This window comes from Pezoporus occidentalis, unplaced genomic scaffold (genome assembly GCF_034315485.1).
Source record: "Pezoporus occidentalis ecotype Australia unplaced genomic scaffold, CSIRO_AGI_Poc_V1 ctg241, whole genome shotgun sequence".
NCBI classification, from domain to species: domain Eukaryota; kingdom Metazoa; phylum Chordata; class Aves; order Psittaciformes; family Psittacidae; genus Pezoporus; species Pezoporus occidentalis.
This window is the reverse complement of record NW_026914297.1, coordinates 175318-456024: the sequence shown is the minus strand read 5'-3', so window position 1 is coordinate 456024 and position 280707 is coordinate 175318. Positions and strand designations below refer to the sequence as shown.

Below are 280707 nucleotides of genomic sequence, written 5' to 3'. Positions count from 1 at the left end.
CCTGCTTTTTCTAGGGGTAATAAAATGGTAATCTGTTAATGATGCATTGATCATTACAAGTGTTTGGAGTTCACTCTATAGGTCTTACACCTACATTCTGTGCTTTATAACCTCCAATTTGACCTGCTCTGCTCCTGCTAAGGCTAGTGGCAATAAAAGAGAGCGTGAACTAATTTTGGATCAGGAAATGAACACTTTATGTTAAAATGTTATCGATAATCCTGCCAAGTCAAACACTGGGACAGTGCTTCCAACTCAGAATTACAGATCTATAAAGGTTGTAATTAACTGCTGTAAATTCTAAGTGGAATATTCCAGTGTTGTCAGTCAGCGGGTGCTGAGGCAGTATGTTTACTTATCTTGGCTTTCCTCCCCAGGCAGTATATTTTATCATCATCTCTTATTGCCTCATTTTGCTGAGGTAAACATAAAGCAACAAACCAGAGTAACTTTGTTCAGCAGAGGGGTGGAGAACCCAGTCTTGCTAACAAAAATCCTTAAAATAGTGATTCAGTAACAAGACCTTGCATTGGATTTTTCACTCTTTGAGCCTTTTTGATTTAACAAAAAATGCTACTGAAGACCTTCACCAGAAGATTCTGTAATCAAGGTTTTAGAAGTCAAAGGAGCAGCATTGCTCAGTGGTCATTTTCTGGTGCTGGAAAGAAAAAGCTATAAAGAAAACTCACCAAAAGGAAGATGGGACTAATTGCTACCCAGCAAACTCGCCAGTACCAGCCTGGGGCAGAGCCTAGCATTTCTTTCACGTCATTGCAAAACTGGGTGATGCCTGTGGAGACAAGTGGGAGGAGAGTGGTAACAACAGATGTAAGTCTTGGGCAAGTAGATGCACAGCATTTTGTATACACAAGTAAATCTAGACTCCATCATGGAAGACTCTTTTGTTTCTGTAAGTCTTAATTATATTAAATCCTTAATTCTGCATTACCGCTCTTGTTGCTTTTAGATGTCTGTGTACTCACGTCAGAGAACAGTTAATTCTCATGGATTTAGTAATCAGTGAGTTTGTAAACTTTTTCTGGAGACACCGGTGATCTTGTCTGCTGAACAGAGGAAATAGCAGGCTGCAGCAGCTCAGCCGGCTGGGTTAGCACTGCAAATGGGTCAGCATGGCAATAGACATACCATAGAACCAGGACACAGCGACCGCTTCCAGAAACACGACGGTTAGGACAGCCGGCCCCGTGGCGTATTCCTCAAACAGCTTTACCACGTATGCACCTCCCTGGAAAGGAGACCACATCATCAGGGAACCGAAGATCCAGTGACGGGAATCTGCTCATACTGCTCTTCATTACTGCTTCCGTCTGGAGCAGAGCATTCCCAGACAGGTCACTCAGTTCTGTCACTGCATGGCTGGTCCTGGCAGTGAAGTCCCTGAGCGTGCTGCTGGTCTGCTCCCTCCCTATGAACCAGTGGGGCTGCCACGCAGATGAGTTAAAGCTGAACCCGCTGGCAGTTCTAGCTGGATTTTAAGGAGCAATTGGGATTTGATGGGGTTGATGGGATGGCTTTTTGCGTGCCTTCTCCAATGGCATCTTCTTTCACCAACATGAGTCACAGTTACCAAACACCAAATAACTATGGTGTTACTTTGCTTTCTTTGGGATCTAGAATCATGAAAGAGAAGAGCATTGTGTCTTGGAGAGGAGCTAAGTCTATTTGCAGCAAATGCCTTAAATGAGAAGGAAGTTGCACGTAAAAGAGCAAGTGGAGTGAAATGTGACACAAAAGCCAAGTATTTTTACTTCTTCCATATGATCATTGAACTCATTACTCAGAATTGTGCTTCTTGTGAAAATAGCTCCACAGGGACTATTTGGTGTGACTGATCCTGATTTCTGGCCTGATTTTATGAGGAAGATGCAGGAAATCCGTTGCTAGAAATTTTTTGGAGAACAGCAGCAGGCAATCACAGCATTTTCTAGCAGATGTATGCTCAATTAAAAAAAAAAATTTTAAACATTGCAAAAATTAGAATAACAATTAATATGATTTTTAAACATGGGGCTTTGGAGAACAAGAAGTAAGCCACATAGAGAATGTGAAAGGTTGCCTGTTCCTGGAGCAGCTGGAGGAGCAGCTGCATCAGTTCTGATGTGGAGCACATCAGAGTTGTGCTGAATTGCAAAAGGATCACTTTGCAGCGCATTTCCTAGTGAGATTTACTGTACACATTTCACTCCACAAACACATTTCTAACGCATAAAGAAAACAGGCTGGAGATTTAATCTGATTCCTTGAAACTCTCTTCAAAGATGTCATTAGCAGGAACCTGACAGTGAGGAAAACTGAGGAGTGGGTGAAATACTTACAAATGTCAGGGTTGCTAATGACCCCAGGAAGCAAATGATGATCAGACCAAGGACAAACAGTTCCCTGCGCTTGCTCCAGACATGCGGGAATTCATCCAGGACTCCAGTAATCACTCCCTCTAGTCCTGCAAACTGAAAAGCATGGAAAAGTCACTGGAAAATAGAGGGCAGTGTTACCTGCCTTGAAGTATGTTTCAGCGCTTAAAGGAGCTTTAAAGCATTGGAACAGTGGTGCTTTATTCTGCCTGTGGAGTTGTGTAACTGCTGTTTAGACAGGCTTCAGAACTTTTAAACTCTTCAAGGTGGGGATTTAGTCTTCATGGATCTGTAGGACATGCCTACCATCCAGAGGAAGCACTGTATTACAAGGAATAGGGTGCCAGTAAGTTGTAGGTGGCTCAGGAGAATCAAGATTGCGAAATTGCCTGAGTTCAGCCTTGCTGGAAGGAGTTACTAATTTCCACAGTATGACACTGACAAGTTGTTTAATTTTATTTAAGCTTATTTAGGTAATGCCTGCTGTCTTACAGAAGACACATGGAGATGCCAATCCTGCTTTAAACCCTTTAGTGGCGGTGCAGTATTTGTAATTCTGTTTCCTCTGATGCTGGCAAGAGTGATGCTATACACCAGGTACCCGAGAGGTTCACTGCCTTGCACTGCTGTGTACTCACCGTGCTGTCTAATCCCAGTGTGAGCAACATCAGGAAGAAGATGATGGCAAAGAAGGTGGAAGCAGGCATATTTGCAATGGCCTCAGCGTACGTGATGAAGAGGAGGCTGGGTCCTGATATTAGAACAGGGATAACTGTTAGCATGCTACTGCTGTGAGGAGGCTATTCTCAACCTAGAAGATTATATTCTATCTTAGAAGCACTTTGAGAGATGTGCATATAAAAGTAACCTACCAGTATCTTTGGCAACCTCTGATACATCTTCATTCCTCATCTCGGCCATGTATCCCAGCACGGTGAAAATGACAAATCCAGACACAAAACTAGTCACACAGTTCACAGTGCTGGTAACCAGAGCATCTCTGCAACAGAAGACCTAACTCGTGTCAGGGAATCGGCATCTGCTAGAAAGAGGGGTTTACTACAGATGGGGTGAGTTAGTGTTCTGGATGGAGTCCTAGGAAAACTAGGGGAATACAGGGGAAAAATCAAGCAGTAGATTTGAAAGAAAGAAACATAACCCCCAACCCCAAACTCCAAACGGTTGCTGTAACATCAGTCTGACACTGGGTTGAATGCTGGATGTACACTGGTGTTTTAGAAAAATAGGATTTACTGTAAGAATATTAAATAATTGAAAATTTTATTTTATACAAGTTATCCAATTTTATTCTGTCCAAGTTATAAATAGTGCCTTTCACCAGCACTGGGTTTCTTTTCCTTAAATAGCCACAGTTACATTTTTAAATTCAGTTTGACTTATAGAATCAGGTAGAACTCACTGGTAGCAGTTGTTATGGAACTTGTTGTAGCTGGCGTAAGCCAATAGGACCCCAAAACCTGGACCAAGGGAGAAAAAAATCTGAGCTGCTGCATCCACCCAAACCTGAAAAATAGTGAAGATCAAGGGAAAAAATGACACAAACCAGAGTGAATGAGTTTGGCATATTCAGAATATCCCTTAGCCCTACAAAACTGTGTCTCACTAGTCTGCCTGTATTCCTACTCCTGATGTAACACACATTTTGTTAAGAAAGCATGTTGGAATGCAAATATTTGTCATAGATCTGTGAGAGTTGTAAATATCCACTGTCATTTTAGTGCCTATTCAGTGCTTTTTGTGTCTCTACACTGTCTCCAGTGCTCACTGGTAGTTTCACTCCTGACAGCATCTGAGATGAGTTCACAGTGATTTGCCTGCAACCAGTTTAACATGAGAACTTCCTATCCATGATTTTGCAGTAGGCTTGGCCCATCTTCCTCCAAACTCTCTGTGCTCTCTGTGTGTCCTCCAGGCTGCCTAGTAGATCATCACTGCCCAGACTTTTCCTAGATATATGGAAATGCATTTGACAGTGTGGGTGCAGTTCTAGTCCTCGGGACTCAGTACAAGTGTGATGATCTCGTTATGAAATGCCTGTTGTACTTGAAAAGTGGCCACAGCCTTAATGAGTAGTGTTCCTAAAGTACAGTATCAGTCCTGTTTCCAGAGGTGAAAGTCCTCATTCATTTGTCCTCTTTTGACTGAACCATGGAGTTCATTACATCTCATTTCTAATATTCTCTTCCATCGTATGAGGCCATCCCATATCACCCACAGGCAGAGCTCTGTCACCGTCCAGCACACAGATTGTGATCTGCTGTCCTCACTTCAGATACAGCCAATACAATATCAATGCCCTTTATTGCTTTTTCTGAAGATGTGGTCCCTTATTGGAGATGCTGCTTTATCAGAGACTGGTGTCTTTTCATTTCCTTTTCATTCACACCTCTCCCTATCAGGTGGGCAGCAGCAGACTTGCAAACATTAGAATTTGTAATCTTTATATTTGTAGTATTTATTGCTTTGGGTTTTTTCCATCACCCTCCTCACTAGACACTTTCATAGGCAGTGAAGTAAGTGTAGCCTAGAGCCTGATGGACCACTTGTCATCCACAGAGTTCAAAGCTGAATCAGATATTGGAATGCCTGGGGTTTGTTGGTTGCCACAGTCTTGTCCTCATTCCTTTCTTTTTGAATCTTGGTGGTCTATGCAGGCCTAACTGATTTATTCCTCCTCTACAGGCACTTAAATGCATTATGGTCATATTTTAGTTGGTGGCTACAGAGAGTTTCCTTGGGCTTATCTGCCAGATCTTGTCTTGGAGGTTGGAAGTTACCACTCTGGTAACCAGCACTATTTACTGTATAAATACTGTGGACACTTGGGCTGTGGAAAAGCCTGCCCAACTGTGTAATGATCCCATCGCAGCCAAAAATCCTGCAGCTAGAGCTGTTGTTAGGGCTTAGGAAACTCACTTTGCTCAGTGTGGCTGTCAAAGATCAAGGGATTTACTGCAGTGTAGCAGCAATCACAGCTTCTTGCTCAGTGTCACCATTTTCCTGGTGAGAAATTGTTCAGTGGCTTGTTTTCCATCTAATCACATCACTAACTGTGTTCAGCCCCTTTCTGGGAGCTCTGCTCTTAGTTCAAGCTGAGTTGATGGTGGATACTAATCTTTAAAACATCTTTATAATTATAGAAAGAATAGCGTGACTTTAAACAAGAGCATGAAGCCAGGCTTGTAAGCCCACACCAAGACATATGTTTACTCACGCTCTGAGCTGAAAAGAGACATTGAAGTGTATACATGCTGATGGCAAACAGCAAATCTCTACCCATTTGTAATGGTTTTTTACCTCAGTGGCCAGGAGTTTCTGCCAGTCAGGTTTCAAGTAGTAGAGGACTCCTCTCCAAGCCCCGGGCAATGTTGCACCTCTCACAAGCAGGATAAAGAGTATGATGTAAGGGAATGTGGCAGTTACCCACACCACCTGTGAGGGGAAACAGGAACACAGTGTTTGCCAGGAGTAGAAAGTTAACAGTGATAATGAGTTATTATAGCTCTTAGCATTTGTAACATCCTCATGTGAGCTTCTTCAGAGGATCTGTGAACAGGCAGCTTGCACATCTATACCCATGCTTTCCCTCAGCAGAGTTGTTCTGGTCCAGAGAACAGTGGTGTGATTTACTGTTGTTACATATTACTTGAGTAACAGTAGCAGTCACTCCACACCAAGTGCTTTCCAAATCCATAAACCTCTAATCCCTGTCATGAAGACAATCTGAGATCATTCTGTCAAGTTACTTGGCTCATTTAGAACTGCTGCTAGACTATACTGTACCACATTGATTCATCTTGCTTTCGCATTCACCTTGCCAGATGTTTTGACCCCTTTCCAGATGCTGAAGTATACAATGGTGAAGATTAGCAATAAACAGAGGCTCAATTGCCAGCTAATGCCTCCCAGGTCATCCAGCCCATCAGACCTGTGCACCTGTAGAACTCGGCGTCTGAAAGAGGAAAGAAAAACACAAGTATAGATATTTTTTAACAGAAGCTGATGTTAAGTCCTGTACTGTCATCTGAGCATTACAGGTAGTCCTGGGGCCTTGAAAAGTAGCCTTCAGTCATGTCTTTTTATCTTTTAACTAGTTAATGGTGCAACAGTGACGATAAATGATAAGTGATGACAGTGGTTTGGACCCCTTTATCTAGAATACAGAGTACCCTCCCATACACCCTAAGCTTACACACACCTACAAGTAAGTATTCAGTGATCTGAATACTTCAGAAGAGGGTCCCATTAATAAGGAGCCCTCCTCCCCCTCCAAACTACATATTCCACCAGTCTGCCTGATATCACCATCCTCACTTACATGCACTTACGTATAAAATTCTTCTGCAGGAGAGATGGAGTGTGGGGACCAGCTGACATTATCCTTGCTGAAGTAGTTTGTGCAGTTGCCTGTGTTCCAGGCATTTGTGCAGCTAGTCCATGGCAGCTCCGTCGTGAAGGAGGAGATGAGGTAGTAAAAGGCCCAAGCCATAATGGTGTTGTAATAGGAGGCTACGTAAAGGTCTATTATACAGATGGCAAAGCCAATTCCTAGTAAGGCAGGAAATAATTACATGAAGTAAGTGTAAGTTTTAGGCCAAAAACAAAGGGAAGGAATTTGTTACCATATCAACTACAATTAGTAACTGTCTAAGGCAGCTCTCAGGAGGTACACTACCCTCTCAAGTATTTACAACAGTGGAATTTCTTGTGGCTTCAGGAACATTCAGGCTCTGATTCCAAAAAAGCATCCTTAAGCAAGACAGGACATGCTTATATAGGTTTTTTTTCCCATCTGTTCCCAAATTCCTGGAATTTAGAAATAGGCATCTTGCACTCTCAGTAAATAAGAGACAGGACCAGAGCTTCAAGCCTGGGAGCAAGAGTAAATGAGCATATGGGACAGGCCCATTTACTCAAAGAGACTCTATGGTAGGACAGCAATTGACAGACGAGGCTGAAGATAGGGAATCATTTATTTGTAACAGAAATAGTAGCTCTGTATGCTTTCCTGGTTTGAACTTCCCCTTGGATTCAGGAATGTTGCACTCTATGAATTCCATTTTCTGTTTATTGAGCATTTCCAGGCTTGGGTCAGAGAACGTGGACCCAGTGGTTATCTAATCAGTTAGACAGTTGCATGTCATACACACATATGAGAGCACACACGTCTGCAAGTGGACATAAAGCTTTATGAAAGCTTTCTTTGTAAAGCCAAATTCTTGTGTAGAACAAGCCTTACTTTGCTTTAGAAGATCTTAATATTTATTTAAGAAATTGCACCTTTATAGGAAACTCTTCCAGTTACTCTGGAAGTCCCCAGTATTTTCCCATTCCCCTTCTTTACCTTTGAATATAGGACATATTTTTCTCCAAATTGAAATACACCCATTCCTGTGGTACTGTCCTAGTGCTAGTTCCATATAGAAGAGAGGAATCCCTCCAAAGATGGCCATAATTGTGTAAGGAATGAGGAATGCCCCTGCAAGAAAGAAAGCAGGTTATTGTAACTCTACATAGGGCTTCTCTTCCAACAGTACCAGCACTCCATACACAAGAATTCCTTTTATCCCACAGGCAAAATGCATACCCCCTTCCTAGCCACTGTGCCACACTGAATTACCATGGGATTTCTCATAAGAGTAACTACTTAGTAAAGTGAGTAAGAAGCAACATTCGGGCCAAATGTCTCACATTTCTATAGCAAGTATACATAGGATTCACCAAAACTGCACTGGCTACAATGCATTACAACTGTGAGAGAGGTGGGCTACAGGTGAAATAATTTCTTCAGTAAAATGCCTTTGTTACATCATGGAGACAAAAGTCCCTTGCAAGATCTCCTTGATTAGATTTATGATTTGGCTGATACATCAGTGAGTTGAAGGCTTTGCATTCCTCATGAGCTGGTTTTGACATGTTGGTTTATCTGATTCTAAAATACTCCCTGGGACAGGGGTTGAGTCTGTTCTCTTGGAACATGGTTCTGTACCCAACTGGCTCTTGGCTTCTGTTTGTACTGACATTTTAGATCTTGCTTACTAGTTTTCTTCCATGTTAATATCTATCTCTTCTATTCCAGTATTTAGGTTTTCCAATACGCTTGCAAAGTAATTTTCCCTTTGCTGTTTGTTATGTATGATACTAAAATGAGCCACTAACCCATCCATTTACAAGCAGGAAGTTCAGCATTAAGGAACAGCACACAGAACTAGTCACTGACCTCCTCCGTTCTGATAGCATATATACGGAAATCTCCACACATTCCCCAGATCCACTGCATAGCCAATGACAGAGAGCAGAAAGTCAATTTTTTTACTCCAGGTCTCTCTGTCTTCCAACTCCATCAGCTGCTGCTGGCCTTCTGCTCCGCAGGTGGTGGAAGTGGTGGTTGTAGTGGTGGTGGTGGCTGCTGGGGCAGTGCACTGGGCATCCTCTGCCTCTCCCATGCCGTTGCAGGGAGCGGAGCTCTGCCCCCCTGAATAACCATTTGAGATCTGAGCTGCCTGCCCTTTGTCGCCCTGGCTGGGATGGACTTTGTTGCCATCCTCCACCAGCCGCAGGGCAGATTTAGGGTTCCTGACCAGAAGTCCATTCTCTTTACAGTCTTCTCCTTTGTTACAGTCTGAGGCATCTTTCTTGCAAGTCAGTGGCTCAGTCTCTTTCCCCGTTGCCTTTTTTTCCATTTTCACCAGGATTTGTTCCAATCACTTGCACACAGACAGCAGCAGAGTCCCCTTGTGGCTTGTCTTCCCACACTTTTATTCCCAGCCTATTCCCAGCACTTTTAGAACTCCTCTTCCATATTTAAATCCATCACATTGAAGGCACAAACACCATCTAAGAAATGAAAATAGTTAAAAATCCATTACAGGGCTTATTGATGCTGTAACTTTTAAGTTACAACTGAGAGATTCTGTAATTAAAATACTTTTGGAAGTAATGAACCATCACAGCATGCAGTGTGAATCATTTAGCAGATAATCCAGGATATTCAGTACAGAGAAAGGAAGGAAGCAGTGATCCTCTCCTGCAGCAGAAGCTGCTGTACCTGGTTTATAACCTCTCGGGCAGGTTTGCTGGACTTTGTGCATTGTTGGCAGTCACAGTCCCACTGTCTTCTGGTACCACGTTCCCCTCTGAACCCTGCTTTCACGCCCAGGGAGGCTGTGGGACTCCCAGGTTGCAATACTGAGGGCAGAGTTTAGTGTGGCTTGTGTTTTCAGTTTCATAAGTTCATCCTGTGTCTTACCCACTCATCCTGTGGTAATTTCTAGGTTCACCCAGTATGAAGGGAAAAGAATTAGTGAAACAAATATGACATAACAGTGGATATACAAATTACGTTTCAGGACCACCTCTCTTCAGAAATTCCACAGGTTCTGCTTTGTTTAGCAGCACACCTAGAAGGTTTAAATGGAAGTTGAAGTAAGTATTTAAATCTCAGTTGTTTTGCATCAAACTGACTTTTGAGGCTGTCAGCACTAATAACAGCAAGGAAAAAAGATCAGAAAACTTCAATTTGATTGTTTTGAGTAAGAGCTAACGTGTGGGTCTAAAGGACAAGAATTGTCCCCAGTTTTATTTAAATCCTTGGGGAAATAAAGGCAGCTTTCCATTTGGATCTGCTAACACTGTGGTTCCAGCCCCGGGAAGGGCAGCGGGTACGACTGCAAAGAGCAGACTCTGGGAGAACCCCTGGCTATCCCAGCCCTCTTCATGTGGGCTGGGAGCCTAACACAAGCAAAACGAACCATCCCCAAATAAAGAAAGTGCACAGCACAGATTTTCCTTCAGAACAGAAAAAGAACTGTGGGCCAGTGGGTCAGGTTTTGTTCTCTGGTCGTTTGTTAGGGAAGTCAAATGCCCTTAAAAACAGCATTAAAAGCTGCCTTTACTCTTGAAATGGGAGCTGATTCTCTGTGCTGCAAATTCCCTGGGGCAGTAACCTTGCTTTATAGCGAGAAAAGCCTTATAAAAGCTACACAGATTATTATAATTACATCTAATTTTTCCTTTCAAATCCTTTTACCACCGTGAACAGCATTGTCACGTGCTAACAGAAGAATAAGCATTACTTTATTTCACTTACAACCATTGGGAAAGAATTTTCTCATTGCTTTCATCCTTGCGCAAAGACAGTTCGTTAAACCTCTTCCTAAATACTTATCAGTGCAAGCAGAAAGAGAAGGAAAGCTATCCAGCTGCAGAGTAAACAGGAGGATGGTCCTGAGGTGAAAGTCACTTGAAGGTGTTTATGATGTTCAGAAATACCTAGTTCTTCAGTTCTTCTTTTCATCATATAGCAAGCAGTGCATCATTAATGCTGACTTCTTAGAGCAGTACTTTGCTACCATTAGTTAATCATCCACAAAGACTGAAACATCTTCAGAGTTCCACAGAAAAATACTACTGAGAAGAACAGGAGTTTCTGCTATAAAATCTGAATGGCTTTGGAGTCTGAAACCATCCCAGAAAAGCTTATGTAGATGAGAACAGTCCTACCACCACTGGAGGTAACATAAGAATCCTAGGAAAGGTCACAGTCAATCCTGCTCTCCTATAGAGCATGTTAAATAAGGTAGGAACATGGAAAAGTAACCTGAGCCCTTATGGACTTTACACCTCTTACTCATAAATGGGAAAGCAGTAAAGGATGTTGATTTAGCTGCATTATCTCATGAGGCTGAGTTTTCCATACCTGAGACTTAAACCCTTACTGTATTTGTGAAACACTTCATTTCTGCACATAAGTACTTCTTGGTGCTTCCTTTACAGAGGAGAGGTCATGGAATGTATTGTTGATTTGCTGGATCTGTGACAATCAAGACCGTTGTCTTATCCAGATCTAAGCTCCTTCTGGTCTTCTGCAGACCACAGGGAAGAAATATCCCATTATTTAAAATATTGATGTAGAATTTTCAGTAGTTCAGCCTAAAATATGCAAAATTATGTGGGAACTTTTGGGGGCTTCAGCTGGAATTTGAACTATTCCCTGGGAAATCTCTGGAGTGAGAGACTCAACAGCAGTGTTCACAGGGGTATAGTTGGCACATGAAAACACAGCATTTAGAGAGTCAGATTTCATTACAGCGTAAAACTGTGGGAGAATGGACTTTTTCTCCCTCTTGTTACAACTCAAACAAAAAAATATCTGTAACTGCTACAAACGGCACAAACAGCTGCAGAATTGAAGCTCTTGGGGCTGAGAAGTGTGTTAGGATCACTAGGGAACATACCCAGGGGAAAATTACACCAATAGCGAAGGATTTTGCCCTCCATTTCATCTCCATGCACCGATCCTTCAGTAGTTACAGGTGCTAGAATGATGATAGTGACTGATGTAAGAAAGGGCAGTTTGTTACTTATTTTCCATCTGAGCTGTTGCAAAGGTTGCTCTTATATAAATTCACATTGGCTTCTTATCGCCAGCATAATCTGCTACAGAAGAAGAAAAAGCAAGCTCGCTGTGTCTTCATTTGGTTGTGATGTGATGTGTCTTTGCTCCTCTGAGCAGCCCTAAGTGTGTGCACCTTTTGTCCCTCCAGCTCTGAACAAAGATTCTGGAGTGAGCCTAGAGGAGCTCATGGAGATGCTGCAAGAGAAGGCTCCTGAAGGGGAGACCTTAGAGCAGCTCCAGTGCGTAAAGGGGCTGCAGGAAACCTGGAGAGGGGCTTTGGACAAGAGCCTGCAGGGACAGGCCAAGGGGAATGGCTTGAACCTGCCAGAGGGGAGACTGAGCTGAGCTCTTAGGCAGAAGCTCTTCCCTGTGAGGGTGCTGAGGCGCTGGCACAGGGTGCCCAGAGAAGCTGTGGCTGCCCCATCCCTGGCAGTGCTCAAGGCCAGGTTGGACACTGGGGCTTGCAGCAAGCGGCTCTGGTGGAAGGTGTCCCTGCCTGTGGCAGGGGTTGGAGTTGGATGAGCTTTAAGGTCCCTTCCAACACAAACCAGTCTGGGATTCTACGATTATTCTAAAGGCCAGTTTTCTTTTCTTAATGCTGTGCTCTCCAGGAGCACAGGAGAGGTGCCAGCCCTGTGAATTGCATTCCTCCCTAGTCAAAGAGTGACAGAAGAAGAGCAACCCTCAGCCCTGCTCCAGGGAAGCATCCTCTAACACACAGCACATCCTCCACAGCTATTCCCTGCTTTGCTTGCTTGCTGAAAACACTAGGCTGGCTAATTGAAGCCATATGTTCCTACAAGCTTGGCTGGAGCCACCAACGCAGTTCACATCAGCCAAATATTAATTAAATTATCATTTTTGGTTACTCCCACTCGAGCTAAACTCGAACCAGCACTATGGATGTCAAAGCCCTCTATGCCCCTTGGTGCACAAACCCAACTCCTTTGCCTCTATCAAAGCAATCCTCAAGGAACATCCATCCCTGTCCTGGGGCCCGGCTCCTTCCTGAGCTGCGCAACTGATGGAGCATCGCTTTGTTTAGTTCCTGAGGCACGCAGTGACCTCTCGTGGCAGTGTGGGAATCCCTCTCTTTTAATGTCCTGCCATGTAGTAAACCAAAATCCTTCTAGCGCTTCAAGACAAAACGGTTTTCCTGTTCTCTGTGTTTTTTAAAGGAGCAGATTGACGTGTCCAGGAGATTAAGGCAATTACATTGAGGTACAGCAAATACCAGATGCTTCAAGGAAAGCAAATCTCAATGCCTTGAGTCACCTGGAGGATACTTTATTTGAGGTGGGGCAGCACTGACTTCCTGAATTCCTCAGCACAAGGGTTTGTTCAGCCTCACTCTGCGTGACTGCAGATTCATTGCTTGCCTCCAAACCATCCAATACATTCTAACTTGCAACATGTGGATATTTGCATGCATTTTGCATCATACAAATTACATTCTGTTTTCACGTGCTACTTTTATGAGCCAATGCTTGCTGGAGTGCCAGCTACTCGCTGGGTTACAGCAGTTCCTGCAGCAAAACCCATGTCTATCCCTCGCGCAGCTCCTCCATCTGCCCCACTTCTGCCCGTTCACATGCTAGCACTTGCAAAGAATTCAAGTGCTTTGAACTCTGGGACAAAAAGTTAACTCACCCTGCTGGCAAACAGAACCAAACATTATAACACATACCTGTTACCTTGACCTAAATCTTGGTTTTATCACAAAGTATTTAAGATGGTTAAAATTATGTAGCTGCTTGACTGCATATTACACGTTGGAATAAAGGTGCTGTTCACACAGGCAGCTCTGTCTTTGCACAGGAGGGAGGTGACCTGGGTGACAGTGAGAACCTTGTAAAGATTGGTCCTTTTAACAGGCTTTTGTGGGCTGGTGCATCCCTGGTTTACTGCAAGTGTGGTGTGAAGGAGGTTTTGAAGGCCAGGACTAACCCTTTAATCAAAGTTATTCTGGGATAGCTCTGATGTGCCCATGCTGTGAGGAGTTGTTGGAAAATAAGTTTCAGCCAATTAAATCTTGAAACTAGATTAGGATTCGTTTTACCTGCTGTGTATCATACACAAGCCATGCTTAGGGTTCATAATGCAAAAAAAATAAATGCCCTTTGCTTTTTGGCTGTGTTTGTACATACTGATGTCACTAAAAAATGAGCACCTAGGATATCCTTTTCTATCAGCTTGTTTCCATTGTGAGCCAATAGCAAGTGTGACAGATTCCATTTCAGGTTTCAAAGCCTGATATTCATAAATACACAGTAGAAGATACAGACTCCCAGCTTTGGGAGGGCTGCCTGTAACCAGCAGTATTTGGTGCAAAGCAGGTGCAAGCTGATGTCTAAACTACCCTCAACAACAGAAAAATCATTTCTTCAGGGTTTTGGGTTTTAGCTATGCTTCTGCAGTCTAGTTGAATACAATCAAAACTGACTTTTGATAAAGAGTGATCAAAACCCACTGAAATTAATGGCTCTAGTGAGCAGGTCTGATCCTGGTGCCAGTCATTTTAAGTGTAACTGGATTGGGTACTTCTGCACACCACTAATGGGTATTTTATAAGAAACCTGAAACTTGCAGACGACAAATTAGATCCTATATCTGAGTATTTGCAGTTCTCCAAGGGCTTGCTTCTTACTAAAACAGAATAGAACTGTACTCAACAAGTAGTCCCACTGAGATAGTGGGAGAGTAAAAGGCTCTTACCAAGGTAAGAATGGCATAAGTAGCAAACTGTCTCCAGTTAACTTGTGTATTCCCAGATAAGGCTAAATACAAGTAAGATGTGAAAATAATGCCTCTGAAAGGAATAGTATTATGGGAATATAAACCTGTGCTGTGAGTTTTTACGTCCCCATCTTGTCCATCTTTCAGTCTGAAATTAAGAAGTCGGCAAGAAAGAGAATTTACCTTTAAAAATGTGTTGAGAAGACAGATGCTGTGTTGTAGTGGGAATGCTGCCAGATGGATGACATTTAAAAACAGGGAGGAGGGGGAGAAAATGCATTTTGTGGCTCGAGTGGCTACATGTAGTGCAAGGAAACAGATAAGCGCAGAGGGAATGCTATTCCCTTTGTATTCTTCCTCAAATTATTTATATAAACTTGAAGGAAAAGTCATAACAGAGCAAATATCACCAAATAGAGCAGAGTTCCTTAATGGAACTCTGCACAGGCAAATTAACAGGCATGGTGTTTGAAGTGAGAGACCTGTTTGCAGATGGAAGTCAAAGCCTGGCTGCATGCATGTACTTGTTTGTAATGTTTTGACCTAAAGGAAGTAAAGAAACAGTCACCATTGTTTCCAGATAATGTTTCTTTGAAGGAGATTTGTTAACAGCTATCTCTAAATTACAGCCCCTTTATACAGGCTCCAAGTTCTTTATGAAACACTTGTGCCACAGACAGGCTTCGTTATGTTGTGTAAAATCTATGATACAGATTGCCAGATCAACAGAGCTGCAGATACACAGTTTTGGAACAGAGTTAAAACACCAGCATCACAAAGGACAACAGGATACAGAATTAACATTTCTTTAGGCTCTTAATTCCTAATGAAAACTGGCTGGGTTTTATTTCCATGGGGGAAAGCAGGAAAGAGCTTAAATACACACCGTGAGTTTCCTTGTGTGGGAATAATTTAGGGGGGTTATTAAATTCCAGTTTTAGGGCAGTTTTTCTTAATTTATATAACCATTTGCGATTCAGCACACCCTGTCCAATTAGAAAATGGACCACAACAGACACTTGCTTAATGCCAGGTTTACAAAGTGCTCTCTGAGAAAACTACCATCAATTCAGTCATCGATAGCACCAGAAGATGAGGTCCAGGTGCCTGGACCTTCCCTGGTGAATGCCTGGCAGCTAAAAACCCACGTGAAAAAAAATCCCACAAGGCTTCCAGGAATCCAGATCCAGTAAATGCACGATCCTTTCCCCCCAGACTTTCTTACCACACCAAAACATGTTTTCCATGACTATTTATATATCCACTTACATGGCATTCCTCACTTAAACTTCCATATTACTTGGCAAGCTAACCAGCAGGCAAGTTGTTTCAGCACTAAACATGATTGACTATAAATCTATATATGACATACTCTTCAGATTTATTACTGATAATAAATCTGTCCCATTGAGTTAGATAATTTACTGTGCTGGAACAGTTTACCTTTTAAAATAGAACTTTATATGGTTATTAAAACTTACTTTGTATAAAATAAACAATAGCTTGCATTGATTTCTTCCCTTCAGATTCTGCTTATTTTTCCTTATAGTTTAATGCCTTTCTGTAAACTTTAAATAAACTTCATGCTCATAATGCAGTTATGGGGACTGTGAAAACTGTAATTTCAGATTGTCATAACATGTTCTGCTGCAGGCATTTGACTCCCAACATTCATAACTGCTGGACAAGTGCCTGAGCAAGAGGGAGTAGGGCATCAGAGCAGCAGAAAAGCAAGAAAAAGCATTAAAGTTTTAAGACAAAATCAAAACAAACTTTCACCAAAAACCTTTGTTAGATGTGCATTTCCCCAAAGCTACAGAAATACTCTAAGACCTTAAAAGCTGATTTAAAAAGAAGCAAAACGTAGCGTGCGCATTCTAGACTGTTATTAGTAGTTCAGACTTCATAACTAGAGCTGAAAGAGGCAATAAGGAGTGGAAGTTAATGAAGCTCTGCTATCTGCTTGCTTCAGAAGGTAAGCTCTGAAGACAGCATCTCAAAGACTGTCTAAATTCATAAAGTCCTCAGAAATCAGTGATAAAAACAACATCATAAAGTACCTGTCGTTTGGGTCGGCTTGAAGCACTTTCCTTGGAGTTATCCAAGCTCGAGTAACCTTCACCCACATTTACGTCGGTCTCGGGAGCTCAGCCTGTGGGCAACTCAGCATCTTGGGGAGGTTTTTGTACACCAGTCCCCCTCACATGGTCTGATTTCCAGATAATCTGCTGCCAAAGAGCTCTTGGAGAATTTTTGCGTCACTTTAGTCAAATAAACTTTATGTTTCACCAGGGCTGCAGCTCAGTTTTCCTCCTAGAGGTGGGTGGCTACATTTGCCTGCTCCGATCAGTTCAAAAGAGCAGGATCCAATGAAGGCAGAGGGAGAAGGAGGGAAGCTTTCCTGGTAAGGGACAGGTTTGCTGGCTCTTATTCCAGCTATAAATAACAGGATGGGGATGATGATGATGGAGACAGCAAACAGGGTGGAAGTTCTGAGGAAATCAGTAAATGACGAGTTTGCAGGTGGGTCTGGGAATTGAGGTAGGAAAAAACCTGGGATCTGATGACAGTAAAATGGCTTGGAAAGAATAACTTCTATTGCTGAATATTTACATTATTTTAACAAAGAAATAAGGTTTAGTTGTGGTTTAAAGCATTCTTTACACTGATTCTTAGAAGCGCTTTGCTGCTCAACAAGTGATTTCCTTTCTTCCTGCTGCTCCTCAAAATCTCTCACTCAGCCTCTGACACATGCCGGGTCTCCAGCTTTTTCATCCAGGATTTCTTCATTCCTAGACTTTACCATGTGTTTATAAAGAGTCATAACCCACAAGTCAGTGAAATAGTGCCATGGGTTAGGCGACAGATTTGGGAGAAAACAAGTGGAAAAGCAGAATGGGGACAACTAAGAATAGCGGATGGTTGGAGCAGCAGCAGTTTTGCTGGAAGTTGTTGCCAGTTTTCAGAGCCTTGCTCCAGACAATTGAAAAGAAAACAAAGTCTGAGCACTGGAAAGCACTGGGATATAATTAGCACTTTCCTTTTTCTGTCTCCTGGTCCCTTAATGACAGCAGCAGGCAGGCAGGCAGCAGCGTGGCACTTGCACCATCTCAAGGATAGCTCAGGTATTGCAATCGTAGACCCCAGCCACACATGGCTTAGAAGTTCTGGCTTTCCCGTTAATTCTTGTTGGCAAGGTATTAAAACCACTGTGTCAAATTAAGTTTGTGGCCTTCAGTTGTATCAGACATCCATTGATCTTTAAGTGGAAATAGCACTAAATCATCCGCTCTCTGCTGTGCTGAACTTCCCTTCTTTCCAAAATAAGCAGCTGTGGTTGTGTTAATCTCTGTTTAGCTGCCCCAAACTCAGCGTCCTTGCAGCCTGTAATCAGCCAGTGTCCCCCTGGTTGTCCTGTTCTGAAGGGTTTGCAAGGACAAAGGCTTGGTGCCTCACTCAGCCTTTATGAATGCTGAAGTACAGCGTCTGAATGCACCAGTTCCCATCTGTGGGTTAGCCCCTGTGCTTTGCATAGCAGGTTTTTTGCTTTCTTGGGATATGGAACGAATCTGTGCCTCGCTTTCATGCAGATTGCCAGCTCACTACTGCTGGGAGATGGGAATGGATTTTCCAAACTCACTTTTTCTACCCTTTTACAAGAAAAATTCTCTTTACTTTGGCCCCTTCTTTACATGATTATGTGGGGAGTTTAAAAGTTTTAGGGCATCATGACCTTTGAGGCTTTTTCTCCGTCTTGGTCTCTGCTTAGAGTAGGCTCTTTTAGCAAGACCTCAAACACTGCTGCACACCATTCACCTTGGTCAACACTTGCAGTTAAATTGCTTTCATATGTTCACATCAGTGGCACCCAGCATCACCATCTGGTTATTTCTGTAGGGCACACAAAGCTGTAACATGACAAGAGGCACATTGAGAACACAAAACCACCTTTCATGACTTATCCTGGCCTGCTTGGTCAGTTGAGGAGTTTTTTCTCATTAATGGCTTTTGCAGCAGCATGGGGGTTTGTTTGCAGTTTCTTACCAGTCTGGAGCCTTTGGAGCATAACATAAATGACAGACTTGGGATTTCAGGCAGAGCCCTCCACTTTATCCTGTATGTGAAAGACTTCCAAGTGTTGTACCAAGTCAGTTCCAGAATTCCATGAAGTATCCTGTGCATTGGTGGGTAAAACATTAATGATTTCTGGAAAGTATGAAAAAAAGAGGAAGAAAACTGACTTTACACAAGATGTAGCCTCAAACACTTCTGCAGTTCTCTACAGGCAAAGCAACTGTAGATCCAGTTCCCAATACCAGCACAAGGATGGGAAGCATCAAATTCCCTAATAACAGTAGTACCAGCTGTACTAAGAAGAGCTTAATAGTAATTCTGCAAGTGTGTCTGATTCACTGCCAGTAAGAGGATAGGAACAATCTTCCAAATAACACAAAACAAATCCTAAAGTATTTATTTGTTCCCAGTTTTTTGCTTAGTTAGGAATCAGACTGTGTTTAGAAGCTATTAGGATTGGCTTTGGGATAAAAGAAATTCTGATTGTCCTGCCCTGTTATTTTCTAAGCTGACTGAGCTGGGAAATACATCTGGGCATTACATGGGGTTTGGAGAGGTTTTGTGATTTCAGCTGTTTTGAGAGAGCATTTGGGTGGAGAAATCTGATTCCGAGAACCTACAAACTGCTACTACATGTAAGCTCCCCTGCCTCTTCCTTTTCTTAGGAGGAATTACTATTCTGACTTTTGATGGAATCCGAGCTATCTGACTTTTACAACGTCATCTGTCAATATTTCCCACCTGTCAGAGGAACTCTTTGAATTATCACGAGAACTACACCACTGACAAACAGGAAAAGGAAACTGTCGGTTGGTTCCTCAGCAATCCAAAGGTCTTTATAAGGATAAACTAAAGAAAGCAGCAGCACTGAAACACAGTGGGCAGGAACTGGTTTTGGTTTTTCAGTCAAACCTAGGCATCTTTTTAGCAGTTGGACGTTGGTTTTGTTGTGATCTTAGTTTACAGTTGATAAGGCACAGAGCTTCCTTTGCTGGACTGTAGCAAGTTAGGAGTGTTCCCACATTATTTCCACTCCATCAGGTGGAAAGAGTTTAGGTTTTGATCCTCTTTGAACAACTTTCTACAAACTGACAGGAGTTAAGCGGTCTGTTCCTCAACCGCATGCTGCTATACTACACTGCTGGAGTGGTGCTGGGCCACTTCATTCCATCACCTCTGTGGTGTCCTCTTACTTCCATGCACCTGAGAAGAGCCTGAGGTTCTTCTGGATCCAGCCATCCCTTGTGCTACACAGGACAAACTTCCTCAGCCTCCGTACGGAGCATGTGGCTTCTCAATCATCTGCTCAACTCTCTCAATTCTCACTCCCCAGTTGAGGGCTGCTGATCACATTAGTGATATTTCCTTTAGGACACAAGAGCAGAGTGACCCAGTTAACATAGCCACAGGAGCTGTTAGTGGGAAATCACATACTGATTGGATTCACATTTTAAACTGCTGCTTAAAAACAAGCCCACTGCCTGTGAGATACAACTGGTGGATAACAAAGCCACTTAGCAAGGGCACACAGCTATTGATTCTTACCAAGGTACAGGTTTTCATGGGCTGTTAACCACTGAGAAAAAGTTTGTTCAACTGCCTTTAGAGTCCTCAAAGTGGAAGAAATAGAGCTATTTCCCTTCCTCTTCCCTACTCCTTCTTACAAAGAACTTAGAAAGATGCTGAGCATAAAGGCAAAACTCTTTCTGCAAGATTAGCTTCATTTCCTGTAATGTGTCTCAGCCATGTGGGTTTTCTGTGCTTATTTGAAGGAAAAGAAAACCAACCCATACTATTGTATAAGCTGTACAGGGAAATAGCTGGGAGATAAGCACACGCTGGACAATACTTTAAATACTTAACAAAAACTGGCTTGGAAACTCTTTTTAGTTTGTCAGACTCAATCCTCACCACTGCTGCTATGGGCAACACAAATTATAAACTCCAGAGAAAAAGTGACTCTCTTTGGCTGCTCTGCCCCTCTCAGAGATAGCATAAAGGAAAGAGTTGGTGTAATGTCATAAGCAGAAAGGTTTTAAAAGACTAAAATACTGACCTTTTGGAAGGGAAAAGCACCCCCAGAACAACACATGCATTACTCACAATGAAAACATTGTGCATAATAGTGCTTCCCAAGGGACCTGGCTTTGCTTCAGAGCCACCAGGGTTCAGCATCAAGTACAAGGCTGTTTACTTGCCTTGATTCAAGTAACAGCATGAAGTAGAGGTTCTGTATCACAGACACATGAAGCCAGAAGGGACCTCAGGAGCTGAGGTCCACCCCTCTGCCAAAAGAAGGATCAACTCTGCCAGTTCTGACACGTTCTTCCATAACCTGTCCTTAAGGAGCTCAAACAAGGGAGGCATCACACACCCTCAGGCAATCTATTCCAGCTCTTCACTATTTGCATCACCAGAAAGCTTTTCCCAATCTCACCAAGTTTTGCTGCAGTTAAAGCCCACAACTTTTTGACCAATTTATCACAAGCAGTTGAATCAAAATTCCCTTCTTTAAAGCATCTATTTATCAGTTAAAAGATTATGACATCTCCCCTTTTCTCTAAACACCATCTTTTCAGCCTTTTACTAGGCAGTTTCCAGTCCCTGATCATTCTTACCACTCTTCTTTACGTTCATTTTTGATCTGCACCTTCTCTGAGGTGCAGTATCCTAAAGTACATCACTCCAGCTCACTCCCCAGCAACCTTAGGCAGAGCTGGGTAACTTTACGTACCTTGCAGCTATTTCTGTTTACGCACCCCAGTATTACTTTCTTCCATAGGAATATGCAGTCAACCATGATGCTTTTACATTTCTTTCCGCACCAAACCCAGTCCACACTTGCTCTGCATACTCTGGGTACCCAGTTACTCCTGGCTGGGCACCGTTTCTCACATAATGTACATTTGCATAGTTCAACAGATCACACTGACAAGCATTTATCAGAAAGCAGCAAAACATTTTGACAATAACCTGATAATTAAACACATTGTACAGATCAGCTATTCAACAGTAGCCAGGTAACTGAAAGGTATGCACAGACTTGCACTGATAACTGCATGTGATGCATGCTCCTGCCAGTCAGCACTGCAGGTGACAGGAAACCTTGACCTAAGTCCAGGATAAAGTGAGCTGAACTTTGCTAGAGAGGAATCAAATTACAGGATCTCTGTCCTGCCAAGACACATTCAGGTACATTCTGTACATTCAGTGTACACCTCCAGAACACCTCTGCAGAAAATACTGCAAAGGGCACAGTCTTTTACACCGTTCCAGGACAGCAACATCCTCCTAAAGCTGTTCCACACCAAACTGCCTTACCCTAACCAAGCACTCCTGCCCACTTGAGGAAATGTTAATCACAGCAGGTTGAATCATCTTGGATGGCTCTCCTAGACAAACCCGAATCTGGATTTAGTTCAGCAAGCAACACAATGATTCAGCTTGGCACTTTTAGTGTATGCACACATATTTGTGTAACTACCATAGGATACACTTCCATAATCATTTAGGAACTTTAACCTCTGCTGTGCAAATGGAACAAAAGTCAAACCAAACTGTGGAATACCACAGCAATAAACATCCTTTTTTTGCCTGCACTGAAGCACTACTTATCTGCTACCCACAGTAGCCGGCATTTGTGTTGCAGTGTGGTTCTTTATCCTTACTTACCCTCTTACTTGCCTGTGACTAAACCTAGTACAGAACACGAAAACTCTCAGGGTGGACACAAAACCAGCCCACCATTCTGGCACTGTTTAAATCTGCGGATTAGTTCTGTGCTCAAGCTACTTGAGTGCCTGTAGCACAGGAGATAATATATTTGTCTTATCTTTGTTCAGTGAAAGAAGCATCTTTAACTACAGAGAACAAGCAGCATGCTCTCCTCATACATTCACATCTGCCTCACTTAGATTTGTTCGTAAGCCACTAACATCTTTCCATTGCACTAGTTCCATGAAGCTCATTTGAAGAAACAAGAAAACAGAACTGGAGCAGTCACTTTAGAAAGTGTTTATTCAAAAGCTTCATAGCACCATCTTGGTTTTTAAAACATCCAAATAAAATGCAGCAATTAAAACATTGGGTTTTTTCTGTTGAGCATGACACTAACTCCACCTGGGAACATACTTATGGTTGTTCTTGCTAATGTAACTGGAAAATAGCGCTCCTGTGCACACAGACACGGCATTGGGCCTTGACATGGGTTATCCAGTCCTAACGCAATAATGGAAGAATGAAAACAAGTGAAACAGGAAACCCCAAGGAAACTGATTCCACACACACCTGATTTCTGCTGGAAAATAGTATTTTCAAAAAGGTAATTTTAGCAGTTTTAATTCTTTTGTCCTCTTTGAAACTTCAGCAAATGCAGAAGTGTAAATATATAGAATCTTTTGGGCATTCTTTTACGGTACCAGTCAAACCGCGGATGGCTGATTCATAAGGATCTCAATGTCTTTGTTCTAACAATCAGCTGGTCATTCTAAAGGGCCTTTTATGGCCATCTTTTCGAGGGAAAACACTGGTCAAAGTAATTCTACTAAGTTACTATGGTGACTTTTACTCAAAATTCCAGGTGAAATCGAAGTGCCATTGACAGCACTTGGAATACTTTTCCATGATGGGGTTTTGCCTTTCCCCTTTTTAGCTTTTGGAGGAGCCTGTCTGAGAGCTTCATTCAGGCGAGTCAGTAAAGCGCTATTTCCCAATGATCCTTAACTTACATTTCAAGAGTATGGACCATGCTGAGGGCTTGGTCACATTATCATTTGGCTATGGCTTCCAACCACTGGAATTCTCTATTGCATCTAATTCTGGTTGACCATTAAGAGGCAAATATTCACTTGGCTAAAGCCCCCATAGGGTCCCACGCTGGCAAAACAATTGGTTCCTGCTCCATCACTGCCAGGATGTCTTCTGGTACATGCTTCTTGTCCACCACCACTTCATACACGTACTCAGAAAACCAGTCATCAGTCATGATCAGGTAACCTGGAGATGAAAACAGCTCATTACAAGAGAACCACCACCACTACAGTGAGCAGATAAAGTTTCACTTGTGTATGATGTGTTAAACAGGGCTAGTCAGATACAGTATCTCTCAAGACAAAGAAATTAACCTTTGGGCTGACCAAATGTACTTCATGGGCACTGAAAGACCAGGCAAGAAGCCTGCTAGGAAAAAGAAGACCCAGAATATTCATTATTTAAGCTCCCTCTGCTAAAACAGGCACTGAGAATATTCAAGTGAATTACAATGCCTTAAAAAAGGCATTTAAGGCAGTTAAGTCCCTGGCTTTAGATGTTTTCAGGGTTTGGTTAAGAAAAGGGAAATTTTCTGGGTGAATATCCAACCATCTGTGGCTTAAGGAAACTTTGCTGGTTTAGTTCTTGCAGTGAGAGGAGGCCATCTGCTCTCCTCAAACATAAACCATCTAAATCACACTTTAGCTGAACTAAATCTTCATTTTTCCTCCTTAATATAGTTCTTACAGAGAATTTCAGTGAACAGCCTTTGAACTGGGGGGGAAAACAGTCACTTTGAGAGTTATCAGAGGCTTTAACAGAAAGCTGCCATTGGGAAGAAACTGTTCAAGGTGAACTGAAAATAAAGAGAGGCTGGGAAAAATCAAGCATTTAGAAGACAGATGAGCAGGCTTTATGTAATAAAGATCCTCATGTCCTTATACAGTATCATCCCACAATCAAATGAAACAAGAAAATGTCTAAAGAATATGGACAATAAGTGCATCTATCTACAGCATCTTGTTTCTAAAGCAAGAGATCAGATAATTCCCATAAATTAAAAACCCTATCAATTGTAATCCGAGCTAGAAGCCATTTTGGAAACACTGCCAAAGGGAGCTGCCCTGATTATTCTCTCTTCAGGATATGAGTTCTTGGGACACACAAAAACCTCTCACTCCCAAGAGCCAACAAGTAATTGCACCCTGAGAGGATAATGAACTCTGCTGCTGACATCCTGTATCTCAGGGCTTGACAGGGCCGATTAGGATCACAGTGTCTGAACAAGGAGGAAGCGTCAAGCAGAACTTCAGAACATGCAAATAAGCAAGGACACTGTTTGAGAAGGCCTGTGCCAGTGGCACAATGAAACCCATTATCAATTTCTTCATTAAAAGCAGATACATACTTTGCACGCAGCAGTATATATACACCTAAGATCCTACCTAAGGCAACCCTGAGCCCTGCACTGCAGCCAGGTGATGGGCAAAAGTGAAAAAGAAACAGGAAAGTTTCCTGCACTTCTAGACAGGGTACACAATGGAGTTTCACCTCAGGAAGCTGATCTATTGCTTCTGCTCAAACCAGTTCTACGTTAAGGCCAGAATATGGAAAAGAACTTGGAACAACATCCCCTTGTAACACAACACAGCACCTGACCACAAAGAGTACTCCTCTGCGTACCAGCCTGGTCCACACTTCTCTAACTTAGAAGGGGAAAAGCATTTTACACTGCCCAGCTGCTGGCCAGGGAGAGGTCAGCTGAGGATCAATGGCCTGCAAATTATTCCATAACCTAGGATGTGGGCACCTGAAAATAAAGCCCTGGAAAATTCCCAAAGGACTACTACAAGCCACTTGGTGCTTGTGCTGCGATTCCTCTGTTGGAGGAGCAACTAAGTGTCCTTCTGTCATAGCATACTTATGGGATGATATACACACACATACACAAATACAGACATTAAATGTCTCCAGTAAATCTGTTGGGTATGTATGCAGCAGCCAGTACAAGAGATCAGAAAAGGCAAAAGGGAGCTGACTTCTAGCTGGAGTTGTACCACAAGAAGGTCTTTTTCATGCCAAAACAAGCAGATGGACTCCGATCAGCTGGATGTGATAAGGTGACTTAGGCTTCCTCTTGTGCTTGGTTTCAAAAAGAGATACCCGATGGGATAAGCCGGGTTCAAACCTAGGTAATAATGTCCTGTGTCAGGACAAAAGAGCACACAGGATAATTGCATGGCTGACAGAGTGCCAGTGAAACACAGAAAGGAAACATTTGACTGGGAAGAGACTTTTTTACCTCAAAAAACAAGCAGTGTTTGTCAGCAGCTGTGCTCGTTCCTTGAGGAAAACCAGACAGGATTCCAAGAAACACTTTTTCACCAGATCAGAGTGTAGTTACTAGCTATTTATGAAAGGCAACCAATGCTTGCCTATCCCCAGGGCTTCCCTGTCTCTGGGACAAGCACTACCACAAGAACTCAGTTCTGTGCACTCAGTGCAGTGTGAGCGTGTAACCAACTTCATCCCACAATACCCAAACCAGGGATCACAGGCTTTCCGGTCCTGCACCATGCAAGTCTGGGGAAGCTGGTGGTATCTGGCACCTCGGGCTGTACTGGGAGCAAAGCAACAGGAACCCCATGTGAAAACACAGGTCCATTTCCTACCAGCACCAAGTCATTTGTTTGCTTGGTTTTTAATGACTCAAAGCCTGGTCTCTGGTGGTTTGTTGTGGGCTTTGCCCTTTGTCATCCTGTCCAAGAAATAATGGAGTTGGGGCTTACTCGTATCCCCCACACCCAACTGGGCCTCAGCTGGGATGTGCCAAGTTCAACATCATTCTTGGCCCCTTTACTGATGTGAATTCTGGTTCTCTGCACTGGACTTGCCCAAACACAGCTGCCCAATTCCTTAACAAGGCAGATAAGATTAAAAAACCACTGCTAGAGAGATTCCATGGCATAGGAAGAGAGCTAGGACAGACCACAAATCCTCACCCTCCTGCACCAGCTAGTGCTAGACACTGAAGAGTCAAAAAGCAAGAGAAAGGGGAGGAAATTCTGCCAAGTTACCTCTGCTAACATCCACGTATGAGCTCTGAAGGACAGTGCAACTGCCTTTAGCTCAACAGGGGTTTGCTTGGTCATGCCCAAGAAAGTTATTCAGGGAATCACCTCCCGGACAAAAATAACTCTGAAATAGAGTCCAGCTTCCTAATTCTGATGGGATTTTCTCTCAAGGCACTTTTCCAGGCAACTCCCCAACCAAAGCAAAACATACACAGTGAGCAAGACTTCCCAGGGACCACAGTCTCTACCGGCGCAGAACAGACAAGTGACAGTGACTAACCCAGAGTGCACACAGATGCCATGCACATAAGATGTGCATACAAGGTCCTATTAGATCTCAAAGGAACCACCAGCTCCTCTTAAGAACGAGTTCTTTTAGAGCCATTTAAAAAGTGAACCTGTGTTTGGAAAAGAGAATGTCTAAGGAGGATAAACTGTTCATGCAAACCCAGCAGCAAGCTGAGCTTACAAAGCTGGCAAACAAGTTCAAAGTGATCTTCAAGACGACTAGGAAACTGGGTTAGCTTAGTGTTATTTCTAACTTGAAGCCTGAAGCACTGCACTATTCATTCCCTGTTGCTGTAGCTTTTCTTTTTTGCTTTTGGATTGTATGTTTGAAGTGAAGAAAGCCAAAAATCACAAACATGGCTCTCCACACAGTCACAGCCTCTGCAGCTCCATCACAGCATTCCCTGGTGCTCCAGTCCAGTAACACCAGCACAAAACTGCTGCTGTTCAGTCACAGCTCCACAGGTACAACTCCTGCAAGCAGTGCCACGCTTCAGTCCACTGCACTGCTTGGGAATATTAGCCAGTATCCCAAAATTGAACCGATTTTTCTCCAGGTCTAGTAAAGAACAACTCAACCTTGGCCAAGGAGCATGTATTGCCAGCACAGCCAAAGCTCTGACACGCACCTGTGAACTCCAGAACATTTGGAGTACAAGCTTAAGTCCACAGAGTGGTTGTAAAGCAAGCTGAGTAAGACACTTCCTTCCTGGAAGCATTCCACTAACACTAGTAGCATCAAGCATCACAAACTGAGTATCTGGAGTGTCTCAAAACAAAGTGTTTGATAATAACAGCACAACTAACCAGCCATTTTTATGTTTTATAGTCTCTATTATACATAAAGGTCCTTAATTAGCTTTGGAGACATGAAAAGTTTTGATGTTACTTCTTACTGTTTGGCTCCTTTACTTAATCCACCATTCCAAAGTACTGTATTTTACTACAGTCACACTGATGAGCCTTGAAGGCTGAACATCAACACCGCTTCGTTGTTTGCTCAAGACTGAAGACTGTTATTGGAATACTTTGCTGTGAACGTACACAGCTAACTCAGAACAGACACTACTGCAGCACCAAGGGGCCAGAACATCAATTAAGACACTGTTAGAAGAATACCCTACACTGCAGCTAGCTGTTTGTAAGATACCAAAAGCTTATGAGCAAGACCACATCCTAAACCAGATGTTTCCTAAAATAGCCTGTTCCCAGAAGAAAACCCAGACACCCTGAGAAATTTCAGCCATACCAAATCTTGTGAGCACAACATTTGGGATTAATGTGCAGCAGAAAAATGTGGTCAGCAATGACTGTTGTGGACACACACTGGAGTCTGTCACAGCATGCTCATCAGTGAGCCTGTGCCAGGCCTGACTCCACATCCGGCCTGCCTCATATAGGGGATGACTAAAATCATGGAGTTTCCCTCCACTCCACTTTACCAAATGCTCTGCCAAGGCCTGACCACACTTATAATGAAGTATTTAAACTCTGATACGAACATTAAGGTCTACCCGTATCTTCCCATACATGAAAAGTTTGGTTACTTTGGTTACATTGTCAAACACTGTAAAGATAACACATACCCTATATCATTAAACTACCTACACTCAGAGTTCCAGTTCTAGCCCCCAGCACAGGAGCCTCTGTTAACTGCATCCTCTTGCCTTTGGGACCAAATGCTCTACCTGTCAAGAAGTGTCAGGATCGATCACTTATGGCCACCTCCCACAGCCACAATCACCTCTACAGCTGAGCTTGCAGCCACAGTGTCAGCTTTATCCAGTGACCCTTCCTGCTTCTCCAATGTTTACATTCAATTTACTTAGCTGTAAATCACATCTAAGTGAGGAATGTTTGTCTTCCAGGAATACAGTGCCATAGCTCAGTGATCTGCATGCATGTGCAGGCTTGTTTCATGCATGTCCTGGTGAAGGGCACACAGCACATCCCCTTTCCCCCGCCCACCTCCCTATTTCCAAACACTAAGCTCAGCTCTCCTTTCCCCATCACTGTAGATTACCTTTATTACCACGGTCTTCACCCCAGGAGTTTTCCACTCTCCATTTTTCAAATGCATCTTCTTGCCCATCCTGTGACAAAACAAGGTGATGGCTATTCAGTAGTGAAGGACCACACGAGTTTGTAGCAGCCAGCCCTTCCTAGTCTAAATCCAGCACCAGCAATCCACAGAGCTCCACTCCTAAAAGGCATCAGCAGCTTTCAAACAACGGTCAGAACAGTTGGAGAAATGTAATCTCCTAAAATACTTGTCTACCTGCTTACAAGAGGAAGTGTGGTTGAGAAGAGACCCTGCAAGAAGTATTTATTTTCACCAGATGATTTAAATTTAACCATATTTGAGCTTGGACTTAACTGACAGAATTTAAGCAGCCTTCCCTAGGACCTGTCATGGGGTCTTCTGAAACACAGAACACAACTTGCTTGAAGTAGGAATCAGAGGAAAGGAGCAAGGACAATGAAGCAGCTCTATGAATTTATAGCAGTAAGAGCAAATACAAATACTTCAGGATCTGGCTGAAGGACACCGCTCCAAGTCTGCTGCTCTGAAAGAAAAGATGAGGCTTCTAATGAGCATGGAGTGCATGAGTTCGTGTTCAGGAGTGCGCAGTATTCCAGCCTGCATTAGGTACACTCATTTGCTCCTAAAGTAGTTTTCCAATACAAAAAATTAACCTGCAAAGCACCCCATAAAACCTATAGGGATGCTGGGGAGGGACTCTTCATTAGGGACTGTAGTGACAGGACAAGGGGTAACGGGTTCAAACTTAAACAGGGGAAGTTTAGATTGGATATAAGGAGGAAATTCTTTCCTGTTAGGGTGGTGAGGCACTGGAATGGGTTGCCCAGGGAGGCTGTGAATGCTGCATCCCTGGCAGTGTTCAAGGTCAGGTTGGACGAAGCCTTGGGTGAGATGGTTTAGTGTGAGGTGTCCCTGCCCATGGCAGGGGGTTGGAACTGGATGATCTTAAGGTCCTTTCCAACCCTCACTATTCTATGATTCTATGATTTTTATTACTCAGTGGAATATTGCTGTATTGCTTCTATTCTCACTTTAAAAAATAGAGGACACTCGAGAGTTACCAGACTAGGGATAAGTCAGCTCTTGCTGCCATCAGATACACTGGGATAAGCACGTTTATGTACATTAAGTTGAACCAAAAGGTGCATTTAATCCACCTCAATTTTATGTTGTAAAATTGTAATAGGATTTTTTAAATCCTCAAGGCTTTTTTATAAAGTAGGTAAACCCAAGGTATTACATTTTATAACTCAGTTTATCAAAGTTCCTTTAGATTAAGTTAAGGTTTAATATAAGACAACATGCTCAAATAAAAAGTAGAAACAACTTAGCCCATTTTGAATGTGGAAAAGCCTCTAAATGCCAAGCTTGTTTTAGGATTATTTCTTTTAAACTATCTTTGGGTTTAGAGCTACCATCCTTACTGATCTTATACACATCTTTGTCTTGAAAATCAGAGATCAGGTCACATTTTAGGCAACGATGCATTTAGGCATGTAAAAGAATGAATTTAAAAACACAGACCATAGACTATAGCTGCAATGAAATGCAGCCACAAACCGGCTACAATAAGTACAAACAGACAGGCTTCAGTCACAAGCAGGTAGTAGGTATTAAATACTAGAAAGGTAAATGTCTAGCTGAAAAACAGTGGCTTTAGAGACGTGTTCATGCAACACATTTCTACAAGGACTGGAAGTGTTAAGAGCTCAGAATGCAGAACAGGAGAAATAATGCACCAAGTTGTAAAAAGTAACTCAAAAGTTCTGACTCAGCATTCCCATCTCGAGTCCTCCAACTCCAGAGCTCAAACTAACTTTCAGTTCTGTGCAAGCTGCTGTTTCTCAAGCCAAGGTCATGCTGGACAGGAAGAGATCACTTCAAAGAAACTTTAATAATGACAGCTTCTGGAAATACATGGAAAACAACACTGCAGATAACCCCAAGTGGTAAGCTTTCACATGGTTCTTTTTACTCCACATGTGCTTTGTTATACTGCCAGGAGCTGATTTAGTTGTGGATTCATCTCAGCCTACTGTCTTGCCACAGAGCTATTTTGGACACCATCTTCCTTCCCTAATTACGAGTAGGTCAGGGAGGTCACATGCCAGAGCTGCAGGAGGTTTAGACCATTGCAATGTGCCTCCTACTGGCATTTTAGCAGTAAGAGCTTCACGCTGTAAGACAACTAACCCATGCAGTGGGACATGGCAGGAAGCATTGGATGTGATACCTGATTGCTTGCTCAGCAAGACACATCAGGAATCTGTATTTAAAAATCAGTTAACGTAGGTTTTCTGTTCTGTTAAAAATAGCAGCTTACTTCCTTTCCCCTTTCTTCAGTAAATGTTTGTGGGCAGAAGGAAAGAAATCCTGGACTTGTCACAGATTTTCCCCTCCTTGTTAAATATTTATAGCTCTGAACACTCAAACACCACAGGGAGAACAGACAACCCAGGGTGCTGTGGCACACATGAACACTGTGAACGAGCCCAGAACACAAACAAGCTGCCAGAACAGGCAGATACATCCATGCAAGCATCAGAACTTGAGGAGGAATACTCACCTTCTCAGTGACAGCTGTCAGCACCATGGCATGGGTCATCATGGATTCTCCAAAGATTAACCGTTCTGCTTTGTTCAAGTTCTTGACAGAGACACCAAACACCAGCTCATGATTATATCTATTGGGAAGGCACATAAGCAATATGAAAAGGGATGCAGGGAGAAATTTTCACTAGGAGTAAACCAGGGAAGCAGTAAACTAAATGAGGAGCCAGTGCACAGGCATAAAAGTTCAACTCTTTTTAGTATCAGAATAAATGTAAAAGCTGATCTCTTGAGGAGTTTCTCTCACCAAGTACTAAACAATTCAAATCAGTAAGCATGTTTAACAACCACTTGTGCATCTTTAAAGGACTCAGAGTTTAGCTAACAAGTGAAAAAACATTATGTTGCTGCTGAATTACTTAAATATACTCTTGGGGGGTTATATAATTCAAAGTATGTACAAATTAAGTTTCTGAAGCAGCTTAAAGACTGTTTATGTCCTAGCCAAGTATCCCAAATGCTACCCCGTTTCAATTGTCTACTTACATATTCAAGTCATTGATTCCCAGCTTGCTATAGAAGTGCTTTGCAACATCACAGCCAAACCACACAGCCTACAAATAGAAAGCAGAGTCACATCTGGGCCATATCCCAGGCAGTTTTACATTACAAGGGCTGCCCTGTGCCATCCACAAAGAGAAACCAAACCAACCTCGCCATCCTTAATGGATGCTGCAGCTAGTTTTTTCAGGACATCCACAGGCTGGTTGTTGTAGAGCGTTTTCCTCCCTCCTGCCATGTTGCCCAGGTACTCCACTGTGTACAGCCTGTTGTATGGATTCTGCGGCCGAGGATCATTCACTAGACAAATCTGCCAAAACCCAAGATGTCACAAATCAGGGTGCAACTGAACTGAAACCTTTGAGGAGTGAATCCAGGTGGATTTCAGAGGATTACTTTGGTCCCAGCTGCCTGTCCCATCAGCAAACAAATCACTTGGCTGAAATACCAGAGTTTTTAAGGTTTTGTTTGCTTTTGTTTTATTAGTTCACCTCCTAACTGGCACAGCAGCGTTGCATGTTATTCCTGCTCTCTAATAGCTGTCTCATGGCAGTTTATGACTGATTAGATTATTACGTATCTCACCGTTACAAAATCAGGATGGAAGTGCAATATGGGATCACAGCTAATTGTAGGGTAGAGCACAAACAGGAGAATGGGAAGAATAAACATCTTTGACTTGTGGGCGTAATACCTATAACATATGGGTTACAGGGTGGACAGGCCACTTGCAACAGTGGAAATACGTGGCTTGGCAGCAAAGAAAGGTCTTGGGAAGCTTGGAAAACCTTTTAGCATCCCCACCTTGTCCTCCATGTTGAAGTAAGGCTTCACATGCTCATTGTAGAACTGCACCGGTGTCATGGGGCCATATTTGTGGTAGTTCTTCTCCTTATCCCGGAACTCCCAGCAGAAAGTCTCCGGAGGGTTGCCTAGGCAAGTGCTCACTATTCTGAATACCTGCCCAGAGAAGCAAACAGCTGTGAACTTGCTGGACCATGCAGCAGTGCCTCTCCTACCACAGCAATGCCACTGAGGAGTGGATTTCTCCATGTGAAAACCAACTGGAGAAATGGGATCTTAACACCCCCTCTGAAGATGAGTGAACACACACACATGAATTACTTGCATTCAGCTCTGGAATTCTACGTGTTTCAATAGTCCAAAAGGAAAACTGAAAGGCCACAGGAAAAATGCAGAATCTCTCTCCATTTTCACACTCCATGTTATCACCAGGCAAAACAGAAGCCCAAGGTTGAACACAAATTCCAGGTTTCCTAGGAACGCAGTGGCCAGAGCAAAGGCCAATACACTGCCCAGGCTCATGTCAATGTTTCATAAGTAATTCTGAAGCTCCTCCAACAAGATGCTTTCCCAGTGCAAGAGAAACTTCATCAAACTGATTGTAGAAAGGCTGAAGCATTCAGCATCATATACTCTACCAGGTGCTCTGCCCCATGCAAACGCAAAGACAAACCAATCTTTCTGCCATGCGTCCAACAAAGCATTCTATGCCAGTGTTTCCCCTGTATTAATCTCTCTTTTTCATGTAATGTTCATTTAGATTTCAAACATGGACTTTTGCTTCTTTTCAACAGTAATCTTCCCATCCCTTTTAATATGTTTGTCAATGTCTGTTTAGGGTTGAGCTGGCAGGCTATTTAATTTCACCCAAGATCCCTGCCTGCTGACTGTGACATCCCTCACAGATGGCAGCTTTCTGTTGCTTCTTAGCACAAAAAGTTGACCAGATTTCAAGTCATCAGCATCCCTATAAATCAGAACATGAAGCTGCACTTAACCACTACTGTACTTCTTCACAGGGCTTATCACAAAATGTGCTAACTTGTAGGCAGGGTAACCAGATGACTGTCTCTTAAGGATATTTAGCAGGACCCGCCACAGGTACCCTGGGGACAAAACAATTCAATCATATTAAAACAGGTTTGAATCTGTTTTACTTCAGCTGACACTGGTCTGCTTCAGCGCTGTCCATGTCCTGAGTCCTCTCCTTGCAAGAAACCAACAGGTTATTTAAAACAAGAGAAAGGGGGAGTCAAATCCCAGCTGCACCTTCTGCACTAGGATCCAGTCACTGCTTTGTGGCAGCTTTCTGAGGCTGTCAGTCTTCACACCTTCCTCTCACTGACTTTTCACAGGGGAGGAGACAGAATACCTTTCCCAGAGCTGACATTCCCTTTCTGGAGCTAGTTGAGCTGTTTTATAGGGAACCTCAGGCTCCCTAAGAACTAGCTTTGTGCTGATGGCAAAAGGAGCACAGTTCTCATGCTAAATAACACCATTTGGCTGTGCACAAAATATAAGTAAAGGTGTTCTTGCTCCAAGCAGTTTAAGAAAACAAGCCAAAAGATTAATTATGGGTTGAATCAAGGGTGTGGGCTTCGTGTTTTCACTGGAGGAACTCGCACATCTATCTCTCAATAAATATGTTAAAGAGCAAATGTAAATCCCTAAACTACTATAAATATTTAACTTTGCACAGACTGCACAAAAAGTAGCATTTGCTGTGGATACACCCACATTACCTCAAATAACCACAAGTGGTTAGGGACGAGGTTATGAAAACAAAATAAGCAAGAAAAAATATGCCTGAAAGGAGAGCAACACACAAGCAGGCTCCAGCCAGAGGAAGGGAAGTGATGGAGACAGAAGTCTCAGGGGCAGTGGAGCCCGGGAATGGCCTCCCTCAGTCTTTTTGCCACCACACCCAGCAGAGCCCATCTCAGGATCTCACAAGCTTCCTCTATCAATCAATAAATAAGCAGACATTTAAACTAAAAGGTGACTTATATCACTCCAGTGACAAGTAGAACCAAGATAAGGCAAAGCTACAGTGGCTTGTGCTAAAATCCCAAATGAACGGGGAGGGGAAAAGGAGGGTACTCATGATAAGGAAGAGTCTACAAAGGAAAACAGCGAAGGAAGAAAAAGTCAATCACATGCAGTGTACTGATTTCAGCTTCTGACCTGCTGTGCACTGGCTTGATAAGAAGAATGTTTATATAGTTCTGGAGTGAATATTTAATCTTGTGTGCCAATGACTGCCCCATTTTAGCCAGAGCACTGCCTCCCTGCAGGAGCAAGCCAAGATTTGCTATGCAAATAAAACTGCACAGAACAAACCCAAGCTCTGTTTTGCCACATACAAAAATAGATGCAATACCACCTGTATACATATAAACACATGAAACAAGAGTGATCACAAACCTCTCAAACCAAGTGTTTTTAAAGTATACAAGAGAGGTGCGATTGCATATTTCAACTACAAAGTGGATTTACTTTCAGTCAACAAAAGTTGCAACCCACTTGCAGGAGAAAACACTGTGTTAACATCAGCAAACTAAACACAGCCTTTCTACAGAACAAACTGCAATCACTTAATAAGCCTTTAACGCCAGGTCCAGGATCCCTCATTGGAGGGCAAGATGCTCTAAACAAGTGAAGAGCCATTGTGCAGTGAACTGCCTGTCACTGCCCTGAAAATTAACATCTCTAGGAAGCTTTTGATGTCTGCTGTAAAATCCTCCAAGGGCTTCTGGACACACATTGGATGTAAATCATGTTAATTCACTTGTGAACTAAGTACTGGTTGGCAACAGACTCGGGTAGGCTCAAACCACTGAGTTCATCTGAAGTCACATCATAAAAGTTTTTGTTGCAATAATAGAACCCTGCCTAACACTGATGTTTACTGGGGTGCAGAAAGCCTAACATACATAACCAAACCATTTGATTTCTTGAGCCCTCTAATGACAGATGTTGAAACCACTTTGCACTGAACAAGTGAAATAGATCCTTCCTTTTAAAACGCACATGGTCAACCTAAAACAGCCTGAGCTTTTAACATTACTTTTGGCTATTTAAGAATCAAGTATGAGGACTGATGCATGTCACTCATTCAGTGTGACCAGATGGAGGGCAGCCATTACCCATACTGTGTACTACAGACTTGCCAATTGATTTGATTTTGAGTTAACTCACAGAGCCAGGAACAGATGCTGCAATTCCTTCTTTTGCTGCCCTTCAGTATCAGGCCACAGCTGGATTTCAGCCTTGCGTTCAGCTCAGAGAAAACTCCCTTTTGTTGTTCTCTTCTGCTCTCTTGTGGGGGATTTATGCAACAACACTTGTGCAGTAAGATTCTACATTCAAAGCCAGCAGAAAGCTATTTTCAACCTCTTTCCTACTACTTATAAAAGCTTGATAGCCCACTATTTTGCTCTCTAAAGATAAAAATAATGCTCTCCCACGAGAAAGGGCAGATGTGTCTAAAATGTCATAGTTTGGGGTTCTACAAATTCAAGGTGTTTGTTTGAAAGTATTAGAAAAACTCAGAACGAGATACACAAGCCCCTGCAAAAACCCACAATGAATACCTCCAAGCACTCTGCCATACAAAACACTGCTACTTAGGTGAACAAAAGGCAACTGGTTTGTATGAGCCATTAGCTGTAGAACAAGAGTAAGAAATCTCATCCATCCTAGCCTTGCTTTCAACAAGATTCATGTCATACACGTGTATTTACCTCTTCTATCATCGTGTCCATCGCAGCACAAAGTTCTCCTCTCATTGTTCCACTTTCCACCATATTTCTTAGCCGCAAACAATACTCTCTCATCTGTTTAAAGAGAGTCATTTTATTATAAGGATAAGAAAGGGTCACCTATTATGGTTTTGGGACTTGCTATCTGGTTGTTTCAAGCACTGTTTTACTCTCCAAGTTTTCAAAACCAGAAGAAAAACCCTTGCAGAAGCTTTGTTAGATACTGATTCTTTTCAAAAGATATCCGAACGATTTAGAAGTAAGATATCACAAAAAAATAACCTGAAATGAACAAATAGTTGCAACTCAATTACTATTTTCCAACCATTAATTTGAAGCTTGCAGCCATTAGCTCTTCTTAAGGCTGGATTTCTCAGCTCCATAACTGATGCTGCAACATCCACTCAGACTGTCTTTATACTGTAAAATTTATGTTGCAATTCTAATGCATAATTGATCTCTTGGTTGATAAAAGGAGTGGAGCATTTCCCCACTGCCTGCAGGACTGCAGCAAGAGCAGCACACACTTCCCATTACTGTCACAATCCATAAAGCCAGGAACAGTGAGCAGGGCTCCCTAAAGACCAGCTGGCTTGCCATGTTCAAGACTAGAATAACATTAACACCATTCATTATGTGTCAGCTTTTCAGCACATATTTTACTTTTTTTATGTGGATTTCTGCAGGCACTTTTCCCTGAGCATGTAGCAAATGAACTGCAGAAAAATTAACCACAGCTCACTGGAAAAAAGCTTTAATTGCCTTTTTAGCTAGGTACCTACTCTAGCATCTTCCCAGATTGATTGAATCTGCAGTTCAAGGAGTGAGCTCATATCTTCCTTCAGACAAAGCTGCTCTTTCTGTACTGAATGCTGATTTTTAAGATTCAGTGTTTTGAAAATACTTTTAATTTTTTCCATCAAGTTTGTCAGTAAAAAAGTCAGATGCCAAGTGCTAGTTTTGCATTAACAGACTTAATCAGCCACACAGCAGGAATTAACTTCTTAGAAATTCCAAGGATTAGGAACAATTGCTACTAAACCCATGCAAGGTACTTTCACGTTACTGAAGCACCACAGTGGACATCTTCTACAAACACTTTCCTGCTCCATGCTCCAAGATTAACAAATTGCTGAGACTTTAGGCTGGTTTTTTGAATAAAAGCAAGTGAAATCGTTGACATGCACTTAATACAATAAAGAGAAATGAAGGTGGCTAGAGCACCTGAAACAGGCTCAACCTTAATTACATCAGTTTTACCTTATGATTCAAGATCTCATTCATCCTTCTAGTAGCCTCTGTAGTATGAGACTCCGGGAAGTTTTTCTTGGGGACAACACCATACTTTTCTAAAGGAAAGTAATAATACTACAGATTAACCATCATCTAATTCCTATCTACATAATATTATCTTCTAATAATTATCTACACAGTAGATGTTAATGCTTCTGCCTATACCCATGTAAAAGCTACATATACTTGGGTTTTGTGCAGAGATTACAAGGGAAAGTCTCTTATTTAAAGGTTATGAGTATTCAAAGTTTACATCTTAATTTGTGACTGAATGTTGACCTCTGGTCTGTATTCCACAGGGTCCCCAGAAGTGGAATCCCTGAACTGTTCAGTATCATGTAATTTATAACTTTTAGGTGTTGAATTAAGTTGTGCTCTTTAAGAAGCTCTTCTCACCACAAAAAGAAATTAATTGGAAATTAAGCCCCTGAATTACCTTTGAGAATTGGGTCTCTTACGAATTATTCCATGTATTTTATTTAAGGTTAAGTGACTGACTTCCCAGACTCTTTTCTTCCTCAACATTTATAAGACACCAGCAGCTGCTCAACTCCTTCCCATACTATGGCACCAGTCAAATACTGCACTGGCTAATAAGGCTCTGGGTGTAACAGCAGCATCCAAAACCTCCTCTGCCCTGATTAAATATTTGTAACAACTGGATGGGGAAAAAAAAGTAACCTCCAGGCTTCAAAGAAACAAATTCCTTTTGTGATTCTAAACTTACATTATTGGCTTGTTGATTTACAAAGTGTCACATTGTTTCATAACACAAAAGCAAACCCTAGTGTAATTTAGACACAGAGAAGTATCTCCTTAATCTGTGTATGAAAGATCTCACTTCAGCTGGATCTTTGTAAGACCAGCACTGCCACATTCCACATCATTTCCCTCACTGATCTTTACACCGCCTATCTTCAGACTTCAGCCCTAAGTAGTTTTGCTTCTGCCTTGTAGACACACCCTAGTCTAGCAATGGGTTTTTTCCTTACCGTATGCCCTAAGAATTGAATATATGGGTATAAATAACCAATGTTGAGTTGATGACTGAAGTAAAGGAGATTGAGCCTTTTTACTGAACACAAAGTTCAGGATATCTCATTACTTCTGTTGATCTTCTGAGCTTCTGTTGTCCACAGCAATACGCAAGAGTTAAGACCCCACACAAGGGATTAAAAAAGGTAGTGGTTACGGCATCACGCTCCTTAGCAAACCCCCAAGTCTCAAACTGAATTATTTCTTCTCTTTCACTCTCACTTCTCAAACCAGCCTGCCATTTCAAGAAGGGACCAATGCTCTTACCAATAATATTAACCAACATATCCCACTGTCCACCATCATTCGTGGGATTGGTGAGCAGGAACTGCACCAGTCTGCCTCCCACAGGCTCATTCTGCTGAGCTGTTTCCACAAAGGCATTCAAAAAGTAGTAACAACGTTCCACCTGAAATGGATGGGGAAAAATACTTTTAAGTCTGGCACATTATGCATTCATTCCTGAGTATTCAGTTCTTCAGAAGTCCTACCTAGATCATCCACCTTATTTTCCATCTAACATTCCAGGGCTTATAGTATAAGCTTCTTTCTGTTAAGGAGTTAGCACAGACCTTGAGCGTAGGGAAACAGAAAATGCAAAACATCGGGTTTTCTGTGAAGCATGGCCCAAACTAGTCCTAGAATTTCTCTATTTCCTTTAGGGGAAACAAGCAGACACAGCTCAGAGCAGGGCACAGGTGCCCAGGGAAGCTGTGGCTGCCCCATCCCTGGCAGTGTTCAAGGCCAGGTTGGACACAGGGGCTTGGAGCAAGCTGCTCTAGTGGAAGGTGTCCCTGCCCACGGCAGGGTTTGGAACAGGGTGAGCTTTAAGGTTCTTTCCAATCCAAACCATTCTAGGATTCTATGATTAACATCTGGATAGCTTTCTTCTCAGGCTGGAAATCCCACTTTGCTTGACTACTGCTTAAAATACTGATTTAAGTAACTTCTGACAGTTCTTCTCATGATTTCCACCTGTAATGTTAAAATAGTCCAGCCTAAAAGAAATCCTGTCCCAGTACCCACACCCAATCACACAAGCTGTCCTAGCATAACCTGCAGCCTGTGCTACCATACCTTATCCCAGAAAAAGAGATAGGATTGGCTGAACTCAAACTCTTCAATGTTGTATTTCTTCATGAAAGGAAGGCGCATTGCATTGAGACACGAGAAAATCCAACATCTCCCTGAGAGATCAAAGGAACAAGGATTAAACTGGAATGTCTGCACTCCAGAGCTCTGTAACGTTCTTGCTTTAAACACAAGATTCATGACACAGCTTTGCCGCAAGGCTTTGGCCAGGATGACAAAATACCAAACAGCTTGTAAGAAGTTCAGAGCCCTTTTACTGCAAGCGCAGTAAAAATCAACTGATTTTATCCTGCACTATGCAGAAGGGAACAGAGGCAAGTACTGTCTGGAGACTGTTACTAACCCAAGAGGATGCTGCAGGCATACAGCTTTGCCTCAGAGCCAATGAAGTGATGTCAGAGGAAGCCACCGCTCTCCCCCCGACCACCACAGCCGCTAAGAGAGAGCACCCCGCTCCCCGAGGACAACAAACCTCGTCCCGGAGCCCCTTACCGGAGTTCTTCTGGTTGGTGACGGGCTTGCCCTCGGCGGGCACGGCGTGCTGGAAGACCTGCACCGTGTCCTGCACCACCTGCCGCTGCAGGCACACCTCCAGCGGGTCGCTGCAGGTCGCCACGTTCTGGGCCAGCAGGAACTGCGGCTCGGCCCGCAGCCGCCGGGTGAAGGCGGCGGCCTTCTCCGTGCTGAGCCCTGCGGGACGAGGAGGAACAACCGTCACCACCGGTAACACACACACACATCCCCAAGCCACCCCATCGCTCAGGTAACGGGGTACACCCCCCCCCCGCTGCCATGGCAACAGGACCCCCTCACGGGTAGCACCCCCCCCGCCCTCACCGCGAGCGTTCATGGCACAGGCGGCGCGAGCTCCCGCACGCAAACGGCCGCTCCCCGTCCGGGCCCACCGCCGGTGGCGCGCGCCGAAGCGGAAGCGGTTCTTATAGCGCCGGCACCGGAAGCCGGAAGAGGGGGGCCCGCACGGCACCGGCCGCGGGTGGGAGGGGGCAGCTCGGCGCGGGGGCGGACGGCGCGCAGCAAGGGACAAGCTTGGGGCGGTTGCGCGCGTCGCGGCGGTGGGGGCTCCGCACGCCCCTCGCTCCGCCCTCGGCGCTAGAACCTTCCTGAGGCGGCGGGGGGGGTGAGGTGGTCCTGCGGCTCCACAGGGACCCCGGTGTGGGAGGCTCACCCAGCCCGCTGCCCCCTCACACCCCGCGTCCCCGGTCTCAGCCCCTGATGTGGGCTGAACGCGGCCGGCCGAGGGGAGGCCCGGCGCCTGGAGCGCTGGTGTTGCACGGTGCTTGTGAACGTTAGGCAAGGACGCGCGCCAGGTCACGCTTCCTGTTGAGTAACAGCCCTGCTCCTCCGAGGAGAGCGTCTGCACATCGCAGGCTGGGGTTCATTTACAGCACACGGAGTTTATTTACAGTAAGGCACCATTCCGACATGCGGTGAGGCCTGGAAAGCTTGCCAGGACCTTGAGGAACGCGCTGGAGTGGCGTTACTGCAGAGCAGAGGGATGGAGAGCATTCACACTGGAATTCCCACTGTGTTCCTGAGTGCCCAGCCCCTGAGCTCCACACAGCACCCAGGGAGACACAAGGTGTGACAGTACCAGGCGGCCTTCCCCTTGGCCAGAAGGAGCTGAGATGCCCACGGGATTCCCAGGAAGGGGCAGCAAGTTGGGTGGCTGCCACCTCTAACACATTATGGTTCTGTAGGACTGGGACAAGAAAGCAGCAGCCATCAGCAGCATTGTCTGTGGCAGCGCACTGTGGATTCCTCAGTAGACCGATGCACAACCCGCATGCTTGACTGCACGTGTGTACTTTGTAGGAGTAAGTGTGGAAGGCAGGACCTGGCAGCAGCTCCAGCAGTGCAGCCCCCATGGCACTGCTCTAAGCAGTAGGTTAGACTGAACAGATGCAAAGAACCAATTACATTTTGAAAAGATCATATAAACTTGACCCCAAAAAGCTTGTTTCAGTGCTTTATCTCAACATCTCGCTCAAGGGCTTAATTCCAGCAGTAAAAATTACGATTTCTGGGTGTGCACAGGATCCCTGTGGTCTTCACCTGCAGCAAAACGGAAAGAACAAAGGAAAAATCACCTACAGGGGAAAAAACCCCACGTGAGTTGTATTTACCTGGGCTGCGTTCAGCTCCAGGAAGCACACTGAGTGCTCTTCTGGTTTAAGCCTTAAGACAAGGCTTAAAGAAGAGGGTTCATTTGGAAGCTGTGTGAATAAGCAAATACTTACAGAGCTGTTTCACTTGATGTCTTGAAGCACTGGAAATAAAGGAGCAGACTCATTATCTTTTGTGTTTCCTGACCATAGGGATATTTAGATTAATATATTACGAGTGCATAATGCCCTCCACCTCAAAATATCTACTATCTGATTGCCTACTGCTAATTCTAAAGCAGGAGGTTGTATGTAGAGTTCTTTAACCGTGGAAAGCAGCACAACAAAGTAGAATGGAAAAGGCAGAAGAAGACAGGGCATTGCCACAAAACAATACTGTTTTTTTCCTAATAAATTAGGGCTTTCCATACCTTACAAATTTTATCTTTTTGAGCCACAATTCCAAAAAGTATCGTGAGTGAAACCACCACAGCAGCAGCAATAATGGCCTCCATGGGGAAAACGGGCTGTTTGTCTGTCAGGAGAGAGGAGGTTGAATATGTGATCGATCGGTACAGTCACATAAAGGAGGACATTCCACAGAACTGCAGGCAGACTTATTTCTCCTCCCGTGGCGGTCACTGCTGATTTGAAGTGTTGCTCTGTGCTGTCTGCAGTCTGAATGTGTGCATTAATCCTCTGGAAAGAAGGGAACCAAGTCTGGTTTAGGAACTGAAGGAAGAATGGAAATGTTGGTCCCTGAAGAAGAAGGAGGTCCCCAGAGTGCTCTTACACATGTAATAAGGCTGTCCAGAAGTGTCCCTGACACAACTGGCGTTGCTTTCCTCCCTGATCTGAGAGTGCAGAAGTGAGGGCGGCCTGGACAGCTGGTGGGCAATGGATGCCTGAGACCGGAGCATCCAGCCCCAGCAAGGCTTCCACCACCCAGTTGTTCACAGAGCTACAGTTGCTTATGGAGGACAGCTTCTCTCACCTTAAGCAGCTCTTTTGGCATGACAGAACACGATGGTCAGGGTAAGATTTCAAGACCAGGTTGGACAAGGCCTTGGGTGATATGGTTTAGTGTGAGGTGACCCTGCCCATGGCAGGGGGGTTTGAACTTGATGATCCTAAGGTCCTTTCCAACCCTAACTATTCTATGACTCTACGAAGATGCTTCAAGTAAGACCTAAGGTGCTTTAAGCCACAGTTGAATGTACCCTGTCAGTGTGGGAAGTGAGAGTGGGATGACTCTGCCTCAGGTCACACTTGCCACACGCCTTGGAATAACAGGTAGGGCAGGAAAGGCCCTTCCTGGTGCTGTAGTCTCAGGTGCAGGTGCAAGGAGAGCTCCTTGCTGTTGCTGTGCCCTCAGAAGCCTACTGCTTACTCCATTTCACTTACATTTCATAATATAAATGTATTGCTATCATTGTAAAATAGAATGGAGAGTTACTTGTAAAGCTAATTGTTTGGCGGCAGCCGTGTTACCTTCAACTATGAGGTGGAAATCCTTTCTCCACTCGCTGAAAGGATAGCTCATCACACAGGTGTAGGTCCCGTTGTCAGACATCTGCACTTGTTTGATGGAGAGCTGAAAGACCTCACTGGTCTGGTGGATCTGGTAACGGTCCTTCTGCAGGGTCAGGGTGGTGGTGTTCTTGTACCAAGCTGCATGGGCCTGAGGGTTGGATTTGGAGTTGCAGGACAGAGTAACGTCTTTGTCTTCTTCAGTGTGGACAGACTCTTCTCCAGACAGGTGGGGAGGAACTGCTCAGAGTAATGCAGTGCAACAGGTCATTAATAAAGCTGCTCATCATGGAACACAACAGAAGTGCCTTTACACATCCTGTGTACGCCTTGCTCAGTGGTAGAACACAGCACAGTTGAGCAGCTTTTCCTGATTCCCGGCAATCAGCAGGTCACTCCCATAACTCCTCTGCCCTGACTTGTATCCTTGGGAAATAATCTAGGTGGAGGCAGGGACATATCCAGGACATCTTCTTACTTAAGGGCCCACCCACTCCCTATAAAAGAGGCATTAGATCAGGTCATGAACACCAAGGTGGAAAGGGAGTGTCTTATCACATGAGCTATCTCCTCCTAGATGCATTTTTTCTTGGTGAAGACAGCATACAAGGGTGCAAAATACCCACCTTCACCTAGTGCCCAGACACCGAGGTGCTTGGACCTTGATTTCATCCCACCCCTGCCATTCTGCACACATATCCACCGCTACGACTCACACTGGACATCCAGGATCACAGACACCTGCACAGACGTGTCCCGTGCCAGCTTGCACGTGAAGGTGACTCCGTTGTCAGACTCAGTGACTGGGGATATGCAGATGTTACTGATGTTCACTTTATTCCCATCTTTCAGATCCACTTGCCCATCTCCTCGGTACCAGAGCAGCTCCTCAGCCTCGCTGCTGTTCTGCACCAGGCAGGAGAGGGAGACGGCAGGGCCGGGTGATGTAAGCAGGGAGAAGTCAGCGTTGTGGTTATTTACTGACAGCTCCAGACCTGCAAAAGAAGGAGGATGTGGGCACTGGGCATCCTAAGCTGTTCCCTTCCCACAGAAGCTGCCCTGCTGCCTTCTTCAGGCCTTGATCTTGCGGAGGGACTGAGAGTTTCAGCCTCAATCTAACAGCTCTTTTCAGGTGGGACTTCAGTTTTGGAGACAAGTCTCATCTCAAAGCCCCCTTCACACTCGAAGTCAGGCTTTTGCAACTGACTGTGAGAACACCAAAGCCTGACCTGTAGTAACAAAACATCTCAAACCCATCAGTGACCGTGTAACACACAGCAAGAGATCATTCCACCAGTCATGCTCACCCTCTTTTTGCCAGTCACCATCGCAGCATACCTGTGTCCTCAGGTTTTGTGCTCATGGTTTGAGAAAAGTGCTGGTTTTTGGTTGGAGCTGAATGGGCTTGAGAGTATAAATGAGTTAATCAGCCCCTTGGCCATATCCTGGCCAGTCTGAGTCTGGAAATTGAAGCGTTGCAGTTTGTCTAAAGGACAAACCTCAGGACATGCTAAATAAAGAACCAATATGGGGAAGAAGTGTTTCGAATGGCCTGAATCTTGCTACTGTAGCCTGGGTCATAGATGAAGGAACTAAAAATACAGCTCAGAATATGAAGGCACCATAGTCTTGTGAATGTAAAACAGTCTGGAGCTCCCTGTCCCTTCCCTGATGTTGCCAGCTGGCCAGAGCTACCACACTTCTCCCTGCTTAGAGCAGGTTTGGGAACGGTGTCCTCCTCATCCCTGTGCAGCTGCTGCAGTGGGAAACGCTGAAGCTTCCCCATTCCCTTCTCTGCTACTCTCAAAATCAGGGACCAGTTTCCAGGCAGTCCTCTGGGGATGACCTCCAGAACATCTGCTTTCTGGGCTGCTGGTGTGGCCCACCACCCTGGGCACTGCCCAGCCCGGGGCAGCTTCCCACTGTGGGGCTTGGACAAAGCCAGGAGGGATTTTTTCCATTGCTTACCTGTGGCTACACACACCAAAAGGCAAACAGCAAGGAGAGGAACCTCATAGGGGACTGCGAGGCTGCTCCTCTGCACCATCTCGGAGGGGTGTCTGTGGAGAGAGGTTAGTTCCTTGCTGCCATCGGCCACCCTGGGGAGAGCCCTCCCAGATGGGTACAGGATCACAAGGGAACAAACTAAGTTGGTTTATTGCAGGGATTTCTCCAGCTCAGAGCAGAATCAAGGGGGTTTTCCATCTCTAATCTCTATTGTGTGAGTTCATTGCCTCCGATCACCTGTCTACCAAGAGGAACCCATCTCCAGTCGTGCAGCACTGGACTTACCTAGGGAAGAGTCTCTGGAGAAGCTGCTTCTGCCAAGAAATGCAAAGCTCCTTTCCCTCCTTATTTATAAGGTTTCAATTTTAGTATTTTATGGTAGCTTAGTAAGAAGTGAGTCCATAAAATGGGTTCAAGGCCTCGTTCAGTCCGTGGGTTTCTGAGCTCTCAGAACAATGAAGAAAAGTATTTGCTGGGCTCTGCTGGGTGTTTTATGAGACTTGCCAAGGCAATGAGTAACTAATGAGAGTTTCTGCATTGGCTGTAAAGACCTTCAGCCAAAAAGAATACCTTTTCCCTCTCAGCTTTCTGGGCTTTCATGACATGTTTCAAGACATAGGAAGTTTATCCTGGATTCCCCTAGAGCAGGAGCAGACTCTGATTTGCTCCTCTCTGATCTGCCCTGAAGCTTTGTTGCCATGTCCTGCTTTCCCTGAAAATGAGAAAATGCACTGATTCAGACTTTGAACTGAAGCTACTGCCTTGTAGCATGCTGGCAGAGGAGAGAGCAGAGCCACTGTCCTGCTCACTGATGTGTGCCTGCTCGCATCAGTGCCTTCAGCAGGATGACAGTGATGCGGTTGCAAAGGATGGGCTTCTTGCAGCCTCCAGAACATGTTCTCACCGTTGGCAGTGTCCCCACAGGCGCAGGGCATGTCACTCCTCAGGAGCTGGCTCAGCAGAGCCATGAAGAGCATTTCACAAGCAGCAGGAGCCTGGAACACGTCCTCAGCATTTTCTCTGCATGCAGACTAAGTGGCCCAGCTCCTTGGCTATTGTATGCAGAGCACAGGAGCACACACCACTGTTTAGCTGTGGGGCTGTTGCAAACGTAGGGCACCTTTGAGTGTTTCTTAATACAACTTTTTTTTCTGTGTTCATTGGTTTATTCTTTAAAAGGGAATCATTTTCAGGTTAAAAATACGTATGTCCGAAAGTCCCTTAAAGAGACAAGTGTTCAGGCTGAAAACTGCTGTTTCAGAGCTCAGTGTCCAGCCTTTAACTTGCTCTTTATCGTCAAACTCAAATTAAGACACTTTTAGCTTAATTCATCACTTTTTGGAAGTTGTATGTCCTCTCATAGCATTGGATTGAGTGTTGGCTTATGGTTCAGTATGAACTTCAATCAAAGTGCTCTTCCGAGGAGTAAAGTGACATTTGTGGTTTGGTATTAAGCTGAGTTGAAATAGAGAGGGATGCCAAAGTGGTCATGGCGGGACCAGGAGAAGAAGGAGGTGTTTAAAGTGAGAATGTAAAGGAAGAAAGAATGGAGTTTTGGGGTATTTTTTTGGTCTAGAAATGAGGGTGAAAGAAAAGGTTGTTGGGCAAGAGCTGTTCTGTGGTGGGTTTGTCATGATGGATGGCACAGCAACAAGTGGGAGCTGGGGAAAGCTCTGTGCCAGGTTTGCAGCAGGTCTGTGGTGGGTGAGCTCAGGTTCATCAGGTTTATGTTCCCTAAATGAAGGCATTGCAGTGTTCTGTTTTGCAGTGGGCTCTGAGACATGCTGAAGGAAGAGGGACTAGAACAGCAAGGTGTTACTTGGCCGGAGGCACTCAAAGGCAGCATTTTTAACAGGTAACAATTGCTTTCACAATGGCTTTTTACACTTCTCTTTTTATACGGGGTGTAATTACCTTGTGGGTGTTAATTACTAAGGTCTGAAGTTCTGTGGGGTGCATTCTCCACCTTTCCATTACGTTTAGGAGGGATGTAAACCTCATGCTCCAGAATGTGAAGCAGCCGTTAGTGACTCAGAGTGGGAGGAACCTCTTCAGTGAGGCACATCCTCCATAACTCTCCATGCAAAGGATCCAGCCTTCTCAATTTGAGGTATTTGGATCAGGCACTGTCAAGGCAGGATTAGACAGACTAGAGCCAGAGTAATCCACTGCTCATCCTCCTTATGGCAACACCAGCCCGACAAACCCAAAGGGAATTAATTAATAAACACCAGTCTATTCCTGGGTGTAATCCAAGCCTTGGAAACCTGAGAAGAGAAGATTTAGAACATGATAGAGATCGGGCAGAAATTTTTTTTCCACTGGGTGTCTTATCCTCCAACTCCAGACTTCACAGTGCTTTGGGTTCCACTTGGTTGTCCTGAGTGCCTGCAGAACGGGGCTAACAACTCATAATCCTCTGCATTTCCACTGGCAGATGAGCACTCGATTTATACCCAGCAGGGTTGTGAGGGCTGAAGGTTGCTCCTGGAGATGGGAGCATAGCAGGATCTGTGCAGGACGTGTGCAGATGTGTGGTTAATCTGTCAAGCAGACAATGTCTGTACCATGGCTGTAACTCCACTCCAGAAAACACTGTTTCTTCAACAGTGCCTGAGGCTCTGCTCAAAGACTGCTCCTATCTTCCTACTCAGTGCGGTTCCGTGCTCCTAATCCCTTTTTAATATGCGGTGCTACATATTTTGCAACACTTCCATTGTTGGAGAATGACTGTAATACCCAAACCTACTGCCTCTGCTTGCCAGGCTATCAGGGGATGCTCCTGCATCTTACTCAGCACTCCTGTTCCCTCCCATGAAACCCATTTTTCCCAAGTGTCAGGATGATGGAGATGTGATGTGTCCTCATTTCTCTGATTCCCAGCCTATACCCCACATATTTTCCACTGTTGAGGTGCACACATTTTGTTAATAATTCTACTTTCTGATTGTCCTTATGTAAAAGGTCCCACTCTCCGTCACTGAATGCACAGGAATGATACGTGATCTTTAGTCTGTTTATTATGTGTAAGATTAGCAAAAGCAGCACCAAAGCAGTGAATGTTTTGAAATTGTTTCGAGGGCGTTAAAGATTCAAATGAAAAGTGGGCAGTGATGAAGAAACGGCTCCCGAGATCAATCAAGAGGAAGAGAAGCCTTCGGGAAGGTGAAGCGCTGGGCACTATTGCCATCTACTGGAGAGACACCCACAAGAGCTGGCACCCAGAGACCAGTGTGTGGGAGGGAGGAAAACCACCTCCTGGGTGAGATCCCTCTGACCACCACGGCGGAAGCTCAGAGGCAGCAAACCCTGCAGAAGCCCCTAAAGCAATGTCACACTCACGGACAGCTTTGCCCAGACCTGTGTGTTCAGGGGAGGATGTTTCTGAGGTGGGAATTCCCTTTGTGTGAGTGCTGTGAGACGTCCCATGCAGAGTCCGTGCTCCTGGTGATGCAAGAAGAAACCCTGTCCTGGGCTTTTACTGCTACTGCTCTGCTCATATGTCTTTTCCAGAAGTGTGATTGGGTTTAGAGAACCTCAGTCATCACTTTCAACAATTGCTTCTGAATCTTTTAAACCCCTCTTTTGGAAGTGAGTGCAAGAAATGGAACCGTGTCCCAGGAGGGCAAGTCTAACCTCTAATAAGGAGCATTGAGGCACTTGCCAGTGTTCCCTGTGCTGTGAAGAAAGCAGCCAAGGGTCTGTAGCAAGGCTCAGGGCAGTGAATGAAAGCCCCAGCAAACTGCTGCAGAGCAGAAGGCGCAGCTGCCTGGTGCCAGCAGTCAGCACTGATCCCCCTCTTCCCTGGCTGCTCTGGGTTACCTCCAGCACTGCAATCACCAATCTTGACTTAGAAGACTGAAGGTAATACCCTAATGTGGCTGTTGCTGTCCTACTCTGAGAAATAATGGTGCCAAAGAAAGGAAATGTGAAAGGAACCTGGCATTAAATTAGCAAGAGCGGTCTCCTGCAGGAGATAAAAGTGACTCATCTGTATTAAACTCCACTTCAATGTTGGCACTTGTAGTTTCCCATCTCAGAAGGCCTGGTTAGTAGCTTCCAGCTTTCACGCCTAGCAGTGCTCAGGGAAATGAATACCATCAGTCTTTGCACCATCCACTGCTGAAACTCCATTTTCTACCAACTTGTGTCCTGCCTGAGCTGTGGGGTTAAACTGCATCATAGCAGTGATAATGTGTCAAGTTCCCATGATTTGGTTCTTTTCCTGGACAGAAAACGTGTCTCTACTGCTGATGGGTTGGATTTCAAGGGGGTTTTGTTTCCTCTGGGAAACAAAGATGGGTGAGGATGATGCTAAACTGGGTGCCTGTTTCTTGCCCAGTTTAGGTGCTCTCTGATGGCCAGCACAGGACATTCCCTAGCAGCATTCCTGTTGTGCTACTTTTTCAAGTCTCTGTTCTGCTGCGGCCTGGACCTCAGATATTTTTGTCTACCTAGGAACTTTCATCACCAGTGGGTTTTCTTGGAAATGCTCTGCTGGAAAACCAAGTGCTGATTTGATCTTGTGAAGTGCTGCCAAACAATATTAGCAGCTTTAACCTCCCTGCTGTGGCGTCATCCGTCATTCCCTCTGCAAGGAATCTGAGGAGACAGAGCTGCTCCATCTTTCCAGTTTGTGGGGAACCGTTTGCTGCCAGTCTTTAGGAGGAAACCACACTCTTCCTCCATGGCTGGAACAACTTCAGAGTGTCTTAAGGCAAAAGCCGCAGCCCCTGGATAACCACCTTCTCGGGTGCCAGGGTTGCAGATCTTGGCAAGCACGAACACAGCATTGACCTGAGGAAGAGAAGGAGGAGAAGGAGAAAAAAGGAGGAGGAGAAAAAGAAGAAGGAGGAGGCAGTTTCTTGCAGGTGGGTCCCTATGCTGCAGAGCTGCTCACCCAGGGACCTGGAAGGCAGAGCTGTCTTAGGTTGGCCCAAGGAAATGGGAAGGTTTTCTTGTTACTGGCTGCTGAGAAAATGAGTGGGTGACTCACCAGCCTTCAGCCCCATGCTGCTTTTACAATTGGTTTGTTGAATTTCCAGACAATTGGGCTTTTATCAGCTAAAAAAGAAAATGAGCTCAGTTACTCTCTGTAAATCCAGAGCAATTTATTTGTAGACTGGGGACTTAAAGCTATGTAACGGTGATCACTTTTGCGACAGCCAAATTCCCTCTTGTCATTTCTTCTTCCCTTTTGGATTAAGAACATCCTGATGGCTGAGGTCTTTTGGCTTTTCCGGTTTAATTAAATGGATAATCCCTGTTCCTTGCTTCTCCCTCCCTTAATGACTCTGCAGCACAGATGAGCCCGAAGAAAGAGAAGCCAATTTACTCTCCTTTTCTTCAGCTCCCTTTTGAGCTGTACCACGCTTGGCTTACACTGGGGTTTGCATCATCTGATGTCTCACGCAGAGGATTCTGGAATGCAAAGAGGTGAAAAACTCATACCACCGAGGGTTGCCCTCAAAATCAGTTTTATGTGTTAGACCTTGTGTCCCCACAGGAAATGCCGGAGCTGGGAAGCAGATGTGAGCATGAGACACCACTGAGAAGTTAAATAGGAATCGATGGGAATTTGCTCTTGGAGATGGACGCTTTGACATTTTATGGACTGCAACACGGTTTTTGCAGAGTAAGCTGTTCTGCTTGTTATTCCTTATCATCCCGCCTGCCCCCCCAAAGGAATTGGCAAAGATCTGAATGGAGGAAACCCCAAGTACTATTTCTACATCTCCTCAGGCGCACAGTCCTGCAGTAGCTTGCACTAGAGCAACATGCAGCACAGAACATCAAATGGTGTGAAAATGTTTCTACTCCCCTTGAGGTCCCGTCTGAGCTGGTGGCACAGGAGGGCAGACACCAGGAGTGCTGGAACTTGCTCCACCGTACGCAGTAACTTGGTCTTGGATTATTATTGGTATCTGCTGCACCAGTGCACAGGCTCCGTGGGCCCCGGCCCTGCGCGGCTTTCGGAAGGGGAAATGCTGAGCTCTTTTCCGGGGAGAGGAGGAAATTCCCCTCTCCTGGACATGAAGCCGCTCCCGTTGGCCTCCGCTCGCCACCAGCGCCGTGCGCGTCCCTCCCCGCTGCGACCGGGACCAGGGCCGGGGCAGCACGGGCCACAGTAGCGGCGCGGCCCGCAGGGGGCGCCACAGTGCTCCTCGACGCCCCACCCCATCGTGATGCGCCGGTCACTGCAGCCTCCCATTGGTCACTCACCACCCCGCTCTAGCGGCTCCTCCTCCGCGGCCGCCGCTTATTGGCGGGCGGCGGAAAGAGTGCCCGCCCGTGGGCGGGGCCAGCGCCGCCACCGCCGCCTCCTCCGGCTGCCCGGCGGCTCCCGGGGCGGCGAGGCCGGGCGAGCGGCGGGGCCATGGCGAGCGCGGAGCGGGGCTTCGGCCGGGCGCCGCCGGTGCTGCTTCTCCTCCTCCTCCTGCTGCTGCTGCTCTGCGCGGTGCTGCTGGGCCCGGCCCGCGCTGTCCACATTAAGAAGGCGGAGGCGGCGGCGCCCGGTGAGGCGCTGCGGTACCTGCACTCGGCCGAGCTGGGCGAGGCGCTGCGGGCGCTGGCGGCCGCGGCCCCCCCAGGCCTGGCGCGGCTCTTCAGCATCGGCGACTCGGTGGAGGGGCGGCCGCTGTGGGTGCTGCGCCTGACGGCGGGGCTGCCGCCGGAGAGGGACGGTGAAGAGCTCGGCGGGGCGGCCCTGCCCGGCCGGCCGCAGGTGAAGCTGGTGGGGAACATGCACGGGGACGAGCCGCTGGCGCGGCCGCTGCTGCTGCGCCTGGCCCAGGAGCTGGTGCGGGGCTGGGCCGGCGGCGACGCGCGCATCGGCCGCCTCCTCAACAGCACCGACCTGTACCTGCTGCCCAGCCTCAACCCCGACGGCTTCGAGCGCGCCCGGGAGGGCGACTGCCGCGGCGGCGGCGCGGAGAGCGGCCGGGAGAACAGCCGCGGCCGCGACCTCAACCGCAGCTTCCCCGACCAATTCGGGGCGGCCAAGCCCGACCTGGAGCCCGTGCCCGAGGTGCGAGCCCTCATCAACTGGATGAGCCGTAACAAGTGAGTGTGACCCGGCCCGGCCGGGGCTCCCCGCCCGGTTCCTCTCTTCCGCTCCGAGGGAGAGCCTTGGCTCCGCTCCGCGGGGGCTCCGGGCTGCGTTCAGCCTTTCCCTGTGCTGTGGAATTTCTCCCCAGTGTTCATCGCAGCCCGGGTCTGCTCTGCACTCAGTGCCCGGGCTGACGCTCCTGTGCCAGCCTGTACAGGGCTGGGGTTTGCTGTGCACCTGCAAGGAGCTATAGTAGCCCCGCTGGGCACAGGCATTCCCGGCCTCTGTGGCCAGCTGTGTGTCCCCCTTTTCCAAGAGCCCACAGCTGGAAAATTCTCCTTACCCGCTTCATCATCAGGTTGTGTGTGTGTGTGTGTTGCTCTTGGAGTTAGCAGTGTTTTCACCATGAGCTGTAGGATGCTTAAAGCATTGGGAGGTTAAGTATGCAGCTGGTCTGTGTACAAGCATGTTGAGAGAGCTGTGCTGAACAGGGCTTTCCCCCATCCCTGTGCTTCATGGAAAATTCCCTGGATTTAGCAATAACACTGTGCAGCAGCCTTTCCTCATCCAGGTGCTACTCCTGCAGCTCTCTTTGCCATCTCTTTTCCTGGGGATGCAGGACTGAGCCTTGAGCCCTGTGCTCACCCTCAGGCTCTCACCCTCCAAGGAGGTGAATGGAGGGAAGCTGCTGTGCCCAGAGCACGGCAGGAAAGATGGTGCCTTTGAAGCCCAGCACCCTGCTCTAGTGGAAGGTGTCCCTGCGCATGGCAGGGGACTGGAAGTGGATGAGCTTTAAGGTCCCTTCCAACACAAACCATTCAAGGATTCTTTAGAGAGCTATGGAAGGTCCAAACCACTGAGGTCAGTGTGACCAAGTGTGTGGAGGAAACCAGAATGCAGCACACTGAAACAAACTGTGGCTCTCTTCCTAAAGCTGAGATAGAGGGAGAAGTGGGAATGGGATGCCTGCCACCTCTGATCTGCCTTGTTGGTAAGATCAAACCAAAGCACATGACATTTGGTGTTCGATAGTGTTGGCTCAGTTTTAGGGATGAAATGTGCTTGGCCAAACTATTAAAGCTTGGTGGATGCAGTGCCCGTGGGGGTTATTGCTCTGGAGGGATTTCATGTGCTGCGTCAGTAATGGCTTGTCCCAGGGATCCTTTAGGACAGCTCAGATGCAGCAGTTTGCACCGAAATCCCTCTAGACTTGGTTCAACTCGGAATTAGTTACTAAGGAAACTCATGCATGTTCTTAATAGCAGTTTGAAAATACCTCAGGCTTTTAGGTGTTGTGTTGGAGGTGGGATTGGCCTCCAAGCCAGGGTGAAGCAGGAAGAACATGGGGCTTTGTGTTTGCCTCTACCTGGCAGCACCAGTTAATGCTGGTATGATTGTATCAGGCTAACACAACCAGCGTTAGAAAAATGAGTGGGTAAACACAAGTGTTTGATTAAAAAAGAGATTGTGTGTGTAATGCAATTCATGTGAGCTATTTTAAGCAAGTAAAGGTATTGGTCATGTTACCTCTTATCAACAAACTAAATCCCATTTGACCAGATGAAAAGGAGGACTCTTTTCCTTCAGTGCTCTATGTGGTGGAAAGATGAAGAGCGTGTGTGTATCTGTTAACATGACCTTGGTGTAGCTGCAGCCCTGTGGGTGTTCTCCTTGCTCAGGGCTGATGGAGAAGGGTCTGATCTCTTCCAAAGTGTCACTGCCACTCGGGCAGCTCATCCAGTGGGCACGTTCTGCCTCATTGATCCCAAATAGAGTTTGGAGGCTCCCAAGAGCGTGGTTTGGGTGGGAAGGCAGCAGAATAACTGGTTGGGCAGCTGTAGCCAGCATCCTGTTGAAGTTGTTCCAATATGACTCTCTTTTTCCTTTTATCCTCCCCAATCCCAGGTTTCTGCTCTCTGGCAATCTGCATGGTGGCTCAGTGGTCGCAAGCTACCCCTATGATGACTCTCCCACACACAAGCCCACAGGAGTCTACAGTAAATCAGCCGATGATGAGGTCTTCAGGTACTTGGCAAAAGCTTATGCGTCGCATCACCCCATAATGAGAACTGGCAGACCCAATTGTCCTGGCGAGGAGAGAGAGACCTTCCAAGATGGTATCACAAATGGTGCTCAGTGGTATGATGTAGAAGGTAAGATGTGCTGACAAGTCACTCTGGCTCTAAGTCGCCTACCACTCATAGAAATAGCTCCTTGCTCCCGCTGGGATCTGCAATCCAAACCAGTGGTGATGATCACAGAGGAAAGGATGGTGGGGGAAGTGATATTTTTAGCTTTGAATGCGTTCTAGCAGCTCGAAATGAAGGGAGGTAGCATCACAGGCACACCAGTAAGGGCTTGATGAATCACAGCCTGGGAGATGTTCGAAGGAAAGAGATCACAGCAAACTGGAGGATTCTTCCTGACCTTATTGGATGCTGGAGAGGCATCCTGCATGCAAGAGGCTTCGTTTGCCAAGTGAACTGTCAATAGCTCTCTAGATGGTTACTGAATTTTGATACAGGAAAGAAGAAACTGTTGTTAAAGGCATTAAACCAATGCCGGTATTCCTTGAGGGTTTTTTTTTAGCCTTCAAACTTGTAATTTTGTAAATTATTATAGAGTAGCCTGCTGTAAAGCTATATAAAATGTAAATGTGTGGTCTGAGCTCACCTTGCTGCTCTGAAAGTGGGGAGGACAGCTTTCCTATGGACTGCTCTGCTTTCAGACCTGTGTTAGAGGAGAGGTGGGATCTAGAAGGGATCTGCAGTTCAGTCTCTGGGGCTTCTAGGAGAGCTCTTGATATCAGCAAGTTTACCCCCAGGTGCCCCCACCCTGTACGTGTGGAGGTGACTGGCCTGGCTTAGCCATGCAGCGGCTGCTCTGTGTGTGCTGGTTTTGCTGGAAATGGGATTTAAATGATAATTCATGTGATGAGAGGCTCTGGTGGAAATGTATTTGTGGGCTGGTGGGGAGGGAAATCTTGGCTGTGTCTTTAGAAGTGACACCATTGCCGGGCTCCTCAGCGGATGTTGTACAACCACGGCCTCTCCAGACACTGCAGGAACTCCTGTGGTGAGGCCACCACAGAAACCTTGCAGAAATGATGTGAGGAAGCTGTGTTGCTTTGCTGTGCCCAATCTGCTTTGCTTTCCCTCCTGCTCGGGCTGAGGGGTGATGGCAGCAGCACTGAGGAAGCAGTGACATGGGATTTTGTTTGTCCTTCAGAGCTTACAGCTTAACAAACTAGTAAGACAGTGCCTGCCCAAAACAAGGCTCCAGAGCTGAGTCCTGTGCTAACCGTGCATCCACCTTGCTTGAGAAGGAGGGAGAGGGATCTGTTATTTGGCCTGAACACATCACCTCCGTGCTGGAAGAGGAAGTCTTGATTTCAGTGGTGGCTGAATCATTCCCCAGGATTTCAGTGATCAAATAAGATGCAGTTTTATCTCTTTCTTTAGCAGCTGTCTCCTTCCTTCCACCCTCTCGAGTACGCTGGCCATGGTGTTTGCTGGCTCAAGGCTCACTCTGCTGCTGTGAAAAGTCCAGCAGGAGGAAGGTTTGTGTAATCTGGTGAATTTGTTTATGAAGGAACAGGATATCCTGGATGATCTGTGCTGCCTTGTTCTGGTGGCGGTTGTTACCAGCCAACACCTCAGTCAGGAGGTTTGTTAGCTGCAGCTCTACGGTTTTTTGCCCTTGGAGTGAAGTGGGGTGAGTGGTTCCAAAGCTTTGGGCCGGTGTTTCTGGGCCCCTCGTGAGCAGCACTTTTTGCTGCAGGGTTAACTCCTTCATCGTCCTGCTAGGATGTGAGGTGCCTGGCTGATGGCTGTGGCACTGATGTGTGAGCCTTTCAGGAGGTTTCACCTCCTTTCCTTTCACGGGAAGTGGCAAAGTGTGACCTGAAAACCAGTTTGCTCTGTGCTGCCGTCGCTGTGGTTTCTATTCTGTCCAAAAGCCTCCAGCATCCAGCCTCTGCAGAAATAAACCCTTTTGCTGTGACAAGCCATGGTCTTGGGCTCAGCTCTGATGACTGCAGGTGGTTCACGGGCAGACATTATAGAAGGTGCAATGACACCAGCTCTCGGAATGGAGCATTGCTGAAGTGGCAGAGAGGAGCCTGTGTGGGCTCTTCCTGAAGCAGTAAGGCTGGACTTGCTGAGCTTAAATGTCTTTTCCAACCTAGTTGATTCTATGGTTCTAATTAACCTCTTACTGCTGTTGCAAATGCAGCTGTGGAGGATGGTGGCAGCCCTTGGAGCACCTTCCAGGCTGAGGGGTTAACCCACAGCTGACCCACCCAATACCGGAGGCTGGTACATGTGTGATTTGATGTTGTATGAGTTTATTGTGTCCCTTTGGGGTTTAACATTTATTTCCAGTCGTGGATGAAGAGCAGGTGAAGGGGGGTCAGGTGTATGCAGTGTGACAGAAGCAGCAGAACCACCACGGTGGCTGCACTGAGTCATCTGACTCGCTCAGCTCTGTGCTAAACCTGCTGAGGCTCACACAGGGACCAGGAGGCTTTTCCCAGCGATTGCAGAGTTTAAACGTGTGGTGGAATGAGGCTGGGGAAATCCCAGTATCCTGCAGGAGGTAAGCGGAGCGCGTGGTTGTGTGAGCAGCGCAGGGCACTCACTTGTGGCCTCTAGATCAGGTTGTGCCAGGAGAGAATGCAGGCTCCAAGTGAAGCCAGGAAAAACAAAGAAATGGGAACATAATGTTTCCACAGGTGGAAATTTTCCTGCCACGTTTTCTCATGTGGAATCAAACAAGCTGGAAAGCAAACTGCCACGGGATTCATTGTGCTGGAGTTAACCGGTGCAGGTTTAGGCTGGTGCCAGACCCCATTAACTTTCATTTGAGCTTGCAAACAGCCTCTTGTGTGTGTCAAGCCGAGGTGGCAAGTACAAACCATAGGAGTAATTGGTAAGGTCAAGTGTGCACAGAAAAGGTGGCTCTTTGCCAGGCAGCTGAATTTGCCTTCTGCATTCCAGCTGCTGTAGATAAGCACGTCTGCCACCGAGATGGTTTTAGAGGCTATCTCTGCTATACATGTTCTTATTCTCCCTTCCTTTTTAACCTCTGCGGGTTTTAACTACTAAATGCCTGGTTTGAATCAAGAAAACGCATGCAAGTGTTGGTCCAGATGATGCTTGGAAAGCTGTTAAGAAACTGCTCAAGTCTTACTGTGGAAGGATGTGCCTGCCTTTACTTTGTAAAGAGCCCAGTTCTGCAACTGAATTCAGCTTAACATTCAATAGGCTGTTTTGTGGGCAGCCTTGGAAGGGGTTGGTGTTGTTTGCAGTCCCTTCCTAAAAGCTCTTTTCCTTGCTAGTTTGACTCTGATGGCCGAGTTCTGGTCTGTACTGGAAGGTGCTTCTGAAGTTCAAAGTGGATTTAGGTTTCGTGTGTGCTTAGCGGTAGCTTCAGCTGTGGTAACAAGCCCCACTGAGCTTCCACGCAGGTTTTAGTGGCATCAGAGTAATTAAAATGGGTGCTGAGAGCAGTGGGTGCTCGTGGTACCGCTGTGGTGGCTGTTTCCTGAGCATGGCAGAAGGCAGTTGCACAGTGTGAGCTCTGGTAGAAGTTTTCAGCCGTGTCTGTCTGGAATGTGCACAATTGGCTGCCCTTATGTGTTTGTAAGTGTTTCCATAAAATCCTTACTGCAGCTTTTTCTTTATTCTTGAGGGGAGTATTGGCTTGATGGTTTGAAGGTCTCTTTTCACATCTAACATGAACTGCAGCTCTTGGGAAGACTCTGCCCTCCCCTTGGAGAGCCCCAGGAAGGCTGCAGGGCAGTGCTGCTCGGGGCTGTGTGATGCAGCTGCTGGAGCTGGAGGCTCATCCTCACCCACCTCTTTAATGGTTGCAGACTAATGGACCAGCACATTCCTCTGCTTGTGTGGTGCTGCCACTGCTGCCCCCCTGGTCTCATGCTGTGAGACAATCACTTCTGTCCACAGACTAAGCGACTTGTGCCATATATTTAATCACATCTCTGGCTTCCTGTGTGCCATCTGCTCTCTCTGCAGAGCAGACAGGACAATTTCTCTGCTTTAACTTAGCTGCAGGTCTCTTATCTCCTAATGTCTGCTCCAGCAGAGCGGGAATTGGAGAGGTTTCTGCAAAGTGCAGTTTGAAAATAGAGCCCTTCCTGGCTGCCCTGGAAGGCTTCTCCTGGCATGTGGTGTATTTATGGTATCTGGCTCCCCAGGCTTGACTCTCGAGAGCTGCATTCCCCTGCTCCCCTGCCTGCTCGAGCTTGGCAGGGAGCAGAGGCATGCCTGTCAGTGTGAGCTCTGCAGCACTTGTGCTGCAGGAGGTCTGGGATCCTTGCCCAAAGTGCAGTCCTGACGCTCAAGGAGCGGATCAGAGCAGGAGAGAGGTCTGTTCTGAGTGTTCTGTGATCTGCCAGCCAGGACCGACTTGCTGTGACTGGAAGCTGCTCACTTCTGCTTTGCTTTGCTTTCCTTTCCTTGCAGAGTAGGTATGATGCTTCAATGGGAGGCTAAAGCTTTAGGCAGTGTGGGGTAAAAGACACTCTGGGATTACCCCAGCTATTACCCAAGCAGGTAGGTAAAGTAGAAGCACTGTTGTCTGACACCCCTGCCTTGGGTGTACTTTTTCTGTGCTGCCTCTTGAATGCAGTGCTCTGCTAGTGGTAGGCTGTGTACAGATCTCTTCACACCTCCACATCTTCTATATATCCAGGACAGATGGTATATGGAAAACCACGTCATTCCATATGCTGTAAAAATAACTGTCGTGCTCTGCAACGGGGCCGTTTGAAGGCCAAATATGAGCAGTGGATACAATCCAAAGTTTCAAGCATGCAATGGACTACTTTTGAGCAAGATTGATGGAGCAAGCTCTAATTCAGTCCGTTGCTGCTCTATTATGGGTGAGCATCTGTCCTAAATTTGCTTGAATGGCAGATGAAGCCCTAAATACGCTTCATAATGGCTCTGGTTCACGTATGGATGTTTTCAAATTCATTAGCATCCTGCTAGGAGCAGATGGTTATGGGTTGGCAAATTGTTTCGCTCTGCATGGTGTTCCCTGGTGAGGGCAGCCCACACTGGGTTACTTCCCTGAACCTGGTAACAGGAGCTGAACCAAGCATCAGATTTGCAGGTCTTATTCCTCTAAGCCCTTGAACTGAGTCTGAGAGTTTTGAAGTCCTCAGACACTTTTAGGCCCCTCGTGCTGGACAGAAAAGTCTCTCTCCTGGTTTGCTCTTGGCCTGTACAATGCTCTCTTGGCTGCACGTGGCGATGGATTTGTTACAATAAAAGCTTCCTGTTCACTTAGCAGCAGGTTCCCAGAAGAACTGAGAGGAGCTGGGACATCCTTGTTGTGGCACCATCCCACACGTCTTCCAGGGGTCTGTTCTAAATCCTTGCTCGTGCTGTCAGTCCACCTCTGCTTCACCCAAGTGCAGTGGGGCTATTGAACCCGGAACAGTGGTCCCTGACCTTTTGGGAGAGTGAGTGCCCACAGCCACCACAATTATTAAAAGCCTCCTCTTCCTGGTAAGGTGCTGCTGATGGCTTTTCCTGGCCGTGCATTAACACAGGCTCTGCAGATGCCAGGTAGTGCATTTGCATCCTGGTATTGATCCGTTCTGGCCACTTAATTGGCCACACCACTGAGGGTCCCTCACTTGTGAATGGTGAGGAAACTGCTCAGACAAAGGGAGTGAGGTTTGTTACCATAGCACTAATGTAGCTCTTTGAGCATAGCAAAGGAGGAGAGCACAAAGTACTCATTTATCACTTGCCTGCTGGGGTCTTGCAGCCTGGTGCCATGACACGAGCTGCAGTCTGGCTGCTGCTTTCTGTCCTCCTAAAGTCTGCGTTGCCTCCTGTAGAGCAAATGTATAGCTATTGTATGAGAGATGGGCTTCTGAGAGCCAGTTTGACATCCTCAGCTCATGCAGAAGGGATCCATTGCCTGGGTCACTGCATCCATCTGACAGTGGTGGGAGTTGTTCACTTGGTTCATGGAGGTCTCTGGGCTGAGCAGTTGCAGGCCCTGCTGTGCAGGTTGGGATGGAGCCATGCAGGAGGTGGTGGCGAAGGCCATGGCACGCCAGTCTGCCTGGATTGTAACTGAACAAGGTGGTGTAACCCAGAAGAGAGCATCAGCATGGGTAAAACTTCGTGTGGTGTGTTTTCCATGCTGGCACAACTGCTTGATGTGGTGGTGGGAACGATCTTCTCATGTGGCCGTGACATCTGGCTACAGTCATGTGGTGGGATTCGTCAGGGTGCCTCTAAAACCGGTTTCACAGACTTGTGGTGGTTTTGGAACGTGCCTTTCACTGTTGGAAGCTCCCACGAATGTTCAGAGGGCTGAACATAGGCAGTCTGCAGCAGCACACTGAAGTCTGAGCTCCAGATGATGAGTGGTGATACCTGCGGCCCTCGTGTCCTGCTGGCGCATGGTTCACCCTTGCTTGAGGAACAGGTTTGCTTGCTAAGGGCTGAATGTAAACTTCAAGTAGAGTCAGGACACTCCTGGAACAAGGTGACCTTTTTGATTCATAGCAGTGCCTGTGGTTTCTCTGAAGGGGAAGAATACCAAGATGAGCTTAGTACTGGGGAAGCAGCTCTGTGCACTCTTGGTTTCTGGTGCTTATGGAGGTTTGGCTGGTGTAATACTGCGTTAGCAAACTGTCCCCTGGTGCTGCAACATCCTTAAACTGATGGAGACTGCTGCCTTAGAGAGGGAATGTGGAAGGAGGCTGGTCACTTGGCTGAGGGTCTCAGGGAAAAGAGCACGTTTCCCATTTGGAGTTTCTCAGGAGGACAAGTCTGGGTCCGGTTCTGGCCGCTGGGGGGTTGCAGGAGTCCTCAGGAGTGAGGGGTCATTGCTGCCCTCTGAAATCAAGAGGCGAGGTTCCCGAGGGTGACTTGCTGCAGTTCAGTCCACACTGACACCATATCAGAGCTTGTCAGGCTTTCTGCTAGAGCTGCTCTAAATATCAAGTAGATGGAGAGCCTTTACTTGGAGGAAGAGAGCAGCTGGCGAAGTACAGAAGGGAAGGTGTTGCTTCCTCTTGTCTAGAGTTTTGCTAAGAGGTTTCTTGGGAGAACAGCTGTATGGTCCTTGAAGCTGAGTTTGGCCTGCAGATTGGAGCTGCCACCTCCCAGGTTGATAGCCTGGTGGATTCTTTTGTATCAGAGGCCTGAAGCGCATTTTGGGTGGAGTAACTTCTCTTGCAGGAAGACCCCATAAGTCTAAAGGTGGCTTGGAATCCATAGGGAAGGACTCGGTGGCAGTCGTGTTCAAACTCTGGTGTGCCTGACCTGGCACCCTGGATTGGTAGTGTCTGGAAGATGTCTTCACAGTAACATGAACCTGTATGAATCCCTGAGTGCTGTGCTGCTGCTTTCAGCTGACAGAGCAGTGAGACTAAAGGGACTGTCATCTTTGAGCTGTCTGTGCCTGACTGACCCAGCGTGCCAGTTACCGAGTGAAACTGAGCTCAATCTTCCCTAGCACAGGCTGTCATGATGATCTGATCGGGGTTGTTCGCTCTGAAGCGAGGGTAGCATCATGGTGAGATGCTGTGGGGGGCTGAAGGACAAGGAAGAGCGTGCCTCCCGTGGTGGGATGTCTGTGCGTTGCTTTTGGGACATCTCTTCCTCGTTTTCTCAGGTGGGATGCAGGATTACAACTACGTGTGGGCCAACTGCTTTGAGATCACGTTGGAGCTGTCCTGCTGCAAATATCCTCCAACCTCTGAGCTCCAGCAGGAGTGGGAGAACAACCGGGACTCTCTCCTTGCCTTCATTGAGCAGGTAGTGTTGGCAGCATGGGAAACCCGGGTGTCCACGGTGGGCTGAGAGCACCGTGTTCGCTTGTGGCTTGGTTTGCTGTGTGTGGTAACACAACTGCAGGTGCTGTGCAGAGGTTGGTGGCTAGAAAGCTGCTGTGTGCCTCTGTGGTTCTGCCACAGTTCCCACATCCTCCAAGACAGCAGAGCTCCCCTGAGAGCGGCCTCGTGGGGTGCAGTGCAGTTATTGCTGAGTAATGTGCTCACTGAGTATCTGTATGGCCTCATTGCCGTGAATCTCCAGTGATGTTCAAAAGCACCAACGCCGCTGAAACCTTGGCTTGCATCTGTCTCCAGATGCCCATGGATGAGTTGAGTAGGTGACAGTTTAGGCTGGGAAAGGAGCTGCATTTTGTCCCTTGATACAGCATGCAGCCCTGCTATGTTCACGTTGCTGTGTTGATGAATTAAGAGGATTTGTTAGGGAGGATCAGTTCTGAGATCTTGCTGCCTTCCCTTTGGTGTCCTCTGCTGTGCTTGGGGAAGCGCAGGGGGATTGCTGGCTGGGGATGTGGTTCCCCTGTTTTGCCTGTCTTCAGCCAGGCTCTTGCATTGTTTTCCTCAGGTCCACATTGGTGTGAAAGGCTTTGTCAGGGATGCTGTCAGTGGAGCTGGCCTGGAGAACGCGACCATTGTTGTTGCTGGTATCGCTCACAACATCACTGCGGGCAGATTTGGTGATTACCATCGGCTGCTTGTGCCTGGGACCTACAACGTGACTGCAGTTGTAATGGGGTAATGTCACTGTGGCAGCCTGCAAGCCACACTGCCAGCTACTTGTGTTCCTTCATGTACTTCTTGTCCCAAAGCTTCTTGTGTATTTAAGGGGCTTGGCTGGAAGGGCCAGTGAACGCCTCCAGCTTAGAGGTGCAGCTGTGTTTGTTCACCCCACGCCCCACTGCAGCAGAGTGCTGTTGGATGCCCAGTATTTGTCACCTTCATTTCATTGCTTGTATTGATCTGCATCTAAATTCTTAGGCAAAAGGAGAAAGTGGAGTAGGGTCACCCCAGTAAGAGTTGTGTTGTCCCAAGTCTGGGTGTGAAGGTGTAGCTTGTCCCTAGGCTACCTGTGAGAGCCTGTGGCTTCTTTCCCGGTGAGTCTGTGAACAGGAGCTTCTGCCTCTGTGACACAGCAAGGACAGCAGCGTGGCTGGCTCTGGTAGCAGTGGGATGTGTCCTGTAGGCTTGTTCTCTGGTGAATCTCTTGCGTGGTCCATCCCAGTGGGTTCAGGTGGGAAGAGTAAACTGGAGTGGTGGAGAGGCTGCAGGAGGCTTTGGCTTTGAGGAAGGAGGTTCTGAAGAGCCTCCTTGCTGAAGCCAGATGTCTATTTCACAGCTACACACCAGTGACCAGAGAGAACATCGAGGTGAAGGAGGGAGCAGCAACAGAAGTGGATTTCTCCTTGCAGCCAACTGTAATAGTGGCATCATTTAACGTCACGCAGCTCACAGCAACGTCTGCTCCTGCCTCTACCATCACCCCCACCCCTGCGCAGGCAGAGGTCCCGAGCACAACCTCTCTCCATCAACCCATCCAACCCATGGACTTCCGCCACCATCACTTCTCAGACATGGAGATCTTCCTGCGGCGCTACGCCAACGAGTACCCCAAAATAACCCACCTCTACTCCGTGGGCAAGTCGGTGGAGCTGCGGGAGCTCTACGTAATGGAGATCTCTGACAATCCTGGTGTCCACGAAGCAGGTAAAACATGGGAAATCCTTTTTACTGAGGCACAAATGCAGGTGACAGACCCTTTTGGTGTTGAGGGAGCAGAAGGGTAAATAGGTAAATGACCTGCAGAAAGGGTGGTGAGAGGTCTCCAAGCTTTAATGAAGTGGTTATAATTGTCTCTTTGGTGTGGCCCTGTGTCTGCAGGTGAACCAGAGTTCAAGTACATTGGGAACATGCATGGGAACGAAGTTGTGGGGCGAGAGCTTCTCCTAAACCTCATCGAGTACCTCTGCAAGAACTTTGGCACAGATCCTGAAGTGACAGATTTGGTCCAGAACACGCGGATCCACATCATGCCATCTATGAACCCTGACGGCTATGAGAAGTCCCAGGAAGGTATTGCTGCCTGTGCTGAAACATCTGGGGGGTTTCTAACTCTGAAAAGAAGCTTTTGGGCTCTTGTTACCTCTGAGAAACCTGGAAGTCGTCTTGGAGGAGAAGTGGTCTCTGCACAGGGAGGCTGGGAAGGGTCATGGTGCGTGTGTGGGATGAGTGGGTGAACCCACATTGCAGGATATGGGCAGTCGACTGATGCTTGAGGTTGTTGGAGAGAGCTCTTATGCTTCAGCCACTGCTATATGCTGCCCCTCTTCAGGTCCCCTTATGGTTTGTGGCTATCCCAAGCCTCATTGAATATAAAAAGACATTCCTTTGACACAGCTCTTGCTTGCTGTGTTTTGGTCCATGCTCTTAGTAACATGTGATGTGGGAGCCAGGCTGTCTGCAGAGCACTCGTCCAAGGATAATATAGACTTCTATCGTGATGTTGAAATTGGCAAAAACAGCCCGCAGGGAAGTCCGTAAAACTTCGTGGCTCTTGCACGTTGGCAGAACAAAGCCTGTGTGTCCAGAGTAATTTCTCTGGAAGCAGAGGTCTGCTTGGGTTTAGCAAAGAACTTGTCCCGCTGGTTTGAGGAGGTGAGCTCTGAGGTTGCTGTGGTCACGACATCCGGCTCTGGCATTGTTCGTGGTACACTGAGTGGCACTGAGAGCCTGTGCAAGCACCCGCAGAGAGGACCCCCAGACACCTCCGTGTGCAGAGCAGGCCTCTTGCTGGAGGAGAAGATGGGTGTCCCCTCAGTCTGGGGTGCAAGAAGCCAGCACTGTTGTGTTCGCTGCTGTCATCCATTCATTGACTGTTGTAAGCTCTGTAGTAAGGGGATGAAGCCTCTGCACTGAAGTAAGAACTCGCACAGGGCACAAGCTTGAACTTGGGTTTCGTTTGCAGGAGACAGAGGAGGCACCGTTGGCAGGAACAACAGCAACAACTACGACCTGAACCGGAACTTCCCAGATCAGTTTGTCCATGTGACAGACCCTCTGCAGCCAGAAACTCTCGCTGTCATGACCTGGTTAAAGACTCACCCATTTGTGCTCTCGGCAAACCTGCACGGAGGTAACGGCAGCCAGACCCAGCTCCTTCCTCTGCTGAGGTGCACGGGATGGGAGTTTGCAGGGATAACTCCACAGTGTTCTAGTGAAGGCAATCAGGTTCCTGCAACAGGAGTAAGGCCATTTGCAAAGGGCTTACACAAAGAGTAAATGAGGGTGAAACCCATGTTTCCCAGCACATTTGTAGGGAGTTGGAGATGCTGCTGGGAGGATTCCAGCCACTTCTCTGGAGACAGCGCATGCTCTGGGGAGTAGCAAGCACGCTGCCCACTGGGAGATGGGGATGGGTGCTCTCCTCAGCGGTTGCTCAGCAGCTGGATCTGGGAATGTGATACAGTGCTGCAGCTGTTAAAGGCTTCATAACAATTATAGAGTGAAGAGAACAAGATGTAATCCTGAGGGTTCCCTGCCTTGAGTCGCAGGGCAGAGCTATGACATTTGCTGTAATTTAATTATCTTTTTTGGAGTGATGTGAATTAAATCTCTGTATTGCAGCTTATTCCCCCGACAGTTTGTCTGCTGGCTTGTAGCTGTGGTAACGTGCAGGTGGCTGCTTCGTGCTAGTGTGTTGAATTCTGTAGTGCAGCGGTACCATGTGTGGGTACGAGAGCTGGCAGTTCTCCAGCAGTGGTGGTGGCTGGGCTTCCACAGTGCTGTTAGTGCAACTTGCTTGGGGAAAGCTTCAGAAAGCCAAAGGGGTTATAATCTGTCAGTGCTTGCAATTAGCTCCAAAAGGCTGAAAAACTCCAGCAGCTGGGCCAGGAGCATGGTGCATGTTCTAGGAAATCCCTCCCCTTGCTTTCCCTCCTCTGAAAGCGATTATTCTAAGGTTATGCTCATCACTCCTGTATGTAAGAGCCAAACCTTTGATGTGTTGTGGTGCGGGTTCACCTTCCCACCTGGGTGTGATCTTCTCTCTTCCGGTGCTTTTGTTATCTCTTCTACCCTCTGGGCTTAATGCTTTGTTTAATGCCAAGTCTTGAGAAGCAGAACACTGGTACTGATTGGAGGAAAGGAAACATTTCTGCTATTAGGCTGAGGGATTGCTTGGAAAGTGTGCAAGTATGAGTCAAAGCTTGTTTCCCTTGCAGGTTCTCTGGTGGTTAATTACCCCTTTGATGATGATGAGCAAGGAGTAGCCATATACAGTAAATCCCCAGATGATGCTGTGTTTCAGCAGTTGGCACTTTCCTATTCTAAGGTAAAGCTCTAACGGGAAGACAGGCACATTCTGCTGGGATGACTCCTGGAGCACAGGAGCTGACCCACTGAAGAGTGGTAGAAAATGCTCTGTATGGGCTGGGAGGAGAGCAAGGAGGGGTTGGGGTTGGGTGTGGGTGCAGTCTATTTGTGCTGCAGCCATACAAACACACATCTACAGGGACCTCTGTGCTTGGTAACCCTGAGTGTGTGACTCATGTTAGGACAAAAGTGCCAGTGCCTATGGAGTGCAGACTTAGCTTCACGTGTTGTATCTTGTTTTGTAGGAAAATACAAAGATGTACCAGGGAAGCCCTTGTAAGGATATGTACCCCACTGAGTACTTCCCACATGGCATCACTAATGGGGCTCAGTGGTACAACGTTCCAGGTAAAGTAGACCTCTTGCACTGTTTGTCCCCCAAGTTAATGCATGTACAACTTAAAGAATTTAGTCTGCTCAGTCACAAACTCTGCATTGGTCAGCCCAGATTACTTGGACTCAGGTTTCTTTTATAACCTCTTAAATAATGTACTCAGATAAAGTTATTCCTGGGGGAAGGAATTTATAGGGTAGTTTTTCTGGTTATTAGCAAAATGGTTTCATAAAATTTTACAGCCCTGTATTAGCATGAAAGGTATTTACAAGGCGGATGGTTATTTGCCTGCTAGTCTGGCTTCCCTTTGAAGCTTAAATCTTACCCTGTGTAAAAGCCTTCTCTCTTCAACTGTAAAATGTGTGCTGTAGTTTGTACGTCACCTTTCTCTACTATCCGATACACCTTTTTTCTAGAGCTGTGGTACAGTTGCCTTGTCCAAACCTTATTCACATTCCTGTTGTAGGTGGGATGCAGGACTGGAATTACTTACATACAAACTGCTTTGAAGTGACTATTGAATTGGGCTGTGTGAAATACCCCAAAGCCGAGGAGCTGCCCAAGTACTGGGAGCAGAACCGCCGATCCCTCCTCCAGTTCATGAAGCAGGTGAGACACACTTTGACCTCAAGCACTTGTAGGAGCTGCCTCTGGGCTTTGTATTAGACGTGCCAGGATGAATGCACTGCTCTGTGGGCTGAAGTGAGTGCTGCTTCCTGGCCACACTGGGTACCTGCTCCCCAGAAATCATCCCCATCAAACGTGTTTCAACTCCTCCTTTTCCCTTTTCTCAACATGCAAAAAATCTGTATGGAAATAGCAACCAGGTGATGCCAGTGTGGGCCTTTTATTTAGCACTGCCTTGGTTTTCCCTAGGCTGGAGTAGCCCTTACATGCTGTTCCCATCTGAGCTGGGGCTGGTGGTAGTGCTGCACACCCAGGGTATGCAAACAGAGGTGTGGAGCAGAGAGTGCTCTGGTGGCACCCTGAGCCAAACAGTTGCTCATTGTGCTCATCAGGTGATAGTTGTCCATGCCAGCTGCTGGCGAGTTGAACCTGAGCCCTATCGGAATGTGTCTCTGGGAATGCTGAACCTCCTGGCCTGGGAGGTGGTGGGATCTGGGTGTCAGTGCTCTCACAGGGATGTGTGGAGTGGGAGCCAGAGGAGGAGCTGGCACTCAGCAGGGCTGTGGGTCTGTGTGCAGGTTCACCGCGGCGTCTGGGGGTTTGTGCTGGATGCTATGGATGGAAGGGGCATCCTGAATGCCACCATCAGCGTTGCTGACATCAACCACCCGGTGACCACCTACAAGGATGGAGATTACTGGCGCCTCTTGGTCCAGGGGATGTACAAAATCACAGCATCTGCCCGAGGGTGAGCAAACAGCAGCACAACCGACTTCCCAGTCAGTAGTTCCATCACCTCTGCCCTACAGCAGATGTAGACATGGGTGTTTTTCCTGCCCTCTGCCCTATGCAGACTTACCAATGTAATGCTACCCTGGTGTCAAAGAGTGCTCACCTGGCATCGGTGTGCAGTCCAAACCTTCCCTTGTTAGGAGGTGATGTGGGGAAGGAGCTGATAATGTCTTTAGGGGAAATTCTCTTGCTGGCAGCTGCCCACAGAAATGACTTCATCACTTCAACTGCTGCCAAAACGTCTGTTTTGAAGCAGCCTGACTTCTTGTGTGGCCAGTCTGCCACGTAACCCTGCAACACCTGAGCCAAAAGCAGCCCAGCACCATGTTGAGCCCTGAGCTGCTGCTTCTCCTCCTGCCATTCCCATGTCCTTCGGAACTGTTCTTGCTCTTCATTCTTACAGCTCCCTTATGGCTGGGAGCAGTAGCAGTCTCATGTGAGTGTCTAGTCAGGAAGCGGGATGGTTTGTTGTGCGAGGTCTCTAATGCTTGATGCTTCCTTGTGCCTTCTCTTCCCTGGGCAGGTACGATCCAGTCACTAAGACGGTAGAAGTCGGCAGCAGAGGTGGGGTGCAGGTCAACTTCACCCTTTCACGGACAGACATCAAAGTGGAGGAGGGGAAGGTGCCAGTCTTGAACACCCCGGACACCAGTGACCCCAACGAGAAGGAGTTTGAGACCCTGATCAAAGACCTCTCTGCTGAGAATGGCCTGGAGCGCCTCCTGCTCACCTCCTCCGGGAATGTCGCTCCCTACCGATACCGCTTTTACAAGGACCTCTCCGAGTTCCTCCGAGGCCTCTATCTGAACTACCCCCACATTACTAATCTCACCAGGTGAAAACTCACAGCAGCACCGCTCAGCTCCTCCCTGAGCAGCAGCCTGGCGTAGGGAGGTAGTGAAATGACGAGCCATGAGCACAGTGCAGAGATGGGGAGCTCCTCCCTCCCTTTCCCTGTGGTCCCTGAGTTTGAGGGAGCCCCGCATGCAAGGACTTGGTTGTGGAGCACTGGCCTTACAGATGCATCTGTGTGCTTTTTCCAGAGATGTATTTTACTGATTTAAACCTGGGGTGCTGTCAGTTCCTCAGGGGTGCCTGGGACTGCTGATATTCCAGCACTGATATCCCCAGTGTCTGCAAAATATCTCTGTTCCATGCTCATTATTTCCTCTGTTTTCCAGATCCCTTCTAACATCCACCCTGCTAGAGTCCCCAGAATAGCTGATCAGTTTGGCTTACAAATCTCAGATGGCTTTTTCATTGCCTGCCTTCAGTTTTTGATTCAGCAGTGTGAGATGTGTTTGGGTTAGCTTGCCCTGAGCCAAGGCCTCTGCCCTCCTGCAGAAGACCAGCTGCTGCAGTCCTCTGCTATTCTTTGTGACCTGTAGCGCTTGCCCTCTGTCAGCTTTACAAAGCACAAATCTCTTTGTCCCAGGACCTCATTTGCTTGTTGTTACCAGGCACAGTGTGCTCATGTGCTGTCCCAGCTGATGCCAAAGCTGCTTGTCTCATCTGTAGCCTCTATTGTCCTTCCAGTTGCATCAGCCCCGATTGCGTTCCCTGCTTTGCTTGCATTCCGTTTGCTAACTTAATGGCATGACTATGGCAACAAGTTCTGCATTACTGGAAGTAGGGCTGCTTTTGTCCTCTGCTGCATAAATTAGTTTGATGTCCAGATGTATCTTGCTTTGAAGGAAGAAGAAAGCCACAAACAAAGCCAACAATGGAAGCCCAGAGGCATTTAGCAGTTCCACATTTAGCATCATAACCTATATAGAGATACACAGAGCATTGGGTGTCTTGTACATCTGGACCTGGACATATTTCCACAGATGCTTGTTTTCAAACTGTGTTCCTAGTGAATTCTGTTCAGTGCTGCTGCAGATCTGCTCTTGGGATGTGGTTGTGTTTTGTCTGCCTTTGCAGCCTCTCGGAGGTTGGCAGGGGTGCAGCTGTGTTCCTGAGCTCACGCTCTGCTTTTCATCTCTTGGCAGTTTGGGTCAGAGCATTGAGTTCCGTCAGATCTGGTCCCTTGAAATCTCCAACAAGCCCAACCAGTCTGAGCCTGAGGAGCCGAAGATCCGCTTTGTTGCTGGTATTCATGGAAACGCTCCTGTTGGTACCGAACTGCTCCTGTCACTGGCAGAATTCCTTTGCATGAATTACAAGAAGAACGCTGCTGTTACGAAGGTGAGGAGCCAATGCAAGGGATCATCTTGGAGTCTTCCAGCTATATCCTAAGAAAACAGTGCTCACTGGGAGAGACTTGCCTTGTCAACACTGACCTGCAGTGATCCTATGTGTAGTGGGGGAGGTGTTGTGAGATCCTCAGGGCAAGTGGGAACCTCTAACTGCAATTCCTAGGATGAGATCCAGGCAAATGAACCCTTCTGATTGCACTTCATGTACTGTTTCTCCTTTTTGTGCAGCTGATTGATCGAACACGGATTGTGATTGTGCCTTCCCTGAATCCAGATGGACATGAGATAGCCCAGGAGAGAGGCTGCACATCGAAGATAGGCCAGACTAATGCTCGTGGCAAAGATCTGGACACAGACTTCACAAGTAAAGCAAACTGAAGCACAGTGATGTGTAGGGTCCCTCTAATAGTGAAGGCTCCTTCTGGCTGCTCTAGGTTTGGGTATAGTGATTTGGTTACAGAGTCTGTCTGTACAGAGAGCAGCACTCCTGCCCTGAAGTCCAGGGAGCAGAGCTGCTGGGAAGCTTCCAGTGCTTGGATCTGCCTTACAGATGGTAATTTGCAGCTTCCTATTTGCAAGCAAAAGGCAGAGCTGAGCTCTTGAGGAATGGTCCAGAGGTTGGACAACACATAATATATTTTTTCCTGTTAACTTATTTCTTTCAGCCCCTGATTTCTGAAAAATGCCTTCTGTTCATGCTCCCCAGAAAGTCTCCTTTTATTTTCCATGCTTTTCTGGTTTCAGTAACTACCTGTCATTGGCACGTCATTGGTGATACTGAAAGCAAACACATATGAAATAGTCATGTGTCACACCTGTTTAGCTTTGCAGGTGAATTCCCCCCATGGGTAGAGTGGTCTAGATGCTTTACTTGACCTGTCAGGTGCATCTGCTGCGTAATACATGCAACAAACTTAATTTCAGGCATAGACTGAGAATGTACTTCTGGCCTCTCAAACAGCAGAGGAAACGGATGTCAATTCCCTTTTGTATTTGTTGTTCTGGTTTATAGGCAATTATTCCCGGTACGTGGACACACTGGAGCCTGAGACCAAAGCCATCATGGAGAACTTGATATTGAAGCAGGATTTCAGCCTCTCTGTTGCACTAGATGGAGGATCTCTGCTTGTCACATACCCATATGATAACCCATCACAGACAGGTGTGATGAACATCTCCAGGGCCTTGCATGCAGTTACCCTTGAGCTCTCTCTCTTCTTGGACTTCTCTCTTGGGCAGAAGTCCACGTGACTGCATGGTTTAGGAGTTTTTTTGTGCTGATGGTGTTCTGTAGCCTCCTTCTGTGTCCAGCCCCTTGTATGTGGGGTTGACAGTCTGTTAAGTAAAGCTATAAAACCTCACAGGGTTCAGCAGGGGGGCAGAACACTTACTATTTCTGTTGTAGTTCAGCCTTTCTTCTGCTAAAGCCACTATGAAGTCTGCTTTTGATACCACCTTCAGTGTTAGGGAAAATCTGGAATGGCCTTGAAACAACGTGTCTCTAATACAGGGTCTTGGGGTTAGAATGGGAATCTGCCCCTCCAGGGAGCAGGAGCTGCACTCTCAAGGTCTGATTTTTCTCTTTGTAGTGGAGAACAAAGAAACACTGAAGCATTTGGCATCTGTGTATGCAAACAACCATCCGCTGATGCATTTGGGCCAGCCAGGCTGTCCCAATAAGTCAGGTATGTTTGGCTGAGTCCTTTACTTCCCCCCCCCCGCCCCCCCAGCATGTGCTAGACTCTATCTGATACCTGTGTTGTTGCTCTCACAGATGAGAACATCCCTGGCGGTGTGATCCGTGGCTCTGAGTGGCACAGTCATGTGGGGAGTATGAAGGTACTTCATCACAGCACAAGGCTTCCTATCTCTGTTAAACAAGCATTGTTAAACAAGCATTGAACATGATGTCTGAGTAACACCTCCCACTCTGCAAAGCTTTTTGAATACCTCCTCTTGTAACTGTGGTTTTGGCCTTTGCAGGATTTCAGTGTCACGTTTGGTCACTGTCCCGAGATCACAGTTTATACCAGCTGCTGTTACTTCCCGAGTGCAGGGCAGCTTCCTGGCCTGTGGGCAGAGCACAGGAAATCTCTCCTTAGCATGCTGGTGGAGGTGAGCCACAGCTGGGGGGCAAATTCGGGCAAGGAGGGAAGGTAGTGGGCTGGATGGGAAGGGGGAAGAGGAAGAGAACAGTATGGAGGGTCCTTGCGGCTTTGTTGGTGCTGTGTAATTACAGACAGTCAGACTGTATGAGGAATGAATTGAACACAGGCAGCAAGTGACCACAGTATGTGTTGACCTGAGAGTTAATGGTCTGTGCTGTGTTGCCTCACAGTGGGCTGAGTAGTCCTTGCAGTGCTGTGCACTTTTATTTGTTCTGGGGGTCAGGGATGGAGAATGGGCTGTGTTTTGAGGGGAAGATTAGTTATATCTTTTAGTTACAAATGTGCCACACATGTGGATCTGAATGTGACGTGTTTGAAATGCTTTCTTCCAGGTCCAAAAGGGAGTCCATGGCTTTGTCCAAGACAAGAGTGGCAAGGCAATTTCTAAAGCTATCATTGCTCTTAATGAAGGTTTGAGGGTCTTTACTAAAGAAGGTGGCTATTTCCATGTGCTGTTGGCTCCAGGTTTACACACCATCAGTGCAGTAGCTGAAGGGTACCAGCAGAAACATGTCAAGGTAGGTGAATGCCTGTATTGGAGATTTTCCCTCTGCTCCTTGTCATATGAAGGCATCCCTGTCTGGTCTCTGCCTTGGCTGTGCTTAGCTGTTGGTTATCTGCCTGGTTTTCTGCCTTGATACAATGAATGGAGAAGAATTTCCTAGCGCAGCAGGGTTGTTTCAGGCAGTGGCTTTTCTTTCCATTGTACTTGTCTTTGCTGACCAGGGCAGAACTGGGTGGATGCCAAGTATCTCTTTCATCTTGACACCTGAGAGAGGTGAAAGCTTAGAGACACTCTGAGCTCTTGTATCTTTCTGCAGGTCTTTGTCCGTCACGATGCACCCAGCTCCGTGTTCATTGTATTTGACACAGAGAACAGGATATTTGGCCTGCCAAGGGAGCTGGTTGTGACTGTTGCAGGTAAAGTGACACAACTGATCAAAGCTTTGAGCTTTGCTTTCTGTACTGGTTCTTGCTGGCAATGACCCTTCACTGAACTGGAAAAGTAGCCTGAAGACATAAGCCATCTCCTGCTTTCCCTTCTGAACATGTGCTTGTCTTTGCAAACTGGTCCAACAACCTTTGGATCTGGTGATGCTGGACTAGCAGAGGGGAGGGAAGTAGAGGATGTTGCCAGGGGTCTGAAGGTTTTAGAATGAACTTTGACATGCCTGGAATGGGGTAAGCCTGGTTGCATGTGGAGCTGGAAGCTAGATCTTGCTGCTTCTTCAGGGTGCTGTGGCACCAAGTAAGCATTAGTACTTACTTATTTTGTCAAGGTGGCAACTGCTGGAAGGCAAGAGGTTGTACCCAGTCTGCAGAGGAGCTCGGTGGTGCTGCTCCAGATTGTGAGCACAGAAAATAAAGCTAGTGCAGTCCTGCTCTGGAAGCAGCTGTCATGCGTGGCATGTCTGCCCTGGCCTAGGAGGAAGCAGCAGGGTCACAGTGAAGCGAGGAAATGGTTGTGATTGAGGAAGGGAAGAGAGATGGTGGCAAGCTCAGGAGCCTCCCATAAACTTTGATGTCTTGTCTCTGGCAGGTGCAAGTATGTCTGCTCTGCTCCTCACTGCCTGTATCATCTGGTGTGTCTGCTCCATCAAGTCCAACAGACACAAGGATGGCTTCCACCGCCTCCGGCAGCACCACGACGACTACGAGGATGAAATCCGCATGATGTCCACAGGCTCCAAGAAATCACTCCTGAGCCATGAATTCCAGGATGAAACAGACACTGAAGAAGAAACACTGTACTCCAGCAAACACTGACACTCCTCGGGCAGGAAGGGAGCTTCCCATGGACCAGACCCAGTGGTGGGGGCCAGTCCCTGTGGTTCAATTTTGAAACATTAGCTTGCAGGATGTGTCCTCCAGAGGTGCGGGTGGCTGCTCCCAGCTCCCCTCTATTTGCTCTGTTCCTGTGTACATGCAGATTAGTTGGTGTTGGGGGCTGGTTTCAGGCTAAGAGCGGACACTGGTTGTTATGGTTTTGGATCAAGACCTGGAGGTTCACATGAGGTTGTTTGAAAGGCAGCTTAACAGGGTGGCCAGCAGAGTTCCTAGCACTTCCCCAGCACCTCAGTACAGCAAGCAGATGGTGGGGAAGTGCCCCAAGACCTGCAGGGAGTCATAGTTCCAACACTCCAGAGCAGTTTCTCTTCCTGTTTTGATTTCATGTTTTCCACTCTGTACCTGGGGGGAAGCCACATCCTTCACTTGACTCCATGTTCTGCAGTGCAGCCCTTGGAAAAAGACCCACCCCCCAGAAAAAAACCCATCCTTTGGTTCTCAGCTGCTTCCTTGGAGCTTCTTCCCACCAGGAGATGCTGTGGCCTGCTATGATCAGCAGCGAGAGCTAGGGGAGATGACATCCACTCTTGATGTGAGCTGGAGGAAGGAGCAGATGTCAGAGCTTCAGTGGACCCTGATGAAGTTCGGTTGCTTGCCAGCTCTGTGGTACTGCTGTGCCTGACTTCTGGGGAAGGAAGAAGCTTTTTATACCCATCACCCCTGGTTGCTTTTCATTTGTGTAGTAGACTTGGCCTTTGGGGTTTCACGTTAGCATTGCAATGGCACAGTGTCTGAAAGAGCAACTGGAGGTTGTTCTAAGCAAATGGATAAACTGATGGGGTTGGATACTGTTAGAAAAGCAATCAGTTACTGACTCCACCTGATCAGTCTTGCTCAAGTGTGCCACTGTTCAGGAGGAAAGAGTGAAATGTGACCACTGCTTTGTATTGCACTCCTATTGGAGCAGCAGGGAGAGGTCATGGGAGTATCCATGGCCCAACTTCGGTCTTAAATTTTGAAGCAAAGCTGTACCTAATACCATTTACTGGTCAGAGCACTTTGGAAACATCCTCATCAAGCTCTGGTGATGGTGGGCATCAGCTTAGCTGCTGGCTTGGCTCTGTTCTGCCCTGAAGTGTGTAGCAAGAGCTCCACCTGCTTGTATGTCGGCTGCTGCGGGGCCTGAGTGCAAGGTGTGAGGAAGGGCTGAATGGCTGTGCTGAAGAAGAAGGAAAAAGCAGCCACATCCTGTTTTGTAGCACTTGGCAGGAAAGGGGAGCTGCAGTGTGCATCCCCCAGGCAGGTGGGATTTGGGGGGAATAGAAGTGATGGCCAGAAGGGAAGAATGGCTGAAATGGTTGATTTCCAGAGCCTTGATGCATCTCTGATGTTCCTGTGCTTTCTGGGCAGAAGCTTGGGCTTAGAATAGGCACTTATTTTCTTGCTGCTCATGTTCTTTTTTTTTAATCCTTGCCCTACTGACTTGAACTCCAGGGTGCAGGAGCCTGGCACAGCAATGTCTTGGGCATCCACTTTGCCCTGAGCTGATCTGTTCTCCAGCAACCTGGGGAGGTTCACTGGTGAATCCTACACATGGTGTCTCCTGGGGGGTGTTTGCACCCAAATGCATGATGAGGTCTGTTCTGCAGGGTTCTTACTTGGTCCTCTCTGGGGAAACAGTGCAGTGGGTTCCCTATTGAAGGCTGCTGGGCCCCTGTCACCTGGGGAAGGAGCAGTTCCTCACCCCAGCATGTGGTAAGTGCCCATCCAGAGCCACATGCCCGTGCTGCCGCGCTCATAGTCCCAGCTGATAATGTGCAGCCAGCTGGAGGGACAGAGAGAACCCTTACCCACCAACACACCTTCCCTGTCCCACAGGGACTTCTATTGCAAGAAATGTGTGTTAAGACCAGGCTTGGGTGCAGGGAGATGAGGCTGAGCATTGCTTCTGCTCCTGTCCTGCATTGCTGTGGTGTGAAAGCTGCTCTTGAGCTGTGAGCATCCCTGTGCCTGCTCCCAGCTCATCATGCTGAGCAGGACTGTGATTTGGGCCATGACCCTTTCCCATGGGTGATGAGCTGCAGCACACCAGCACTCAATAGTGCTAACTCTGCCTAACCTCTGAACCTCCCCTGCTTCTGAGGGCTTTACCAAGAGACACAGCTGGGGTTTGTGTTTAAGTTAAGTTTGCAAATGGTCCTTAGGGCTCTGTTTGGGTTTCAGTTGCTCTGGCAGCAGGTGCTGGGGGCTGAGCTGGCCTTGCTTTGTCCCACTAGCAATAACCCTCCTTAGAGCTGGCCCTTTCCCTCCCAGGGTGGTGTTTGGCAGCAGCTTGCAGTAGGTGTGTGGGTTTGAGACGTTTTGCCAACCCGTGAGGCTTTTCTATACAGCAGGACCAGGGGGGGGTCTGCCTCTTGCTCTGTGCTCGGGGCTGCAGCAGGAACCCCTGGGGGTGTTTGTCACCGGTTGGGGAAGGCAGGAGCAGCCTCCCCTCGCTGTCCATCCATCCACCCATCCATCTGCCCGAGCTGGTCCCCCGCGGGCACTTGTCCCTGCAGCGTGTCCATGCACTGTGCCTTCGAATGTCCGTTTTCTAAGGGACTTGAATCGCCTTTTCCTGGCGGCGGGAGCGAGGCCTGGCTCTGCCCTCAGCCTCTGTTTTTTACCTGTATACCGAGATCCAATAATCCGTATAAAATTATTTTGATGTCCACTTGGCTCGTCTCCTTCTTCCTCCAGCGTGGGCTTGGGGCTGCAGGGAGGATGCTGCAGCCAGGCCGGTGCGGTTGTACCTCAGCTCCTCTTTGAGGAGCTCGGTTCTGTGCCTCTTGCTAAAAGATATTGAAGTGGTGGGCAATGAGGCTGGAGCACAGGAGTGATGGGGGACAGCAGAGGGGAGGGTTGAGTGTGGAGAAGGGGAGGCTGATGGGGTGAGGTGTGCAGGGTGAGTGGTGGCTTCCCCAAGGACGAGAGGAAAGGGCCGCAAGCTGCGCCAGGGCAGGTTTAGATGGAGCTGAGGTGCTCAGGCATTGGATCAGGGCAGTGCTGGGGTCACCGTCCCCGCAGGTGTTCACCCTCGGGGTGAGCGCTGGCCTCGGCAGGAAAGGCTGGACCGGACCTTGAAGCCCTTCTCCGCCCTGCTTCACCCTATGGAACGGCCTCCCCGCCGCTTGGTGGCGCTGCAGCGGGCGGGCAGCCCATCCCTCCGCGGGCCTCTCCTCCAGGACGCCGCTCTAGCTCGCCCTTCTCCCTGGCGCGGTGTCGCCGGGCCGCGGCTGACGTTGGACAACAAAGATGGCGGCGGCGAGCAGCAACTACTGGGAAGGCGAGTGGGGCCTGGGCGCGGCGGGGACGGGGCAGCGGGGGCCCGCGGGGGCCCGCCAGGGCAGGCCGGAACCGCCGACGGCTCCGCGCTGCGGGCTTGGCGCGGCCGGAGGCAGGGGTGGCCCCTTCGGCCCCTCAGCCATGAGGCGGCTGTGCCCGGCTGAGGGCCCGTGGGGAGGGGGGGACACCCTGAGCGCGACCCTCGCGGCCGTGTGGGGCAGGGCCCGGGAGCGCTCAGCCGTGCCCCAACCGGCGAGGGTCCCCCTTTCTCCGGGGGGTTTCCCCTTTCTCCATGGGGTTTCCGCTCCCTCCGCCAGCTCCGCCTCGTCCCCCTGAACGCGTGCGGTCCCCGGGCGCGTTTGTGACTGGTCCCCGCTCTCGGCCGCCCTGTGCAGATCTCCGGAAGCAGGCGAGGCAGCTGGAGAACGAGCTGGACCTGAAGCTGGTCTCCTTCAGCAAGCTCTGCACCAGCTACAGCAGCTCCCGAGACGGAAGGCGCGACAGGTATAGGTACTAGCCCGTTTCTTTCTGTTTTAAACGCTGCCTGTGGTACTTGCTTCGGTTTTGTACTCTGCTTCATGCTAGTTCCACCTGTGGCTGTTGTGCTCTGCTTCTTAAGCAGCTCGTTTCGGCACTTCTCATTGCTGGTGTTGGGCTTGATGCAATATTGAGGGATATTGGGGGGTGAGTCAGAAAGGCGTGTGGGCTGCAGAGGTGCCTTGTGAGAGTGTAAATGTCGCTGAGGAGACTGCACTGTAACGGTGGGGTTTGCATGTTGAACTGGTGACAGGGCTTTTTAATGCTTACATTGGCGTATTTTCCAGTTTTTCTTGTATTAAAGTAGCAGGAGGGCTTCAGAGAAGTGAGTACGAGGGGAATTCCTACTTCCCAGGTGGGCTGGGGTGGTACTTGTAATCTCTGCTTTAACGGTAAGGGAATGGGAGCACTGAGCAGCTGTGGCTAGTCCAGGGTTGCTCAGGGGACTAGTCTTCCCTTTAGGAAGAGTAGCTGCTGCTTTCTGGCTTTCTTTTAAGGCGAGTAGTAATAATGAGAGCTCTGTATTTGCTTCTTTATACATATAGTGTATATGGTTCATGTATATATGAACCACATAAATAGGCGTGGGTGTATGTATATGAGTACTTTCTGTTTGCTTTAGTCAGATTTATGTTTGACTGAAGAATTACTTTGATTAAACTTTTCAGGTCTTTCTTGCTTATGGGCCAGACTTGAGGTCTTCTACAACGTTAACTGTCAACTTCTATGTCCCTGTGTGCAGCCTTTAAAAACTGCTATTGCTTCCTTATTATCTTTGGGTCCTGACTGTGTATCAGTGTTGTGACGGTTCTGGGGATGTACATTGATGGTTTTGTTTATTTAAGTTGATAATTGAATCTATTTTCAACCTTTCCATGAACTTCTGGTTCTGGGAACCTGAGAGATCCTCGACAATGATCATGTTACGCTTGAATCCGAATCTTGGTCTCTCTTGTTTCTGGCTCTGTTACTTGCTGTGTAATCTGATTGTTTTAGTTATTTTTGCTGTACTTGCTTCTCTTACAGTAGTTATGGTGGATTACCAAAGCAATGAGTAGTCTTTGAAAGGTATTAGTTGTCATATTTACACATCAGCATACCCTGTGTTGTGCTTCGGTTCTGTTGCTTAGATGTGGCTTTAATTTATCTTAGAAAGCTTCTAGGGAAGGTGTGAAACTGTAACTCTGATAAATTGTGTGGCTTGTGTTGCTCTGTAGAGCACTGATTGCTTAATAGGTTAGTGGGTTCTCCTTACACTGTATTTAATTAAGGTGCCTTGCACTTGGCCTTGTTGAACTTCATGAAAAGATTCCTGAAAAGATCATGTCCTTTGCAGTAACTGCTCCTCTTTTCCGTTAGCTCTGACACAACTCCCCTCTTAAATGGATCCAGCCAGGACAGAATGTTTGAGACCATGGCTGTGGAGATTGAGCAACTTCTGGGAAAGGTAACTGTGGATTTACTTCAGCTTCTAGGAAACATTGCAGTGCAGGTTCCCGTGATGCATGTTGGGAGATACTAATGTGGGTGTTAGACAAGTGTTTCTGGAGGTACACGTCTGTTGTTAGAGCTGGCTCCTTCAACATATGCACTGTAAGTTTCTTCCAGGAACAAGCCATTTCATGGTTTGGTTTTGTTTTCCTTCTCCAGCTTACTGGAATAAATGACAAAATGGCAGAATACACAAATAGTGCAGGAGTCCCCTCCCTGAACGCTGCCCTCATGCACACGTTACAGCGTCACAGAGACATACTGCAGGTAACAGACCCATGTCCTTCTTGCTTGTGTTTTATTTCTTTGTTTGGGATCATAGTTACCAGTGCTGGTATTGCAGCATGCTTCAGGGTCTGATCAGAAGATTTGAATGGCAGCAGTCTCAGCTCACTGTTCTCTCCAGACACCCCAATCAATGAACTTGAGTTGAAAATTGCATTTTTTTATGTCATATTGGTGATACCTAAGAACTGTAGAACATGCCATCTTGCATAGGTGTCTTTTATATAGCAAAAGGGGAAAGGTGATGGACTGTCTTGTGTGTGTGGCCTGTCACACAGCAATGTGTGAACCTCACACTTAAAGTATGATGGTAAAGCCATCTAAACTGCTAAAAAAGTTTGAAGGAAATGTGATGGCTAAAGCTACTAATTCATGTTAGAAATCAGCCATGTTTCAAACTGGTGGTGTTTTCATGGCATGGTAGTGTTAATAAGGCCTGTTTTATTTGGCTGGTCACGTACAGTTTGGTTTCTGTTTCGTATCTGCAATACACAATGTAGAAAGCATTTTATTAGTAAAAACCATGACATTTATATGGAAAGCAGTGCTGAATACTTAACAGTGGGTTTGGAGGATGCCAGTTGCCAATTAAATTGTTTTTCCAGCAGCAGTAGCTGCCTCAAGTGTTTTCAAATGTTGAATTGCAACTTGAACATTAAAAAAGAGTTGCCTTCACTGTTCAGAAAAGGCTTTTTTCATCTGATGTAACTTAACAAAATAAACCCAGGAGCACCTTCACCACACCATTCAACCAGTAATGGGGAATTCTAACACAAAATGATAATTCATCAGAAAGGTGAAGTGCAATGAAAACTGGGAGAAGGAATGACCATGGATTTCCCTCTATGGCCTCAAAAGTTAACAACTGCAGTCAGAGCAGTGAGTTTCAAAGACACCAGGTGTTTTTGGTGCTCATTTCAGAAGCTGGTCGTGTGCTTTGTGTTAAAGAACAGTTCACATTTTGAAGGATGGTTGGATCCTGATTGAGTGTATTGTGTTGTTAAACTGGGCTCAGGTTCCTCATTTTGTTTTATTACAGGATTATACACACGAATTCCACAAAACCAAAGCAAACTTCTTGGCAATACGAGAAAGGGAGAATCTGTTGGGATCAGTAAGGAAAGATATCGAGTAAGTTGTTTGCTATAGCAATGGTATGGGACTGTTCTTGGCGGGGGGAAGCTGGAAACTCTCCTGTAGGAGAATCTTTGGCATAGTTTATTCCTCTGTACTCTGAATACAGCAAAAATAGTTACTTGAATTCACAACTCTTATTAAGGTCGTGTTAAGATTCTGTTTTGTTTTGTTGTTGGATTTTAGATCATATAAAAGTGGGTCTGGCGTGAATAACAGAAGAACAGAACTATTCCTTAAGGAACACGAGCACCTTCGAAAGTAGGTGTAATTTGTGATTTACTCTTTTGGGGGATGAAACGTTCTTACTTCCAAGCATGTGTGAAAGCTTTGTCCATTTGTTAATATGTATGTCCACAGTGAAAACCTTGCACTTGGAATTGTGTGACAGTGCTGCTGCTTGTGTAGCTGGATAAACTTTTATTGCTTGTGCTGACTGAAATGTGTATAGTAGGTAGTTGTTCATGACTGTTTCCAGTGATTTCTGACTTTCAGGGTCTTGTCAGCACTAAGTGATACCATGTTGTCTTCAGCAGGCTTTTAAAAATCACTTCTGAGTCAGACCTTGCCCTTGGCCTTTGCCTTCATGGCATGATCACTGGGATAAAGGTTAAAAATCTAAACCAAAGTCCCAATGATTTAGCTGGTTTTCCCTTTCTTCTTCATTTGTCAGTCAGACAAAGAACCTTTTTCCTTTTGTCTCTACTGAATGTGTACAAATGGTGATGGAAGAGACTAATTCCAGTGTTACCCATGCACTTAAATACTTGCAAATTGACTCTAGTTTATTGGCCAAGATAACAAACAAAACAGGACTTTCTTTTCATTCTCGTTGCAGAGAGGGCATTAGATTATGAGTAGCTGCTTTGTGTCATGCTCATTCAGCAAAAACAGCATGTTTTGATAGAACAGCACTGGGTGGTTCATGTTTTCTAGGTAGTCAAGAAACAGCAGTGATCTTCATGCCTCTGTTCTTGACTGTCCTTACACTAAACCTCAGGCTTGCTCAAGGGGGCAGCCTTTCACTTGAAATAACTAACTATAAAGTGACCTGTGGCTTTCTGCAATGTGCCTTCATAAAGAGAACTCCAACCTCCAGCCAGAACTGCACAAAAAGCTTTTACAGGAGATTAAACCCCAAATCTGTGATTGTGGCTTAGCACCATTTCGTCCTCAAGTTTCTTTAGTATCTTTAAAACTCAGAAGTTAATTAAATTATGACTTTTGTTAGGTCGTATTTGTTGTTAAAGATACATCATGAGGAAACGTAAAGTTGCCAGGAAAAAAACCCCACACTCTTAATATTTTGGAGGTGAGTGTTACCTGAGATGTTGTACTTTGAAGAATTAATGCCAGTTAACCTGAGTAAACCTGATTCTTTCTAGATGATGTGGTTTGGTTTTCCCTGGTTTTGGAGGGGTGATAAATGCATTTGTACATTTGGCATTTTGTTAAAGAAGGCTACAAATAAGGGACTCTTGGAGTCATAAAATGCACTTCTAAGAAGGTGACATTTCCCTGAAGGCACTGTTTTGAAAAGGTTAAAACAATGGAGAGGAGAGCTTCGTTTTGTAAATGTTATCTGCAGATGTCGTCAGATCTGGAGCCCAGCATTTACTGAGCATTGATTGCTTTGATCTCTTTAAACATGCTGAACTCTCCACTATGATTTTAGGGTAAAAATGCCTGAAAAATAGAGTTAAATAAGGCAGTTTTGGAACAGTTCAACCGTCTTCTAAGTGATAACTTGCAAATGTCAAGACTTTTGAAACCTGTGAAAAGAGTTTGAAGAATGGGGATGGGAACTTTGCAAGTGTATTATTATATGCTGCAAAGGAATGAAATAACACCACAGGAATGATGTATTTGTATCAGACATTGGAGCATTCACTTGGTCTTGGCCCTGCTTAATTTATTATATGAAGTACTTTATTACATACTTTTCCATGATCTGATAATGGAGGATGTATGGGCTATTACCCACTGCAGAGAACCAGCCTCATCCATCAGCCTTGTTCTTTATGCACTACCATGTGAGACAGGGTAATCAGAAACTTGACTTTACTCTTGGCAGCTTTTCCATGACTGCTCTCTAAAAAGCCTGCTGGCAGCCCAGAGGGGTGTTGTTTGTGATGGTATCTCACTTGGGAATAGGATGAGGAGATCCATAAAGCTCTTCTCCAGAAGGGACTTAAGGCATAATCATGGAATAGTTTGGGTTGGAAGGGACCTTAAAGCTCATCCAGTCCCAACCCCTGCCATGGGCAGGGACACCTTCCAGTAGAGCAGCTTGCTCCAAGCCCCATCCAGCCTGGCCTGAACCTCTGCTTTTTGCCTGAATCCACCTCCTTGTTTTTCTGTTCCATTCTGAATGTTATCTCTTCTGGAAGAAGAATGAAGGAGAATCTGTCGGTTTTAATTTTCCATATGTAGGTAATAGTGAAAAAGGAGGAGAAATAAATCTGAGAGTACAAAATTTTTATGAATAAAAGGATCCAGCATATTATTAAGCACCAATAGAATGATAGCTGTGGAAGCACTGTACATGTATTACGCCTGTAATACATGAACCTGCTCTCCGTTAAGCTGTGAGGATGGTGCATCCATTTGGATGCACTCTCCTGGGTGGGGCTGGCTGCTGTGTCAGTGCTGCTGGCACAAGTCTGGTGTGCACTTTCAGGTTAGGATCATGGTGCTGCTGGGATAGCCCTTGGGCTGGAGGCATGCAGGGCTCCCAGTTCTGGAAGTGCTAGGGAAAACATGGTGTGGTGTTCTCTCTTCAGTGGAGAGCTTTGCTGATGCCTCAATTCATTCTGTAAGTCAGCTGAGTCTGAGTTTTATTGGAAAAGGAGATTTATCTAGAAATGTAGTTGGCTGTGGATGAGTAAAGTTTCTAAGTTGCTCAGTTTCCCACTTCTATACAGATAGCTCAAGAACAGTTTTAGCTGTCTCTGGAGATAAAACCAGTAATGCTTACATTTTGTAATAAACTAAATTGAAATGAGGCTGGAATACAGATTTCATCAAATATTGATGCCCTGATAATTTTTTTACCTGATACCTCATACCTTTTGTTGTGTCAGGTACTAAATACCAAGTCTAGCGTGGTCATGTTTGCAGTTGCTGTTTGGATGCTTGTTTTCTTGGGTCTGTGCCATTCAGTGAAGGTGTTTGTCTCGTCTTCTCTGTTTGTATGCTTTTGGCCAGGGAGATAAACAAGTCATCCATTTTCTTGTAATACTGTTTTCTACCTAAAGAAAACAATTTTGATGAAGAGGTCTAGCTTAGCGCTTGAAAAACTGCCCTGAAAAGTGCTGCCTCAGAGGAAAGAGCCAGCTTAGTGTTTGCCCTGAGAAAGTCTGCAGTTGTTGATGAGTGACAGTAGAAAAAGGACTGATGTGTTTGATTAAATTAGCAGTATTGTGTGTATGCAATTGAAAATTGCCCTTGTGTTGGTGCTTTTATTGGAGGTGAATGATACCCTATGAGGTGATAGGGATGAATTTGTGTAAAAATTGATGAGGGCTTCTAAGGTTTAGATAGGAATTACAGATTTTTTTCCCTATGATGAATTCATTGCAAAACTAGCTGAAAATTAAACCACTTCAGTGGTCAGCAGCATTTGCTGGAGTGCGTTTGTTCTGCCATTGTAGGGCCACTGTACAACTATTACTTTGTTACTCAGGTCCACGCTCAAAAACTAGACATCTGTCCTCCTCCAAAAGAAGAGGCTGGTGGTAAAGAGGTGCCCGGATCATGAGCTGTGGTTCTAATTGCTGACAGATGACTACGTGTTTCTGGTGGGTGTCTCTGTGCAGGCTATCAGTCTGTCTGGTAAAAAAGATTTCAGCTCAGAATTATGAGGTGTGATGCAGGTAGATGAGATGAACCTGCTCAAGTGTTCCTTAGCTAAGGACATAAACCACTCCTGTGTGGCTTAAAATATAGCACTGGATCAGAGGGTAGGGGGACCAGAAGAGATGGGTGAGAAATGTTGAAGGAGAAAAGGAGGAGAGCAAACAGAGGGATGTGTTCTGTATGGGAAAGAGGAATAAGAGAAGTGAGCAAAACAAATAACGGGAATCTGCAGCACTTGTGTAATGGTGCTATTAATAATACATACCTGATTCATGGAGATGATTAGGATAAACTAATGTTTGTGCAGTGCTTCATATATGTGAAGTGCTCTGGAGTGCTAAATATTATCATTACTATTATTGCAATTCATGTGTCAGCAGAACTGTTTCAGGTTTCCTGTTGTTGTTTGGGCAGAAACTGCCACCATCAGTTGAGAATAATGACCAGGAAACTGCTTTCCAACTTCGTAATGCAGTCCAGATCTTAATAGAGGGAGTGACTTGTTGACCATTTTTCCTCTAAATACTGATGTTGCTTACAGATCCTCACTTCAGTACTGCTTTGCACAGAGAAGTCAGCTTAATGAGATATGGAGACACTTCACAGGGGTTTTGATTAGAGGTGTGTTGATGTTCTGGGGAAAAGCAACTAGTTTTCTACCTTAATTTCCTTTTGTTATCCCTGCTCTTCACACTCTGATTTCCATTCACCGTGCTGTTGCTGCCTAGGTTCCTGTGGATTTCGGTGGACCTTCAGTGTTGAATTAGAGCCAGAGTACTGCTGTTGCCTCCCCTTCCATCCCCATCTTCACTTCCAATTGCAGGGGGAGTATCACATGAAAGGGGCGCAGACTTTCTTGACCCCTCATGTTTAATCTGTCTCTCAGCACCCCAGGAAAGCCAGGACTGTTATCTCTATCCATAACATGGGCTTTTTAGGCAGGGCTTTACGCTCTGTCCGACAGCAGCACAAATAAAGTGGTTTTCAAGGAAGGGATTTGAACAAGGAGGATTTTTAGTATTGGAAAAGCTGACTTAAGATGCACAACTTGTCCTGTAATCCTGTTTGGAAATACAATTCTGTTTTCTCATTCTGCTCTGTCTCCTATTGCTGAACAGTTCTCTGAATTGCAGTTGTGCACCAGTGATTCCTTGCTTTTGCCTTATCTCTGAATGGGATTGAATGGGTTTTATCTCCAAACATGCTGGCAGAACCTCTGTCTCTTGAAGATTCATGGCAGAATGACACAAAGCCACTTCCTAAATAGCAGGATTGGCTTCCCTGTTACAATCCCATGCTGAATACAAGATTTGGGCATATCATATACTTAACCACGACACCAGACTGAGAACGCCTTGTCTATTTTCTTATTCTAATAGTAGATAATGCTCAATGAGGGAGACAGTTCCCAACTTCTGGAAGAAAAACCCAGGAACTTCACTGCTTGTTACGTGGCTGTAATTAGAAAACTCTGTGAGGAAGTTATTGAAGTAGTTTAATGAGAATTTGAGGAGGTTCAAAGCCTGAAGGCAGTGAAGGAAGATGCTCTCCTGAGTGTTGTTATTATTTATAAATAACTTAATATAAGAACGTGAAAATCAGCCAAGCACTTCATAACTTTCTAAAAATAGGTGAAGCTTCATTAGGGTAAAATCAAGTAGTGCTTTTCATCTTCCTGTGCTGTGTTTAGGGCTTTAAGAAACAAACCTACCCCAAAACCCTAGACCAGAGGGTAAATCCATCTCACAAGGTTTATTTGCATGCTTTCCTTTAGAGTTGGATTGCTTTAAAAAATGCTGCAATCAACGATTTCCCTGCCGTTGATGACTGTTGTGATATGTTTTATACCTCAGTATGTCTAACTGTACCCCTAGGAAACTCTGCCTGATCTCTACAGGAACTATAGAACAAACCCTCACGACACAGTGTGAAAGGATTACCTGAATATACCATGGAAAGAAGGGTGGTTGGGACTAAAACTTGGCTCTGGTTCTCAGTTCTGGGCTTTGCCTTAGAAACCACACTATGCCCTTGATGTGGGGAGAGGGAGAGATACAAAACCACGCTTCAAACTCCAGAGCTCTGTGTCTGCTTCTGAAGTTTCTTGCTGGTTTCAGAAATAAACAGATCTGTGATGCATGTTTTGTTTTTTAGCTTTCCTTTCAACACTGTTTCTTAACTAGGACAGCTTCCCCCTCCCAAGGTCTGTATTGAAATTAGGACTTTGACAAGAACTGAAGTCCTTCTTACATGGGTTGTTCTGAAAAGTAGGTGTATCTTTTGAACAGAATCAATGACTGTGGAGTTTTACAGCACCTCTTTGGTGGAATCTGAGAATCACTTGTGATTCCAATGCAGCATGTCATTTTTTTGCCAGTGTGGCTGTGTACTACTTTATTCTTTCAGGCCTGAAGTGCTTGCTTATTATTTGCTATTGGAACGCCAGTGAAAACAAGCTGTTGACTTTTGTTTGATGTGTATGGGTATGTTAAATAGTGATTATTTCCATTTTTCTCAAATACAGAGTGTACAGCTGGAAAGTTACCACATTGCTGTATAAATGTCATGCTTGAGTCTGTTTATTTTGCATGTTTGTGCTAATGCATCAGGCTGAGGTCCTCATCATCCTTGGCTGCTGAATGGTAGGCTCTGCAGATATCTTAGTGTGTTGCTTTACCGGTGGTTTGATAGAAAACGTTGACTCCCATCTGCTGAGGGTACATAATCCATGGTGGTAAGCAGGAGTAGGGCCAAATTCCCACTAAAGCACGCCTGGTTTAGCCTGGTAATGAAATTTTGCTTAAAACCTTTCAAGGACCTTAGTTTTGTTGTCAAGTGAAAGATGCAGAGTGCTTTCATCTCACTTGAGAGACTTGTTTGTATTGCATAGAGTCACACTTCTGGAAGAATGCATCTTAGCATCAGACTTAGGTAAGAAGGCAAGCCTCGAAACACAATTGGGTCAGAAGAAGAATGTGGAGATCTTTACCTGTCAATGAATTGCATCCTTAATTTGGATTGAGGATGGTTTAAAAGTAGTTTGCACTTCAAATTCTGAACCACTGGTGTTTGTTATGTTGACAGTTAAATTTGCAGTTTGAAGCATCAGTTTCTGAAACTCAGTAAATGGGCAGGTAGATAGTTGTAACATGAGATACTTCAGCCAAGTCCTGGATGAAAGCCATATAGCTTCCTACATGTACCAAAGAAACCCTCAAAACCACAGCAGGTGAAGACGCAGTCAGGAAGTGGAATAAATATCTATCAGTGGGTATTTCAGGGTTGTCATCCTAGGGATAACTCATTTCTGTGTTAGCTTCACTGGAAATTAAGATGAGATTCATTACAAAGCTGTTTATATGATGGGGCTCTTCTAGAAGACGTTCTCCCCTCGTGTTCTCTTTTCTTGGTTACTTGGTGTGTGAGGAGTAGGACAGGGTTTTTAGCTTTGTCTAGCTTTAATCAAAAAGCAGAAACTGAAAAAGCAACACAACCTCTTTGTTACTGTGCAGATGACAGACAGCTTGTGTTCCTTGCAAGTTGTGCATCTAACTCGTCTGTGTGTGCTCAACAAATGAGTAACGGCTGATTGTCTTGGTAAAGCTCATTTTCCAACAGATCGGTGTTGGGTGTTGAATGCTGTGCTGCTGTGTGTTGAGGGGTTTTCCTTTTAGTTAAAGGTATAGTCTAAATTCTGTGTTTTAAACTGGAGGGAATAATGAAAACAGCACTCCCCCTGAAGGCTGGTTCTTCATGCAGCATGTAAAGTTTGAGGAAATGCCGATATAGTCCATTAGTAAGTTACTGGAATTATTCTGACAGTTGTGGTTACTGATAATGACTTACAGTAAGGCCTGCCCTTCTCAGTTCATTTAACTTTGTTCCTATGGGTAATATGGAGCAATTATATGGGAGGGTCAATCTATCCAGGAACTTTCACAACCATGAATAGAGAGCCTCTAGAAACCTCATTATGTGGCAGTTGGTGCCATCCTGGCCTTGGTCGTGTGCTTACTAATAGGCAACCAGCTCCTGCACTTCATTTAGATGATAGGAACTGTTTTCATTTTAAGTTCTTAACTGCATTCTTTGGGTAAACTGTATGCTGCAGATTATGGAGAAGGCTCTTATTTCCGTATAGATTTGCTTGAAAGGAAGAAGTATTGCTGCTGCTCACCCTCTTGGGACTCTCAGGCATCAGGCTCTCTCCCCAGTAGTCTTTAAATGTGCCAAAGAGCTTTCTTGGCTACCTCCTGTTTTTACAGAAACATTTCTTTCACTCTTGTTAATAATTCCCAGACAAGTCAATGGGGTTTAGTGGAGGTGCAGGATGTACCCTTTGGAAATCCAGGAGGAACAACATGTTGGTGTTCCTGGAGCTGTGAGGGTGGATCGCTGTGTTTAGGGATCCCCCTGCAAAGGGAGAGCATCGCTTGGTATTTGCTGGCATCCATGAAGTTGATCTTTAAACTGAGTTAGAACAACTCATCTTTTCAGTGGTTATGGTGCATCTGTAGACATGTTTACAGAGGTTAGGCGGCTGTAAAGAAAGTACTTATGTTAGTTTATCTTAAACCCAGATTGTTGGAATTGAGAAGCTGTCAAGGCATTTACTTAGTGCTGGAGCTAAGAGTCCAATTCTTAGTGAATTTTGTGTCATAGGATTGTAGGTTGGAAGGAGTAGGTTTCACCAGGTCATTTTCCTGGAAATCTTTTGGCAGATTCTTCCCTACAGTGAAAAGCATGTCTCTTGGATGTGTTCTTTCCTCATATACAAGGTACACATGAACCATCTGGAAAGAAATTCAACACCAAATAATGTTAGTTAACTCCTGCCTAGAGCAATGGGTTGTGTTCCAGTGCCTTTCACTCTAGATGTAACAAATTATTTGCATTGATTAAAAGCCATGGGATGTTGTGCCATTGTGCTTTTTTGTTGTGTTTCCAATTTTGCAGCTATTCCTCATTCTTATTAAAAGTGGTTCCTGAGTGTCAGACTCCCCAGCACAGTGATGTGCAGAAATAAGTTTATTTATGTGTTGAGAGTTTGTAGGTGTGATGTTGTTGTTAATGTATTGTTCCTTTGGGGCAAATCTATACATTGACTTAAGGTTTATGTTTGTATGGTATGTTTGGTTTGTTGTAGGTTTGGTATGTTTGATTGTTGTAGGCTCCTTTTTCACCTTACCTACTGCAACCAACATTACACCTCCTTAGCATTTAGGTTTATGCTTTGATTAACGTACAAAGGGAACCCGCAAAAGACATCAGTTTTTGTCAGGATTTGAACCTTTCTCTGCTTTCAGAATGATTTCTGTAGCAAACTGTTCATCCCTGAAAATACCCATCTTGCCTCATGTCTTTGGTTTTGAGTGCTGTAGTCCCATGGCATGTTTGGCTCACCATGCTCTTGTGCTGGTTCCCAGTCAGTAATAGGCTTCTATACCAATTCTTGTCCTCATTAGCAGCTGTAGAAGACTGTTCAGAGTAGCTAAGCAGCTCCAGTGGAATTCACTCTTCAACACTAAATTGAATCGAGCTAAGACAAGTCTTACAAAATCTGGAGTATCTTGTTTGTTACCACAGAATGCTTTACGTTCTTCTGCTTCAGTTTTTAAATCTTCAGATTTTTTAGATGATGAGATATATTAATGGCAAGCGGAAAAAAATGAGTTGGTGTGTGGGTTTTTGGTGTGTCTGCACAGTGTTTCTTTCCCTTGTGGGTTAGGAATTACTACTATGGTGGAAATAACTGACTGTAGAAGTCTGATTTGCTTCATCATAATCTCTTTATTTGCATTAGAGTATCAAATATGTTTTGCAATATTTGCACTGCTGGAAGCTCCATGTTCCCTGGTGCTAGTGATTGATTTTGCAGTTAGAACAATGTAAAATTATGATTTCTGTAATTATTCCTAATGAAAGTAAGAGAAGAGTTATCGAGTGCTAAGATGAGTTTATTCTACAGGGGTTTTCCCATATCCTTTAAAATTATTCTTTATGATAATGTTGCCCCTAATTTCATCTGAAGGGTTTAAAGTGCATTGAGAAATGAGTTGTGTGCAGATGAGTGTTACTGCTCTACTTTATTTCTCTGACAGGTGCTTGTACTGGTATCTAACCAGTTAAGTCAGCAGCAAAATCTATGGATGTGGGAGAAGCACAGTCCTTACCTGAGTAATCATATGTATGACTGAATTCTAATTACTGGCATAGAAAATTGCTTAAGAAAAACAAATCAGAAAATGCCTCCTTTAGTTGTAAAAGCTTGATGTGAGGGACAGGCTCATTTTCTATCCTAGAGGCCTATTTCACTGCATTTCTCCTTTGGATTAATTAACCTGTCTGCATATTTCAATGACAAACTACACAATCTTCTGAAAAGAGCAGTTGCACAGAGGCCTGATGACAACACGCATGACTGCGACTGTGGACTTGTGTCATTTATTACAGGAGGTGATTGCCTCAGCATCCTTCAGCATTCTTTTCAGATAGTATTTTGCAATGGCTTTGTCAAAGTGCCATCTGTCTCGACAGGTGAAAGTGCATAATGGATCGGAACAGATGGCAGATCAGATTAATACTGCCCAAAACCATCGCTTGCTTACTTGGATGTGCATAAGGTGATGTCCACTGGATTGGTTGTCTTTGCTTGGAAAGCAGAACAACAAAGTCAAGAGATTTTATTTGTTTTTAAAGAGCCTCTTTTTGTAGTGTTTTGAATGTGAGTTAAGCAAAATTACCTCTTTCAGTGATATTTTTTATTCTGTCAAACAGTTTGAAATGTTCATTATTCATAGCTGTGAGAGCATCTTCTATTTGTGTAAAACAGGTTATTATTAGTCAGCGATCTGCGATCTTCCCTTGGCTCTCTGTTGTACTTTGTGTTCCTCATCTCCCTTCAATCTGACTGTTAATTTCTATGGTTATGAAATACACAATGATGAAACAAACTGCTTCTGTCTGGGTGTTGCTCTAAGTGAAAGCTACAGGCTGTATTTGCCAAGAAGTTGGAAGGACTTTGAGGTTCTGCGTGAGTGCCTTTAGAAAAGCCTCAAGCATCTGCTTAAACTGAACTTGGACAGGAAGCATTCAACTTCAGAACTTAGTTCAGTCTGCCCTTACTGCACATCAGTCATTCTGAAGAGAATCCATATGCATCTCATCCTTTGAAACAGTTGGCGTGACCGCCACGTCACTCGGGAAGCATTGATCTTGTGACTTCAGGTTCCCGTTCAATGCCTTGTGTTGGCATTTGCATCTGTCTGCTTTTGTTGCTGTTGAGAACTGTTTATTACTGCGTTTGTACATTTTTATTCTACCTGTCATCATTTTAAAGGTAGCCACGTTTCCACGGTTTATTTTTATATATGTGCATCCATACATGCCTATATAAAAAATAATGTGGTATAATACAGTTGAATCTGAAGCTTTTAACTACTTTTTGTGGTTATGGCTCTAATAAAACTGCCTAACTACAGCTTTCGCTAACATAAAAAGCAGTGAGTGTCTGCTGCAAACTGGTAAGCCTAATTTTTTGTGCTCTGAAAACGTTGGAGAACATCCTAGTTCACTTGAGGTCTCCGAATGTGTTCAACATCCCTGTCATCTTCAGCTCATCAACATGAACGTACTATGATTTCATCAGTTAAATGGACAAGGAGCTGGTGATGCTGGTGATGGCAGGTTGTTTTTTAATAGCACTGTTCTAGCAATGTTCTGTTCCACAGAATTTTAGTAACTCATTTCCAGCAAGGCTCTTGATACCTTTTTGTTTTTCATTTTAAAAAGGGTGCCTTCTTGTGCACTGTTCTTGCTTTTCAGGCTGTTTTCTGATGCTTTTGCAGTTTATTTTTATGCACTTCCCACATAATACACTTGTCTGTTAGAGGCTGCCTATGTTTGAAAGGCAAATGCTCAGTTGAATTTTGTATCTTTGAGAATCAGCGATTGTGGAAATTTTAATGCATCGCTTTGCTGCTGCCTTGGGACATCATCGGATGCTGTGAGACTTGAATCTCCTTCTACTATTTTGTGTACAGAACCATGGTGTTTTACTTCTCTCTGCCAGTGGTAAATACCACACTGTGAATGCAAATGCTTTTATTTGATTCAACTGATGTACTTGCGACTGATGTGAATCTTTGGAGCGTGGCTTTGTTTGGGGAGCCCAGAGTGTTCCAGTTCCAGTGCGTTCAGCATTTGCTGCCCCAGTTGAGTTCCTCTCAACTTAAAATCAGGCAAAATATTTTTAGTGCTCTGTATGCTGTCTCCATATTTCAAGCCCTGGACTAGACTGAAATAGCAACTTTTGTTTTCGCTGCTTTTCACAGACAAATAAGGACATGCTGTTAGCATCTCCCCCCCCCCCCCCCCCCCCCCCCCCATACAGCTTACACACTCATGCACGCACAGCACAACGTGCTCCTTCACTGTGCCTGCAGCTGGAGGTGTGGAGGGATCTCCAGAATTTCTGTGGGTAGAAGAAAAGTTCCAAATCGGGCAGCTCCAGCTGAGTCAGAGGCTGTTGGTACCTTCCCTTTCCTTCCCTTCCTGAGGTGGCAGAACACTTGGAACAGGGAGGATGGACGATGCAGACTGTCATACTCTTTCAGTGTCTTTTAATCCTTTTAGTTTGGCAGCAGTAAATTCTGCTTTCATACTGGAAGCAATATGCAGTGCAACACAGAACTCCTTTTTGTCAAATTGATTTCCTTCTTAAACTGCAAACTCTTTTTTTTTTTTTTATTCAGTTATTCTACACAGGTTTGCCTAAGTCTGTGGTAAACTGAGCAATTGTAGGGATGTATCGTTGTTTCCACAGTATGGGAAGCAGGGATGCACTCAACCTATTCTGTGTCAGTGTTACATTTGCGATATTGATTGCTGTAACAAGATATGTTTTAAACTGTGATTATAAACCTGTCTATAAGAACTTGAGCAGAGAAAAAGAGGAATTGCTCCAGTCTTCTGAGGATCTCGTTTGCCATTCCGATCTCACACATCCGTGTTTAAGTGACATGTTCTCTCTGGTGCTGTATTTTAGGCTGTCCTTTTCCCAGCAGTGCTCATAGAACTCAATTGATGTGAGGCAGTGAGAGGGAAGGGGGATGCATGTTATCAGGGTCTTTTTCTTACAGATGGTGTGTATTCTGTTTCCCATAAGCTTCACTTTCTTCTCATCCAACTGCTATTACTATAGAAAGAACTTGCCTCTAACCACCATAAACCAGTGTTTGGTAAACCAGTTCTGCAGCAGTGTTCTGAGATGCTATTACTTGGAACCAAGTCTCAGCTTCTGTTGGTAATTAGGGTTTTTGAAGGGGTAAGCAGGAACGGCCAGGATTAAAAAGCAATAAAATTAGATTCTTTCTTCCCCAGTACTCATTTCCAAACTCTCCTGGGCATCTGGTGCACATCAGGTTAAGTTAACGTTCATTAGCCATGAATCATGGAGCATCTGCTCTTGCGTACAGGTAGGAATGCTGCTCCTGAGGAACACTGCCTGTCTTCCCCAAAGGCTCCTATTAGCTATACCAAATCTGTGTAGTAGCAAACAGTGAAATAAGCCATTGTAAGGGTGAATCTGTTAAGGTTTGTGTTATGGTGACCCTTGATTTAATAATCTACAATAATACTTAATGTTTGTTCCTTTTTTTAACCTTATTTCTTTTTTCCTTTGGCTTTCAGCTCAGATCGACTGATAGAAGAAACAATAAGGTAGGAGTGAACGGAGTCATTTTCATTATTTTATGCACAATTGGCATTTGCACTGAATTGTGTCTAAAGCTATCAGTCATTTCATTTGTACAATACCTGTATTGTTCGCAGCTCCTGGGTAATAGTACAGTGACGTGGTGGGATTATTTTTGTTTGGGGGTTTTATTATTGTTCAATTTTGAAATAATTATGTTGCTCAAATATTTTATTTATCTTAGTTTAGAAAATCTACATTTCTATTCAAGGGTGAATAGCCCCTACAAAAACACAGAGACTGACTGAGCAGAATGAATGTCAGGTTGAGCTGTTCAGGGCTATTCCTGTAGTCAAGATGTTTCTTCTCATAGACACTCTTCAACAAAGGGATTTTCTGTAATCCATCAATGTATTCAGCGTGCTGCTGTGCAGCTGATACAGATAAGGGCTCTTACCACAAGGGCTTAAGAGGTTTTTTCTGTTGTATAGTTATCTTTGGGTGGTTTTTTTTACGTGGTTTGAATACTTAAGTGATACCTTCTCTAACTGATCTAGGAATTTTAGACCACAGTATCACAAATGAGTTGTCTCATCTGTGCCCTTCCCAAGTTCTGCTGAACTCTGGGATTTTGCAGACCAGTATTTCAGAGTGCCCAAGTTAAGGAGTCTAAATTTTAGATTATTGCTTTTCAAAAAATAAAGGAAGAAAGAAAACAAGAGAAGCTTTCAGATAATGCATGTACTGGCATAAGTGATCAAGGAGAGTAATTAGAAGTGCAGCGAGGCTCTGTGTCCATTAAGGGCTGGCTAGCTTAAGTACACACAGTAGGCTCAGTCTAATTAGCATGGTGGAAGAATGTGTTAAGCTACATTAATGTGCTGTGATGAACCAGAAATGGTGAGAACGATGTGGGTGTAATCTCACCTCAGCCTCATAAAGGTATTTGCCAAATTTAGCACAGTTGTTGTCACTATTTGTTTTACTTTGTTCTAGGCTTTTCCTGATCAAAATTCCTCTTCCTTTTTGCCATACTTGTAGCCCTACATCTCCTTCTTGTAAAAATGCTCAACATTTGTTGAATCTCTTACGTGCTACCACTCTACTAACTAGAGCATTAAACAGCATATGGTGATTTATTAAGCTTAATATCCTGCAAAATTACTTGCATTTTCTAATTTGAGCACTTAGCTTGTTGATTAAATGTCATCAGAGAAGCTGAGACTGTGTGTGATGAGGGAACCTCTGTGTTGATTTACCTGTGCAAGGGAATGTAGCTGTGGCAGACTGGAGCGTGAAGCAGGGCACTTGCCTGAATGCCTACCTTGGTTCTTCCATCAGTTTCGAGTCTACTCAGAAGCTCTGTGGTGACATCAGGTATCCAGGCTGGTTTCAAACTGCTTTGAGTTTCATTTGTATGAGCTGCAGTCCTGTGGTTGACTTCAAGTGGCTGCTTCTCAAGTAGTAATAATCCCAACTCGCATCGCTTGGGTCAGAGCTCCTTGGTGCTGTTTACTGAAAGCATTCCTTCTGTTAATAAAGGAACCCTAATGTTTAAGAGGCTGGATTTCAGCCCCCCTTGTTGCAGTATTTATTATCTAAAGTAAATTAAATTCTTGTTGTAGTTGCCAAAAATTCTACATACCTTTTTGTAGGCAAAGATGTCATTTAGTGACTCCATTGAGCAGGAGAAGTAATTTCATTTATAACGTCTTAATTCAATTCCAGCTATTGAAACCAGGTGAATTCTTTTGTTTTACTCTTTTTCTTGTCATCCCCAATGATTGCAAGTATTCAGGTACGATATTAACTGATGGTAAACCCTGCTGCATTTGAAGTGAATTTGCAGATAGAAATTTACCCAACTTGGGACCATCAATTGCTTTATCTATTGTAAACCAAATAAAAGAGGGAATTGTGCGGGGGAAGCTGTTTGAATGCAGATTCCTTGGGTGAAGTGAGATGTAATTAGCTTGTTCTGGCTACTAATACTGCTCTGTCTTCAAGGCTTACATCTGCTTCATTACTCATTATTTGGGTGCAATTCAGGAAGTCAAGAAATCATTTTGTATTTTTTTAGGGGTTATTATTAAGCAGCGATCCCAAAGCCTGGAAAGCATTTTCCTGTGGCCAGAGGCTTCTTTTGCCAAGCTGCATACCAGTGACCCCACTGCCAGCCACTGCAGTTAGCACTGATGGTGAAACCCTTCCTCTAACTCTCTGTAGAGGACTGAAAAGATGCCAAAATTGACTCTTCCTCTGTGTGGTTCCACCACGGGAGCAAGCATACGTGCAAGATAATATACGGGCACCTAAGCTGAGGTGATTCAGTAACTCCAGTGATGAGTAGGGCTGTCCTTCCAGATGTTTTGATAGTGCTGAACTGTTAATCCATTTTTAAATGGATTATGTGATTTGGGTTCTTACTGCAGCAGATTTCTTTCCAGAAACGAGTGGGATGTGATACTTTGTACTGCAGTTCTTCTGGAACAGTGCTCGCTTCTCTTGGCCAGATATAGATAGAAGCATAGATTTTGTTTAATATGCTTTGTGTTTTGGGGGTTTCATTTTCAAACATTATCACTTTTCCAAAATAGCAAACAATTTATTTCTTTTTTTCCAACAATTTACATTTTTAGGCTGGCCCAGTTTGAGGGTTTTGTATCGTTTTGCATGCACCCTGTGACAAGTTCTGAAGGTTTTATTGTAATACTGTTTCTGAGGCCTAATTCAGGCTGATGTGTCAGTGTTTGGATATTACAGATTGCACGGCTCCCAGACTAATCCCATAGACTTAATTAAAAAACCTCCTTATTTGTTTGGGGTATTTCTTTAGGTTACAACTAGGATTTAATAAAAGGAGAAAAATCACTTGCACTGATCCTTGACTTTACGGAATGGAAAGGCAAGAGTTAGGTTTTGAGTGCTGGCTATTTTCAGAAGAGCCTTGCCACAGTGTCTGAGGAAATATTCCCTTTGTTTTCATCTTGAGCTTCATCAAAAGACACAACAGTCTTTAAAGTAATTTGAAAGATTGTGTGGTTATATACACCTGTATACACTGGTATTTGTAGATACAAGTATGTATACACAAAGAAGTGATATAATCAGAATTTGTAGCAATTTAAAACCAGAGCTTCCATTTCTATGCAGAGTCACAGAGTCCATTCCCTTAATCATAAATGTTGTCATGAATTCAAATGAGCAAGTATGATTCATGGAGTACAAAATGAAGCCCAAGTTCCAGTAATACATAAATTATTTGATTTTAAAAAACAGGCCTTGTTCCTTTAGAGCTTTGTTCTAGTTCATCAGTGTGGATTTGGCTGAGCTGACTCAATGAATGCAGCAAAGAGCTGACTTCTGGGTACGTTCCAGTTGGTGTAATGTCCGGTATGTGTGTGGCTGCTACATGGGGTGTAAATCATAGCATCATAGAATAGTTAAGATTGGAAAGGACATTAAGATCATAAAGTTCCAACCCCCCTGCCATGGGCAGGGACACCTTACACTAAACCACCTCACCCAAGACTTCGTCCAGCCTGGCCTTGAACACTGCCAGGGATGGAGCATTCACAACCTCCCTGGGCAACCTATTCCAGTGCCTCACCACCCTAACAGGAAAGAATTTCCTCCTTATATCCAATCTAAACTTCCCCTGTTTCAGTTTGAACCCGTCACCCCTTGTCCTGTCACTACAGTCCCTAATGAAGAGTCCATCCCCACCATCCCTATAGGCCCCCTTCAGATACTGGAAGGCTGCTATGAGGTCTCCACGCAGCCTTCTTTTCTCCAGGCTGAACAGCCCCAGCTTCCTCAGCCTAACAGCTCGGACATTTGTCTAGGTAAAAACACTTTGCTTCCAAGTCAAGGAGCATTAAAGGTGTATCTCTGCGCGTTAGACTGGTTTGACTGTGGTAATGGCTGGAAGCATTTAGCACTCTGTACTTTTCCATGCCAGCCAAAACTGCAAACTAAACACAAATAGCAGTTGTTTTACTTTGGAAGTTGCTCACATACCCCCAGCACTACTGACCATTCCAAGATAAACTTGAAATATAAGTGGAATTCTGAGGAAATCTAGCTGCAAGCACAGGAGTTTGAGATGCTCCTGCTGATGTGCGGTGGAGATGAGTGGGCTCTTTGTGGCTGTGACCTGGGGCTTACCTAGAGGAGATCTCTCCGGTAATGCAGCAGTCTTTAATATTGTACTTCAGCCGTGGTTTAGTGTTAAATATAGAGAGCAGGATGCCATCTGGTTTTAGAAACTTGGTTTGCACCCAACTCTAGTAGTTGAGGCCAGTGCAGCACTGAGAACAGTTCCTGCTGGCTTCCAACTGAAACGTTAAATCGGGGTCATCTTGATTCCAGTGAAAATCATTTAATCTTTTATCCTTAGCACTGTGTAGAAGTTTCCTAGAGTGAGAAAAACATATTAATGTGGGGAGATCATGGTGCTGAGTAAGTAAACGGGGCCAATGTTGTGAATGGGAAGAATATGATTAATTTTCTTTAAAATGCATTTGTCAGTGAACAAATGGCAACAGTAAGTCAATGAGCATATGTTAGGGATGGGAATGAACCCAAAACTGGCTAATGAAGGATATGAGGAAGCTGCAGTACTTAAGGCTGTACAAGACCAGTCGGAGGACTACTCCCCAGAAGCTGGGTGTTTTCTGATAGCTGTTGAGCTTAATAGTTTCATTTACAGATATAAAGGCTTAGGCAAACCAGCTCATATTTTAAATAATCTAATTATACATGAAGAACAGTGCTTTTTGCTTCAGTTTTGACTTGTTCGTGGTAGCTAGAATCCAGTTAAGCTCTTGTTCATGGAGATCACAATTACATTTCATTACTAGACCGTATCATACTAAAAATTATAATCACTGCAGGCTTTTATCCTCTGAGCCCTTCAGTAAAACTTAGCCCTTTTTTCTAAGTGATGGATAAAAGAAGTGAAGAGGGTTCCAATCCTGTAATATGTAAACTTAAACAGTTACTGCCTCTTTATATGAAGTAGGCAGCCTCACTTCTCCGATGTTAAAGCAGGAACCTTGTGTTCTGTGATAATCTGTAATAACAACTTCTAAAGGCATTTTGGAGGTGTCTCAGGAACACTTTATATCCTGGCACTCATCCTGTATTTTCACTTCTGTAAATTAATGGATACCTTAATGAGTCATTGGATGCATCTTCAAAAACCATGTGGCTTAATTCAGGAGTGCTTTGGGCAATGCTGTATTAAAACTTCATCTGGACAAGTATCAAGTCAGTGTGGTGGTATAAGGTAAGCTCTGGGTTACTGAGCGAGCTTTCCTGTGTGCAGCTAGGAAAGTGTTTTGTTTTCCAGCTTGGTTCCTAGTGAAGTATCCCGAGTGCTCAATAGCAAATGTAATGGGTTTGTGAGTTTGATGCTTTTTAGAGGACTAAAATAGCTGTATGCTGAGTTGTATATAATCTATCAAATGCTGTATCTTCTCACAGGTGATATGATTTGATGTACTTGCTATTCTAATCTTGTAGCCTTTTTCAGCCTTTGATGGTAACTGCTTTTTCTATGCTGATATACAGCTGTTTATTCTCTGTTCATGATATCTGTTAGCACCTTCTCTTAGCTGCTTTTCTTTGTATACTCATAGGTAGGCAATGGTTTGATCCTTCTTTTCTCCTCTAATCTAATTTTCACTTTCATTTCTACTAATTTTAGTCCTGAAAAGGCTGTCCCATGTAGTGAAAATCAGCTACAGTAGATGAGTTATTGTATCCACAGGAACAAGCACACACAGTCTAAGAGAAGAAGCTTTATAGACTTTCTTCTGTTGTTTTTGCACATGCTGGCAACCCCTTTATAAACATCAAGGAGGTGACTGCAAGTCCTGTCACTTCCAGTTAACCATCAGTTTCATTTTCCCTTTGTGCTTATGTGGCGCTTCAAAAACATACAAGAAAAAAGTACTAAGTAGCCAGCTGTAAATAAAAAAAGCTTGAAGGTTTTTCCTACTTCTGCCCTAAAACTTCCCTTTTTATGTTTATTTTTTTAAAGCTAATACATCAACATTGTATTAAAATGTTAAATCTTATAGAAAATGCCAGGGCTTTGCCTACATGTTATCAAACTGTTCGTAGTCTCTTTATGACTGATGAATCTTCAATTTCCTAAATGCATATCCAAATTTACCAGAATGCTAAAATAAGCTTAAAATAATATATTGATCTGCCCTGTCAATGCATGTTGTTCTATTTAAAAGAATTCTCTATATAGAGCTCTTGGAAGAGTATTTTTTGTGACCTGAAAGCTACCAGAGACATCAGCTGGCCCTGCTGGCCCCTCTCTCTCACATAGGTTTATGTGATGAGCTTGTCTTGCTTGCCAAGGTATTCTTCTACTGCTGAAACCAAAATCATACCTATTATAACACTTAGTCTTTGGCTTGGTGAGCCCTTAGTTTTTATGGACAAAGCTGGTTGGAAAGGGCAGCTTCCACCTGAAGAGGTGGTGGTCCTTTTCCTCGTCTTTCTTTTTTTTCCCCCTGAAAGTTTGCCTGGCACGTTATGGGAAGGCTAAAGATCCTCTATCGAGGGCTACTTGAGATGGAGTAGGCAGATATAATGGAAGAGAGCCCAGAGGAGCTCATTGCTCCAGAAACGCTTTAGGGATCATTGATCCAGGCTGTTTTCTTGGTGAAGATGTTTGTGAACTGTGATCGTGACCTTTTGCTGTAAGACTTGAAGGGCAGTTGTTAGGCTTGGCTCTGCTGGATTTGGCCTGCTGTTCCCGTGAAACTGGCTGCAGTGTCCTAGCAGAGAAGGCACTGGAACACCAGATCCAGAGCTGCTCATTGCAAGTGTTGTGCTCCCAGAGAAACTTGAAGTAAGTTTTAGCAACCAATCTTTGCTATAAAAGCATTGGGAGCACCCGTTCTGTGCCTGGTGAGCGAACAAGTACAATTTGTCTGTGTGACTTTTCCTACCAGTACATGCAGCTAGACCACGTATTAGTAAAGAAATGGAGTATAAAACTTACATATGCATGGATAATATTCTTAATTAGGACCAGAAATCTCTCTCATCTGTGCTTTGCTGGAAGCAGCGTTTGATATGATTTCATTATACACCAGCTCCCTCAGCTCCAGCTTATGGAAAACAGGTTGGGCTTGCTGTGAAGAGATGTTAACACAGGAGTATCCAACCTTCACCGCTTCCCTGGAGTCAGGGGGCAGTATTACTCTGGAGTCAAAGCAAGTAGATCCCAACATTCTGTTTGCTTATGACTGTATGGCCCAGCTTGGTTGTCCAGAAACCTTCTGTGTGAAGCTATATGAGCTGTGTCAGGTCTCAAACTGCACTTAATATCTCCTCTCAACCAGCACGTTCACTTTGCAAATTGATTTGTAACTGTGAGTCAGCTTTTATTTGCTTAATACTTCTGTAGCCATCATCCCCTGATGGCAGACAAGAACTTTCATATGACAGAGTAAGTATGGGGCTTCTGTGATTAAACAAACTTCTGAATGTAAAGCTTATGCCAGAAGAGTACTTTTAGGTTTGGTTGTAATGTAGTGCTGTTTTTTGAGCTGGCAGAGATATGTCAAACCCCAGCCTGTTTCAAGAAATGTCAGTGTTTGCAGTTGTTAATAGGTTATCTAAAAAGAGAAATCGTAGTGTAAAAGGTAGAGATTAATGGGGAAAATGTGGTTTCATTCATATGGCTTCACCTCATTCATTGTTCTCTAAAGAAGCCTTGCCTTCTTGCTTTCTTCTTGTTTTAGCTCTAGATTATTCTTAGCACCAACAACTTGATCCACTCTTCTTCTTTCTCCAGCATTGCCATGGCAACTAAAGAAAATATGACTTCGCAGAGAGGGATGTTGAAGTCAATACAAAGCAAGATGAATACCTTGGCTAGTATCCTTCCCTAAAATACTGTGCTGCCAGTGCAGAAGAAGAGGTATAGTACAATTTTTCACTCTTGTCATTTGGGAATCAAAATGCTTTGCGATGTCAGTGGCTGGATGATGACTGAAGCGTCTTAAAGAGGGATGTGGTGAGTAAGTTGGTTTTACTCAAATTTGAATACTGCATATAAATCAGTGTAGCTTGATTTTCAGGTGGAGATTTGCAGCAGCATTTTATGGCCTTCCCTGTTGTGTGGTTTTGTAAAAGTGATTTCACTTCTTGCTTTTTGCTTTTAAGACTGTCCAGAGCTGAAGCTTGGCATACATTGCTTCTTGTTATGGTTTACAGCTGAGTATTCATGACCTCTTGCCTTGTCACAGTCTTGGAGATGTTAAGATTTTGGCTCCTTGGTTTCTCTTCATATTCTGTGCTCATGGCTAAAGAATGTGCCAGATTGTCAAGTCATAAATGTTTGTCCTTTTCCCACTTGTTCTTTGGGCCCTTATGACAAGAAGGAATAACATTAACGTCATTTGATTAGACAGATTACATCCTGAAGAGATGGATCTTGGTAACCCATAAGTTTCATTACAGTTCTTAGCAACTGGCAAGAACAAAAATGGTTCAATAATCTTTGGCCTTAAAGATTCTTGGTTCCAAAGACATGAACCTCTGAAATTTATTATCTTGTTGGCAGTTTTATTTTGTACATTAAAAGACAGTTTTACATCTTTATGATTTTACAGTAGGAGTTCATCCTTATGTGCTATCCTTGAGCAGTGCATAGTCACGCAATGTGCATGATTTTCTCAGTCAAATGCCTTTGGTTGTTCCCTTCGCCAGTAGCAGAATTCCATTAAATACATTCCACAGATGTTTTATGTAACTGCCCCATATTTTTTTCATACTTATTTAAACACAGTTATTGAAAGTAACTAAGCCTCACCTACTGGAGATTAAATTACATCAAATGCTGGTAATTTAGGTGATGAATTCTGTGTTCATGTGAGCTCTAAGCTGTTCTGTTCGCCCATTTCTTTGATTATTAGTGGAGATTTATTACTGTGTCTGCCTTTTTCAGCTTTGGAGAAGTTCTGCATTTCTGTGTGCTGTACTGTTGGGGTTTCTACATGCAGACTTTGGGGCTTGTTAGTTAAGAAGTCAAGTGTTTTCTGATATGCCCTTGACTCAGACTCCTTAAAGATCGGTTTCCAGCAGTGAACAGCCTGATTCAAAGGATCAACCTTCGGAAACGACGGGATTCCCTCATCTTGGGTGGCATTATTGGCATCTGTACCATCCTACTGCTGCTGTATGCTTTCCATTGATGGATGTTCCTCGATGGACTTTGCTAAACTCATCACCACCAACCCTTTCCCCCCCTCAGTCAATGAAAAGTGAGTGGGGGAAGCGACAGACTTCCAACAGCCTGCTCATCACGGCTGGGAGCATCAGCATGATGTCTAGAGCTTATGATGGTGGACTGTGACACTGGGTTTGGGTTGAAGCTGCGGTGTTCCTCCTTCCCTGCCATACATCTTCCTTTGGTTTAAATTTGGTGGGATTTGTTTGTCTTTCATTCCCCTTTTCACTGCAAGGTAAGTAAATACGGGACGCTTACCAGAACAGGTGGAAAAACTTCTGTGCTCAGCAGTGCTGGGGAGGTCTGTTGTTGGCTTGTAAGTAGAAGATCATCATTATGCTTGCCTCGGGTGGAAACTCAGCAGGAAACCTGTTTTCCCCCATAGGCCAAGCACAATACTGAACACTTTTGCCCTGTGAGAAGAATATTGCAGCTTTAAGCCATCAGGTTGCTTTACTACTAAATACATGTTCTGTAATCCTTTTTTTAACTCATGGTTGAGATAGTTATGTCTGCATCATTTGTGCTGTGAAAACTGTGCTTCACACAAATTCCTCAAAGTAAAGAAACAAACAGAAAGGGTTCTTTAGTTCACTTTTTGCACAGGATATGAATAAATTACCCTCTGAGGAAGAGTTGTAAGGTTTCTTGTGGCTTTAAAGGGACTAATGAGTCCCCCTTTGTAAAAAGGGAGCACAGTGTCCTAGCAGCTGTTTACTGTAGTGTTCAGTCATCTAAGAAGTGACCAAACATGAGTTCCACCTAAAAATAGTCTTTTGGGTGTAAATACTTTGATTTTGGCTGGCATCATAAAGGTCTTTATAAAGACACGATAAGCAGTTTGAAAAGTCTATATTGTAATTTAGATAAAGTTATTCTAATAGCATTATTATTTTTACACTGTAAGTAGGATATAACCTAAATGCCAATTGGAAATGAGAATTATGATGGTTCTACCTGAGGCAGATGGGTCTGCGTGTGAAACTTAGGGACATAACACCTCATAGTAAAAATCTGAATGTATGAACAGTAAAACAAGTATTATTTACCAGTATCTGGGGAGAGAAAAAGCCTTTTTCCCTCCAGACATGCACCATGAATCCTGTTGTGTTGCCATCCCTGAACAGAGCTGACGTCAGGAATGGCTTTGATATTGCACATTCACGAATTACAGATTTTCCTGTTCTTTCAACAGCTCTTTTCCATCTGTCATATCATAACTCAAGAAATTCAAACCGAGGCACTGAAATAGCTTTCCAAGAACTTTTAACTCTTTTCACAATCAATTTACAGTGCTCCTAACAGATTTCATGTATATCATTACCCACAAATGTCAAATAGTCTCCGAGTTCTCTTCTGGAACAGAGTCTGGTGGGACAGACACAATTTTCTACTGCTTTTTATAGTGTCTGTGCAGTTTCTTTTGGAGGGAGTAAAGGCTCCTGCCTATGTAGTGTGAAAAACCCACACTGTTGCACCTAAACTGTTTGTGTGCATTGGAAGGTTTATTTGCAGACTAATACTTTGTGCTAAAAAGTCCACAAAGGCTTTCTAATCGGTCCTCGTTGGGGTTGGAAAGCATTTGGACTGCTACATGTAAACCTGTGGGGCTGTATTTTACATAAAGGGTGATGATCCGGTTGATTTGGGAATGCTCCTGGTTTGAAGTGTTCATGAAAGGGCTTTATGAAAAACCTGCATGGATAAAGGAGGTTTATTAATGAATCTCTGCACTGGGAGATCAAACCTCTTCTCCCAGTGCTTTCTCTTTGATTCCTTCACCATCCTGAGGGACCCTGATCAGCAGTCGTGCCTCTGTTTAGGATTTGTGGGATGTGGTTGCTCTATAGTTGGCAATATAAGATCTGCAGTACCGTAAAGAAATTCATTTATTTACTCTGATAACAGCCTTTTTGCTGGACTTCATTGATGATTTGGTGCATATATTTAATCTTACTGTGTGAAAAAGCTGCTATGGAGAAAATGTAGATTATAATAAATATGTAAACAACTGATTTTTCATGTTATGAAAATGTAATGGAGGAACTGATATATTTTAGTATAAAATAACCAAAATATACTGCATTCTCTCTGATAAAGCTTTACTGGAAATGGTTTCGGTGTTGGCAGCCCCTCCATGGTTTTTATTTGTGGTGAATAATACATTTAATTAACCTTGTAGTTCCCCCTTTATCATCTCCTGGTAGTGCCCTAGCAATGTGAGCAGGCAGGTTTGCTCTCTGCTGTGCTCACATAGAGCAGAGGGGAAAGACTCACTAATTCTCCTGGACATCTCTAATACATGAAGCTGTAAGCTGGAGCAATGGGCTGTAAAATGAAAACAGTGGATTGTAGTTTTTCATCTCAAATCTCAAAATACAGGCTTGTACGTCTCCTGTTGCTAACTATGTTCTCTGAGCTTTTCCTTCTGTGTGGTTCCTCTTGCTGTAAGGGGAAAAAACGCGGTTCAAGTCTCATTTGTGCAATTCCTGGCAAAGCTGCAGTTCTGTAACTCAACCAAACAGAATTGTGCTAAGAAAATTACTGCTAAGGCATTGAAATGACGTGAGGAAATCCAGAGTATTTCTACAGGGCACATTTCCCACACGCACTCTAAATCTCAGCCATAACTTACCCCCCAGCCCTGCGTGGGAGCAAGCCTGAGCAAAGGGGGAGGCTTTGGGACCCAGCAGTGGGGGCTGCTGGTAATACAAGAGCATGTCCTTCCTGGGAAGGCATGATAGTGATTCCAGGAGCTTTTGCATATAGAGGTGTGGTATAAATTCCTGCTGGATTCGTTACATGGAATAATCAACTTGCATTTCTCATTTGTAGTTTTAGAAGTCCTTCCTTTCAGCGCTCTTAAGGTTGTTGTGAGAAGAAAGAGTCAGTTCCTCCCTGGATGTTGCAAGCAAAAGAGCAGCACTAGAGTTCTGGGTGATGTGAATGCTTCAGAGAGCTTGTCCAGAGCTTGTCCCCTGCGGAGCTGCATTCCTGAAGCTCCCCCCAAAGCTGCTGCACAGGGACTGGAGCCTGGTCCACCACCTCTGACTGTGCAGTGTGTGTAGTCGCAGCTCTTTTAGCCGCCTGACCACAGCAGCTTGTGTCCCAAGATCACTTAATGCAGAGCCTTTTCCTACTTTTACATTTTTTTTCTCCCCCAAGCTTTCATTTGACACAGGAGGAGAGGTAAAAGCTGTATTGCTCTGAAGAAGGAAGTAATTCCAGACCCCCTTAGAGCAGTGCCAGATCGTGAAATCCTTCAGAGCAGTGGGCCTGTGGAGCACCGTGCAGCACAGGAGGCTCCAGTGAAAGACATTCCGAGCCAAAACTGAGCCATATCCTAGGTGACAAGTCCTCTTGGTGCCCTGTGTCTCTTCTGTCAGCTGGGTATGTGAAACCGGTGGTGATGCTCTCAGTTGGGAATGCCCAAGTGGCTGTTGGTCTGTCTCCTACTGAGTGAAGGCAGCAGTTTGAGTCAACACCCAAGACAGAAACCAAACCCCTTTCTCACAAAGTATCCCAGTCCAGACCCCTGTAACTGATTGCACTTTCTGATATTTTGCTTTCCATACAGCTTCTTGAAACTTATTTTATTGTAACTATTGTAATTATTTTTGTTCTCACCTATTGTGCATTCTCTGTGTATTAAAAAAAAAGCTTTGATATGTAATTTAATAATAAATTAGAATTCTAAGCAAGGTGTTTGGTTCTTTCCCCCTGACAGTCTTTGCTTACCTAAACCTCAGGGAAGATGCAGACAATATTCATTTCTCCAGCTTAGGGTTGACACTGGACAAAAGGAATAGTGTGTTTCTCTGTTTGGGTACCAAATATCAGATGTGATGGAGCGTTTCCTGGCCCCAAATCCTTGGTGTGATGGGATGTGTTTCCTCCTGCCTGTATGTGCAGACCTGGACTCCTCTGCTTCCATTTCAAGCATCTGCATTGGAAAGGCCTGAATGCAGTCAAGACTTTCAGATGGAACAAGGATGGTGCTCTGTAGAGGTAAGCTTTACCAAATTTTCTATGTATCCTTAGCAGAAAACATTCAATTCCCAACAGCACCCCAAAACTGCTGCGTTGACTGATGTTGATTTGAAGAGATTTGGTAGTTTAATAGCTTCTTTTTCCCCTGCTCCTCCAATCACAACACAAACGCCAAAAGAAAGTAGGTACTTGGAGCATGGTACGAGCAATTGTAAAAGCTCTCTGTTCTGTTGTGTCCTGTAGTTTTGTAGCACCTCTGCAGCCTGAACCCCCTCCATCCCTGGGTGTTCAGACCAGGCAGCATCATGCCTGAAGGACCCGTCTGTATCTGGTGGGGTTGCTGTTGGTGCTCTCTTATTTACTTCCTATGGAGCCAGGCTGAGAGAGCTGGGCTCGTTCAGCCTGGGGAAGAGAAGGCTCCAGGGAAACCTTAGGGCAGCTCCCAGTGGCTAAAAGGAAGGAAGATGGCGAGGGGCTTTGGACAAGGGATGTAGGGACAGGACAAAGGGAATGGCTTTAACCTGCCAGAGGGGAGACTGAGATGAGCTCTTAGGCAGAAGCTCTTCCCTGTGAGGGTGCTGAGGCGCTGGCACAGGGTGCCCAGAGAAGCTGTGACTGCCCCATCCCTGGCAGTGTTCAAGGCCAGGTTGGACACAGGCTTGGAGCAAGCTGCTCTGGTGGAAGGGGTCCCTGCCTGTGACAGGGGTTGGAACTGGGTGAGCTTTAAGGTCCCTTCAACCCAAACCAGGCTGGGATTCTCAACAGAATCTGCCTGGCAGCATCATTCCTGTCCACCTGCGTGAGGCTGGGATGGAGGGAGGTAGCTCTCGGCTGTTGTGCCGTGCCTGCAGTGCTGCTTTAAAGCAGAGGTAGTTTTCCATATCCTTAATGTGCCTACTAAATATTCAGGAATGACCATGTGCTTTCTCAAGGGAAAGCTTTGAATGCTTCAAGCTAGAGAGAGAAACTCCAAAAACTTGTGGAAATGGTAAGGCCGTGCTGGGAAGTGCAGTTGGTCTCTCCAGTTGCAGCGCTGGCAATAAGTGGTGCATAAAATTCCATCTTCGTTTGGATTAGAAGCTACATTGTTAATGGAGCTGCATCCCTTTTTCCAGCTCCCTGTGCAGTCAATAATTTATAGTGGCACAGGCGTAAGAGACATATTTTTAACCATCCGCCTCCCAGAATACTGTTGTTCATACTGAAACCCGCTGCCCTTCCTGCCAAGCTCGGGCGCAGTGGGTGTTCCTGCATTATGGATGAGCCACGCTCTGCTCCTTTCGTTCTGGTGCAATTCCATGAGCAGATTTCCTGCTGAAAGGGAGCTGAGCGCTCCATTAGGAATTCATAGGCAGAGACAGGAGTGCCTTTGTTTTCCCCTTGCCTGAACGTGGGAGATGCGCTGCTGCGTGGACTTGGTTCCTGACTGGTTGAAGAGAAGCCCCAGTGTTTCCAGGAGGTGTTTACATCTGCTGCATGCCAGAACCGGGGTCTGCAGGTACCAGAGTGCTGCCAGCACTTGGGCTTCAGCATCTCATTAAACACTCAGAGCCTCCTCCTGCCTTCATGTTCCTCTGCAAGCCGGCTCAGCCCGTTACAACCGTGTGTGCTGCTGCTCATCCCTCGTTTCACCTCCGTGCCGTGGCAGCCCTCCTTTGCTCTCTGTGCTGATGGGACCCTGAGGCTTTGCTAACCCAGTTTTGAGAGCGCTGAAGTCTGGCCACAATTAAAGTCCCTCTTTAAAGCCTTTGAAGCAGCATTTGCAGTTCTCATTGTGGGTTATTTGCTCGTCGTCTTCGCTTTGCGCCCTGTGAATGAGTTAGTGTCTGGCCAGCAGATAACGGGGTCAGCCTGTGCTGTGATTCTGAGAGGTCTTCTGCAGTCGTGCCCATTTTGGCCTTGCATCCTGTGCTGCTTTACCTTTGTCTCCCCATCAGAATCTCCTCTCTTGCTTCATCCGTGTTTGGCTCCAGGTGGACTTTTCAAGCACAGGAATGCAGTTTTGGTCTCATTTTGATCTCTTTAACAGAAAACGCCTCTCCTGGCTTTGAAGTCCACGAAGGGGGTCCCGGGGTGGCTCGAAGCTCATCAACCAAAGCTACATGGAGAGCTGGAAACCCACTGCTAGCCGCTTTGGTGTGGGAGCACAGTGTGCTTCTCCCCGAGCGCTGGGAGCAGGAAGGCTTTCACCCCTCCCGATGTCGGTTTGGGTCTTACCTTCCTTACCCATCCCCATCTGCCTGATGCAAGGTTCTTGGAAGCGAGGCCAATCGTCCTCACCTTTCATTTGGGACCAAAGATGTTTGGGTGCCTGTGTCCGGGTGGGAACACCCCCGTGTGCTCCCCCACCTTCCAGCACAGGGGAATTGAGGCACCCAAGTAGCCAGGCCGAGTGCCGAAGGGGGTAGATGTGGATATTTCCCTGCTGTGCTATAAATGGAGTTCCCTCTGGGTCAGGCGTGTATCACCAGTGCTAAATTTACTCTAAAATATTACTGAGGTGGGGAGGTTTGTGAGTCAGGTCTATAAAAGCCTGCGCTGCTTATGTAAAGGAATAGAGCTTGGGAAGAGGCAGCGGGCGGGAGGGCTCAGCCTGCAGCAGAGACCATTCCTGGCATGGTTCTGCCCTCTCCACAGAAATAGGTCCTTGTGCTCAGGTAGCAACTGTGCCTTCAGGGCTCTGCTGGCCAGCTCTTCCTGTGCTTCCATATGCTTCAGGAAATGTAAATGGTCCCTGTGTAAATATAAGCTTGTGAATGAAAAAGAACCCGAAACATTTGGGGATGATCAATTCTGGTCATGCCTCAGGGACAGCTCAGCTCCAGCTGGGCCATGGTGCCTCTGGGAGGGATGCGAGGGGTGCTGCCATGGGGATTTCAGTGTCCAGATCTCTTCCATTCAGTCCGGCCTAGGTGTTTGGCCTTTGAAAAGCTCCTGGAGGCAGCTGTGTCTCTGCTACCAGAGCATCCCTGTGTGTTTCACTGTCGGATGGACACACGTTGGCCATCCTGCACCACCACCAACCTCCTCAGGTGTAAGCACAGACATATCCATGGGCAGTGAACCTCTGCTTCCTCAGGAAAAGCTGTTCCTTAACTCAACAGCCCAGTCCCTTCTGCAAGCGTGGTACCACTGATGCCCTTCAGAGGTGGGTGCTGTTGACCCGGTTTTGGGGACACTTCAGCTTATCCCCACTGTGTGTTTTGCAGTCAAAAATCAAGGTAACAATAGAGCATCGCTTCAGAGCTTTAGGTCTTATCACCATTCCTTTAACTGTATTACATTTTGCTGTGTACCTGGGCCATCTGTTTCGGAGCAGTAATGAATTACAGTGCACTGGGTGATGTGCTGGTTTGTTGTCCTGCCCAACTGGAGTTGGAGAAGCGATCTGTTTGCATCGAGGAATATAAAACACAGGTTTTACTCAACTGGACCCGAGACCAAGTAACTGCTTTAGAACCTGCAGCTGATAACGAAACGTTTCCAAGAGGCAGCGAGCTCAGCAGAAGGAGCATTTCACCAGGAAAACTTCCAGCTTTGCTTTGTTCCATGCTGTGTGCTATTAAAGCAAACAACTCCACAAGCCTCAGAAGCGTTCAGCAGCTCCTGACCGAGAATAGCATCCGACATTACAGCTAAGCTGGAAACAATGGGGGCCATCAGTTGTCTTTTTCCTTAGCACATAAAGCGGTAGCTTAGCTCATGGAGAAACCCCCATTGCTCTGTTGGAGGTATTGGATGGGAGTTTCCATCTTCTGAAGGATGCAGCAGTAACCACCATGAAGGAAAGATCCTCATTTAGAGCAGTGCCCTGACCCGCTGGTGCAATTCCCACTTAGCCGGGTGAGCCGCGCTCTCCTCCTGTCCCCTTGTGCAGTCCTAACCACTGGTCCTATAGAGTACCAGTCTGACACCAACCCCGGTTTGAGATGTGATGGAAACATCTGCCTTGTGCCACGTGGGATCAGGTGAGTCCTGATGGAACGCTAGGTAGATGTGGGAGCTGTGGCTCTGGGTGGGCAGGGGAGTGGTGACAGCTTTGCACTGGAGGCAGCAGAGTCATGCCGCGAGGAAGTCTCGATCCCTAAAGGGGAAGGCTGGTTCTGGGTAAGGAAATGGGAAGATGGAGGCACCTTTTTGGCACCCTTACAAAGCCAAGCTCAGCTTTTCTCCGCCGTGGAGCCCACCAGGAGTGTGTGTCATTGAACTGCAAACCTTGAAGCTGTCCCCTGCACACCCTGATGTCATCTGGAACCTCCACAGTCACAGAAACCAGTTGAGGAGCTGGGGACCAACTTTTTGTCCTTTGCTTGAACCCCAAAGCTCATGCAAATTCATTAGCAAAGGCAAATAGGAGGTGAACAGGGAGCCTATGGTGTTTAGCAGGAAACACGCAACGTGGAAATTGGCTGTAAACCTCTTGCTGTTCCTTTGCCAATCCATTATACATGAGCCCATCAGAGCAGGGTATTAATAAAACAGGAGGCTAAAGCGCTCGGCACTCCCCTCTCCTCGGTGAGACATCAGAGGCGAGGCTGTCAGCTTCCTGCTTTGAGGTCTGGAGCCTGCATCTGCCCGGCTGCTTCGGGGACATGGTCGGGATGCTCCGAGGGGAATCTCGCCACCGAAGGGGAATGTCCGTAGAGCTGGGGTTTGATGCGAGTGAAATCCAGGACAGTGCCATTGTTCTTTCCTCTCAGCTTTCTCGCCGGCTGCATTCTTTAAGCAATGCACGCAAAAGGCCAAAGATGGCTTAAAGCGACCTCCAGCATCGTGTGCTGAGGTGCCAATTGCAGCTGCTCCTCGAAAGCTCTCCCCACCGCCCGTGTTTTGTTATGCACAGGTACCACCAACCACAGCCACAAGTCCCTTTGCTTTGCTGCGTACTGCGGTGGGAGTCACACTGAATTTCTCACTACCTCTGGCTTGTTTCTCCCTCAGGACAGATAAAGGGGCTCTTTGGACCTCCCCTGTGCCCACACTCATTGCCCAGAGCCTTTGTGCCTCCTGCACTTCTAGGTGAGCAGAGGGAGCAAGGGGATGCTGCTGAGTAACACAGGCAAAGTCCAGGAGTAGCTGCGGCGTGGTGTAAACTTGGCCCCGTGTGGCTGTGAGCATTTGTGGCTGGTGGCTCTTAAAGGTCTGAGCAGCTGATACGTGAGCTCTGGTATGTGAAACTGCACATCAAGAGCACTGATTTAGGTAGCATTACTGAGGGGGGGGTGTTTAGGAGTGAGAACCAGCAGATCCACTCCGACCTGCAGTTTTTAAAGCGGTGGGGAATGGATGGTGCCAAAGAAATACATTTGATGTGCTGAAAATGCACGGAGCCAGGTCGGGGTGGGTAGGGCAGTGTAAGGGAAGGGCAATGGGACAGAGCAAGCTGAGCTCATTGCCAGTGTGCTGGAGGTGTGGAGCAGCTCTGCCTCACTGGGATGTGCTCGGGCAGTGCTGCACCAGGGCTGTGCTGCCTGAGCCGTAGGGAACCTCAGGGACAGTCCAACACTGCGACAAGCTGTGCCTTACAGGGGCTGGGCTTTGTGTTATGGCCACAGGCAGATCTAGAACTAACTCCTGTCCCTTTGGTTGCTGTCTGAGATGCACGTGAGAACAGGGCTGGTTTTCATGAGCTCACGAGCGTTTGATCTCCATCCTCTCTGGCTTTGAGTTCCTGGGTTTTTTTACTATTGATTTATCTTTTGCCACCCAAAAACCCCTCCAGTTTGTAGCCTTATGAAAGGAAAAAGGGGTTTATCATAACACGGCTGGTTGAAAACTACAAATACACCAAAGCTTTGCTGTGTCACATCAGAGGGATTTGGCTTTGTACCACAGGGATTGCCTGCGACGGTCTGTTCACCCTGCTGCCTCGCCAGCGCGGGTATAGCCATTTCCAAAGGCGACCCCAGCAAGCCAAAGAGCTGAATCTGTTTCACTGCAGCGTTTGCTGCTGAGTTACAACCCATGGGCTCCATCGAGGGAGCAGAGCCCTGGGCAGTGCTGGTGGCTCAGTGCTCCTCAGTGCCCCCAGTTTCACCTGCCTCTGCCCTGAGGAACCTCACTGGCTCCAGGCAGGGCCATTAAGCGGCTTTGATGCTGAATCACGCTGCGGGCTGCCAGCATTGCAGAGGGTTTGCATCTGTCTTTTTCCATCGTAGACATGGATGGAAATGGAAGCGCTGTGTCTGGTACCAGCTCTGCGGCCATAGGGGCTCATTTGTGATCCCTGCTGCCTCCTGTGTGCGTGCTGCTTTGCTGGGAGAGGGAAGGAGTCATCTTTGGGAAGCTGTGAGGCTGTCACCTCCAGTAAGTCCTGCCCTGGGCTGCTCAAGTGTGTTGTACAGAGACAAGAGCTGTGTAGGACAACCAGTTCATCCCAGACTTGGCAACTGGTCTCTCCAAGCTGAGCTGGGTTGGAAGCAGCAGTGCCATTCGTTCCCAGAGGATGCCAGAGCTGTGAGGTGAGGGGAGGGTGTCGGGATGCAGCTGAATGAAGTGGTTGTGCACTTCAGCTGCAGTAAGGATCAGTGGCCTTGGCTGAGCAGTGTGCTGTTACACAGAACCAAACCCTGGTAGTGACCCAAGGAGTGCGTGATCCACAGCCAGCAGCCTTCCAGCCTGGCTGGGAAAAGGCTGAAGGCAGTGGGTTTGGTAATGGCTGGGGTTTCAAGCCTCGGTTTAAGGGATTTATATTGGTTCCTGGAGCTGCCTGCTTTTAGGCTTTTTGAATGGAGGCAGGTATTGCTGTCACCCTTGAAATCTATGGTTGGATCAATAATTTGGGGGTTTGGGCAGATTTGGAACGTGTTCTGCTGTACTCGGTTGGGCACCGCGCAGTAGGGCCAGCAGTGAGCAGCGGTTCCTAGTGGCTATTCCCCATCCCATCCCTGTGTGCTGCAAGCAGGGAGGATTCCTCCTCCTTCCCTGGTCTGGCAGCAGGCATCCCACAATAGAACCATGGAATAGTTCGGGTTGGGAGGACCTTCAAAGCTCATCCAGCTCCAAGCCCCTGCAACGAGCAGGGACATCTTCCACTAGACCAGGTCCAAGGAGCTCAGTGCTGCTTGATTCCACAGCATGAGGCTGACCTGTCCGGACCTTGGTCTGCTCTGCCCTGTGCTGTTTTCTTCTGCCTTTTGCTTATCTGTATGGTTTTCCACCCACTGCACCCAAAATACCCGCTTCACCCTGCGCTTGCTCTGGGAGTGTGAAGCAATAGTTAAATGTTCAGATGTTCTCTCTCATTTAGACAGAAGAAACAAGTTCAGCTTTGACCATGCATGTTACATTTTAATTTATCTCATGCCAAGAAATACAAAGAAAGTGTATAGGATATACCACATCATCCTGCAGGGAAAGAAACACCCATCAGCAAAGAGAAGCACCCAGCTGCGGTTCCTGATGTGTTCATGCTCTGTGTGAAACGGGGCTCTTCCAGTTTGGCTTCAAAACAGGAGGAGCTGGTGCATGGACGGTGGTTGTGGCAGTGGGGGGATAGACCCTGCGCTTCCATGCAAGGATCGCGTCCTGGGCACCATCTAACACGTGGCATCAGGGTTGCCTTGGTGAATCCTGCACACGTTCCCTTTCTGATGTTTCTTATCCCGGATGGGTATTTATAGGTTCGAATTTTGCTACCTACTGGTGTCAGCAAATGCTTTACAAACATTCCCACTCTGCAAAGGCTGCTTTTCCCCAGCACCCCCTTGGCTTGTGCCCAAGCTTGGGAGTTTTCAGTTCAAACCGAGCGGTCTTCGCCTAAATTAAAGGTTTTCTATCGAAAGAAAAACGACCTTAAATCTGCGATTGCCTCAGCTTGACTGTGCAGCCCTGGCCGTGGTCCTGTGACAAGGACCCGAGTGATCGGGTGAGGTTGGGCACACTGGGGATACAAAAGGAATAGGTCATGGGAGCAGCCCAGCGGGTGCATTTCTGCAGCCTCCCCCTGGACTCTGAATGGAAACAGGGGATTAATTTTATCTAAAAGGCAGGATCTGCTCCCCTTGTCTACATGGAGAAGTCTGTATTTGGAAGGGCAGCTACTGCAGGGGTATGTGCTGGAGTCCGGGGCAGGGCCTTGGAGGAGCAGTTTCCCTCCTCCTGGATAACCCCTGTCAGTGAAGCCCAGCAATGGACACCCAACGAGACCCTGTCTGGACTGAGGAAAAGGCAGAGGATGGGGGGGAAGAGCCTGTGAGGCTCGTGCATTGCTCTAGGGGGGAAGCATGTGAAGTATAAACAGGGGACGAATGGGAACGGGGTGAAAAACCCACCAGTAAAATCAAACCCCCATTAGCAAGCAAAGTCTGAAGTCAAATCTTCTGTCGCTTTCTCTCCTCCCTTTTGCCTCCTCTGTCAGCACCCGTCCGCGTGTTGCTGTGACCGACTGCTTCCTGCTAGACCTTTCCTGACCATCGGTCACTGCATCCGTAAGAAGCTGGTATGAAACCAAGCTACCTTGTCTGTCTTCCACCAAGCTCTTCTGTGTCACCCCGCAGAGCCCAGCTCTCCCCAAACCCTTGGCAGAGGAGCCCAGGGACACCAGCGATAGAGGGGTGCCACCAGCCACGTGCTCTGCTCAGAGACTCCTTCCCAAGCCGTGCAAACTGTGTATTTATATCCCACCGGGACCTCACACTTGTCGATCGTAACTCCTACTTCAGCTTACATTTAGAGACGTTTCCCACCTTCTCCAGCTCTTCATCAAGCTATCCTCCTACCAGCTCCACCGCAGGTAAGGCTGCATCGCCATCGCATCGCTTGGATCTCTCACCTCTCTGTCACTAGGGGATAGAGATTGGCCAGACCCTGAGGATTTCATGACTTGTTTTAGTTGCAAACCTGGAAACCTCGATTCTGATGTGTGTGTGTGTGCAGGGAGGAGGCTGCAGCAGGCAGCAAAGGGCTGTCACAAGTACCAGGGCTTGCTTGCGGGGATGGAGAGGGAAAGTCTCTCCGTGACATAGCTGTGATCGCCCTCCTGCATGCTAAAAACACAGTTAAGGAATGGAGCGGTTGTGCCTGGATGTGGCAGAATCACAAGGGGTGCTGCTGCTCCCCATAGACCAAAAGAGGACCCCTGCTGCTGCTGGCCCTAGTTTGAAGCGCTGTGATTTACCTCTCACAACACAATAGTAAGTGAGGTGAGTGTCAAGGGTTGGGGGCTCAGCACCTTTTTCTTCATGAATGCAAGCTGGTGGACCCAAAAGAGGCAAAGAGGCAGCTGGGCTAGCATAAAACAGTGGGATGGGGAGAGCAAGGATTTAGTGGCAAAATACCAGGCTGCAAAATGTATGGGAAGCTGGGGGAGAACAGGGAGAGGAGGCTTTCCAGATCATCCTGGGGAAGTTATTTCTCCAGCACTGGAAAGCCAGGATGCAAGGAGGGAAAATATTGTGTCAGGAGGAGCTGCAGAGGCTTTCCCCTGGATTTGAATGCAGGGTAGGAACACAAAGCTGCATCCAAGAGGGCAGGATCATTGTATCTAATCGGAAAGAAGCTTTTAAAGTGAAAGGCATTTAAATGTATTTTTTCCCTATTTTATTGTAGCTAACAGTGAGGCAAGAAGCAGTGACCTCAGCAGCCCCATGATCCAGGTGAAGACAGGAGGCACAAACCACATTGGGTACAAGCAACAGATCATCACCATGGGGTCTTTTGGGAAAGCTTCTGCCTTCTCCTGCATTCAGGTGAACTCTGATTCCTCTGTGTTTCCCCAGCCTGGGACTTCTGGCAAGGACCATTGCAGCTGCCTCGCAAGGCCCCCTTCTTCCTCCAACTGCAGGTATCCCAATGCGTCCTGAAGAGTGGTGTGTGTTTGCATAGATGCTCTTGGAAAAACCCAGTGTGAAGGAGATCTGCATTCATATGTGGTTTTAATGAGGAGGAGACAGAAACACAGGTTTCCTTATGGAGCTCATGTGACTGAGCAACTTTGCCATCGGTGCAATTAGAGCAGCGTAATGCTAACCCACCTCGTGGGGGGTGGCAGGGTTTAATCCTTTGAACGAGGGAAAGCTCTTTAGATGAAAGGCTTTATATAATGATAAAAGAGCATTTAAATTCTTCCTTAATAAATGTTGGGTGCTCTCAAGTGCTATAACTCATTGCGGCAGCTTTCCCTGAATGTCAGCTCTTCCTGCCCAAGGAGGAGCTTGCTCAGCTCTTACCATAAGCTGGATTTTGGCAGCCCAAAGGGCAGAAGATGCACAGACAGGCAGCACTGCCCTTATAGATCTAGGGGAAAACAATGTGTGCTTCCCAGCAAGCAGCTTTTGGATTGGAGTGTTAAAGAAGGAAACGTCTGGGGGGTTTGATGGGGTTTCATCAACCATAAGGGGAGATGCTGAGTCTCTAAGGAGGGTTTCTGAAGGGATCTGGTGCCAAGGGGCAGCCTGGCAGGGCTGTGAGTGGGAGCTCGCACCCAGCAGCGCTCAGGGGCCCCTGTTTGCTGAGGATCACAAAAAAATGAGCTGCAAAAGAAAGGTGGAGAATTCAGCCCATTTTTGAAGCCAATGCTTTGTAATAGAGCGCCGGCAAAGGGGTGGACGGGTATGGAGCCCCAGGAAAAGTGCTGTAGGGATGTGCTATAGCTGTGAATCCCATTTAACACAGGGAAGAAAGGTAACAGAGTGTCTAGGGGACGTGGCTTTCTGCAGTGACTACCATGCAGAGCCATGGGCGTTCTTGTCACCTGTTTGGTTGCTCCTCTTTAAAGTGTTTTCTTCCACTAGGCTTTACTTGAGTTCCGGGGTAACTACAGCGTGGATTTACAGCGCACCCCACACTGTGCTAACCCCACACGTGCACTCGCATAGTCCAGACAAGAAGCTAGTGCGAAGCAGTTACCATGTGTGAAGTTTCTTATGGGGTGCAGTAGATTCTCCATGCAGACAAGCCCTCGGGAACGTTCGATTTGATCTAAGGTTTGGGTTGTTTGGGGTTTATTTCTCCCCAGGAGATTGATGGTTGGGAGCAGAAGTGCCTTGAAGCACCTTGTACCTTGGTGCAGTCCATGTATCTTGGTGCCAGGTTGCCAGCTAGAGCCAACAGAAAGGCCAGGGAGTGCAGCTCTTGGTCGTGTACTTGTGCCCGCAAAGTTCTGATAAAAGAGAGGCTCAGCGAATGCAGAGCCCATGGACATGGTCAGAAATCACCTACAAAGCCTGAATAAATCACAGGCAATAAAACTTTGCATAGTCCGGGTGGTCAGATAGAGACCAACCTCAATAACAACCCACAGCACGGACAGGGTGAGGGGGAAGAAGAAGGGATGGGGCTGAATGGAGGCTCGAGGGAGCGTGTTGGGATCGGATCCCAGGGGAAGAAGCATGGTGTGGAAGACATGGCAGAGTGCACAGTACCTACAGGCAGCTTGGGAGGAGCAAAGTCTGTTTTCTTGTTACATTAAATATAAAACATTATAAAATAACACTACTTGTGGAACTGACCCCAGCCAGCTCCGGGGGTGCTGGAGACTTCCAGAGATGCAGAACAGCATGTTAGGGATGGAGGGAAAGGAACAGGGCTTTTAAACTCCTCTTTGCCTCTGAAAATCTCCTGGAAAGCCCTAATCTGAAGCCCAAAAGGGTTGGAAAGTGGGGGCTGGATCATGCTGAAGCTCCTGTGTGATGGACATGATGTGACATAAATATGTAAGTGGGTAGAACGGGCTCTCCGTGCCATGATACTGCTGCTACAGATACACCAGGCTCTTTTCTCAGCTCCATGAGTATTAACCTCGCTTTGGGTGCACAGAGAGGGAAACGGGTGGGTTCACAGAGACAGCATTAGTTTTCATTCCATTAAAAACCCCACCACTGGGTCAGGGTGAGGAGGAGCCTGGGGTTCTCATGCAGCAACATCCTGCTCTCCCAGCTCTGAGATCTGCCCTAAGCGATAAAAGAGCTCGTAGGAACAGACATGGAGAACATTCCCAAAGGCATGCAAATGGTCATTGTCTCTTTTTTGTTTGGTTTTTTTTTTTTTCATCAAAAATACAAAAGCACCCACCACATCCTCCAGCTTTTGCTGCAGTTTCGTGTGGAGCAGAGCCGTGGTCCTGCTGCAGCTCTGCTCTTCCCTCCTCTCCATGGAGCAGCTCTCAGCTCCCGATGGCAGTTTGAGCTTTGGGGTTTTATTTTTATTGTAGAGACAGCATCTGACGATTTAAAAACCAACAACTCCCCATGGATTCAGTGACTTGTGCCAAAATCCTCAGGAGGATTCCTCAGAATGTCCTGTTCTCGCCTTTTAAAAGAAGCTTCCTTCTTGGAACTCCCTTCTCTTGTACTTTAGTTGTCTCCCCACTCCGTGAGTTTTGCTGGAGGGGAATGAGGTAGTGGATTTCCCCTTTCTCCTCTCTGCGTGGCATCCCATGTCCTTTCCCATTCCTTCTGGCGATGTTCGTTATCCCATCACTTGTACAAACTCATTTCCAAGAGGCGATGAAGTAGAAGCATGCGTTCCTTCCGACGGCGCTCCAGAGCAGGCTGTCCAGGGTTGCCCACCTACACTGTGACAATTTTTTGTTGCAAGGCTGAAAGTAAAACCCCCAAAAGGAAAGTTGTCTTCCTCCTCTTCGAGGCATTTGCATGCTTTAAACGTCTTCTAGGAAACTGCAAAATAAAGAGAGTCTTAGGGCACCTTCCAGTAGTCACTGGTGCTTCCCTTATGCACTTGGGTTAGGCTTTGTTCTGAAGTTCCCGTTTGCCTGTGCTGCATGCTGGTCATGATGGGCTGGCAAATGGGTTTGTGTTTGGGAGGCTCCTCAAACATTTTGGGATTGGGCAGGTTGATTTGTGTGCTGAAACCCTTCAGTTTTTACCCCACTATGCCCTTGTAAAACCATCACAGGCTTTGCCGAGGAAAGATCTGTCTCCGGGGGGACCTTGTATGGTCACCATCGTGCAATGGGAAGACTTTCCATTCTGGTCCTTTGAACAGGGTGTGTTGTTACTGAAGGGGCCCTGTTCTCCAAGGTGTTCTGCATCTGTGTGTGCAGCTCATGATGGTCATGATTAGTGTGCTACCACTGCAGTTGGGGTGAGAACTGAGCACCACCTGCCTTAGGGTAGTGGTTGGTGATGGTGGGCATGTGTGTCCTATACAGTGGGTTATAGACCAGGGAGGGTCCTGCTCTCGCTGGGCTGGGGAAAAGAGAAGGCGATGTTACCTCTGATGCTGAGTGAAATGTAGAGCACGATGATGATGGTCCCCAGGACGATGGAGACGACGCTGAGCAGCCTGGCCATGCGCCCGAGTCGCCGTGCTCCATCCAGGTCCCCTTGCTGCCCGCTGTTCCTCGACTGGGGAAAACACAGAAAAAGGCTCTTAAGGGTAGCCTTGGCTGTAGTCCCCAAAATGAGAGGTGATGTGATTCCCCCTGTGAGCCCATGGCTTTGACAGCCCATGGTCTTGCTGAACTTACATGGCTTGGAGAAGCCCCGCCTTGAGATGCTGTTCTGCTTGTCCTGGATAGGAGCTGGGCTGGCTTGAGTCTGTCTTCTGTTAGAGTGACTAAGAGCAAGCCCCAGCATGGGACAGGAGGCACAGCACAGCTCCAGCCCCTTTCTCTTCCATAGAAAACCCTGGAATTATTAAGTTCGGGTCCCAGAGCAGCTCAATTCTATGGGACTGCACCCCCAAGGGGCACCACTGCCTTTCTGTGCAGGGAAAGCATCCTGCCACCATCATCTTCTGCAAATCCATAATTGAGAAGTGATGTCTATTACAAGTTTAACAGTCACTGACAAGCTGCAAAAGCAAAAGCAGTGACAGACATTTCCTAAGCAGCATGTGGCCTCTTTGCTGGCTGCTGAACTGAATGTGTGTGTGAGAGGAAGGGGCTTTCATAAAGTGGACACTAACTGCTGGCTTTCATCTTGTGCTGGGATGTGATTTGGTGCCGCTGGTTTACCCTGGATTTCTGCATCAGCATAGATGGGTTGTGTTCACCAGCTCTGTTACTAAATGCAGTCCTCCTACAGTGAGCTCCTGCTCTTATGTGTGCTGTAGGGAGGGAAGGAATAGGCCATGCAGCTTCTCTATTCTGCTTCTAGTTCCATTGTGATTTCCCCTGCTGCTCTTCAGCTCCATTGTGATTTCCCTGCCTGATTTCTTCAGACAGCTCAGTAAAAGCTTTCCTAACTAAAAGAAATGGCTCCCTGGCTGTGGCAGAAATGAGGAATTGGATGGGGAAAGCACTGGAGGGTGCCTGGAAATTACTGTGTGTAGACTCATTAAAGGATTAAGAGAGATCCCCAACGGTTGGAGCTAAAACAGGACTTGCCTAGTGCTGGTGTTGGTGGGCCCTGCTGTTGTAGTCAGCTCTCAGTGGGATAAATTGCAGCAATGGCAACCCAGGGTGGATGGAACGCACAGCTTGGAAACTGCTTTTCACTGCTCCATCAGGGCTGGCCACCCATGGGCTTGACAGAGATCTAGACCCTGGGGGCAGCTCCAGGGAAGTTAGTGAAGCTTCCTTAGGGAAGGGCTGCTGCTGCCACAGCTGCAAGGCGCTGGATGGGTTGAGCAGATCTGGGCTCATACCCAAAAGGAAAAGACTTAGGTTGGGTTGAGCATGGGCTCACCCAGACCTTGCCTGGTGCCTGATGGTGCACGAGGGTGATGCTGTGGCCTGACTCCTCCATGCTTTGATGCCAGCTCTTACTGCCCTGTGTTCAGCAGTGCTGCTGACCTGCTGGGCAAGAGAAGCCTCCACCTATGCCACCCGCACACAACAGCCTGAAGACCAAGCAGAGCTCACCAGATGAAGCACAATACACAGCTGCATGGTAAACTTTCAGAGTAAGTGATTAAATAAGGACTGATCTTGCTTCTCGCACTTGTAATTGGCAAATCACTTGGTTCCCAAGTGAAAAATACTGGAAGTAAGAATTCCTTGTGAGGAAGCAGCATCACTGCTGAGAGAAGAGCCCGCAGTGCTCCTTGGCTTGCTTGGAGCGAGCATGCTGGGGCTTCCTGCACTTGGCTAAGGGAGGCCCTAGCACTTAGCAGAAGGGCTCTGAGCTGCACCACGGCGAGGTTATTGTGGTGGAATTACTCACCATGCGTCAGCATTTGCTGTGTGTGGTAGAGAGGCTGGAGCAGAACAGGAGCTCCCTGCTCGGGAAGAGGCAGATAGGAGCAGCGCGGCTCTCCAGGCAGAGAAACCTTCCCGAATTCACATAGTGCCCTTCTGCCTCCCATGAAATCCATTGGGAAAGGGTTTTGGAGGGAGGGGAATCGGATAAGGGGGTTTAAAGTCTATGCAGGCAACGTTTTCCACCTTGATCCAGTTGAGGAGTTTGGCAAAACTCCCTTCGACTTCACTGGGGACAGGCTTTTGTGGATACTTTAACTGCCTCGGAGCAGTTACTCTTTCTTTAGAGCTGGTTTTAAGTATTTAACGTTTTTACAGGGGTTAAGTCTTCACCTGTTCCATCCACCTCCTGCCATGCTGCCTTGGCTGAGCCAGGGCTTAGGAAAAGAGGGAAACCAGGAGCAGGATGCAGGGCTGCCTGCAGGGCCCCCGTGTACCAGCTCCTCCCTTTGGAGTGTGGCTCCTACAACTGGGGAAACAGCTAAGAAAATAAATACGCTACCTAAAAAGAGTTAAAGATGGCAGTACATTGTCCTTGCCCATGGCAGGGGGGTTGGAACTGGACGATCTCAAGGTCCTTTCCAACCCTAACTGTTCTATGAATCTATTAAAACAATCCCACTTTCCTTTCAAAAGAAGTCTGTCTCGGAAATAACTGCACTGGAAATGGTCCCCTCTCAAATGTTTTGAAATGAAATAGGAGGCCCAGCACAGCTCCAGCACTAACTGAGGAATGTCACTGAGGATTCAAATGAACAACTACTTGACGCTATTGCACCATTTCCACTTCATCTTGCTCCCTTTTAGCAGCACCATGACCAAATGGTCTCCAGCCCAGGCTGTGTGCTGGCTGCTGCTCCGCAGTGCTCCGTAGGTGAAGTGCAGCTTTCAAGGCTTCCATGTTCTCGTTTTAGTTTGTATCACCATGTAAATAACATAGCAGAGCCTCAAAGAGGCAGCTGCTTCCACTGCATCCCTGCAGCCGTCCTGCTCCGCTCTCTTGACACCCTCTGTAACACCATCCCCAATGCTGGCACCAAGAGAGCTCAAGACTTTGCTCCTTCTGGTCTCGGCAGCCCGTTTGACAGACCATATCCAAAACCAGCGGGATGCAGCCAAGAGCCAATTCTCATTACAGAACAGGAGGTGACAAAATGAAGCCGGTGAGAGCCGGGGAGGATGCGGTACCCAGGGATTGACAGGATCCCTGCCCTGCTCACTGACAGCTTCCAACGGTGGGGATTCTTTTTTGGGCTCCGTTTTTTTGTAACATGTGTAATATTTTTGCAGGGGGTGGGATAGATTGCCATGAAATCCGCAGCTTCAGCTGTCTTCTAGGGAAAGCACATAAGCTAAGGAATTGGATATATTTATCACTAAAGCCTCTGGAAGTGTTTATTGTTCATTTATCCTGAACAATTCTGAAACATAGATCAGCACCGGCACGGGCTGTTTAGCTAGCTATTGTTACTGTACATGTGTTATTCATTGGTGTGGAACAGTTGGATTTTAGCTCTCTAGTAGCACTAATCCTGTGTTTTGCTTTCCACATAAAAACATTAACATCTTGTTTATTAATCGAGACTCGCCAAGGCAGACTATCCCAGAAAGGCTGGAGGGCTATGGGGGAGTGAGGCGCTGTGGGTGTGCCAAAGGGATTCCCTGTGTGGCGGTGCAGCAGCAGCAAATCAGTAGGGCACTAGAAGTGGGGCTGGAAGGACAGGCTGCACCACAGCACCTGTGGGGCCAGGTAAGGCTGGGTGACTCAAAAGAGGTATTAATCTGACCTGCGTTCAAACTATTCCCTGTTCAAGCTGCTGCTCTGGAGGTTCTTTTTGTTAATAGATTGCCTAACTTGCCTCGTTGCAAAAGAATGCAATTACTTTTCCATGCTAGTTACAGGGATGGAGAAGATGGATCGTCACCTCCTCTTCCTCGCAATTGTTTCCAATTTATGAACTGGCTTCAGTTGCACTCTGCTGCCTTCCACCAGTTACTCAGAATAATAACCCTCAACACTTGCCTTGAAGAAAACATTCTAAGAGAGATATAAATCACCATCAGACCTAGAGGACTGTGCCATTTAACATGAATTAATGATAATTAGACTTCTCCCACATCTTTGGGGAATGACAGTACTGATTTGGGATACAAAGTGCCGTGCAGAATTGCCCTCCCTGTTACTGTATGCTGGTTCTGGGTGGATTTACATATTTTTTTCAGTGCATTTAATTTGTTTGGACTTTTGTACACTGATAAGTGACCGGTCTCTTCTTCCCTGAGGTGGCTGCACTTTGGTTGGAAGGCGAAGGGTTTTGATAACAGCCCTACAGTGTGTGTGGTACCCAGCCCTGCCCTGCACCCCTCCAAGATGGGTTCCAAAGCTGCGCTTCCCTTGTGTCCATCAGCCTCACTCTCTGGCTCGGGGAAGGACCCGAACCCCTCAGTGCAGCCAGGTCCTTGTTTGGTCAAGAAAACACATCCAAGTGTCAGTGGAGGAGCCTCCAGGTAACTCATTTCCACAAGACAGCATTATCAGGACCAGGCTGAGGGCCAGAGCTGATTTTCTTTTTCCACCACTGGCCATAGGCCCTGCTGGGATCTGAGAGCAGCTTTTGAAAACTGATTTATGAGACAACCCAAAAGCATTCATTTGCTTTCCTCTCTTGTTACTGCTCATTACTCAGGAAAAATAAGCTTTCATGTGCAAAAAGCATTGACTTAGGAAAGAAAAATACAATGGCAAAGCTAAAGGAACATCAGCACATTGTGGAAAGTTCCCTCTGCTGCACCAGCCACCAGGAATCACGACAGCCTGGTTCCTGCTCAGGTCTGGGGGTTGGTTTTATTCTGCAGGGAGACCTAAGCCTGTGGGAGCCTTCGGAGTCACTGGGAATTACATTCCTCCCCCGTGTAAGCATCAGTTGATGCCCCAAGACCTATTCCTGCTGCCTCTGGTCAATGCTGTTACCTGCTTTGGAAGCAGAAGGCAGCCAAGTAGTCTTTCTGCCTTGTTGGTCCTGCCTGCCTTTGGGTTTAACACAGTAAATACACATCAGTGCCTCTCTGTCTAGCTGTATTAACTAACTTCTGCTCTTTCATCACTGTTTATTCTTCTACTCCATGGGGTTTATGTGGCCCACAGCACATCCCCACCGCGCTGGAGGCTGTAACGCCTGCAAGAGAGAGCGTGAGAATCTATTTTGCATGAAGGCTAATGTGGTTGGAAAATCCCCGTGAGAGACCTTGTTTATTACCATGGATATGCAATACCCAGCTGCTTTCCCTCTCGTTGCAGCGCAAAGCCAAACAAGGCTGGCTGGCTTCCCCGTATGCTGCCTAAACAGGCTCCACCACACAACTGTACTAAGCAGATGACAGCTGGCACTGGCAGAAATGATGATTCCTCCTCAAAATGGAAACTGGTCTCTCTAGAGGGCTTTCTGTGGCAACTGCTGGTGTCTGTCCTCAAGTTGGTGGTGGTGGGTTTGGGGGAAATGCTGGCTGTAGGTACCTTTCAGTGTATTTGTGTGGTAAGCAGGGAATTACTTTCCCTGACATGATTTTCAAATAGATTTGTCTCCATTGTAAAGGTATAAAAGGTGCCCAGAGGCTGAGCAGCAATGTAAGGGGGTGACTACAGTAGCAGGGCTGTGCTGACTGAGCCACCCTCTACTTGAGATGGGCAAGAGGCTGGCTGGCTTTATTCTCCCCTGCTCTGCTGTTGGTGTATTTGCTGAGGTAGGGGGGATATTGAATGGAGAAAATAGCTTCTTCAGGGCACCTAACAGAGGTGCAGGTGCAGCCTGTCGCTTTGAGGTGTCCGAGGAGCCAGCCTCCAGCCAGGGTCTCCCCTGCGCTGCAGGGCTGGGCTCGGCTGCTGGGTGGTGCGGAGGGAGGGAGGGAGATCCCTTGTCCTCGCTTCGCCTCGCAGCTCCTGCCCGGGGAAGCCCAGCGAGTCGCTCTGGACCGCTGCCGGGCGGCAGGGACCTCGCTTTCCTGGGTGCGCCCGCATCCCATCCTCAAATCCCCGCCATCCATCTCCATCCCGTCACCTCCCCGGGAGCTGTCCCCGGTTGGGAAGCCGGTCCCCGCCCGCCTCCCTTCGCCAGAGCCATGGAAGCACCGAGCAGCGGCACTGCGCGGCAGAGCCCCCCGCGATCCCGGTTGGGCTGCGGGAGGTGCGCGGGCTCCTCCCGCCCCGCTCCCCGCCGCGTCCCGGTCCCCGCCGGTGCAGCACCGCGGACAGCTCCGGCGCGGCCCCAGCCCCGGCCCCGGCCCCGTCGAGGCGGCGGCAGCGGCGGAGGCTCCGGGCGGGTCCGGGCACACGGCGGGTCCCGCACTCACCATGATGGAGAAGACGAGGCCCACGATGTTGATGGGCCAGACGGGGCAGAAGCAGGAGAAGATGGCGAGCACCAGGTAGTCCCGCGGGCGGCCCTGCTCCGGTGCCGCCGTGCTGGTGGCGATGGAGGAGGCTCTGCCCAGGCTGAGCCGGGACGGCGAGAGCGGAGGCGCCTCCAGGTGCCCGACCGACACCGACTTGTAGGAGAGCCCGTGCCCGTTGCGCTCCGCCTCGCCGGGCAGCGCGGCCGTGAAGGATTTGGAGCCGCGGAGGCCCTTTTCCTCCCGACTCTCAGTCGCCGCCAGCAGCTTCTCGGTCTCCTGGAAGCGGGTGGGCAGCGCCGTGCCCGAGCCCGAGCCGGAGCCCGAGCCCGAGCCGCCGGGCGCGGAGCCGGTGCTCGCCATGGCCCGGCGGAGCGGGCTCCGGGAGCGCCCCGCAGCCGCCGCTCTGCGCCCGGGGCCCGCCGCCCCGCGGGAGGCCGTGCCGGAGGAGGGGCCAGCCCGGTTCAGCCCCCGGGGCAGGATTGGGGCCGCGGACCGCCCCCGGGGTGTCCCCGATCCCCCCCGCCCCTCGGCTGCGCTCAGCCTCCGCCCGGCTCTCTGCCCCCGGGGATGCGGTGGGTGGGGAAGCCGGGGTGTCCCCTGTCGCCTCCAACCGAGGCTCTGCCCCGCCCCACCGATCCCCCGCTCTTCCCGGGGGCTCCCAGGGGCTCGGCTCCTCTGCAGCGGAACGTGAGAGCCCAGCCCTAAGCGGGGCGCAGGGCGATGCCGAGGGCAGCTCCGTGCCGGGTGCCGGTGCACACAGCGCTGCTGTTCCTGGGGCTCTACTTGCCGCAAGCCTTTCCTCGGGTGGGTGGGGGACATGCGGCAAAGACCAGAGCCACACACCCGTCATCGCTGCGGAGAGGGGCTAGAGCTGCCCTGTGCCCTTTGCAGGCAGGAGCTGCCCCGGGTGTGATGGTGTCTGGGCAGTCGGTGAGTGCCCGGTGGTATCGCTGGTTCCACCTGCTCTGGGAAAGCATCTCAGGGCGAGAGGAGGTCCTGGGCCCTTTGTGAGGAGCTCACCCTGCCCTCGCTTTGTGTGGGTGAGAAAGCGAGAGACACAGCGACTGCAGACACCGACACCAAATCCGTGTGGTCCTGACCTGCAAAGGAGAAACGGTGCTGGTGCAGGGGTGGGTTACATCCTGCAAAGCAACTAACAGCATCCTTGGGATCAGGGGGTGCTGTGAGGGGCAGGATGGAGGTATAAATACCCCACATGGGTGGATGGCTGGCAAAGATAGATGTTTTCCACCCTTTCTGTATTATGCATCAATCCCAGATTTGTCAGGGATTTCCCTGGCAGTAAGTGCCATCTACGGGGCGCACCCAGCACCTTCTGCCTCTCCAAAAGGTGCCTCAGGAGCAGCGGGGTAACCACCAGAGCTGGGGGTAAAACAGATGCGAATTTGGGTGGGGAGAGTGGTTCATTGCGTCAGTTTCTGCTGGGTTTCATTTAAACCTTCTTTGAATGATGGTACTGCTGTGCTCTCCCTCCCCACGTGATGGGTGCTGACAGAGCAGGGGTATGCGCTACTCCAGGGGGGAGCCAGAGCTGGGAAAGCCACCCAGAGCAGGGATGCTGTTGGAAGAAGCAGGATTCCTTCAGAGGACATCGCAGCAGGCCTTCTCTTGGCAACGGGAACATCTGTTGGATACTAAAGCCAAGATGCCTGACACCGTCAGCACTTTAAAGAGGCTCCTTTGCTGAGCAAAGAGCTCTCTCTCCTGGCTGCTGCAAGCTTTCCTCTGCTCATTGCCCAGCTCCCTTGTCCCGCCTGGGGATTAAGGGAGGAGGAGGAGATACTGGAGAGGGACTGGCACAGGGGAGTGGAGGGTTGAGGTGGTTGTTCCCTCTCATATTCCATGGTTGAAATGTCCCCCGCAGGGAAAGAGCTCAGACTGCCCTCGGTGTGTTGGCAGACAGTGCTGGAGCTCGACTGGGAGCACTGGGAAAGGAGCAGCAGGGCTGGAGGAGCTCTGTGGGCGCTCAGCACTGCGGGAACGCAAGCAGTGTGATTTGCCCTATCCAAGAATCTGCCGGCTGTGATGTATGTGGCTGTAAAACCCAGCCTGATTCCTGCAGCAATTCCAGTTTGCTGAGCCTCAGGTTGAAAGGAGCCCTCTCAGCACCCCGGCCAGTCCAAGCTTTCTAAGCCAAAAGGAAGGGGCCTTTTTAGGGAAATCCCCCCTTCCTCCCCACTCCTGGGATCATCCGGGAGCATTCTATCAGCCTGTACCACCAGAGCCACTTTGCCACAATCAGAAACTGCAGACAGATGGGTGGGTTTTATGAAAGCCAGCATCTGTCTCCCCTCCCAGCCTCACAAATCTGCTGGGCACATTGGCATCAATGAGCTTAGCAGCCAAAGTCCCAGGGCACCAACCTTCCCCTGGTTCTGCCCCCCTCCTTCCGCAGCGGGAGCCAGAGCAACCAGCCAGCCAGAGGCTTTAGTGTGATCCCTGCAGCCCATCTGTCCACCCCACACACATTAACACCAGTGCTGCAGTGCTGGGTTTATAAGCCATGTTTTCTCACAGAGCAAGCAAGAGAGAATAAATAACAGCGACAACCAGCAACAGTGAGACCTCGCAACAGGAAACACGGAGCTGGCACTTCCAGAGGACTTCCCACATTCTCCAGTGTTACCACAGAGCAGAGACCCACAGCAGGGTCCCGTACGGCATGTTGGGGGCTCACAGCTCTTACCAGCAGCGCAGCTGAGCCCTGCATCCTGTAGTGCTTTCCTCGCACACAACAGCCCCTTCCCACTCCCCCCCCGACACACGCACACCCCATGTGTCCCGTGGATCCATTACCTTCCCTGCACCATCTCTCCACCCCAGCCCCGTGGGTCAGTGGATGGGGAGGCACTGCTGGTGTCCCCAGCTCTGGCAATAGCCCAGCTGCCAGGGGATGGCCCCGGACAGGGGGTCTTGCAGGCTGCCCGTGTATCTCTGCTGGCAGGCACCTCGCAGCCCAGGGTGGTGGGTCCCGCTGGAGCAATAGGCAGGGATGGGCACGGAGCGATCCTCCTTCAGGCTCTCGTAGTGATGGAGCTGCCTCTCGGGGGAAAACGCTGTGTAGAGAGGGGATGGAGGGCAGCGCTGCAAAGCGGCTGTGGAACCAGGCTCCCATGGGAGCTGGGGGTGGCTGGGCTTCACCCCTGGCTCCTGCACAAGGACCCCGGCCCGGCTGCGGCACTCGGAGTGCCAGCAGCAGCCGGCACCGTGCAGGGACAGGGACAGAGCCGTGATCCTGTTGATGGCTCGCCGCAGGGTAGCGATTTTAGAAAGCCTTTTGCCCCCGAGGTCGTGTTTGAGGGCCAGCCGCAGGGCGTTGAAGGCTTGGTTGTAGTCCAGGATCCTCTTGCGCTCTCTGACGTTGGCAGCCATCCTCCTGGCTTTGGAGCGCACCGGCCTGCTCCTCTTCCTCACCTTCATCCCTTCGGCATCACCCAGGCAGGTGGCTGCTTCCCTGCGCTGGGAGACCCACAGGCCCTGCCCATAGCACGCCTGGGGTGTGCTCCCTGCTTCCAGCTCCTCTTCCGAGCTGTCGGGCTCTGGCTCCGCGCCTTTCCCCATGACTGCTCCGGACATGGCTGTGCTGAGGGGGAGCAGGAGAGGTGCTGCTGCGGTCCTGCCTCCTGTGGATGTGGGAGGCACTCCTCCAGCCACACGCAGCAGCCTCTAAAAACCCCACCATGGGCTCATCACGTGGCTGCATCCCGACCCTCCTCACCTCACCTGCCTGCAGGTGTGCTCCCTGGCCCAGGGGCACAGGGCGAGTCCGGCCTGGCCTCTGCCTGCAGGGATGCTCCTGAGCATGGTGCTGGGATGGAGCGTGGGGCACCAGTTCTGGGCTGCCCAGAGGCTGCAGTGGGATGCTCACAGGGGGAAGCACCTCTACCAAGCACACATTGCAGTGGTTGCTTAATCCCTGCTAAGAGTTTGGGCAATGCAGGGGTTCCTTTGCCCCTCCGGCCTCTCCTCTGCTGGGTGAGCCTGCAACAGGGAATTCCTGGGTTTTATACATTGCTGTGGTTCAGAACCAGCCTGGGGCTTGGGCTGTGCTCCCACACACTCACTGCTGCTTCAGCATCTCTCATTTCCCAGCTAGGGGAAACCAAGGCACAGAGTGATGAAGTTGCTGAGGAGAAGACAAAATTGCTCCTGCCCCAGGAACAGGACTGGAGCACTGAGCTGCTTTTGAGACAGTGCCTTCGAGCTGTTCCACGCAGCTGCACCCCAGGGAGCATCCATGGTGGGCACGGAGGTAGGTGGGTGCCTGGGTAGGAGCAGCCTCTGTGAGCCAGTGGAGGAATGTGGGGGACTTGGCACGCCTCTGCCCTCAGAGCAGGAAGCAGGAATGTGGCAGGGGGGATTGGGGCAGGTGATAAAAGAGCTAAAGTGCTACCTGCCTCCAGAGCCTTCCTGTCCTTTCCCAGCAGAGAGAAGGAGCCTGGGGGCAGAGCTGTCTGGGCTGGTGCTGCTGGGCCTGCCAGGCACTTCCTCTGGGGAAAAGGATGCTGAAAGCAGCTCCTTGTTCTCTGCATCCATCTCCAGGCCAGGGGGACACAAGGACTTGCCAGGTGCAACAGGTCTGGAGGCCATGGGGAGGGCCAGGTCCCTGTCCCCCTGACCATCACGTGTTTGCACATCATTTCATTAGCGAGCAGCTGCTAAATGCCTTCCTGTGCAAGTGGTAATGCTATGAAGAATGGCCCAGGAGTGGGTCTGACAAATTGTTGGGGTGACTGGTGCCAAACCAGAGCCCTGGGAGAATGTGCCCCTCTCGATTCATCCCTTCCTATCCTATTGTCCCTGTTCACATTCGATCAATAGCCACAATTAGTGGGGGGCTATTTGTCTATTGCCCTTCTCCTCTCTTGGCTCTTTGAAGTTGGAGCTAATTTAGGTGCCTCTGCTCCAGGAACCCAATAAATCAGGAGCCAGGGCCTCGGGGATAGGGGAGGACCAGGCAGCGGGACTTCAAAGGGAAGTGAAGCTTGCACATATTTCTGAGCACTCACCTGTGCTCACTATGGCTCCCTTGTTCTCCCCAGCAGCCCTCTGGCTGCCCAGTCTTGCTCTGCCCAGGAGTGGATGCTCCTCCAGCCACTGACTTACCCACTGAGCTCAGGTCAGGAGCAAGGAGCTCTTTGGGATGCTTGAATGCCAGCAGGATGTGCATGCCAGTTCCACTTAGGGGTATGCCTGTCCAAAACCCAGCTATGCAAGATGTATCCCTGCCATGGGGATGGGTTTGATGAAGGCAGGAGGTGTGGTACAGAGCAGACGTGGAGGGGACTGATCTGGGCACAAATCCAGCCTCTGCTTGGGCAGAGACAGGTGCAGAGAGCAGGCAGCAGTGCTGAGGCTGCCCCATCCTGCCCAAAGCCCCTATGAAACGCTGCTGGGGATTCCCAGCATCTTGGCTTTTGGGATTCAGCCCCAGCTCTCGGAAGCGGGCAAGGGCAGACCATAAATCACGGGCCATGGGATGCCACCCGCTGCCTGTAATTAGTGCATCCCGCTGGGCTGTCCCCACCTCATCCTGGATGCTTCCTACCTAGGTGCCCATTACAGGGTGGGAGGCCAGCAGGAACGCCCACCCAGGCCCTGCTCCCTCGGCCCCCACTGATTTATTGCCATGCGCTGGAGAGATTTATGGGCTGAGATGGGGAGCCAGAAATGTGCTGTAAAGGCTCTGCCGGGCCCTTCTGCCTGACAGATGATGAAAGAGCTGTAATTATCCGTCGCCATGCATAAATCAGGCCACTCACGGCACCAGCCTGCCTCCTCCCCAGCCTCCACAGAGGGGTTTGACCCCCGGGGATACCCCACCTCCCCAGCACGTGTCACTGGGGCACTGCTGACTGGTGGGCACTTGCCCATCCTGGGCAGCATCTTCACATGCTCATGGGTCCCACAGACCAAAGGCCTGGTTTGGGTGTCTTCACCCCCAGTGCTACTGCTGAGGGGGGTGGCTGCAGCCCAGGCAAAGAGCCCTGGACTGGCTGCTTCTCACCCACATCCACCCAGCACCCCCAAACTGCTGCTGCTTCCCGATGACAGCTGATGGGGCCACTGGGAGATGAACAGCACTCACTGGAGGTGAAACCTTGATGGGGTGGTGAGAAGGCAGCCAATATGGGTTGGGGGCTGCCTGGCTCCTGGCAGTGTCCCAACACCATCCATCCTCCTCGGGGAGGCTGCACCTTGGGAAGGGAGACACAGCTGTGCTGGAGGGGCAACACGGAGAGGGAGCTGGTGGTGCTGAGGCATGAGAGCCAGGAACTGGGTTCTAGGTAGATGCTCACCCTTTGTGCTGGCCCCTACTCTTGGGTGGTGATGGAGGAGAAGGAAGAGGCAGTTGTGACACTGCCTGCACCCTGTGGGTGAATAAATAGGGTGCTTTGTTCTTGCTGGGGCAGGGCCAGGTGGCACAAGAGACACAGGCTTGTGAGTCAGCCGCAGCCAGCCATCGTGCAGTGCATGGGAGGAGGCGGAGGAAGGCTGCACTGCCTGAAGGCTCCTGCCTCTGCCCCTGGCACCCTTCGAGGTCTGTGCCCCTGTTGCATGGCAGGAAGAAACCACTGAGGGTTGGAAAGCTTCATCCTGTGGGGTGGCACCGAGCCGGACACACGTGTTGCCCTGGCAGCTGAAATGCAGCAGGCACACACACCGTGACAGAGTGGGCAAAAAGCCTCACGTGGGCCTTCATCACCCTCCACAGGAGTTTGTGTCCATCCTGAGGCCAACAGGGCAGGCAGAGCATCACTGGTCACAGGATGATGGCCAGCAGATGCGCGCACGGTGGCTGGGGAAGGGCAGCTCAGTGGCTCAGCAGCTACCCCGTGCCTTCAAGGCTCAGTTGCTGCTGGCTCGGGGAGCGGTTTCTCGTAGCATGTGGGATTATTTGTGCCATTCGCTGTCGCTCCGTTGGCTGCTCTGCCGCTGCCGCCCCAGGCGCACAGCATCCTCGCGGCTCCTGCGGGAGGTGCGGGTGGAGGAACCGATCATCCAAACAACCGGGAATGCAGCACTGCCCCGGCTCGGGCTCCCCACCTCCGTCCCCTATGAAGCCCGCTTGGGACGCTCCAGGGACAGAGCGGCGGGGGTAACCGGGGACCGCCCGCTCCCTCCATCGCCGGCGGCCGGAGCCGAGCCGGGGGCGGTGTCCGCGCTGCTCCCCGCCCCGGCAGGGCCGGGCCGAGGCGGGGCGGGCCGGGGGCGGACCCCGACGTCAGGCCCCGCGGCGGCGGCGGGGGGCGGAAGGCGGCGGTAGCGGTGCCGGGGGGGAAACTTCGGTCCGGGGCGGGGATGGCGGCGGGCGAGGCGGCCCGGGCGGACTTCGCTCGGCACTGGCAGGCGGAGTTCCCCGGGGAGCCCGCGCCCCGAATGGAGCTGGGCTCGGTGCGGGCCATGGAGCGGGAGCTGGAGCGCTGCCGCCGCCACCTGCGCCGCCTGCAGCGGGCGCTGGCCGAGGAGCGGTTCAAGGTGGGGTACCTGGAGGCGGCGCTGGCCCGGGCTCCCCCCGCACCGCCGCCCCTGCCCGATGCCCCCCGCACGACGCCCGGCCCCGGCGGCGCGGCCGCGGGCAGCTCCCCGGAGGGAGGCAGCGGCGGCAGCTCGGACGCGGAGGACGCCTCCTCGGCAGGTGGGTGCCGCGGGGGCCGTGCCCGCCCTGCGTGCGGGGCATCCCCCGACACGGACTGGGGTGTTCCCAGCCCCAGCGCCACGGGCAAGGGCATCCCCAGCCCTGCTGCTGGCCACCCTGAGCTCCCGCGCCGTGCCTGAGGCACAGTCAAGGGCACGGCGTGCCGCTCCATCCCCATTTCCCCGTACCGTGCCACGCTGCTGCTGAGGTCATCCCAAGGGCCTGTGTTGTCCCTGTCACACAACCACTGCACCCCATGCTGTGGCATGGCAGAGGATCTGACGGTCTCTCCAGGCTGTCCCCATTACACAGCCAGGGGGATCCCTTGTCATTGCATGGTTGAGGTCACCCCAAGCCCTTGTGCCATCCCCATCAAACATCTAATGCCACCTGCAGCCCTTGTGGTGTCCCCATCCCACCATTAAGGTCACCCAAAAAGCTCCTGTGTCATCCCTGTCCCACTTCCAAGGACATCCCGTGCCGAGGCCTCATCCTTGGGCATGTGAGGACGGAGCATGGCCATCCTCTGTAGCAGACTTTTGATGATGTGCTACTGGCCCAGGAGCCACCTCTGGGGCTGGGACACTGGGAGAGTCACTTTCTCAAGGTGTGACCTGGCTCATGGGGACACCTCTGCTCAGGTGACACCCTGTGACCTCCCGTGGGGAAGTCCTGGAGCAGCTGAAGCAGCAGCATGCCGGGGTGATGAGGTGTCCCGGGGCGTTCCACTGGGTGGATTGAGGACGATGTTGTTTTGCAAGTGACTGGCTGTTTTGTGGCACTGAAGGCGCAGCCGGTGAGTGCTGTCACCCATCACACTGTCCTACTTCCAGCGGCCTGCAAGTTGTTATTGCATCAGCTTTAAAGCAGGTTCAGGTGCTGTGCTGACAGCTAGAGAATGTCACTTCTTACATTGCTAATTCTGCAGCTGACTGGGGTTAACTTTGCTCTTGCTCGATGTTTAGGGTGGTGTTTTTTCCCCAAGGCTATATCGTGCTTGGTTAAGATTGCCTGGGTAGCAAGTGCTCTGATCTCAAACTGAGCTTAATATTTAGTGTAATTTGTATTTATCGCATTAGACTCAGAGATCAGTTTCCATTTTACCTTCCTGAGCTGAGTGTCCAAAGTACATGGCTGCTCTTGGTGTTGTCTCCATGCTGCTCCAGGCTCACTCACTCGTGTGTTTGTGCCTCTCCCCGACTGGCGGGGACCAGCTGTGGGATCCTGCTCCCAGCCCCATGGTGAAGACCAAGGACACTTGATGTGCTGCCCTTAAATGGCCACCCAAGTCCCTCTCCATCGCCCCATCAGTGGGCACTGGTTCTAGTTTCTGGAGAGCTGCTCAGCAGCTAAGGGGAATCAAGGGCATCAGAGCGACCAAGCACAAATCCGTCTGATTTACACTCGGATCTTGTATTTTATGTATTCAGGGCAATGCTCCTGAATGCATCCGAACACCCAGGACTGTGCAAGGGACCCTTGTTAAAGGGGCTTCCTTGGAGCACAGTGTAAGCCCCTGAGGGTCCTGGCTTCATGAGCCAGAGGTGTCCTCCAGCCCCACGCCATGGCTGGGGCAAGACCTTTGCAGCTGGTTGGGGTGAGTCTTTTGGGCAAGACCTTGAAATCCAAGTTTGCATCTGCTGCAGTTAAATGTGGCCTCTTCCTCATCTTCTTCCCCGAAATGGGTCTCCATCACAGTCTCAGCTCCTGCACTCATTTGAGGATGCAGCATCCCCTTCACCAAGCGCCCGGCTCCTTGCTCCATGGCACAGCCAGGTTCTGTTGGCTGCTACGATGAGCTCTCCCCAGCCTTTTCCCAGGCCTTTCCCAAGAATCAGCACTTTCCTTTGTTGTACGTGAATAAGGGTGCTTGTGTGTGCTGATGGCGCTGACATTTAAAAGCAGAATTGGAGAGTCCTGTAAGACCATGTGGTCATTGCTCAGATCCTCCTTTCTCTGGACACTTGGTTAACTTTGTGCTCCGCTTGTTTTCTTCTCACTTCTCTTTAGTTTTCAGATATAATTAAAACCTCCTGATGGCAGTGCTGTTTGCTTCTGCAGGTGGTGTGTAACTTGGTTAGCATTGCTCTGCCTGGGTCCCTCAGTGTTTTAATGGGAATTTGGGAGCTTAATGGCACCATGGCTGTGGCTGAACGTGGTTGTTTCACTGTAACCTATAGCAGCACTGTCTGGACAGCGAGCAAAGGAGTATTGAATATTGCCTTTATGGGGATTACTGGGGAAAGACAGTGGTTTTCTTTAAGTAGCTTGTGATTAATCTGATTTTAAGTGAGGAAATCTGCAAGATGCCTGTTTGCGGCTATTGCATGAGAGCAGCGGGTGTGACAGCCAGATACATGATCCTGGCATCTGAGATAACGCCTGTGCCAGCTCACCCGGGACCAACAAAATCTGAGCATCAGTGACCAGATGGCTAAAAGCAAAGCGTGGAAAGGACTAAAATTCCCTTCATCTCAAGCATCACCTCTCCCTGTGGCCAAACACGCAGCTGGCCTCGCAGCTGAGCGTGCACAGTGCTGTGCGTGGCCATGCCGGTGGTGGTCGGGGTGTACTGGATGCTGCCTCCATCACATCACCTCCCTTTTGCCACACATGAGTCCGGGGTGAAGGGTCTGGTGCTGTGGGTTGGTACCCACAAGGAAAGGGTGGGATGAGTGGGCAGGAGGTGACTTGCTGGTGACCAAGAGGAGGGACTTAGTGATGCTCATCAGGAGGTGCTTTGTGTCCAGCAGCTGGGTAGCGTGTACAGAGGTGGAATAAACCCAAGTGCTGGGTGTCCCTGCTTTGCCCTTGGGAAGTGGTGAAAGAGCCTGGCTTTGCCATGGAGCTGGGATGCTGTGGGAGCTCCTAAAGCTCCTCTGAAGGCTGCTGGGTTTGGGAGATCCCCAACCTGCCCTTTGCAGCACCCTGCACCCCAGAAATGCGAGCTCTGGAGTGGGAAGCGCTGACATAGCTGGAATAGTCCGCGGCGGGGCTGGCTAGCGGATCTGGTTACAGCTGCGCCTGCGAGCTGTGCTGTAAATGAAATCCCCAGCCCTCCGTTTAGCTGGAATTACACTTTCTGCCATGGAAAGATCCTGGAGTCATGTGGGCTGTTCTGCTTACCCTGCCACACCGCCTTACCTTGGGAAAGGGGAAGGGAGGCTGCGGGTCCCTGCCTCAAACGACGGTGAGCACAGAAATGCGGCAGCATCAGTGTGTGAGCCAAAGGGCTGAGATGGGAAAGGGGACCTGGGGCATCTGAGTCCCCAGAGAGTCCCCCCCATCTCATCCCTGCGCACCTGGCTGGGGGCTGGATTGCCATGGGTCTCATGCGGGGGGCTCCTGGCATGGTTTTGGTGAAGGCAGGGCTTGTTCTTGCTGCTCCATCCCTGCTTTAAGGTCAGGCTGCTGCTGGCAAATGCATGATATTGCAAAAGTGGCATCTCTGGCCCGGAGAAACTCCTCTGCAGCCGGGGATGATGGGGCAGCGCTGCAGGTAGGGCTGTGTCCTGCTGTACTGAGCCACCCTTGAGCCTTGCTAGTTCCTTGTCTCGTTCTTGGAAAACCCACTAAAACCCCAGGAAAAGGAGAACAGAAAATAGCGAGCAAAGTCCAGAGCTTACCCCAGTGCATCTCTTACCGTCTGGAGTAGGTTGCTGTGTCCAAGAGGTGAAGGAGCAGTGATCCCACATTGCCTGGGAAGGTGCCACATTGCATTGTCTGTCCATTTATTTCCCCTCGTTCCGCACCAGAAGGGGACCTGGGGGTCTGTGCTGGAGCAGGGAGGTGCATACATGGGGGTTACCCCTCCCCAGGAGCCCATCTACCTCCTCTGTGTCCTTATAGTGATTGTTTGATACTTCATTGTATTTCCCCACTGCTGGGAAGTGCCTTTTTGGCTCTGAAGATGTGGAAAGTTCCTCCTCTGGCTGGGGAGCCTCAGTGTTTAATTTTAACTGCTTAGGTGAGGACAAAACCGCAGTGTGTGTGTGTTTGCCTGCTGGGAACCTTTGAATCATCTCCATCTGCTCTGGGGCCCGGCAGCATTTCAGGAGGTGGCTTTTCTCCACGACAAATGATGGCAGCATTGACAAGAATGCCTGTGTGATGTGGGGCTGCCTCCCCAGAGAACGCTGGTGCCTGAGATGGGGTCTGCAGGGTTAATGCTGGGGCAGGTTGGCACTGCTGAAGAAAATCATCAATGAATGCAGAAGTCCATGGGGCTAAAAAGCTTTTGAGTAGAACAGTTTAAAAGCAGAGCTTTTAAATGAGAGCAGTAAGTGCTGGTTGCTGGAGTAACTTCCTTGTGATGGGCAAATAGCGGAGGGCTTGTGAAGGAGCTGGAAGAGCAAAGGGGAAGCTCTAGGGCAGCGGACGCAGCATCTGCTGGGTGGAGGAACAGTGCTTCCAGGAGCCAGCACTCTGGGAATGCCGAGCAGGATCGATGTGTGGTGGGACCGGGATCCCTGTCAAGCGGGCAGGGGGATCATGGTTGAGTGGGCCTTGGTGCTCCTGTCTCTATGGCTGGGTCTGGCTTTCCCCTGTGCTGCTCCCCTCTGCCATAGTCCTTGCATCAGCTGAACGTGGTTGCAGTGGGAATCTGGCTGCTGCCCAGCATCATGAACCTGCATCTCCTCTAAACCGGATCTTCAACATCAGTGTGAGCATTCCCAGGGAGTCTTCCTTTTCTCCCTCGCATGGCTGTGGTACTTGCTTTCATCAGCCCAGACATGCTGACATCTCTCCAGCATCCCTGCGCATCCCTCTGTGCCATTGGCTGAGCATGGTCTCACTGGATGGGTATTTGCCCCCCAGCAACTGGGGCAGAGATGATGCTGAGCTCCCCCAGCTCAGCAGCATTCAGGTGGTGGGCAGTAGTGCTGGACTCTGTCAGCACCCGTGCCCTGCAGAGGGGAAGGAGGGAACACAGTTCATCTTTGGGTTTCAGCAGTGCCATGGGCTGTACCTGCGACGGGGCAAGCACTTTGGCTTGGAGGTGGCTCCGGCCCCCCAGGTTCGGTGCAGTGGTGGTCACTTGTGGGGCAATTGGCGGTCCTCAGGTAGGAGCAGCGGCAGCAGCAGGGCACAGAAGAAGCCCTCATTAGGTGGCTGGCTTCTGCCAGAAGTGCCCTGCGGGGCCTGAATACATTTGCATTATAAGTCTATTGAAATCTGGTTTGGTTTTTCTTTTCCCCTGGAAAGACACTTCTGTGCAGTGGGGCTCTTTGTTTGGCTGATTCCTCCTCCCCTCCTGCCCAGTGATGCTGCCAGTTGGGATCCCAGTGGATGGCTCTGCCCTCTCTGCTGCAGGATGCTGGTCTGCTGTGGCCAGCCCTGCAGCAGTGAACAGAGGGAGATGCTTTCCCCCGTGCTGACTTTTCCCTGTGCTTCCCTTGGGTTAGAGAGAAGGAAGCCTGCTTTAGCCGAGGCAGCTCACTGAAGTGTGCATCCATCCCAGGAAAACAGTGCCTGCGTCCCGGTTCATGGCACGGCTGTGTTTGTCCCGCTGAGCAGGCGCTGGGAGGTTGGCCAGGGCTGAGCAGCAGGAGAGAGCGAATGGATCTCGCTGCATCCTCGAGAGACGTCTTCAGATTGACTTGGCTTTCCCACCCCTTGTGACTTTATCTGTGTTTGCTAAGCGAGATAATTTGCATATGTAGATCAGTAGAACAGCAGCAGCGCGTCTTGGCTCTCTTGGCTGTAGCCTGAGCAGAATCACAGAGGATGTCCTGCAGATCCGCCCCGAGATAAATCCCAGTTCAGGGATTGTTTGAAGCTCTGGCACACAGGGAGAGCTTTGTGCTTGGACCAGGGCTTTCTGCCATGGCTGGGTTTTGTTCTGACACTGAACCAACACCTCTTCCTGATCCTTTGCAGGGCCTGTGTTGGGAAGCAAACCTGGCCGAGCTGTCTCAGCAGTGCTGGCACTGAGGCTGGGTGGGAGAGGAGCAGCCTGGGGCTGTAGCGCTGGCAGACATGGCCACAGTCTCCTCCCTCTCAGAAGAGAGACGTGATGCGATAACTGGCTCAAGCCTTCATCTTCATCAATCTTAGAGGTGTTTTCCTGCAAGCAGCCACCACCTTTCTTTCCTTCTTTGTCTGGTATCTTGAGAAGCCAAGGGCACTGCTGCTGCGTTGGGTCTCTGCCCTCTTCCCCATGTGTGCTGGGGGCAGACCTGCTCAGTTTAGGCCTTCTGCTTGGCTCCCTGCAGAGTGGGGAGCTGCAGGACCATGCCCTGGGGCTGTGAGTGGAGTTTAGAGGTGATGCAGTGCAGACCTCAGGGTTTCCATCCGGCAGAAAAGTGATGCTGGGGGAGAAGTTTAATGCTGAGTTCAGCTGAGGAACAGCACATTCAGGACACCCAGCAGGAAGGATCTGCTGCCCTCCTTGGTGGAGAGGGTGGAAACATCTAAGTTTATTCCTCTTTTCCCTCTCTGCAGTCTCTGGCAAGGAGAGAACTGCTGCTGTGCTCCAGTGGGGACAGCCCAGACCTCCCAAAGAGCCCAGCAGAGCGGGTGCTGAAGGAGCTCGGAAACGTGGACTCTTGGCTGGTGGCTGGCTTGGGTTCTAACTTAAACAGAGGAGATTTAGGTCGGAGATAAGCAATACATTCTTCACTGGGGGAGTGGTGACACACGGGAACAGGCTGCCCAAGCAGGTTGTGAATGCTCCATCCCTGGCAGTGTTCAAGGCCAGGTTCGATGGGGCTTGGAGCAACCTGCTCTAGTGGAAGGTGTCCCTGCCCGTGGCAGGAACTGGATGATCTTAAGGTCTTTTCCAACACAAACCATCCTGTGATTCTATGATCTTCCACCACCAGCCCCAGCCCGGCCCTAGACAAGCCCCGAGGTTCATGTGGCCGTGGCTGGAAGAACCTCTTGCACAAGAGTCCCTAAATAGCAATGTGTGGGCTGGTGGGCAGGGGCTAGACAGACGCCAGGCGGGCAGCGTGGGGCTGGCCCATGGCAGGGAGGAGCTGTGGGACTCGGGATTTGGCTCTTGCTGCAGCGATGCTCCCAGCTGGAGCTGTGTTCTGGTTGGAGCTGGAGGCGGAGAACATGGGTGACAGCATCTCCTCACACCCAGGGCTGCTCTGTCACTGCAGGGCTGCGGGTGCTCCCCCCCCCAGCCCTGTGGAGAGGAAGGAGGTTAGGCTCTTTTGCTAGTTTGGGGGTTTGGCTATTGTTGTTGTTTTGGCAAACATGAAAACAGCACGGAAACCAAAGTGAAAAACAAAGCTCAGTGGTTTGATGGGGCTGGTTTGTGCCAGGGTTGGTGTGTGCAGCACAATTTGGGCATCCCAGTGCATGGGGAGGCTTCCTGGGACACCCACCCAACCAGGCTACGGGGCACAAGCCAGCTTGGTCCTCCTGGGCTGTGGTGGTGCTGCATGGTGTTACACTGGGGGTGGCCAGCCAGTGAATGGGCAGGAGTGGGCAGGAAGCGTGTCTGGCAGGGAAAAGAACATGGAAAAACCTCTGGAGTGCATGCAATGAGCTGTGCTTGGAAAACCAACCACCCCATGGCTCTGCAGCCACCGGGATGGAGGGGGAGCAGCTGCACCTTGTGCTGCTGGTGCTGATGCTACTATTGCTGATGCTGCTACCGTTGGTGCTACTGTGGTGTCCCCAGAGCGTGGTTTCCTGCTGTGAACAGGGTTAATGTGCTCAGCCAAACCACTGTCACCTTCCTGGTGGCTCGCTGTGCTGGGTGGCAGGGCCTTGTGTCGAGAGGGGCTGCAGGGGCTGCAGGGTTTGGCTGTGGAAGATGGAGGGGACTCTCTATTGGAATCTTTAATGGATAGAGCAAGGACAGGCCGTGGTACCTGGAGCCTAGGCAGGAGCAAATGGGCAAGTTGGTAGGAGATGGAGAGCAGCAGACACTGTCACATCGTGGCCACCCTTGGGCACAGCGCTGTGCTAATGGCCTGGGGACAAGGGAAGTGTTGGCACCAGGCAGTGCAGGGGTGATGGTGCCCAGCAGCATCCCTTGGGGTGGCTGTGCGGGGCGCTGGGCTCCCCGAAATACCTGAGATCGGGGCAGGCAAGGGGTGGGAAATAGCAGCCATGTGGCTGCACCCTCTGACTCAGCACCCAGTGACTCACAGTGCGTAGGGTGGTGGCTGTGGCATGGGTCCTTGCCATGCCTGGGCTGATTACAGCCCCCGGCAGGCAGGAATGTGCCGGCACAGCAGTGGCTCCTCACCCTGGATGCCGGTGGCTCCATGTACCACAGCCTTGGCATTCCTGCGCTCCCCAGAATGTATTGGCTGCATGTCCAGGCAGCGTGGGCATACCTGGGAGCAGGGATCGGATGGTGGCAGTGCCTTGGCAGCGTCCTCTCAGGTTTCCCAGATAGAGCAATTGCCGATGCCACCCGTGTCCTGGCACTTCATGCTCCAGTGGCTCTACCTTCCCCTTGCGCCTGGCGGAGCATTATCCCTCCTGCCCTGTTCCCATCTGGTCCAGGCCCATCCAGGCAAGATGCAGCCGAGGGCACTGGCAGGGAATACTGCCCACATTGCTGGGACAGGGGCAGCGGTGCCGGCACAGGCTGAACCAGGGCAGTCTCTGCACTTGAACGCTTGGCTGGCGCCCTGACATATTGGGGTTGATGACTCTGGCACTTTATATTTCCTTTGGCTACATAGAGCTGGGGAGGGTGCTTTAACCCTTGCCTGTCTGTGCCCTGCTCTGCCGACCCTGGTTGTGTGGGGCAGGTCAGCTCCTGGAGGTCCTGGTTCCTTCCGTGGCTTGCCAGAGCCAAGAGGAGCCTGTATCCTTCAGCCCTACCGGTTCGAGGGGCTGGTGAGGTTTTGATGGAGAGGGGGCACGGGGTGATAGGAAGGAGATAAAACCATGGTGGAGGGGTGATGATGCTGGATTCCCCTTTCCTCCTCACTCTCCTTGGGCTAGCCTGGGGGCCGGCCCTATGCCCCTTAACCACCAGCATCCCCTCCTCCTCCTCCTGGTCCCCAGACCCCCGCGGAGGGGTCTGCGTGGCTGCGTGCGGGGGGGACGCTGAGCTCGGCTCCCCGCGGCAATCAGGGGCGGGAGGCGGGACGCGCTGCCATTGCCAGGCAGCACCTCCTTCCCTGGGCACCCTTGGCAGCAGAGCCGCCGTGTGCCCGGTTCTCCCGTCCAACCCCGCCGGGGCCCGCAGCCCCCCGCCTCCCGCCCTCGCCCGCTGCCTTTGTTGTGCGATGAGAGCCGGCTGGCGGGGCTGAGCCGGCACAGCCCACTGAGCATGGAGCCGCTGAGCCACCGCGGCCTGCCGCGGCTCTCCTGGATCGACACCCTCTACAGCAGTACGTGGCCTGGGCTGGAGGGGTGGTGGTGAGGGGGGGGGCGGACCGGGGTGCTGGGTCCCCACTACCTGTTGTGTAATGCTGCGTCGCGCCGGGGAGGGATGCTGTGCGTGCTGGGGATGCTGTGCGTGCTGGGGGTGCTGTGCGGGGGGCTCCCCGGCTCAGCTGATGCTGTGCTCCCCTCCCTGAGCATCCCGGTGGCAGGGCAGTCCTGACTGGAGTTGGTCCAGCGTCCCCCCGTGTTCTGCATGAGCAGGACGGGTGATGGTGGCCTCGGAGTGATGGGTCTCGCTGGGGCTGGAGCAGCCTGACAGCCCATGGGGGTCCTTGGGGATGTGGATGTTTAATGCTCCGCGTCCCATCCCCATCCCTCTGTGGCGGTGAGAAGGCAGCTCTCCCCCAGCAGTGATTTTTGCAGTGAGCTCCAAGGCACCGAGCAGAGGGTGCTGTGGCAACACAGTGTTGGTACCCAGGGGCTGGGGGCGTCCTGCAGCATCCCAGGGGTGCGAATCCCTCCATCCCACAGACGGGCAGCAGGGAGGAACAAGCTCTGGAGCTGTGCTGGTCCTGATCCCATGGCAGCTCTCTCAGCAGCAGCCAAGGGAGCCAGGGACATGGCTAGGGGATGTGGGGACTCGGTCACAGGGTCCCTGTTGTTCATTCTGGGGGAGCATCGAGCTGCATGGGCTCAACCCTGGAGTTGGGTTTTGGAGTGCAGTGTTGAGCTCAGAGCATGGTGTCTGTGGGGCAGTGAGGCTTGGCATGGCTGTGTGGGAAGGTGGGATGATCCAGAGAAGGGGGAACGGTGCCTCCTTCATGGATCTGGCATCTGCTGTTCCCTGGAGGGAGACAGGGGCTGCTGGGGGAGCACGTTGCATAGGGCTGAGCTACCCCAAGTTTTCCAGCCCAAACACCTGCAGCCAGAGGGCCACATCCAGCAGCAGCAGTCCCAGGGTCTGGTGCAGCTTGTGCAGGCGGCTGGGATGGAGCCCGGAGGCCGCATCCAGCCCATCCGCACCCTCCTTCCCAGCCGCAGGCATCTCTGCAAAGCAGTGGCTCTGCCATCCTGAATCCTGCTCCAGCCGCTCTTGCCAAGGTGCGGAGGAAGCTGTTTGGCATGTCCATGTTTTGGGGGATGTGGGACAAGGTCTGGCCTTCGTCACAGCGGGGAAGGTGGTGATGGTGTGGAGGAGATGCTGTTTGTGTTGAGCCACCCTTTGGAGGAGGCCCGCGGAGGCAGGTCCGAGGCCAGCTCACGCATCCGTGTTGTCATGGTGAATTTTCACCCAGGCACAGGGAAATCGTGGCGTTTCCCCAAAACCTCAGAGGCTCCATGCGGATGTTGAGCTTTTCCTGGCACTGGGATAGGATGGGCAAGCATTAGGGTGTGCTGATGCACTGCTGCGGTGTTGGGGAACAGCACATATCTGCCTGGAAAGGGAAGAAAATGCCACCCTGAGCTGCTGTGGCTGTGCTGCCTCTGCCTGGACTGGGCAGGAGCCAACCACTGCCCTTGGATGTGCTTCCTTTTGGGGACCATAGTGCTAGCATTAGCTGGGAAGATGTGGCAGAGCAGAAACATCCTTTCCCTGGGGAAAACAATCCCCTGTGGGGATGTGTTTCTGGCCCTGTCACCTTCCTTGGTCCACATGCCAGCCCACAGGACCCCTGCCCTGATGGTGTCAGCATCTCATGGGCATCAACCCTTGCTGCATTGTGGGGCTGGATCCAGCTCAGGGTCAAGGGGCTGTGCTGGAGCTGGGGTTACAAGCCTGTTTCAGGTCAGGGTGTCCTCACCCTCCTAGAGCGGCTCCCCTGGTCCAGGCCACCTCCCTCCCATCGGTCCCCACTGGTTGGGGTGGAGCAGGAGCATTTCCACTGCTGCTAAAAAACGGGAGCAAAAATAGCACTGGGTTTTGGCACGGGCACAGGAACAGGCTGCAGGGGCAGTGCAGCTGCGGGAGGAGGAGGGAGGCGCTTGGCTTGGGCTGGCTGGGTGGCAGGAGCACCCCACAGGCAGGGAGATGCAGAGGCTGGACCCTCCATGTCCCCTCGCCCAGCAGTGTTCGCCTTGCCTGTCCTGGTTGCTCGGTGGTGCTTGGTTCCCTCCCTGCAGCGGGTGCTGGAGAGATCCTGGCCTTCCCCATAAATACTGAACAGCCTCTGGTGGCACAGCTGGAGCTGTAGGGACAGAGCTCCATCCTCGCTCCTGTGAGCAGTACAGGCTCCTTCTCCTTGGGTGCCTGTTAGGGCACTGCTTGTACATCTCATCCCCGGCTCCATGCTGGGACCGGGATGTAGATCTGCTCCAACTGGGAGCAATGGCTGCCTGAGAGCCAGGTCATTCCTGCATCCCACAGGCCAGTCCCTTCCCTGTCTGTGCCATCAATGCCACCTTCTTCCCTGCAGGGCTGCGGGTGTCACCTCCCAGGGTCCCCAGCCACCTCATTAGCGCTGTGTTCCTCATTACCTCGCTGCCAAGTCAACCCAGCCTGGTTGCCAGGTCTCCCACAATGCTGGTGCCACTCTGGGTGCCCTATTTCCCACCCTGCTGTTAAGTCTAGAGCTGCAGATCTTGGCCTTGGTGGAGGCGAGGCGGTGGACCCTCCATGTTGATGTGCCTGGTGGGGACCAGCAGCTTTGTCCTCTCTGCAGCTTGGCTCTCCTTAGACCCCGCTTGATAGGGAAAGGAGCTTAGGTGAGAGGTTTGGGTCTCTCTGGGGCATCCCCAGCTCAGGGACAGTGCCTGGTTGAGCTCAGAGGTGCTATGTGGGGTGGGTGTTCTGGGGAGGTGTCCATCATGGGGGGACACTAATGACCTCATGCTGTCTTCTTCCTGGAGGTATTCCAGCTGGGACCTATCAAAAGCAGGAGGGACGAGGGACACCCCACCACGAGGAGGCAGAATAGGTTAAAACCAGGGATCCCCTTTCCCTGGAAGCTGAGGACCAAGGGGGAACCCCACTGATTCCCATCCAGCTTGTTCATTCCCAGTCAGCTCCTGGGTTGAACTGGGCTGCAGTGGCCAAGTGAAGGTGGTTCCCCAGCCTCTGCAGTGTGGTTATTAGCTACTAATTGCTCAGACCTAAGCAACTGTGTCCTGGGGTGTCCTGGCAGAGCTGGGGTGCATCTGGCCCATGTCAGTGCTCTCCTCCATCCCACCTGCAGATCCAGGATGGGACCCCCACCCCTCCCCACTGTCACCAGCAGGGCTCTCAGCCTGAGCAGGCTTCGCAGTACTCTGATTTAAAGATTTATCCACTTCCAGTAGGAAGCCAAATGCAATATTCATGTGCTGAGCAGTGTCAGTGGGAGTCAGGGGACTCCTTGGCCGGGATGGCAGAGCTGTGGGGGCACAAAGTGTCAGTGGTGCTGACTGCTCCAGCCCCTGTGCCCCCCTTTTTGGCCAGGGTATCAGCCAGGGTCTTGTCTGGGTCTCCTTGCTGTCTGCACACAGGGAGTCTATGGGGACAGCCATGGAGCTGCTGGGTAGAAGGGGAGTGAGGGGCTCCATGGAGTTGGGCAGGCCGTGCCCACCGCCTCTTTGGGAGCTGCCGGGGGGGTCTTAGCCACAGGTCCCTGGGGGGCGGGTGCTGGCTGCACCCCGAGGCTGCCCCTGCCGCAGCCGTGCTCCCTTCCCCCTCCCCTTTGTCAGCATCTCGGGGCTGCTGCAGACCTCTTCCCGCTGCCACCGAGCTGATGCCGTTTCCATGGTAACGGTTTAGGATGTACCCCTGTCCCCCCCTCTGCGCCCTGGGGACCTGCTGCAGACCCCAGGACCCCCTAGCTCCTACCTGGGGCTCCAGCTCCCCAAAATGGTTTCCCGTGGGCAACAGGGCAACACATGGGCAGCAGGGACAGTGTGAGGCATCCAGAAATGGGTGCTGGCCTGGCATGGTGGTGGCTTCATCCGGCACTGGGGAAAGCAGACCCTTTCTGCTCCACCAAGCTGCCCACCCGCCATGGAGCTGTCAACCATCCGCCTTCTACCAGGGGAGTGGCAATGTCCTCCATGCTGCGGACCCAGGCATCCTCCCTTGGCACCCATTCCCCCTCTCCAAGGAGGATGAGCATGGGAAAGCAGGGAGGATGGTGGCTGTGGCTGCCAGCCCAGCTCCTTCCCTCCCCAGGGATGGCACGGGGATGGCAGATGATGGGCAGGCAGGGCAGAGCCATGAGTGTGGGGCCAGGGCGTCTGGCAGAGCAGCTGTCCCTGCACAGAGGAGGCCCGAGGCCTCTGTGCCGTTAATTATGCAAATTTAGGGAAGTGTGTCAAGCAGAGGATGCTCTGTGGGGCTGAGGATGCTCTGTGATGCTCTGCCTGCTGGAGCAGGCAGAAAGCAGGCAGCCGAGGCTGGTGGGGCCAGGGTGGGCTGCGGGTGCCGGAATGTGTGTCTGTGCATGATCCAGGGTGTTGGACACAGGGTCTGTTGCCTGCAGGTGACCCACAACTGGGTGTTTGTGGTGTGCTGTGTGGTGACCGTCGGCTATGCCGCTGCATGGATGCTCACCACCATCTTCTTCCCCTGGCAGACTTCAACTATGGTGCAGACGAGTACGACGCCGAGGGCAACGAGGAGCCCAAGGCGCTGCCAGAGGGCTCTGAAACCATGCCCTACATCGATGAATCGCCCACCATGTCCCCCCAGCTCAGCGCCCGCGGCCAGGACAGCGGGGACGGTGTCTCCCCTACACCCACCGACAGCCTCAGCACAGGGGTAGGTGTTCGGGATGCGGAGCTCTGTGCCGGGTGCGGTTGAAGCCGGGGCTGTGGGTACCGGCTCGGTTGTGTCAGCAGTGTTGTTGATGGTCTGATGCTGCTGTGACCTGCGGGACTGTCCTCTGGCATCCCAAACTCTGGGGTACAGCAAGCACCCTGTTCTGCTGCTGGTGGTGCCGTGTCGGTGGGACATGGCGTGTCCCTGCCCCGGCGGCGGAGCCACGACGGCACGGACTGATCGGGGAGAGGGGACCGGGTGCTGTAGCGCAGCCCGGCTGGGTGAGAAGTGCGGGGTTCGCAGGGAACCCGCAGGCAGCCGCTGCGCCGCGCTGCCGGCTCCATCTAGCGGCACTTGGAGGTGAACCGCCGGCTGGGGAGGGAGCCCTTGCATGGGTCCCCCCTTCTGGGGAATTCGGATTTAACCCCTCCATTCCCTCTGCTCTCCCGAGAGCATCCTCGGGATTTCACAGGAGGGATGGTCGGAGATCTGCGGGGCGGGAAACAGAAGGGAAAACTGTATTTTTCCAGGATAAATCATGTAAATCTCGGGAACATCGGGGCTCTGTGCCCGGACCGCTGGGGTCTTGGCAGGGCATCGGATGCCCCTGGCCCCTCGGCACAGGGCCTGTGGAGGGGTGCTGCCGGGGTCCCGCAGAGGGCTGGGGCTCAGGCGGGGGAGGAAGCCAGGCTGGGAAACGTGCAGGTTTCTGTCGTGGAAGGAGTTAAGCCTTGACCCGGATGCTGAGGCAGAAGAGGCGAGAGAGGTGTGGCTTCCTCCCCGGGGCCCGCCGTTGCGCAGCATCCTCCTCCCGGCACCCAGCACCGCCCCGCCGCGCTCCCTGGGGACCGCAGCCACCCTGCTGCGGGAAGGACCCTGCCCCGGGGCCGGCTCAAACCACTCGGGCTCAGCACCCCTTGTCCCACCCCACCAGGATGCTGGGCACAGCCCTGCGAGCATTGACGCCGGGATTTTGGCGGTGGGCTCCATCCCAGGAGCCAGTTGGGATAGGGGAGAATATCCCTGGGAAAGCAGAGTTGGCGAAAACCCTAGGGGTCACGGGCAAAGCGGTGCTCTTGGGGGCTGGTGGAGCTGGATGCAGGCAGTGAAGCTGGCTTGGTTGGCTCTAACAGGATTGGGAAGTGTCAGAGCTCAGCGCCGGCTTTGCCTCCATCTCTTTATCTAGAGCTGCTTGTGTCAGGGCTTAGTGGGACACCATCTGCTTACGGCATGTTTAATCAGCGTGTCCAGCCCTGCGATGGGCACAAGCTTGCATGTGGGTTCTGCTGTGTCATGGGTGCCAGGCTCACCCCATCGCTCTTCTCTGGTGGGGTGGGACTGGTGTCACTGCCTTTTGGAGTGCTGGAGGAGGTTTCTGGTGGGGCATCTCTTCTTGCAAGCCCCTGGGGCAGCTGTGACCACATCTGGGGCAGCCAGATGCTGGGTGCAGACACATCCTGTCTCTCCTCCCACCTGGTGTGAGGTGATGGCCCAGCCCCTGCTTGGAGAGGTGTTTCTGGGTTTGGCACTGTGGATGCTTTCCCCTGGGCAGGGACTGTTCTGCCCTCTGGAGACCTGGCTGCAGCAGGCAGGGGCCCAGTGCCCTGGCATAGACCCCTCTTAGCAAAGCATGAGCTGCGGTGTGGACACGGGGCTGGACACGGACTCTGGAAGTCCCCATGTCTGTGTCTCTGCCCACTTCTCATAGCAGAGGTTGGTTCCAGGCTTGGACAGGCGCAGGAGGCAGAACAGATGCAGTTGCTGGTTCCCTTTTTGCTGCAGAGGATCAGGGGGAAACTGCTGAGACAGCTCTTGCGTTAGTCTCCCTTCCTCCAGCCTGTTCTTGCCCCGTTTCCAGGGCCCATGTTGTCCCTCACAGGTGCCACACCACTGATGTCTCTGTTCCCCGGCTGCCCCTCGGTTGTGGTCAGGCTGGGGCAGCAATGAAGTGCTAGCGCTGATCCATGCGGGATGCTGTGGGGAGGCACGTGTGTCAGCTGCGTTATCCTGCCCCGAGTCCCCTCTGGGGTAGAGAGAGGTCCCTTCTGGGGGCGTGGAGCCAGGTCTCTTTATGGTACCCGGTGACGCTGGTGCCCTCTAAGGTCACTTTTGCCGGTGGCAATCCCTGTGGGACCAAGGGGTCCCTGTCGGGCGGGGTGGGCACTGTCGTGTTGCTGCCTGCTCTGCTGGGTGAGGATGCAGGGCTCTCCAGGGGACCCTCCCCGTGGCTTCCCCCGGGAGCTGCGGGAACCGGCTCGGGGCGCCTCAGCCTTGACCACACGCCGCCGGCGAGGCAGCTCCACCTCCAGCGCCGAGAGATGCATTTCCTGTAGCGAGCGTGCAGGGCGGAGCGGCGGGGCTGGCTGGGGCAGCGGCCCTCCACCACCCGCAGCCCCTCCGGGGGTGAGCGCAGGGCCAGCCGCTGCCTCCTGTGCCACCGCTGCTGACCCCAGGGCGGCCGCTGCCACCACCCCTTGGGGCCGGTTGGGCTCGCCCCCCCCCCCCCCCTCCCCGGGATTCCCGGGCTGAAGGCCGGAGCTGTGGCAGGCGGGAGCACCGGGGATCCCATAATGGCTCCTTTCATCCCGCGCCGGTGGCCGGTGGCCAGGGCTGAGTCAGGCCAAGCTGGCTCAGCCGTGTGAGCCCCTCGCTCGGAGCCTCGCGGGATCCCCGCTGCCCAGCCGGCCATGGAGGAGGAAGAGGAGGCCATAGGGTACTTGGATAAAGTGCTGGAGGATGAAGATGACTCTGAGCCGGGAACCCCCACCAGCCCCGTGTCTCCGTTCTCGGCCGGCGAGAAGGTGGGCAGCGGGGGCTCCCCACTCCTGTGCTGGTGGTGGGGCTGGGGGACAAGGGCATCTTGCTGGTGCTGGTGATGTCCAGGACTTGGGGCAGCTTCTGGGTCCATGTGGTGGGTGCTGGTGGGGAGCAGGAGCATCACCGCTGTTCCTCCGGGACTGCCTGCAGCCAGGGCACGGGCCGGGGCTGCACAGGGTTCAGTGGGTGCTTGCAGAGTGGGGTGAGCCCCAGCCTTGTTCCCATGGGGAGCGGGGTTGTGCGTGCTGCTCGGGGGGGGCTGTGTGGGTTGGCAGAGCTGGTGCCGGATGCTCAGGAAGGGGCTGGACCGCACTCTGTCACTGCCCCACTGCATGGCCACCAGCGCCCCCTAAACCACCCCAAACCCCAAGTGCTGGGAGGTGGCCCCGGGGGCACCCATCTGCTGGCACATGTGGAGCCCGGCACCCTTCTCTTGCCCGCCCTGCCTGCGTGCCCTCAGGGTGCTGGCAAAGGGCTGGAGTTCTCCCTGGGGTCTCCTGCATGTGGCTGCTGTGCCCCACCTTATGGTTGTTCCTCTGGGTTGCGGGGGTCCAGCTGGCATCATCCCTATGGGGTGCTGCAGGGCCCGGGTGTGGACGGGCCCCTTATCTCCCCAGCTCTCGCGCAGGGCCCAGGCTGAGGGAAGCAGGAAGAGCCTGTGACTAATTGGTGGCAAAGAGCCCACAAGCTCCCAGTGCACAAACCTGCTCCCCCCGTGCACCCCTGTGCTGCTGCACCAGTCACTGTGTCCTGTCATTAACAGTGCAGCCTGGCAGGGAGCTGCAGGGTGGGCACTGCAGTGCCAGGGTGCGACAGGGAGATGCTGATCCATGGGCATGCCCACCCATGGCTCTTCTTTGGGTGGCAAAGCCTGGCTCCTGAGTGTGGTTTTTAAGTGGAGATCCAAGGCATGTTGGGCATTCAAGGCGGTCCAGGGACTGGGATGCCTTGGAGCCTGGCTGAGGGTCCCAGAGTCCCCCAGCCCATCCATGCATCACCCATCTCCCTGCTCCGCGAGGGTCATGGAGCGTCAGTGCTGCAGCAGACCTGGGCACTAACTGAGCTGCCAGCAGCGGGTCCCCATACAGCCCAGGACCTGCCCCAGTGCCTCTGGGGTGGCACTTTTCCGGGGAAAGCCTCAGCTGGGGAAAGGGTGGTGCTGGATCACGCGGGAGCTCCACAGAATCACAGGATTGTTTAGGTTAGACAAGAGCTTTAAGAGCACCGAGTCCCACTTTAACCCAGCGCTGCCAACTCCAACACTAAACCGCGTCCCTAAGTGCCACATCTACACGTCTTTTATACCCCTCCAGGGCTGGTGACTCAACCCCTTCCCTGGGCAGCCTGTGCCAGTGCTTGACAGCCCTTTCGGTGAAGAATTTTTTCCTAATATCCAACCTAAACCTCCCCTGGCGCAACTCGAGGCCATTTCCTCTCCACCGCCGGGCATGATTTCACTGGGCGCTTCTGGACTCTGCCCTGGGAGGGTCCTGCAGTGCTGTGCACCACCCTGGAATGCTGCCTGCAGCGCCGGGCTCTCGGCCAGCCTGGAGCAGGGAGGGGAGCGAAGCCGGTGCAGCCCTTGGTTTCCCAGCTGGCTCCAGCCTGGCTGTGCTGCCCGGCAGGCACGTGCCCAGCCCTTGCCATGGAGCTTCCCTGTCACTGATGGGGATACCCACGCAGGGACGGGCTGGTGGGATGAGGGGTGTCCTCCTGTGCTGCCTGCTGGCTCAGCCAGGCTCCTTGCTGTGTTGCACAGGGCGAGCGAGATGCTGGAAAAGGCCTGGAGATGCGGAAGCTGGTGCTCTCTGGTTTCCTGGCCAGCGAGGAGATCTACATCAACCAGCTGGAGGCCCTCTTGTTGGTGAGCACAGCCCCTCCAGGGATATTCCCTAGCGGATGGATGGATGGATGGATGGATGGATGGATGGATGGATGGATGGATGGAAGTGAGCTTCCTGGACAGCCTCCCCCAGGCAGGCCTGGCCCAGATGCTACCTGTGCAGGAGCAATGCAGCAGGAGTGATGCTGAATCCAGCCTTGCTCTGTCCCAGCCACCCTGTCTCACCTCCCCTGCTGCTTGTGTGCCTGGTGGGGAAGTATTTATAGCCCCACTTCCTCTTGCGGGCTCACTGGCCCTCGTGGTGAAGATGCTGTTGCACAACGTGGGCTCACCGCTGCCATGGGGAGCTCTGTGGGGATGCATGACTGGGAGCAGCCCCTTGCTCCAGCTGCTGGCCCAGACCCATCCTTGCTGCCAGCTCACATCCCCCTCACCTCAATCTTCCCTCCTCAACTCTAGTCTCAAACGCTCTCCCTTCTCCTCCCTTGGCAGCCTATGAAGCCACTGAAGGCCACAGCCACAACATCGCAGCCTGTCCTCACCCTCCAGCAGATTGAGACCATTTTCTACAAGATCCAGGACATCTACGAGATCCATAAGGAGTTCTATGACAGCCTGTGCCCGAAGGTGCAGCAGTGGGACAGCAACGTCACCATGGGCCACCTCTTCCAGAAGCTGGTATGGCCTTCCCCAGGTCTTGCTCCACTTGGAAGAGGAGGAGGGCCAGGGAGATAGAGCACCATGCTGTGGGGCTCAGCTCATGCCCTGCCATCTGTTCACCGGTGGCCATGGGACTTGTTGCATCCGTCCTTGCAGCAGTCCCTGCTGCCTGCCTGCACTGATGCCCACAGTTAGCGGGTTCCAGGAGCAGCCACGGCAGGGTTTTGGCTGGAGGTGGATGGTGTGGCTTTACCATGGGGCTGGCAGGCGCCCAGGTTGCTGCCTCTTTGCTGTCTGCGCTCTCCAGGGCCATGCTCTGGGTCCTGCCGCTGCTTCAGACTTGCGGTGGGAGCAGAGGTTGTGCCCATGGTGCTGTGGCCATGCTGGGGAGGGGAAGAGGAGAGGGCAGGTTGAAGGGTGCCAGGAAGTGGCTGTAGCTTCAGCCTCCAGGGTCCAGGCTCTCATTACCTCTCTGCTGGACTTTGGAGGTTTGTGGGGGCACGGGGCTGGGCAGGAGCCCCAGCATCCTGCTGTGGGAGAGGACTCTCCCTGTGGATCCAAGCGTGTGCCCCAGCTGACTATGGCCTGCCCATGTCCTGCTGGGAATGAACAGCTCTGAGCAGTGTCCCCTCTGTGGCTGCCTGGCCTCTCACACTGTGGGTGGCTTCAGCATCCCACTGGATGCCCGGCTAATCCCTGCTCCCCGCAGGCCAGCCAGCTGGGGGTCTACAAAGCCTTTGTGGATAACTACAAAATCGCACTGGAGACAGCAGAGAAGTGCAGCCAGAGCAACTGCCAGTTCCAAAAGATCTCAGAGGTAAGCTGGGCTGAGGGGACAGGGCTGCTGTGACCAGGCTGTCCTGGCACAGGGCAGAGAATGCTGTCCCATGGCTGAGAGAACCGCATCTGCCCCATGGGGATGCTGTCCCTGCCCTGCGGACCCTCAGGGACTGTCCTAGGGCAGGAGCATCAGTGGCTGTGAGGGAGGGTTGTGGTCTTTGCATACTGTGGGATTCCCCCCACCTTGTGCAAGCTCAGGTTGGGTTCAGCCCTCATTGCTGTAATTTCTGGGGTGCCAGCATAGTCTTCTCCTGCTCACCCCACCACTGAACATGGATGCCGGGTACTGGGCACCTGTGGCTCGTCTCCTGTTGGCTGCATCTCCATGCCTGGCTCCCCTATAGCAATGGGACCCTCTGTGGCTTCAGGCTTGTTCCCTCTTCCCTCCAGCCCCTCCACAGTAGCTCAGTGGAACCAGCAGCCTCCCTGTGCTGCTGTGGGGCTGAGAGTCCTGCTCCAGGGTGCTAGAGGGGTCCATCGTGTCCCTTCTGCTGGGCACAGCCGGAGCTGCTCCTGGCATCCCATACAGTCCACACACCTCCACCCCAGCACCCACGTGTGGCCTCCAGAATGGCCTGGCTGGGGCAGGGAGGAGGTATCGGGGTGCAGGAAGGGTGAGGGGGGGGGATGCCGTGACCTTGAGCAATGACCTTCCCCCCGAGGGCTGCTCTGATGGGCCTTTCCCTCCCTAGGAGCTGAAGGTGAAGGGCCCCAAGGACTCGAAGGAGAGCCACACGTCCGTCACCATGGAGGGTACGGCAGGCGCGGGGAGGGGGACGCAGCCTTTGTCTGCGCGCGGATGAATTACTGAGCAGCTCCGGCGAGCGGAGCCCTTTGTGTTCCCGTGCGCGGAGCCGGCAGGGAGCGTTGGGGGGGGGGGGTACGGCTCTTGAGGATGCTGGGGGCACACGGCCGCCCCCCGCCCGCTGCCCACCCCATCCCGCTGCACCCAGCGCCGTGCTGAGGGGCCGATGCCGTGCCGCAGCCGGGCTGAGCTGCTGCGGGGCGCAGAGATGGCTGCGTGGAGACGGGGCTGCCATGGAAATCCTCGTTGTGGTCCGGCTCTGCTGTAACTGCACCTACGGTGAGGCGAGGGGGAGGGCTCTGCATTCAGGTGCTGCTGGGGAGCGGTGCTGTGGGGTCACTGGCCATGGGGCTCGCTGTCCTTGCTGGGGGGGGGGTGTGTGTGTGTGTGTTGGAGGCTGTGTCGTGTTCTGCAGCCTGAAGTTGGGAACGGCTTTGTTCCAGGCTCTATTGAATCATCTTGGCTCCGGCATACGCGGCCACGCGATCGCCTTCCCTGCGGGCAGGGGCTTGTGCCAGTGATGGGACAGCGAGGGGCTGGGGATCCCTGTGTTCTGGGGGGGCTGGGGGGTGGTGATAGGGAGGATTCCCTGCTTGCTTGCTGGAGGCGGTGAGCACGGTGGGACTGGAATGCTCATCTCTGCGTGGCTGGGGAGGAGAGGCACTGGGCATCCTTGCCTGCTGAGGCTGGGCCCCTGCTGCCTGCGTGTGGGTCCCAGGCTGGTGGAACTGTGTTGGTGAGGAGCCTGGTGCTCTTCTTGTACTGGGACAGCCCCTCCCTGGCTCCATGGTGTTTTGCAAGTGCCTGTAGCGATGGCAGAATCCTCCCCCTGGATCTAGGGTGGGGGAATGAGGAAGGGATACCCTGCCTGCCCCCCTGCATCCCAGAGGATGGCTGCTGCAAGGAGCTGGGCTCCAGTTTTACCTGCTGGCACAGGTGTGGGGGATGCAGCCTTCAGGTCATGGTCCAGCCCTTCATCCTCACCTCCCTGTACCAGGACAGGGGTTCCACTCTCGGGACTGGGCATCGTGAGGCAGCATGCTGTGGGGAAAGTGGACAGGAACCCCCTGCAGCTCATAGGACAGAGTGGATGCAGGCAGCACTCTTCCCTCTTCCCCAGCCCAAAGCCAGGCCCTGCTTGGCCCTGGCAGTTTGAGGAAGTGCTCAGAAGCAAAGGGAAAACCCAGAGGCATCGGCCTGGCTGTAAGCCGTCAGGGGGACATGTGAGTGGTTGGGTACGGGGAGCAGCACTGTCAGTGTGCCCTGTGCCTTTGCCTGCCCAAAGAGCTGGGCAGGAGGAGGAGGGTCTGGCTGCCTGGGGTGAAATGTGCCTCTGAAGAGCTCCCAGGGCTGGTTTCCTGCTGGGAAGGTGCATGGCAGTTTGAAAGGGGGTGTCTGTGCCCTGTGTACGGGGCAGCTGTGTGCCCCTGCTGTGGATGGAGCCTCACGTAATCATGGGGGGCTGCAGGGAGGGAACATGGGGCGGCAGCACTGGGAGGATGCCTGGTCCTCCTGTGTTCTCTGTAGGTGGGGATTCTGCTGCTGCTGGAGCAGCCTGGGTTCCCCTTGCACCCAGGACTGACTGGAGTGGGGGGATATGGGGTGTCCCATGGGGTGGCAGAGCCCGGCAGGGGCAGGTCAGGGATGAGACCTGCTGCTGAGCCAAAAGGGAAACTGAAAAGGCTGCTGGTGGTGATGAGCAGCTTCCGCCCCACAGCCACCGCAGGCAAAGCTGGTGGTGCCGGTGTGCACACCGCAGCCGGGAGGGAGGCCCTCGCCCCGCAGGGAGGCCGTGCTGGCACAGTCATGGTGGGGATGTCCTGCAGAACGCTGTGTGTTCACACAGCTCCTCTGGCTTTGCCACCCGTGATGTGTGGCAGCAGAGGGGAGGAGCCCGTGGTGCCTGGGTTGGTGTCCCCATCGTGCCCTGTCCCAGGGCTGACACAGACCTTACCGATGTGGGGCCGTGGCTGGAGCAGAGCAACGTGTGTGTAGCACTACTTGGCCAGCACCATGCTGCAGTCACCCCAGTGGGGACCCAACAGACACCTGCACTGCTGGTCCACTCGTGGTGCAGAATGGACCCCAGACGTTCACCCAGGGCTTTGTGCAGATGTGGGGGGTCTCTGTGCATTATGTGCATCCTTGCCCCTGCAGGATGTGGTCCTGGCTCTCATGGGTGGGAGAGGGGCCGGGGCCCTGTTGGTGGGTGGCTGCTGACACCTTCTCTCTCCCCTCAGCGTTGCTGTACAAACCCATCGACCGGGTGACGCGGAGCACCCTCGTCCTGCATGTGAGTGTGACACCAGTCCTGGGGTGGGGGACTCTACCCTGTTGCTCCTGGGGACCCGCAGCCATGGGGAGTGCTGCTGAGGGGTCTCCGGGGTGGGTGCGGCAGGCAGGGCAGTGCCCTTGGCCACTCACCTGTACCTGTTCCCTTCCAGGACCTCCTCAAGCACACCCCAGCTGACCACCCCGACTACCCGCTGCTCCAGGATGCCCTCCGCATCTCACAGAACTTCCTCTCCAGCATCAATGAGGACATAGATCCCCGGAGGACAGCGGTCACCACCCCCAAGGGGGAGGTAAGCCAGTGGGGTGGGCAGTGACGGGCACAGGGTGAGGGCTGAGCCCTCTGCCAGCCCATGGCTGGTGTCTCCACCCTGGGGAGCTCCATGGTGCTTGGCCAGGAGATGGAGGGTTTCCTCTAGATGCAGTTAGGGTGCAAGGTTAGGGTTCTACTTGGTCCTTGCTGCTTGCTAGCACCCTGCTGAGCATATGGGACTCAAAATAGCAGCCAGAGGACATAGACCTTCCCATGCTCCCAATGGCTGAGTCATGGAGGGGGACAGCAGCATCCGTCCCCTGCGGTTTGTTGGCCTTTGCTCCCTGCCTGCTCTCACCCCAGCCCTGCTGCCCCACAGACCCGGCAGCTTGTCAAGGATGGCTTCTTGGTGGAGCTGTCGGAGGGCTCGAGGAAGCTGCGGCACGTCTTCCTCTTCACCGACGTGCTGCTCTGCGCCAAGCTGAAGAAGGCAGCGGTGGGGTAAGGAGGGCGCTGGGCATGGGGGGGGATGTCCCAGCCCCCTGTCCTGCAGTGGGCTGGGGGACGTGCCGGGAGGGGGTCAGGCATTACTGAGCACCCACTCCCCGGCTGCAGGAAACACCAGCAGTACGACTGCAAGTGGTACGTGCCCCTGGCCGACCTGGTGTTCCCTTCGCCGGAGGAGTCGGAGCACTGCCCGCAGGTCCACGTCATCCCCGACCATGAGCTGGAGGACATGAAGATGAAGATCTCGGCCATCAAGAGCGAGGTGCAGAAGGAGGTGAGAGGAGGGTGGGGTGCTTGGGGAAGTGTGGGACCTGCTGCCAGGGTGGGTGCCTTGCTCTGGGACAGGGATGGGACATGGGGGTGCCTGTGAAAGCTCCTCTTTGCTCCCTGCCTATAGAAAGCCAACAAGGGGCAGAGCCGGGCCATTGAGCGCCTCAAGAAGAAGATGTTTGAGAATGAATTCTGGCTGCTCCTCAACTCACCCGCCATCCCCTTCCGCATCCACAACCGCAACGGGAAGGTGAGGAGGGTGGGCTGGGGGCCGGGCTCGGTGCTGCCTGAGCACAGCCTGCTGCATCGTCCTCTGTCTTGCAGAGCTACCTCTTCCTGCTGTCATCCGACTACGAGAGGTCCGAGTGGAGGGAGGCCATTCAGAGACTGCAGAAAAAGGGTAAGTTTGGGGCTATTGAGGTCCTCTTGGACCTCACGAGGAGGCCCCATAGGATCACAGTCTCTGGTCCCCATGGCCAGCACTGGCTGCATCCCTCTGAAGTTCCTCTCTTGTCCTCTCCCAGACCTCCAGGCCTTTGTGCTGAGCTCGGTGGAGCTGCAGGTGCTCACGGGATCCTGCTTCAAGCTACGCACTGTCCACAACATCCCGGTCACCAGTAACAAGGATGGTGAGTGTTACTGTGCTGGTGGGTCCTTCTTTGCCTCCAGATGATGCTGGGGAGGAGCTGTGTCCCTGCTTGGGGACCGTGCCTGTGCAGGGAACAGCCACCCACCAGGTGGCACTGCTGGAGCAGAGTCTGGCTCCCAGGCAGCGTAATCTCGGCTGGAACACGGGAATGCTTTGGGATGCTCCCCAGCATCCCCATGGGCTGCGCAGGACCAGGGTGTTCCCAAGGCGTGACCCACTGGGAACCTCCCTCAGGGCTGTCCAACAGCAGGAGACCTTGGGGTGTCTGTCAGGGATGATCAGCAGGGGGGGATGCACGTCCTCCTCCAGGCCTTAGGGATGAACAGTGGGGTGTCACCACAGACACCCAGTGCTTGCTATGGCAGAGGCTGCCTGGGGGATGGCCAGCCCACACATGGGCCATTGGGCATGGGAGGTGGCCGCTGAGCCCTGACGGCCTCTGCTCTCCCCACCACAGATGATGAGTCCCCTGGGCTCTATGGGTTCCTGCACGTCATCGTCCACTCCGCCAAGGGCTTCAAGCAGTCTGCCAGTAAGTGAGGGTGCCCACCCTTTAGCTCGGGGGGGGGGCTCGTGTGGTCAGAAGAGCTGGGGTCCAGCATGTGGCCCCGCTCTGCCCACAGCGGTGCCCTGGGAGCTGATGGGGCTGTTCCTGGAGTGCTGAGTGGTGTCTGCTCCCCCAGACCTTTACTGCACACTGGAGGTGGACTCCTTTGGCTACTTCGTCAGCAAAGCCAAGACCAGGGTTTTCCGGGACACCACCGAGCCACAGTGGAACGAGGTGAGAGGAGGGTGGGATGCAAGGAGGGGACTGTATCCCCCCTTTCCCTTCCAGCCCCAGTTTTGAAGGTGTTTTGGGATGATGGGGCTGAGCCATTCTCCCTCCGCATCCCAGGAGTTTGAGATTGAGCTGGAGGGCTCCCAGTCCCTGCGCATCCTCTGCTATGAGAAGTGCTATGACAAGACCAAGCTCAACAAGGACAACAATGAAATTGTGGACAAGATCATGGGCAAGGGGCAGATCCAGGTATGCACTGGGGGTTTTGAGCGTCTTCTCACCCAGCGATGGACCCTCAAGGTGCCTGGGCTGGGAGGGTTGTTTTGGTGTGGTGCCTGGAACGGGAGATGCCTGGCGGCATGGGAAATGGGGGACAGGGATTGTGGCTTGGGGTTGAAGGCAGTGAGGCGGGGAGGCATCAGGGGTATGAGTGGTGGTCCCAGGGCACAGTGGCTGCAGGAGAATGTGGGACAAAGCAAGAGGGGGTCCTGTGGACATGACAAAGCCAGTGGTGTTTCTGTTCTGCTGCAGCCTGTGGGTCTGCAGGGAAGGGTCTGGCCCCTGCCTCAGGGGGGTCTCTGGGTGTGCAGTCCCCCATCCTTCCCCACCAACTGTGGCTGTCCCCTCTGCCACCATCTGCCTCCCGTGCCTCTCCATCAGCTGCTGTTATGGCAACAGGGGTTTCCAGGACAACGGCTGATCTGCCTCTGACTGGCGGTTGCCAGGCAGGAGGATGGAGGCCTGGGCTGCCTTGGGATGCTCCAAGTGAGCTGGACCAGGAAGGTGGCAGCCCCCAGACTCACCTTGGCCAGGCTGCAGGGAGGCCGAGGGCAGTGGGGATGGTTTGGGATGGGGGTACCTCTGTGTGTTCCTGGTGGGGACACCGGGTCCGGCTGCATTCCCCAGGGGACAGCGTCATGCCTGGAACACAGGGTCCAGCCAAGGCCACTTCAAAGGGCCCAGTGCAGCTACTGGCTCTGTGGGAAAGCAGCTGAGGGCAGGTCCTGGGGGACCAGCATGGAAATGCCACTGAGAAGGGGATACTGCAGGGGGATGGCTCTGCACTGGGATGGGAGACGGAGGCTTGACTTCACCAGTGGCTTGTTCATACCCAAAATCGCTTGTCTGTTGCCCGCTCCACAGGGAAGCGGTGGTGTGAGGTGGCATTGGGCCAAGGGGAGGGTTGGAGCAGGGATGGGGCTTGATGCCCCTGGGGATCAGTCCAGCTGCATGCTCGGAAATAGCCTGGGTCAACAAACATGAGTCATGCTGGGAGACACAGGGGCTGGGACAGGGACAGCACAGCTTGTCCCTGCTGTGTACAAGTCATGGGGAAGAAAGGAAGAGAGAGAAGGTGCTGGGGCTGCTTTTCCTGGGCTGGTTGGAGCAGGGTCAGGTTGGGGCTGTCCTCCTCTCACCACAGCTTGGCCCCTGCCTGGGACTTAGGAGGGCAGGGATGGGCTACATGGCTATGGGCAGGATGAGCAGTGCTGCACATGGGGCTGTGGGTTGTGGCCAGACCCCTTTACCCTGAGCTGCTCAGGCAGAGATGCTGCCCTAGCTGGTCCCTGGGCTCCCTGTGACCTGCTGCTGGTTCCAGTTAGCAGCAGGAGTGGGGGACATGGAGCACCAGCATCAGCAGCTCAGCAGAGGCCCATGGTGTATGTGGGGCTGCCAGGATGGCTGACACCCCCCCCCCCCCAGCCAGTGCTGTGCTTAGTGCCCAGCTCTAATCTGGTGGCCCAGGCACGTGGGTCAGCCATGAAAGCAGCTTAGAGGCACCAGGGGCTGGTGGGATCAAGGGAATGGTGCAGCCCTTCTGCGGGGGGCAGCGGGAGCCTCCTGAGGCCGCAGCGGTGCCATGGGTGGGAGTCACATCCTGCTGGCACAGAGGATGTGGATGGGCCCATGGAGGGGCCAAGGCTGGCACCAGCCTCTAGAGCATCCTGGCAGTGAGCCCTAAGGGGTCTGCTGTGTGGTGAGCATCTGATCCCACCCTGAGCTCCATCCCTGTGGCTGGCAGAGGGTGAGCACCCTGTGCCATGTGGGTGCAGCCACTGGTTGCTCTATGGGAAGGTGTGTCTGGGTTGGGACTGGGAATGGAATGGCTCTGCTCTGGCTCCTGGTTGGCATTAATGCTGGTTTGTTGTTGTTAACCCTGTTTTGCATGCGGTTTCCAAGGCTGGGACGTGGTGTGGTCAGGGTAGAGGTGCCATGGAGGAGGGCTTGTGTCCCTGGCACTGGAGGGCTTGGCCCTGCTCTAAGCTGTCCCAGTCACTCCCAGCGGCTGGGCTGTGCCCAGTGGGTGCTGGCAGGGGTGCCTGGTGCTATGTTGGGGTGGCAGATGGATGCAGAGCAGGCTGCGAGCACTTGTGTCCATATTGCAGAGGGGAAAGGCTGGATCTGTCCCCTATGGCCTAGGGTGGGCAAGGAGACAGGCAGTGGGTGCACAAAGGGGGTCTCATGGTGGTGGGGCAGGATGGAGCAGCCCCTTCCTCAGTCCCTGTTCGATGCACAGAGTAGAGCTTGTGTTGTCATGGGCACGGTGCCTGCCATACCCGCAGGGAATAGCTGCCTGCCTGTCTGTCCCCCTCGATGGGCTGGTGGAGGCCCTGGACGGGGTGATTTTGGTGTCGGGGCTCCCCAGACCTGCAGGGATCCACAGGGTGACCCATGTGCACTCAAGGGGGCTGCGGAGGTCTGGCCCGGGGGCAGTGCAAGTCCCTCCCAGCCCTGCACCTCACCACATCCATGCCTGTCAGGAGAAGCAGCAGGCAGGGACCCTTCCAAGGCTGGGGCACAGGGCAGAGCCCTGCCTGCACCCCATCCCCTGCCCTGCCGCCTCAACACATCACCTCCTGGCAGTGGGGCTGACAGGGGCCAGGGCACGGTGAGCGTGTCCTTGCTTATCCCTGGGTCTGACAGGAGACCCCTAAAGACCTGTCCCAGTGCCGAGACCGGGAGAGCCAGCCTGGCTCTTCCATGGAGCCGGGAATGCTGCAGCCAACAGCGCCGATGGCTTCCGGGGCTGCGGGCGCTGAGACGCAGATAATGGATAACGGTGGATGAGGGTGGATAACGGTGGTGGGGAGGCGGGGTAGCCCCTCCAGCCCTCCCAAGCGGCTGCTGGTGGCAGGGCGAGAGTTAAACGCGTGGGGGCCGCCGGGGGGGGCTGCCTTTGAGTCACTTCCTCGCAGGGGGAGGGAGGTTTTGGGGCTGCCGAGCTGCCGCTCCACAGCCTGGCTCGCACCCTGAGGATGAGCCCTGGCCGCTCGCCTCCCCGCCGCCCCGGCCGGGCTCCCCTCGCCGGCCTCCGCTGACCCCACCGCAGGAGGGATGCGGGTGCCGTCCTAACGCAGCCCCGGCCACCCTCATCTCGCCTCCCTGAGCCGAAGCGGACATCGGGATGACGGAGGTGCTGGTGCAGCCGGAGGGCAGCCCTGGCCCCATGGGCGAGCAGCCGGAGCACGGCGTGGAGGAGCCCGAGGGGAAGCGTCCCCCTAACACGGGGGCCCGCCTCTGGGGCAGGGTGCGCAGCAAACTGCTCCGGCAGAAGGTGCCTCTCGGGGTGCAAGGGGGGGACGGTTTTGGGGTGCCCGTGGTGGGCACCAAACGGGCTCTGGAATGGCTTTGCCGTGCGTGGTGGTCGTAGCTTTGTGGGGTAAGGGGGGCTCTGATGGGGGGGGTTATGGGGTCCATGCATGGAGCAGGGAGGCTGGTGGGTGCTTTGGGAGCTCTTAGAAGCAGTCAGCAGCTTGTGGGGTCCTCGTTGCCCTCCTGTCTCCCTCTGCGTGCTGGGGGGATTGGGAGGGGGCTGAGCCATTTGCACTGTAGGGTCTGGCAGAGGGAGGGTGTGGAGCCCCCCTGCCCTGCCCCGGGGCTCACCCAGGAGGCAGAAATGCTTGTGGGATGACTGGGGCCAGGCTCCTGGGTGCTGGTGCCTGTGCCCCCCCCTTGCTTGCTTTGCAACCCCTCAATCCCGGGTCCCTCCAGGCTCCTCCTAGCTGGGGGGGGCCGCATCATTCTGCCCATCAGATGGAGGGCAGGGGTGGGCAGCAGAGTTGTTGAGAAGGGCACGGCGCCATCAGGGGCTGTCCCAGAGCCCCTGCGATCCCATGGGGGGGCTCCGGGGGCTTCCCTCCATGGGGTCCCCCCGCGCAAGGAGCCGCTGGCTCGGTTCGGCGGCGGCGGGGCCGCCCGTGACGCAGCGGCATTAACCTCGATCCCGAGCCGCCGCTCCCGCCGAGGGGATTAAGGGGCAGCGAGGGCTGCGTGGGGCCGCCAGCCAGTGGCTGTTGCTGGGTCAGAACATGGGGTTTGTGTCCCAGCCACACGTGTCCTCACCGCTCCCCTGCTGCTGCCGCCCCCCGGGGGCTGCAGGGCAGGATGTGGCCCCGTGGTGCTGTGGGTACCTGCTGCTTCTCGGGTCGCTCGCAGACAGGGCTGTGAATGGTTGCTTTTTTTGGGGCTGTGCGTTGCCGCCGGCAGCATCTCCTGTTGTGGGGGCTGCTCTGCTTCCCACGGCGTGGAGCGGCTCAGGGACCCGGGAAGCGCCTGTTCCCCGGGGAGGGAGCTGCCGGCATGGAGGTCTGATGGGGGCATCTGCTTCCTGGAGGCCAGGCTGGGGTGTTCGTGAGTGCTGTGCTGATCTGAAGCAATTCTGGATGTAGTAGATCCCCCAGGATCCCGCTCCCGATAGCCATGGGGGGGGACGGCCTTACTGGTTGAGTCACCAGTTTGCTCCCGATGGCTTCACCCCAGGCTGATGGGTGACCTCATGGGTGTGAGCTGTGAGGGAGGTACATGCCCAGCCCGGCATCCCCTGCCCTGCTGCAGCATCCCAGTGCTCAGGGTCCTGGAGAGCTGCTCTGAGGGTTTGGAGCTGGCCCAGCTCCTCACCTGGGAGCCCCAGGGACTCAGCACGGCCTGGATCTGTCTTGGCTGCCGCTGCTGGCACAGGAGCTGCATCCATGGTGCACAACCTGAGGTGTCTTGAGGACAAAATCTTGGGCTGTGACCTCATTCCCTTGAGTGCAGGGTCACCCCATGCACTAGACAAGCAGCAGGAAGGGGCTGTGAGATAAATTCCAGCAGGATTGAGGGTCTTTCTGGCACTGGAGCCTCCCCAGGACACACAAAGCGCTGCTGGGATGCTCATCACCTGCCACGCTGCAGCAATGAGGGGCTTTGACCTACAAGCAAACACCTTTGGATAATTTGAGAAAACAGGATGATGGCACATCCGTTTGGTTGAGAGCAGGAGGTGTTTCAGCTCCCCGTGGATAAGAGGAGCACTGCCGCGAATGCCGGCCTGGGCATGGATGTCATCACTGCCAAGAGACCCCTGAGATGCAGGAGGGAGCAGCCTGGAGAGATGCTGGTGACAGACACAGGCTGTTTGAAGCCGGCTGATCTGCCGAAGAGGAGCTGACATCTGGGACAGCAGCATGTCACTTGTGCCATCCTGCACAGCGCTGGCCTCTGGGGCTGCCAGGCCAGAAGTTCTGACCAGCCGAGGATGTCCCTGCGTTGTGCTGGAGCAAGGCAGCTCCCTTTGGAGGAGAAGGAGATGGCGTTGGTAGCGGAGATGGGGCGTTTGCCAGCGCTGTGTGGGCAGGAGCTGCCTGTGGCTCCGTGGGTGGATGCTCCTGTCCATCCTCCCACCCCTGGAGATGGAGCATGGGCAGCTTTGCTTCCTGCAGGGAGTGGGCAGCGTGGCGGTGCTGCCTGCTGTGTGTGGTGACAGCGGGCAGGGCTGGAGGGCCCGGCCATAGCTGGTGCCTTGTGGATGCACAGGGACCTGTAAGCTCGGGCTGGTGGCACTGACTGAACTAGCCTACATTCAGGGCCGTGCTGGCTGCTGCGGGGAGCTGGATGGGTTCAATCCTGCCTGGCCAGGGGCAAGTGCCTGCAGGGAGGTGCTGTGCTTGGGGTAAGATGTGTGGCGCTGGCGGCAGCCAACCTGACTTTTATTAAGGCTTTCTTCAAAGCCTTGCTAAAGCCCTTCCAGATGTGAGCCGCCAGGAGCCGGGAGGACCCAGGGGATGGGGATGGGGAAAGGCGTATGTGATGGTTGCAATTAAACTTGTGCTGCAGGAGGCACACAGCTCCCGACCTGGCTGGGGGTGAAGAGCTTTGCTCCTCCTGCCTGGGGCTCACAGGGTCGGATGCTGCTATGAGAAGGACTGGGCTGTGTGGGGAAAAGGGATGGAAGCCCCATAGGGCAAGCGTTGGGTTGATGTTGGCCTTGGTGTGTGTATGGGGATCTGGTGCTGGTGAGGCTTGCGTTGATTGTGGTCTGGCTGCAGTCTTGTGATCCTGGTGTCCAGACCTGCTGCAGGGCCCCACGGGAGACCAGGGCAGCTGCAGCCTTCCTCCTCCTCCTCCTCCTTCTCCCCCCGCTGCCGTTCCCAGCAGCCGCAGGGCTGGCGGGAGGAGGTGGTGTGGTGCTTGCTGGGCTGGAGCCAGCGAGAGGGCTCCACGTCAGGAGCCATTCCCAGGTCACGCTGGAGACCGCAGCGTTCCTCGTGGCACTGTGGTCGCTGAAGAGCTCCTTGGGTTCGATGTGGCACGCTTGGGCATAGGGAAATGCCACAGTACTGGGTCTGTGCTGAGAGCCAGGGCACCTCGAGCCTCTCCTCAGGAGTGTGGGGTCTTGGTCTGCAAGAAGGGACATGAGAGACCACAGGGTTCACCCCTATCGTGACATGTGGTGGCTTCACGGGCAGCCAAGGCAGGGGAACAGCAGCTCCGTGGTCAGAACAGCAGCTCTGGACATGTTTGTGCTCACCCGGAGCATCTCTGAACCCAGCAGCTGTAGGAAACTCCCTTGTGTCCTTGACGAGTGACCCATGTGCTTGGCACAAGCCTCGCTGGGCAGCTGCATACACACAGTCCTGAGAGCCTGCGCCATCCCCTTCCCGCTCCTGCCAGCTCCCACATCCCATCCCCATCCCAGAGGCAGCATTAGTGCCGGGCTCTGCCCCACTGCCTGCCCTGTGCATTACAGGGATCGATGGAGTTGGATCGATACCACCAGCTGAGGACCAAAAGGCATCTGCACCCATCTCTGCTCAGCCCTGGGGCCTGGCACCCACCGTGGCACGTGCCAGGGCCTTGGGAACACCAGCACCTCGCTGCGGTGGCCAGGCACCGGGGCAGCGTCACCGAGTCCCCTGCTAGCCCCAAAGCCAGAAATAGCGGAGCCCATCATTCCCAGGGGTTATAAATAGCCTTGGCTATGGGGAGATGTTGTTTTTCTGCATGGAGAACGCTGCCCTAGTTCTGTTTCATCAATCTGCAGCCAGAAATAGTGCTATTTTCTTGGAAGTTTCTTGCCTCTTGGGTGTGGGTTAAAAATGCCTCGAGGGGCTCCGGGTAGGTGAGGCTGAGCCCACCTGCCTTTGGGGCACAGCCAGGGGGAACCCAGACCTTTCCCTCTCCATCCTCCTGCCATGGACAGCAGGTTGCCAGGGGAGAGCATATACCACACCCCACACAGTCTATGGTTTGGGGGCTGTGGGGTGGCAGTGGGGCTGGCATGGGGCTGTGTCCCCACAGCGCTGACACACCATCTCTCCCCACAGCTGGACCCACAGGCCGTGCAGACAAAGAACTGGCACATGGATGTGATCGAGATGAACGGGGTAAGCCCCTCACTTCGATTGCAGCTCCTTCTGCAGGGCTGCTTCATGGGGCAGTGAAGGTGATGGGCCAGGGTCAGGCTGCAGGGACTCACCCCTGTCTCCCACAGATCAAGGTGGAGTTCTCCATGAAGTTCACAAGCAGAGATATGAGCCTGAAGAGGACCCCTTCCAAAAAGCAGACCGGTGTCTTCGGCGTCAAAATCAGCGTCGTGACAAAGTACATGTGGGGCTGGGGGGCTGATTTGCTCCATTCCCTGTGGCTGAGGGGTTGCACCATGTCCCCTTGCTTCCATCCACACCATAGAGCGTGGCTTTTGCTCTCTGCTGGGGACTTGCCTGTTCCTTCACCAGCCCCATCCTTCTCCCCCATCCTGCCCCTGTCCCGGGGTTTGCAGGGCAGGGCTGGCCACCATGGGATTCCCTGGGAATGTTTGCTTATGGCTCTGCTTTGTGAACCAGGCGTGAGCGCTCCAAGGTGCCTTACATCGTGCGCCAGTGCATCGAGGAGGTGGAGAAGAGGGGCATCGAAGAGGTTGGCATCTACAGGATCTCTGGCGTAGCCACTGACATCCAGGCATTAAAAGCTGTCTTTGATGCAAGTGAGTGCCCTGGGAGATGGTTTCCCTCCATGTCGTGTTCCCTTGGGAGGGTTTGCAGGCACCAACCCCCCCCGGTCCCCTGCCTTGCAAGTCCCAGGTCTGATTATTGCACTGCATGTATGGAAAATGTGCTGGTGTGCCCAGGAAGGGGCTGGGGGTGAGGAGGAGCATAGAGCAAAAGCCCAGAGGTCCCAGCCTTGTTTGTGCCTTGGTATGTGAGCCGCTGCTGCGCCTGGCTGGCTCCGGAGAGACACTGAGTCAGGGCAGCATTGCAAATGGATTTGCAAATTATTCCGCATCCATTGCCCAGCCAGGCGGGAAGTGCTCGGCTTTCCCAGCCCCAGCCTGGCTCAGTGGAGCCGGTGATGCTGTCCCTGCCCTCCAGCCAGCAGCCTGCCTGGGTAGCTGTGGTGACAGAGGGGATTGAGACCCAGAGGGGAAGGAGGTGTAACGCGTGGGTGCTCTCTGGACAGATAACAAGGACATCCTGGTCATGCTGAGTGACATGGACATCAATGCCATTGCCGGCACGCTGAAGCTGTACTTCCGTGAGCTGCCCGAGCCCCTCCTCACTGACAGACTCTACCCTGCCTTCATGGAGGGGATTGGTAAGGGGGTGGGGAAGGGGTTGGTGCCCAAGCGGGGCTCTGTTTGCCATTGCCTGCTCTGGGATGGGAGACTCCTGAGGGTCCTTCCCAGCTTCACCCACTCAGTTCTGGCTGTCCTTGCTGGCTCCAGGTCAGCTCGGGGCTCACGGCGCTGCTCCCCAGGGAGCAGGCAGCACTGGCTGCCAGGAAGCATCCGGCCGTGGTGGGTCCCACTGCTGCGCAAGGTGTTCCCAGCTCCTGTCCTGAGCCCTCTCCCTCCTTGTTTCCAGCTCTCTCAGATCCTGCTGCCAAGGAGAACTGCATGATGCACCTTCTCCGCTCACTGCCTGACCCCAACCTCATCACCTTCCTCTTCCTGCTGGAGCACTTGAAAAGGTAATGGATTAGCTGGTGGTTCCCACAGGGATGCCCAGTTCAGGTGGGAGGTGCAGGATGGGTTTGTCTTGCTGCTTTGCCTTGGGGATTGGATGTGAATGGGAGTTAGAGCCACTAATTCCTGCGGTGCCTGTTTGGCCGTGGGCTGATCCTGAAGTGGAGGAGGATGGTGCTGTGGAGCAGGGCCAGCAACAGTTTCTCAGTGTTGGGCAGGCAGCAGTGGTTCTTTCGTCTCCCAGCTCCTCCAAGAGCATGCAGCCCTAGGCATATCCCACCTGCCCCAGCACACCATGAATCCCTGTGGCTGGTGTCAGTGTTGGCTTCAGGAAAACTGGGTGCTGTGTCCTTTCCCACCAGTCCAGCAGCAGCCCCTGCAAAACGAGGTGCAATAATCCCTGCAACTTGTCTGCAGTGGGTGGCCAGGACCCCAGGATGGTCGAACTGCAGCCATGCCCCAGAGCTGCAGGGGACTCCCTGTATCACTCATCCCAGGGCAAGTGCAGCACTGTGTGGTTTGATGGGCTCTATCTTGGCCCAGATGAAGCCCGTCCGAATCTGGAGATGGACAGTTCTGGGGCTCACTGGGACCCCAAAACCCATAGGGAGCACAGGACAGCAACGCACATGCAGAGCCTGGTCAGAGCTGCCATGAGTTTGGGACCGATGCTCACAGCTCATGTTACTTGCATCATGAAGGTTTTTTTTTCCCCCCTTCTGGTTTGGCTAAAGCCAAACAGAAAAAGTGATTGAGCTGGGGGTTGGGGAAGGAAAAATCCATTTCCATCCTGAGAACTGGGCACAGCCAGTTCCCACATCTGCTCCCCTGGCCGGGGCTCAACCGAGCAGCCTGTGCCGGGGAGCACAGCTGCCTCCTAACATGGCAATGTTGTGGCCCTGGTTCCCTCGCTGCAGGCTGGCCGGGGTCCCAGGGGGTCGCAGGGGCAGGGAGCCATGCGGGGAGGTGCGGGCTGCTGCGGGGCTCCCCATACCCTGCCGGGGCTTGGGAAGGGTGGAGGCTTCGCAGCACAGCAGCCAGCAAGGGCTTGGTCGCTGCCACATCACAGCCGGGGCTCCCGGCCAGCCCCAGCGGCTCTGGAGGAGGCCATGAAGGGGGGCAGAGCTCCCTGCCCTGCACCTGGGTTTGGGGGGGCTGTGAAGGGCAGTGACAAGCTGGAGGTGCTCCACTCGCCTCCCATATAGCCCTGTGGGTGCCCCATTGCAGGAGAACAGCATTAGGAGCTCATGTTCCCTCTCTTCCCCATGTGCTGCAGGGTAGCTGAAAAGGAGCCTATCAACAAAATGTCTCTCCACAATCTGGCCACGGTCTTTGGGCCAACACTGCTGAGACCCTCAGAGGGGGAGAGCAAGGGACACCTCACCCTGGCCTCTGACATCTGGTCCCATGATGTGATGGCCCAGGTAAGAGCTGGTGGCATGGGGCTGCAGCCTGCACCAGCACCCCTGTGTGGGGAGCAGAGGGGTTTGCTTTGTCTGGGGACATTTGTCACTCTCTGCTGGACGTGTCTGCACAAGGACAAGCTAGGAGGTGGCAGCTCTGCCCTTGTTTGGCCTAATACCCCCTGTTTGCCTGCTACAGGTCCAGGTCCTTCTCTACTACCTGCAGCATCCTCCCATCTCCTTCACTGAGCTAAAACGCAACACACTTTACTTCTCCACGGACGTGTAGCCTGCAGGGAGAAGGCACCAGCTGCAAACACTCCCAGCTCCCTGCCGGGGGACACGGACTGGATCGCAGCCCCCCAGGGAGACCGGCCCGGAGCCGGGACGGTGCCGCCTGCAGCTCCTGTACAATCGCGTACCAGAGGCTCGGTCCCACCCCAGGCACCGTGCCCCTCTGTAAAGTAGTCGTGTCTTATGTCCCTCCTTGTGTTCAGGAATTGTTTTTATGTATATTTGTTCAACGGAAGAGGTAGTGACTGACAAGGGCTGCGGACGCAGGCTTCTCCCTTCGCTCGTTTTCTCCTGGACTCCTCTCTGCCGCTCGTTCCTACCAGGCACCCTTCGTCTCGCCCAGCTCGAAGCCTGCAGCATCCCACGAGTGCCTGTTTCGCTGCCCAGCTCCCCTGCCCCACGCCTGCATGTGCAGCATCGACTTGCTTCAGAGGCTGGGAGCTCATAGGCTTCCCTCTGCCGTGACAGTGACCAGCTCTGCTTTGGCTTGCTGCCTGCGCAAACGTTGGACCCTGTGCCTGGATCCTGCTCTGGCCCAAGCAAACCTGCGACCACGAGAGCGGAGGAGCAGGGTGCTGCTTCCTCCTCGCCACGGCTCTTCTGGGTGCTTTCAGGCCAGTCCCCTCTACAGCCCTTACCCTGTGCTTTGCCTGTGCGGGTGTAGCATGGCAGCTACTTCCTTTGCTGTACCTCGCCTCCAAGTAGCATTCTGGGGTAACCCATCACACAAGGCTGGAGTGAGAGGGGTTGTGCTGGTCTCGATCCACAGCAGGCTTGAGAGACAGCCAGCCAGGCAGGTCTGCTTCCTCCACCATGGGCTGACCCCAGCTCTGCGCTCTGGCACCAATAGGTCCCGTAAGGGCACGTGGATCCCAGTTTCTCCAACAAACCCTGGTGGGGTGGGGAACGGGGTCCCTGCCATATCCATAAGCCCATATCTCTGCTGTAGTAAAGCATATGCACCCCTGCAGCCCAGCACTGTCAACACTGGCTGCACCCTGTGGCAGAGCCCGCTGGGCACCAGCATTCCTGCCATGGCCATGAGAAAGGAGAGGGTTTTTTTTTCCCCTCCTTGGCTTTCCCTGCTGCCCAGGGCAAATGGCAGCACATGGTCCTGCCTCGGTGCCAGCCCCACTGCCAGATGTTTGTGCTCTGCAGCAGCTGGACAGTCACCCAGCCTGGAATCTAGCGGGGAGGGTTGGGAGGAGGAAAGCCTTCATGGCCCTCACTGCTGAAGGCAGAAGTGCTTTGTTCTCTTTCTCACAAAGCAGTTGCTGCTGGGTTAGCTGTGCCCAGCCAACTCAGGTCTGTTTTAGTTAGTGGCTCCAGTTCTTCACCCCCATGCTGATGGCTGGAGTTGTCACGCCATGTCCCAAGGCAGGATGGCCACATGCCTGTGCTCACTGCCAGGCTGTGCTCTGGCTGCCCCAGTGCCTGGCTCCCAGTATGTCCCCCACCCTCCCACATTCCCAGGTAGGTGCTGGGACCTGTTGGGACACGAAACCTTTCGCTCTGTGAGCTGAGTCCGTGTTCTCGTGGGAAAAGCCCCCCCTTCCCCGATTGCGTTGGCCCTGTGCTCTCCTGTGCCAAATGGAGATGGATGAGAAGTGACCAAGCGTATCCCTGCTAACAGTGGCATTGCCTTTACCCTCCTGACTAACAGACTGTTCCAGGTAGAGCCCGGCCGCCTGCCACCGATGCACCAGGTATGTCCTAAGCCCACCTTCCCAGGGAAGGCAGCACCTGCCTGCCCTGCACCAGCAAAGCAACGAAAGGAGGGGAGGTCTTTCAGTCCCCCTCCAAAGGGCTCACACTCCAGACCCTGCCCCTCTTGACTACCAGCTAAACAGAAGGGAAACAGCATTGCAGAAAATAACCAGGCGTCTGTCTTGGCCCTGGACCCAGTAAGGAGGCCGAGTTTTAAATCTGACTGCACAACGGATCCCTGTGTGTGTCTGATTTGTTACATGTGTCCAAGTCTCTGTCCACGATACTGTCATTCCAGATGGAGACTCTGTACAGCCAAATCCCCCCTGCGCGAGTGGCTGGAGGCCTGGTCCACACAGCCCTGGCGCAACAGGCTGTGGGCATCCCTATGACTGGCTTTTGCTTGTCCCTGCAGGAAAGAAGGGGGGGGACGACGACACTCTTGCAGCTACAGGTAGAATAGAACTGTTAATTAATATTTGACTTTCAAAAGTTGTTAAGGATATATTTTTGTTTGTGTTTTGTTTCAATTTCTGTAGATTATAAACTTTAAATGGCTGTAAACCATGTGAGGAGAACAAAAAAAAGGTTAATAAAAATGCAAAGCCCCAACATTTGCACAAAGGGAGCCTTGTGGTGTTGCTGTTTCTGCTAACTGATCACCTTGGCATCACAGCTTCTCTGTCGTGGAAATCCTGCTAGTTGCACTTCAAGCCAGTGGTATATGCACAGGCATCGTGCCAGGCAATCTTTTAAGAGAAATCTTATGGTTTGGGCTAGATCCTTGCATTTCAGTACATTCTGGAGGAAAAAAAATCCTGGACTGTCTGGAGCCAGCCTGTTTAATCAGCCCAGAATTACTCAAGCTTAAAATTCAGCTGACTTGCACAGCTTCTGGCCTGAGGATACTGAACAGGCGCAGCAAGGGACATCAGGCAATCTGGAAACCTCATCTGATAGATCACATGGTGCTGCCTCCCCACTTCTTTCCATGTGGGAATGGGAGACAATATGCCTTCAAACTGACCACCGACCATCGTATCAACCAAACCACCCTGCTAGTATTGCTCTTCCAGGTAAGCAAGTGCTGTCACCATTCTGGGATCTCAAACTGTGGATGCAAAGGAAGGGAAGTGGGTGGGAGAACCTGTGAAGTGTATGCACTGAATCTGAAATCCCACTGCCTCAAAAAGATGAGGGTGGGTGTCTGCCCTTGCAGAATGGCTCTACTGAAGTTTAAAATCAGCCTAAATTATCTTGAGTATATAAATTACCCCCTGAGGTCTGAGAACAGAGCTTGGTTAGAAAAACAAGAGTGCTAACATGAATGCAGATCAAAAAGGGAGCTGCTCCTTGAGCTAATGAACATGTTTTGACTTCAGTACCAATGTTCTGCAGAAATACCACTTCGCTTCCCCCAGTGTAATACTCAGAGGTGGTACAGGGACGTGATGGGAAACAGACTGTGGGCTAAGTGAATGCCCAGTTATCTCTCTAACAGTGGTTTATTCTCACAACTCTGTGTTCCAGTCTTGCTATCAAACTGCTGGAACTAATAGCGTGAGCCCATGGCAGTTAAAGCAGTAGCAAGATGATTTTACTCCCACAACGAGGTTAAATCAGGCTAGCCAAGTGGCTACAGAGAATTATACTTCTGCAACAACCTTTTTCCTGCCCCCCTTAAACTGTTTTGTTCATCTGCCAGTAACCACACGGTTCTAAGGCTAAGGATATTGCTTTTCCCTTTAAGACATGGTAAAGAAATCTGGCTCTCATCTCTATACATGAAATAAGGCAAGTTGTACAGATGGTGGTTTGTCTTCAGCTGGTATTTTAAGAAAAGCCTGAAACAACTTATATCTCCACAGGATCTTACCTCTCCCCAACAGAGTAGCAAGCTGCAAACTGATAATCGTTCAACACTTGCAGCACATTCAAATACACAGTAAGCTAAATCACTGCAATTCTTTTTGATGCTTGTCCTCCTGCGTCTTTTGATGCTAGCAGCAAACTTCATCAAAATCAGACCCAAAGGACTGAAAAAGCTCAGAGTCCAGGCTTGTTTCCTGGAAACTGACAGTCAGCTGATCCATCCTGGAGATACTGCTCGCTGTGCCTGGCTCCATCCTCACATACTCCTGCAAGTCTGCCTGAAGCAGTATGCCAGGGCTCAGAGCCAGATTATTGTTAGTCATTCAGGAAAAGTGGCCAGCACCATCCAGCTTGCACTGATCAGGACTCTGAAGGCAGTGGAAAGGTAAGCCTGATGGTTCTTGTGCTGTGAGGCAGGCTCTTAGCAGCAGCACTGGAACAAAAGCGGAAACTTCCTCCCAAGAGATCCCACTGTTACCGTAGATAGTAATCAATCGCAGCAGAGAAAGCAGCAAATCCACCACAGCCGATAACTCCCGCCTTCAAACCAGCTGCAATGCAAAAAGGGTGGGAAAGAATGAGACAAAATAGGAAAGATCTTTTTCTTCTCAGTCAGTAACTAGCTTACACTGTGCTGGCTTGAAGAGCTTACACCTGCAGGAACCCGGCAGTCTGCTACCATGGAACAATGGCACTCCCACTGCCCAAAGGGATGGGAGGAACCTGGCACACACTGGACCTAAAACTAGCATAGCACAATGGCTGAGCCCTTTGTTGCTATGTTTGCCCTCAAGGGACAGAAAACATCAGTGGCCATTGCTGATTTCAGTGGACTCTGACGTGAGCACTGTGAGTGGTTTGCTGTTGGACTAGGGAAGGATAAGAAGAGTCACTATTGCTTTGATAGGATTAGATCAAGGACAGACACAACAAGCTCAATTAGAAGCACTTTCAAGAGCACTTTCTTTTCTGCTCTCTGGACAGTTTTTTCTTAAGGAGAGGTGAGAGAAGTTTGATCTTTCTGATGATCAGAGCAGCTCTCTTCCTACTTGGAACTTTTTACTTAGCACTCAGAGGTTCCCAAAGTCCTCATTAGTGCCTGCCGGACTGAATTCCCAGTGCTCCTGCTCTTTCATAGCTAAGCAGAGTTGTCTGTTTGAATTGATACACGAGAAAGGAGGAAAGCATTTTCCTCTCTGCAAATTAACAGAGTTAATGTCAGTGAAATATATATACAAGCAGAGCTTTGTTAACACAAGAGCTGTAGCTTCAGAGTTGCTCAGTATGTATTTTTGGATTCCTCCCCTCCTTCCCATCCACACAGAAGAGTGTGGATAGCTAACACTACTTCCTGCTTTTTCTTTGAAGTAAATTCTGTTGATTTTCCTCCGATCTCACTGTCCTGTATGACCAAACCTCCTCTACCCACACATCTTTCAAGCTGACAGGAAAGTGACAGAGCAGTTCTGCCAGTCTGGAGTACACTCTCATATTGACATCACCATAACCCAATGCAAAGAGATTTTCAGTCTATGTTCTGTTTAAAAATATCACCTGCTGCATAACCAAATTAGTTTTATCACAGAAACAGGCACTACCAACCTCTGAAGCCGATTGCTCCTCCGGTGATGCAGCCACTGATAACACTGTTCTTCCAGTCTGACTTGCCACGATACTGTGGAATTAAAAATGAGAGTCAACAAGTAAATGTGGACTGAACACTCAGTGTACTAGCACCAAGAAAGACGGAATGACCTTCCAGCCCTTTTCAGCTGAGGATGTTTTTCCCTCTATTCTCAGCAGATGGCCCCCTGCACTCTCAAAGAGAAGACTAGCAGGGCCAGGAGAAGAGAGAACAGGTCACCCAGAAAGGTAAGACAAATCCATATGGTGCAATGCAGTGCTACAGCAAAGACTCTCAGGTGAGCTGATCCAGCCCCCCGAGTACAACACTGTGCACTACAACCAGCTCAGAGACTATAACAGCACTATATCTACACAAGTGCAACACTGAGCCTGGCCACGCCGCCTGGTTCTCAGCACAGGTGACAGCCACAGTACCCTGCTGACAAAGATGGACTATTTCCACAGCCAGAGTAAAGATCTCTTTGTTCTGCTCCATTGTGCAAGCAGATAGACTTTTCTTCTACATGAGTTATGAAATCATTGTGTCTTTCAATTAAAAGGCAGGACTCAAATTCATAACAGGCTTGTTTTCCTGTTTAAGAAAATGAATTATAGATTCACCACTGAGCTGCACAAGGTCACTTCTTGCCATAGGGGCAAGATGAAAATAGGCCTATTACTTAAGAGCTTTGATCAGAGGATCCCTTTCTCCATATGGAGTTTTTAGAAGCCCAAATTACCATGTGGCAGCTCACAGTTTGATATTTTACAAAAACAACAGGTGCTCGTAGCTAGGCTTTTAAAACTTTGAAAAGTTACTTTTCAAAACAACATCTATACTTGCCAACACATTCAGGACTTGAACTGAAAAGTACTTTGCTCAGGTATGCTGTTCTGCTTGTTCTATCAGAGAACAGCAGTTCTGAAGACAGGTGTCAAACCTCAAAAGCTCTGATGGTCAAGAAACAGAATACACTAGCCTACTCCCTTGCCCTGTTACAAAGGAGATGCACATACTTGGATGTAGTAGAAGAGATTATTAGTGTACAAGAAAACGTTTCTTACTGCTTAAGAAGTTCTTACTCACAGATTCAACGATACATTCAGTGCAGGAGAACATGGCACCCACAATGGCGAAGTTCTTTGCATAGGATATGCCCCGCTGCCCCATATCTTTGAGGACCTCTTTTGCTGTTGGCGTGCGATATGGATCCTTGGGATCAAACCCAACATTGGTGTCGATGCCGGCTGTGAAGACACCAAAGGCGCCTCCCAGAACAAACCCTGTAAAAGACAACCAGTATGAAATGAACCTGGCCTGGATTCAAGCAGCACATTCCCCACAGGCACCAGAGAACCTCTGCTCCTGCTGTCTGTCAATGCTGCATTGTGAAAGGGGAAGTTTAAGAGCACAAATGTCCTGTCCCTTCATACTCTGGAAGCTGTTGCTGACAGGCTGTGCTGAGGAAAGGCTGTGAGCCTTTACAAGGAAAGCAGACAAAGATCCCTCCCTGGAACCTGTGACATACACTGGAGGCTTAGATGAAGGAGAATGAAAACATGGGGGTCCCTGTGCTGCAATTTCATCTCTACCCCCGCTCTCCCGACCATATGGAGGGGGACCCCCCCAGGCTCTCCGCAGCCGGCCGCCCCGTCCCTCATCCTCTCCTTGCCCCCTCAGCCGCCGCGCCGCACCGCACCTCCCACACAGGCCAGCGCCGCCTTGAAGGCGCAGCTCTCCATGGCGCGCTCCACCATCTTCTGCTCCTCGCTCTTGGGCGGGCTGGGGATTCCGCCGAACGTGGCGGGGTCCCAGGCGCGGGGCCGCCGCTGCTCGCCCACCAGGTGCTGCAGCAGCATGCTGTACTGCAGCGGCGGCCCCGGGGGAGGCTCCGGGCCGCCCGCAGCGGAGGGCGGCGGCGCTGCGGCCATGACCGACCTCAGACACCCGCCACCGGCTGGGCACCGTGTCCCGGCCCACTCCAGGCGCCGGTAACGCGGCTCCCGGCAGCAGCGGCGGCGCGCGGAGGCTCATGGGAGTTGTAGTTCCGCTGCGGGGAGGCGCCGGCAGCGCAGCATCTGGAGAACTACAACTCCCGACAGGCGCCGAGATGCCCCGGGTGGGCATGGGCGGGTAGCGCGGCTTCCCACGGGATTGGTCCCTTGGTGCTGGGAGGACTACATTACCCGGCGTGCCGCGCGCCATCCCCCTGGCGGCCGTTGCAGCCGCTGCAGGTGAGGTGAGGGCTCCGGTTGTCGGAGCATCTTGGAGAGCTGCGGCGGCGGCGGCAGGTGAGCGCGGCTCGGGCTCGGGCTCCGGTTCCGGCTGGGCTAGGCCGGCGGCCTGTCCCGGGGCAGCCCCATGCTGGGGGACGCTGAGGTGCCGCAGTGCGGGGCTGAGTCCGTCTGCCCTGCTGAGGTGCTAGGAGGGGTGGGAAGCTGTGGGGTGTCGCGGTGTCGGTGCGGTCCTCCCGCCGTGCTCCCCTGACAGACTTCGGCTGCGCTGGTGGCTGGGGGGCAACAGGTCCGTGGCGGGAAGGTCGGTTGTAGCCACGTCCGTTGAGCAGACGAGATGAGGGCGCTTGAGGCGCTGCTGGCTGTAGGTATGGGGCGGCTGGAGCCCGCGGTTTGACCCGACAGCCTTCGGGCATCGTCTGAGGTGAGAGCTGAAGAACCTCATGGTACCTCAGCCCCTAGCCTGGGCTCGGGTATGTTTCACCCAGGCTTGGTGAAAACGCTGGAGCATCAGGCCACCGCCGGTGCCTTTCTAAGGAAACCCTAGCTGCCTCCGGTGTAAAGCATCAGTTTTACTTTAGGACTTGTATATGTCGAAGGGGCTAGAGATAACCAGAATCTGTCTCTCTGTCACAAATGCAAACTTGTGTCAAATCATATAGAAAGCTTGGCTCTTGGAAGCTGGTTCTGTTTGGTAATGAGATGGGGAATGTTCCTTTTTTACCCTCGGTAAGCCAGGTGCCATGAGCATTAAAATACCTTTGGTGTGCTTTGCTTCGTAGCATTTTGCTCAGCCTGTTTTACTTTCTTGTTCTTGTAGACTAAAACCAGTTTTCTGTTTGGCTCGGCACAAGTTAAGATAGGTATGACTCAAAACCTGCTTTCTTGACTTCTTTTTTGGCTATTTTTCTATTTAAATCTTAAAAGTTACCGTAGGTTTTTAAACTCCTGAGAAACAGCTGTGATGGTTTCAGTGGGGTGCTTTGAAGTAGAGTGTTTTAATAATTAAAACTGGTTTAAAAGATTTAATAATTATTTTTCAAGCCATGCATTAACCATGAATTCTTCCTGACACCCTGAAACCTTCCTGAAACACAGCCCTTTAGAGGTCCCATAGTTATCCGTTTCCTTTGTTTTTATCCTTTGTGCTTTGTCTTGTTTGTGTCTTAGTTTAGGACTGGACAGGTAGGTTCAAACAGCAATTTTAAATCATGGATTTTACCACTTCAAATACTTCATCACATGAAGTTCATTGCCAGTAACTTTCCTCTTAAATTCCACTGCCCTCTACTGGCAGGACCAGCAGGATCCACCTGCCCACTGCTCTTCCCTTTCCACTTGCTTTTAACTCCTTTTTTTGTTTGTTTATTCGGTTTCTTTTTTTTTAAGGTCGAAACCATTGAAAAGCATTCAGTTAAAATCTACTGAAACAGTCTCTGTACAAAGCAGAGAGGGTTGCTGACAGGATGATCTCCCTAAGGAGCCCTGAACTTCAGATTTCAATCTTCTCCTTGATCCAAAATAACCTCCTTGGGCTGATTTTGAAGTCGCACTGCAAAGCCTATTTTCCAAAGGCATAAAGGGAAACAAAAATATGTTGGATTTGGAGTCTGAGCACTAAGAGTTTACAAGTATAGCTGGAATATTGTTTTGACTTTCTTTTCTGTGTTCCTGGGATTTGGAGGCAATGCTGGGTTACTATTCGTTTGTAAAGATGATATAAAGAAATACCGTGTAGCTACAATTACATAAAATACTTATAAATATCCATATCTATAAATATATGTATATGTTATATTCCTCCCCTCATGTATTTTATCTCCTTATTTCTGCTGTTCTGTGTTCTACATATGAATAAATACATGTGCTTGAGTATTTGAATAACCTCGTCTATCCGAGCAGACTTTTCATGTGAGTGAAATCAGAGGATTAAGGCATGGAGAGAGGATCAGAGAGTTCAACACATCATTTGACAAATAAGTTATTCAGATGAAACTTTCAGCTGTTTCTTTACAAACCTGTGAACCTTCATTATTGCGCATGTGTGTAGCCAACGCATTTGATTCTCTTCCTTCACCAGGCTCCTGCTGTCTGAACTTTGTCCCTGAAATCCCACTTTGTTCTTGGAGCTGTTAAGTCCAGTGTAAGAGCTTTAGGTTATTTTTAACCTTCTTTAGTCCCAGATGAAACATTTTTGTTTCATCTGAGTGTGCCTCTTCCCTGTGTGATGACAGCATTAAGTGCACATAATGATGAGTTTTTCTTCTGCCTGCAATACACACTGTTCCAGTGCGCTCAGTGTCTGTTTCGGCAGAGGGCAGCACATGGGGATGTGAAATAATTGTGTCTCGCTTGAACTTTACAGTGACTCAGTCTTCCTCCCACACTTCAATATTCTGCAGACAGGATAAACCTTGGAAATAATGGGGGTTTTGTCTGAAATCCTGTTTTTGCATATGTCTTACTTGTAGAGTTCCCAGCATTTGCATAGGCTTTGGCTGTCACTTTATGGCATTGCTATTAAAAAGTTTTCATAGTCCTTAACTTTATTTTGTAGAACTGCCCGTTCCAGAGGCTCTTCTCAAGTGTGTGAAGGTAGAAGTCAACAGTAATTAGATTCAATCCATTTTTTTTTCATTTATGTCTACCTATCTGCACCTTTTCCCCCTTACCAGAACTATGATGATCTTGAGGAAGAGGGGATAAAGCAACAGGCATTTTAATGAACAAAGGGACAGCTTTCAGTTGTACCACAAGCAGAAGGAAGTCTGGCTGCTATGCAGTTGCCTTTCCTCTTGTGTAGGAAAGGAAGTGTGCTGGGGCCTGCTGGGCTCCAATTCTGGCAGCAGCACTTAGTATTTCCATTCTGTAGCCTTCTCATCTACATAATGTTTGATGCCTTCTGACTTCTCATCCAGATTGTGAATGTAATGTTAGTTTTGTTTGTTCTTACTTAAAATATTTTAGGTTTGAGAGGGCATTGGAGAAGTTCTTCATGAAATACATCTAAATTCAGTGAAGAAACCTTGCTTCTGTACTTCTCTTAGCTTATATGACTTTAACCAATATATGTCTGAGAATGCAGCTATGTTTTTGCTGAGGTTGTAAGGCTTTCCATTTTGGAGAATACTGGCACTATCATGGCAAAGAGCTAAAGTACTGAAAAAAGGTCAGATTATAGCTACCTGGCAGGTGTGTCGGAGTTAAAATTGAAAAGGCATCCTGACTTACCGTCAGGATGTTTTTTCTTTAGGTCAATATAAGGTAGACTGCAGAGAGACATTTCAATGAAGTCTCCTTTTAGGATCAGCAGACATATTCCTTGTGGCTCTGTTCTGTACCTCAGAAGGAGCAGGATGTGGGTTTTCAAGATGTGTTTGATCCTGTCTGCTGTCTTTAACCTCTGATATCTCGAAGTGTGATTCCGTTTTGAATGTAGGGTGGTTTCTTTGTACTTGTGCCACTTCAGCATGCTCCTTATGCTCTTCACAATTTCCTTAATATTACGCACACTTCTGTTTTCACCTGCGAAATTTGAAATGCACTTTTAAGTCATGGGCTAAAAACCCCACAAATCTGTAGAAGTGTTCAGACATCATCATCTCCCAGGGATTTTAGCTGTTGCTATAGAAGCCTAAATTCTCTTTTGGGAGACCTTTCCAATATAAAGAAGTTGATACTGGAGGAAAGTTGTCATGGAAATATGCAGCAAAAAGGGAAAGGAAATCTCAATGTGATGACTCTAACATAAGCTTAGCCAGCTTGGTGATGTAGCTTTTTATCTAAGGGCTCTAATTCTGCGGATTCTCTTAATTACATTCCAATGGGCTGGAATGCTACAGGCTAAAACCTAAAGAGATAAATTGTTTAACATTTACATAACCAAAGGTAGTTCTTCAACTCAGTGAGCATCATGTTTATTCAGATTCAGGTTTCCTCGCTTCATAATAACTTCTAAACAGTAGTATGACACTATTCTTTAGGCTACCCAGCCCTCCAGATGGGGAGGTAAAGTCCCTTTGGAGCTGAGTTTGAGTCCCGTTCCTGCAATGCAGCCACATCAGTTTCCTGGTGTCAGGCCATTGGGGTGGGTGCTGAGAGCAGTGCTCCCTACAGCCACCACCATGGTTTACCTGTTGGAAGGAACCCCTTCCAGGTGATGTCGGTAGGCTGGGGATTTTCCAGCAGCCTGCTTCTAGTGTGGGGTGAGCTGCAGAAATGGCAGCTCTAAAAGGATTTACAGACCTCCTGCTATTGAAATAAGGCTTCTGGAACTAATTTTAAAATGACTAAAAATAGTTTATTCTGCAGGCTTCAGTGCCATTCAGATTTGAACAGGAGTCCTTTGTGTCCGGCTAAATGGTTGTATAAGCAGATCCCTCTCCATGAATTTGTTGTCCATCACTAAGCCTGGTTGGTTCCCTAGTTTCAAGCTCTTTGTGTTTTTCTTACTAAAGCTTCCTGATACCTGATAGATGTGATTATGAGTGAGTTGTCTTTAAATATCTATTACCGGTGTCACCATGGTAACTGCTGTAAGAGTTTCCTGCTGGTAGAAGGTTTCCAGCTCCCTGAGATACAACAGGGCAAAATGCTTAAGCTGTTGTTCTCAATGAGATTCAATGAGGTTTGAATGAGATCACATGCAATCAAAGAGGAAAAAATAGCATATTTCTCATCTTTAATAACAATGAAAGGAGTATAGCTTGTTCTGGAGTCTGTCCTTGGATCAGAGGACAGGTACATGAGCAGGGACATGCCAAGCTTTCCCTGGAGATCATGCTTTCACCTGCAAGTTCCTGCAGGAATAGGAGGACGTTGTTCTCTGTGACAGAGCCAACAGTTGGCCTTTCTTCTGATACTGTCAACAAATGAACTTATTAATTCTAATGAAGGATGCAAAATAGTGATATTCCACTTGACACATGAGCCAGCAGAGTTGCTGGTGATTCACTGTGGGGTAGAAAGCATTGAGCTGGCCTGTGTATTCTCTCCTCATTCCTCTGTATTTCCTTTTCTTGCCTTAGGCCTTCAACTGCTGTGTTAGCAGGGCAATATCCAGAGTGACTTTTCCTGCTGTCCTGGATTTCCTAATCTTCCCTTTCTGTCACATGTGCTTTCTTTCCCAGGTTGCTGTTGCTTGGCCAATCCATCCTCTTTTGCCCTGTAATGACCAGTGTATCTATAGGCTTCTCTGCAAGACACGTTCACCAGTGTCCCTTGTGCTAACTCGGGGGTTGTTTTGCTTTCATTTATTTATGGTAAACAGGTCACAGACTCCATAAGATACTTCCTTTTCATGCAGTCTGTTCTTTTGCTTCATTACCCTCCTATTTTAATATCTGCTGGAGATTTTAAGTTATCACTTGCCTTTATAGAAACTCAGAAAGCTGAGCACCTATTTGTCACTTTCCCACTTCATTAGTTGTTCCTGCTGCTTGTGGCATTTAGACTTTCTACCTTTCCATAAAGGAGGCTTCCATTCATTTAAAGAGCTGTTCAGTGTAGCTGTTTAGTACAAGAAAATGGGAGGCTGAGCTTATGGACCTTGAGGAGAGGTACAATTTGCATTTGCTTTGTGTGTGTGGACAACAAACAGGACAGAGCCAGAAGTGCTGTCTTCCTCTGTGATGGAAAGAGTTCTGCCTTGTCTGGAGGATGAGTTCATGCTGATGAATGCTGATATTTGTCCTTACCTGCCTCACAGGCAACATGATTTACATACTAAGATCTCTTTACTAAGATTGAAAAGGCTCATAATTGATTTTAGTTATAATCTTTATTATGTGCCAAATCTGGACTAGGGTTTAAAGTCTGAAGTAATTATAATTACTAACCAAGAAATCCAAGGAAATAATTCTCATAAGAAATCTTGAAAGCAGAACTTAGATCTCAGAATAGAATTTGCTTGTATTATACCACTGCACTTTTCTTAATAGTAACTACAGAAACTTAGTAGTTTCTGTAATGCTGTGGTTAATACTGGGAGGATCTCAGTGTCTGGGTACTTCAGATTCCAGCTGCATGGTTAAATTTCTTAAGTGTGCTATATTGATTCAGAAGTTTAAGCAGCAGCAAACATGTTTGTTCATACGAGCTGTCTGGAAGCAAGGAATTTATATTGGATTTATGTTACCAAAGGCAAACTTTTATGCTCTGATTCTGGGTGCCTATGTCTCTTGCAAAACTGCTGACTTACTAAATGGAAGCTAAATCTGATGGGCATTGTAGATCCTTACTAGCTTGAGCTAGTTTGTCAGTAATTTAGGTGCCTTAGTTTCCCTACCTGTAAACTATATGAGCTGCTAAGTTACTGCAATGATTAGGTGATACTGTTCAAGAAACCTGTAAAAGATGCAGGGATTAAGAGCTCTGAGATATTTCTATGTGAGGAATCAAACCTATTCTGAAATCCTGATCTACATCAGAGGGTTAGTTCATCTCCTGGGACTTGAACTCCTTGTGCTGCCAGTCGTCTCTGTTAATTTGTCCTAGTTCTTGTTGCTGCTGGGCTCCCCACGATGCTCTCTGTGCATCTAGGCATACCCCGCAGTTCTGCTTCCATTCAGGGGCTGTCAGCAGTTCCAGTGCACATCCCTCTGAAACAAAGCTGACAACTCAGGTCTTTCATTTGCATCACCCTGAAACATACCAAAAAGTTCAAAGCAGTGGGGCATTCCACCAACGTCCTATTGGGACTTTTTGATTCTAAGGCAGCCTTCAGCGCATATCTTCTCCAGTCCTTAATTTTCCAGCACAGCATTCCATTGTCAGTGATCAGCAAAAATTTAATGAAATGGTTTTCTGTTCAGGGCTCCTTAGTGCTTGATGGATGCCTGGTGTAATTTCTTTCCCGTTAGGGGATAAAATGCAGGCTTTTCTAGCATGTGATCCCCCCTGGACAATGAGCAAAAGGACTGAGTAGGGTTGTGCAGTATTTTGCCTGTGTAGGTAGTAAAAACTTGCTGTTCTGCTTCAATATGGTAATTCTCTATGAATTGTTAATGAAGCCACATTATAACCTATATACCCAAAAACTAACAGTGAGGGATAATAAAGAATGAAGATACTCCCTTTTGCTTAAGTCTTTCATTTAGTCATTGAAATAAAAGATTTCAGTTAAGAATAGTGCAAGTCTTATCTCTTTCTTTTAGGGAAGAGCACTGAGTATTGCCTTTTCCACGTATTTCGATCTCTGCATTTTGAATTGAAGGGTGACTGCAGGAAAGCTGCCCTTGCTTTGTTGCTCTCTGATGCCAAAGTGCAGACATTCAAAACCAGCAGAGGAAAATAAACTTTGGATAAAAGTGTGCAAAAGTGATCAGAGACTGATCAGAGACTTTTATTCTAACTGCATGAAATACAACGACTATTCCTTCACCACAGATTTCCTTCCTCATTTTGCCTGTTTCTGTGGGCTGGTTGCTTTTTTTTTTGGTAGCTAGATATCTGTTAACTCTTCAGTGTTCTACTTGGGAATAACAGAAATCCTGAGAAATGCTGGCACCTCTTCCAGATGCTTAGTTTTGAAAGAGGCAGTTTCCTAATTCTATTTTTGACTTCGTGACTGTTCCCTTGGAAATTTTCAAGTTGTTGTCTGGTCTTCTGAAAATTTGGCAATAGGCACCAGAGGAAGCTGTTTTTCTTGTCTCTTATAGCACTCCATGTTCCATAAAACATATTTGTTTCTTTCCAAATCGAATTCTTCTAGTCTCTTTAGCAACAAATGTTTTCTGTAGTTGCAGGTCAAAGCTGGTAGCTACAGACTGAGCTCCTCAGGTATATGAGTGGGAACAGGATACTGTGTGATAGCCCCTTAAGAACAGGGGAGAAAAGATCCGGGTTCTCAAAGTCTCCCTGGTGGAGCCTTTTTGGCAATAGTTTAAGAGTTCACTCTTTATATCCACCCATTCGGTCAGCATCATCTTGTGAACTGAACAGCAGTTGTTTTTGTCAAGATGGAAAGTGGTGCCCCATGATTCATTCTGCAAATGTCCGCTCACTGCTTCAACTTCCTGACATCAGTAGTGGGACTGAGAAAGCAAAGAAGTTTGTAGCAGTTATATATAAAAAGGAAGAAAGCACAGAGTAAACGATGTCCCAAAGCCATGGCCTGACTCCACTAATACCCACTGTCTGAGGCAGGCTTTCCTTTGTAATTACTTTTGGTTTTATAACTCCAGACAGTAATGTCCTGAGCCTTATAACTGAATTAGAGACTTGCTTTAAGAAGACGTTGTTATTGACATAATAGTCTTGTTTATGGAATTTCTCTCCTCTGTAATTAAGGTTGTTGCATGCACAAAAGCAGTTAAATATAGCATAAATATCTGTAAATGCAAAGATCTTTCAAACCTTGTTCCTTGTGTGAGCCTTTTTTCACACTCTCCGTGCATTTGCCTCTCAAATGAGCTATGCAGCTGGAAATTCTGCCCTTTGCCTGTGCCATTATGTTGTGTCTCATCCGTATTTGTTCCTGTAAAATTGCAGGAGCAATGTAGGTTGCAACATAAAACCTTTAAATTCCTCAAATGCTGTATTTTAAAGGTGTATTGATTAGTGGGGTTTGGTCTCTTTCTCTTATACCTTGTTGCAGAGTTGTGGGAGCTGATGGATTGAGCAGCATGCAAGCAATATGCTCACTGTTATTTTGTCTGTCAACCAAACTTACCAGCTGGGTGAGAACCTGGCACATTCTTTAGAGAAGTTTATATCGCTACTTGAAATTGTTTTCTCATCCTGGCTGTGTGAAAGTAATTATGGTTAAAGCCCTGGACAGGCCACAGACTTGCTTTGAGCCTGGCCAACTCATTTTTAGCTGTCTGTTTCTGGGCTCTTTGTTCATTAAACAGACAATTTTTCAATTCAGAAGGTTTTGTGCTGATTAATTCTTTGGTCTAAGTAAAGAGATCAGATAATTATAGTAATAAGTGCTCCCAGAAAACCTCTAAATAAACAAATGTGCTGTCTGGTCTTGCTGGGTTTGGGGAAATTGAATGCCACTATTCCAGCCTGTTTACCAAAGTTGAAGCATGTAAATGCTGTGACTGTCTCTTTATGTCCAAGCATTTTCATTTTTAGGTTTTGGTCAAGTTATATTTATCAAAGCTAAAAATATCTTTGTGAATGAAATATAGTAGCTCATCTTCCCTCCCTACTCCATTTCAGTTCATTCTTTCTTTTGGCTGAGGGAAACTAAAAACTATTGAGCTGATAATACTGTTCTCCCACTGAGTCCCACCAGCAATGGCAAAGGGACAGGGTGGTTCAGTCCAGACAGTGTGTGTGGGCAAAGAAGCTTTTCGGCAAGGTGCCTGCAGCTGATGGTCCCTCTCATTTGAGTGCAGGGTCCAGGGACCTGCAGTCATTTGCTTCCAAGTCCGTATTTTTCAGGCATCGAAGGTGCTCCATAATCAAAGCAGAGGGAGTGACTTGCAGTCCCTCTGCTGGGTACCCAAGTGACCACACTACCTGTGCATGCAGCACTGAATGTAGTGTCACTTCCTCAGGCAGGAGAAACACAGTGCCTGTGGATCACAGCATCTACAAGAACTTTGTTAATATGAATGACAAAGGACTTCCACCTTATCTGAGCTGTGAATAATCTCAAACCCTCCAAATGCGAGTTGTTTAAAATCACAGAATGGCTAATGTACACTTGAGGCTCGCCAAGCTTAGACCATTACCACATGATAACTGTCATGTGGTCTTTTTCTTGTTCTGATGTGCTAAGATCTGAAGGCAGGAGTTCCTCACTCTGAAGAACATCCTGAGGAAGCTGGATCCCAAATCTATAACCTTTAGAAGGGATTCAGCTGGGACTCAGCCTGTGTCTTAAGGCTTGGTTACTCCACAATAACAGTAGTGGTGCTAACACTGAAATGAAATGTGAATTTATTCTTGGCATGAGTTTCCTTTAAGACCATTTGGCACCTTGGAGTAAGGGTTTTGGGGGTGTGGTAAGGTTGAACTGTTCAGATGCAGCAACTCTTTTTAGGCTGATATTGTGAATCTTCCTTATCTCTCTATTATGAGGTTATTATCATAGCATTAACACTGCTTATATACTAGGTTCACACTGCTGGGAAAGGATCCTTCTCTGGAGTTTGGGAGAGAACTCCCGATTTGTAGCCACAGCCTGAGTGTCCTGGGCCAGAGACATTGGAGTGTGAACAGCCCCTTCTCTGGACAGAGTCAAACAAAAAACCCATAGGCTTGGGATAGCTCAGGAGAAGTAACTCAGGACTGATTCTAGTTATTTCTGGTGTAAAAGCCTCTGTTTTAAGTGAATTTTCCTTCCCTGCACACACATACCTTCCCACTCTTTTGAAGCAGTGATGGAGGCAAGTGAAATGTCTAAGGTGTCCTGGCTGTGATTGCTGACACAGTGGGTAAGACATTATCAGTATTGAATATAAAGGCTTCTGAAAGCTGCTTCTGTGGTTTCCTCTGAAAAAAAGCCTTCTTTCTGTGGCCACCTCCTTGCCCTTCCTACGCTGTGTGCTGCTTGTTGCTACTTGATTGGACCATGCAGACTATTTGGGGTTTATGCTCTCTGCCCAGTGTCCGATTCTGCTGTTGGGGTTGATGGAATAGTGAAAGAAACTCTTCGTCTGCTTTACAGATTGAAGCATCTCAGTGTTTTGGAGGTGGGCTACAAATGACTTTCTTGCATAAATCCTCCTTGCTTTGATGAAAATATAATATTTCTCATTCCCCTGAGTAAGCAAGTGTGCATATGTGTGTGTGTGCTGAATGCCAAAGCGCTGGCGAAGCCAGCTTGCTTCCGTATGTGAATCATTTCTCAAGCAGCGCTCTGTCTCACTGCAATGTGGTTTTCCTCTCAGGGAAGCACTCAAGCCCTGAATTTTTAGTCTGTTTTGCACATGCTGTCAGAAGCTAGTGGAAGACAGTTTTCTTTTTAATGCAGAAAAGAGGACAAGCTTTTACTGTAAGTATTTTAATATCTTTTACTTTTTCAGGTGGGAATTGTATTATCTTTAGATGTGTTCTAGGATCACTAACGTGTTCTTGGAGTGAATGGACTTGCTTTGCTCAACAACTACTTTTTTTAGTAGTATCTCACTTTAAAACTAAATTGCATAAAACAAATGTATAATGGAAGCAATTGCATTAGCTGAAAATGGGCTGGGGGCGGTCTAAAAGCCGTTAAGGTCTAAAAGCCATTATAACAAAAAATGCCACCATGTGAGTCAGAGCTGGCTACTGTATTTTTCTTCTGCTCAGCTGTGTAGATGTAGTGACAGAATGGTTGAAACTGTTTCTGTGCCTCTTTCTGCTTTCTTTTCTGGCAATTTAAGGTTGTTCTCCAACAGTTACATGGAGCAGGAGCAGACTTCATTCTGCTACTGCATGTTCATGTAGTCCAGTCAAAGGGCAGAAAGGACCAAGCTGCTAAGCACATAGGTTTGGCAGCTCATGCCTCTGCAGGTGATCAGTGAGAGCACTGGGGAGCGTGCCAGCTGGGTGCCCTCTTAAAGCACATCAGCAAAGAGCTCTTCAGATTGCCAGCAGGACCCTAATTACAGCAGTTTAACAGTTGTCCTTAAAATTTTACCCTGGACTGAAGCTTGCTCATAATAACAATAGTAATAATAGCATTTATATGGCATGTAATATGGCAAAGTTGTGAAGTCCTGTATGTGTAGCTATAGAGGGTTACTGGTAAAACTGGTTTGAGAACAGGGATTCTCTACCTCTCTCTTGTACTCAGTCTAAGTTCTTCTAGATGTCCCCTATTAACCCTTTGTGTCTCATCTCCAAAGGGAGCTGATTTCCATGTTCTCTTCTACCCTTTCAAAGTTATAAAATGCTCTCTGCTCCTAACCTCAGGAGGAGACAGGGTATTTGATTTGCTGAACTACAGTATTCCGTGCACACTTTTGACAGATAGCACAAGCATACCTTATCCTAACATGCACACATGTATGTACTACCCCTTCCCAGTTTGCTTCTACAGTTGTTCTAAAACAATTGAATTTTATTATGTAGCCCACCAAGATGGGTGTTTATGTCCATTAGTGGTCCTTAACTCACAGTTGTAACTGTTGATACTGTTGCCTGAATCTGTTCTGTTCCTGTTCAATATGACTATTTTTAAAATGCAGAAGTCCTCTCATTTCTCCTGTGGCTTTGGAGTTATGTCCTCATCTTTGCAAAGAACCCTGTCTCTTAGAAATTCACACTGTCACTCAAATAAATGTTCACAAGTTCCCTGTTAGCTTTAGTGAGTGATCTATTCTGTACTTTAATGGAAGGTAACTGTCTCAAGGGATAACTTCTGTATCTTGACTATTTCTCTGCCTTGTGATGGATAGGAAATGGGAGCCAGGGAAACATCTTGGTGTGAGGCTGTTCCCTTGTGTACTGTAGGACAGATGTTGATTTATCTCATTTTTACTTTTCTCTGTGGGGTTCCTTTCCAAGGCACATGAATGAATATATCTTCATAAATATGCCATTTAGTGGATAATTGTAAACGGAAAAACTAAGGCATAGGAAGATGACATGGCTGAAGTAGTGCAATAAATCTCTGGTCCTGAGGATAGAACCAAGTGGATCCCAAATGAGTGCATTGACTGCAGTCTCATCCCTTTGCATTTCAAGGGGACAGGAAACCTGTTAGTCTGTGCTTGTACCAGTCAGTATTCCCATGTAGCTACATGCTGTGTCTCTGCCATTCCAAAAAACATGATCATTCCTTCTCTCTTGTAGGTGTACCTACCCTCTGTGCTACAGAGAATGTAATGGCAGGTAATTATCAGGCAAACCACTTGTAATTATTCTTAATTTCTTTAGCAATTATGTAGCTCTTGCTCTATCTAAAATGAAACCTTCTTTTCTTTCTTCCTTGTGGGTTGGCAAAACATGAAGTGTGAACCATATGTGTCACTTGCTTTGTGCTGTATTCACCAGGACAGTAGTTCAAAGAACCTGAATTAATGAGCAGTAGCTACCTTGAAATGGTTCTAAACCATTTTGTTCTCAACTTGCAATATACTTGAACATAAATTAAACCCATCAGGGTACAGTCATAGTGGGGAAAGCCCAGAGTGACCTATTTTTTTACTTTAATTTTTTTTTTCAATTATAACATGGTTGTAACTTCAAAAAGGAAGTTTGAAATCAGTGCAGCAGTTCTACCTTTCCTGAATCTTTCTTTTGACTTCTGTCTCCAAAGGGGGGATGTCAGTACTATGTGAACTGATACACTTGTCATACATTGAAATAATGAGGGAACTACTACTTCTAAAAATGCATTCTCCAAACTCTGTAGTGTGAAATCACTTCCTGGATGTAGTTTTGATGTGATTTAATAAAATCTGTCGGTTATTGCATAACCTCTGTGTGTACATTCTGCCACTACATGCTTGTGTATGGCAATGTGTCATGGCAGGGGGGTTGGAACTAGATGATCTTAAGATCCTTTCCAACCCTAACTAATCCATGGTTCTATGTGCTGCCTCTATCTGTCTCTTCTTACAAATGGATGCTGCCACCCTGCCCTTCAGATTGTCCTTTTGCTTGTGTGCATCCATCAGTAATTGCCACATTTAAATCTAACTCTTTGCCCTGGAGGTAGTGAAAGATCATATCACTCTTGGCCTTTCAACCTTACCAAGAGAATGCATCTACTTAAACCAGAGAAGCAGGGTGTGCTGTATATGGATAGCAAGCATACAGTTGTGCCTGTGCATGCATCACTGAATGACATTTGGGCTTCTTCAGGTATCCCACCATCCAGCTGGTAGTTGCTGTTGCCCTTCTAATGAATGGGGAGGGCTAATGAATAGAAAGTTACAGATAGGTTGGGATTTTTTTCCTTACCCCCATGTTGTTTATAAGATCAGGGTCATAGGTAGTTTAGTAGTTTTTCTTTGGAGGTGTGTAGTTGTGACTGGTTAGATAATCAGGGTGAGGAAAGAGGAGATTGATTATCCATGTACTAACAGTACAATTTAAATTACAGGAGGAACATGTTCCCAGACATTTAGAAGTACAGCTTGGGCTCCATTTTCAAGCATCAGTCACTGCTGGATGACAGTTCTGGGTATTTAATCTAGAGAAGTAGTAAAATAGCTGTATTTTCCTGTCATAAATGGCCAGTAATATTGAACACAGACAAGAGAAATGCAGCTAAATCAATCCTTTTTCCACATGCACACATGAGGATTTGGTTGCAACTTCTGAATCTTTTTTCATGAGATTTAACTAAGAATTAAAGGTTGACAAATCCAAAACTCCTGGGAGAACTTCTGTGGAGGAGGATGAGCAAAAGGTTTTGCACTGTTCTCATTTGTCCATGCCTGGAAAAGTCATCAGTGACTCTAATGGTTGCTGCGGGAAGAGGATTTTATTTTGAGCGATGTTGAGACATGGAGTTTTGCAGTTGCTGACGCGGACTCTGACAGTCTTCGGTTGGTTTTTGGAAGCTGAGTTGGTGGCCAGAAACCTGTCATTTGTGGCTGGCTGGAACTGTCCTCACCTGGGCCATTTCTGATCTTAGTTTTAGAGAGTTATGAAGAACACACTAAGGAAATAGGCAAGAAATGCCTTAAGTGACAGCATCATTTTTATGTTGCCACTGTAATCACAAATAAAGTAGCTTTTGTCTTTAGGAGAGCTAATAGATTTTCCATTATCTGTGGATTTCCATCTGATGCCATGAAGGGTAAGGAACTGGCTCTGCTGAAGTTGCTCATGTTGTAGAGGGAGGGAGACATGTGCCCTGCAAAGGAAATTCTCATCTGATGCCACATTGAAAGTGCTCTTCTAGGGTTTTTTGAGTCACACAGAAGAGCAGTTAAACAAAACAAAGCAAACTGCAACCCGTAAGAGTAACTTTTGTATGAGGATACATCTTCAGGCAACCTTAGCAAAATGAGGAGTTTGAAGATGTGACTCTGAAGCAATATCAGAGCTACTGATGGTTAAATTTTGGGACTGGTATTTTGTTTTACACTTTCCCAATGATTAGTTGGGTGACAATGGGCATGTATGTGCCTTGATGTCTGTGTATTTGTTTTATATCTAAATTTTATCAACACTTAATTGCTTGCAAAAGCACCTGGAGTCTATAACTGCAGTGTTATTATAGTACGTTTTTCTCCACTCCTGAAAGTTAAAAAATAATACTCAAACCACCTTTGCTTGGGGCATGTACAAAGCATGCAGTTTGTCCTGCTGCAGCATGCAGTTTGGACATGAAAACTTCCAAGTGATGTCTCCTTGTACTCTACCAGCAAAACATGAAAATTCAGCTGCAAATGAGACTGGCAAGCAAATCTGCTGAGGGAGACTAGGAGAAGCTGCTGCTCAGTGTTTAGGGTCAGGTTTATGACGAATACTTTTGGGGCAGCAAAATCAAGAGCCTGAGAGATGTGGGGAAGTGGGCATAGCTTGTCAGCTCCTTTGAGCTGTGTTTCAGGGGAAGGAGGTGGTCTGGCTTGTGATTTTTTTGTAGTTATTGGCTCTTTAATCCAGTTTTAACAAAAGCTAAGCTTTGTACCAGCAAAAAATCTGGGAAGCGTCTCTGTGTGGAGGAATAATGGAGGAAGGTTGTACTGAGAGCCTCAAAGGCACTAAACCCAACATAACAAACTAGAGAAAAGAGAAGATGGGTATGTTAAATACAGAAATACAACACACTGAGCTGGATGGAGCAGATGCCTAAGGAGACAAAGCCCTGGCAGTGTTCAAAGCCAGGTTGGACAGGGCCTTGGGTGACGCTCTAGTGTGAGGTGTCCCTGCTCAGGGAAGGGGGTTGTAACCAGGTGATCATGATGTCCTTTCCAACCCAAACCAGTCTGTGAGTCTATGATTCTAAGGTACTGAAGATAACCAAAGGAGTAGACAGTTTGATTTTTAACTGTTAGCCAGCTCTTATTTCCAAACAGGTTTTTATCTGCCATCTCTATCCAAGTTGCCAGTTCCTTTATTGGACTATCAACTTCCCTGGTTTGTGACCCTGGCTTGATTCCTGCTACCTGCTAAGAAATCAAGATGAGTCATATGGAAGCATCTGTCAAACCCAAAAAATTGTAGTTTAAATTGAATTGATGTGGAAGGCAGAAGAGAATTCTATTTTAGCCCAGCTGGCTATCCTGCCATACAGCTTCCTACATGCTGCCAGAAAATCCTTTACAGCTTACTGAACTTGTTAGATATTTCTATGTTCCAGTTGATAGTTTGTCTGAAAATAGCAGAGATAGATTAGGTTAGAGGGAAAATAGTACAAGTATGATGCAGATTTTAGATGCTTAAACCACAACAGAAGAAAATTGTGCTTTGATGTGTAATAAAGGCTCTGGAATAGTCTGACCTTTTGATGTAATGAAAAGTAACTGAATTACAGGAAAGTGGCACTGGGGACTGTGGGTTTTAACCCACCGAAGTCATGGACATGTGTCCTTGGAGAGTCCTGTCTGCAAAGCTGGCATTGCTGACCTCCTTTTCCAGAACTGCTGGGCATTCACAGGTCTCAATGAACCTGCCATCTGGTACATGGCTCTTCAGATCTAGTAATGAGTTTTCATCATTCCTCATTTCATTCATTTTCCCAAAGCAACTTGAATGACTCTGCTTTAATTTGCCTGTCCTGTTAAGTGAGTAGCGCTACACAGAGACATGAGCACCAGAACTGAAGCCATGTAAAGCACCTGGGGTACAGATAACCTGTGTCTGTAGCCCCCCACCGGGGATTTTCCTGTGTGAATTCATTGCTGCAGATATGCTTATAATTTTTATGTACTTACTAGTGCAGCTGCCAGGTTTCTTGACTGTAAAATAATATTGCTTGTCATCACTCAAATCAACGTATCTTTTTAGTTATTCAGAGTAAAATAGCCTTTAATAGTCAGCAGAATGTGCTTCCTAGGAGTTTGTTGTACAGGACTGGTGAATTTCTCCTTTGATGGATAGCCAAACCTTCAGATCCAAGAAGCCTCGCATTGTTTCTGCTGATGCTGACTGGAAGAGTTGGGATGAATTCTTAATCCAGTTTTTCTAGCCAGAAAATGGGAATAATTCTAGACTGTTCTAAAGACCTTCTATTAATAAATGCATGTAGACTGGCTTATAAGCAATGTCTACTCAATCTTGAATAAATTGGTAAAATTTCAAGTAAAATGGACTGTCTTTCCACTGTAGAACTTGTGTCAGCTGCCCAAATAGTCCACATCAAATTATCCAAATGCCCTTTAAGCACACCAGTGAGAAAGGATGAGCTATAAAGCATGGCCTGAATTCTTAAAGGCTGGTGCCTGCAGGGAATTCTGAGGATTACTGAGAGCAAAAGCTCTGTCAGGACCAGCTTTACAATTTTTGTAAACTCTGATTCTCTCCTGTTTCAGTGGAGGTGTGATGTTCAGACACCAGCACTCGTAAGGGTAAAAGGTTTGGGGTTTTTCCTTGTTTTTAAAACCCCTGCAGTTTGGAAGTGACTGGTGATGAGCTGACTTTGCTGAAGCAACAGATTGTTGGTTCAAACCCTCATTTATTCAGCACAGAGCTGCTGCTTATCTTCAGTTTCTACATGTTTTCAGAGTACAATTCCAAGCAGGGCATCTACAGAGATTTAACTGTGGCCCGCTAGTGACCTGCTCAGGCTGATGCCGAAGGAAAGACTGAATTGTGGGCTGGTGGTATTCTGTTTGCTTTCCAAGCAAAGTTCCCTGTGAAATGTGAAGAAATGAAAAGCGGAATCAGAGCTTCAGGCGTTGCTTAAAGTGAGTCATCTTCCAGGAGAGTGAGCAGAAGTATCTCATCTGAAATGTACTGAGGCATAATGGGCGTAAAACCAGTGATTTTTGTCATTGTATTTGCAAAAGCAGCTTGGCTGCATCTCCTGTGGAAAGCTGCGTCAGAGATCTCTCTCTCTGGGTAGCCTAGAGATCAAGTCATCATCTCTCTGGGGTCCTTTCAGAATGAAAGGGTGATATTTAGTTAAAATGTAGTAGGCTGACTTTATCAGTGTATTCTAAACCACTGGGAGTTGTTCTCTCGTGGCAGAAACAACAGGTAAACAAGGTTTGGAAAGCTGTGTTCAAAATGGTGTTGAACATGAGTATGTATGTACTCCCTTTGTCCTGACTTGTGAAAGACCTGAAAGATTCATTCTTCCAAGTTCCATTCAGCTGTGATAAGTTGATCCCATTCCCAAGCTCTTATTCAAGGATAGTCCATGACTATGACTGGCTGCTTTCAAAGTCATTTTCTGCTGGCTCAGAAGCATGGTCTCTGCCAGCTACTGTTGCCAGCCTTGCCCTGAAAATCACATTGAGGAAGTAGAGGCTGTTTTCTAGTTATTGCACTGCTCTGACAAGCTGCTGCCTAATGTAAGATTTGGAATAGGGTGAATTTGGGTGTCTCAACCTGAGCATCTTAAAAGATGTCCTTTTCTTTCCTTACCAGTTTAGAATTATGTTGGCTTTTAACTGTTTATCTGTGGAAAAAGTAGTGTGTTTAAGACAAGTAGACGAGCTATATATAATGGTTTTAATACAATCTATTACCATCTGCTACTACCAAACTCAATCCATGAGCCATTTAATGATACTTGAACTTCTGCGTTTCCCATTGTCCCAGCTGCCCAAATCTTCCATGAGACTTTTTTTTGTTTTCCTGTAATGCAATAATTGAATTTGGAGGAATGGAAGAGCTGATGTTGGTTCTGAGAATGGATTCCCTGTTCTCATCAAAGAACAGCAATATTTTGGTTTTTTACTCCTTTTCTTTTTTGGGAAATAGTTTTATTTAGTACTTCTCCTGAAACAGCACTTCTGGTAACTCAGATGTGTGTCACTTAGCTAGGAATGAAAACAGCTGAAGATATGTGCAACCTTATTCTTTGAAGTACATACAACGCTTGTGGAAAGTATTGGGATCCCAATTCAGAGACCAAAATCTCTATCTACAAGGCAAATTCAGGGTAGCCCAATACATCAGAAGCCTCGCCTCCCTCTTTTACAAATGCTGATTTCCATATAAATACAGAGAACACTAATACATCCAAATATACCCAATCTTAGCTTCATCTGCTTGATGTAGTAAAATATTAACTCCACATGGCACATAACTCGGCTATCATTACATGAAAAAGCCATTTTGCCTCAGGCTACTGGCTGGATTTCTGAAGTTGCGGTTTGTTCTGTCTAAGTACCTCTTACTTCTAACATCAGGGTTTAATGAGCATCTTGCTCCACTACAACTTTAAAATGCCGTGGATGACTCAAACTTAAATTCTTTGGGATATCAAGAAAGCATCTGTACAGCTTAAGGCAGGAAAGTCTGAGGTACAGTTATGAAGAAATCCAGAGGGTATAATAAAGCAAGATGCATGTGCAACCACTGGATCTGCAAACCCCCAAATCTGCATAATTTGCAGATGTAATCAGGGAGATAGTTTGCATGTGCAATGGCTTGTTCACCCATATAAATACAGTGAATGGAATGCCTATTGAAAGGTAGGCTTTAAAATAACGTGAAGCACTGAAGCTTGCTAAGGAAGATCATGAACTGTGGGAATGCTAAACATTATCATATATTGTAATATGGCTTATGTATCTGTCAGGCTACATAAAAAAGGATCCAAGTGATCAGCATAATCATTAACAAAGACTACTCTTTCTCCTCTAATGAGATCAGTTGATGGCTCCACACTGTATGTGTTAAGAATTTTAATGGAGTAATGACTATATTTAGTAATAATAATACCTACTAACTTATGACAGGTTGGAGCTGTGGAGGAAGTAGACAGCCTTCCCTGCAAGAGGCACCAAGGATAAATAGAGGGAATGTCACTTGCTGGCTTTGTTCTCTGTAACAGTGGCAGAGCACTTGACATTCCCTTCTGCTTCTGTGCAGCAGAACACTCCTTAAATAGACCATGGTGGCACCTGGAAGGTGCTGTCAGTGTCAAATGTGACTTGGCCCCAAGCAGATTTGTTTCCCATGAGTCCAGTGAGCATTCTTATTCATGAATGTGAAATAAAGTATAAAGCAAGTTATGAGATAGAAAAGGTCACCTAAGCCCTTCTATTCACTCAGCCAGGAATAAATTGTTTCAGCAGCTCTGTCAGAGGGTTGCTGTCCAAGTTCATACCAGCTCTGCTGGACTCCTGTGTGATTAACTTAGGGCAAACACATTCCCCTTGCTGAGACATGAGGCTGATCTCTGTAGATCTTTTGGTTACCTTTCTAACAGGCAAGAGAAGTTGGCCTCTGCCTACACAAGGCTGATGCTTAGCTACATCCTGTGTCTATTTTGGAAAATGAAGCTGCAGAAGAAGAATGGTGCTCATGTAGAGGGGGAGGGTAGGAGCTATCAGGCAATGTCCCCTCCCTCTTGCTCCCATCTCAGCAGCCTGGTGGGGCTATAAAGAAAAAAACTCCAACTAATCACTTTATTCTGCTCCTAGTTTGGATGGGGCAATGGCTGGGGAGAATTTATGGCTTCAGATCTACCAGATTGGAGCTTGCTGTTGAATTGGCAGCTCTCTGTGTCCTGAAAGAAACAGACTAGTTGTTCTTGCTGGCAGACTAAATTTGTTCAGTTGTATCCAAAAAAAAAAAAAAGGAATTCATGTGTATTTGCTGATTCCTGGCAGGATTTCTTTCTTGCATAAGCTTATCTCTGAGGAATAGTGGATCTGGATTTTTGTTTGCAGGGAAGTGATTTTATGTTTTTACCATGTTTTGTAAACCTTGGTATTGTGAAACATCTTTTTATCACTGTGGCAACACCAACTGCTGTTTCTCTAGAAAACTCTGATAAGCTAAAGATATCATTTTCCATACAACTTAGGAAACTTGCTTCTCATGTGACTTATAAAGTGAGTATTATTTCAGTTGAAGATGCTGGATCTGTCAAGTAAGAGAAATAGTTTTCTTTTTATCCCAAGATTGTCTTCAAGTGCGGTGGACTTCACTGTTCTCAGTTTCTGTTTGATTGTGCTTCAGCATTCAGAGGTGCTCTGCAGTGCCTGATGGAGGTCTCTGACTTGCACAGTCCTAACAAAAGTCACTGTTCCTTCTGCAGTGCTTCGTGTTACCAGTCAGTATGAAAAATATAAGTGGCTCTGAGGGTTTGATATGTATAAGAGGGAATAAAGTTTAGCACTGCCTTTTCAGCCCTTTAAACTGATGCCAAATCTCTCTGCTCTCTTTCAGATGATACAAAGACAGTTCATATTTCTGATGTATGTACATATGTATATAATTTCTATTTATTTTTTTTTAGGTCTGTAGACTGAGTTATTTGGGGAGAGCATGAAGAGTGCTGCCAAGCCCTGGAGTGCAGTGGCAAAGCCAGGGAGTCATGGGGCTGAGAGAGGAAAATCTCTTTCCACCACTCCAACAGGAATGAAGACGTCCAAGTCTTCCACATCACTTGCCTTTGAATCTCGGCTCAGCAAGGTACTAGGGACTGTGCAAGCATCATTATAGCCCTGTTTCAGCTTAAAGCTTTGGTTTAGTCCTGGAACATTACTACACCTCCAAGACTTGGAGTGGGCTTGATCACTGTGCCAAGCATAGGGAGATTATAATTGTGCTGTATATTGACTAATACACATTTCTGAAGTTATTTTGCATGTGATGGGGAGACACTGTATTTGCATAAAATACGAGCGGGTTTCCTTACTGTATGCGAGGGAATTGCCTTAACTTTGAAGAGTGAGAAAAAGAAATCGCAAATTCTTAATTCAACTCATTGTTACACAGGTAAAGGAATTGAAAGAGATTTATTAATGGATTTCCAGAAGTCCTAAAAATCTGACTCTTCCTTCAAGGTAAAACATATTAACAAAAGATACTGCTTGCAATGGAACACATTTTATGAATTCTATCTTTCTATGTAGATATATTTCAAAAATAGCAGAAACTTCTATCAAAATAGTGTTTTTAAGAAAAGGGAGAAATACACCTGAACTACTGCTGCATCTGTACCCTTGCAGCCAGCAAACAAAAATAACCTTATTGTCTAATGAACAGACCAAGATAACCCCTGTTGAAAACAGACTGTGGGCTTCCTGGTTACAACTGATTCCAGCACTAAAAGATTAGTAAACAATGCATAACATGGTGCAGCATTTTAATCATGAGGAGAGCTAAACTTCATTAATAGCCACAGCTTCTCAAGTGAAGGATTAATTTCATTAACTTGCATTATATTAATAGGATATTTCAGTGTAGTGCCCCAGGCAGGTTATGTTCATCACTGGAGTATGTGCGGTATGGCTGAGGCAAGCATCTCTGAAGGGATGCTACTTAAGAGTCTTAATCAGGAGATCTGGTATAATTAATGTGTGTATGGTGTTCAGTGCAGAGTATTTTCTTCCTAATTACAGCGAGTATCTTCAAATTGTTCATCATCTGCAAATGCAACATCATCAAAGTGGTTTCTTTGAAGAAACAGGGTAGAGAAAGGCACCATAGTTTCTGCTGTAGAAGAGGCACATTGAAGGAATTGGAGACTGCAGAAGTCTCTAAAGGTCAGGAAGTCAGATTGTTCCATTCCAGAACGAGCTGAGAAAATCTCTGCCAGAAGGCAGAACATTTGCTTTCTGGTATCCTGGAGCGGATCAACACTTCAGCTATTGAACCTGATGTGCTCACAGGGTCCAGGAAACCACAGACTCTGAGTCAGAGGAAGAGATGAAAGGGAGAAAGAATTGGAGCTGAGAGACTTCATTTTGCTTAAAGATTTTACTTTAAGCAAAGTAAATTCAGGGACTGCTAAATAGGGAGAGTGCTGCTTGGGTGCTTGCTTTTTTTTTTTCTTAACTCAAGCAGCGGTTTCAGCTTGTGGTTCATGGACCCCCTGAGTGTCCCTGGGCAACTTCAATGGAAGTGGGGTTTGATACATGAAAACAGTTTAGGTGTCCATTAACTGAAAAGGGTGGGGGGGAAAAAAAGCTCTAGGGACCCTCTCCAGAGCTTTGGTCTTTTAAAATGATTCAAGTATTTTCCCTGAAATTAATTACAGACTGCTATTAGAGGCACCCAGGCTGTTAGAGAGGGACACCAACGGGAAAGCAGTGACCAAAGTTCTTGAGAGAAACTGCTACTTCTGCTTGTTGAAGCAACGTAATTTCAGTGTTTCTCCTTGTATCCTATGGTCATTGTGCTTGTATTGCATGGATTTCTTGAGTATGCACCCTCACAGCAACAATGTCCCTTGCTTTGTCATGTACAATAAAAGTAAATAAATTAGTGATACCCCTAATGCTTTTAAAGAACACATACTGTGACATGGGCTGGAAAGCACGCAGTTCACCTTCTTCCAAGCTTATGCAACATCGGTAATAACCTTTAGAATTGTGCAGCTGATCTGTTCTGGAAACAATGCATTTTTTTTGTTGGGAATGATTTCCTTGGTGGTCACATGAACAAAGTGCTTTCCTGCGAACAGCCTTTTCAGTTTCTCATCTGAGTCAACAGCCTCCAGTCACACACATGGCATTAGGTCCTGTCAGGACGTCATGGGTCGTCTTTGCTCACTGCTTTTCAAAAACCAAGGAGGGTAAATAGCTGAACTCATACCATGTTGGTAATTGTTAAATCTTGCACTGGCTGCTCTTGCCTTTTATTATGGCAGCCTGAATTTCTCAGCTAAATGGCTTTGAGATTTTGGCTTGGTCTCTGGCATGTTCTTTGTTCACGTTGGGTAACCTAGTTTATAGAGCCATGAGGTTTGGTGGCTCCTGTTTGAGAAACACAGGAAGGAACAGGCAGTTCCTTACTGTTGGAGCAGCTCAGGCACTCTTCAGAGGATCTAAAGTCACCACTGGGCCAAAACTATGATCCTGAGTGGAGAACCAGCAGATCCTTTTAGGATCTTTCTACTTTATATACATTAAGGGCCAGTTATTTGCTGCTTTGACCTACTCAGTGTGCCAGGCTCTGCAACTGGCATTTACCTGCACAGCCCCAATACATGACTAAATGTAAACCAGCAAGGAAAGGTGGTGAATGGTATTCACAGCAAGATCAGAGAAGCCAGATCGACTGGCTCCTGTGTTCTCCCTGTCTTTCAGTATTTGCCTATTTGAGTGGTCTTTCCCATTCTTATTCCTCACTGTTGAAATAGTATTTATGCCTTGACCCGCTTCACAAAAATGAAGAACAAATCCAAAAATGTAAAGAAATATATAATATGGCTATAGAAGCAATATTCCTATTGGGCTACTTTAAGAAAATGTGCCTTTTCTGCCAGGGACCTTGCATTTTGAATGACTTAATGGAACTATTCAAGGTCTTAACCTTCTGGTTGCTTACAATCTCTGTTGCAGCTGAAGAGGGCCAGCAGTGATGACATGCTTACCAAGCCAGGGGTGACAGCAGGTCCTGGAGTCTCCAGGCTGAAGAAGACCATTACAACAGGAGCCATTTCTGAGCTTGCTGAGAGTCGCCTGAAGCCCAGCACAGGTAGATACAAAGACTATGGATGACAGTCTACATTATGTGAAATGTGTCACTTGGTTCACCAAGTTCCTAGCAGAGTTTCTTTCTCCCCACCCCCTGTAGCCCATTATAACTTACCTGTTGTGACAGTCAGTGTGTAGGATGGGACATGCTATGCCCTGCAGATAGGCCTTTCACTGCTAATCTGAAGCTAAAAGGGAGAAGTTGGGGGTTCCCAGGAGCTGCCCTGCTCAGCTTCACCCTTCTACCTCTACCAAACGAGCAGGATGGTTACCGTAGAGGCAGGAGACCAAAGATCCAGCCAGATCATCTCCACATACAGCTCGTGCTTCTAAGCTGCGGGGTGGCACTCTCTGTCCCTCAGCAGCCCCATCAGCTTGTTACCATTGGTTCCAGAGCTAAACCCGTTTCTAAAAGCAGCAACACCATCTGCATACCAAGGGCTTCTGTGCAACTGCTCTGCCTTCCCTCAGGAGCTCAGCGAACGCTTGCTTTTGTCTGCTCCCTGGTGGCATTTCCAAGGGAATGTGAGATCTTATTAAATTTGACCATGACCTCCCTATTTGTCACAGCCTCTGCAGGGTTTTGCTGTGTAACAGAACAATGTTATTAACCAGGAAGGGATTTCTGGGAAGAAAAAAACCCCAAAATCTTTATATACTTTCCCCCACCCCTGAAACAAAATGATGCATTTTTAAACAGCATAATCTTCACAGTAAGACAAATCACATTCTGTAGTTAGTCAGTGTGTGAATCCTCAAATTCAAGTGACTAATTGTATCCAAAAGCATTTGAGATTTACCATCAATAAGGAGGCACGATGCTGACAAAAGGTGCTTGGGAGGTATGATGTGGGGAAAATAAAACCTGTACAGATGATGCAGCATAGGATCCTGGGAATGCAGCCAGGGAAACAGCACTGCAGGGACTCCAGAATGGAATACGTATGTCAGACACAAAAATACTAGCAATGGAATAGAGAGCCCCCTTCTGCATGTGTGTATAATAACTGGGATTGAAGGAGGGATAAGATTTATGGTGATGAGTACTTTAAATGCAAAGGGTAAAATGGTTTATGGAGGTCAAGTTACATCTGGGTATTGTTTTGCCAAGTTAAATTGCATCATTACATCTGACCCCATATATTGCTTTGCATCAACATTTGTAGAAGCATGAGTGGGAATATTAGTGCTAGGCAAAGAGACCAAGTGTGGAGCTACCTATACTGTGCAGACAAACACTGAGCATATATGTACTACCCCTGTAAAATTCCTTTTAACCTAGACAGAATTGTCCCTGGTCCTATAGGGACTATTATAGGCATGTATATAAAGACCTGTACCTTACATATCTTTAATTTTCACAGTGATTCCATAGTCCAAAAGAGTGGCAATCTAACTATATTCTGAGTATGTGTTGCTCTTGTGGCCACTCATTGAAAGGTACTGGATATTTGTGAGCAAAGATGCAAAGCTGGATGGTAGTTTCCGATTATCACACTACCAAAAGATACCGATTAGGCACATTCTAATACAGTATGTTCTTCCTAAAAGGAAAAATAAATATCAGATATGACGGGGGGGGGGGCATGACATGTTCTTGAAACATAAGAAAAGGAGGGAACACTGAGATGCTATATTTGATTGAAATGGCACCCAAATAGTCTCTGATTATGATCAAGACTATGCTGCAATGCTGACTGGCTGTGGAGCCACTCCAAGTAAGAATGTTCCTGTATGGGAAATGCAGATGTTTGTGTATGCAGCCAACTGTAAATCTTGACATTTTGTTCTGAAACCACTTTCTTTGGCTTTTTTGACTGCTTTCATCAGTTCTGCATTTTCCTTTCACGCCTTCACTGCAGGCATCACGTCTCCCCCTCACACCTTCCCCCTTTGTTTGTACTTTTTAGGTTGAGGTTTCTTTGTTGCTTGAGCAATTTGATTATTTTACTGAAATGATATTATATTGGTTCCAGTTGCACTCTGGCAGTACTCAGTGGGTATTATACTGTTGTGTAACAGAAATCAAAAGAAACAAGGTATGTGGAGGGGGGAAAGCTTAGATTTCTTTCTTTGGGGAGTGACTGTCCAATGTTTATGTGTTGACCTTGAGCAATAGCATGTGTTCCAAATGCTGCAGATAATAAATAATTGACATCAAGATTGCTTGTTTAAATGGGGTTGTTGTCTGCTGCCCTTGGTGGACTTGAAGTTATTCATTTTAGCCTTTTGCTGACATAACTAGCCCTGTCTGCCTTGTTGGAAGCTAATGCAGTAAATCATAAACAAAGGGAGATGAAGCCAACCTTATGTGTCCATTCCTGGCAAGTGGAGTTGAGCAAAGGGAACTGGAGACGGGTTCTGGCTGGAAGTTCTGTGCTGTGATGTTTGGCTTTGTGACTGCTTGGCAGTTTTGAAATCCCAAGTAATGGGAAATGATGTGCAGGGAGAAATAAGTGTCCTGGATTCAGCTTCTTTATCCACAGTGTTACGTCTTTCCATGTACTGTCCTAAAGTAGCAATTTGGCTTTAACATAAACCTAAACTTACAGAGCTCTGGTGTTGCTTTTAATATTTAAGTTAATGAAACAGCTGGAAAAACTGCAAAACAGGAGGAAATAGGTCACTAATCCTGAGAAATATTTATTTCAATGTATGCACTTATAAAGGCAGCCGATCTATGAAACCATATAGCAAAGTGTTTAAATAGACAAATGTATATCTTTGTGAGAAGCCAGGACTCTCTTCTTAAGGTTCAGGTTTATAGGAAAGAAGTGATTTTTCAGGTTCTGATCCTTTGAGGTTTGCAAGCCAAATAACCTTAGATAATGCAATTTCGCAGATAATTTCGAAGCTTCTTATGTGACCATACACTTGGGAAAAGCATTGCATAGTGGCACTGGTATGCAAATGGGAAGTTTGAGGGTTACACAGGTGAAATGATGTGCTCAGTGGATCCTACAAGTCATTCCAAATCCTTGCTCTCACTCTGTCACTCACTCCCTACAAACTCCCAGGATAAGCACTCTCTGAACATTTCCCTCAAGGCTGTCTAGTTTAATCATGTTCATGTGCTTCCTTGATGTTGTTTCAGTGCCAGCAGCTATTATCTGTCAGGTTTGACAGGAATAAAAAGAAGTCTTATGCTGGACATCAGAGAAGAGATGCAGCCAGGATGTGTGACTGGGCTGTGAGTGAGCACGTAGTCCAAAAGCATTCAGAATACTTCAGGCATCCCTGTTTTTCACAATATATTGACTTTCATATTGAGCTGTGCCAGCTCCAATATGAAGTATCAGATATCTTTGAACAGTAAGAGCTTTATTTTATTTTCTTAGGCTGCTTCATCAGCTTATTTCTGTATTTCTGAATCTATAGAGACCTATTGAATTTGCCTCAGAAACAGTAGGAAACTGTGAATAACAATGCTATAATCCCCTAACTCACTATTTATAGAAATTCTGAGTATTTTACTGACAAGCTCAGGATCTCTCTAAAGCTTAAACCACATTAAAGACTGGTGCTATACCTTCTCACAGTGGCGGATGTGTTGTATCTCCAGAGGCCAGGAGAAGCCGCAGTGCCAGCGGGGACATGAGGGATCAATGGCCTGCTGTGTCCTCCCGTGCTTCATCAAAAATCTATGCATAAAATGGAAAAATCAATAATTGGCACAAGTTTTCAGCCAAAGCAACAGAAGTGTTGCTTTCTGTGCCTGCCTGCTGAGTTGGTTAATATCAAGGGTTAGAGACAGTGCCAATACCGAAGCATAGAGGAGGCAAATTCAAAGATACTTAGAGTTTCAATTATCTCTCAGGCATCTCGTGTGGAGCCTCTGAACTCTGCAGGTTACCTGGACAAAAGCTGCTAATCCCAGAATGGATCACTGCCAGCATGAGAAATGAAGCTGTACAAAGCATGCTGCTGTAATAAGCCCAGTAAATTGTATGGTAAGATAAAAACACAAGGAATGTGGCATAATCAGTGAAGCCTATAGAAGGTTTTGAGGGTTATATTCTGTTGTGGAGCAGTTTAGTTTGAACAATATTCTGTTCCAATACTGAGGGCTTCGATTTTGATGAGTTTCTGTGAATTGTCACTTAAATTACTGCCCAGTTGTTAATGTCCCAGTGACTAAACATGATACCTGTAAATCTTCCATTCCTTCCTAGTTCTAGTACAGCACGTAGGATTAGCCCCTTTGTCTATCACTGTCTGTTCACCATGTAATTTGTATAAAAAGAAGAATCCTGTTTTCCCTCTGAAACCGTTGCTTCTACCTTTTCTGTGTAGACAGTGATGATATTCAGAACAGAGAGGCTTTAAGTAAGCAAGGGCAGCTGGCCACTGCCAGTGGTTAGTACTGGGGAAGTATTGGAGTGTCACTTGTGCAACCTGAACAAGTTCAGCTGCCCTTGAGTTTAGAGGGGAGACTGGTGTATGGTTTAATCGCACATATCACTCATCAGATGTTCTTCTCTCCCATCAGAATTGAAAATGTGGCAGAACGTGGATTCCAGTGGTTCTTGCACATTTATAAATTGTCATTTCAGGATTCCTATTTGAAAGTAATACATGGACTCTATCAAATTTACTGTCTTCTTTCTGTTAACTTCTCTGTTTTGATGAGTGTCTGTCACTTTCTGGTATTGGGTAACCATTTAGATTGATGTGAAACTAATCCAGACAAGAAACCTCTTCTACATCATCAGAAAACTCAAGTTTTACATATATATATATATATATATATATATAAAAGCTTTCTCTAAAAAAAGAATCCTTGAAAAAATCTAATTGACAGTTTATTTCTTCGTAAGATGCTAATGCTCCCCAATTAGAACAGGGAAAAGGAAAGTGATTTCTTTTGAAGGACAGCTCTCTGACCTTAGGGCCCTTTTACTCTCCCATACATCAGTTTTTGACAGGGTCTGCTTATTGTGATCTGTCACATCAAAGGACTGCTATAGGTTTGTCAAAAGGTTGCTGCACTTTGCATTCAGACTCGTTACTGTCTCCTTTTTCTTGTGAAAGATAGAGCCAAGTGTGAGAGACGCTAATGAGACTGGTACGTTCTGTTCCACAAGACTTCGCTGGAAACCAAATGACTGATCTCATCTGGGGTTTCCCAGGAACAATAAATATGCTTTAAAACTTCATCTGGAAAGCTGGTTGCGTTTTGCTCCCCTTTTCAGGTACAAGACACAAGTTCTGCATAATTGTTCTTCCTTCTAAAGCAAAAGAGATTCTAGCTCCATAATTGATATAAAAAGGAAAGGAAGACTCAAATTGCTTTGTCAAGATGTCATTCAAATAGACAAGTAGTGCTGGAGGAATTTAACATGCAAAACAGTGTGTGGAAATACGTGTCTCTGTGTACGTCCATAGACATGTAGAAATGTCTGCATGGTTGTTTGTAGCATACTGGTGTAAATGTGAATCTGAACCTTAACCTCCCTGACATTACTTAGCAAAATATTTCCTCTAGCTGTGATTTCCCCATGTATCAAGCAGTCAAACTGTTTCAGTGCCATTTTAGAAGATTTCACCCAGTTACCTCTAAAGGGAAAGCTCAAGGATTGAGGTAGATGGAATTTGGCATTCTAGATCTAGTTTATGGCAGCTACTTGTCAAGTTTCTCCTACTTCTTACAATGATTTTTTTTCTGTGCTAGCCTGCATACTCAAATGCACATGTTCACTTCTCATGCCTTTGCTGAAAAAGTTCCTGTATGATGCTTGTTGCCATGTTAGATTTTCACTTTCTCCTAATTTTTGCTCTTTCTTTCTGTAGCCCATGGGTAGTTCTATACCTTAGAATGTGCACTGCTTCATGTGACTGGTTTTCAGGATTCTTCTTCCCCTTTGATAAATATGTTGCTGTGGTATGACATTTTAGTTGAAGTCAATAGGGCAGAAGGCACTCAGTAGTTCATTTAATGAAGTGATAGCAGTGGTCTTACTAAACTCTATCTGCTGGCTCAAGATCTCAGTCACATGATGCCTGAAACTGGTGAGATCTGTCAGTGGATGCTGTCTTGTTCTGAAGGTGGCATGTGAAAGCTGACGTAATTATTCTTTTGTTCTTTTGTTGGCTGTATTATACAAACCTTCTTCCATAGCCGGGAATGGAGTGTGAGCAATGCATTTCAGTGACTGTGTGTTGGGATTTCCAATACCTCATCCTGTTAAGGATAATAGTTTGAGACTCATTCACAGGCTGTCTGCAGTCATCTTGCATTATTAAACAAGTAAGAATTAACTTCTGTCAGCACTGTCTGCAGCATGTACCTTTCACAGCTTTGGTGCTGTCCCAATCTACTGCACAATTTACATCTACTGCACTGAATCTCCATGAACACATCCTAAGATTTTGCATGCAACTTCTGGTTCAAACCATCTGTGAAATAGAGACCCTTCTCTCTGATGTGAGAGAATGACTTCGCTGGCACATCTTAACCACCCTGGGACCTGAGCCAGTTAAGAAGATTCAGTGTGTGGTAGGATACTGAGATGCTGAATCTTAAAGACTGTAATGACTTGATTTATTAAATTGCTGACAGTTAATTGGCTCAAGCCAACACCTATAGGGAAGATCTATTACAGTTCTAAGCAAACTGTGATGATCACAAAAGCCTTGCAAGGGATAACTGAACAGCAAGTGCTTGGATGGCCCAGGAATAGCATAAATCCATGATCTCTCTGTTTTCATTTCTTTTCAGGCTTTTTAGTGAAGTTGTTCAGCAAAGTCAACACAACCTTGTTGGGGCTACCTGCCCTAGGTTAATGATCAGCTTTCCTTCAGCTGGTTTGAAGAGAAATGATCCTTAACACACATTCTTCAGGCCTAAATGTATCCCAGCCAGAATTCCCTGGCAGAGTGCCATTGTGTTTGCACTGAAAGAATGGGAGGGAGGGAAAGAAAGGAATGCAAAGCCGGCCTGGTCTAACAAGAGGGCTTGGCAATACCTTGTATCTATTTTCTTTTCCACTGATTATTTTTTTTAGCAGCTTTTGGCTTACATTAGATTTTAATACTGTAAAGTAAGAGGGAGGGATTGACAGCTAGGTCTCAGATGGGTTTCTGGAAGGCTGTAGTTCTGTGCCATAAACTGTGACCTCGCCAAGTATTCTCTCCACAAAAAACTTGGTTTTAGCATTGGTTAAAAATACGATTTCTTCTCTGGTTTTCAATGTAGATGTTATATTCCTGATCCTTGGGGGCCCACTACTGAGCAAGATATATACATCTCTGTAGATTTCTTTTCCCTGCTACCTATGTACTTAGGGCTCATAAAGTCTTTAGCATTAACGGAAGAAGTAGAGCACGATAGCGTGAACCCTGGTATTGATAGTCAGTGCCCACCCTTAGGGCCCATTCAGTTGACTCCAGACTTGGACAGACAGTCCAGACTCTGGAAGTGCTCCTCAGCATCTGTAACTTTTTTAGACCTTAGCTTTCTGAAGAAACGGCCAGCTGTTTGGTCTCTGTGGATTTGAGATCTTTTTGTGGCATCTTCACACCTTTGCTTTTGAACATGGATTGTAATTTGAACATAAATTATGCTAATTAATTTGCTGTGAGAGTAGGATGCAGGAAAGGTTATGCCTGGCAAGAAAGTCCGGTCGTTCAACTACTGAGTTGAAAGAATTATATATGTGACACCTTGAGTAACTCATTCCCATTCTCACTATATAGAAAAGTGATGTTTATGGGGCTTTACGGGCAGTCCCACAAGTGAGCAGTGCAAATGGATGAGTCAAGCTTCATGCCTAGGAAGAAACCAGCTAATCTGCTTTATAGAGGTGAAATTGTTCATTCATTTTCATACCTTTATTACCGAGGAGGAAGGGTGAATTGTGTAAAATGTTCAGGTAACAAATAGTTGCCTAAAGATTGAGCCATGTGTCATAATTTATTACCTAGTCATCGCACTAGAAGTCATGCTTGCCATTATTCCTTTTCCTTTTTGCTCAGTTTGAGCTGCAGGCTCCATAAAGGTAATCTCTTATCCATGACTTCTGCTCAGGCTATAGCTGGATTTTAAAATTCATATCCTACCTTTCTCTGTGGACTTGGATAGAAGTCTTTTGCCTGGCATCATTCTCCCTATCATGTTGTTAGTATGTTCCGATTTATCTTCCATGCTACTGTCAAGAGTAACAGATTGGTTCTTCCAGTCATGAATTGCTCAGATTTCAGGTGTGGTTGCTCTGACTCAGTGATTACATTTTATAATTCCTCCAGGCTTGCAACCGTACTGTACTGGGTCCCTCTTAGACCGTTCCTCTTTGTGTTGTGGAAATAGAAAGCAGGTGTTGAAATAATAAAAGCTCAGTGTCAGGATTTATCAGCCCAAGAGATTATCTTGGCTAATGCGATCCCTCTGGTGAATCCTGCTGAAGAAAAGCAGAAGTCGCTCTTTAGTCTATAATAGAAGAAAATCTCTTGGAGACGTGTTTCAACAGCATTTGAAGGATTGTATCTGTACCTTGGAGAAGTGCAAGCTGAATACCCATCTAATAAGATACAAGACTTAAGAGGTCATAAGAGATGAAAAGATCATTCAGAAAAATAATGTAGTATCAGTGATCGTTTTCTTCACAGATCTTAAATGGCTTATTCTTTAAACAAAGCATTCTGTGCTTGGTATGCCATAAGATGGGGTAGGCAGGAGCTCTTTAGTGTCATCCCAAGGTAGACAGCTGTATGAAAACTTTTAGCTACATCCATAAACTATCAGAGCAAGAACAATGAACAACTGAAGGTTGACAACTCTCCCTGTTCCACCGGTCTAGTGGACGATGTCCCTGCCCATGGCACAGGGCTGGAACTCAGTTACCTTTAAGGTCTTTTCCAACCCAAACCATTCCATGATTCTATGAAATAGCAGCGAAATTCTGTTTCTAGGATATTAAACAATCTCCAGATTTGGGGCAAAACAAGTTTTGTCTTTGCTCTGGAGGCATTTGGCTGCTCTTGTCTTCACCGGGATCCAGCTTTCTGCCCGGCTCCACTCCCTGCGGCGTTTCGGTATTTCGTGTTGGCATGTCCTAGTGCATGGCCCACAAGCCGCTCCCTGGCCATTAACCCCTCTGCAGCCGGGGCTGCTCTGGGGCGCTGGGCTCACGTCTCCACGCTCAGCTCTTGCCTGCGCTGGAGCTCGGCTCCTGCTAGAGCCAGCGCCCGCCTTGGGCCCGGCTGCAGTTCTCGCCTGCGGCCCCTGGGTGGCTTCCCCCCGCCACGAGTCCCTCCGCCTCCTCCTCCCTTCTCCAGCCCGCCCGGTCCCTGCCTCTTTCTCCCCCTCCCTTTATTCCCGCAGCCAGGCAGCTAATGAGCTGCACAGGCCGGCCTTCGGTGCATGGTATTGTAATGAGGTAGGAGGGAGAGCCCCAGCTGCTCCAGCATGAGCAGCAGGCGCTGTGCCCTGTGCCAGGAACTAGGAAGGAGCTGACTTCTTTCTCCCTTTCCAAGTTGAGTGAGGCGTAGACGGTAGGAGCAGGCAGAGGCAGGTCCGGCTCCGGCACCCACACGGAGCATGAGCGGGGCGTCGGGGCCCTAGAGAGGAGCTCGGGGAGAGACCGACGATGGGCAACCAACCTGGGCGAGCGGAGGAGCACGACCAAGGTCTGTACGGTCCCGGGGGGTTAACCGCGGCGTCCCGCTGAGCGGCAGCGGAGGCTGTTGTCATAGCTAGTGCTGTTGGCTTGGAGCCTGCTAGAGACGTTACTGCTCCTTATCGTGTGCCGTGTAACTGCTGTTTGTTACTGCTCCACACCTGAGATCACAGCCCCGTCCTTAGGGAAGCTGTTCTGGAAGAAATCCTTTGCTGGTGTGAATAGAATAGCTACAAGGGAGGGACCTTGCTGCCTCACAGATACTATTTTGTGCGGTCTCCATGATGCAGCTAGAAAGTTACAAGGCTTATCTAGTGATGTACATGCAACTTGTCAGGATCTGCAGCTTGGCTGCGTTAGCCTTCACCATTGTTCGTGGCCTGAGGCCTGAAATTTTCCAGGCCTTGGCATTTAAAATGATGCCTTTGTGGAAGGTCTTCCCACCATTGTCCTTTCAGAAGTGTAGTGCTTTGCATGTTAATCAGTAGCAGATTTTATAGACGGCTAAGAGCCAGTATCAGGTATATCTAATTCCCCTTGTGCTAAATGTCTGTGTTGTACCTAGGAAGGCTCCTAATGTGTTCCTGATGCTGGAGTACTGTTTGGTTGCCTTTTGATTGATTTTACTTGTTTCTCAGATGCTGAATGGGGTAAAAACCAGTAGGCCCACTGTTTTCTGCTGTGTTTCTTAGTTTCTGTTTGAGCTTTGAATGTACAAGAACACTGGAATCGGTTGTATTTCCTGGCACTCTGTTCCTTACCGTTACCATGGAAATTTCATTCACAAAATTCCATTAAAGTTGCAATTGCTTCATCAGGGTTTCTTTATGACTTTGGGTTAGATGTGTAGCTGTTGTTTTAAAAGCTAATACATACATACCTGGTCTCCAGTATTGCGAGGCAAAGCAAGGGGCAGAGTACGCTGCGTTGCTACTCCAGGCTCTCACACAATAGATCCAGCAGTGAGTGCTGGAACAGCAGTTAGGTGTAGTGGAGAACTCTCTAGCACTATGTTAATCAGCAGGCTAATGAAGAACACAAAAGCTGCCAGTATCCAGTCACCAGAAGAAATGCTGCCCTAAGGGAAAGTTAAACTTTAGGCTGGAAAGTATGGCTGCCCACATCCCTAGCCCCTGAAATCTCTATTGCACTGGCCACTGCCAGCTGTAGAAGTTATGCTGGAACTAAACATGTTACTGTCATTTGTGGAGGGATGGTACTGATAACAAACTAAGGGAGGGGTGTTTAATAGCACAGAGAGGTATGCTGTGAACTTCTGATCAGTGTGAGAAAACTGACTTTGATTTTGCAGGGCCGGCGGTGGGACTTGAGCAGCTTTCTACTCTTAACATCGATGATAAACGAGCATGCAGATCCCCTGTGGGCTTTGAAAATCTCTTTCATCCTTTGTTTTCTCTTGTCCTGTGACTTATTTAATTTTTTTATTGAAGGGGAAAGATTTATGCTTCTGTTGCACCTAAGCAGTTGTAAAACTATTCCTGGTTTTTAAGTGTAGACTGTACTAACTTTTGTTTTAATGTCTTCACTGTTTATAAGGTATGAATATGCTTGAAAAATGCGTTTTGTGTCAAACTACATACTCAAAACTTTTTTTTATCGTGAAAAAAGTTTCAGGAACATTCCTGCTGACAACATAAATTCTGACCACATATTCCTTGTTGTGTGTGAGAGCTTTAGAGGGTAGTGTAAAGACAGCTGGAGCAGAGTTTGTGTTGATTTCTGGCAACTAGGATACAAACCTGTGTTTTTCACATTAGAATGCAGTACGTGGAAGTTTCTGGTGTTGGGCTTTGTTTCTCCTTGAATGAACTTAAGTCGGCTCTCCTTCAGGAATACCTATATTTTGAGTAACTGTGGTACTCTTAAGTTCAGTCCTTTTGGAATAACCAAAATAAACCCCAGGAATTGGCCTCTTTATTGATCTAGCTCATGAACCAGCTTTAACCAAACACAATCAAGTCTTGACCTGTTTCCCTGAGCATGATCCTCAGGGTCATCTTGTTTGTTTTTCTTTTCAGGGAACTTTATGGACACTGTATGGTAGATCTGTAAGTCTTTCACCCCACACTTACCATCTTGGGGTACTGGGGACAGGTTTTTAAAATGCTTGTTCTTCCTGTTGGTACCACTGGACACTCAAGTCTTTAAAAATCTCATCCTGAATGCCTCTGTTATGATACAGGCAATAGCCTAGAGTAAAATACTTTTCGTATACTTATGAGAGTACGATATACTGTAACAGCTTTTCCTGTTAAGTGTACATAGGAGTACCAGGACATGGGGATGCATAGCTTTTGGCTAACAAGGCTGCAGCTTTATGACAAAGATATATTTTACTTTCAAACCTAAATAAAATACAGGTCCCAGAAGCATCACTTCCAGAGTCTGATAGTGCCCATGTGAGTGATGCTGACTCCTCAGCTAACCATCAAGATTCAGAATACAAAGATACAGCTGTGCTAACCCCAGGGTCTGGATCAGCTGGTCAGTGCTGTCAGTCATTGCCCCCAAGCTCAGCAGTTTGAAGTGAGAACGTTAATGCAGGGGAATGGGAAAGAAATGTAATAGCTGAGGAAGGGATTGTGTAGAGGTGGAAAACAAAAGGAAGACATCCCACACTGATACTTCAAAGTAATCCAGTGCTGGTGTCTAATGGGTATGTGTTGAACGCAAGATTGACAAGACTGCAACAGCCCAATATCATCTCTTTTAAGTTAATCCACATGTTCCTAGGACTGTAAGAGTGTCCAGAAAGGATTTAAGGGGACTGCTTGCAATAATGTTATAATGCTATAGGCTTTTCCCAATTTAAAACTTGTTTTAAACCACTTTTACAGTCATTTCTAAGAACTTTGTGGTGTGTGGTCTAAGTTTGCATCATGTTTGCCAAAACTGCTGGTGGCACGTGGTCACTTTTCCTGCTATACCCAAGTACTCTGGATATTCATATTTATAAAGCACATGGAGGTTTTAGAATGAAAACACCTATAAAGTAATACAGAAAAAGATGTCAAACAACAAAGAGTATTGCTGCAGTTTGTTAGTACAGTTAGTTTTCTGCTTTTGAAACTGGCTACCCCAAGCTAAAGGAACCATTAGTATATACAAACACAGGCCAGAGCACCTGTGGAATAGTTAGAACATTCTGTGGGAGTTGGGTGCACTGGTGTTATCCAGTGCACTGTATTTATTCAGAGAAAGCCTTTCAAATATTAGTTTGCCTTGGAAACAGTGAGGCAGCCTGTGTTTCCAAACAGGAGTGTTGAGATTCCTTGACTCTGGTTGACAGGGTGAAGGTGGGGTTTTGTTTATCCTCAGAACATCTGCAGGTGATGTGATGATCGGTATCTTTGGGAAGAGGTGGAAAAAAAAGGACTCAAAACATACAAAAACTTTCTTGAAAGCAGCACTTGAATGGGAAATGTTAACTTCTCTACTTGGAACAAGGTGGTGATGGGGTTATCCAAGGGTTAGACTTTTTTTGGGACTGTTCTTACTTGTGAAACATGCTTACATGGCTTGGATGAGAACATCAACTGTCAGTGCATACACTAAGCCTGTGTCGCTCTGTTTTGTCCTGGCCTACTGGTGGCTTCATTTTATGTTTGAGGAAGGGATTCTTCAGTGTAGGGTATGTAGCTTGTAAAATGACACCTTAAAGGGTATTATAGAAATACATTATTTCTTGTGATTCCTGTTTTTCTTGGGATGTGTAGCCAGATCTTTTCTGGGTACTGTTTAGTCCTCTCATCTGCTTCTATTCCTTTCTCCTCCTAAACATGGGAGCTATTCATTTTCACTCTGTTGTATGTCAGCGCACCATTTCTGCCAAGCCAAAGCTCAAGAGAACAGATGAGTTTAATGATGGCGTGGGGGAGAAGGGAGGGAGAAGAGAGGGGCAGCAAAGTTAATGAATCACATAACAGCTCTCATGGAAATACCGACAGCAAGTCATGTCCTCCTCAAGCTCGGGCAACAAGCCATAGGCCTTTTGTTCCCAGTGGAGCCAACAGACCACAATTTGCTCTCCAGTGGATAGTTTAATTCCTTAGTCACCTCTTCCTCCCACAAGCTATTCTTGCAGGGGGGTTTTGCAAATGCTCTTATTCTTCAGAGCAGTAACACACTGCTGATTAAACTGGTATTGAAGTAGTTTATTGTCCCCTGGAGGGTAATTTTTACTTGGAGGCTTCTCTTCCAAGGCCAGTTAGGGCCAGCTCAGTTGATTAGTGTTGTGATGTGACCTGACTGGCCTGACATTATTAAATCATTTCAGAAATACCCACAAACAGATGTCAAATGGCAGTAGTCTCTTCTGCTCTGCAGGCCAGTGGAATGAGTACAGCCAAGAGACTATGTCACAGTTTGGAATGGCTTTTTAGAGGAATTTAGTCATGAGAATAACTAATTTACTGCCTCCAAAATTATCTGTTTGAGGCAGAGTTAAGTGATAATCTGAGGTCCCCTGATTGCAAGATGAGAGGCCAGTGAATGCTCAAATAATGGAAGAGATCATCAGTAAGTTCTGTGCTAAGGCAGGGGTTTTGACAACAGTTTTCAGCATTGGCTGCCTGTGCGGAGTGGGAGTGCTTTCCCCGTGGGCAGGACCAAAGCTTTTACAAGAAGAACTTTTAGGGCATGGCAGGCAGCAGGATGTGGTTTATGCATTTTGTTTAGTGTTAGATTGTTTTACTGATGAAAATTAAAGCCAGTCTTGGATGAAGGCAGGGAGCTTGTGCTGGGAATCTTACTGAATGGGCTGCTCAGCACAAGCTTGTCCTGTCTTTAGTGCTCTGCTTTTGCCCTAGTGCTGGTTGTGTGATAAGGAAACAGCCAGTGGATAGTTGAGATTGTTGGTTCTGACACAGCATTAAATGACTCAAATGAGGGGAAAGGGTGAAAGGAGGAGGGGATAGTGCTGGCCTTGGAGGAAAAGTAAAGCTTACTTCTTTTGTATTTGGCTCTTTGAGATCTTTAACGTTATAAAGCCAGCCAAAGAAATTTGAGCAAGTATTGCACCTTGGTCTTCCCACTGAAACCTCCCAGAGCCCTGGAGGTATTCAGGAGTTTATTCAGAAGCAGTCCTGTGTTTTGGATCTGCTTCTACTATTTCAGCAGAGTAATTTCTTATATTTTTTTTCTTTTCAGTTTCTCCTGTATGTTATTATTTTACTCTTTAGAAAATCTGATTTCCATTGGCATTGTAGCTTTCAGAACAACATGAAATTGTAAAACTGAAGCGAAATCGGTATCTTGGTTTCTTTGGCACTGTATTGCTTGACAAGGACTTAATGTGATTTTTTTTGTGGTTCTCAGACTGCCACTAGCAGGTTGACAAATCTTTGATGCTTTCATTTTTCTTTTTGATACTTTCTGATGCTGTATCTCCAAGCAGTTTGAGTATGATATAGAACTGAGGATCACTGTTGATAGTAGACACTGATAGATTTCTTTTTTCATGCATCAACTTTTTTCTTCCCATAATCTGAAGTAGGTGCGTTCACGTATTCTCTGAAATGTTCCATCCATTATATTTCATGGAGCAGTAATGAACATCAGTAGGTCTAGATTTCATGTTCAGAGACAGAGTACTCTGTCCTTGTGTGATCTGTGCTCATCAGTCAGTTCTCTCAGGCTGTAGCATTATGTCAGAACTGCAGTTTTCTGCCCTTTTAATCAGTCTGTGTAGCACACAACTAACAAACTGTGGTTTTATCAACAATGAAATTTAAGTGTAAATCTCTTGAAGGCAGATTTGATTTTGGTGGCTGGAAAAATATATCCTTGGGAAAATGTAAGGCTAACTTGAGTTTGCAGAGTCCAGTTCTGCGCACGCACAGAGGATGTGTTGACCGAAACAAGGACATCTTTCCATTTGTTACCAAGATGAAGGAATCATGTAGGCTAGGTATCTTGACTGGAATGTGTTCCATTGATTATAGAAAATGCTAGAGACCAAGTAGATGTTCCCTGTCTTGTGAGCAGCGTTGTGTTCTTCCCATATTCTTGTCCTGGTGGATACTTTGGTGTGAACTGCTAAATATCATGAGTAAAAGCATGACACTACTGAAACAAGTAAGAATTTTACCAGAAACTTCAGTGAAGTCATATTTATTAATGTATGGAATGGGGCTTTAGGGAGAGGGTGCAGTTGGATCATATAGTTATGTTGGCTGTCTATTCTTCCTTCCCCTACTGAATTGTAGTTTATCCTTAACCTTATTTTTGCATTTCCTTGCCATGGACTGTTCAATAATATTCAGGATAACTTGATGAATGGTGGTTAGTTATGGTTTTATTGCTTTCAATGATCTGTTCCATTTCTAAACTAGGATATTGTCTCAAAATATAAAGGCTGCTTCAAACAAAAGACAAAAGGGTTGTTGAGCAAACTCTTAATCTTTGAGGGCACTTCCCTTCTACACAGCTCCTGCCCCAGGACATGGCAGTAGGATTTGTGAATCCAGCAGAAAAACCTGTAAGGCTGTATGGTTTTCTTACAGGCTTTTAATTTTAACCTCTTTACCTTTTACAGGTAAAAGGAAATTTTGCCTTTTACCTTCATGGTTTCCTTTATATAGGTTTGTGCAAAAGCATCTTAATACATGTCTGATTTAATAGGACTGTATGAACACACAGAGATAATGCTCTTGAAATGCTGTGGAGAGCAAGGTAGGAACTGATGATCCATTTGACTCTCCATCAGTCCTAGGCTTACAAGCTATCTTGCCAAGATGAGAGGCACGAAGCTCTGATAGCATTTCTCCAGGTTTTTTCGGAGCAAAAGCTGGTGAGGGTGAAGGTGTCAGAAGGGAAAGAGACAGTGCTCCAGGAGACTGAGGATGTTTCTATAACCCCTGTCTCCTAGATCTTGAGAAATGCCACTTTCATAAAGCTCTGTTTAGTTTGAAGAATGGACTAATCATGTTAGAAATTACTCTCAGCCTCCTCCACACATAGTTTCTTTGAGGCTGCTTGACTGTGGAAAATCTTTGACTGATCTTTTAATTAAATGCTCTTCTTTTTACTAAGGAGTTAAAGCTCTTCCTGCTTTGAAGTGGGCAACATTTTATAGATAAACATCTCATTATGTTATGAGATCTCTTCCTCTCCCCTTCTGTCTCATTTCTTTTCTTGATGCATCTCACCCTGTGTTGATAGTCTTAATGACTTGAGCCCAGTTCCCAGTATCAGCTGTTGAGGACAGTGCTGGCTGGCTCCCTTATCGCTATACTGGGCAGAGCTAAAGCTCTGGATGAGCTGTGGAAACTCAGTTGCAGTCCTTTCCCCACCCCTTCACTGAAGCAGGCTGGAAAGGACAATAAAACTGGGTTTATTATGTGGTCATCACATTTTAGTAAACAAAAGGCACTTGTAATACCAATGCAATGCATACTGGTTATTAAACATTGTATTTAGCTTTTAAGTTCTGCCCTCTGTTTTAGGGGAGGAGGAGGAGGGTTGTCCTTTCATGTTTCCAGTTTTGATCCTTTTTACCCCCCCCACTCTTTCTGGATTTAGCAGGGTTTGAGAATTCATGAGGGAAAAAGTTACTTTGGCTCAGTCAACCCTGGCCTTTTGGCCAACTGTGGGGCAGCATTCCTGAACTGGAGGGTTCAGGTCATGGTTTCCTAACACAAAGCACTCAACAGCAGTGCTGTGTAAAGGCATTTTCTGCTGCTCCATTCCTCTGGAGTGGCTTGCTGCTCTCTCAGTGGGATAAGCTGAAGTGTTTATGGGAAGGACAGTAAATTAGATCAGGATCTATCTGCCTTGAACAAAGAAAGCGAAAGGGAGGAGAAAATTCCCATGCAGATATTGACCAGATTAGTTCCAGGATTGAATTCATAGTGTGGCCTCATGAATAGTTAAACAGGTTGATTAAATGAGCATCCTAGTTGTGCAAATGCTGATGTTGAGCATTTCCCCCACTTAAAATTGCTATTTAGTTACCTTTTGTGCTTATAGATGAGGGATTTCAGTAGATTTGGGAGCTTAGAAGTGTGATCCGTAACACCTTGTCAAGAAGGAGCAGTTGTTCTCACTCTTGTTTCCTATTGGATTCTTGGACCAAGAGGTTTTAGGTAACTTTTCTTCAGCAACTTCCAGCCACAGATCAGCTGTTAAGGTTCAGTTGGAACAGCCATTGTATATGCACTGTACATGGAGGAATGTATCTATTCACTACTCTGACTGTTATTAACTGAATTTATATGGTTAGATTTAGGGTTGGGGTTTTGTTTTCCTTTTAATTTCCTGTATTTCTTGAAACACTCAACACTTGGATCTAGCAAAACTGCATTTTCCAGCAATGGAAGTTCAGCTGTCTTGTCACCACTGTTAACCCAGTAATGACTGAGTGATGAGCTTCTGGCATAGATTAGCTGGGAAGCTGTTTTCTGAGCTGAAAAGTATTGTCTGCTTCTCTGCAAGCTAGAGTCACTAAAATCCTGGGGTTCTTACTCCAGCTAGGAGTCATTTATCTTGAGAATAGCCCTAGTACAGCCATACAAGTTGAAATTAGCTTTCTGCCTTTACCTGAGGATAAATCCACTGCTATTTCTGAACAGCCCCTTCCTGAAGAAAGAGTTGGTAAACTTCAAGGATGCCCCCAGAGCAGTTGCTCACCACCCTCCGGACAGCATACCAGATCAAACTACAAATCCCTTATTTCAGTGAATCACCAGAGGTTTCATCTTCCTTCACTGAAAGATGCATATTTGTGGATATTTTTTTATTTAACAGTTGGCTCAAAACTCACTTTGCTGTGGGGAAGAGATGATTATACCTGATCTCATCTCATTTTGACAGGTGCTCAAGCAGGAAGTGTTCCAGGATAAACAAAATCGGGAAGTGTCACAGCACACGGAAATCCCTGTAATTTTGGTGTGCTCATGTCACAAATTGTAATACAGAGTTGAGGCCCTCTTAAGGAATATAAAAATCATGGTTTTTTTCTAATTATGAGCTATGTTGGTTGTGGAAATTGTCAAATTGGCTAAAAAGAAGCAGCAAGTAGGAAACTTCTGGATTTTTGTAACTTCCACCAGTTTAATTTTGGGATGATGCTATATACTGAAAGCTTTAGTCATCCCTTTTGTGGGGGTACACAGGGGTGTAGCTTGCAGGTGACTTAAGTGTTTGGCAGGCCTACTGGTATTAACAGTTCCCAAAAAAGTAGGCTTGAGTTGACCAGGGGGACATTCCAGTAAGTAGGGTATAGGGTTTCTCTGAACATTTGCTAGACCATTTGCTTTGGATGTCTCAGTGTTTGTTATGCCAGGTTGCTGGGTACTCCAGGAATCCAAAGTAGGGGTAGATTGCAATGACACTCGTAACCTACACCCGTGTTGGCAGACACGATGTGCATTGTTTGGTTATTCCGTGGGGGTTTGCATAGCTCACAACCCAGTGGTGCCCTCATGATGCTCTTGGAGCCCAGTGAAGCCTCTTGGATGCTTCTTTACTCTCGAGCAGATTGGAAGGTGGAATTTGTATCTGTGAAAGCAAATGCACTTATGCATAGAACCAATCTTGCCTCTTTTTAGCTTTGCCTTTGTACTTCACAATCTCCTTAGACTTCTGAGCAAAAGTTCCATCTCACAGTAGAGCCTGAAGCTTCTTTGTGCTGGGTACAAAACTGTGTTATATTCAAGACAGGCATATCCAAGCTTGGGCTTTCATTTAAGACTTAACAAACCTCCAAAAAACCGAAATAAATAGCTTAAGAAATGCTCAGAACTCTTTTGTGTGGACACAGGCATGTCTCTCAGGGTACAAAAGTTAACTCCTCCTGCTGTTATTCAGAGAGGAGTTGTATGTGAACAGGCCCATAAAGAGGAACGTAAGTCAGCTGAAAATCACAATGAGACTTTGTGAACAGGGTTTTGATCAGATCTAGTCTCATTTACCTTCTGAATGCGTCCTTGTTTCCACTGTAATAGCACTGAGCTGTGACAATGTGAACTTGAGCTTCAGTTCTTCTTGTGGCTCTGCTAAGAGCTTGCACCCACCAGATGCTAAGAGCTGATCCTCTTCTGTTTGCATTTTAACACTTGAAAGTTATTGATCAGGGTGAGTCCAATAAGCTAAAAATAAAATACTTGTTATCTTTAAGAAATTCCTTAACTGTGAAGCAGGTTCCCTGGGTACTTTCTCTTGTAAAACCACATTACAACTTATTGAAGGAGGCAATGTAAATAGGGCCTTTTGTGGATTCTAAGAGTGCTGGACAGCTTTATTCTGCAGCCATCTCCTTGTCTTGTTTTAAAGCTAGGTAGAGTCAAAGAGGAACCTTCCCAAAGAATTACCAACCTGCAAAGGTGTTGCCTCTGACTAATACTTTGCAAACTCACTGAGGGCAACCATGACTGGCCAAGCCTAGGTTCACTTTGTTCACTGTTGCATAAAGTCAAGGTAGCAAAGAGCATCATCTTTCTGCAGGACAACCCTGAAATATGTTATTGAGGATTATCCAAAGGAATGTCCAACACTGAACCCAGGACAACTGGTCACTGAAAAATGCTGACAGCTAACCAGTTCAGCTCGTTCCCTTGGTATATCAAGCAGATCAAGCTCGAATAGTTTGTCACAGTATAATAGCATCATTCTTTACCCTGACTTTTACCTAAGCTGATAGTGGACCAGAGGTTTTGGACATCTCGCTCTCAAAATACGAAGTTCCAAACAGCTTAAGCTCTCTCATTCTGACCCCCAGGAAGCACTCGCAACTTAGAGTTGGAACTTGGAACTTAGAACTGATTCATGTCTTCTTCGTGAGCTGATTTAGTTACATGCATCCGTTCAGTATGGGTTATCAGGCTGTCTTACTGTTGGTGTGCCCAGAGGTTTAAGGATCAGAGTATTAGCCTCTGTGTTCTGCCACACTGGTTATTGCCTCTGTGTAGATACCTGTGTGAGGGCACAGCAGCATGGATAGGGGTTGCTGTTACGTCTGCCCTCCTTTTCAACAGTTAGATTTGCTATTTCTCATGCCACCATGAAAAGTGTCAGTGTGTTTCCTGTTAATTGGGGTATCAGATCTCTGGTTAGCAGGGAAGTTGTATTTTAGCTGCTTCGTTTGCTTAAACAAAGGAAAAAAAAAAAGGGAAAACCAATGAAGTAGATGTGTGCAAGCCTCTGAAATTTTAAATGAAGAAGTACTTTAAAGAGTCAAATGTACACTAATCCTTCTTCCGTGCTGTCTAGTCCTCATTTCCCACAGGACATTCCTAGTTCACTCTTAATCAGTCTCAGTATCAATCTCGGGATCAATGCTGGAGCAGGAGGAAAGTGATCTGCTGGGTCCCCTGGGCTCTCAGTTAAGCTTTGAGCTCTTAGTGGCTTAGGCACTTCTGGAAAATGGATTTTAAGCACCAAGTCAATTAGGTTCTTAAACTTCAAGTTGACAAAAGACAGAAACTATGGCTGGGCTCCCTGGAACGTGTAGTTCCTTATTGTAGGGAGTCAACGGAGTGCGATGGCTCCAGGTTAATACCGTCTTTTCTGATTTGGCTGTGACTAAGTTCAGATCAACAATGTCGTGAAGTCACATCTTAATGCATTAAGTTGTTTGTTCTGTGGCTGGAAATCATCAGAGTGGTACTTTAGGGACTGAAGTCATTTTGAAAATGGCCCATAAGCTGCTATTACCTGCCTTGTAACACCAGCTTGTAAATCTGTTGTGAAAGTCTGGCTGTTCAGTGTCTAGTACTATTCTAGATGTCTTCAGGCATCCCAGTTGCTCTCTGTCTGCCTCTTGAGCAGAGGACAAGTCTCCCACAGGTACTGTCAAATCTTTCATTGAAGGTATTTTAAATATACCAAAAGGGCATCTGAAGTGTCACCAGGCATCTGTATTTTGTCTTGTACACTGTCGTAAACCAGATGGGAGTAAGGTACACCTGTGACCCTGGTTTGGTTTGCATGAGAAGCTCAAAGTCGGCTAAAAATTATAAAAGGACCTTACACAATGAAGACTGAGCACCTCTGAGTACATGCCTGCATTACTGGTGTGTTGCTGTATGTTGTTAATACTGTTCTGGATCTTTAGCGAGACTTGGCAAGGCCTAAGTGTGGTCATGCTGAGTCCAGGCTCTACTGAAACCACAGCCAGAGGATAAGATGAAAACCAAAACTGATAAGGACCTATTTCAGCTAAACCACATGTGATAGAGCGCAGCAAAATTGTATGGGGAGGTTTAATAACTCTTTATTTGCTATACAAGCACAGGTTAATAGTGTTCTCTTTACTTAGCCATTCTGCTAGATGCTTACAGGCCACTTGATTTACACTAACGTTTCCCTCAGGGTATCACAGCAATTGCTTTTCTATCTGAGGCTTGGGAGTTGTGTCAGATGGCAAAATTTATTGAATATCTTAGCAAATGGGAACAGAATTCCAGAACAACGGAAGAATCAGCCTCCTGTTGGCAGGGAGGCTGTGAGTTAGCCCATAACTTCTTGTTGCTGCCTCTTTTGTTTCACTGTCCCTTTTTGAGATGGAGGAGGTGGCAAAGAGACACGGGACAGTGAAATAGCTGGTCTGTTGTAAATGCAGGAGCTGGAATGAGAGAGATTTAACAGTCCTGTAGCAGCAGATAATCATGAGCCTGCAAACTTGTCTGCAGGCAGCAGTTTGCCTTTTTGAAATGCATGACTTTAATGTTGCAGAGTGCTATGAATAGCTGTCTTTTATTTCTTGTTATTTTGCCCATGACATTTAAATAAGGTATCCATTGTTGAGAAACATCACACCAAAGATGCATCTGTCTTCATGTTTAATCTTACATGACTGAAATGCTTTGTGAAGTGAGTAGACGATCAGCACACTTAAATTATACAGAGGAGCTCCACATGCAGGAGGCTTAATACCTACTGAAACCATGGAAGGATGAATTACTAACATGGTTTTTAAGTATGTTAATGTGGTTTTAGTGTTCTTAGCTTAAGAGTTGACAGGGTTAAAATTTAGGAAGAAAGTACAAAATGGAACATTCACTGTAAATCTAGTCCCTGGAACAGCGGGAGCCCATGGCATTAACCTTTGGGTTAATAATATGTTGATGGAGGGAAGGATTAAGAAAAGGGCAGGTTATGGGACACAAATGGCACAAAGGCCAGAGGTGAATAATCTTGTGTTGACTTCAGGTTTAAAAAATAGATGTAAGTTATAAATTAGAACGGTGTTTTCTGGGTCAGATGAAGTCCTTCCCAGCTGAGATTCTTTCTCTGCTGTGGGTTTGGAGAAGCAGGTATTTGAGCTCTTAATTCTGCATAAGAGTCAAGTAGAATAAATGTAACCTCAGGGCTAGTGCTTTACTTGGAAGACAATGCTATGTGCTATCTGAGAGCACTTGGAGTGTGAAGGCAGATAAACTTGCTGAATCTTCATTCCCAAATGTCATGTATGTCCCCCCTGTGACTATGGTAAAATGTTTGCTGCATCCTGTCCCTTCCCCTGCTATCACTGCAATTACATTACCCATCCTGCATGGACTTCTGAACACCAGCCTTGTGTTCTAGCTTGGGGGACTGGGAAATGGTTTTCTCTGTTTCAGTCTATTGTCTTCTGCTTGTGGATGCCCCTATGGGAGCTGATGCAGCAGGTGCTGAGAGCTTAGATCAAAAATAGATTATTATGTGGAAAAACTGAAGGGTAATCCTGATCCTTCTGTGAAAAACACTGTAGCAGTGCTCAAAATGGGATTAAAATGGCTAGAGATCATGGTGAGGGGTCAACTTTTATCTCATTAAAGTCCCACTTTGTTTCTGACTCCAATGGAAACTCGGTGAGTATTCCCTGGCAGAAAGTGGTGCAAACAAAGCTGCACAGCAGGCTGCTAGCCAGGAGTTCCAGGGCCCTAACCCTTAATGACCTTACTGGGTGAGTCCTTTCATTGCCCTCTGCTTCCCTGTCCAGTAACCTAGAGTTAACAATTATGTGCTTCAGAGGATTTGAGTTAAATAGCTCTTCATTTTAAAGCACTTGGAAAATTATACACTCTACGTGCATGTTGAGGTTTAATCCCTCACACCTGAATAGCATGGCTGATGCTGAAAGTGGAGGAGTTCTTGCTAGGTGCCGAGGCAAGGAACATGATGCTGAGGTCCCCTTGGTCTGATCAAAACAGGTTTTCAGGCAGTAACTCTCAGTGGAGTAATTCCCAGTTCCTCTGTAGGCAAGCTTAGCCCATTAGCAGAGTGAATGTAGACTGAGAGGATGGGAGGTTGGGTATGGTGCAAAGGGAATGAGAAATACATGTTTGGTCAGAGCTTGGATGCATGAGATGGTGGGAAAGACTTAACTCTTGCTAGCTTTAAGCACTTTAAGCCACAGGTTGGGCAGGGTGGATGAACAGCATGAACAGGAACAGGGAGCCATAGCATCATTTTGACCAAAGATACTTAACAGTTTGGGTTTTGGTTGGGGATTTTATCTTCTTAAAACAGAAGATATCCTTTGAGATGCGGAGCTGATTGTTCTTCTTTCCTGCTCAAAACAAGCAGCACTTTCTAGGAAGTTCTGCAAGATTACAGCCGCTTTACGCAGCAGCATAAATCAACCCCAGAATGGGTTCTGCATCTTGGCAGGCACGTATCTAGCTGGAGTTTCCCATAGACCATAATCGGAGTGGGGTGTGGAACTAATCAGGTCACCAGGGTGACTTGTACAGCCCTAAAGGCAGTTCCTGTATAGTGGGTGTCTCGGGCTGTGGGAATGGCAGTTCCATTTGTAACTGCTGCACTGCTCAAAGTCAAGGTCATTGAGAGGGGGAGCTGCCCATGAAATAAGCTTTAAAGTATTGCTAATACTGGTTTTGGTGCTTTGTAATCAACACTCACATGCATTCAGAACTATTTCTCTCTGGGCTCTGTGACATTAGCATTGCGTGGCACTGTTTTGGAGAGCGGAGGGGAAAAACAAACACTTGTATGTCATGAAAGAAACAGGTTGGTTATGGTTATTGATGGATAGCAAATGCTTTGTGACTTAGGACAAGTCAGCAGAGCATGGAGTCTTGCAGAACACATGGGACATGTTGAGTAAGCTCAGAGCCTGCACTGGTTGGCAAGCTGGTGAAGTACAGATAATCCCAGTTAAATTTAATTGTTATCCTTGGGTCTTCCATTGCTGAGGGTCATGTTCCAGTTGTCATTTAGTAGTGATTAGAAGCACACTGGTTACTGAGAAGCACTACCGTAAGTGCTGCATTTCTCTAGGAAAAGGGTAATTTTCTCAGTGTCATGCCATTTGTACCAGAGTATAGTAGCATCCTTTTTTCTTGTAACATATACAGTACTGCCCACTGCTTCTGTAACACTCTCCAGTCATGTGGTGGCAGTCATGCCATTGCACTCAAAAAGATGAGTTATTCAGGGTACTTGCTTTGTCATTAAACTTCGTTCTAACAGTAGAAACCCCCTTCAGACTGAGTAAAAGTCCAGGACATAACAGAAGTTTTTATAATCCACACCTTTGGCTTCATTGAAGAGCATCTGTGGCCATTTGTAATGTGTATTTTTACATCTCAAATCTGTAGTATGATTTATAGCTTGTATGGGTATTGCTTCTCTGGACCCTTGACTTGCTGTATGTCGAAGAGATGCATTCAAGTACCTTGTGCTGTTCTGCCTGGACACCTGGGGTTCAGCCTCTGAGCAAGAAGGAGCTGCACTGAGCTGATGTCTCCACTGGAAGTGATGCACCACATCATGGACCATTCAGTTTTCCTGTTGTCCTTCAGTTTGTGGCATTAGATGCACCAGCACGAAAAGCTTTGCTCAAGCTCAGTATGAATGCAGTTTGCAGGTGCCAGATCTCAGCAGTTGGGAGCCCTTGGGTTAAGAGATGGGAATGAGCAGTGAGCAGAGGGGCTTCAGCTCTCGCAAGGGCTGGAGTTGCAGCAGCAGTCGTTTGAGCTGCAGCGGAACAACTCCCATCTCTGCTTGCATTGCGCTTCCCACTGGGGAGCTGGGAGCTGCCTTGATACGCTGGTGTTTCCAGCTGTAGATGACTAAATGGAGCTGTGTGGGCTGCTGGCTGTCCGGCCAGGCTATCCCTGCTATCTCTTCCCGTACACACTGGAGCCTTTGTCTCTGGCCTTATTGTGCCTGTGCCATGACAGAGCCCTTTCTGTGCTCTCCTCCCAGCACAGCCTCTGTGTTCAGGGGGCTTTTCTTCAGCTGCTCTTTGTGTCCGTGTGTTTACTGTGCCTGCTGCAGAGTGTGTTTGTTTGGGAGAGAGGAGGAAGGGCTCCTGTTTGTGCGGGGTTTATAAACCCAGTGCATTCTTCAAAAGAGATGCTGAGCAAACTGGGTGGTGTTGGTATTAACTCTTCACAGCCCTGTGTTGCTGACAGCCCATCCGTCACTGCACTGAGGCAATCCTCAGTGTGAGAAATGCTGTGGGAGGGTTGTGAAGCTGCTTGCTGTGTAAGGAAGGGAGGCTGCTCCCCCTTGGGTCTTCACTGCCCTTTGATTTTTCTGTGAATGCTGCACAGTAAAGAGTCTCCCAAATGTGGGGAGAGATGATAGATTCTAGGATTCCCCCTCAGTCCTTCTGGAGCTTGTTTTAATTGCAAACACTGGCTCACGAGCCCTTTCTGTTTGCATAACTGTCTCTTGCATCCTGTTTATGTGGCTACATCAGACAATATTTCTTCATTGTACTATATCCTAAACTTCATGACTCTGTACTTCAGGGCTTTTCCTTTTGAGCAAGGTCCTGAAAACAGGAATTTTTAAAATTTATTGTGTTGCCACTTGCATATAATACCTCCCTTTTGAACCAGCTTCTTTAACCAGCTGAATACATCCATGGAGAGGATGGCTTTTATTGTTTCTCCAGTACCCATGGTCCCATACTCCCAGGGAGCTTTGGAAGATGAAGATAATCAACTTGGAAACTTAATTTCCCTTGTAATCACATAGTACTGTGCTTTAAGTTGGTTGGGGTGGAGCAACAACCAAAGAGAACAGCATCAGCTTTCTAATCTCCTTTTGCTCTTCCTCCTTAGCAGGATGGGAATTTATAACATGAAGAATCTCTCATCCATCTCTACAAGAAGCTGCAAGAACACAATTGTTTCAGTGTTAGCAGTGCCAGGAGCTGTGTGTTTCACTGAGTCTGCAGTCAGCAGAAATGTTTCGGACCCTTTTTATGATGATCTGCATAAATGGAGCATAATGCAGCTACTTTACTTTTGCGTGTGATAAAATAATAGTGTGATGATAATGTGTATTCAAAGAGGGTGTGCTTTCTTAAGTTACTGAGCTTTTTCTCCCAGAAATTAATAGGCTTAAATTCAGCATTTCACAAAGTAAAGAACTCTTATTTTCAAATAATTATTATCCTGGTATTGGGGCTTGTACTTCATGGGTTACAGCATCTGCGTATTATTACATTGGGAAGAGGTTCATCAGACTGTTCCTTTGGGAGAGGAGAGGAAGAAATGCAAAGTAATAGAAGCCTTTGAAACATGAACCCACACACTCAGGTGATTAAACCTATTCAGACACTCAGGTGTGTTTTCCAGCACTGCTTTAGGCTCTAGTTGGGGTGTTGTGTGACTTGTTTTCTTTATGAACTCCCTCACTTTGCCTCATCTCTTTCTCTCCAAGGAACAGTGTCAGCTGCAAAGCGCTCGGGGATTCCAGCGCCCCGGGAAATAGCATCCTCCGTATCCAGAGAGCGAGCTGTCCTGCGTGGCCAAGCCAATGCTAGGAAAACACAGCCCAGCCCCACTTCTTCTGGTACACCGACTCCTACCAAACATGTGCGCCCCACTAGCAAGTCCAAGCAAGAGAATGAAAGTGGTGACAAGGCTGTTCTGGAATCTCAGGTTAAAGAGCTCCTGGCGGAAGCAAAGACGAAAGATTCTGAAATCACCAAGCTCCGTTGTGAATTGAAGAAATGCAGAGAGAAAGGGTCACTTAATGCTGAAGGAATGGGTGCTTCCAACCAAAACGTAGAAACAGTGTCACCTGTTGACATAGATCCATTAATACGGACCCTTCAGGAGAAAAACAGGACTTTTCAGAAAGAGCTTGCTAGCCTGGGAGAAGAAAATCGTGTTTTGAAAGAGAAATTGCTTTATCTAGAGAACTCTTCTCTCTCAGACACAACAACGAGCAGTGGAGGCAACAGCAGCCTCCCAACCCCAACTACCCAAGAGTCCAGTTTCGGAAGCCCATCAAAAAATGTGTCGAGAGGTGAAATGGATGAGCGCAGGCAGCACGTGAATGGGGGGACACTGCGCAATTCGGGTTCTTCCAGCAGTGATGTGACTAAAGCTTCCTTGTCACCCGATGCGTCTGATTTTGAACATATAGCAGATGTACCTTCCAGGCCAACGTCCTCCAACAGCAACCACTTCAAAGGTTCAAAATGCTCCACTACAGGAAGTTCTCCAAACAATATTAGTGACCTTTCTGTTGCGTCTCTTACAGAGAAAATACAAAAGATGGAGGAGAACCATCACAGCACGGCAGAAGAATTACAAGCCACTTTGCAGGAGCTATCAGATCAACAGCAAATGGTGCAGGAGCTGACAACAGAAAATGAGAAGCTAGTGGAGGAGAAAGCTCTCTTGGAGACTTCCTTTCATCAACACAGAGATAGGGCAGAACAACTGAGCCAGGAAAATGAGAAGCTAATGACTCTCCTCCAAGAGCGATCCAAGAATGAAGAAAGCAGAGCTCAGGAGGGGAAGGTCCTTGAGCTGGAACAGAAATGTGCAGAAGTTCTTGAGAAAGCACAGTTTGAAAGAGAAAAATTGCTCAACATTCAGCAACAGTTAACCAGCAGCCTACGAAGCTTAGAAAGGGAGCATCAGGATGCCCAGCAGGTGATTAAAAGCCTGAGGGAAGAAAATGAGAAGCTGCTTAAACGTCTAGAAGTGGAACAGCAGAACAACAGCACAATGACAAAAACTCTGGAGGATTGTAAAATTGCCTTAGAAGGTCTGAAAATTGAGAATGGCTCTCTCAAAACTCAGCTAGAGAGTGAGAAACAAAAGGCTGCCGAAATCAATGTGATGGGATGTACTACTGACAACTCTGAGGTGCAAGAGATGCTGAAAGTAGCCCGTGCAGAAAAGGATCAGTTAGAAGCAGCTTGCACTGAGCTTAAACAAGAGCTGCTGAAGGCAAACAGTGAACTGAAGCACAGTCAGGGTCTGCTATCTAAGGTAAAGCAGTAACAGCTGTAAAATGTGATGGTTGTTGATCTGTCCTTCTACAAATAGGTAATTGTTGGTCTTTAGATTGTTAAGCCATTGGTTGTAAGTTTTCAGACATTAAATGGAATGGATTAGCTTTGAATGGAAGCTGGGGTCATATGATAGTCTGCCTGTGCTGCTATATGCATGTTTTCCCAGGGATAACTGTTAGCATAGCTGCGTTTATAAATTCAAAACTCATTTCCCCTAATACCTTCTGCAGCATTTACTGTTCAGTAAACAGAATTGTGTCTGTCAGCACTGGAACAAAGAACAGGTAAATAAAAACTTGCTTTGTTATGTGAACAGATACTACTGAGAATCACTTGGTAATTCACAGGGAAAGAAGGGCATGAGTAATTAGCAGCAGATATTAAGTTCTGAATAATTAATCAGGATTAATCAGTAGTGAACTATAGGTGCCATTGGTCATGAGAACACATGAGCTAATCCTCAGGGAAGCTGATGCTTACAGCAACATGACTGATGCAGGGTCAAGTTCCAGATTACTTTATCTTCATACAACTAAACTGTTTTTACAAAACAACCATTTGGGGCTAGGTAAAATAATGGCAAAAAAAGGAATCATTTCAGAACAATTTTCTTCTGCCTTGGTAGTTTTGTAGCTTTGCTCCAAGCAAGCTGAAGCCAGTCACTGTTTATATTTTCTGTGTGTTCCTGGGTGTTCAGAGGAGAGCTGCAGTGTGAGGCATTGTAGAACAAGTGTTAATAAATCACAAGCCAGCGGCTGTGTCCCACCACTGCAGAAAGAGTGATAGTGTGTGCAGGCTTTCCTGGGTAGGGAAGGGGTCATAAAGAGTAAGATTGGCTAGGTGAAGAGGAAGATAGTGTTGCCAAAAAGCACCTCCATGGTTTGGTTTAGAAAAGCCAGATGTCCTTTCAGCTAAAATAGGTGACCACAGCAAATGGAGTTAGTAGAGGAAGTTCCCAAGTGCTTACTGGAGCTGCAGTTTATGACGGATAAATGAAAAACTGCTGAGTGCTCAGACTCTACCAGACTTTTATTGCTTGGTTTGGAAACCGCAGATTTCCTCCTTTTTACTCTTCCTTTCTCTCAGATTAAGCTGTTTTGAATCACTGGCTATTTGTGACACCCAAACGAGACCACAGGCTTCTGTAAAGCTGCCCTTCAGCCAGGCTGTGCCAGGGCTGCTCACTGAATTGGCAGCCTACACCTTGCTTTCTCTTGCTTGTTCATATGCAGAGATCTCCCCCCAGACCTGGAAGCATTGATCTGTGGGCCTCAGCCAATAAATTGAAGTGCAGCAGATTCTCCCTTTAGTAATTCCAGATGTCTTATATCCCAAAATACGCTTATCTGCAGTAGCTAGCTCTGCTTACATATGTTTTCATAACCCATTGAAGAAAATGTACATGCTAAAGCAGCAAAATTGTTAATGTGGATGAACTGATCATCGTGGCCCTTAGGCTGTGATACCACTCTCATGATGTGATACATAGATGTGGAGCTTTCCAGAATATAATTCTTCTTGTTTCATTGCCTCAATCATGTAGAAAACTTAATTTCCTTTGTAGCATCTTGTTTTCTTTATTACCAAGAAAGAAAACTGACTGACATAGGTCATCTGTTTCCTGAAACTGTCTCAACTGCATTGAAGCTCAGTTTATACAATGCTTAGAACACAGGTTTGATTCTTAAGTCCATGAGATGCCCGTGAAAGTCTCTATTGAGTGATAACTCTTAAGGAATACAGAGTTGCAGCTTTCTTTGCTCCCTTCCAGGCTGAGAATGAGTGTGGTCAGCTGAAGGAGCTCTGTGACCGGCAGGCCGAGCAACTGAGCAGAACCAGCCAGAAGCTGCAGGAAAAAACATCAGAGAATGAAGCAGATATAAAAAACCTGAAAGAGACCATTTTTGAGCTGGAGGACCAGGTGGAACAACATCGTGCTATAAAACTTCACAATAACCAGCTCATCAGTGAGCTAGAAAGTAGGTGGAGCCAAAACAAAGGATTCAAGTGAACTTTAGAGGCTTTGTTATAGCAGCAACAGGGAGGAGGAGGCATGTCTTGATGTGTGACAAGGGCCTCACTTTAGAAATACTATTTGGGCCAGTAATAGAATGGGTTGGGTTGGAAGGGGCCTTGAAGATCATTGCATTCCAATTCCTTCTGTTCATGCGCAAAGTCACTATTTTAAGTTAGTGCTATAGAAATGTTCTTAGATACAGTCCCCAAGCTTTATTCTTCAGCCAAGTTTGTATTGCCCATTCTAGAAGTGGAATTATTGGCCTTTTAAAGAGCTTCTAGGGCAAAGCCTAGGAAGAGCTGTGCAGTCAAGTTGTTGCCGCTGCTTTGTGGAGGGGCAGCTGCCACCTGGTGGAATGAGAGGTATGTCTCGCTCCGGGGAGTGAGTGAGCCTAGATGTGTGATTCTGTAAATCTAAGTCTGGCTTAATGCTTCAAAATAATGACCTGTTTCAGAGATGCTTGGATAATAAATCTACCGTTGATTCCATTCCTGATCCATTGACAGAGTCTGTTTAGCCTTTTTAGTGGTGTTACTAGAAGCAAGACCAAACAGGCTTGTCTGCCCTCCCATTTTCACCTTTCAGCCTTGCTCATGTGTTTAATAATCTGTTTCCTTTTTTACTCTTCCTAGGTAAAGCAATGAAGCTGGAAGAACAAAAACAAGATACAGAGAGGCAGCTGAAGGCTCTGACTAAGCAAATGAAGGTAAGGCTTGGACTCCTTCACAAAGCTAAACTGAGATTTTCGTGCACTATACTGGATTGACAGAAGCATTGTAATTTCTAGAACAACTGTAGAAAGTTCTACATCCTTTCATTCGCTGTGTCTCTTCAATTATTTCTAGCTGGGTTTTTTTGCCTGTAAAGGAAAAATGTAATACATCCTTTGCAAATTACTTTTGCTTTTTTTTACCTATGAACTTCTACTTTGGAACAGCCATTCCTGCTTCATGAATTATCAATAGCAGTGAGCTCTTTGCAGCAACAGTGCCTGTAGTAGTATCACAAGTCTGAATGATCCATAGCTATAGGACAAACTTTGATTTACTTTCTGTATTGGCGTGGAAAGCTCAGCATCAGTTTCTTTGGCAGTCTTGTCAATAGTGTGTAAAGAGGCAAGTGTTTAGTTTGACCTCAGTGTCATCTTGAAACTGTGATGAAACCCTGGTTGCTTGTGATCACTGCAAGAGAGTGCTCAGCTCAAGTAGGTGCACTTTTACAGCAGTTTGGGGTTCTGATTGCTCTTTCTAGGAAGATGCAGAAGAGTGGAGGCGTTTTCAAGCTGATCTGCAGACTGCAGTGGTTGTAGCCAATGATATTAAGTGTGAAGCCCAGCAGGAGCTCCGTGTGGTAAAGAGGAAGCTTCAGGAGGAAGAGGAGAAGAGTGCCAGACTGCAGAAGGAGCTGGATGAAATGAAGGGCAGCAACAGGTTGGTTACTTACAAAGGCTGGGATTTGAACTGTGACTGCTAACATGCATGCACACAGTGCTTTGTCAATAACAATTCATTGGCTTGGATGTGCACGTTGTCTGTTTTTAACTCTTCTGCCAGATTTTGTTGTCTCTTATTCTAAGATGTTTCTGTTCTTTTTCTTTTTGACAATCTAATTCTGTCAACTAGGCCATGAAGGTTTTAATATTAAGTAACAATTGCCAATATATTCTTACACCTTTGTTCTCAATGCAGTATTCTACTGTGGTTTATTGCCTTCGTAACAATCTGTGCAGTTGTATTAAACCATCTGTGAAAAGTTTGGTTGGCTACATCCAGAAGAGAACCGCTTAACTTGAGAGGAGTCAAGGACTGTATATGTTGACATTAAAATGAGGACAGGCTGGATTTACGTTCTGCAAGTCTGATATATGTTAACTGAATGATCAATGCAAGTACTAGGATTCCTCATTTCACATCTCCTGTCCTTAATTTGAAACCTGTTATGTGATTAGCTGTGTTAAATGGTCTGGATGGTGACCTGGGTTAGCTTTTAGCTCAGGAGTGACTTTGTCATGCAGTGGACACACCTGTAAAACATTTGCTGTAGTCTCAGTGGTTGGAGGGGGAACAGTGATTGTGAACCATTCCGAGATACACCCCAGCAGGGTAAGGTTTATGTGTGGGGCTTCCCTCTGTGTCATGGTAAGAACAAAAGTGGCTTTTACAACTAAATCTGGAACCCGTACAGATGCCTTACAATGTGGTTTTTATGCAGTGCGTGTACCACCTTTCATGCCAAAAATCCTACTACAATTGAAGTACTGAATAAGAGATGGAAAACAAAAGATGTATTAGAAGTGAGAACCAAAATTTCTAATGCAGACAGTGCTTTGCTCTTTTTTTTTTTTTTGCATTGATGTAAATAGAGCAGGCAGAGCTTACAGTGATGAAAAACTGTACAGGGGGAATGAAGAAAGGCAAAATAACACAAGCCAGTCGTCCTAGTTATCAATAATGTGTGCCAAAATAATATTGCTCCTCTAGATTTTTCCATTTAATCTGTTTCCTAGTAAATTCATGGCCACTGGCAGAATAGCCATGGGACCACAGTGAATCCTGTCATTTCTTTCAGGTGGAGTAGCAGTCTAGCTTTGTTGCACGTAGTTGCTTGCTGTTTTCCATTCAGGAGTTGCCACAAGCAGCTGTACAGTAGACAACAGAAAAAGGATGGGAGGGCTTGTGTGTGGAGGTGTGTGGATCAGCATTCCTGGGTTGAAGAAATAGAAACACTTCTTTTTGGAAAAATAAAGGAATGTGTTTAAGCTCCAGTTTCATGATCAGAGTCCCTAGTGGATGCAAAGAAAAGCTATTACAGACTATGTTCAGACAAAATGATTACCAGACAGTACTTAAGTTCTGGGCTGTTTCCATTGCTAGTTTGTTCTTAAGGAAGTTTCTCTTGTATAGCATGGGTCCATATGTAAGGGTGGGAATCATATACCTGTAGTTTCCCTTTATTCTTTTTCTATCTGAAGATTGTTCTTGAAGATAATGACTAATCTGAAGACTAAACTGAATAGAAGATGACCTGCTAATTCACAAACTGGGATGTTTAGCTTCCATGTATAAGGAACATGGCTGCATTGTCAGCTCTTTGGCATAAAAAGCCTAAGCTGCAAATACTGCTTTTGAAGTGATATCCCCAGAATCCATCCATCCATAGTTCCAGACGGAGGTATTCAGACATGCATTTCATTAAGTCAGATTTGGCATTTGTGTCTCCCTCTTTCACATATATGTAAATAAATGTCTGTCTCTGTGTCCTGTTAACTATCTGTATAGCTTGCTTCAAGTACTGCATTGGTCATGGATCCAGATATACTGTCTGCAGTGGGCAATACTTAATCTCTTTCAAAGACAGGAGTTGAGACCCAATTTTGCATGTGATTTTAATTGAAGTATAAAATAATTTAAGTATGATTTGACTCAGTGTCCATGCAGAGAGTGCAGGATTTCTGTGCTGAGTGGTATGGAGAACATAATGAAGCCTATGCAAGTCACTGCCTAAACAAACCAGTGATAACAGCTAAGCACTGAAGTGTTAACACTGTACTGACCTATGAAACATATTGTTGAAGTCACCAAAGCTGCTGCTGAGAGCTAGTTCTCCACTTCCAGATGGTTTTGTATTCTGAGGTCATTATCTTCCCCAGCACCTCAGCTTCTTTCACCCAGAAAGTTCTGGAATAGTCTCATTGTTGCTTTTAGTCAGCCTTCACAAATGCTACTGCTCAGAATCAGCAGTAGATTCTGGTACGTGTGGTGACTTAGAATGCATGCTCAGCATTGGTGGAAACAGTTTGTAGCATGATACTTTGACACAGTCTATAAAGTATTCCTCGTTTTTGTTAATGCTGAGCAGCTGTGCACTCAGCTGAGTTTCTGACAGTCCCTAGTGAAAGTTTCCTGTTGGATTTTGAAGCTCTGATTGGAAAATGTACCTTCCAAATAGCTGCTACTCAAAGGTTTCTGGCAAAATCTCAGCCATCTCTTGAGTGTCATTAGACTCCACCTCATAAATTGATCCTGAAGCCAATTTATCCTCTACGACATCCTGCCATTTTAATGTTTGCTTGTGGCTGCCTGAGTTCCTGCCTCCAAGTTTGATTTCACTGTTACGTTCTTCTAATCAGACAAAAAGTCATTTTTGGTTCAGGAACAGCCAAAGAACTTGCAGAAAAAAATCCTGATGAGGTCATCAGAGTTCATCTGAATGAAGGTAAGAGCCTCCCAAAGGCATCTTTAACACAGATTTAATGTCTAATTCTATGACTAAGAATGCTGGGGGGAGGTTGGACCACCATCAAACAAATGGAATGAGGAAGAGAGGAGTTAACTTGTCCCAAGTTAGTACCGATTGACACCTACAAATAGATTAACCCATGTTTCAAGCAGCCCTCTATGATGTTTTTACATCCTAATTAATGTTTTTCTCTGCAATAAAATGCAGAAGCTTTTACAATCCACTGCTGTGTAACTCCTGTCTCCTCACAGGCGGTGGAAATTGAAGTTACATAGTCTCCATCCTTGGAGGTTTTCAAGACCAGACAGGATAAGAACCTGAGTAACCTGGTCTGACCTCCTAGCTGACCCTGCTTTGAGCAGGAGGCTAGGCTAGGTGGCTTCCTGAGGTCCCTTCCAACCTGAATTACCCCATGATTCTCTAGCAAGTTTCATCTTTTCACATTGAAATGCAAAACATTTTTTGTAGCTCTTTTAGAATTGAATATTTAAGCAGTGATTAAAAAGAATTAGGTTTGTAACACAAAGGAAGAAAGCTGTTGCTGAAAGTACCTGAATTATGGATGCCTTTTTTTGGCTTCATTACACACCCATTTCCAAGCCTTTCTGGCAATACACTGTTTAGCAGCAGTGAAAGCTTCATGGTCATGCTTTGACTTTTTCCCTTCAAGTTCTCAAAATCATTTTGGATTATGTGCCTTGAACCAAGAACATGGAAAGAAGGCAGTTGGGCTGGGAGTAGTGCTCAGAAACCAGGGAAATCCTATCTGTAATTACATGAGCAACTTCTTAGAGTAGTAAAACAATTTAACCAAATCTCCAAACAGAAGTCTAAAGTGAAGGTTTCGATGTATTCCACTAATTTGCTTCTGTTCTTCCTCCTGAAGTCTCAAATGCCACAGCATGGCAGTGTTACATGCTTTTTCTCTTGGAATTAAGCTTGTACTGTGTATTAAACCCTGCTGTCAGTCTCTATGTGTTGATGTGCTGCTCATTTGTGCCTGTGTTTTGCGGCTGTTCTGTTTTATAGAGGTTCAATAGTTCATTCTGCTATCACTGAAAGCAAGCAAACTAGAATATCAGAGCAGGGTTCTCCAAGTGCTCCAAGTCACTAGTTAGTGACTTCTCAGAGTTGTGTAGGATTATTTGGGGGTTTTGGTTTTATTTTGCTGGACAGATTATTCCATGCCCTTTAGTATAAGAACCCTGGAACAGATGCTGTGACTGAGGTAGAGCAGTAGCCTGGAGGGGTTTATGTACCTATTTTAAATTGATAGTCCTAAATTATTAGAGGAGAGGAAAGCCAGGAACACACTACCAGCCCTGTCCTTTGAAATTGGTTCCCTGGCTTTAAATACTTAATTTCTTTCTGTTTGAGCAGCAAAGATTTCTTTTCCTTGTACTTTGTACTGCTGTTTGCTCATCATCTCCCAGAGCTGAATTAGTGGAGTGTTAAGGCACTCCTCCAAACTTCCTAGCAACACCATCAGCATTTCCCCTCCTTTCTATTTAGCGATGATGGGGTGATTAATGTAGAGAGCTTTACATCAGGATGGGCATTGTATTGCTTCTTATAACTTCCCCGATTGTTGTCTGTATCTCCATAGGTGCCTGATCTCTACCAGCTAACACAGCCCTGAATGGAGGCACAGCCAGGCCTGTGGGACACTTCAGGACATATCTTCAACTTGCAGCTGAAAAAGGGAAGTTCCAATTTGAAAAAGCACCTCAAGCTTTTTGTTGGCCTGCAAAAGTCAAGGGTACTGCAAAGTGTGAATGCTGCTCAGGTCCACCTCCTCCTCATGGGGAAGTGCCTATTTCTTTGTTTCAGAAGGCTTCTTGCTTCAGAAGACTCCATGAGGTGGAAGAAGTTCTGAATTAGTCCAAAGCCAACGAGGCCATAAGAAGTAATCCCAGAGATCTGGGGAACTGAAATAATTGAGGGCTTTTTGGAGGGATGGGGATTATTTGCCCTGACACAGAAATTCAAACATGCTATTTTAAGCTTAAGCAAAAAATAAAACTGTGTATGTCTAACTTGTAAAATTGAATGTACATACACATTATGAATTCTCCATCTAGTATTATATTCCTAGATCTCTGTGTGTCTAAATACTTCTGTATATGGATCGGTATGTGTGTATATATATGCACACACAAACTCAAGAAGTAGGTTACTGAAATCCAGCAGAAAAGCTAAATAGAAACATGAAGTTGTTTTTCCAGTTTCAGCTGCTTCAATAGTTTCACATCTTTAATACTGCATTGACAAGGCACTCACCACTGGGTGGCATGTCTGACTTGGTATGTTTTAGGAAGTGGGGTGGGGCCCCAGGAGTGTGTCCTGCTATGACTTTGACAGAGAATGTCGTATGTGAGGTTTGTCCTGGCTGTGAGAATTGCAGATGGAGAGATCTGAACAAAAATAAATGAATATATCAAGCCCCTAGTAAATATCCTCTCAGAAAGGAATCTTTCTCGTGCCCTTAACTCAGGTGAAGTATAGGATGATCAGGGAGAACTTGCTGAAGTTCAGCTTTCCAACTGGAGACGCCTGGAGACAGCCTTACTTGGATGCTAAGGAGAAACTCAGAACTCACCGTCTCTACCAGGAGATCATCAGGATTTATTCCAGGACTGGAATTTCATGTTTTGGCTGTGGGATTCCCATCTCTTCGTTCTGGATGTGAAGACCTAGCAAGGGCCTGGTCTCAGAGCAGGCTGAGCTAGTAGAGAATTCTGCAGGATGTCCTGGCTTTGGCATGGCCTTCACCGTTGTGCCGTGCTCCTGGAGTGCATGCATATATGCACACTTGTGTTACCTTTCTTTTCTGTGCTCGCAGCTGTTGAATGTTGTTTTCTTATGTTTAAGAAATATATATTAAAGTGCCAAATAAATGCTTAAGTGTCTGGAATTGTCTGCTGCCTGCCCTTGGCCTCTCTTCCGTTCTGTGCATCAGTAGCTGTGTGTCTCTTTGTATCCTTTGGAGTTCAGGAGGAGTCACAACAACAACAGGAACTTTATCAAAGACTAAATTGCAGAGTAATTATTTCTGAACATCTGGTTTTGTGGTCCTAGGCCACCTGTAACAAAGAGCAGCTTAGAAATTTCCCAAACACATGGAGGTTGCTGTTGCCAAACTGTACATTAAGCACAAAGACTTGCACCTTGTTGGTGGTCTGTTTTCCACATATTCCACACCCAGAAACTAAGGAGACTAACTCCTGCTGATAGAGAAGAGCTCATTGCGTCTACTTCTCTTGCCAATGAATGAAACGAGGCAGTGGTTTTGTGAAGAAGACTGCACATTTTAATTCCTTTGTGGCTAAAGTGCTCTGTTTCCTCCTGGAGCTGCTCCACTTAAGCCAGCTGCACTTGCAGCATTTATCTATATAAACCATTCATTCTTGTTTCAAAGAAAGCATACAGTAGTAAATGACTTTTAGTTCAAATCAGTCCTTTTTGTAGCAGAGCTTACTTGGTCTTCTTGGATGGCCTAAGCTATACTAAGCTGAATAAGTTCTGTGTACAGGGAGTCAGTTTTGGTTTGGAGTTATGGCTTGTCGTTAATTTTTCTAAGTCATGTTTTCCTATCCTGTCCTCCTGAATTAGCTTACTACTGCAAGTTAAACTCTTCTGCTTATCTCTTTAAGAAACCTATATATGTACACATATGTGCATCCCCCTTACCATGAAGATGTTTTTTTTTCCTCATTAAAAATGGAAGATGCTCACCAGGTTTCATAATGCTCCATTGCTTGTTGGCTGGCATGTGTGGTTTTAGTTGAAGTGAATGATTCTCAGCATTATTCTTCCTGCATTTTGTGCCAAGGTTTGCAGCATGAGAGGACTCAGTTTTCTAATGTGATTGTGTTTAATCTAGGAGGTTGTTTCAGGGTACATTAGGAGCCTGTTACAAATATACAAACTTCAGATCACAGGAAGCATCCTGACAAAATTGGAACCGGTAGCAGCTCCAGCACTTGAGTCTTTGTAATTACCCTGCACAATGCCAGAGTAATGGCATGTGATTTCTCAATGGACTTTTCTGTGGCACAGCATAGAGGCTGGTCTAGTTACTCTAACTTTATTTAACACGTTTGCACCCTTCTGCAATCAAAGGCTAGACTCTGGGAGACGAGTCTGAGGCTTGGGCTGTTCTTGGAGTTAAATCCTAACCAATGAAGTGATGGTTGCCTTGAGCATACCTCTGGCTTGCTTTAGTCTCAAGATTTGCCACTTGGCCTCCAGGCAGTTACTATTCCTTTTTTATTCTGGTAATACTCTGCAAACCTTGTACGTACCCTTGTTACCCGGATAACTAGACAGAACTCTAGCATAGTAGCCTATTTAATCCTTGGAAGTGTAATGGATTGCAGTGGATGGCTTGGTATCTTGAGGCAGAAATCTATTATTCCTCTATACTTTACTTAGAAAACAGGATTGCTTTAGCTTTTGTGTAACTTAAGTGTAGATACTATCACCTGTTGGTCTGGTTTATGCTTTATAAAGCCACAAAAGGAAAACTAGGGTAGAACTTAAAGTTAGTCAGCAAAACACTGGCTCCCTCAGAGCTTTGTGAATCTTACCCAATCTCCTTTCCTCCTTATTGGATTAAATGGAGCATGGAACTGAAATGGCTTTTTCTCTAGCCATCTGCCTTTGCAGGCTGCCCTGGCACACAAGGAGCTTGAATGAATTAGCAAAGAAATAGCCAATGTCTGCTTAAAGACAGCACCTTCTTAAGCTCTGCCAGAAATGGAAACATGAGTCATTCTTACTCTCTTATTCATTGACACCCTTCAGACCCCTGTATTTTGTAGACTGTGATACCAAAAGGAAGGATAACTCTGACGTCTATTTTTAGCTCAGTGGAAGTTGTTCAACCCCATAGGCACTTTCTGGATGGAGACCTCCAGCCTTCTTATGAAATGATTTCTGGTTTTGCATTCACATAGCTCTTGGTGCCTGCAGTGCTTAGAAGTAAGGAAAAGTGGTGACCTGTAAATTAGCATGCCTTTCTTAAGCAGCCAGGAGATTAGGAAAGTAACGTATAAATACTCTTTTTTTTTTAATGTGACTAGACTGTGTTATTAATTGCAGCTTTTCTAAGCCAAAGCTGAGTAATTATACTCAAAGTCTGCCTGAGAGCTACTGGGTAAGTACAGTGTCAGTGCTAAGCAACGTTGGCCAAACCTGTAAAATGTGTGGTATGACTAGAAGCAGCAGTTACACTGGATGATTACATCTGCTATGTAACACAGCTGTGGTCTTCCATGTACTAACTCCTTTGAGCGCCTAATCTTGACTTCAGATTTTCTTTTCAATAGAGTAACTTAATGATCCTTCCTGTTAAAAGATGAGCCTTATTGCTGTTTTGAGTTTGCCTCTCTTCATTCCAGCCATTGAATGTTGGTATTCTTGTGTTTGCTCGGATGAAGCACTTAATGCTTTTATTCCCCCATATAGCTGCCTAAGGATTGTGATCGAGGGTTTATATGTTCAGCAGATGTCCTTGTTGATAAACTGTAAGAGTTGAGTTGCCAAAGTTTTTCAGTATAAAGTAGGTTTTCTGGTTTAATTTTTATCTGAACCTGTCGTTATTTTATTTTCAGTGGAGGCATTCTAACTGGTAACAATTACTCCACCAATGGCCACACCAACTAAAAACATACAGTGTAAAATAACATCTTTCTCTTTGGTTACTTTCCTCATTACACACTGAGGACCACAGTAGCCCCTTGGCCCCTGTGCTGTACTGAAAGCCCGTCTTCAGGTAATTATTGATCACTCACAAGTCTCATCAAGTTTTTCTTGTCTGTGATAATTCTCCATCCTGCTTGAGGGTGGGGAATGGAGTTGATATGGTTAACAATGCAGGAAATTTTGTTAGATTCAGTGATTTCATGTTTGCAGGCACTTCAAGGAAAGAACATGAACCTTCTAATGAGTGGTCCATGTTCTGGGCATTACAGTAAAAGATGTGCATTGTTGGATTTGCCTTTCCACACATATAAAGACCTTTAATCTCTACTTGCACTTCCTGTTGCCCCTGACTTTGATCTGGTTTCTGCTTTGCAGGCTGATAGCTGAAGAGGTAGAATCTCTAGAGGCAGATACAAGCAACCGCTGGCAAGGAGTCTGCATTAGCAGAGCATCTCCCACACCATCAGAATCTGCAGCCACTGTGAAGTCACTGATAAAATCATTTGACTTGGGATGCTCAGGTATTTGAACACTGTATTTTGTAGTAAAAAACATTTCTAGCAGCAAGCAGGTAATTTTTGCCTTTTTGTGCTGCTCCTTAATGGATATTTTCTGTCAGTGCTTGCTACATAAATACTACCTGTGGTGTATCACGACATCAGTGGTTCCTTGTTCTGATGAGAGAGACATAGTTGGTTTTGAAATGCAGATGTTTCCATGTGTTTTCCTTGCAGGTAGCACTGGACAAAATATCACAGTTCACAAAGTCCCCAGGAGCCCTTTAAGTGGAATTCCAGTGAGGACAGCCCCAGCAGCTGCTGTTTCCCCCATGCAGGTACAAGGAGCTGTTTCCGTCCTCATAGTTTTCAAATGCAGTGTTTGCTGCAGCGTGGCATAGCTTCGGCATGCCAACATGCATATGTTGACAAGGAGAAGGGGAAACTCATCTGTTTATTTGCTGCGAAACATAAAATGCTGTAGGGCTACTAACAGAAAGGATCAAAGTGAGTTTGTCTTTGCCTTCAGCTTAGAGTCTCAGTGGACGGATGTGAACTCTTTGGAATACAGTTCTGAACTTTAGTCACTGTTGACCAGAAAAATAGGTGTTGCTCGTTGGGAGTGAGTTACCAGAAATATCAGACTAAACTACATAGCTGGTGTGTAAGCCAAGACATGTGGGGTAATGAGTTTTTAAGATGTCTGCTCCCAGCTATCCAGTAAGATCATACATTGCTGAATGAAGAGCTCTTGCAATTGGGGTATTTTGCCTATTGAATCACAACTCTCTGGAATATCAGACTGCTTATGTCACTGCAGCAATTTCTGTTAGCAATTATCAAACCTGTGGTGCAATGTTACTGGAAATAGTGCTCTTGTGAATGACAGAGAAGCAAATGCACCGTGCTTCCCAATTTCTGTATATGCTAAAGATAGCATGCAATCAGCCTTCTGACCTTTCTAGGCTAGAGAAGCCATTGTATGTTTTCTGATGAGGTAGTCACTGAATTTACAACAGGGTGTTCCTCTCTCACTCTGGGTAAAAGACAGTTGTGGGACTGAAGTGTTTAGGTGAGTACTCTGAACTCAGATGACTTTGAAAGGCTACTTAACAAATGTGTGAGCACAGTTCCTTCAAAGAATCAGCAACGGAAGTTAAAAGAATGGGATTAAACAGATGTCTGGGAACCTTCTGCTACTGCTTGACTTGAGGGAGTGTTAATGCTGAAAACTGGTGCCAGGGCTTCAGAGAGAAGAATCCTTCCGACTTACGACTTGAGGTGCTGGGGACAGAGGCAGGGTTAGGAACAGGCATTTTTACTTTGGGTTTGTGACACTAGATTCTGTTTGGCAAAAGGAAAATATGATACAAATGGGAACATGAAATAGTTTAGGAATGAATGTGTTACCAGCTAAAAATATTGTCCCTTTGTTAATTTATTTTTCACAACCATTTCTGCAGCTCTAGGTGCAGCTGATACCTTGTTGAAGGGTTTCTGTATCCCTGCGCCTTCTGAGGTAGCAGAAACATCTCTTCTTTCTGCTTACCTATTTAAACATGGTATCTGATATTCTTCTAATTATCTTTTGTACATTTCTTTCACAGAGACATTCTGTTTATAATAATGCCAAGCCAGTTAACAAAGGTGTTGCCAGACATGCAGATCTTTCAGACCTTCCTCTTGCAGGTAGGTTGCAGTAAACATACAAATGTTGCCTCTTTTTACCATTGAAAGCTTGCTATTAACTGTTGGCCTCTGCCTGGGCCATTGTTCCTCTTCTTGTATGGTCAAAGGAAACAAAGTGTCTTCAGAGTCTTTGTTTCAGAGAGCTTATTAATTTTGTTGTGTTTCCATTCCCATCTTGATCATAGCCTTAGAAACCTAAAAAATAGCTGATTTGTAATGGCTTGCCAACATAAACTTGCCTTCTTTATTCCAAAGTGTCCGTGGCACCTCTCTAATCCATGCTGTGGAACTGGAGAGGATTGGATTTTGTTCAACATGTATGTATCTGGGACAAGGCCAAAGCACTGTCTTTTCAGGGTTTATTTGTTTTCAAATTGAGCTTCATTTGAAATACATTAAACATTGTAGATACTGATATGACTGGTTTAGGAGCAGTCGTATTTGGGCTTGAAATAGTTTGTTTTGAGAGTTCTCAAGAGATGCGTTTGTTTTTGTTTCACACTTTGCTTTTGTTCTCTTGTCATTTAATATTCTCTTCTACCAGTGTTTGTTTCCCATTTTCTCTAGGGCTCTTTATTTTGATTATCTAGTCCTGAATGTAGTTGTTGCATTGTAATCAAAGCTAGTAACAACAGATTATTGAGTTTTTAAGGACAGCTGAAATACATTCCTGTAGTGAAACCTCAGTGAAACTGCAGGGAAGGACAAAGTCGTCAGTCACAACTTCTTCATTGGTAGACTGGATTTTCTGCAATAGTTTGCTGTTACAGGCAAGAAATTAGAACCTGTCTTCATTTTTGGACTCTTCAGTTAATCTGCTAAGCTTTTCCCCATCGTTGAAAGCTGTCCTGGGTTCAGCATTCTGCAGTACCTATCATAGGTCAGTTCCTCCCTCAAAGATGAGTTGCAACAAGTTACCTGACTGGGTTTAAACCACGACAAAAGCTGAAGAGGTACTGGATCTGAACAGCAAAACGAGTTATAGGGTAGATGGCAGCATAAATAAATAACATCTTTTCTATGCTACTGGCTTCTCCTGCAGAAGTAAATGCTAAGCAAGCAGAAATTATCAGTGGGACAGGCAGAGTTTACTTACTTGTATCAGTTGGTTTCCAGTAAATGACTTGCATAAGAGTATGCAATAATTCTAAACAGAATTTAAGACCTTTTTAATCTCTACGAGTTTACTGTAGAGTGAAGTAATCTATCAACTGTGCAATGTAATGCCAGTCCTTAATAATAAATGTCCCACTTCAGGCCATGGATAATTACTGTTGTTACCCAGAGACAATTGTTCTGTAAAAATCTGTTGAATATGGTTTACCATCTAACAAGTTCCTGTATTTACAGCTTCTCTTTGTACCTGGATTTAATTTAGTTCCAATAATCCATAGCAAAGGCTTATTCACTATAAAGCTGTAATAGCTCTGGTTCCAATCTAAATACCTCTAGAAGGCAGTTGATCCAAGCCCTATGCAAACAACACTGAATTAAAAAATATCCCCAGGGAAATTCAGAGTGAAGTAGTCTCCATAATAATAATCTTCTGGCTGATTCCATCTGAGCAGTACCACAGTAGGGTTCTGTGATGTCCTTAATGTGACCCAAATGTTACATCGTTGGAGAGGGTTTGCTTTGTGGAGAGAGCTGATCTTTGCCTATGATCTTTTCATTTAGAATCAGAAGTTTACTTGGAGTACCTAAAATAAGTCAAAGGAAGGATTCTGAAGTAAGACTCAAAAGTACAAAGCTGGATACTGTTAACTTACACCACTTCAGGCACTACTGTATGATTCAAGCCAGTAACCACAAAGTTCCTTTAAATACTGCAAATAGTGTTAACAGAATGGGATTTTTCCTTCTGTTGCATATTCCACATGCAATTATTATCCTGTTTCTCATTCCAAATGACTCCTAATATGCCTCCTCCTTCATCTTTTTTTTCCATCTAGATGATGCCAATATTCTTTACACCTCTCTGGGATCCTTTCTTCTCCTTCCTTTTTCTGTCTGTGAAGACATCCTGAATGATTATCACAGCACTTCCTGATTAGACCATGCCATTAGCCAGTCCAATTATGTTAATGGCAATTTAACAGTGCCCCTTTTTTGTTATTCTTACAAGCTAGCAAGAAACCTACATTCCTCTTCATAACATTCACATTTTGTTTAGTTATATGCCTTTTGCACTAGATCTGTTTCTCTAAGCAGAATTTGCTTAAGTCCCAAGAATCATTCACTGGTTGCCTGTCTGACTGGTGTGACTTTAAATTTGAGGCAATTCCCCATAAATCCAGCGTAAAGAGGAGCTAGAAGAGTCATACATTTGGAATATATAGTGGAAAAACAACACAAAGTATGTTGTGTGCCATTTCTTGTTTGCTGTGGGTTCATGATGCACACAAAGAAGGGACAGTGAGTGGAAGGAAGGAAGACCTTGACGAGGGTATATGCAGTTCAGTGCAAAACTCTGTCAACAGCCAAGCTGCAATGGTTTCTGTCCTTTTCCATCTGGACTAAATAGATGGGAACTTATCAGCCCTGTATGCTGTGGAGAAAAGGTGCAAAATGCCTATAGCTCGCAGCAGCTGCATATGCTTACAAAACTCAGGAGGCAAAACTAGGGCAGCTGCATGCCTGTTTATCTGGCAACTGCTGATACACATACCCCGCTCACTGCTGAAAAGCAATTAAGGGCTGGTTCAGTGATAGACACCTTTGCTGAAGGTGAGATAAAAAGGAATTCACACCTCTAGGTGATACGGCATTAACTGATAATGAACATTGGGAGGGAACTGAAAAGGAGAACAAATTGTGTTGTACAATCAATTAATTTCTGATAACAACTCATAGTGTGCTGGCATAGATCCGGCCTTGTTGACAGTTTGTCTACAGAAAGGAAGCAGCCAGCTTTCCCTGTGTAACACATCACTGTACCTCATGACTGATGTGAATCAGGAGATAATTTGTTTTCTATGATCTCTTTAGCTTCTCTTAAAAAACCTATTGGATTCTATGGCTACTAATTTTGTTGATTTTTATACATATATACACACTTGTATAAATATATACCATTTAAAATGTTACATAAAAATATGTAATATGTGTAATAAAAATATAGATGCATCAGCTGTGAATATATTGAGACTTCCCAAAGTCCTGTCAGATAGAATGCCAAGCATCATATGATAACAGCTGCCCCTTGCTGCTGCCTGGAGCTGGGTTGTGTTCAGGAGACAAGAGGCTTTCTTGTTACAAGTGACTAATGGCAGAAAATGAATTCTTGTAGTAGGGCTGGCCAGTCATCTGCTGAAGATATCTGGTGATCAGCTTTTGAACCTTGAAGACTGTAGATTTTGGTATTTCCCCTCATTCACCTGAGGCCCCTACCCCCCAGCAGGAGTATCAATCACAGGAAACCAGGCAGTCTGTACTGTTGAAATCATCAAAGCCATTCCTTGTTATGATCACCTCTAATCTGCTCAAGGTTTCCTAGCCCCATGTGTGTTTAATGAACAAATGAGTACATTTGTTTAGAATCAAAACAACTCACTGCATATTGTGTGCTGGGTGGCAGGACAGTGATTAATCAAATTCCTCAGGCTGCAGACTGACAGGAGTTTTTTTAATTCCCACAGACCTTCTGAAGGGGAGAAATGAAGAGCTGAAACCAGACCATTACCTGCGTAAAAGCCCCTCCCTGGAATCCCTGAGCAAACCTCCTGTGGCCTTCAGCAGCAGAATGCTTACCTCTACCCCCAGCAGCTTGAAACCCCAAAGCAAACTCAGGTACCAACTGTTTCCTGGGGAAAAACAGCACACAGAAAGACTGACAGCATTACCTGACACTATGATGGATGTTTTAATCTGGTGGACCCCTGTCTCCAGTGGAAACTCTGCTGGCTACTCTGTCTAGTTCAGAATTACCAGGCTGTAGCAGATCCGGGTGTCATAATTCAGATTATAATAACCAAAGTTATGTGTAAAATGAGCAGTCATGGTAAAATAAGGAATCATGGCAAAATGAGGCTAGCAAGCTCTCAGGAGCCACTAAGTTATATACAAGAATTCCATCATGTGTACGAGTGGTGTTACTGTGGCTTTGCAGCTAAAAGCTTTGAACTCTAAGGGAAAGGTGGACACAATTTTCTTCTGTCTTGACAGAAGATGTATTTTCTTCTGATCTCCACCATTATTTCCAGCAGTAGAAGCTGTAGAGTGGAGACAGTGCAGGTGTTTTGACTGTTGGCCTTGACTGCAATACAGGTTCCAGAATTTTCATTTTATTCAAGAACTCATTCTGCAGCAGAATTGAATGTGAATTTGCTGCTACAGATTCTTTAGATAGTTTCTTTCCATTCTACACTCTATATTCCAGTTTTCAGTATGTAAAGCAAGAGATTATATGAAAATGTTATAAGTGGAGTTGGTGGAAATAGTAGCAGAAATGCATGGTTAACATGCGCCATCAAACATCCATGGGCTGCTGGTTTTTCAGCTTTTTGTATGCAGTGATACCAACTGGATTTGTCACATTTAAGGGCAAATAGAGGATGAAAGTTCTGAAAGCTGTTACGGTTTGGTTTACAGTTAGGTTCTGTGCTGCCATTCTGCTTTGTCATGCAGATATTATTTACACACTGGTAAAGAATAAGAGACTTCAAGCATATTTATCTATCCTGTTTGCTTCCCTGGATTAGTGTGGAGAGAAAGGACCCACTGGCAGCCCTGGCTCGAGAGTATGGTGGTTCAAAGAGGAATGCTCTGTTAAAATGGTGCCAAAAGAAGACTGAAGGTTACCAGGTAAGGGAATAGGTACAATTTTACTTTTCTCTGGAGAGTAATTCATCACTTCCCTATAGGTGTGCAGAAAGTAATGTCACTTCAAAGAAATATGTATATTTCAGTCTGCTGATTTTCATGTTTACTTCTACTGGGTGTTTCCATCCTCTTCCTTCAGATTTCTTAAACACTGGAGTCCCCGGTATTACATTTTCATAAGTAATTCATGTACGAAACCCAAAATACTGCATCAGAGGTTGCTGATGGTTAGAAACAGAGTGCATATGTGCAGCAGCTTCAATTCAGCATCCATTTTTGAAATTACATTGTAATATTTTTCTGTAAGCTTCTGTGGGCATTGTGCTGTTGTGAGAGATTTTCATTGGTCATTTCTGTAAAAACCAAAGAAATATTTCTTTGTGTGTCCTTGACCAAACGAAGCTTGCAGCTTGGAGCCCTGCTCTTTCTAATCTCCTGCAGTTTAACAGGGATTTTACAAAGCAAGTTTTGACTGCTTGAGAATGGGTCATTTCTTTGTAGAGTGAATCCAGTTCTTATATGGCCACTGCTGTGCTTACCAAACTCTGCCTGGTGTTTGTATGCAGTTGGGTTCGGCCTTTGATTCTGCTTGTAACTGAGCTGTAGAAGGCAATTACAGACCAGCTCATCCTGTGATATATGTTGGGTGTGCAGGGCAGTCTTGGTTTGATATAATGTTGAGATTTTTCTTTCTTAAGAATAATATTGTTTGTTACTTAGAGCAGAAGACAAAAGCCGTTATCACCACATGATACGCACCCTGGAGCAAGTCTTTAATAAAAGCAGATTCCATCTTTTAAAGTAAATAATAAAATACTTTTTTTTTCTTCACAACCAGCTCTTTATGAAGCATTAGCTGCAGGGGGCAGGAGTTTGGAAGAAAAGACAGTAGCTTTGCCCTTTAAATAAACTGAGCTATAAAAGCCTGAGTCGTTTCTTAACACTGGCACATAACACTTGCACTGATTTCACAGGACAGGTATCAGAAAAAGCTTTTGATTTTAGACATATCTTAGAAAGAATAAAGCCAGGGTTAGCATTTTGCCCCAGGTTCTGTGAAACTGCCTAAAAAGCACAGTGCTGTCCCCTGAAACTGTCTGCTCTTTTCTGTGTTGATCTGTTTTGTATCTCATCTACTAAAATCCTCCTGATCTTGGATTTGGAAGTGTGGGGGAACAGTCATGTCCAGTCCTCGGAAAACAGTTTATGAAATACAACTTTTCTTAGTCTAACTCCTGTTAAGCAAACTCATCTTGAGGAACACTTTCTCCTGACAGTGTTGCTCTTTTTTATTTCAAATGTTTTTTGTGGTGAGCTTCTTCCACTTCTCTTAGAGCAGTGTAACTTTGAGTTCACTGGTAGGAGTGCTCTCTGAGAGTCAGCCTGTAGTTTTCCTTCTCTGATTATACCCAAGTTGGACTAAATGTATTGCTTTTAGAAATCATTACCTGGCTTTGCAAATACAGAGGTCTGTCCTGATTCTGTAGGTACCAGATGGGCACTAGAAGTGACAAGTATTCTCTCTGTGGTAGAAAAGAAAAAGAATCTTGTTTTTCTGCGCTGAACCCAAGTAGTAGAGCTAGCAGTGGATCAGATAGCAGGCCACCCAGGAGGTATGCAGGCAATCTGGGTCTGTTTGTTTTTCCTTTTAGTATTAGTCTCTGGAGGAAAGTATGTCCAGGCTTCAGGGAACAGTGGAAGTCTTTGCTTCAGATATGGCTGCTGGTGTGTTGTTGCTACGCCACTGTCCAGATGATGTTTCAGGAAAAGCTTTGTCGGTTCAGCTCCTGCTCTGGTGAGGCTCTTGTTCTGTTCATGGCTGTCCTCTGTCATTACTCTTTCTAAAGCAGCAGAATGAGTTCTCAGCAGTTTTTGAGAACAAGCAGGCAGAGCACTGACAAACACTCTGTAGTCCAGGAGAGCCTCAGAAGTTCAGACTCTGGTGTGGTGAGGGGCCTTATTACACAGAATTGTAAGATCTCAGGGCAGAAATTAGAGGGAGATGAACCAAAGAACAAACATGGTGTTGATTTATGGTGAGAGTCTTGCCTCTCTATCTTCACTGCTGCATTTAGAGGCATTATCTCTTGGACATTCTTCCTCAGGTTCTCTTTCCATTGCTCTCTTTGTGGCGCATTAACTAACTTTTCTTGAACTTGCTTCTCCCAGACCCTTGCACTCTTAAGATAAGGCTGATGTTAAAACTCCACAGGGAATTTTTGTCCTTGTGTACAAAGAACTGGAGTGGAGTAAAGAACGTCATCCTCCTTCCTGCCTTCCTTCCACTGCAATGGTGGGAATGAGGTAATGAACTCCACTGAGCAGGAGCCCAGTGATGTGCATAACTTCTTTTCCGTCAATAATACCACTGTCTGTGAGGCATCATCTGTGCAAATCCCAATATAATCTCTCTGTCATGTTCGATCATGAAGCCCAGAACCACACATAGCTTTGGACACAAACTGTTCTCAGCTCTGTGACATAGCAGAATGAGAGAAGAAGACTTGCTGCTTGGCTGCTTAACTTCTTTTTTTTCAGTGTCCAAATGTACTGCCTTTAAGGTTTAGTAACAGTCCCTGATCTGAGCTGGTGAGGAAGAGGGAGATTCCTTTGTTTAAATTATGAAGATACCAGATTTCATTAAATAGTATGAACAAAATGGATTAGAATAACTGATATTCTCTGTAGCAGCTACTACCAGTGTCCCAGATTCCTTGAAGAAAGCTGGATTAGTGACCTAGGAAGGTATCTGGGGATAAGACCTAGGGACCAGCACAAAAGGCCCAGCTTTTTAAATGCTTTAATCCATACAAGGCTTATCCTATAGATAGAAATTGACATCCTGCTCCTGACATATATTATAGAATCATTTAGGCTAAAAAAGACCTTAAGGATCATCAAGTCCAACTGTAATCAGGTCCTTTCATTGACTGCAATGGGAACATTCCCTGGCTTTGAACTTCAGCATGTTCCCCAGGAGGCAATCTCATAAAACAAGAGAGGGATGCTGGAGGGAGTTGAGGGAAATGCAGCACACGTTACTAGTGGCCTGCAGGGGATTTTTTGTGTTTTTAAAAAAAGAAATTGCGTGAGTTGACAGTAACTGAGTGGAAACCTGAAAGCATCGATGCTTTTCTGATGTGCTATGTCATTTCTAAGATCCCCGTTTAAACAGTGAGTTGATACCTAAAAGATGTGAATGCAGAAGTGAGAGTAACTATTTAGAATGTGAATCACTAGAATGAAAATGAAGTGGAAGTTCAGTTTAATGACTGTGAGAAAAGAATATGAAAGTGGGATTGCATAAACTGTGGCATAATCAGTGGTATTGATTTCAGTTTTAATTCAGTGCCTAAATGACTGTTATCTGGCGTTTTGGCCATCCGTTTTGAATAACTGTGCAGGGGAGGTGCTAAAAAATTCTCTGCAGTAAGAGGAACTGTAGTGAAATAAGACTTTGGGTTCAGTGGCTTTGTGCAAAACCTTCTTTCAGGAAAATCTCCCACTTAAAAAAACCCAATCTTAATCTAATGTATGGTTCCCTGTAAGAATTGTGACCTGGCACATGGTATCTTTTGCCAGACATGCATGGACTGTTCCTTCTGTTTCTCTGAATTTGTTGACATCATGGTGTATAATGTAGGGTGATGAGATGACCAGATCTGAGAACAGCTTTTGTGGCTCTGGAACTCAATTACCACAAGTCTTTTAAACCACAAAGCCTGCTGAGAACAAGTTATTTATGTTAAAATAGCTTTTTCTCTGTTGTCTTGTGGGTTTTTCTTCCATCTGTTTAAAAAGATCATACATCATAGCAACAGTGTGAAGTAGAAATTGGGTGCCTCTTTTCTAATAGACTCTTTTCCTGTGAGTCGTAACTCCGGAAGCTGCTGAGAGTCATTCTTGTTGCATTATCACCTTCCATAATCATATCATTAGTGACTGTAATGTTATTTAAGTGCCCTGGTTCTGTTTGCTCTCTGTGGAGACCATTTGTCAAGGGGCCAAACCTCTCTAGATTAAGTCTATTGCTATCCACAGATGTATTGTGAAAACACGGAACATCAAGAGGCACTTAACCCATGATCATTAGAACTGAGGATTGTTGTTTCTGCCACATATACCCTCTCCAGAGAGGGGAGGGAATTGCTACCATGTTAGTGAATATGTTTTGCTTAAAACAACTATTTCTGTGGTATTTCCAACCTCTGCACATCACCTACAGCACAGAGGAAAAGAGAACTTGAGACCAACACTTTTCTCCAATGCACAATCATCATTATTCTTTCTGTCAGTTGTGTTTGGTTTAACAGGACCCATTTGGGATCCACTTGTTGAAGAACCACTATCTCTTGTAGTAAAACTAGCTGTGCAGTTGTCTTAAGTAGAGGAATGCTAAATAGAATGGGACAAAGAATGTTCTAGAACTGTCAAAGGGAAATGGCAGCTATAGCTCTGAAGACTTTTATATTTCACATATTCCTGACCTGTGCATTGAAGCCATTGAATTCTGTCATCTCCGTGACTCCTGACAACATCAGTACACTGGTTTATGGAGGGAAGGCAGCAGACATCTTCAGGAAAAGAAGCAATGCTCCCTACTAGCACTGGCACCAACATCAGATGGCTGATAAGTTGGTATTAATCTTATTGGCATTTGCAGGGCCAGCCTTGGAGTGAATTTTTTATCATCTGGAGGAATCTCAAGAGCATGGGGAAACTGCTAACCAGAGCGGTTTTTATGTAGCTTTCATGTTGTGCAAGTAGTTCCTGGGGAAAAGAATTCCCTTTCATTATCCTGCATAAAATACACTAGTAAATATGAGTAAAGCTAGAAGAAAATGATTGATTTGTTTCCATGCCTTATTCGGAGCTATTGGACTCGGCAGTAGGTCCCAGGAACGCTGTGCAGTTTTAGAAAGCATGCTTAGGAGTTTGTAGGAACTATTTTTAGGTGACACTCTCTGACATTGTATTGTTTAGTCTGAATTAGCAAAATACAAATATCTGTATGCCCAGCAATTCTGAATGTTTGCCTCAAAAGTTGTGATTTGTTATTTGAAGCTTCCTTTTCACAGAATCACAGGTAGTTTTAGGGCGTTGATGAAATATCCCGATGGACACTGCAGCCTCCATAGTTTCCAGAAATACAGACTGGCATTAAAAGGAGTCTGAATACTTCAACTTTTGTCTTTACTGTGTATTTTAATAGAAGTCCCATTCCTGTATAGTGCCTTAGCTGTTCAAAAAGAAGGAAAAAACCCTACCCTGAAGTATGCCCACTATTATGCCTATTCAAGCCTTGAGAGATAGCAATTGGAAACAAATTACTTCCAAACATAACCTAAAAGTCCTTAAATGTAATTCTGAATGCTTTTACTACAAGAAGAGTAAAGCTAGTATAGCAGACTATGGAAAAGTTGGTGCCTCTGCTTAGTGCTGCGTTCTTCAGGTAGCAAAGATGCAAAGGCTGAGGGGGGGAAAAGGCAGTTGCAGTGTTTGCTGTTTGTCAAGTAATTATAGCAAGAGACTGGTTGACTAGTGGTTTGGCAGTGGATGTAATATGATGCTTTTTACCCTTTTGTTTTCGGTTTAAACTCAGACTAATACTAGCTTTTTGTTTATGAATTTGTGGCTTTATTTTTCTCACAGGAATTTGCATTCCTTTTCTTTCTGTGCTAGACAGTATTTCCTCCATACCCTCTTTGTTCTCAAGCCCTATTCCGTGATATTATCCCCTGCTTTTTCTCATATCTTTTGCTTCATTTGCTGGCTGGATGAGGTCCAGCATAGATTAAGTGTGGCCCAAAGATGTACAAATGCAGATAGGCTGATGAGGACACAACATATTCCCTTTGGTCAAGTGATCATGGGGCCATCGCGTTCTCCTTAGGGAGGTGGACTGTGCTGTGAGGACAGCCAGCCAGGATGACCATTTTTTGACTGCTGATGCATTAAACAGGCGTATTCCTGGGGCTGCAAACAGTGGGGACCTGCTTTATGGGAGCTCAAAAGTTCCTTCATGGCCAGTTGTACATTAACATGTACACGTTTGGTTTCTTCCTTATTCTGGAAACTAAGGGTTATATTTAGAAAGAAGAAGTCAGTTATTTCTTTGCACGTCATTAGTGTGGGTAGTTGACGTTATCTTTCTTCTTAAGCAACTACTGTCTCAGTCTTTAAGTCTTGACCAAGCACTTTGCCTCACGTACACTTCAGTCATGCACTGTCTTGGACCACAGAGGGTGAACAGGGACATTGCAAATGCTACCACAGTCCTCAGGGTTAGTGCTCAGGTTGGGAATTCCATTAAAAACACAAAGAGCTGAATGGGACAAAACCCAGGATCAGTCCTCCCAACCTCTGCCCCTGGGTCTTGGCTTGTAAAACAGTTGTTCAGACACTTCCTTTGACACTAATATACTGGAGCTTAGTTTTAAAGCCTTGAGAATCCCAGCACAGCTGTGCACTGTCCTAAAGAAATAGAGGGAAAAAAAACCAAAAATCAGTTGTTTCTTAATCAGAAGATGTGCACTTGGGTATGAGAGTGATTCTCTTATCCTTTTCTACATTACTTTCTACATTTACTTGTTTGTGTCAACAAGTAGTGTAAAACTCAGTGTTTCAAAATTGTAATCTCTGTCTGTATATCAACATTAACCAGGTTTCTATCTAAATATTTAGCTAGTTGGAGAACTAGGTAAGCAGCAGCGTTCCATAATTCAGCAGTAACACTGAAGCGGTTTTCTGGCCACCTTTCCAACTGAGGTCTTCCAAGCAGCAAGGATAGGAGGTAAATCCCATCAGCCGTTAGTCACGGTTCATGTGCAGCGTGGAAAGGCTGGATTCCCAAAGAACTGTGATCAACAGCAAAACATCCCAGTTTGTGATGCAGGTGAAGAAAAACACTGAACACCCCCCTCCAGATTTAAATGGCAGCCATACATGCAGTCTGAGCAGCATTCAGGGCAGACTGTCTTCTGGGGAGCACTCTTAAGGTTTCCCTTCTGCCACACCAACCTGTGTGCTTCACATTAGAGGCTGATGGCCAGAGCCTGCTGGGTGAGCAAGAAAAAGCTGTGTGTCTTAATATTTACCAATACCATTAATGCAACAAAGTTCTCTGGTGGACAATGAAACTTTCCCCAAAGCACCACATGCGAAGCATATCCCTTCTGTTGCAGGAGGGTCCACGTTGCTTCCTAAGAGCTCTGCATCCACAGTACTTGTAGCATTTTGACATTTAGAAGTAGGGTATATGTGCAATGGGGTTTTTCCCAGGAAGTTAAGACATTCTGTGAGTTTCTGAGAAATGGGTGAAATTTCTGGCTTTCTTTGTGCTTCTCTGATTTTTGCCAAAGAGGAGGTTGTTGACTTCAGAGAAACTTTTTCCAATCTATGCAAAAGCTTTAGGGAGTCTTGGGTAATAGCTATTGAGATAGGAAGGGATTATCCTGTGTTTAAATAAAAATTGACAGTAAGTTGGTCAGGAATTTTGTTTCCAAGTCTGCTTTGGACCATCTTTGTGACCTTGTCAGTCTTGCATATTACCATTGCCTTGATTTCCCCAGCTGTTAAAACATAGATCATCATATCCTATCACTGGATGATGATGAGTTTCAGTAATATTTGGAAAGATCCTTTGATGAAAAGCACAGACTTGAAAGTTTTTAATTAATGAAAATATGGGTCCAGTTTTGGCCAGAATAAACGTTTTATTTTTCTAAGTAAAACCTATTATAGCTGAATGTGTACATGCAGTTTCTCAGTATGTCCCAGCTGCATCCAGGGTTGGGGCTGCAAAATAAATACAGCAGCCAAATTATGGCATGTTTGGAATAATCATGTTGATTACCAATGTGCAAGCCCCCTTCACAGTGATGCCAGTGCATAAACGTGCCTCTCCACTGCAGCCAAATAACTTAAGCCAAGCTCTACCTTTTTTCACATAAAGGGCTTTATCCTGTAAACAAATCCAAGTCTCTGGATTGGAGGGATAAAATGAACGCCCATGCAGTGCTCTCATGCGTAACTTTCTATCCTGCTGGGTAATTTTAAAAATAGCATTTACATTCTATCCATCCCAAAGTCCAAGACACTTTCCTTGTGTTGCCTGGATGCAGTGACAATCAGTGAAAACACTGAATTGATTGGTCACCAGCTGGAACAGCTCCAAGCTGTGAGTTGAACTGGGAGAGAGCTGAGCCCTGCTTGCCAGTTCCATGAGTATCTTTTGCTGTTGAGACCTCTCCCCACCTTGCTCCCATCCTTTCCTGTGAGCCTGCTGCAGGCTGCAGCCTACCTCTCTGGCCAGGAATTCCAGGACATGGCTAATCTCTGAACTCTCCATACAGATAATTAGAAATAGCTGTGGGAGCAGTCAGTGTGGTCATTAGCAATTCTGCACCAGGGCTCCAGCCAGGAAGTAGCAGTGCTGCTGGCTTGGACACAGAAGGGAGCTACTTCCTCCCCCTTGCTTCCTCTCTCCTTCCCCAGAGTATCTGTGTGATCCTTGGAGCTATGCTGCTGCATCTTCACTCTTGCAGCCTTGGGAATGAAGGAACACAGCCCAGTCTGTTTCTTCTCTATGGCATTCAGCAGTGGTGTCATTTATGAGCTGGTGAGAAAATTGATGGATGTGTTAGTTGTGTAGCAAGCAGGGAGTTGTCTTTCAGCAGGTGAGCATAACAGGTATAATTCATCCTGAAGAGCAGAAAAGAGGTGCCTAGCAAAAATAAGAACTCATCAATACCTAATGTGATTATTATAATGAGGAGAACTTACTTTTCATGGTGTTGCTGTGTAATGCTCTGCCTCTCTAGATATAACTAACACTTGTTTGCCCACTCACTGTGACAGTGGTGTAAATTACACAAGTACCAGTCACATTTGATATGTATCTTTTGTCACCATTACCTCATATGTACAATGCCTTGTGAGGCTTTCAGGTATGTGACTTTTATTAATGAGGCTGTTGTCATGGGGTAATCTGCATTCAAACCAACTCATGCTATTTGCTAGGAAAGCATCAAATACATTCACTGTGTGTTACGTTCATTGTGCCAGCAACTACTCTTAACCCTTCTTCACCATAATTTGTTTTTAATTTTAGAAAGCGAAATCTTTATATATAAATATGCCAATGAAACGCCAAAAACGTGGGCAAAGTGCAGTGAAATGTTTGCCAGTCCACACAGTGCTGGGAACAGTGGATCTGATGGGCATGACTGGATGCAATTTGGCTCATTAGGGAGGTTACTGATATGTATAGTTACAGCGATGATTTCAGTATCAGTAGTAACTGGTTCTTACCTTGTAAGCAGAGGAAATAGGAGGTCACAATTATTTTATCACATATGACCTTAAATATCTCTCATTTGAGAGAATCATAGTATCATAGAATAGTTAGGGTTGGAAAGGACCTTAAGATCATCAAGTTCCAACCCCCCTGCCGTGGGCAGGGGCACCTCACACTAAACCATCTCACCCAATCCTGTAAGTATAGCAGCAGCACATCTCTTTTGTAATCAAAATACCAGAACCTACTTTGTGGAGGTCAGGAACCCCCTCAATACCTCATGAAGAAAGAGCTGAGCAGATGATAAATGGTAAACCCAAGGCAAACACCTGTGGCAGCAGTTGGAGCAGGGAGCAAACAGAACCACAGAGTGTGATGGGAAATGGCGTTTCTTTATGAAAAGGAATATAGGAAATAGAATAACCTTTAAAGAGCTGGCACCAATTCCTTATTGTTTCACTGTGCTGTAATTACATAATTCAACAGCCTTTTCCCAGAGTATTTTGTACCTGAGCTATGTTGTGTTGTACATGTGTAATCAGCAGTAAGATGCATGACTTACTGGTGTGGCTGGTAGAATTAGAAATATGGATGATGGGGACAAAACCTCAAAGTTTCAAAGAAAGGTTGAAACAATTCTTATGGAGACTGCAGCTGCCTGAACCATTTGAACTAGGGATATTAATACAGCCTGGAGGATAGAAGGTCATTTGGCTTCTTTCCCAGTGTTGGCTAGCCACTTAATCTCTATACAATACACAGTATTGCTGTTCCGCAAGTTATTCTGGATTTTATTTTTTTTTTAAATCAAGAGGCATTATTTTCTGTATTCCATTTAAAAGGAAAAGATTTGTAAGGGAATTCAGAAAGGTTCCTGGTAGTAGATTGATGAAATGCGATATGCAAATCACTTTAGGCTTGCAGCTACCCACTGAAAATAGCTGTGTGCAATTGTCCAAGTCATCTGGGTGCACCCTGTAATTACAGAAGAATCCAGGCAGTCTTTAATTTTTGGCAGTCATGCCTTTCATCTGTGTTAACTGGACACTTCTAATCGCCTGTATTTCCAATAGATTGCCCAGATGTTTCATGGCTTTGCTGGAGCATTTTAGATGAACTGGCGCATCTTGTTTGCTCAGGAGGTTAGTTCATGCTAAGAGGGAGCCCTTCTTCACTTGTATTGCTTCTTAGGAGATGGTGTTTAGAACTTGCCTATCCAGAGCTCAGAGCCTCTATGCTTCCTTTGATAGAATCTCTTTGGCTGAAGGCTGCTGACGTATTCCCAAACAATTAAGGTGTAATGAATCAGATTAGATTTGCAGTTTCATGCAGCTGTTGATAACACTGGGTAGGTGGAAATTGCCTTTCAAGGTACCTTGATCAGATTTTACATTGGTAAGGTCAGAGTTTAGATTTGCAGAGATGTGGCTTACAAAAAGGAGGGTCCTGATCAGATACCTGTGTCTAAATATAACCATGTAAAAATACTGAGCTGTGAGACATTTGCTTTGTGGAGATATGGGTCTCTGGTTAGTGATAAGCAGGACAGATTGGAGAAAGCTGAGCCAGTTAAGGGGGAGCTGCCATTAAAAACAAAGCCATTTCCTTTGGTGCATCCAATATGCTTATTTTAACTAGTTCTGTCTTCAGTACTTAAGTTTATGTTCTGTATGGGTTGAACCTCAGTAATAAACAACTCTGGCACATGTTCTGGTGTGCTATACCAATGACTTCTGAGAGGCAGGGGGCTATGTTGTGTGCTGAGGAGGGAGGATGGTAAGAATGGTGCTAAGGTCATATACTGCAGGCTTTCTTCCACAGAGTTCCAGGCTACCTTCAAGCTGATTCATGTCTATAATTTATAATTCTGTCTTATAGACAAAATTATGACTCAAAGCCATTGCTGTGGGCTCAGTAACAGCGTAGTGGGAATATCTTGTGTCAGTATTTTAACATCCTCAGGCTGTAATGAAGAGCATATGATGTCATTGTTGCTTTTTACTGAAGACTTGGAGTCAAAGAGCTAGTGAAGTCTAATGGGGTGGTGCTCCCATCCTTTCAAAACAAGAGAAATTTGTTTTTAGTGAGAACAGATCACACACTTTTCCCTGTGTGTCTTTAGCGTGGCTCTCATAGTGAGCTGTTATCTATGAACAAAGGTCCTGTTCCTGGGGTGGGCTGAGGTTAATGGCTTGCAGGTGTTTGTAGTGTCTTTTAGGCTTGGCATGCGACTAATATCATAGATAATACACTTGTTCTCTAAATACCAATCCTGGTTTCTTTTTTTTCTTTGCTTAATGTCAGGTACTTCAGTATTCATAGAAATGAGCCTCACCAGGTACTTAAGTACTTTCAGATAACCATGCTCCCTGGTGTGCTTCTGGATCCCAGCCTCTTAATATTCCCAGTGCATGCACAGTAGTTCACTCATGAGCTTTCATTTTAAGTGAATGAGCTGTTTTCACTCACAAGAAGCCTGGGAACTACACTGGAAATAGTTTAGCCTTGACACCCGTTCTCTACACAGCGCCATTATCCCGGCAAACTTTGTACCCTCATGTCATTCTATGATCCTTTTTGCCTCTCCACGCAGGGTATGCAAGGGTGGTTGTGTGCTCATGTCACAAAAACATCCCTCTTCTGGCCTGACTCACTTTCTGTCAAGGTTTTTCAACTACATCACCCCACTTTCACAATTAATTTCTTAGCAGCACCATGGAAGAGATCCAGGTCAAGTGCAGTGTGACATGGATACGGTATGTCAGCTCCAAAGGAAGTTAGTAACCCAGAGCACTGCAGGCCTGAGCTACTTGGCACCCCTTAACCTGTGGGCCAGGGATTAATCTCTGGTTCAGATGCCTTTAGCATTGTGGATGCACAATGTTGTGCTAAAGATAGACCTTGGGGCATTAGTGACCATGAGGCACAGTGACCATAAGATGGCAAGTTTTTCACCCTGCCTAACCAGCACAACAGCTCAGTTTGATCTGCAGTCCCTATTCCATTTTCATATTTCTCCCTATGTTGATTCTGCATACACACTGATGGTGCATCTTCCTCCTGAAGGGTGCCATCCTGTGCGGATTAACTTCTAGTTCTCCCCATATGAAACTGCATGCAGTTTTTCAGAGCTCAGCATGGGGGTTCTGCTGTAAGCGCACTGGGAGACAGAAATCACCAAACTCTCCATCCTGCAGCTTGGAATTGTACGTTAACAACCAGCGTGTACACAAATAGCTCCCACATGTTTATGGGCTGTGTTGAGGAAGAGAGGTGTGGCAGAAAAACTGAGACAGGTTCCCCTGCCAAAATAATCAAGACGAGTGAATAGTTTCCAAGGTGTTCATTCCCTAAATTGTTTTCCTTGTTTTCCTTCTTTTTTTCCTGGCCTCAACAGAGCCAGAGATCTGAGAAACCAGAGTGCCTCTATTTTGATTTAATTCCTCTCTTGGTGCGGCGTAGTGGGGAGGTATTACAAGTGAAGTTACATTGCAGCAAACCACAGAAGATCGCTTTTCATTTACCATGTCCTTATATCCCAGACTGAAAAGTAGTTAACACAGAATCCAAGATGAAATGCCAGAGACGGGTTCATGCCATATATGAAATGGAAATGCATTTGTTCAGAGGAAAAAGCCTCAATTCACTGATGCTTGTTGGATGTGAAAATGGCAACTGAGTGGTTTTGAGTATGTCTAAGTGTTTGTTGTACTATTAACAGTTGAGCTGAACCTTGCAACATTCATTTGGGGTTTGCATTTAGGATAAAAATTCAGATTTGAGTTAATGTTCTCTGTTGGCTGGACAATGCTGTTGGAGATGTGTGGATTTTTGGACCTAGTTCTGATTTTATCAATGGCCTTAGCACTTCTTATCTCTGGGTATTGTTAGGTAGGAGGAAGAGGGGAGTTTTAGGTGTAGTTAAAACTGCAAAGATGAGTAAAATTACCAAACTGATGATGGGCTGGTGAAATACTGTAGGAAAGAACAGGTTTGTATCTTGCATTGCTCTATAATAACATCATGAAAATGAGAGTTGGATATTATGTTCCCACACAAACATGACTGCCTTTTTGTCTAGTCCTATTGCTTAACTAAGGCTTTGTTCATTCCTGTTTCCGTGGCCTTTGGCGGGGGGACACACACAGCCTCCACTTTCCATTTCTCCCATACAATATAAAATGAGAATGTTGGCATTTGATGGTCAGCTATTTGCTGATTAAAATAAACTGGCCTCAGTAAAAACACTTCTGTAATTTGGCAGTTGATCCTTTCCCACTAACTGCAGATTGATAAATAGTAACTTGTTTATCTGAAGCATCAAGAAAAGAGAAATCCAGCTTTATCCAATTCCATAACCCAAAGTTGGACTTCCATGATGCGACTTTATGGATGAGGCAAAGCCAAGACAGCTTTCAGAGAAAAGTGCTTTCTTCTTGTGATGGTATTCAGCCACTGTGTTGCTTTTCTTTTATCCCCGCTGACAGATGTTAATAGAACAAAACACATTGTGGTGGCTGGTGCAGTGTGGTAATGTCTGCTGCTGATGGCCTGCTTTCTGAGCCCATTACACTTGTAGATTTATTACAGCCAAAGTATTTTAAACTGAAATATTCTGTACGGCTTCAATTTGAGTCATGTTTGGTTATGGACATTTATTACTGATCTAAAATCCTGTCTGACTGGGCAAAGTCCAGGCTGGACAGTGAAGCACCATGACAAGTATATGCTAAAATACTTCCTGTCTGGGTTTGAGTGTGTCTGCATTAGCTGTTACATGAGAGATGCAGTAAAAGCTTTGTCTTTTGGGGAATCTTGAAAGAAACTGGAAAGTAGCTAAAGAAAGAAAATAAAGTGGCAAAGAGTCTGAGTTGAAGTTGAGCATGCAGGAAGGGTAGCTCCAAACCTGCCATAGCATGAGGTGGTGCAGTACCATCACGTCCTGGAGCCTTCAGTGCTCCAGGAGCTCTTACTTTTCTAAGGACTATCACTTAGCTCACTGATTTGTTTTTAGCTGGCATCTGGAGTTACAGCTGCTACAACAGAAGCAAAACTTAGCCATGAGAATTCCTTAGTGTGCTGGTATGGCCAGTCAGTGCAAACAAGAGCAGCAGAAAGGTCACCTTGTTCACAGGACCAGACCTGGGCCACAAACGTATGTTTAACTACAACTGTGCCTCGCAACAGAATCCCTGAAGAACCTCTAGTGATGTTTGCATTTGAAAAGAGTTCTTCACAGATGGGCTGAGTTTAAAGTACCAGTTTCTGTAATCGCTCTAATCCACCTGTTGAACATGGCAAGTTCTAGACTTAAGTTGTCATGAGCAGGGAAACTGGGTTTCTTCTGTGCACCTGAGTGCATCCTTGTAATAAGTTAGGTGACAAAGAAGAATCCTACCATCTAGCACCAAGGGGAAGGAAGGTGCGTTTTCACCATTTAAACTCATAACCATATTAGACTATTTCTTTCAAAGCATTTCTTTTTCACTGCTCTCCTGTTGGAGCTGGGAATGTTGCTACAGGCAAGTTGGAGGTTTTTCTAGCTCAGCTCTGGGATTTCAGCTGGCTGTTTATTAATATATCCATGCTCCCTGAAACATTGCTTCCTTGAGCAAACTCAGCCTTGATGGAAATGTGTGAAGACAAGATACAAGGTTTTTGTCTGTTTCTGTTCCATAAGGATCTTGTTATTGTACTTGTTACCAGTGACATAGCCACATTTATTTGTCAGTGACTGTGGTAGTAAGAGATTGAGCATCAGGAAAGTCCTCTTCTCTCCTAAGTACTTACAGCTCATTTTATGAATTAGGAGAGATGATTAAATTCTGTGTCTCAAACTTCCTGTTCTTTATCTGCATTTTGTTAAGTGTTCTGTGATATGCAGATGAAAGATGCTGCATTGATAAAGAATATAGGAATGCAGACATGCATTCACACAAATGACTGCCAGCTGGGCACATCTCTTGGAATGCATCTCTTCCAATGCCCAGCTCAGAAAGCTGCCCATTCAGCCATTGCTGTTGCCACATTTAAGCCTCCCTCTCATGTACACAAAAGCACATTCTTTATTTAGGGCTTGAGGACTATGTTAGTATTTCATCAGTTTGATACAACTTTTGATAAGGGGATAAGTCATAATTACATGTTCTCATTAAAGTGTGTTGATGTGTAGTATCAGAAGGACAATGGTGGTCAAAATACGCTGATTCACTGCCTCATTGTTCTACAAATCCATCCACTGTGAAAAACATTTAACTCCTTAATAATCCCTTATCCAAGACTTTGGAACTTGCCATCCTATCGGGTATCTTTCTACTTTACTTAAAAAAGAAGGGGAGAATGGAAAATGTAAATCTGTGTTCCTTTAATACTCTGAGGTTTTGGTTAGTGAGTGCATAAAAGTATTGTTGGGAGATTTTGTTGTTGCATAGCACTGCTCAGAACAGTTCATGTTTTCTCTTACAGAACATTGATATTACCAACTTCAGCAGCAGTTGGAGCGATGGGCTGGCCTTCTGCGCTCTCCTGCACACATACTTGCCTGCACATATTCCTTACCAGGAGCTCAACAGCCAGGATAAAGTAAGTTTTGTTGTACCTGCTCCTACACGGTTTGTAGAATTCATGGTAAATATTATCCATTTTGCTGGATATGTTGTGGAGACACAGTGTTGCAAGATCTTGATTGATGCAAAATAAATAGGTGGGAGCAGCAGTAGGAGCCAAGTGTCATTTGAGAACCTACAGAGCAAACTGACTGGATGAAAAGGGAAAGGAAACCAACAGTGAGCTCTCAAAGAGAAATGCAGGGACTAATAGTTAAAGAGCTAGTGACACGTCACTGGAATTCAGTGAGTGCTGCAGATAAACCTGAAGACAGCATCCCTTTGGAAAGGCTAAGGCATTTCTGGACTCCTGAATTAACAGCACACTTTAAAAGTGCTGGATCAGTAGGCAGGCAGATCATTCATTTTGCTACTTGGATATTTAAAAGTCTGACCATGTCAGCACATTCCATGTATGTTAAGACCCTCACAAAGAGGAAGAACCTGGATCTACTTCAGACAACTAGTACTATTACAATAAGAATTATACTATATGCAGGAATCTTGTATATTAGTTAACACATCTTCAGAAAACTTTCACTCATAATAAAGACAGAACCTTAGTGGCTTTTTTCTCCCAGTTGTAATCAGTTTCACAAGAACCTATTTGTCCAAAACAGGGCTGTAGCTTGAGCAAAAGTAGATGAGCTATTCAAAGACAAAGAACTGTTTTGTGAGTATACCTGACTAATACAAAAAAGTATCTATGTGAAAGTACTGAATCTAGTGATTTTCAAATATACCTGCTCATTTAAACTTACTGATTAACCAGATAAAGGTAGAGTTCAGGAATCATACTTTGATGGTAACCCTTTGAACTTTTGTTTTACAGAAGAGAAACCTGCTGTTGGCATTTCAAGCTGCTGAAAGTGTAGGCATCAAACCCAGCCTGGTGAGTAACCTTCTTTTAGCAAGGGAAGATATACTCCATGCACTGTTACAGAGCCTTTGTTGCCACGGGGCCAGCCAGCTTGCGCTGAAAATGTTCATAGTGATAGGGAAGGCAGCAGCACCATCTCTGAAAGTCCATAGCAAGGAGAGTCATAGAATTAATATAATTTGAAGGAACTTCCGGGGATCATCTAGTATTGAAATAAAAGGATTGATTATGTCTTCCTCTTGGAAGCCAGTTCCAGAAGATTCCTGTTTTCATGAGCAGACTTGCCTGTTAGACAATTTCCTTTTGGTTTAGTGTTTTAAGAAACAGAAGGATAATTAGTGTGTGAAGCTGTTTAAAAAGCCTCTTCCAAAATCAACAATATGATGAAAAGGAAGAGATCAGTTTAATATGAAAGAAAAAATATTTTGGGGTCCATAAGGTAAATACAGAACCAAAGACATTTAAAGAAGTGGCAATTTAAATAAGGATTTGATCTTTGATTGCAGATGGAAAAAATCTTTTCAGAATGTAAAATGTATATGGCTGTTTAAATACTTTTTTAATGAGCTTCAGAAATGCTCTAGGCCAGTAGTCATTCCCATGGGCTTTTATACTGTATGTGGCTTTAAGCAGCTGTGGAATGGTAGTAGTAGTAGTCAACAACAGTCACAGCTACTCAAAGGACCTTGTGTTGTTCCCAGTAATGGTGCTTGAGTGAGTTTTGACAATGTGTCTGTCCTGTGCAGGAACTCAGTGAGATGATGTACACAGACCGCCCAGACTGGCAGAGCGTGATGCAGTATGTTGCCCAGATTTACAAGTACTTTGAGACCTGAGACACAGAGCAAGAGGTGGACAGAAATGGGGAAGAGAACAAAGAATGCTACAGATGCACTCGATCACTTTAAAAATCCACTTGCTCCTCTTCCACAACCAACCTAAGCTCTCTTAGTTTGAAAGAAAGCTCTTCCATCATTCTGTTGACATCTGGGACTACAGCCAAATAAATATCCATTGTCTTATCTACACAAACCAAATTAATCTGCAATTTTATTCCCATGTGGAAGTTGCAAAGTGTTTTCAAACACACGTGGGATTTTCTGAAGAGGATCCCTTGTGCTAAACAATGTTTGCCTCAAACTAGACTCCACCAACAGGAGACCTGCTACAAAATGAAGATTTAAATCAATGTGGGCTATGCTGGTACTCAAGGGAGGCTGGGAGATTCATGTTAATAAAAAAGCTCACAAAAATGCTCTTCTTGCCAAAACATGCTTAACTCATCCCAAATATATGTTGTTTTCTTGCCTCCATGTATTTTATAAAACACCATGACAGATGCACATAAGTGTGTAGAACCTTAACCTCAGTTATTCTCACACACCTGATTCAGTAAGTATACTAATGTGCTTGTCATAGCTGAACCAGCAGGCTAATAACAGGGTTATTTGTAACTCAGAAACCATATTCTGATCCATCAGCAGTTAAAGAACTCTAAAAGAATCCTGTTAGGTGCTGGGACTTCATTGCAGATCAAACAGAAGTAATTTCTGAGGAAAAAATAGGTTTATTGCTACAACTTTGTTACTTGATTACTGTGGGAAGCCAGAACTTGTTTTCCCTGCTGACTGTGCAGGCACAGTTATCCTAGGAATATTGCAAATGCAATTTGCTAGCTTTAGCCTGCAAGGTGCCAGTAATCAGGTGATGTCTAAGCAATACAGTAACATCTCAGTAGTATATATTTGTGTGGATTGAGTGGTGTAGCTTCTTTCTTCTGTGTTGATCCTGTATAATCAGCACAGATGTGTAATTGCTGTGTTAGAGACATGACTCCTGAGGCATCCTGTGCTCTGTCCAATAAAATATGGTCCACAGGGCACTGTTAAATGCTTGGAAGTGACATTACCCTGTAAAGGAACACAGCAATATGTTAGTTCTGATGGAAGTTGCAGCTTCACAAGTTACAAAGATTGTAACTGGAGCCCTTCTGTGTGTCATGGAAATCTCTAAGGCGCCAGAGAATAGCTTTCCAGCTCAACAATACTGTTAGGAAAATGTCTGAAAAGATACAGTTTAATTTCCATTATACCAATTCTTTTATTTCATCTCATGAAGTTAAATTTTCTGTTGGTCTCCAAGGGTAGCAGGATCAAAGAGGCTGCTTGATTTGTTCTCAGAGCAGGTCTTGGAGAGTGGGCTTTGTACAGGACCTCGTAGGAGCCTGTCTAGCTGCTTTAGATAATGCTGGTAGAAGAAAGTTGTTGTTTAGTTAGCATGTTTAACCCTGTGACCAGACTTGATGCTTTGTGGATGTTAATTATAGGGAGCTAGGGATAATTTCTCTCTTACAAAAGAAGTAGTAGTGCATGCTCACTGCTCTTAACTCCTGAAAAAAGGCTCATGAAATAGAAACAAATGATTTCACAGGAGAAACTTGGTTTCAGGTTTTCTGGGGCTTTCTTTACAGGCAGCTGATCTCAGCCTCTGGCTTCCCCACAGGGCTCTGTTGTTTGTTTTTCTTAGTACTATTTAATTAGTAAACAACCTATTTCAGACTTCGGTTTTCTCACAGCAAAATACAGGATTAAGGGGTAGGTGATAGTATTGAACAGAAATGAAGCGGGAGGAATGCAAGGAGAAAAGCATCACTTGCTCTTAGCTTTAGTCTGACATTTATTCTAATTCATAACCCCCAGGAAAGTCTGATTCCAATCTTTTGAGAGTCTGTGTGATAAAAAAGGACAGTGGCAAGCACTTACGGTGCCCTTGCACTCTTTGTGTCATCCTATACTGTGAGAAAGCTGTTGTAAATGCTGGCCAGAATTATTTCTTTGCAAGAGAATGCTTTCTAGATTGAATTAGCCCTCCAGTATTTTTAAGCGTACACTCTGCCATCCCTAGAGAACATAGGATGAGTTGCTCTAAGTGTTCTCAGATACAAGTCTCCTGTTATGTGATAAGATGGAAGAGAAAAATAGCTGCTAAGCAGAGTTCATTTCGGAAGGCAGTTACACTGCAGAGCTCCGCTGCCTTGTGGCTCCAGCAGCTCTTGTCCCTTGAGGTATCCATTGGCAGAGATCCCAATTCTGTCCAACAGGCTGGGGTTCAAAGCTTAGTGAAGTCAACACAGAAAATTCCATATTCCTCAGTGGGCTTTGGATTGGGCACTAGCAGGGATGAGAAAAACTGTTCTAATTCCCAGCGTCTGGTAAACATTTCAAAGTCGGAGGGTTCCACTGGATCCAAAAAGGAAAGATAATCTTAACCCTGTGCTCACAGGAGCGTGTGCTCCGCTCCGTGTGACGGTCAGATGTACGCTCAATGCGTGTGCTGTCTGATGTGTCAGCATCACTTGCTTCCAGCACTGTGCTGACATTTATTCTGATCTGGTTCTCCAAGACTCTCACCATTTTTGATTGAGCAACTTTTTGGGCTTTTCCCCAAATGATTTTTGCAAAGTAATGTTCCTGTCATCTCTTTGCAGCTTGTTTTCATGTGTCCCCATCAGCACAGACCAAACACTAATTCTGCCCAATTCTAATGGTATATTCTTAACATTTCTGGTATTTACTTACTTAGGAGTTAGAACAAGGAGCCATCTGTCAGTAGGAAATGGTAACCAGTTTCGCTGTTTGCTGAGTGTTACTTTTCAGTCCTCAAACCTGCAAAACTGCTCATTTGGAAATGGTGATACTTTGAGAGTGAGAGATGGTCTTCAAGATTCTTCTTTGAGATTGAGATTGTTGTTTATTTGTTCGTTTAACTCTTACAGTATTGTGTATTTTTCTTCTTCTTCCTTTTGAACCTTGCATAGTTGCATTTCTAGATGTGGATTTTCAGAAATCATTGTTTTGCTTCATGTTGCCCTAAAATTTGAATATGAATTAAAATTTGTTCCGCCCAAGATGCTGCAGACCTGAAAATCTACAGGCCCTGTAAGACATCTCAAATTTGAACTGTAAAATTAAAGTTCTAGCTGCCTTCCCAATTAGATAGAGTAAGTTAAGCTAGAGGATATAGGGATAGGCATCACAGGAGTTCTGAGAATGCTCTGAAAATGTCCTAAATGGATGGTGCAGTGTGTTTTATCAGTAACAATTTGCCTAAATCCTTTCGGACTCTGCCTCTTTGGTGTAATGGATCTTTCCTTGATGCAGGCAGATGAAATCTTTTCACTGTGTCACCATATGCTCCCTAAATGTACAGTCACTCTTCAGCATACCTGCACATGCTTGTATGTGTGTTCTTGGGTAGTCTGTTGGACTGCAGGAAACCAAATAGCTGATTTTGGATGAGCACGTGAGAAGAATGGTTAGGATGGGGATTTCAGTGAAGTTCCATGGAGGGATATCGCATTGTGTGACTGTTGTACCATAGCTGCTAGAGAGGACAGGAGAGTGAAGTGTGGAAAGTATACAGGCTGGCTCCCAGAGCTTCTGGTGGGTCATAGAATGTACGAGTCGTTTCATGGCGTGGGAAGGTACAGAGGTGTTGAGAAGCGAGCTCAGAGTCAGCCCTCTGAGAAGGTTTTCTAGAAAGGCTGATGGGCTGTTTCTGAAGGGATCTGAAGGATGGAGTGGGAGTCCAGTGGGTGAGGAGAGGGGCATATATGGGACATGTACCTGGGCTTTTGTGGACAGCAAAGGACATCAGCTTGAGAGCCCTTACTGTCATCTTGAGTGACATTTCTCCTAAGAGTGCATCCTGGGGTGGATCTAGGAAGACGAGGAGGGAAGAGAGCGCAGAGCTTGCTGCCTTTGCCAGGTTCTCCTTCCTGTGCTGGTGACAGTCATGCTAAATGCAAAGGGGACAAAGATTTCCTGGTCCTTCCTGTGCTGCAGCAAGGCACTGTGCTAGGCAGAGTGATTTTTGATTTATGCACGTTCTCCAGTTTCCTCTCAGTGAGGCACATTCTCTTTGAACTTTGGCAGGTGTTCTTTTTGTGTTCCGAAGTTGCTTTTACAGCTTCACTCTGATTATCTTGTTTTGTATCTGCAACCAGCACAAGTTTTACGTCCAGACCAAATAAGTGCTCACTGGCAGAATGATTTGGTCTTCCCTGTTTGATTCCTGACCTGGAACTCTTCCAAATCTGCCTTTTTGCATCACTGACTTTCTCTTCTCTCTTCCTTGGCAATGAAGTGTGAGCATTGGCTCACTGGTTGGTTTGTACCTCCCTCATCTTTCTGCGCTTTTGGTACCAGGTCTTCCATCAGGAAGCATCTGATGGGGCAGCTGTGTGCAAAGCTGTGCTTCAGGTATCTGAGGGAAGGCAGGGTCTGTATGGGATGAGATTATGCATTTTCCTGTCAGAAGAGGGCTTTTGCCTAAAAAAGACTCAGGGCACTGAGCATTAAAGCGTTTTTAAACCCAGCAATAACTTGTACTATGCTAGACTGTATTGGTTTTTACCAACTCCAGTGCCATTTAGACTGACTCACCGATGCGCTGCAGAACCAAGCGTATAACTGACCTGCAGTTACCATGTTTCTCAGCTGATGGTCCCTACATTTCTGACTCGCACATGTGCCAAGTTCCACTGGGCAGTGCTGGACACAATGTTTTTTATTGATTGTGGGTCCAGGCTTGAGTTTGTCATCTGGGATAATCACCTCTAACAAGTCTTTTAGCTTTCTCTGTTGGGTACAGATGTTACATCATAATCTAATTTATACAAAGAGCACATTAGAATGTATATACTAGGCATTGCCAGATTTGGGCATGCTGATATTTAAAGATTAACATTATTAAAATGTACGATGCAAAAATCTGTGTAATATTTCTAATAAATCTGTTTCTGTTTCTGATGTTTGTTGTAATGTCTCAAATCTCTACACACAAACAAACCAGATTCTCCTGCAGTCTGCTAGGCAGGAGGACTCCCAGGAGAGACTAAAAGATACCCAAGATCCATTGATTCTCCTCCACTGATAGCAAAGGAAATTTGGTCAGAACTGTCTTTTCATAAATGCATCAAGTTCCATGTTTTTAAAGTAATTTAGATGCATTTGGATGCCTTCCTCTGAAATTGCCTTGAGACTGAGATTGTCTTGGGGATAAAGGAGTGTGAGAGATCTCCCGGTTTCTGAAACAGAGTATACTGAAGAGACAGTAGGCAGTCATCCTAGTGCAAAGGTGAGGAAAGAACATGGAAGGGAGCAATGTGTCTGCATTGGGAGCTCGTAAGTGACTAGAGGCTTAAGAAAGACGTGGCCAAAAAGTGGAAGTAAGGACTCGTGGATGGAGTAAGTATAAAATTAAGGTTTTCATTTGCATAATCCAAACTACTTTGCCTCTCCCCACATAAGCATCATGTTTCGGTTCTGGGCTCATCCTTTCTTGTGGCAGTGTCACAGGCAGAGCAGTGTTGTTTCCATGGCTTGTCTGATCCAGGTAGCTTTATCTCCTGGACAGAGTGTGACCACATGAAACAGCAAACCAGATTTCCTCCTCCTGTCCCGCTGCCGCCGCGCTTGATTTTGAAGGTTTGCTGTGCCTCACGTAGACTGGACTCAATATTTGCACCTCACTTGTCTTCTGCAAAGGAATTCTCAGAACCAGCCCTGTCTTGCTGTCTAGAAATCCCACCGTCACTGGCAATGCAGGCTCCTGTTGTGCTTAAAGTGTGCTTAAAGAGCAGGACTATGAACACTCAAGTTCTTCAGTTGTATGTCCTTGGAATAAGGCAGTTTATGTCTGTCTGTCTAAATTCCCAATTCTTTGTGCATTTATTTTCTCTGTCCTTTGGTCTGTCCTTGTCTTTCTTGGCTATAAAACCTCTGCAGCAAGAGCTGTATTTGCTAGGAGTTTATCCAGCCTCCAGCCACAAGCTAGAGCTAACACACACTATTATAATAGAGCTAATTAATCAGACCAGATTGATTTTGTACTGTTGTTTAGTTGTGATGGGGTGAAAGCCTGGATGTTTTGCCCTGCTCAGGGAAGCTGTGATTTATCTGCATTCCCCCTGCATTTGTAACACAAGTAGAAATTCTCATGTAACACGAGCTGGTGCCGGGTTGGCATTCAAAGCTGTGTGTCACCAACTGCCTCATTTCCATCTCCCTGTGACCCAGCCAGATCGTGGCTCAGGTGTAAAGCTGGTAATTCCTGTCAGCATGTTGCGGTAGCTGCAGTAAGGGTGGGGGTTAGGGTTATTTTTCCATCCATCAAGCTGTTCAGGATGCTTTTAGGACGTTCTTCATGTCTGATAGCACCCAGTTTTTTGATTGGGATAGATTCTTGAGTCCCGGGATGTGGAAAGGCAAAAATCCTTTCTGCCTTACAGACCGATGAGCAAAGATCGAACATGTTGAGTCTTGGTCCCATTCCCTATCTATAAAGAGATCTGAATCTGACAATGCTGTCAGAGTTAATCTGTTCTTTGTACAGCATGGAGATACCAGTGGGTAGCAAGATACCTGTCAGTGCAGCTGCTTTAGTTCATGTTTGCTTTGCTTTTAAACAAATGATCAAACAAGATAGCTCTGGCTCTTTAAAACCCTGTCCCCGTAATCCTTCCTGCAACACAAGGCTCTGCTATCACAAACCATGCCTTAAAGTGTCAGCCATGCAACTGCTCATAAAGAATATTTGTGGTCAAACGGACCCACTGCTCCTCTGCCTGACTTCAGCAGGTTGCGTGAGCTGGGCCAGTGCCTCTGCTGTGGTGAGCACATGCTGGGGAGCCAGCAGGAAGCACCAGCTCAGCAATCAGGATCCACACGTGGGAAGGACGTAAGGCAGTTCTTGTCTTTGTCAGAATCTGCTGTGTTGGCCATTTTCAGCTGTATCAATGCCTGTGAATTCCCCTGTTACCTTACAGAAAACGGCATCTCCTCAGGAGCAATTGATTCTGAGGACTTGCTGCCTCTCGCCACCAGACTTGGGGTTTCTGTCACTGTCAGCTGCTTCCAGGCTCTGCTGCCTCAACTCTTTTCAGAACACACTCCAGACGCTTTGGTTTATTCCCTGGGAAGAGCTGGGCTCTCTGTGGAGATGTCAGGGTCTAATATATGCGGATGTGTTCACACATGGTTCAGCAAGAGCCTGAAAGTGAGAGTTGAGGCTGATATTTACCCAGGATTATTTGTGCTGGTCATAGATGGGGTGAGATGCCCACATTCAGAACTGCTTTGCTGCTTAGGACACTGTGATTGCCAAGTGTCTCCTAATGCATAAAGAACGTAGATCGGGGTGGAAAGACGAATTCCCTTCCTGACTGGTGCATGTTCTTCTCCAGATGGAGAGGGTTTTATTTGTTCTTCCATTTGAGATGGAGAGGGTTTTATTTGTATAAACACAGTGCCTCTGACCCCAGCATGAACCAGGACCTGTCTGTGAACACACAGACCAGCTCTAAGTGTGGATTCAGCGTTTTGAGGTTCATATTCAGGTGGGGTCCCTGGCAGAGACAAATGAAAGCAAGGTGCCATGACCTGATCTACCTTTGAAGCGGAAGACAAGGCAGATAGTGTAGTCTGACGTTTATAAAGCCCAGAATGAGCATTAGGAGCCTTGCATTCTCAAAGCAGAGATCTTCCATGGGAATTGAGGCAGGTGTGCTAGTCATAATAAGCATAAGCAATACAGTAGAATAAAAGTCTTCCAGATGGGGACTCAATAGGCTGTAAAGGTCAGAACCAGATGCGTGAAGTCTCAGAGGTATAGCTTTTCAGAATCTGATACTGGAAAACTATAGGCAGTAACTCTGGGAAGCAGGACCCTGAAGTAAATGTCACCCAGAAAAGATGGCAGTCAGATTACAGGGGCAATCAGTTGCTTTTTATTGAGCATAGCAGGAAGAAAATGAAAGCTGTAAAAGGCCAATGTGGGTAAACATTATTCACTGTATCTAGAATGTGAACTGCTGTCCCTTCTTAAGTACATAGCAATGACCGAGGCTTTATCCTTACCCACACACACATCATGAGTTTAAACTGGTTAAAGAGAAAGTAACGAGATTAAGAGAATTAACATGGGAGCAAGTGATTTTTCTAACCTGCTGCACCCCGACATTTGCACAAGCCCTGTGCAAAGCCCTGTTTTACCACTCCTCTTGGCTTTAAGAAAGAAAGAGTATACAGTAGTTGAAACCCCTCTTCCACCTCCATGTGCTGTAATCTTAGCTTAAGCAGGTTAGTGATTCAGCAGCACATACCCAACATTCTCCCAACAGGAGAACCCCCTGGGAAGCGAGGCTACAACCATGGCTCTGCTTGGCTTTTTTGGCTATAAAATGTCTGTTATTTTCCTTGCCAAAATCAAAAGCACAGCCAGGGCAGTTACAGTGAAGGCAGTGAGCTGGCCTCTTGCGTATTTGTAACACAGCTACAGTATTCAGTTCAGACATCCCAACCTGCCTGAATAGCACAGCAATAACGATAATACATGCATAGCTCTGCCCTTGAGAGCAGTTGTACTGCCAAGGCCCTGGAGAGCCGTTCAGGGAAGGGAGAGTTCAGTCCGAAGCTTGCAAAGGGGCTAATAACATTAATAATACATAATATACCAGGGGATAGTGCGGTCCAGGTTCTTCCCCTTCAGCTGTGATTCAGACATTGCTTTCATAGTGACTAGGAGGGCTTCTGGTCTTGCAAGGATGGAAACCACACTGACCAGGTTTTGGGGTTTCAACAGTATTTACCACTAGGTTTACATAGCACTTTTGCCAATAGTTCTGGAAACAAAACAGACAAATCTCCCGTCTTTGCAGATCTACACAGAATAGAGGCTGTGTAATAGTGATCCTGGGGTCCAAACAGGTTTGAAGTGCTGGCAGCTGAGTGTGGAGCCAGACGGGACAGGAAGGCTCATCCCTCCTCTGCATTGGCTGCATTGAATTCTGGAGAGTATCCTGCAGTATTCCCTTTGCCACAGCCAAGCTGCCCTTTATCCCCCAAGTGACCTGCATGGGTATTTACAAATCTTGGCTCTATCTTGCACAAAGAGGCTGAAGGATTTTACTGAAATCTGTAATTCGAGCACAGTTCCACACTTAGAGCAGTTGTGTTGCACCAGTTCAAGTCTTCTCATTGCGTTCATTCGGGGTTCTCCATAAAGCAGAATGGCTTTAAAGGCTTGGGAGAAGGGAGCAGTTCCCTGCCCTGTCAGGGTTTGGCAGGCAGCAGAATCGCTTCTTAGTGTTGCTGTAAAGTTGGTTGGGAGCGCAGCTGCAGTCAGGCTGTGGAGCAGGCACTTAGCGAGTCTTTTCTTAAGGGCATGGAGTTATGAAGGTGCCTGGGAAGCAGCTCCAGCTGTGAATGGAGCAGTCCCGGGGTGTTTGATGTTTGAGTTGCAGGCACATCACCACCAGTCCGGCTTCACCCTGGGCTTTCCACTACTGACATTGGCCTGGAAACGTAACAACGCTTCCTATTGATTTCTGTGTGAAATGGGCTGTGCCGGCTCCACCAGCACAAACGGGACAACTGGCCCCAGTCCGCGCTGGCAGCCCTCACAGCCAGGGCTCAGGGCATCATTCGCTCCCGGCTTGAGCTGCAGGTTTCATTTGCAGTGAGTGCTGGAAGAGGTACTTGGCTGTTGGTCATAGAAGGTGGTTGCTCAATAAAATCAAACCCTGAGATCAATTAAAACTGTCTGCAAACCGGCATCCTCCTACCCGGCCTCTGCCCAGCCCAAATCCTTCCTTTTGGATTACACCGCTCTTCAGAGCTCATTTTGTTGAGTCTTGGGGTGACTTTTTGGGTTTTAACGGGAGGTGTAACCCACGGTGCACAAAGAACTCACGCACCTGCGTTGTTACAAGTTGAGTTCTTGCAGGTAATTTAAGCACCAGGTGTAAATTCCAGGGTAATAGACATTTATTGTGTGGCAGTGACCCTGGGGACCAGGAAAACCCAGGATTGCTGATCTGCTGTTCATGGTTTACCTGTATTTTCCCTCTCTGTTTCCCAAGGGTTTTGCAGACCGGCTGAAAGCTCCAGCATGGAAACAGTTTCCTCTGGAATTTCACTCTCCGCTTTCCCAGTCTCTTCCAGATAAAACAGCTACAGCGATACAGCAGCAAACCTCACCTTTGGCCATTCACCTCCACCACTGTTTACTTCAGAGCTCACCTGGAATCTTTGCCTGGCTGATGCTCAGCACAGCAATGCAGCAATAACTCTCCAGGCAGAGCCGAGGGCTGGCTTCACCTGCCTGCACACCACCTGAGCCTCAAAAACATGTTCCCTTCACCTCGCTTGCGTAGACTGTGTGCGGTTCAACCCGTCCTTGGCAGTACCACTTTGAAGAGGGCTTTTGTACCTGCTCTATGGTTTAGAGGTTATACTGTGTCTTGGGAATCCTTCCTCGGAGTCAGGTTCAGGGCAAGCTATGTCTTGTCCTGCAAAACAAAGCAGAAGTGCTAGTGAAGTGCTAATGGGGATTTGGTTCACGCTGCTCTGCGAGGCTCACGGTTCCTATTGAGCAAGTTGTAGCTGGGCTTTGCTGCCCTGGCAGTTGGGTATGGCCATTTTAGAGACATGAGCTGGTTCTTCATGCAGCTCCTCATGTCCGCCTTGCAAATCCCCACCATCAGCACTGGCACCAGTCGTTCCGTGAGCGGACAGCTCTTGCAGAGGAGATAGGCAGTGAAAAGAGGTTTGAAATGCGTCTCCTGTGTACTGACAAGTTCTGCAGGAAGAGGGAACCTCTGTGGAGGGCACATGCCATGGCTTGGGACTGTGCCACAGCCTGGACTCCAAACCAGGGCTTGTGCAGAAAGCTGTGGGGACTGCCTCTGTCTCTCCTCATCTCTCAGTCTCTCCTCTCTACAGGAAGGTTTTGGGATGGAGCAGCCTCTTCATGGAATGGATGGCTAGCAGCTGCTTTGCTTGTGGAAGCCTCCAGGTGCTGGGCTGATGCCCCCTACCACCGAAGAGCCAGTTCTATTCAATACCGCAGCTCTCATGGGTGGATGAAGGGTTGCCAAAGTCAGTATGATGGATGAACTTTCTGTCTGGCATCCACCTTCCTTTCCCTTCCCTGTTTTTGATACCCAGAAGGTGTCTCTGTCCCTTTGAAGCAGACACACTCCCACTTCAGCCCTTGTTACTCCTTAGCTCTGCGTCATCTCAGGAGTGTCTGAGATGGCAGATCTGGCTGCAGGACCAGCAAGAACATCTCTGCTGTCCCTGACTCTGG

General features: G+C 47.2%; 10 protein-coding genes across 23 annotated transcripts in view; 4 read left to right on the top strand and 6 right to left on the bottom strand.

The window, feature by feature from the left end:
* The window catches only part of SLC6A4 (solute carrier family 6 member 4), a 20983-nt gene extending 3901 nt beyond the window's left edge, over positions 1-17082 (bottom strand). Inside the window, exons 1-12 of one of the 2 annotated variants that reach the window (XM_062622406.1) lie at positions 16587-17082; positions 8614-9230; positions 7738-7872; positions 6722-6941; positions 6207-6345; positions 5691-5825; positions 3793-3896; positions 3245-3372; positions 3011-3123; positions 2337-2468; positions 1147-1246; positions 690-790 (exon numbers count right to left, since the gene is read on the bottom strand). In XM_062622406.1, the coding sequence (XP_062478390.1) occupies positions 690-790; positions 1147-1246; positions 2337-2468; positions 3011-3123; positions 3245-3372; positions 3793-3896; positions 5691-5825; positions 6207-6345; positions 6722-6941; positions 7738-7872; positions 8614-9076 (1770 nt within the window). In that variant the 5' untranslated portion in view covers positions 9077-9230; positions 16587-17082. Of the gene's footprint in view, positions 1-689; positions 791-1146; positions 1247-2336; positions 2469-3010; positions 3124-3244; positions 3373-3792; positions 3897-5690; positions 5826-6206; positions 6346-6721; positions 6942-7737; positions 7873-8613; positions 9231-14709; positions 15661-16586 lie in introns of those variants that run through there. The other variant, XM_062622407.1, reaches the window with a different exon arrangement.
* A 5517-nt stretch (positions 17083-22599) lies between these two features.
* BLMH (bleomycin hydrolase) lies at positions 22600-40832 on the bottom strand. Its single transcript, XM_062622405.1, has 12 exons — positions 40689-40832; positions 40344-40541; positions 39837-39946; positions 39027-39168; positions 37692-37780; positions 36414-36506; positions 32671-32826; positions 32018-32176; positions 31852-31919; positions 31322-31439; positions 28735-28804; positions 22600-23595 (listed from the first exon to the last, which is right to left on the bottom strand). The coding sequence occupies exons 1-12, from the start codon at positions 40699-40701 to the stop codon at positions 23444-23446; spliced, it is 1368 nt and encodes a 455-aa protein (XP_062478389.1). The 5' UTR covers positions 40702-40832; the 3' UTR covers positions 22600-23443.
* Positions 40833-41825: 993 nt separating this feature from the next.
* On the bottom strand, positions 41826-46601 carry TMIGD1 (transmembrane and immunoglobulin domain containing 1). 2 transcript variants are annotated; one of them, XM_062622404.1, is made up of 7 exons: positions 45797-46601; positions 45473-45564; positions 44221-44499; positions 43466-43744; positions 42406-42509; positions 42110-42138; positions 41826-41924 (listed from the first exon to the last, which is right to left on the bottom strand). In XM_062622404.1, the coding sequence occupies exons 2-7, from the start codon at positions 45549-45551 to the stop codon at positions 41921-41923; spliced, it is 774 nt and encodes a 257-aa protein (XP_062478388.1). In that variant the 5' UTR covers positions 45552-45564; positions 45797-46601; the 3' UTR covers positions 41826-41920. The 2 variants fall into 2 exon arrangements, with proteins under 2 accessions (XP_062478388.1, XP_062478387.1); XM_062622403.1 differs by having other exon boundaries at positions 41826-42138.
* Positions 46602-51887: 5286 nt separating this feature from the next.
* On the top strand, positions 51888-75152 carry CPD (carboxypeptidase D). Its single transcript, XM_062622484.1, has 21 exons — positions 51888-52573; positions 54465-54712; positions 62226-62368; positions 62969-63138; positions 63740-64107; positions 64282-64473; positions 65366-65533; positions 66621-66730; positions 67017-67119; positions 67572-67714; positions 68311-68480; positions 69048-69359; positions 70519-70714; positions 70954-71089; positions 71738-71887; positions 72315-72410; positions 72500-72564; positions 72709-72840; positions 73226-73411; positions 73715-73814; positions 74434-75152. Exons 1-21 carry the CDS (start codon positions 51888-51890, stop codon positions 74658-74660), a joined length of 4101 nt encoding a protein of 1366 aa, XP_062478468.1. The 3' UTR covers positions 74661-75152.
* A 2740-nt stretch (positions 75153-77892) lies between these two features.
* On the top strand, positions 77893-106381 carry GOSR1 (golgi SNAP receptor complex member 1). 2 transcript variants are annotated; one of them, XM_062622402.1, is made up of 9 exons: positions 77893-78006; positions 78401-78509; positions 79902-79989; positions 80193-80300; positions 81358-81449; positions 81639-81713; positions 95001-95030; positions 102830-102912; positions 104107-106381. In XM_062622402.1, the coding sequence occupies exons 1-9, from the start codon at positions 77976-77978 to the stop codon at positions 104229-104231; spliced, it is 741 nt and encodes a 246-aa protein (XP_062478386.1). In that variant the 5' UTR covers positions 77893-77975; the 3' UTR covers positions 104232-106381. The 2 variants fall into 2 exon arrangements, with proteins under 2 accessions (XP_062478386.1, XP_062478385.1); XM_062622401.1 differs by having other exon boundaries at positions 78401-78515.
* Positions 106382-118747: 12366 nt separating this feature from the next.
* Positions 118748-128582, bottom strand: TRARG1 (trafficking regulator of GLUT4 (SLC2A4) 1). The gene is made up of 3 exons (XM_062622397.1): positions 127707-128582; positions 121431-121563; positions 118748-120873 (listed from the first exon to the last, which is right to left on the bottom strand). Exons 1-3 carry the CDS (start codon positions 128565-128567, stop codon positions 120866-120868), a joined length of 1002 nt encoding a protein of 333 aa, XP_062478381.1. The 5' UTR covers positions 128568-128582; the 3' UTR covers positions 118748-120865.
* A 1957-nt stretch (positions 128583-130539) lies between these two features.
* BHLHA9 (basic helix-loop-helix family member a9) lies at positions 130540-131392 on the bottom strand. Its single transcript, XM_062622398.1, has one exon. It carries the CDS (start codon positions 131343-131345, stop codon positions 130602-130604), a length of 744 nt encoding a protein of 247 aa, XP_062478382.1. The 5' UTR covers positions 131346-131392; the 3' UTR covers positions 130540-130601.
* Positions 131393-135083: 3691 nt separating this feature from the next.
* Positions 135084-174402, top strand: ABR (ABR activator of RhoGEF and GTPase). 5 transcript variants are annotated; one of them, XM_062622392.1, is made up of 23 exons: positions 135084-135408; positions 149253-149437; positions 154014-154118; positions 154590-154775; positions 155467-155574; positions 156290-156350; positions 158643-158695; positions 158847-158987; positions 159327-159448; positions 159563-159728; positions 159852-159974; positions 160049-160124; positions 160249-160353; positions 160831-160905; positions 161057-161154; positions 161269-161400; positions 168738-168797; positions 168905-169014; positions 169257-169396; positions 169870-170004; positions 170274-170379; positions 171651-171798; positions 171977-174402. In XM_062622392.1, exons 1-23 carry the CDS (start codon positions 135150-135152, stop codon positions 172064-172066), a joined length of 2784 nt encoding a protein of 927 aa, XP_062478376.1. In that variant the 5' UTR covers positions 135084-135149; the 3' UTR covers positions 172067-174402. The 5 variants fall into 5 exon arrangements, with proteins under 5 accessions (XP_062478376.1, XP_062478377.1, XP_062478378.1 ...); XM_062622393.1 differs by lacking the exon at positions 135084-135408 and adding an exon at positions 144471-144719; XM_062622394.1 differs by lacking the exons at positions 135084-135408; positions 149253-149437 and adding an exon at positions 151780-152238.
* Positions 174403-175454: 1052 nt separating this feature from the next.
* TIMM22 (translocase of inner mitochondrial membrane 22) lies at positions 175455-179298 on the bottom strand. The gene is made up of 4 exons (XM_062622400.1): positions 178977-179298; positions 178364-178560; positions 177253-177325; positions 175455-176201 (listed from the first exon to the last, which is right to left on the bottom strand). The coding sequence occupies exons 1-4, from the start codon at positions 179206-179208 to the stop codon at positions 176125-176127; spliced, it is 579 nt and encodes a 192-aa protein (XP_062478384.1). The 5' UTR covers positions 179209-179298; the 3' UTR covers positions 175455-176124.
* A 10745-nt stretch (positions 179299-190043) lies between these two features.
* SPECC1 (sperm antigen with calponin homology and coiled-coil domains 1) lies at positions 190044-274367 on the top strand. 7 transcript variants are annotated; one of them, XM_062622386.1, is made up of 15 exons: positions 190044-190160; positions 200771-200946; positions 203823-203958; positions 231215-232782; positions 234577-234784; positions 235455-235528; positions 236074-236252; positions 245143-245288; positions 245502-245602; positions 246872-246953; positions 250592-250742; positions 251654-251756; positions 267538-267654; positions 268510-268569; positions 269304-274367. In XM_062622386.1, exons 2-15 carry the CDS (start codon positions 200800-200802, stop codon positions 269391-269393), a joined length of 3162 nt encoding a protein of 1053 aa, XP_062478370.1. In that variant the 5' UTR covers positions 190044-190160; positions 200771-200799; the 3' UTR covers positions 269394-274367. The 7 variants fall into 7 exon arrangements, with proteins under 7 accessions (XP_062478370.1, XP_062478374.1, XP_062478373.1 ...); XM_062622384.1 differs by lacking the exon at positions 190044-190160 and adding an exon at positions 190315-190462; XM_062622387.1 differs by lacking the exon at positions 190044-190160 and adding an exon at positions 201879-202022 and having other exon boundaries at positions 200805-200946.
* The last annotated feature ends 6340 nt before the right edge of the window (positions 274368-280707 follow it).

Bases quoted from the DNA above. Each gene is read 5' to 3' on its own strand.
- BHLHA9 (XM_062622398.1), bottom strand. From the start codon at position 131,345: ATGTCCGGAGCAGTCATGGGGAAAGGCGCGGAGCCAGAGCCCGACAGC.
- CPD (XM_062622484.1), top strand. From the start codon at position 51,888: ATGGCGAGCGCGGAGCGGGGCTTCGGCCGGGCGCCGCCGGTGCTGCTT. The intron at 52,574-54,464 runs GTGAGTGTGACC...CCCCAATCCCAG, and splicing joins AACTGGATGAGCCGTAACAA to GTTTCTGCTCTCTGGCAATC. The intron at 66,731-67,016 runs GTAAAGCTCTAA...CTTGTTTTGTAG, and splicing joins TGGCACTTTCCTATTCTAAG to GAAAATACAAAGATGTACCA.
- BLMH (XM_062622405.1), bottom strand. The intron at 36,507-37,691 runs GTAAAACTGATG...CTCTTTAAACAG, and splicing joins ATGAGATCTTGAATCATAAG to ATGAGAGAGTATTGTTTGCG. The intron at 31,920-32,017 runs GTTGGTTTGGTT...TTCTATTTGTAG, and splicing joins CATCCATTAAGGATGGCGAG to GCTGTGTGGTTTGGCTGTGA.
- SPECC1 (XM_062622386.1), top strand. From the start codon at position 200,800: ATGAAGAGTGCTGCCAAGCCCTGGAGTGCAGTGGCAAAGCCAGGGAGT. The intron at 246,954-250,591 runs GTAGGTTGCAGT...TAATTCCCACAG, and splicing joins TTCAGACCTTCCTCTTGCAG to ACCTTCTGAAGGGGAGAAAT. The intron at 251,757-267,537 runs GTAAGGGAATAG...TTTCTCTTACAG, and splicing joins AGAAGACTGAAGGTTACCAG to AACATTGATATTACCAACTT.
- TMIGD1 (XM_062622403.1), bottom strand. From the start codon at position 45,551: ATGGTGCAGAGGAGCAGCCTCGCAGTCCCCTATGAGGTTCCTCTCCTT. The intron at 42,510-43,465 runs GTAACACGGCTG...CTCTCCTGACAG, and splicing joins TTTCCACCTCATAGTTGAAG to ACAAACAGCCCGTTTTCCCC. The intron at 42,139-42,405 runs GTATGGAAAGCC...CTTTATTTCCAG, and splicing joins AAAAAGATAAAATTTGTAAG to TGCTTCAAGACATCAAGTGA.
- TRARG1 (XM_062622397.1), bottom strand. From the start codon at position 128,567: ATGTCCCCCACCCACCCGAGGAAAGGCTTGCGGCAAGTAGAGCCCCAG. The intron at 121,564-127,706 runs GTGAGTGCGGGA...TGTTTTCCCCAG, and splicing joins GCCTCGTCTTCTCCATCATG to TCGAGGAACAGCGGGCAGCA.
- GOSR1 (XM_062622401.1), top strand. From the start codon at position 77,976: ATGGCGGCGGCGAGCAGCAACTACTGGGAAG. The intron at 81,714-95,000 runs GTAGGTGTAATT...TTTGGCTTTCAG, and splicing joins GAACACGAGCACCTTCGAAA to CTCAGATCGACTGATAGAAG. The intron at 95,031-102,829 runs GTAGGAGTGAAC...TTCTTTCTCCAG, and splicing joins CTGATAGAAGAAACAATAAG to CATTGCCATGGCAACTAAAG.
- TIMM22 (XM_062622400.1), bottom strand. From the start codon at position 179,208: ATGGCCGCAGCGCCGCCGCCCTCCGCTGCGGGCGGCCCGGAGCCTCCC. The intron at 178,561-178,976 runs GTGCGGTGCGGC...TGTCTTTTACAG, and splicing joins GGCGCTGGCCTGTGTGGGAG to GGTTTGTTCTGGGAGGCGCC. The intron at 177,326-178,363 runs GTGAGTAAGAAC...TTAATTCCACAG, and splicing joins CTGAATGTATCGTTGAATCT to TATCGTGGCAAGTCAGACTG.
- ABR (XM_062622392.1), top strand. From the start codon at position 135,150: ATGGAGCTGGGCTCGGTGCGGGCCATGGAGCGGGAGCTGGAGCGCTGC. The intron at 159,729-159,851 runs GTGAGAGGAGGG...CCCTGCCTATAG, and splicing joins AGAGCGAGGTGCAGAAGGAG to AAAGCCAACAAGGGGCAGAG. The intron at 170,380-171,650 runs GTAATGGATTAG...CATGTGCTGCAG, and splicing joins CTGCTGGAGCACTTGAAAAG to GGTAGCTGAAAAGGAGCCTA.